Below are 261,997 nucleotides of genomic sequence, written 5' to 3' on the forward strand. Positions count from 1 at the left end.
TTAGTTGCTTCTTCCCACTGGCTGCCTGAAGACTCTGAGCAGAGACCCAAGCAGTTGTCAAGCCACACCAGCGTAGCCAGACCTCCATGCTGGCAAGCTTTGGACAGAATTATCAGGAATAGTTTCAGCAACAGTGCAGTCAGATGGACCAGGGCAGTGATTGTCCCCCTGTACTGGGCACTGGTGATGCCACAGCTCAGGTGCTGTGTCCAGTTCTGGGCTCCTCTGAGACACTGAGGTGCTGGATTGTGTCCAGAGGAAAGGGTCTGGAGCACAAGTCCTGTAAGAAGCAGCTGAGAGCTGGGGGTGTTCAGCCTGGGAAAAAGGAGCCTCAGGGGAGACCTCATCATCTCTACACCTGCCTGAAAGGAGGGTGTAGCCAGGTGGGGGTTGGCCTCTTCTCCCAGCTAACAAGTGACATGGATGAGACGAAAGGGCCTCAAGTTGTGTCAAGGGAGGTTTAGATTGGATATCAGGCAAATGTTAGGCTGTGGAAATATCCCATAAAAGCTCAGATGCAACTTTAATTCCTTGAATTACATTTCATCAGTAGGGCACTGTAAAGCAGTCATGGAAACTGAAGGGAAAGCAAGGGCAGAAGGCAGCCTACAGACAGTGCATGCACTGAAGCACCAGACCTTCACCAAAGGGACATGTAATGCCAAGCTAACAGAAGAGATCTAACCACAGGCACAAATAAAATCCAGAATTCTTCAGACTGAAGAGAGATAAGGGCAGACAGATCCTCTGCCATTTTCCTAACAGTTAATAGAGGGGAGGGGATGCCTCCCCATAGCCTCAGAGATCCCTCATAGGTGACTGACAGTGTGAAGTCAGACACTTGCCAATGGGTACAGCACAAACCTGTTTCCAGGTGACAGCTCATGTTCTTATACCCCCTTCCCCTTCAGTTCCTCCCCTTTTCCTTCAGACCTGTCACTGTCCATTTGGTAAAAATGATCTGTGCTGCTTCTGTTTAAGGAGACACTTGGATCCCATAATGTGGTTTAAGGGCTTTCAGACAGACTTAGTGCTGGGGCTGCCATAGAGGTTCAGCCACCATCTGCAGTCACTGTAAGAGGGCTGACGTCCAAAGCCCTTGTATTGAGCATATCTAGCAATCCAAGATCTCTCCTCACATGGATCCTGGATCCATTGGCTACAGGTGATTGCAGAATGCCAGATCAGACTGCATCCACTGAAATAAGTGCCTATTTCTTCAAAGGAACGTGAAACCCTCAGGTGTGCCTGTGCAGGCACGTGCTGTGCACTAAGAGATAATGAACAGCCCCTGGAGCTGCTGGTGCTACCAGCCCACCATGCAGCAGGATTAACCTCTGCTTACAATGGGGTTATAAGGCTCATTACCCTGCAGCTGAAGGGAGGCTCACCCTGACACAGTGGTATTGCCTTCAGCTCTTGCCTGACCTGGGATTTCACCACACACCCCCAGGGGAAAAAAAAAACAAGAGCAGGGGCTGCCCTGACACAGCATTAGCAGACAGCAATGCTATTAGCACTCCAACTCCCCGTCTGCCTTCTGCCTTTTCCTCCCCAGCCAGAGCCTCATCCTCTTAGGGTTTTGCATTTGGTACTCTGTTTTGGTGTCATACCACACCTTCCCCTTACAGCCCAGAGCAGCTCAAAGTCCATCCTGCTGAGCACAGCAAGTGTTTCTCTACCTGGCCTGTGCTGGGAACAGCTCCTCTGCTTACTTCATCAGATTAACACAAAACATGCTATCAGCACATTGGCAGGCTCTTAATATCTTTGCTGGCAGGCTTTAATGGCCTCAGGTCTTCTAAGGCATTTCATTCATCTGGTGACTGTCAGGCTGCAAGAGCACCAGGGTGCTCTCCCCCCACATCCCCCTCCTCAAAGCAGAGATAAGAGCGCAGCTATTTTAAAAGCAGGAGGGGAGATGAAAGCACTCACTTTAGTTAGGATGCTGCTGCCATTCCATAATTAACTTCACCTAAATTTTCAAAGGAAGAAAAAAAAAAAAAAGCCATCCAAAAATCATTTGGAATCACTCTCTCGCCCACGTTAGCCATCTCGTTCTTGATACCAATATCAAGAAAAGAAAGTGGGGACTTCTTTTATTTTTTAAATAATATTACCCTTCAAAGCACTATCTTGAGCTAATTTTTCAAATGCCAGCATGAAAGGCAGCTAGTTCACACTCTTCCCTCTGTAGTTCCTCATATCTCTTTGGGCTACCTATAAACTCAGGGTCAAAATGACATTTCTCCCTCCCACTCCTTTCCCCAGTTCCATAAAGCAGAAAATGTTGGTGCCAGCCATCTGACAAAGTGTTCCTTCAGGGCCTCTAGTACCCGTGGCCCTCCTCTCCACACACTATAATTCCAGTGTGCATCTTTAAACCATCATTATTTACAGCAACCCATTTCCAGTACACTCCCCCAGCTCCCTTCTGGAGTCCCCATATTCCTTAAGCTACAGCCTCCCTTTGTGGAAACCTACAGAAATACCTACTCTAGGTAAAGACCCAGCCTGGAATCTTATTCTAGAGCAAATCCTCCTCCATGTGAAGAGCTATACAGAGTTAACTGTTTCAGTGAGTCTACAGAAATAACAAGGCTAACAAATACCTAGAAGATAGAAATAAATAAGGAATTCAAACATTTGTTCATGTTTTTTTGATCACTACAAGAATTTTTCATAGAAAGAACTTAAAACAGTTACCTGCATGTCTAGACTTACCTCCTTTTTTTCCCCCTCCTTAAATCTGCAAAAAATCTTCTGTTAAATGGATTGGATTTAAAAGATTTCAAATACATGGATAAGACAACACTATACAGTGGTCAGGAAGCTGGATCTTGGAAGACGCAGGTTCTGTTATTCCTGAAACTCATTTTGATGTCTCTCCCTGTATCAGGTGGCCCTACTTAAAAACAGTGCAGATCTTCCTCCCATCCCTGCAATGGATAAAAAAGGAGAGAGTATGGTTAGTTGCTTGAGAAACACGACGTAAACAAAGCAGCTGAACTATTTCCATGTAGCTTCCTGAAGGAAGCTGACAATTGGTCTAGAATGATTTCCCCATATTTCAGGTATCAGATACTAGACAGAATAACTCATGCTACCAAACCTGAAAGAACCACACTTGCAGCTCCACTCAGGGTCACAGTGCAGGAATTTCTAACCCTGACCTGAAGCCAGCTCCTAGACTGGCCTTGCTGATGAAGATCTGCTGCATCTCTCACATTCACAGGTTTGCTGCTTTTTTCCCCCCTGTAGAAGCCCAGGTACAATTTTACTTTATGTAATTCATGTCTTAACCAGCATATCTAACATGACACCTTGCAAGTAGATATGTAAGCCAGCTCCTTTATTTCTGAAGCAAAGCACTCTTCAAATCCACTTTGGGTAATTCATTGGTTCTGCTAACTCCTCTGCTCTGCACAGATTGCCAAGGGAGAACAATAAATACAGGAACAGATGCATGGAGAATTTTTGCTCTTGACTATGCATCATATTTGAGTAAACAGAAATTAGCAAAAAGGTAGCCAAGTATCAACCATACTTCCTTAGTCTGCAAATTCACTTATTGTGCAGCACATAAATATTTCTTATTCAGATATAAGAACTGGAACACATAACCAAAGCAGTTATAAGTATACATTAAACCTTACTGTCCTCACCTTACCCCACAGCTCTGTGAGATAGTGCTATTTTGGATGCAGCATTGGGTGAGGTGCACTTGGAGCATTTTCTGAAATAACTCTGTCACAAACAAATGAGAAGAAAAATCTACTCTGTCAAACACAACATCGTACTTCTTCATCACTGTGCCACAACAGGACTTGCACTTGCCAAGGAAATAGCAGCTGTTCCAAATAAATGTAAGTCTCAGATTAATTCAGTCAAACTGATGCTGCCAGGGCGCTCCTGGAGAAGCGAGAGGTTTGGGTGAAGCTGAGCTGTTACTCCCATTGTTCCTACACAGGTGAAGGTTATTGTACTTTTGTGCTTAAAAATGACAGTGGTTTAACATTGAATGAGTTACAGGCTGTGGTATCAAATAATGACAGATAAAAGATTTTACCTCACGGTAACTGATAGGAATTAACCTTAGGTAAGAAGAAACGAGGAAAAAATAGAAAAGTCACCTGTATAGTGGTCATTGAGAAGTGATGGTCCCAAATCAATTCTCAGTGAATGGGGGTCTTCTGCACGGTAACCAGCATCAAAGCAACTCCACCTACTGAAACACTTTGATCCCATTCCCACAGAAATGCTAAGGGTTGGATCAGCCCCATAACTGCTCTACCTCCTCTTCTCCAATGGTCCCCACAACCAGGCTGTAAGGAATACTATTAGGATTTTAGGGAGCAGAGAATCATGTTTTAATTTATCTGTTCACAGTATGCTTGACAGATAAACAGAAAAGTTAATTCCCTAGAGAGATCTATCCAGTACTTTTTTTTTCCAAAGTGTTTTATGCAATATGCATACCCTCAACTTTGCTTTGAAAAGCAAAGAGCTGTGAATTTCCTCATGAAGATGTCTTTGCTTCAATTAATAACAGCACATCATTTTGGACTACAGCTCCCCAAACAGTGAAAAGCTGCTTAGTTCTCTCTCCAACAGATAACTGAGGCTGACTGATTAACAAACTGCTTGCAAACCAGCAAGAAAAGATGTTGCACTCAGAAATCACTGCTGCCTATTTAATTTTTAAGGTGTAAAAATTAGGATCTTTAAACAAATCAAAGCAGAGAGAATAAAAAGATTAATTAGGAAGCTTAGCTGGAGAGTATGGTATTTATTATCAACATTTCTCAAGCACAGCTCTTGCTGGGATGTGGCTGAATGAGCCAGCCCTTAGACCCCAGTATTCCCTCCCCTGCAGAGAGCCCATTATGGCAGCCTCAAGAGCTCCATCTCCCTTGTGCCGCTGATGTGAATTCTGGATCCACAGCTACGTTGGGGCAATTTGCCAGCACCAAAGATTTCCATCTGAGAATCTGAGTCAGGGCGTGCAATTTAATTAATGAGGATAACAATAAAAGTAGCATGCCTTTGTGAAGGTAGCAAGTGGAGAAGAATCATGGAAGTGGAATGTGTCAACTTCTGTATACTTACACAGATCCAGCTACTTAGACATAACATTTGAATGAGCTCTCCTTAGTTTGGGGAAATAACTTTATAACATCGGGGTTTTTCTTACAGTAATCCTTTGAGTGACAGGACTTTGATAAGAACTTTGTGGGGCTGGATGGTTCCCCTGACAGTGGTGGTGCCTGCACGAGGCATCTGTCAGGGGCAGAGTCCTGACTCAGGAGCACAGCCAGACACGCTGCCCCTATGGACCATCTGCACTTGAATCTGGCTCACAAATCCAACATGTGGATCACAGACCTGGAGATAAACAGGGACACTGTGCTGGGAACATGAGTGTTGGGGAAGTGGCAGGCAGAAAGGGGGAGGTAGAGGCCAATGCTGACAGACCCTGAGCTCTGTTGGTAAATCCTTACACAGCAGCCAGCACAGAGCACCAACCTCTGCTGTGCCTCTAGAGTTTGCAACAAAGCAGACAAGAAAACTGGTTAAGACACCTCATCTTTGATAGTACAAGCAGGACAGAAAAATGAGAAATTATGATATTAAGTGATTTTCATTTGTATAAATATGGAGACATATGGATCAGTAGATTTTTACACACACAGGTATACGATATCCAATATCCAATATCACTTTGTTTAAAAAATACATTTAAAACCTGCAAAGAGGTAACAAAACTTGACATGGAATGCAAAGAGTTGTAAGACACCTCATGTAAGAGGCTATAAAACTAGAGACAAGGCACATGCTCACTTGTGAACAGTATTAAAACACCAATTTTATTCAGGAATACAGAATACATTTTTGAAGATTTCCAGTTTACAAAAGTTTAAGACAAGATTGGCTTTCAACGTACAATCTCTGTTAAAGCATTTAAATAACTTCTCCATTTCAAGTTGACAAAACCCCTCAAATCAGGAAAAGAAAAAAAAAAACATAAATGAAGGCCACAGTCCTGTACTGGGATACATTCAGGCAGAATCCAGCACAGTATTGAAATTGTTCCTGCAGTCCATATTTTAGTCCATGGGTGTAATATAACCTTGTATTAATAAAAAAATATTGGAGATCTAGTAAGAACTGCAAGAAAAGCCCTTGTCTTACCATTTTAGTTCCAGGCATTATATGCAAAGTACCTTCCAATAAGCAACAGTTAAAAACAGTACTCGTAATTTGATCACCACATTAAAAATACAGCATTAATTTTTTTTCTTCATTTATGCAATTTAAAATATTCATTAAAAACCACAATCAGTGTCCTTCCATCCTTTTCATCGTTAATAGTTTTCCTTATCTACTAAAACCATTTGTCTTTGCTAAGATGTCTAAAAGTAAAGAGCACAAGATTAACAAGCTGTAGCATTAATTAAAGTGAGAGTCATCTCTTTCCTCCACTCAGTTTTTAAATCTATTACAAGGGCCCTATTAGCTGTATCAAAGTGAAGTGGTGTAAATAAAACTGATCTGTCTTAAAAGTAGGAAGAAGGAATGCAGAATTATTTAAAAATTGCAATGCAGTCAGTTTTTTTGCATATGTCACTGCAGAGAAGAGCCAAGAAAATTACTCACAGGTTCTCTTTTAAAAGCATTAGTGCCAGTTTTCCATTTCCAGTACCAGAGAGGTAAATGGTAATTTGCCTTACAAGGAACTTCAGATTACTATCAAGCAGAATCACTAATGGCATCATTTTAAATACACAGTACTCTGATTTCAGCCGAGGTTAGACACTTGAAGCTCTGAATTTTATTTATTTGTTTAATTTTAAATTACCTTCTTTCCAACATGCCTTCATTTACTTTGAGTTCTTCAAAATCTTTTGTTCAAATATATTAATAGTTGCACTGAGAACTACTCAATACAGTGGTCACCATTCTGTACAGATGTGGAAACAGAATTTGGCTCTTGAAGAGAACTTTAATTGATTTTACTTTTGTAAGAATTAATCTTTGAAATAACATCCATTTGTTTAAATACTAAGTAGAAAGGAAAGCCCCTGGATGACTAACATCAAACTAAAAGGTTAAGAACAATTGCATACAATAGGATGATCAATTCCAATTCTACCTGTAACTGAAAAGAAACCCTACCCGTCTTATTAGATGAACATTTAACTTCAGCTTTTCAAGCTGCAGGATTTTCAGTGAAATATTTAATTTCATCAGCATGTTTCCCAAACATTCCACTGAATAATGCAGTGCAATGCTATATTAACACACTAGAAGTGACACATCATAAACAATTTCTGTGTGATACTACAGCAATTTCCAAAGAAACCAGCCTGGCAAACTTGTTCTACAAGCCAGAAAACTGGAGTAAGACAAGCCACCCCAAGTTTTAGCATGCCTTTTGGGAACAAGATACTGAACTGCTGTAGTCCTTAAAGTTCAGTGGTCCCCATAAGTAAGAATGAAAAGGAAGACAAGACTTGTTGCTCTTTTTGGATCTCTAGACAATGATACGTAACAACACCCAGAAATGCAGGTAACAACTTTTCCAATCAACATTCAAACAGAAAGGCACAATCTCCTTTTAAGTTGTGTTCTCAAAAACTAGATTCCTATACAAAGATAAATACACCCTTAGCTGGAAGGGAAAACATAACACCATTAAGAATGTTTTTTCCTTTTTTTTTTGGTAAAGTCCAGATGGATTATCTTAATGCAAAAGTTACACGAATATATACATCCTCAAAGAGTAAGTTTTTAAAATATATATATATGTACATATATGACAGTGACTGACACAGAAGACACTCTTTTCCTACTTCTTAGCAATGCAAGACAACATTTTTCAGATGGCATCGGCACAGTATTTGGGCTGCACACCCTATGGTGTCTTAGAACACACATGGTGAAATGCAATCCCCTGTGGAAGGCTTGAGGGATACTGGACACAAACATTTAGTTTTACTTATATAGCTTCAGGCAACTTTAAAATTAAAAAGATACCCAATTACAATGAAACTACTACAAGTTCTTCATTGGTATGTTTTCAAGGCCAATATAAAGTTTCTAAAACTGCAACGGAAAATCATTAAGGTTGATTTTGATACAGCATAACATAGCTCTCTGTAAGAGGCCAAGCAGAACCTTAATGAAAGGCAAGAGGGACAGCAGGGTCTAGTGATCACAGAAGTCCCTGCCTCCACCTGTACTATTAACTCATTCACGTACCTGAGTCTGCTCTACCTGTGAAATAAAGAATAGCTGTCTGCTCTGTGCAATGACAACACTCTGCCAATGACCTTGGCCAGTCAGTAATAAAGCTAAATCCTGCTTTGTGCAGGACAGCATAATTACATTGCTTGAGTTCTCAGCAAGGATGAAATCTGACCCACTCTTGTACATTACTTTGCAAGGACCTAGGAGCATCTTCACCAATGCACTTCACCACAGGCTGCCTATGCCTGTAATGAAAGCTGCCCTTAATCTGCTTCCAAAGACAGCCCAGCCCATCAGCATTAGATTTCACCAGGACCCCCCATCATGTCCCTCAGTCCTGGAATGACCTGTGCTTGTAAATCTATCTGCAAGAGGTCCCTGCATCTTGCATATTGTGACAACAGACTTCAGAGCTGGAAATGAAAAAACAAACAAACAACCAACCCCTAAAAACCAACACCCTAACCCCCTCCCTAAATATTCAGCTGTATTTATGAGAACTGAGACTGAACTAGAGTAGGTCCCTTACATACACTCCAAATTCTTGGGTTCTGAGCATGTAACCTTTGGGCAAAAGAATCTATCTTACAAAGATGGGGAGGAAGAAAGCAGAAGGTGTGGGCAGTCAGTTTCATTCACTTCCTTTAAACAGCAAGGTCTGTTTAATGACACGGTTCTTTTACACAAAAAGAGTGGGAAATGTGCGACAGACAAATACAAATAATTTTTTAAGGCAAATTTTCCCCCAGACAAGAGGAAGACACTACACTGTTTACTGTATACTGAGTACAAATATGGCACTGCAGTGGCATTTAAATTCACAAAATACCTTTACCTCAGAGGTGCTTTCACAGGATGATTCAACAAGGTGCATTGAAACACAATTGGACCATTACAAGACTTAAGACAGAACAGAACATAAATGATTCTGGTTTTCTGCAGAAGTTAGAATTTCAACCAAATGAATGTGAATAATGCAAACTCTGTTAAAACCAATGAGTTTATCAAAACCAAAACTTTGACGGTTTAGAGTTCTTGCGGCGTAGCAGAACTAAACCCAGGTGATAAACTCTGTACATACCTACAAACAGTATTACACATGTGTATCCATGCATGTACACAGACATGCTGTAGATGGGAAGCCAAGCCCAACACCTTTCACTGCATGACCTCCTTTCAGGTATTTTACAAATATAACAAACTACTCACTGACATTAAAGCTTTCTGCTCTGGGTGTTTGCCTCACACCAGCTTTGGTGTTGAAGATTTTGCTGGAACAATTTGTTTTGTTGTTTAGTTGTGGGTTTTTTTTTAAGAGAGAACACATGGAATAATGTTATGCCTCACAGGAAAAGAAGTCTTGCTCTTGTTTTGAGACTCTTCAGTGCCTCTGTACTCAGCCCTGACATTTGACAGATAAGCCAACCTTTGTGGTGCTGCTTAGACAACCCATGCAAATTTGCCCTAGATACTGGCATCTGGGAAAAAAACCCTTGCTTAGCTAGAGTTGTTGCATCATCACAAGTTTAAACCTCCTTCACAGGCCACGCAGAGATGGGTCAAGTAGGAGATTTTCTGCCACTTGGGCACTGCCAGGTGGTTGGCATTGGGCACCAGACCTCCAAGCAGACGACTGTTTCTCATATGCTTCAGTGACCACCAGTTGGCACCAGACAGCAAGAAAAAAAGAAGAAACAGCTCCCACGTCGGCAGGATGGAAGGCAGTCTGAAAACCAAGGGTCCTCCTTGCAGAGTTCTCATGTGCAACTTCTGTAAATATTATATACACACATATATACATTCATATACAGTAAGCAGTCCAATAAATACATCACATCAGTTCTTTTGACAAAGCACTGATGTTTTTCTTGCTTGTCTGAACCAGAACTTGCTCACAGAAATACTGTGGAGAGCTGATGTGACTCTAGGTTTAGCTCTCCTTGCTCTGCTTTTGTTGAGCCCAAAATGCTGAACTGAAATATTTACTCAGCGTGAACTCAAAGCAAGTCACCATTCAGGCACATGTCTCCCTGAAACCTACCAGCCACAGCAGCTTAACCCACACAGACACAGGAAATGCCTTGGCCATCCCAACTACTAGAGCAGTTAGACCTCTCTTTCAGCAGTGTGGCTGATCAGAGGATCACTCTGATCCACTGTCCTCTCCAGAAGAGTTCTGTGCCCATCCATGCTGCCATGGACGCCTCTCGTCCAGCTGTCGGATGTGCCCACAGGACTTTCTGCCATGGGGGTGTCTGTGCTGGCCAAGCTTCCCGACCGAGAGCGGTAAGGAGGAAGGTCTGGCTGGTTAGGGGACTCAGATTCAGAACAATAAGGTGGTGGAGGAAGGTCAAACCAAGGTGGTCTGCTGTAAGACACACAAGAGAGTAAGAAGTTACTGAAAACAGTGGGACAGAAGATAATACATAGCATTCCAATGACAAAAAAAAAACACAAACAGTATTTCTCAGCTTTTCAATTATGACACATATCAAGAGATCTCAGACTTGCTCATATTATTCAGGTGATTTCAAAATATCCACACCACAATTGGGAAGCAAGGTTTCTGGCCAAGGTGCAACACAGTAATTACAACCTGTTTAACAATCCACATGATGAGTTAGATGCCTATAGACTTCCAACAAAGCTGGCTCAAAGACAGCTGTGCAAGAGGTAAAAAACTTTTCTGTTTAACATTTACACCAGAGAAAACGCTAAAAGAAGTAAAATTAAATGGCGAATTTACACCTATAGATGATGATGTGAACAGAAAAAAGTTCCAAGGAAACCTCCACTAAGTGACAGAGATTAATGGCTTACAGTCTACAAGTAAATAACAAACTGAATTCTCCACACTGACAAATCACTTTGGCTGTCATGACATCACATGCAGAGCAACTGTTAAGTAGGCACAGGCAAGATGAGAACTGCATTCTGGAAAACTGGTCTGTGGTTCTGATAGCAAGCAAGTAAAGGGACTGAAGTGTTGAGCACAATGATAACAGGCCCTGGGAGCAATTAGCTCTGAAACTGCTGATGGTTTTATCAGCTCAGGTGAGAAGTGATTACAATCTGGACACCTGCTCATTTACTTGTCCTTAATAATGAAAATATATCATTATTATGAAAGTCAACATTAAGACAAGGGACCTTCAGCCAAAAGCAGTAGAGGATAGAAGTTTACTATTATTCTTATGTCCCATAGTTCATACTAAAAATACCAAAGAGTGATAGTGAACAATCTGAATTGTTAAAGTTTGTACTATATCCTTTTTATGTAGTGAGGATGTCTGCTTACAAGTTTTGTTTGGAAAGACTCTACAGAGTTTTAAATGAAGGTTAATTATCTACAAATAAATCCAGTGTCATAACTACATTACTACAAAGGCATTGTAAACAAGCCACACCCACACCAAACTTCAAAGTACTTTCAGCTATTTAAATTAAGAAGAGTTCTGTTCTTCTCTTGGTAAAAGGTAAAGCAGTGCAGAGCAGAAGAATGATACAATTTCTTCATACAAGAACTGAAGAACTCTCTCAGCTTTCTATACGTCTCATAAATGAACAGAGCTGTATTTTTTCAGTGTTATGACCTACAACTTAGCTGGGCTTTTTTGGTAAAACTCCAAATTCAGTCAGTCTTCACATTTTGATTCCAGACTGGCACATGCTACCACTACTAGACAAGTGATACATTCTCGTGCCATTCTCCAAAGCTTACCACCAACATATGCTAGGAGAATATGACTTGAGTTTCCCTCAAATCCCTTCTAATGCCAGTAACAGTGAATGGACCTGAAGACCATGAACATTTCATATACAGAAGTAGCTCAGATTTACTGAAATTTGACCCTGTGCAGGTGACAGAAGCACAGCACTGGACTTGTGTCAAAAGCAGCAAGAAGTGGGGAGCAGCAGCACAGATAAGCAGCACTGCAACCAGCAGAGGGACACTTTGTGAGCCCAGAAGGGGCTCCTGTACATACCTTTGGTCGAGCACAGCCTCTGAATAGGATGGAGGGGAGTCCAGGTCCACTGGCCTGTGGTAGGGTTGGCTGGCCATGTACTGGATGCCGTTGTTGACGTTGTAGGTGACGCTGCAGTGGTGCGGGTGGTCGAGGACCACGAGGCGGGACAGCAGCACGGGGTGCTGCAGGCGATGCACCGGCAGCGTCATCAGGTTGTTGCGCTTGCGCTGGTGGTGCAGCACCAAGGCAAGGAAGGCCACCACGAGGACGAAAATGACAGAGCTGCCAATGATGGCGTAGGTGATGCTTGGGTAGTAAAGCAGTTGATTTTCAGAGGTCACGTAATCTTGGCCGCTCCCTGCCTCTGCAAGACAGAAGGAAAAGGAAGCCTGAGATTGGTTTCAATATAAAACTGCTTTTGGGTTACGCTGTGTTTTCTGCTAATATGCTGTGTGACAAAACAAAGTTTTCCTTTTTCCTCCAGATTCTGAAAAATTAGCTTATTAAAAGCACATGCATGCAAATTGGAGATTGGCAGAGCATCCCTCAGTCTCTCCTCACCACAGCAGTGCCAGCACACAAACTACTAGGGATAGACAAATTGAGAAAGAGAAAAATACACACGGTAGTAGGAAGCATGAGCATTATTATGGGAGTAGCTCCCCCACTCCTATTTAACAGTCATAGCTTTTGTTTGCAGAGGTGAGACACCCAGTCCCAAGCCACAACCACAGTACCTCAGCTGCACTTGGAAAAGCTCACTAGAATCAGAGCTGTGGAAGGTGCAACACTTACTTTTTTTTTAACTTTACGTTCCCCAACACCATTTAAGCCCCATGTTCACACGGTCATGCAGCCATTGAACAATAGATTTTTGGGCAGGAATTTATCTTTCTGTGTAGCCTGTAATTCCTTATAGCCTCAAACAAGCTATTCTGACATTCATCTACCTCAAGAAAATATGAGGTTGAGTAAAAACCAAACCAAACAAACAGAACCCCAAATCCACACAATTACAAGAGCACGATCCGTCCAAATTCTTAATTTCCTACTGCAGAAGGCTGACACAGTAAGCCTTGGCATATGATTTTCCTTTCTTTTCCTTATCAAGCAAAACTGTTTTTCAGTTATTCAGAATTGCAACAGAACCACTAACATAATTCTCTAACAACAGAGAATGAAATATACACTGATTGTGCCCAACATAATGGAAGACCTTTACTCAAGCACCCATTGTTTTCATCAAGATGCTTTAGGTATCTCTCTCAAGTTTTCTTCCATGGTTAAACACCAAACCAAAATTTCCAGCATCACTAAAAATCGCTTCTGCATTTGTCAGTAAGATAATACGACATAAAATGGCTAATCCTTTAAACATCTCCATTTTAAAGCATAGATGCTTTCATAAGAAACGAGCTGGGAGAAAAAAAGACCGTATCAAAACAAAGAAAACATTTTTCTTTTCTATAAGAGTAGTGAGGCACTGGAAGAGGTTGCTCAGAGAGGTTGCGAATGCCCCATCCCTGGAAGTGTTCAAGGCCAGGCTGGATGAGGCTTTGAGCAACCTGGTCTAGTGGGAAGTATCCCTGCTCACAGCAGGGGGTTGGGAACAATATTGTCTTTATGGTTCATTCCAATCAAAATTATTCTGTGATTACTGGCCCCATTACCAACTATGAAAACTACCACCCAGATAGAACTGTTCCACTGATGATGCCACTACAACCACAGACCAGAGATTTGCAAGCCAGCTGCAAGCCAGACTTTTCCTGATACTTAACGTAACACCTCAGGGAGGATCTTTGCTAACTTTATTTCCCTGTGTAACTGTGCTAGAGAAAGTAGAATTCACTGTTTCCAGACAACATTTGGTCTCTAGCTCACACAGCAAAGTGAACCAAGTCTGCATGAGGAATGTAAATGAAAGTAGAAGGAAGTAAAGGAATTGACATGCATTAGTAATTTTAATTACAGCTGATCACATATTACTCTGGCTCTTTCAATACACTCCCTAAATTCAACAGCTGAGAAATTAATTCATGTCATGTATCACAGACAAGGGCCAGCACAGGGAATATAATGACAAGCAGATCATTTTTATGCAAACATGAAGAAGTTTATTTGCAAAGACTGACCCATGGATGAATACTACTACCTGCAGCAAGAGCAAGGAAAGTAAATCTATTGTGACATCCCAGTAAAATACCACAAGACTCTCAATCAACTTGGCTCACTGGTTACAGTGCATTGGCATAAGGCTGAAAACAGGATGTCTTTGCAGATCTTTACCACGGGGTCATTCTGCAACAGCACAGTCTCTTCACTGTAAAATCTCCATCTTACTAAAAGGGAAGAAAAATGAGAAGTGAATTATCAATCTTTTTTTTCTTTTTCTTTTTTCCCCAAACTTTTCAAGTTATCCACCTGTTTAGGACAGCACCTTCTAGGTCCTATAAGAACCAGTTCTAGAAATCCAAACAAGCTAACTAGACTGCTGAAGAAAAATTGCTTTGTCAAAAGTCAGATGGGATCTGATGACCAGTTTTAGAACAGTGTGAAACAAAACATCTCTTATCTGGTTCTACAATTTTTTTTTTCATACAACTACAGACATATTTTATAAAGATTTGGCGTAACTTTGCAGTTAACATGCTGTTCTGGAGATCTGGGATTACTGTGGCTAATGAAGCAGTTTTGCATGCAGGAGATTTTTACATTAAGTTTTTGCACTTTGTCTTCCTATATACCTGATCATATTGAAATAAATAACTTTTTAGAACTCCTTGATAACATTCTGGGCTTTATTTTGTAGACCCTGATGAATATTCAGAGGTTTGGAAGGGAATGAGGGGTACTGAGTTGAGACTGCCTGATGAAGCTCTATCCATTTTGCACTCATGTAAAAGGGAAAAGGTGAAATATAGAGAACACCTGAAAATTCTCAGCTGGACATGCATGACTAAAAGAAACAAAATCCATGACTCTTTAGCTCTGCTCTAATAACTTTCAGCAAATGTTTACACATCACAAAAGTCACTGAACTGAATTTCTTGGTAATTCAGTTATCCTCTCCCAGGAGAAGCAGACATTATCCAGGAGAGTTTAAAAAGTTCTGCCTGACCTACTGCTAAGTGCAAATTTATGAAAAAGAGTGAGTGGGCAAGCAAATTTAATTTAAATTCGTGGAGTATTTATTATTTTATCCTTTTTTTACCCTTAAGAAGATCTGTTTTCTATCATGCCACATATAAACAGTTTATCAATGCCACTTATGCCAAGTAAACCCTAGTATCTGGGAAATGCTGAATTCACAGATTAGAGATTTTTGGAGTGTAAAAAGCCTTGTGAATAATTTAGGAAAATACTGATAAAGGAAACACAGCAGGTTGTGCTCAGAGGTCTATTTTATTGACTGTGAACAAATTTGCTGTCTAAAAGTTTAAAAAAAGAACTGAGAGTAACTGCATTAAGTCTGCCAGACATAGGGATGAGAGGCTATTATTTTATCTTTCACAATCCTCTGCTCAAGCCTGGCTTTTCACAGTTCATTGGAGAAAAAGCTTTTGAAATACATAATCTGAGCAGACATCTGTAGCCTTAATGAGCACGAGTCACGGTCCATCTCCAACAAAGATGCTACTGTAACAACACATTTAAATTCCAACTGGTTAAAGTGCAAAGCTGCAGCTTGGAAGGTTAAAGAAAACAAAAATCAAATGCAGACAGAGCCTCTGCACATTATTTACTTTCTGTGTTTGGGGTTCTTAGGGCACCCAGCTAAGTCTCCAAAACTCTTATAAAATTTTTCATCCTTGATGATTTTATGTGCCACTAAAACAAGTCTCACATATATTTTGTGCACTGAAGTCTCAGAATATTCTTTATTCTCGTGATGTTTTTCTAACTGAGTTATCTTTTTTTCCCTATTGCCCTTCTCAGTGTTACAAACAAGACCTCTCTCAGACAACACAGCACCTTGACCTCATGAAGTCTCATGCTAGGTTACCATTGTTCCCTCCTGAACAGCTTCACAGTTCCCATAGACACCAGAGACAAGGATTTGTTTTCAACTGCATTCAAAGCGTGTTTTTGCCCTGCTATGGCTTTCTCTGTTTCAGGCTCAGCAGAGAGATTCACTAATGGAGGTGTTACACATACTAAACAGACCTTATCTATGGGAATTAGAGGAATACAATATGACTGCACCTTTGCTTAACAGGTACTTGGTAAATGGATAAGATTTCTGGGAAGGCACAAGGATGAAGTTCCTTCCAGGTATATCTGTAACAGTGATGGCTTCACAGACAAAGACAGACAATAGGTATCTGCACAGACATCCTGGCTTCAAACGGCACCAAGGTTATCCTGTGTTTAACTCTCTGCTAATCACAAGTGTCCCTAATACACACAGACCAGAACCACAGCAAACAGATCTGAGAAACTGGAGGAAAGGGTGGATCTATTCCCAGCTCTTGAAGTTGCTCATCAGGTGATTTTCTCCACCTCTGCCTGGCTCTTTGCCTGGCTATCCCCACCTGAAAACTAGATAGTGATGTTCTCACATTCTCAGAACATTCTCCAAAGCTCTATCATAGTGACAAGAACTACATTTTCCTGAGAAGTTTAAGTGTTTCAAATACCAACCAGAAGTCTTAAATACCACTGGATGCTCTGTTTTTACCTATTCTTTCAGATGACTGGAAAGACAGTAATGACCTTGCCTGCATAAACACAGTAGGACCTCTTGATATGAAGAATTTGTTAGCTGTACATAGATACATATTTATTTTTTTCCCATCACTATTGGTATTAGTGTAACAACTTGAGCTCTGAGCAATGAAACAGAATTTCTATGTATAATGCACTTCAGAGGCTCTGAGCAAAACAATAGTTATTGTTCCCATATGGTTATTGTTTAAGAATGTAAAGCTAAGCACAAGACTTGGAACTATATATAGTTATATAAGTAGCCAGCAAGACACAGATAAACCTAAGGACAGTAGCAGTCAGCAGAATTAGCAGCAGTGCCAGCATGTCTCATTCAGTGCACCAGAATCAGTGCATAACCAGTGCCTTCCTCCCCAGACTTAAATCCTCATCCTGACCACGCGCTACAAGAGCTGTGCTTTCAAGTCTTTGCAGCTGCTCTAAAAGAGCAGCTGAGTCAGCCTGAAGATCAAGAGCCTCACCTCTCACATGCCATCCTTTTTTATCTTCTGCAGGCTAGGATAATTACTCCATGCACTTCACACACACAAAGAAAAGAAAAGCAGCAAACTGAGCAAATAAGTAGAGAACTAAGAAATACTTAGCAGTAGTCATGGCAACTAAAATTCTAAAATTAACTTGGCAGCAATGTAAGAACCTGCAAAGCCAAAACCTGCCATAAAGCACAGAAACAAAAGGTCCAGACTTGGCAGCTGGATGTAGCCCAAGGAGGAAATTAAAGTGTTACTCAAATGCAATTCAGGATTACTCCAGCACTGATCTATGCAGCAGTTCCTGGACACGTGATAGGACAGCTGAATACTTTGATTAAATCATAGCTAGCACAAAAACCAAAAGCGTGGGTAGAACATAAAAAGGAAGAACCTTGTCCCGTTAGTCTCCTCTTTCTCCTTCCTAAACGGATGGTCACCATCAAGGAGGTAACCACAAACTCAGTTACTACAGAGTTACTCTATAGAGTAACATTTTATGACAGAAGATGTCACTCAGTGAGAGTCTGGGCACTGAAATCTTTAGGGGTTTGGGCTACTATTGACCCCTCCCAAGCATTAAATTAAATCTGCTCTGCAGAAGGAAAAATCTCTGACTGCACCTGCCAGAAAGCTCTTTGGTGGACCAAGCTCATAAAATAAAACAAGAATCTGCTTCAAAGAAAGAAAAACAGTATTATCTTCATGGCATAAACAGGCTCTGCTGCTCTTGCCAAGACACATAACAACTACACGCCTCCCAGGCTCTAGTTCAAACAATGTGCCTAAGAGATAATAGCCACTGATCCTAAAGCACAGCCTGCTCTTTCGTCCAATCTCCCAAGAGACAGTCCAGTCTCACCTTGTTCCAGTCACAAACAGCATTCCCCAACTGCATAAAAAGTCCAGGTTTGGACTTTTTGTCTAGATCTTGCTTGCTGTGTAATCTCTTGCGTACCATTAATGAGTAGTATAGGACAGTCTTGAAAGTTAAAACAATATAATGTGTTAATGGAGAAGTTAACAGAACTGAAATTCAATAGCAAGATCCAAGTGTACTCAGTCACCAGTATTTCAGGAGTAATGGACATCCATTAAAACACAAGAAGTTCCACCTCATCAGGAGAAAGAATTTCTTTTTGAGGGTGGCAGAGCACTGGAACAGGCTGTCCAAGGAAATCACAACACCACCCTCTCTGGAGACATTCAAGAGGTCCCTTCCAGCTCTAGTGATTCTTTGATTCTGCTTCATCTTCAGCTATCAGCTTCATCTTCACTTCTTTAACTAAAGCACATTATTTTCTACCAAATAACCTTGGCAACACAGGAAAATTTATGCACAAGTGCACTGTCCTGTCTTCTGCAAAGGTTAATTGGTGCTCTGAGCCAGGTAAGAGCCTGGACATTGTATCAGCTCCCAGCCAGTGCAAAGGCATGCCCTACCTTGATTAATTTTGAAAGGTCTTCAGTACAGTTCCGAGTCAAAAGTATGAAAGGAAGCATGTCTGGCAAAGGCATAGGTGGCTTTGCCTTTCCAATTCCCTAAGTGTTTAGAATACAAGTTTCCACGACATACTCCACTAACATTCCTTGGAATCATGTGACTATCTAGGAGGCAGAAAGACCCAACAAATAAAACCAAAAAGTAAAGTAATTAAAATGAAAATTTGTGGATGAAATGCTTTTATCATCTATCAATTCTGAAACCAGATTATATCCATTGCAAAACTGTTACCAATTCATTTATCTTGAGTGATCTACATGCCTGAAAAAAATGCATGTTACTTCAACAGAATGTCTGAAAAAGCTAACGTGGGATGCTATGCAGGACAGCTAAATTGCATTTTTATAGTGTTTATTCTGGCAAGAAGAGACACAGGGCTCAGCTAGAATGTGCACATTAACTTTTTCCTGGGTGCTGATTAGTGCTATGAACAGCTGGAGCATAAGAAGGATAATAAGGTTTGAAGAAATGTGGCGCAGGATTTATGGAGCCTGCAGTAAGGTATACATGGCAAGAAATACTGCTTAAATATGATTTAAATCTATTGTAGAGTAAGTTTATAATCAGTTTATAAATTTACTCTAATCGTTCAAGAACTGTATTTTAATGGCTGATTTTTGAAACAGTACTAGTACAATGTCCATGTCCTGTTTTACATATAAATATTGTCAATCCTATTTTATTTCTAGCATTGTAAATAAGAGATGTTCCCAGATACACAGTACACATACTGTTCAAGACACTAACAATCTAGAAACCATAAGCAGGTGATCCTGATTAAAAGAAGAACCAAATCCGCAGAGACAGACAGTACCTTCCCGGTCACCTAAATCCCTTTCCTAGGTCACCTTTTGCATCACCCATTCATTCACACCTACTCAATCCCCCTTCAATGAATGCCTCCAGGATGCCACAGAAGAAACCAGCAGCAAATCCACTCCAGCAAGTGCCTGCAGGCTACTCTCTGGCTCTAGGAATCCAAAGGAGGCTGAAGAGGAAAGACTGCAACAACTGAGTGATGTGGGTAGACACTCAGTCCAAACCAAGATGAAGCTCAATGCTTGTTTCCAAGAGACAACACACCTCTGTGAAGTTACATTAGGAGATGCTTTGCCTCTTAAAGTTATCCTGACTTTGCATTACAATTGTTTGACATATGAACTGATGTTTCCTTTCAGCCACAAACTCAAGAAACTCTTGCCAAACAGTGGCCTCAGTAGCTTCACTGTGTTCAGACTCCACCTTCAGGAAAGTCTTAAACATTGTGTACATGGCTGCAAATCCAATTCTAAGTATTTCCTTAAATATTATATGTACATACATACAACAGGAAAAAAACCAGATCAAAATACAACAGCAAGGACGACAGCAATTGGCTGTGAAAGTAGCTACTGCATAGCCCTTTCTGGCCTTCCTGATCACAAGACCCAGCCTGTCAAATGCCAGAGAGAGAAAGAGGAAGAAAAAACAGAAAAGCAAATGAGGCAAAGAGAAGAAAAAGAAAAAAGATGCACTTGAAAGCTAGTGTACACAAATGGGACACTAACAAGCATCTGGAAGGCATTAACACCAGGGAGAAGATAAACATGTGCTTTTCATCCTCTGATAAAAATCTCACTTGATCAGAAAAGATGACACTGAAAATAGGGAGCGAGAGGGAAACATCCAAAGGTTGTGGATGCCAGTGGCTCACTAGAAAATTGAAAGCTTCTCAGGAGGGTCCAAAAGGCTCTTCTCTGCAACTATTCAGTAATTATCTGAATGGCAGAGAATTCTTATTCAGCTTGCTGTTAGGCAACATCAACCCTGCTAGATGAGATCAAAATTTAAAATTATTTTAAAATAGCAGAAATGGTCAGGATCACATGTAGCCAGATGTCCGCAGGGAACAGCATGTTCACTGGCAGAGAAAAATACAACCCCAACAGAAACCAGCTCTAGCAAGGTGTGTGCTCGAGTATATATCCAGCTCAGGACATCACACTTTAAAAAAAAGGCAAAGGTGAATCAGAGCTTGATGGAGAACAACATTAATTATCAGATGCCCACACTGACATTAACTAGCAAGAAGGAAGGCTGTTTAGGCTGAAGAAAACATTGCAGGGAAACTTTTAATATTTTTAAATAGAGAAGTTTGAAATTAATGAGAATCAAAACCGAAATCAAAGCCTGCTCAAACAATATAAGTGCAGGTCTTTCAAACACTGCAGGCAAGTGTCCCAAATGACTAAGGTGAGAAATCACAGCTTTATTTCGTACATCTAATAGATTAGAGCTGTCACCTCTGTCAGTGAATAAACACCAGCAGCACCACCATACCTCTGTGCCTTTAGATTTCCAGTTACACTGACCACTCTGATGGTGTTATCATAGGGGCTATCACTCCTGTATGTCCTCGGGAGAGTTTCTCAAAGTTTTTCTGAAGAATTTAAAAAATCCTATAAATTTTAAGCACCTACGATCCAGGTTGAATTTGAAGCACTTACCACCAAAGGAAAAGCACCACAATAACTTACTACCTACATTGTAGTTCTGGTGTGAGGTTCAACTTGCAAAGTGGCAAGGAGAACACAGCATTGGAACAGATCCCCTTGAGCTAACAATGTTCTGTCTAGGTGTGCTTTGGAAATACCCTGACCTCAGAGTCCTGAATGTATACATTGGCCTGTAGTCAGAAATAACACTTTCACCCTGCCCCAATCAAATAACCCAAAACACTCCATAAAACCTAAATTTGGGTTATTTCTCCTGGTGAGCTGACAAACCTGTGTTTGTTTCACCAAACCTGTCTTCAGATAAACAGAAAAAAGATAAGAAATGCCTTCTAACAATGAAAATGGAGGTTCTTATGTAAAGAATTTAATATCATTTGTTACATGATCCCATTCTTCTCCCAAGTTCAGCAGGAGTTCATACTTCACTGAAAAATCGATAAATTCTATAAGCCTTAGAAGCTAAGCATGCACTCAGAAAGGAAGGAGGAGCTCATCTCCTCGTTTAGAGTGCAGGGGACACTTGGATACCTTTTCCCTGTGGATGGACTCAGTGTAACATTTCAGACAGTAAATCAAGGTATTATAGTACCTAGGAATTTCTCCAGAACCTTTTTTTTAAAAATATGCATTATAAAAATTTTGGTCTCATTTCAGCAAGTTTTCATATAAATAAATTAAGCAAAAAATATCTTTAATTACAGAACGAAGAAAATTGCTGCACTTGATGAAAGGTTGTTTGTTCAGCACTGACAAATGCAGCCTAATGAACGTGAGAGTGCCAGATTTTATTCTTGCCGAAGATGTAGTCTTGTTTCTTGTTTCCAGAGAGATCGTGGAAACATTTATTTTCCCTTTGACCCTGGCTGACTGAATAAACTAGTCATACTGAATTGTGTAATTCTTGACATGAAAAGCATGTGCACAATGCAAGAAAGAAATATGTACTTTAAAATTTGTATTAAGAGGCAAGAATCATAATTATTAATCACTATGTCAAGATAATTACTGTATGCAAGGTTAAATGAAGAGATTCTTGGTGGCATACTTATAGTTCTCATTCTGTGTGAAAAGACTGGAGGCAAATAATAATGATTAGTACAGCTTAGCATAGTTTAAAAGGCACTGAATTAGCTAATGTGTCACATGAGAACGAACCTTTATTGACAAAAACTTTGGCTAATGCATAGCAGTGGTAAAGAAGGTTAATAGAAAACTGGCTTATCACAAGGAAAGGATATTAACTGTATTATGGCATGATTCTGCAAAACCCCAATGAAACCATGTTTGAACACTGGCAGTCTATTTTGGCCAGCTTACTTGAAGACAGAATTAGGTTGATGGAAAGTACAGCACGAGAAACAAAGATGATGAATGGGGGAAACAGGGCTTAAATATCAAGAGAGAAAAAAACATACTTTATTTAGTGTTGAGAAAATATTATTAAGAGGAGCTATGACTGAAGTATTTATAATAGCCACGGGTTATAAAAAATAAGCTCAGTGACTAATTGTTAGGTTATTGGGCAGATCAGAACTAAAGGCAAACAAGGGTAAGAGGGAAAAGATGCAAGACGAATTTAATGAAACACTCCTCAGGAAGAAGAGAAAATAGGTAAAATGATGCTTCATGACTAAATTTAAACAAAAGCTGGAGGACTGTGTGGGCTGGATAAAAGCTTCCAGGGAGCATATCCATTTACATACACACACGCGAGCATCTGCTGCAATTTTAAAAATCATTCTTAAGAAAGGTTAAGAGTTTATCCAATTTGAAAGAGGAAGAAACAAAACCATTTACTACTACTCCTTTATAGTACAGATTCAAATGGCCAACTATAGTATTTTTATAGTACTATTCCTTTAAGTATTTAAAGACAAATCACATAAATGTTACAGTAATTCAACAAGATAGGTAAACCTACTCCTTGCCTAAAAAGCAAGACTCAAATTAATAAAACAATTCAGTTCAGGTTGCAGAGCTAACCATTGTTAACCAGGATCAGAAATTGGGAATTCTCAGCTTCCATCAGCCATATCCTGTTCTCAACACACACAGAGACTTTAATGAATTATTTACTTTTTCTTTACCATCAAAGAGGAGGCAGCTTTATTGCTTTACTCTTAAGGTGCACTTAATTATCCTTGAGCAACCCAGTCCTGTCCTCCCAAGCACTCTGTGGTATTTTAACAAGCTGTCTACAAACAGTGTTCACACGTTAAAGATGGAGGCTGATTTAATATGCTTATGTCTCGGCTTAAAAACTTGTCTAAACACAAATTAGGAAAGAAAATTAAAAGGAAAAGAAAGGACCAAATTACACTGGATTCTAGTCAATGTGGAACTTACCAAGTATCTAAAAAATACTGACTAAAAATGCAAAACAAACCACAGATGGACAGATGCATCAGTCCTTGCTTCCTTTACAAATAGCTTTAATTTTTCAGCTGATTTTGTTCCTGTAGATAAGGACCCCATAAACAAAGACCTCTGGATGCTAGAGGCTGACTGATCCTATCATCACTGTTTAGCAGCCACTCTTGCCTTGTGCTTGATGGCTTCTCTGCATCATGCTCACCTGTGCAACTCTACATCCTCCTCTTTGAACATTTTAAATACACAAACAACAAATGGTGCAATTTGCTTTCATTGGGCTTTTCACAAAAGTTTCAAGAGCTGTAAAATTGGAACATAATGGTTACCTGTGATTCATAAAGTGACAGATGACCTGGGAGACTTCTACCTAGGAAAAGTAAATCCTAAAATACAATGTTCACACTCTGGGGTGTAACTACCATGCCTTGGGAGTGTCACTTCAGTTTTGAAGGGATTAAAACAAAGAGCAGTCTCCATAACTAAGCCAGCTAAAAGTTTAATTAAATACAATTGCTTGCTGTGCTTCCCTTCCCCAAACAGCCTCATACATATTTATCACTGTAATTACAGCAGTAAAACCCTCCACAACTAATTATGCCATGCTTCTCATCTTCTATATGCCTGGAATTTTTTACATAATTACTACTGAAATTAATTGCAAGTTAGTTAATTTTGCACTTTGTCCTTTCAAGCTTAATTGAAAATTAAAATTTTTCAAACCAGTCATTCTTGAAAGCATGGTGCTTTTTACCTCAGATGGTGCCATAACCAAAATGTTATTTTAATGGTTTGTAGTAATATAGCATAGAGGAGTAGTGTAAATTTTATAATTTAAAATAAGAGAGTGTTACTTTAATACATATGTACCATACGCTTGCTAGTGCTACACTTTCCATAGATTATTCAGCCTGCCCAGTGCCACTTGGCCTCTCATGCAGTGCATTAGCATGCCATCCCTTGAGACAGGGACTACTATCAGCCACAGTTAGCTCAGATCAAGATCAAACCTGGAATTTTATTTGACTATGATTTAAGCATTGTGCTTAGTATTTCAAGGGTGACTAATGATTTTGGATGTCCAGTTCTACAATCGATTTTGAAAAAGTAACAAACATTTCCTCCCTTAAGAGGTAGGGAAAGAGGGGAAGAGACAAAATTTGACTTGGTCTAGAAAAATAATTGCCTGAAAATTTTTGACATCCCAGGAAGCACACAGTGTCCTCATTTTCTAGGGCAGTCTCTGTAATCAATTGTGATTTATTGATTTGAGAGTGCCTTTAATGAAGGACACTGAACAATGCAAAAACTTTCTATCAACTAAAGAAGTGTCTAAATTCCATGTGGTGAAAACAGACAGAAATACAGAACCCCTGGATGGGGATCCCAGCAATTTCCAATACACAACTGGTTCTCAAAAAGGATCAGTGACACATCTCAGCAAACCAGAAGACATTTCAGGAGCACACATCACACAGCACCATGTAACTCAACCCACTATTTTTATTATTTCACAATTATTTGCATTTAAACCTAATCCTAAAATCCTAAGATCCTTAGGATCTTATAACAGTAGCAATATTAGGGAGTTTTGCTCACTGCAATAATTCTTTATTGTTTTAAACAAAACAAAGTCTCTGTTTCAAACACCTTTTCAGTCTTAATTCAAAGCTTCAATCTTGTGCTTATTGTTTTCCATTTGTCATGAAATCTTGCAAATTTCTAATCAGATAGAAAACTTTCAAAAACAAAGAGAACTTTGCTAGGACACAGTCTCTATAAGCCAATGACTCAATGGGTAATTTTTCTTTACAATCTTTTGTTTTCCATTTCTGTAGAATCTTTCAATTCTGTAGAAATATTTTAATTTCTGTAGATTAGTTCAATATCTTGTTGCAACAAAAATCAGGGCAGTTGGGGAGTAATTAAAAAGGCAATTAATAAGAAAAAGCATTAAAAGTCAAGAGCCCAAGAACACCAAGACAGCTCTTCCAGTAAGTGTTGTAAGGACCTATGACAAGTGGTCCCTCACCAGTAAAGCAAATGAATACAGTGTTTGCTCTGTCTCAGTAGACTAAGAGCTGCGTGTGAGTAGCTGTGAACCTGTGAGCCACATGTGTATTATTAGCTGGGAGGTTTTAAACACACTGGACTGGTACAGTGTCAGAAAGCAATGGTTTCTGTTTTACAGATGATTTGCAATTCAATGAGGAAAAATCCCTACTTGTTTACTATGTCCAGTTTCAAAGTGAAGCAAAACAAATTCACTTGTGCATTTTCATAGACTGATCATAGTTAAGTACTTCTACCCACATAAAATTGCAAAGCCCTTTGTAAACCAGTCTCAAATTTTCTTAACCAAAGAAACTTCATTCTGCTAATGGCTAGCAAGCGTTACACAGATGTATACACAAAAATAAAATGAATTATTTGGTGTGAAATTTCTTATTTTTTTGTACTCTGCACCTTTCTCTGATGGAAGTCTTCTATACTCTTATTCAAACTCCAAAAAACATGCTAGTTCAGATGTTCTAAGGATTTCTCAGTGCATACTTACATACTATACTAAGAAGCATTTTTGACTCCTAAAAAGAACAAGAAAAAAGAAAAGAAAAATCTGATTCTGTCAGCCTTAGAAATGTTGACAGTCATTTATTTCAACTACCCCACCACAATACTTCTGCTTTAATTAAACATTAAATCAGTCAAGTAGGCATGCAGATTTAATTACTACTGTGGTTTAAAATGAGCTTATTTTCCCTTGAAGCCAGTGAAGGTTAGCAGGACGACCTCAGTATAATGGAAAATCCTCACTCTGGCAGGATGCTGGACACGAATTTGTCCCTTATGGCACAGTTTAAATATAATTCTCAGTAATACAATGCTCACAAAGAAGTACTGCTTTAACAAGTTTAATCCAAACATAGCAGAGGTCTATGGCAACTGACTATTTGATGGAAATAAATCAACCTGTTTGAAGGAAACAGCCTGCTCAGCATTAACTTTGTCAGCTCAGTAGGAGTGGACCTGATGCACAAGTCCCCAAACATCTACATGTTTGATTGATACTTTTCTCCACTGACCCATTGTTGGGACCATTTCAGTCAGCCACCTCTGTACAGAGTCAGGGTCAGGTCACTCCAAGTGAACTGGTCAGAGCTCTCATAGGTGACAATGGGTGGTACAGGAAAGGGGACAGAGCGGAGGAGACTTTCGGTCCCCATGGCATCAGTTCAAAGCATTTCCCATCAGACAAGGGAGTGAGGACTGTCACCTTGACCACTGGAGTCTCTCCCTGTTCACACCAGGGGTTTGGAAGAGACCAAGAACACACCCACCACAATGATGGTAAGAAGTTCCCTCCTGAGTTATGTCCTACAGGGACTTCTGGGATAGCTGTCAGCAATTTGAAACCCACCCACTGATTTCCAGACCTCTGTGAAGGAAAACCTGTGTATGTCTTCATCCTTTTTCTGCACTAAGACTTCTGACCAAGAATCTCAAAGGCTGTATATGATGCAGACAGTGATTCTGGTCTGGGCAAAACCCAAGCAATGAAAGCAATCACTTGCTTAGTGATAGATCTGAGTAGTTGAAAACAGGGCAAAGCTGTTTAGTAGGAAGCAACTACAGACACTTGTATTTATTAAAAAAACATAACTATGCAGTGAAAAGCAACTGGCAGCTGAGAAGGTACTTAGTAATAGAGTCCTCTTGCATTTAAAAATTGCAGATGTTCCTGAGTATCTTTGCAACCCTACTCTAATACTCTGTCTAGACAAAAACACCATAGAATGTATAACATATGACACTTTCTACATCCTCTGTGGGGATTAAGCAATAAATCAGATTTTCAGACTCAGAAAAATTGCATTTTCCTGAAAGTGACTTGCCAAATTTCAGAAAAGGAAAGGTTTTCTGCCCTTGGGAATAAACCCATGATGCTTTAAGGATGAGAGCCAAGAGATCATATCCAGGAAAATAATTGAACCAGTTTTGAAGTAATAGGATCTGTAGAGATCAAGGAGAAAACAATGACATATTCAATGCCACACACCCTCTTTTTAATGATACATCTTACACAAACACTCCAAACTTGACACTCATTGTACAGAACAAATATGCACGTTCTTCATTGCATGCTAATTCTGTAACAGAACCACAGCATTATGACATTTAATACAAAATCAGTATTCTTCTATTCTCCTTCTTCACTAGCATCTGATAAGGCAATTGGAGCTGTGTGATTCTTTCATCTCCTCCAAGTTACTGAACCTACCTAACCTTTAGGTTGTGGCCTAATAATTACAGAGTTCACCCAGGAAACAGGAGACACCAAGTCTCATCTCTTCTGCAAGGACTGCTTATGCTTTTCTATATAATGCAACATATAAATACATGAACCCTACTTATAGAGAAAGGAATACAGAGCTGCCTCCTCCCATGCCTCTTTTGCATCATCCTTCCTCTTTCTCTCCCTGCCCCAAAGACTCTCCAGTTCTCTCCTACAAAGCAATAAAATGTAATAAAAATAGTGTTTCCACCCATATACCCTGAAGCTGTAGCGTTCAAGGTTCTTTCTTAAGGTGTTTTGCTCATAATCATTTTAGGATGAGGGCAGTAAGGTGTTCCATTCTCCAACCAAGATTTAACTAACCATGATAGAGGATGAAAGGGAAAAATCAGCTTATCCTGGGTCTTTCTGAGGTAAGTGAATGCAAATGTTACATTTCTGGTGGAAATTAATCCTGTTTGTGCATGTGAGCCCTCCACCTTGGGAGTCTTTTGTAAATGAACTCCAGCTGAGAGCATCTCAGTCAGATACATGGGTGAAACCAAAGCCAAACTGCTCTGCTCCACCCAAATGGAAGCAGATACAGAACATTTCTAATACAGGTCCCTTTTTGGACTGTTTGCTATACAATGGCACAGATCTTTCAAAACCACGTCCTTCTCATTCTGCTGTCTCCACCATTACCATCAGCATATGGGGGATAGATTAGCAAAAAACTATCTTCAGCATAGTTTCTTTATTGAAACTCTAAATGTAATTACTCATTGCTTGCTAGTTGCTTGCTGTTTCACTGCTAACAGGATACAGAGCATTTCACTTAATGAACTGTACATCCTTATTTAAAAATCCTTTACACTGCACTCTTTTAAATAAGGGACTGAGTGAAAAAATCTACAGCATTACATCATACAAGGCAAACACTTTCTTAAATAAGGAAAATTTCCTTTCATCTGAAGCCTACAGACCAACTTCATCGGTTCTATTTACTTACACTTGGTGAATGCATGTCACAAAGCATAAGCATTTGCATGGCAATACATGATATGTCATAAACATCTTAAATATTTTAGGCAAAATTCTTCTTTTCCAGCACAGGAAAGATCCTATCATCCTATACCGTGAATTTTTAACACTTCAAGGCCATGACTTAAATAAATCCAAACTCACACTGAATTGTATGGAAATAGCCCAAGGTTCTGACTTTCTCCTGTAACTAATGAACACCCTTATAAAACACATAGTATGTGCTTTCTACTGTTTTTCTTGATACCTCATAGTAAATCAAGTGTCCTGGAATTTTCTTTTTCACCCCTTTACCCTGACAAACTCCTGATCATTAAAATACCATAAAAAGATGCAAGCAAGTGCTTTCATCTGTCTAGAAGAATATTCTGAACTAGACTGAAAAGCAAGAAACAGAAGATACAGACGTCCACTGTTCAAGCCACAATGCATCCATGGATGAAGTCTGCTGTTCGTTACCGAAAGCTTTTTGGCAGGAAGAAAACATGCCAGGAACCGGTTCTCCAGTAATATATGTACATGTGTATGAAGAAAGAACATCTGTTAAGACTGCATTAATGTTCACTTTTGATTGCTCTGGACAAACAGTTAACAATTAACCTGCACTGTTGACTAAAAAAAAATTATCTTTCTACCCGTTCTAGTTAATACAGATGCTTTTTCCTCAGGAAGAAAATCACATTTTTCTGTAAGTACCCAGAGTTGTGAGTGCAGGTTTGCTGTTCTGCCTCGTGGCTATACTGTGCATTTAAATCATACACCATTTAAGATAAAATAATATAAAGTTTATGATCCTGTCAGTTTTTAAAAGCTAATGATATGTGCTACTTAAAGCAAACTGCAAGCCCAGTGGGAGGCATTATAATTAATACAGTTTGTTCAAAGAAAAACAAATGCAATTCCCCCTCATCTGTCAGCCAGCTGCACTGCAACCTGAATGCAAGGAACAAGGAACAATAAAGCAAGCGTGTGAGAAAATCAGACAGAATTGGGGCTCAACAAAGAACAGTATAAACCAATTGCATCCAGGAAGATTTGAGTTTGTAACATCTACTTAATAAATATAAATTTTTCTCCATCTGTTCTGGTTTCAGGTTTGTATTTCCTAGCAGCGATTACAAGGCAATTTTAAAATCCTCTCTCCTAAGGAGAGCTCTTCAATTGTACTTATGGATTATGAGAGTTTGCAAACAAGCATAGAGAAAAAGCATAGTAGAAAATAGAGGAAAGAAGAAAGTTTGCACATCTGAATAGGCGATGGGAGTTTCTCCCCAGTCCCTGGAATCACACCCATACCAATCAGTGGTGTCCCATTAGCCACTAATCTGATATTGATTTTAATCTCATTTACACCAGATTAATTACTACAATACCAGATGACTTACTACTAATTTAAAATAGAGTATGTTATACTCAGATCAGGTCCTTAACATTTTGACATTTTTAATATTGATTCCCCCACAGCATCTAGTCTTGCAGAATTCCTCTCAGTAACATCTACAAAGCCTTTCTTTTAAATTTGTTTTTTTAAAACAACACCATAAACAAAATTTCAAGACTGGTTGTCAAGCACTCAGAACAAATTTGATCAGTACTTGGTGACAGTTTCATGCTCCAGTATTAGTCTGGTACTTCCAAGCACTTGCTGAGGCTTGAAACAGAGACATTTCATTTTTCGCAGTGACGCAAATGCAAATTTTTTAACGTGCTGTGTTGCTGAAGTAAGACAGCCTTCATCTGAGTGACAAATCAGTCTTATGGACTACAGGTTAGCCAACAGCTTCCAGGCAGGACATGTGGATGAGAACAGGGATCCTTGGTAGAAATGTACCTAGACAATGGCAGGGACACAGCCTCCTCCCCGCTCCTGCTAAGCCCAAGTGATCCAAAAGCTGACAGCTGAATATTTGAGGTGTACATAAATGTATGGCTGAGTTAAAATTACCATGTCAGTAGCAACATATTGTTGGGCATGTCTTCATACACATAAACCTGCACAGTTTCATTTTCCTTTATCACTGGAGCTCATTTATGGCCAACAGCAGTTTCTATCTAAGTGATTAATACCTCATATTGAAAGACAAGGAAAATAGCCAACCAGGTAGTCTCTACACTGTTTATAAAATTCACCTGGCCCATGAGAGGAGAGACTGCAAGAGGGTAATACCAAGAACCTTCCTCTTAGCACATTTCCCCTGAAAGCACAGGGTATGCATTTCTTTCAACTGTGTTACAACGAAATGGATGGGTAATGACATGTACTGCAGATCTACTTAGAAAGAAAATTACCCAAAATTTGGCATTCATGAAGTTTTAAATAATTTTTTGTCTTGAACCATTTTTTCTCCTTCCCTTCCCTGACACTTCTACAGATGTGAAAAAAAATCTAATTTATACAAGTCCCAATATTTATCTTGGTACAAAACTTGCAGTAATATACTCTGTTTCAAGCAAAAGGGCAATTCTGAGACCACACAACCCAGAGGAACTCAGGATGGCATCCCTCAGCATCCAACTAGGTAAGTGAAAAACCACTGTCATCACCAGCATCAGATTTTTTCCTCAGAGTTGATTATTGCATGACTCTAATTTTTGCTGAGCTCAGTATTACAGAGCTGTGCATATGATATATACATCATACTGGTTCAGAAGTGTGACCACCATGAAGAAATGCAATAATAGATAACTGTTTTATTGCTCATTGACTATTACAAATAATAACTGTTGCAGCCTCTGTTCTCACTGCTTTCATACTCTTTAAGGGAACAATGGTTTTGCCTCACACAACATACTGACCCCATTTGCTGGATTTTCAGCTTGACTGGCCTTTTCTTTGAACTGATCATTTAAAGTGGTAGACACTGTATTTCTACCACATTTATTTGTGAATGAATTAATGATATATTTTAAATTTGGTAACCTGAGGACTGTTTCACTTAACTATGCACAAAAATTGAACAGAAGCAGCCGAATGAGCAGCATTGAACACAGAATTCACATCAATGAACTGCATAACCCACATAATATTTTATGTGATGTGGGGTTTATATTAATTCTTTTCAGTATGTAGAGAATCATATAAAATTCAGAATTGTCATCAGAATGATAAATGGGTTTAAGTTTTAATGACTTAGAAGTAGCCTCTCAGACTCAGCTTTTGAAGATGCCAAAACACAACAGTGTCTTCTCACATATCATTTTAAGCAATTAACAAACAAGAGCTGTTCTTTGCCAAGTTGAGGGGGCACAGGAGTGTGCCAGCTTTGGATTGTCAATAAATCAAGAAGTCATGCTAGCACCTCCACAGCACTTTTGTTATCCCCCAAACTCCACAGGGCTGGGATGCTGTAACTTCAGAGGAACAGAGGCCACCATACACACAGACTATGTGAACATATCATTATGAAGATGCCAACAAAGAAATTACTTTCCAAGTAAAAAGTCTCAGTAGAACACCAGATGCTTCTTCCTGCGATTAGTTAGTAAAAACTAACTAACAGTAAAAATTCGCCCCCACCTGTGTAATAGAACAAAAGCCATTTTACCAAACGAGCCTCAGTGCCTTCTCTGTTCATGTTTACTTCATGTTTTGGGTTTCATAACTGATTTGCAAAAAAAATTCCTCTTTATTTCCAAGAGGAGCAGATCTGAATGAGCATGAATTTATCTTTTGAGGAAGCACACTCTGAAAACACTTTTAATTGCACTGTTACAGCGATAAGGTATTCATCTCTTCCTGATAATTAGTGGATTTAATTAATAAGGACAGTCTTTCAAAGAACTAAAATCTGACTTTCTAATGCACATCAAGCTTAATGAAAAAAAAAAATCTACATAAAATCAGAAGTAGAGATAACATACCTAGATTCATTAAAATTATATGCCAAGACTACAAAAAGGCTATCCAAGCCCTTTATCTTCTCAAGAGACAAAAATTACCTGTGTAAGCAAAAAATACCCAACAAAAAAACCAAAACAAAACAGAGAATAAGAGGCAAATTATAGACTTCGGTTCATCATTATTTATTTGCAAAGACAAAGCAGAAGAGTGTCTTAATCATATTCTGATACTTCTATTTAATTACTAGACTAATTTCAAATGAAAATGTAAAAATATGAAGAGGGATAAAAACATTTGATAGTGAGATTTAGAGGCCAGAGTAAGTATTTTGAGATCATAATGTAAATGCTTATTTTGTGAATATCCAGTTGGCACCACACCATTTTTTAATACAACTCTAAAGTGTTATCTTACAGGAATTCCTTGGTGAAATGGGTCTCCAGGATTAAACTCTTCTTGCTGCTCAAGAGGATTAACAAGGCATAAAAGAGTCACATTAAAGAACAAAGACTAATGTCTACAATCAGACTGTATTGATCAGAAGGAGAACTACATTTTTTCTGTTGCACTTGAAATTGCTGATTGATACAAGCATTTTCCACAAACTGAAAAATGCCAATTTCACCCATGCAGAGGTCACACAGCAGTTCTGCTGGCAGCCAGCATAGCAAAGTATAAAAAGCTTTTTTGGGAAACTCCACATTTCTAGAAGTGAAATAATCTACTAGGAGAACATGATTTGAATTGAACTGCAAACATACAGCAGGATCCAATCAAGATCATCCTATTCCAAAACACCTTGTAGGTGACCTGGGGAACTGCATGAATTAACCCCTAACCTTTCCAAGGGCATGTCCAAAGGAGAAATGGATTCCCAACTTCTTCCTGAACTGTTTTCAAGCGAACTTGTGACAGTATGTTTCTGTCTCGCTGGATATAAAAGACAAGACACTAATGGTTAGTGTCTTTTTAATGTCTTTTGACAAGGACAGGACAAAGGAGGTAACTCTAAACTGAGAGCAGATTCAGATTAGGTATTAGGAAGAAATTCTTTAGAGTGAGGGAGGTGAGGCACTAGAAGAGGTTGTCCAGACAAGTCATGGATGCCCCATCATGTCCAAGGCCAGGTTGGATGAGGTTCTAAGCAAACTGATCTAGTGGAAAGCATCCCTGCCCCTGGCAGAAAGCTTGAAACTAGACGGTCTTTAAAGTCCCAACCCAAACTGGTGTAGGATTCTATTGTTAAGTAAGAAATCAACAAATAGTTTATACAAATCTCTAACTACACCCTTTGAAGATAAAGGAAGTGCTACTGCTATCTTAAAAATTTGGGGAAAAAATTATTCCGACAAACTTGCTGTAAGTGACGTAGTAGGATCCCAGATGATCAAGGAACTAAAATCAATCTCTCAATTCTTTGATTAGATGGCCCAAGTGTCAAGGATGCCTTGTTTCATTTTTAATATCTCTGGTGATGATTACAGTGTGTCAGGAAGCCTTTAGACAGATCATGTCTATATTTCCCTCTAGCTAAAAGCAGAGTAGAAACAGAAGGAAAGTATTTTCAAAAATAAAAACTGTATTTTCCTTGATTTGCACAACCAGTTGCCAACAATGCAGATCTCGGTAACACTGAGAAGGATCAAGAGCAAGGAAAACCTTAATATATATGGCAAGTATGCATTCTGAATTGCACTGTCAAATGTGTGACTAAATGCCAGATTCCTTCCAGCAGCTCTCTTCCTTCTCTGGAGGATGCATTCAGAAAAGTTCCACAAATACACCTAGAAAAGCCTTCTTCCCTAGGAACATGCTCTGTTATAGAGGGATCGTTAGAATCAGTACAATATCAATAAAACAGCAGATTAAGATCACAAGATATATCAGCAATATCCTGCTCCTGAGTCTGTCAATGCAGCCATGGTTATGCCAGCGCAAGCAGTTGGGATGTTCTGATTTACAGTAATTTCACGATTACAAGCCGCACCATTTTGACCAAAGTTTTGGTGGAAACCCGGAAGTGCGGCTAGTAATCTGGGGCGGCTAATATATTAACAAAAATGTGATATCTGCCCTTACCTGGTACCATGTTGGTCCTGTCCCAAGCCAAAATGGTTTGAAATCCATGGTTTCCCGTTGTTCCGGCAATGAACCAATCACAGAACAGCTTATTGCCTGCCTGTGGATGATGGCGTTACTGAGGGGCAGGGGGTGTTATTGGGGTGAGTTACCTTGGCAGTTTGATAAAAGTGTGTGATATTTCGCTGTACTTTAAGTGTTTTCAGTCTTGTGCGGCTATGGGGCTGGCCGTGCTCATGCGGATCAGGGGAGGGGCCAGGCCTGTGTGGCTGAGCGGTTGTTTAAAGGCAACGCGGATCCACTGGGAATGCTCGCAAAATGACCACACCATTGTTCGTGTCTTTTTCGGCTTGTAAATAAAACTTGCAGGGAACGCTGCCGCAGCTATGGTCTGTGTCTTTTTTCACTTGGAAATAATGTTTCCAAGGTCGGCAGTAAGCCAGTAAGCTCTGGCGATCCCGGAATTCTGTTACTAAATGACGACTTTGTGAAAGTTCGCCGCGAACGAAAGTGCGGCTAATAATCGGGTGCGGTTTGTTTATTGACAAAGACATCAACGTTGCCGACACCCTGGAAATGCGGCTTATACTCCATGCGGCTTGTAACCGTGAAATTACTGTACTCTGCAATTGGTCTGGAGTACAAACAAAAATAAATTATGAAGCCATAATGGACTAGAAGATTCAGGATAAAGAAATGACATTAAAATATCCTTCTTTACTTCTCTGAGGATTAAGACAGCTCCTGCTTTTAGTGAAGTATGTTCAGGACAGGATGGCAGTAAATAAGGCATGCAGTATCTGCTCACAGATGGGGCTCCAATACCTTTCTTAGATTAGTGACATTCTGCTGAGCCACTGCATCCCCAGCACAAGTCTGCAGCCTGAAATGAAAAATACCTAGGCCATAATGCAAAGTGCTACTTTGGGTTAAGAAATGTCTTAAAAACAAGTGCCTATGTCTGAAAACATTGTGCTGGATAGGCAGCATCATCAGTCTTTCTTCAGCTGACCTAAACTCAATGTTGGGTTAACAACAGAAATACTGGTCAAATCTGTACCTCTGAGTGACAAAACAGCACCTATTCCCAGGATTAACAATTGTGGAATCATGGTCTCGTACCGATCCTATCCTCTGGTACACGGCAGTTTGAAGGAAGACAGTATTGATCATCAATGCCTTATCCATGGGCACACATTTTAATTCTTCAGGGTTGAAAACTGGTGTTTGTTTCTGTGAGTGTTTTAGGTTTGTTCATTTTTACAGTTACTGGCTACTTTTAGAAATTCTACCATAGTTCAAGGGCAATATTATTCCCATGGATCAGGGAACAAAAGAAATAGAGGGCAGAGAAACAAAGTCACATGGTTTGCATAGACAGTTATAACAAAGAAGGCAAAGAATTTATAGTACAAAAGGATGCAAACACCAAAAAGCTTAATGTTAACCTGATGTGATGCCAATGAAATAAAATAGACCGAAAAGAAAATATTTGACAGTACATTCTCTGGATCATTAACAATGTCTAAATATCCTTGGTCAGCAGCTTTCCTTGACACAAGCAATCTGTTCAAAAGGCAAGTCAGACTCCCACTAAATCCTGATCAATAAAAACATCCACAGGATAGAATAGCATCTTCTCTTGGCAAGTTAAATAAGCAGTTCTTTGAACATCTGACTAAGCATGGTAGTGAGGGAACTAACAATTAAAGTAGCAGAAAGCTGTGGAGTTAAATGAGGGAGAAATGCAGAGGACAGAAGTTGGAAATACCAGTGTTCAAGCTGCACATCAAAATGCCACTCGTAAGCACTTGATTTACATAGCTGATCTGAAAACCCATGTAAATAAATATTTCCTTTGGAAAAAATATCTACTTGGCATACAAGAATCAATCACATGATTACATGTTAATAGACAGAAACAGAATGCTCTGAATGCATTTAATTATAGTAATGGGAACCAGAAGGGAAAACATTACCCACTGGAGTGACAGAGGCTATGGCAAGTTATTCTGATAGAAAATCAAACATGTTATTCCAGAGTTTTCTATGTGTAGGCTGGAGAAAAATGATGTTCCTTTTGCTCTAAAAATTTTAGACACAAAAATTCAGCACTTACATAATACCATAATACCATTAATAGCAAAACAGAAACTATACTATAACTAGCATAACCCTGGCATGGCACAATTATATTAAAGGTTGAGTGACTCTAACACACCAGAAAAGCTCAGCCACAACACAACCTAGAGCTGACTTCTTCATTTGTGCCATAGAAGCACAGGATCTCTTGAAACAGGCACAAACTTACTTAGCAACAGCACAAGACATTTCACTCATCCATGACAGAGGCCACGTAGTTGTCAACACAGGAAATTATACACAACTCTGACATTCAAGTGTGAAGTTTCTAATTTTAAAGGTTCATCTTGAGAAAGGTCTAGCTCAAATTTACACAGGAAAGTGTCTGAAGTGGCCTATTTTCAAGTCATAGAAGTGTGATGAAACAGGAATATCCACAGCAAAATATCTGGGGCAAAGTATGGGAAGAACTCCAACATTATTTCAGCTTTCAAATCAATCTCTGTATTGGACAAGGAGCAAAGCAAAAGCTTTGACTGTTAAAGCCCACAGTGAGTTGAATATGCATGAACCAGATTATGGAAAATGAGCCCACCAGTAGCAGGGATGCTCTGGATCTGCTGCTCTCTGGAAGCCAAGACCATGCTCATTGCAGAAGGTGGCAGGTTTTACCACTGAACACTCACACTGCAGCTCACAAGTCTCCCCTGAAAGCGAGACAGCACTTGGGGTGTGACAAACTTGTGATGGTTCACTGCTTCAGGATGAAGTCTTACCTTCATCCCTATCTGGCCACAGATGGCAGGACAACAGAAAAAACGCAACTGATTAACCTTGCTGGTGTGAGGATGAAGAGCAGTGTTCACACCAGACTTTGCTGTAAAGACATAGCAGAGGTTACATTGAGTAATTATAAGCTTTTCACTCTAAGCTTAACACCACATGGAAGTGATCAGATTTCATATTTTAAAAAACTGACCCTCACCTCTAGCTACATATATAATTTATTAAATACTGTGCAACAATCAAACTACAAGTCTAGTAGCGGTAAGAAGCTGCATTCGCTATGTTCTCAGCATCACACAGACCCATGGAGGAAAGTTCTTTGCCAAATATATAACTCTATTTAACAGCTAGAATTCACTTTCATCCTGAACAGTAATCTCAACTTCATCCATTGCAAGTTTCAAAATCAGAATTCATGGACTCACAACCTTTCAAGGTTAAAGACATATTAACTTATGTGTGTTAAAGTATGATCTTGAGCCGTTTGCCGATTGAATCCCCAGTCCCATTGTGAAAAGCTAGAAGGAATTTGTTTTCACAGAAGGATAGGACAATTTGTGAATGCTATTTCCAACAGCATTTGACAGCACTCACAAAAAGTAATTTTGGCACCATGTACTACACATTGTAGCTTCACAGAACACTACTCTCCCAGTGTAAATAAATCCTCCCATGCACATCACCAGCCCCTACCAGCTCCTGCCTGTACATGACTACCGCCCACAACTAGACTCTAATGAGCCTCCTAACTCCACTTTTTTGGTAGGTGAACTACCTGACGTGGGAACTCCCAGAGCTGCCCTCCAGCCAGGAAAGCTCCAAGCAGCAGGATGTTTCATGGGATATTCTTATTCCCTTCATGTTGGATCAGACATACAATCAAGAACAAATACATCAGGCCTTCAGATGTGACAGGAATAAGGCTTTGTCAAACATCACTCCTCCAACAAACACTTCCGTATTGTACTAGAAAAAAAATTAAGGACCCAACAGTATTTTTTTTTAACCAAACATCCAGAAAGTTTTGTTCTATGTGTTTTCACACAGCCTCACAACACACCCCTTTTCTTAGAGAAAGCCAGCAATTATGCAGCAGTAACCCCCCAAGCCTTAGAGGGATGCACAGAATTCCACTGTCTCGTTTGGCAAACACTGCCATCACACTGTTAATTTTGTTTGGTTTATATTGTCAGGATACTTTAAACTTTTAAAGATTAGTTCTAAATCAGAGTAACATGACACTTTTTCAACAGATAGTCCTACCTAGCTTTTGCAGATGCATCTCATGCCAGTCTATAGACAGACACTAATTCTCCTGGCAACTGCACAAGTTAACAAAACCACATTTACATAATAAGATTGTGAAATAAACTCCTGGAAACCAAGAATCTCAAAGTTAACAGTCAGCTCTTTGTCAATGTTAATGATGTGCATACTTGTGTGCATGTGAGTGGGCAACAATCATCTGCAAAATGAAAAAATTGCATTAGCATAAAATTTTGAATTTTCTGTGTCTTGCTTGGATTGCAGATTTAATCACTTTTTAATACAGGCTTCTTGTCCATTTTCTGAAAAAAGGAAATAAGTAGAGGGCTGTAAAAAATGAAATGCATCCACAGAATGTTACTGCTTTAGCCAAGTGATTATTTTAAACTGTTTTAATGTTTTGAAAGCTTTGTCTCAAGTAATCAAACACCACTTTAAGGAGGCTTTTCATGATATTTATGAATGCAATTGCTACAGCAATTTATTCTCAAGCTATTAGCTCATTGGGTCTCATGAGTCAAACACAGGATTAGGGTAAATGAGTTTCCTGAGATGCCTGTGACAGTGCAAGACAGAAGAAAGGGAATCAAAAAGCTACTGCCAACAGTAGAAATAGGAATTCAGCAAGTTAAATCCTCACTTTTATCAGGAACACTACCACACCACCATGCTAAAATATTCACAATATTCCTGGCTTTGTCTCAGATGAAAGCACAAGATCCTCACTGAAATATAGTCCTTTATTTAAAGTGTCAATACCTGATGTGCAGTTTATTGGCATTTTCCACAGGACAGAGACTACAACTTCCCTTATTCTGTGCCACATCACCCTCAATGCACTTCCTCTGGAAAGGAAAAAAAACCCCAAAAACCCAGAACTACTACTACCACAGCATAAAGCATTCACAGAGAGCAAAGCAGTTCTTCTGTGCGAGCTCTCAGGACTTCCATTTCTGGACTTCTCTGAACATGCATCTTTGAGCAAGCTCTTGTAATTAATTTAGTTACTGGCAGTTTGCAAGAAAAAAACTGACAGTAGGATGTACCTAACAGAAGACAGACTGAAAATCCTGATTTTTGGAAGCCCATTTGGAAGCATTTTAAGGATGCAGTGGTAAGTTGTAAGAAATGATGGTGAGTCTGTACAGTGGGAAATTCCCTCTCTCCTGTAGGAATGAGAACTACACCAACACTAAGGACTCCTGCTGCAGTTGCAGCTGTACCTCGATGAACCGTTTAAAGCCCACTTGGGCTGAACATCATAATTCATAATAGCAAATGCTTTTAAATTACAACAGACAGGAGTTTTGTCCTTGCAAGGAATGAACCATCACAACCTTGGTTAAGCAAGTGAAACTAGAGAAATCAGCAGCTTTCTCCAGGGCTGACAGAACATATGGTTAAGGTGCAGCATGAAATAAGAGGGAAAAGACAGGTTGATAATCTCTTCTGAAAATGCTCCCACTCACATTTTACTGCCAGAGAACAGACCTCTCCCTCTTCTTTCTTAGACTGCGCAGTGGTAAAGGACCTTGTCTCCCATTTACATCTACTTTTGCACCCTTCCCACTACCACTTCTCCACCAACAGAACAAAAACCACATCAGCCAAAGAGCAGCCATATCGCACACCATTTACCACCAGAAGTGGAAAACTGTCCAGGAGTGACACCAAACTGCCAAGCCCACAAGGCCCGGCAGAAAAACCTAGAGCTTCTCATGTCACTGTGAGACACTATGCAACAGTCAGCATCCCTTTCAGATGCACAAAAAAAATGCCAAATAAGCTGGTGTAGGGAACACCACAGAATTTTCCCCAGTTAGGGTGAGACTAGAGTGCCCATTGAATAACCATCACAAGAAATAACCATTCCTTTTTGTGTTTTGCACTGGGTAACATATTCCCTCATTTCAGCAGAGCACCCCTGTCTCAGCAAATGAAGGCCACTGAACATCTACCTACCCTTCCAGACACTGTCTCAAGGGCAAAGGAAACGATTTTCACCAGCAGTGGCGAGACAGGGGCTGGTACAGCACTGCCAGTGAATCAATGTGAGATGGAGCAAGGAATGATAGAAGGAAAACACCTTTTAACAAGCAGCAACAACAACTGGAAGTTTTAAGAGAGACTGGTGGGGCAGAAGAAAGGAAAAGTAGGACTCATAGGCTTCACTGTTATGGCCAAAGAGATCTCCCTTTCTACCTCACTGCATTTCCTCTGACAGTTTCTATTATTTTCTTCCTCTTCTTCTACTCTGCCAATGGAAGGTCTCCTAACCAGATCTGTTTTCTGGATGTTCATGCAATACTTGGCTAGTACAAATGCTTTTCTGCTGCCTGGAATCATTTCCATGCAGTTTTAAAGTGCCTAAGAAAACAGATGCTGTTGAGCATTTGCTGAGGGCTACCTTTACCCACAGCAGCTGGACACCAGGCAGAGCTCCCTCCCTCCTGCAATGAGCCCTGGCCGTTTCCTGGGCCAGGCAAGGGACAAGGGTTGGAACTGGATCTAGCCTAAGGAACAAGTTAAATAGGGAGGAGGAAACACCCAAGCATTTACCCCCCAGGTTCACAAGATACACTTTCAGTCTGGAACACTAAATGTAGATTATGTAGGGCAAAAGTAATGTTTAGAAATTGAGATCCATCAAAAACATAAACAGGTAATGAATTCAGCTGGACTGAGGATGGATTCATGTGATTTACCAGTCACTGACTCTGAAAATCAACCTTCGTCACTTCTATCCACGGAGAGAGAAACTAGTGCCAAGAAAAATGAAAGAGAATCCTTGTTTGATCATTGTTTTGAGTTCCAGAGATCAAAAAAGTCCAAACAGTATAATAAATAATAAAAAATGAAGTCATAACATCTGTATTCCTCTTGTACTCCTCTGAAATGAAGCACCTATGCAAACACATGAGACTTGCAAGAAAAAAAAACCTTGTAATAGATAGAATGCAGAGGACAAAATGAGATCAGGCCAGGTTGAACCACACACAAAACATCAACAGAAAGGTCAATGTTTGAAGATGAAGCCACAGAGCAGCAATTTAATAACTTCCTAATGACAAAATGGGCCTAAATGCAGCTGATCTAACCACTGGAAAAGTAACAAGCTAAAAGACCAGCTCAGCACTACATGATCCTATCTCTGGCTAATGGGAATCTTCCTTCAAGAGTTATTTAGCAAGACTCAGCAAGAACTGGTCCACGAGACCTTAATAAAAAAATGTGTTCATTAATTCAGGAAGGACATTTAATGTACAGTTCACAGAAAGAGCAGAAGTAGCCCAATGTAGGGCAAACCTCACTTATCTCAGCATCGGTTTTTACCCAAAACAACTGAGATAAATTTGCTATTCCATTCAGGAAATTAAAACATCTAGAGAGTTTGTTCTGGAGGCAAAAGACAAGGGAAAGGTAAAAGTTAAGAGTCATTCTGCACAACAGGCTTGTAGAGGCCCTGAAACCACATAGGCTATGTAACACTTGAGTTTTCCTTGGCTTTAGCGCAGAGGTGAAGTTAAAACAGGAAAAACTGAGAGCTGCAGTTACAATAATCCCCCAGAAAGAGTAATTAAATCCTCACAGCTTGAGGTCTTGAAATTCAGACTGAACAAAGCATAGCAGAGTGGTACAGTACAGGGCAAACTGAATTGACAAGATATGGTGATCTTTTCTAAAGCATCTAACAAGGAAATAAGTGGAAATAAGGACTCCGTGGTATCTGCTCCAGTCCGCACTTTTTCAAGCATGGAGAAGCCTTGCTTGTATTAAGTGATCTTTGATGCTTCATTATCTACATACTTTAAAGAAAACCACATAGATGTCATATAAAACAGTGATCTTTTCAAATTTGCCTAAGAGTACAGAACCTACTAGAAGTTGACCTTAGTTGTGCATCTAAACATATGTTTTGGAATAAAATCCACTTCATAATTTTTGGCTTTCTTGTTGGGACAGAGCCATAGCACACATAAAAGAGACACATTCCTTTCTCAATGTGAAAAGGGCAGAGGTGCACAGCACCCTCTTCACTTCCTTGGCTTTCTCACTGCATAGTTAAAGTAGAAGGGAAAAGGGGATGGAAAAGAAACGAAAAAGGAAAAAGCTAAAGAAGCCTGTCTTAACTATCAGGAGAAGAGACAGAATATTATGTGATTGCAATTCCAGACACAACTGCCATGAGAGTAAACTAATGGTTTTGGAGAGGCAGTCCTCCAGCCCCTGGAAGGGAACAAATTGAAGAAGTTTGATCAGTTTTTTTCACTCCTCCATCTCCCACAACTGAAAAACTTGGGGAAGAGCACAGCAGAGAACTCCACCCTGTTACACATCACAAAGACTTGTGGCTGAAAAAAGCCAGGGGAGATTTTTCTCTGAAGCATTGCTCACAGAACTCACAGCAGTGAGGAATGCCTCTAGACAACTGCTGGCAGTGGCCTGCACTCAACCCAGCTGCAGAGGCTTCCTCCCCCTCCTCCCTTTTAATGTATGAGCAGGCAACAGCTCCTGCTCTGCACCCCAACCTCTGCAAAGCCACATTTGTTGCTGTGTGCTGCACATGGCTAGGGCTGGCCAAAGGCCTGACCCCAGCTTGCACTCCAGAAGTGGACTATTAACCCAGTTCTTATGGAAACTTCCTCCTCTAGCAGATGTTTAATGCAGTAATTTCTTTTGATACACTCCCCTCACCACCTTCTTCCACTGCAAGGGCTTGGTTTTGGCGTCCAATGGGAAGGTACTGCAGCCAACAAACACACCTCATGTCAAAAGCATCAGGACACTGCCCCCACCTAGCAAACCACAGGCAGGGAACTGCTAGCAGCATCAGAGAAACTTGTGACATATGCTATAAATCATGGCCATAAAATACAAGCAGTACAAATAATATGGTAAAAAAGGCAGAAAGGAAATTCCTGCTCCAACAGCTATAGCACAACCAGAGCAGAAACTGACTCCTCACTTATATTAAATCTCTGCTGAAAGAAACACATGACTGCTAGGAATACTGCCATCTGGCAATGTTCTTGTAGAGGGCCACTGTCTGGCAGTCACATTGGAGAAAAGAGATGTGGTCCAGAGATGGAACAGAAAGGAACATATACCCAGTCTGTCCATGGAAATGTGTGATTTCTCCTGCCTGTGGGTTTTGAGGGTTTTCTTATATTTATGTTTTAAGCCTAGATGATCTCCTACCCCTCCAAGGTGACACTTCAATAGGAGAATAATGATTGTGTAGGAGAGATTTACCTGAATAGGGCAACAAAACTTTGATGTTTTAACTAGAGGTAACAGAAAAAAGTCTGGATATGACTTAGTGCAGAGTTCCCCTCGTCTGATATGTCCAGAAAAGCCAAAAACAAACACAACAAAAGAGCAAGATGCAAAATCTGAAGATAAAAAAAGCCCCAAAGCAAACAACTAGAAACACATGAGGAAAAGCCCCTGATGTCTTGCAGGAAAAAAGGCAATTAAGAAAAGAGGGAAGCAGCACAAATTTTACTTAATTTCTTTACCTGAACAGTTTTTCCAACAAAAGAAAGTAGAGAATATGGTGAGGGAGAAATGATGAATGAAGGAGCACACAAACAGGTTCAGTATGTTTCCTCTACTCTGCTTTCACACCAGGCTTTCTGGAAAGATTGACCATATTGCTGATGTACAGGTAAGAAAGACACAAATCAAAAGCATTCCGGTACCTTCCTGGGAAATTCATTACTCAAAGGTTAACTCATTGCACAGTGTTTTTCTATGTGCTTAGATTCCACCTCAGACAGGTCATATAGCTGCAGAGTCATCTGCTAGGATCTGTCTCCAGAATGTGGGCTCACAGCACTACATCTGCACGTTTCCTCAGGCACTTCCAGCCAGCGCTCCTTCACATGCAGAGTCTTGAATTACTGCCACCTTGGCCAGGAAGGCACTCTCTGAATATTTTCTTGCAATTATCAGTCATGGCTAGAACCTGATCTCATGTGGCTGCCAACTAACCATCAACTGGGATTTACATATCAAGAGGTGCAAAAGGTAGTCTGGAAAAAAAGGGAGAGTTCAGCAAGTGGCTCCTACACTCAGTGATTCAATGACATTTGTGCTATAAACACAAGGAAAAAAAGTAGGAATTTGGGCTCAGGATTGTAAACCTTGGCAGCTAATTCATCCCAAAACTGATCATATGTGCACATGAACAGCAAGTTACTACCACCTCAATCTTAATTATATGAGCTGCCTCCCACACAATAGCAATTGTCAAGATCACGGTCAACTGCCCCTTTCATAAAATGCAATTAAAAAAAAACAAAACGTAGGACCATGGCTTAAGCCTCTACCTGTGATGTGCAGCCTTTATTTGCACAGTAAGCTCTGCTCACTGCCACCAGGTCTCATCTTCTCATGTTTCATCACAACAGCTGCTTCCATCCTCTCATTCCTGCTGTAGCCACCCTGCTGCCTGAGCCCATCTCTGAAGAACCTCTCCTTCGAGCCTATCCCCAACACACCTGATCCAATCTGGTCAGACAAATTTGGCTTTAGTAGCAAGTAAAAACAACAAAGAAAATCAACCTGGAATTTGTTCTGTATTGAATGGAACATATGGCCTTCTCACTCCCCTTTTTGTGGTTGATCACAGTTGACCAGTTTCTAAGCAAGGGCACAGCTTCCCTCACAGCACTGTATTCCTGAAGTCACATACTTATTGTTTTCTAATGCTAGAGTATGAAAAAGGAAAATTAAATGTGATGGTCACTTACTGTAAGGACCCCTAAAATATTCCTATACAGTATTACCACAACTATGGTTTCTTACAAGTGTCAGCACAAGATACCTTGTAGAGCTTCCATTTTAATTGCACATAATGTTCCCTTTCCCTCAAACTAACTCCAAACCACATCCTCACAAACCAGGCAGCCAGTCTCCAGCCACCATGGAGTTCAAAGTTGACTGACAGAACAGTTCAAGTTTTAGTTCAGAAAACCCCTGAGGTCTAGAACTTGTGCTGCAGCACAGTCCTTCATCTTCTATAGAGAATCATAAACACAATTTGCCATGAAAAAACCACCTCAAAAAGTCTAGAAGTGTTTTCCTGACAGCCATCACTAAATCAGGGTTAGTGTTTGCTCGCTATTCAGCATGAAGGAGGCAGAGGAAAATGAGAATCTACAAAGAAATACGTGAACAAATGGAACAAGTTAGTTTTTAATTCCCACAGGTTTTAGTGCAGTGTAACACATTTCCTAACCTCTTAAAAAAACCACCAGATCCTCAAAATTATTTCCACTTAAGAACTCGGTAATCCTTGCATTTACTGTAGTGCACAGTGCATGCTGTTAGAATAAATGAAGTTTGGAAAGCTTCTGCTTTGAAGCCTCAGAGGATGTACTTCAGCCCCAATGACCAAACCCCACAGTGACTGAGTGGTGCACTGCAGGTGACTGACAATATTCAGAAACGATTAATCATATTCATTTTCTTCAAATGACTTAATCTTTTACACACCTTTCAAAAGTTACAGGTTTGGTATTTTTCGCATGCAAAATGAGGCACACAACCCACACTGCCCAAGGTTATTTACCACACCACTAGCAGTGAGCATCAAGCGGCTCCAGCTGCTGCCACCTCTGTGCCAGGACATGTGAACAGGCACTCCCAAGTGTCCCTGCCTTCAGCCATGTTAATGGAAACACTATTTAATCACAGGGCATACATATCAACAGGAGCTCTGAATCCGGTGCTTCCCTCACCAGGTTGTGACCTCCCGTAATAGCCCGTACCTGTTTTGACATCTGAACTAAACTTGAACAGAGATGCTAAAAGCACTTTATGGCACCATACCTTTCACACTCCTCCCCCTGCTCACTCTCCAGGTTTTTCTGTTTGCATAGACTCTATATTACAAATAAACAGAAAATTAATTATTCAGCTTCTAATTTGCATTGCATGTTGATGTTTATGTAATTGAAAACCATATAATTACTTTATGTTTTAACATCCCTCATAAATATGGATTTTTAACACAATGCTTTACAGCAAATTAGCACCAAAATCTGGTAATGTGAGATTGGAGCACGAGTTACTCTGGCAAGCTCAGGGAACAGCACGAAGACTAAATACTGGTGTGATGTCTCTCATCACTTCACAATTTTCAGCAGGCAGAAGAAAATCCGCTGCAGTTTCCAGCTTTGCAAGGAAGTCTGATCAGACTCTGGGACACAAGTTGTAATGCAAGAGCAGCAAAGAAGGAAAATCTAGAATTCAACAGCCTCATCCTTCACACATTTACAGGTACTGAAATGGTTGGCTGAAGATGAACCTCAGCTTAATCTAAAGCCTGGCAAGAAACTTCCTTTTTCATGATAATCCACTTACTTACCAAGTTTCATTTGCTAGTTTTAGATCAGGCAGTATGAAACACCTTTCTCTGGAACCCTGGCTGGCAACTTGCTTGGGCTTTAAAGTCACCCTCAAGCAATTTGTGCTCCACAGTGAATACAGCACACTGGCATAGCAACTTAAGCGTGAGCTAAAATAAAGAAACAAATACCTTTAGCTTCAGCTGCAGAAAGTTAATGCTTCCATTGACCTGCTGGGACCAGCATTTGGAAGGAGCGGGCACAAAGATCAGTCTGGTAGATACACCTTGATATTAATACCACCTCAGTGATTTAGTATCCCCCCCCATTCAGTTTTCCATACCTTTATTAGTCCTATAGGGTGGTACAAAATCGTATTTTCTGTAAGGCAGAATAAAACTGCAGCTATGCTAGCACAGTGAAGTGAAGTGAAACCACTTAGAGAAAAACAAGAGCTACCCTAATCAAGGATTTCTCAAAGTAATAGACACAAACTGCCAAGGCCTGCTGAGGTCCTGCACTCATGGGATCACCTACATTTCCAGAGACAATTCTGCATTTCTACCTGCTCTCCTATCTACGAACCAAGTGCATTGCAGCAGCACAGATTCTAGCTAAAGGGACATCTGGCTGACCTGGAGTCACCGCACTTATTCTTGTTGAGCAAATGTCAGTAAAACTTCTCAGCAGAGCCTGGTGACCCTGCTCTAGGGCACTGTCTACACTGAAAACATACTGCTTAGGTCAATCACATAACTGGCTATGCTCTAAACTGCTACAGCATCTGAATGGAGACCATTTTATACCTGGCCATGTTGGCTTTGTGTAAGAACACACATACAAGCTTTGACAGAGCTCACATGCCACAAATTATTCCCAGCTATAACTGAAGTAGTGAAAAGATACAGATTTTAACCACAAGCAAAACTACGGTAATTTCACTACTATAAGGCGCACCCTTTTGACTAAAATTTTCCCCTAAACCTGGAAGTGCGCCTTATAGTCCGGTGCGCCTTATGGTCGTGAAATTACTGTAGTTACAACTGGGGACAGTCACAGCCTGACATTTTAGGAGCCTCATCTTTCAACTTTACTGTTGGCAGCTGCAGGCAGAAAAAAACCAAACCAAAATAAAAAACCTACCCCAAAGTCTGACACTCAAGTAGCTGAGATCTGTTTTTTCCCCACACACAGGTATACACAACAAAACTGGTCTTCTTGACAATTCTACTGCTGCACAAAAAACCAGTCCAACTCCTAAAAAGAAAGAAAGGGACAGTGGTGTTCTCTGCCCAAGTCCCAGTGCAAACTGCTGAATGTGGCCACCTTCCTTAACAGCTCATCTTGGGAGATCATTTTTAACGAGTGGTTACAGCCATGACAATGCTAGACCAAGATTAACAAAGGCACTGAAGCATAAATTAACCTCACACTTTTTGCTGACCTGGTTAATGCAGACAGGTCTCAAAGCTAGATTTAGGCTAAAGCATTATTACTTACCTGACATTAATGTCAATAATCAGGCTAAACAGCAAGGTTTAACTAAAAGTGCAGGGTTGATGAGACCAGACCTGGTGGGAGAGCCATACAGACCCAGCTGGGCTTGAAAGCAGAATTGCAGGTTGGGGCAGGCCAATCTGATGAATGAGGGTTAGAGTGTGTAACAGAAGACAGAAACAGTTAGCCAAGGTAACTCCCAGTCTGCTAGGGAGAGTGTCTCTTCAGTACTTAACCCAGGAAACCTTTGTTGAGGCTCTTCCATGACACATGTTTGCTATGACAACTCCAATTCTCCAACAAAAACCAGGTTGTCCCCCTACTGAAACTGCACTAACAGAAGTCTTCATTTCAAACAGAAATGCTATAATCATTTTCTACAGTAACTGTAGAAAATACACTTGGTCACCTTACCTGGAACTGATTTTGTTTCACAGTAAGTCAAAGATTAACATCTGGGCCTTCTATTTGGATTCTCCCCAGCGATAGCAAAATGACTTGGGTCTGGCACCTACAGTCCAGCAACAGGAGCCTTTTGCACAATTAAATTACATGACACAAATCAAAAGTTAATGCAATTCAGCAGCCAGGGCATGGCATCAGATGCCAATATATACAGTGTATTTCAAACACCAACATCATGTTATAAACTTGTGGAAAATGTATTTCACAGGAGTTTATTTATTTTTGCTAATGCGAGCTCAAGCGATAATTTAATGAGCCTCAAGATCAATGGGGGAAAAGAATGTCCTTTATTTCACACTTGTCTTCCTCAAGTGTAGCATTTTATAACCTGCTTTTGAAGTTTTGAAACACAGGCAATGAAACTGGATATCCATGTCATCACCTCTTTCTGGAACTTTTAACTAGACATAAATGCCACAAAGTGAAGGTAAGAATATCTGGACACAAGCGTTCAGAGCTCACATTTCATCTCTGCACAAGTGAGAAGACCCCATGCCTTTTCAGGCTCAGTTCCCAGCTCTTCTCATTAGCCTTTAGATGAAAGAAAAGTATGCCTGCACCTCCTGTTTTTGTAAGGAGCCTGAGAACTGCAATTTCAGTTCCAGCAGGAAAAACAAACGAACAAAAAAAAACCAACCAGCCAAACAAAATTAAAAATCATGGTATTACAGTAAAAGTCCAATGAGGCACTCCAGTGAGACCAGAACTTCCATGATGGGAATAAGCTGTGCCTTGAGGGAAGGCATTCTGAAGTACATCTGTCTACAGAACATACTTAACACAAGCTGGAGGCACAGTGGTAGTTATCATCCTTACTATCTTCAAGGAATTGCTTTCAGGTCAAGATAATTTTTGTCCAATACTATTTTTCTTCCCTATTATCGCTGATAAAGTTGTTGGTAAACATGGTGACTCCAAGCGACACAACACCCCATCCAAAATTTGACCTAGATCATAAAACTGATTTTTACAGCAGTCAAGTCATCATCTGCTGGTAGCTTTGAGCTTGAAGTCATCAGAGGTGAGCTGAGCAGGAGATCAGGTGAAGAGTTTGGATACCCCCCAGATGTAGAAACACCTTTTAAAGTAAATTTGTTATCCATTTGAAGACTTGAAGTCATTGCACGTCTATTGCCACATTACAGTTGCTCTTAATAGAACATCTGCTCTCCAAACAGAGGTAGCAAAACATTTTGGCAGCATGTCTTATTTTTCTGCCAAAGCAACAGGCCTGCAGAAGCAACATTCTGGTCTACAAGGAGACTATTCCTCAGCTACATTTGCCTGTTCTGCAACAAAACCTTGTCATACTCACAAGCTCAGGGAGCTGAGAGACATAGCAACTCAAATCCACTTTTACCAGCTGTCTGGACCTCTCCTTGAGATCCCCACATCTATTTTAAACTGCTTTAATTCCAAAGCCTCCATGCACAGTGAAGTAAGAGCTGCTCTCTCAATCCCACTCAGAAGATACCATGTGTCTGAATGAGTCTGGACCCATCTACAGTAATGCCAGGGTTATTATCAGCTGTTCTTATCAAGTGATCAACAGTCCATTTCATAAATGATGGCCTACCCTGGGAAGCAGCACAGACCAGAGTCCACACGCTGTCTAAATTAACACAGAGTTGAACTCACCAGTCACCTGAAAGGTCAGTACCAACTATGAACAGCTGCCTTCTGTAACTCACCTTACGTGTTAGTCCCCATGCAGATGATTCCATTTTTTTCTTGACAAGAACCCTCTCAAATAAATAATCTTTTGAGGAGGGAAAAAAAAAGGGAAAGAAGAGGAAGTGTAGATTCAAGGAATGGGGGAACAGGAAAGAAAAAACTCACATCTAACAAAATCATTTCCATCTAGCAAGTATTACAAAAGAAGGATATTAGAGAGCTAAATATGGTCAGGCAAAGCCTTCATTAAATAAAACATTCAGTGACATTTTATTTGTATCCTTCCTTATGTTTCTGCTTCTATTCAGTCTGCCTCTGAGTATTAAATTCTGCTGCAGGCTGAATCCGGGCTAAGATTATGCACAATAATTGCAAGTTGAGCTTCAGTTTACAGACTGAAACAATAATGAGTCAGAGAGACTCAATAAAATCCTGTATACAGACAGGATCAGACTACAAAGCCTTGGGATGTCTAAGTGATACCACAGCATTTGGGAATTTCAGAATTTCAATTTACCATGTGCAAAGGGCTGGTTACAAGCTCCATATGGAGTGGGATGTTCTGGGAGCTATTTGTTTTTCATAAATTAGGTTTTATGGTATTTCATTGAAATTTAGAGTACGTCTGTTCCACTAAGCTGTCAGTTCTGAAACCCACTTTGCATTGCAACTCAATCATGCAAACATTAGCAATGGCCTTGGTGCTTACCCCTACAGCCAGCTGACTTCCACCTTTGCCTATAACTTAATCCACAGCAATTATCATTACAGAATTCATACTGTCATACTATCATGGATCATTTTAGGAAGTCAACATTTGAATTATTGTCTTCTTATTCAACACATTTTTATTTTTTACTATGCTGACAAGTTTTATATAAGCAATTTATAAACACCCAAGAGAAAAGAACAGAGACTTCTAAAACTGTGTGTGCTTCCAAATTTGTTTTAGAATACTGGAGCATATAAAAATCCTAATGCAAATTCAATGAAAAGATACACAAAAAACAAGAGGAGGAGTTATCCACACAGACAGCAGTGGATGCTACCAAATACACAGGACAGGAGTTAACTTCTGAACACTCACAAAACATTTGGTTTGTAACTTGACCACAATGGTACTGTTTACAAACAACTGCAGAGCTAGAATTTCAGGAATATTACTGAAGTCAAGAGCCTCTCTTTACAGCATCAGACAGAGCGAACACAGACAAGCAGCAATAAAACTCCCTTTGCTAGGAAACAGGGTTAAAGTTAGTAAAGGTATTTAGCAACTTCAATGGAAAGGAAAGAAGGGCCATGAAAGAAAAACAGGTTTGAATTAAATTACCCAGTATGTTTTTGTTAGTGTTGAAGTCTTCTAAACTAAAAGTACAAAATGGAGGAAAAGAAGCACTGTGAGGACACATTTAGGTTTAAAAAAACCCAAACCAATTAATAGAATAAATTAAACACAGTCCTAGAGCTGAACAAATTTACACAGTTGTTGGAAGATACTGAGAAGGAATAATTCCTTTCCAATTGAGTGGATGCCTGTCACAGAACAGGAAATCCCTCAGCAACAAACAGGCCTGAGGAGTATACACCAAACTAATGATATGAATGATTAACACTGTCAGCTAAATAGAGGCATAGGAGAAAAGTGTGTGGGGGAGAGAAACTTTCCTATGAATTGAGATCAATTAAACACAAAACAGGAGCAGAAATTTCTAATTGCTGCTAGTGTTGTTAAACCTGGAGTAATGCCCTACAAAGAACAATTCTTAAGTAATTAACATATTTGACTGCTGTGGATAATCCAAGCAATTATATCCTTCATCCAGTCCCAAGACTCAAGCACATACTTTGATGAATACATCACATTCCAGATTAAGGGAAATATTTTGCCGTGCTAATTTACTGCTGGAAAACTGAGATGACCAAAGTATAGCTGGGGTGGGACTAAAAGAATTGCTCTGAAGTTTATCATGGCAGTGACAAGACATAGATAACTTCTGTGAGGAATTAGAGAAGAATTCTTTGACTTGCTGCTAAATTGGCACTTTTTGATCTGACACTTTCCCCATGACATGCAAACCTTTGTAAAGTACACAGCACTCAGTTAACAAGTGGTAGGGAGAAAGGAGGGCAGGAACAGCCTCCAAAATTTGATCTTCCTCTCATTTTCACAACTAAATCACGGAGCCCTCCCTCCTTTTACATGAATCTTCTCTTATTTGTGACTAAAATTTATCTTATAAATGCGCATCTTCAGGTACATCTCAATTTGTAGCATGCTAGCAAAGCTGCTATTCATCGAGGATGGCACATTTTGAAGTGTTCCATGTCAAAGCTGGGTCAATATGTTTTTCAGTAGGAGGCCACATTCCTGTTTTCCTAGTCTGCAGAGCGACCCTTCTTTGCTGAAAGGATCCTTATGCACGGAGGAGTATCTGACACAAACCAAGCTGATGTGCTACTGGAGCTTTGCAGTAATGACAGCAGGATAAAGGAGCCCTTTGAAGTTCATGGAAGAGCAGGAAGAGGTGATAATTTAAAAAGCTTGTCAGTATACCCAAGAGCAGAAGGAGAGCAAAGTATCAATTAATAATTCACACTTCTATTTCCCATGTTATAATAGTATCTCAAAACAGTTTGCAAACATTGATTAAGTCTAATGACATGCCCCTGAAACAGACAAGCACGGCTGAAGCGCTACTCCTACCAGCCAGGATGGCACCCTGCGAGCATTTCCTTTAGCTGATCTATGCCCTCTCCTTCCCATCTGTTAAATGGTGATAACAACACTATCATGCAGTGGTTCAGAAGCTTAGTGACTTCTAAATCAACACATTTACAGATAGAAAAACAGCACACAAGGACAATCTCATATGTCAGATTACACTCAATTACAATGAACTAAAGATACCACATTTAACATAACATAGCCTAGTGGGAAGAAACCCCTCTATCTTCATTTTATAACACCACACAGATCTGCCTTGCTCTATCCCTAAGTACCCAGAGCACTTGAGTTCTAGTTAATGACCAGGATTCTTGGGTACTGTGCTAACAGGAACACATTGTAATTACAGTAATTAGATCTGCTGTAGAAAGAATTGTGAGAAATTAAACACTGTCCACAGTAGTGTCCAACTCCCAATTAAAACAAAGCAGTTGGTGTGTTTGCAAACCAGGACAGACATACCTACAACTGCAAACCCCAGAGGGAAATGTCATTTATATTCAGATGGGAAGTTGAACACATCACACTGTTTTAATCCCAGTTTTGAAAAGCAGGTACCCATGCATCATCCATTTACAGATAGTGAAATGGTAGTTCAGGGAGACTCTGAGCTGCCAAAGGGAAAAGCCAATTACAACCAGCATTTCACTTTGGGAGCTCCTCATTCCCAACCCCATACTTGGACCATTTTTTTTTTTCTGGAGAAAGTTCCTTCTTCCTTGTTTTAGCCTCTTTCACACATATAATCAGAAAGAATTACTTTGCTTACTCTCTTACTAATCTAACATTTCCAGAAGGACCAAATATGAAGACAAAAGTAACAGCTTCATGAAATACAGCTCTTTTCTTCTCTTGAGCCTGACAGTCAGTTCCAAAAGCAGATTGTCATGACAACAAACAACCTGGAGGCAATCCAGCCAATTAATCTGCAGAGGAAGCAGTCATCCCAAGCTAGAAGAACAGCACTGCCGCTTTAAGCTTCAGAAGCAAAAAAGAGAAAGCAAAATAAACCTTACCACCCACATGAATCTGATTAGGCTGCCTTAGAGCTGTAGGGAAGCATAGTCCAGCCCTGGGCACGTGCTAGGCCTCGGCAGTCCTTTCGTCCTGCTCCCGACAGAGAGCAGGGGCCGGCCGGACCCTCTCCAAGGCTCTGATCCCAGCACAACTACGTTTCCCAGGCTGTGATGTAGCTCAGCATGCAGAAGAGGTACCAAGATGACCCCTCTAACCTTTACATGTGGAGCCAAGGAAAGAGCTCATAGGTTAGGCAGAGATATGACACAGAAGAGACTGTCACACACCACTGCTATAAACCCTGTTTTGCTGGCATTGCTGTTGCGTGTTTTTCCTCTTCCTCTGTGAGTTGTCAACAATATTTATCAGCATCTTAAACTCAGGATTATTTTATTTTCCACAAAAGATTAATTAATCAGTGCAGGTAGATAGTAAAGTAATTCTCCTTCAATTTCACTAATTACATCTTCCTTCATATGCTGCTTTATCTCTCTTCATCTGTCCTGCTTTCTATAGGCTGAAGCACACCAAATCTCCCCTGAAAATATCCACTGTCTCCTATATATTTTCTACTCTGGTTTCTCACTAGTAACTCAGACATTAAATTGTTTAGCAGCAGATGCCCGATACATACTGTTTGTTAACCTCAAGTCATTCATATATACTTATTTTATAAAATACTGTGGCATTAAGTTACAGAAAGCAAAACTGAGAAGCACTACATGTAGACTTAAATGATAGGTTAAAAAGAATAAAAATGTCACTGTGTTTTGAGATTCTCCCAAGACTTAATACACAACAATTTTCAAATAAAAATCTTCTTCCTTGTCTTCAGGAGAAGGGTAGGAATAGACCTGTAAACTTGTCCTGCAGTTAAACATGTCTTTCAGAAGATAACTGAGCAATGAAGATCTAAAGCTTTAAGCATATACAAGATTCACTCATCTGGTAAACAGACAGATTCACTTCCAACTCAGGTTTTACTATCAATCCCCCCAGGTCCCATTCATCTCACAGAAGTACTAAATGGACTCCCAGCAACTTCAGTGAGCACTGGATTACAGATTACAAACACTTCCTGCAAAAGTGTGTTTTTACTATCCTGAAAAAGACACCACTCTTCTGAGCACTGAGAATGCAATGTATGCATGTGCACACTCTTCACTCTCACTATCTGCAGTGCTAGCCAACACAGAGCAAACCAATAGAACCATATTTTCTGCTGAGCCTGTTCTGTGTTAATTTGGGTTGGTATAATATTGCAGAAGAGAATAAAACCCCTGTGCCTACCTTGAGGACTTTCACAGCTTTCTTCATCGCTGTTGTCTTGGCAGTTATTTTGACTGTCGCACACAAAGCTTTTGTCAATGCAAAGACCATTTCTACAGTGGAATCGGGCAGTCGAGCAAAGCAAGGGATTTGCTGCTGTTAAAGAGAGAAAGCGAGACCTTTCGTTAGGAATTCTCTTGCTCAGGCAGTTAAATAGCTGATAAGCATCAACCACAGGTCACAACTCTACAGCTGGTCAATTCCCTGGGTGTGTGGGAGTAACTTGGCAATCAAACCACCCCTGGCTCGCTAACCAGGGAGAGCTGAAACTTCTAATTTATGCAAGATTCATTACAATTAGCAGAGATTTAGCCCACCCACAGTTGTGATAAGCCTTCTGTTCATTTTCCTAAGAGCCCAATCATGATCACTGTTCCACACATTTGCTCACGCTGAAGACATATGGAGGGTAGAACTGCCTACCATAAACACTGCCTGTTGATTCCCATTACAGAAGACTCAGTTTAGCTGAAGTTTCATATTATAAGACAACAATTCTGACTGAGAACTGCCAGGCAGTGGTTTATTTACCTCTGATTCTCTTCCCCATTCTCCTCACTGTTTTGAATTGATACAATGGCAGTGTTGAAATCTCTCAGCCTCTCACTGTTTGAATTTCAACTCCTTTTTAAGGAACAATGTTTGCACCCTTCATATACATCATATATAACATCCTTCAACACAGTCACCTCTCAGCTGAGATATGCATAATTTAGCTGGTTTTAATATCTACTCATAAATCCATCTCTGTCCTTTAATACTTTTTGGCACTTTTCTCTGAACTCCAAGCAACAAATGGGGTGACTGAAATGGAATGCAACTTTCCAACTGAAAATCTTAAATGGCTGCTTAGGTGCCTAGCCTGCCACAATAACAAAGGGTATTACAGTTTCCAAATACTAACTGGCTTCCATTTTTTATTCTTTAAAGTAAGAGCTACATTTAATGAGTTTTTAACAAATAAATAATTAAATAAATAAAACTTTAAAGTCTGCCCTGCACATAACCTGCAGGACAAATAACAAACACTCCCAATTTCTCCAGCTCTCCAAGACCTTGTTTAGCACAAACATGCTGAAACTCCTTTGGTTTGAAACTGCTGCACACTTGCGTACCACATTGATTTTTGAGGTCATCTTTGAACCTACATGGCTGTTCCTCTTCATAAGCATAACTAGAAATTTAGGCATCCTAAAAACCACCAAGTGCCTCAATGGCCTAGAGATCAGTAGCTGTAGGGTCCCATTGGAGCTACACACTACAAGCTCATGGGAAATTGTGTCATTCCTAATGAACTCAATAAGCTGATGCACTTTCAATTGAGACCTGCTACTTGTCAGTCCACCACCTTAAGGATATTCAAAGCACTTCTGACAAAACTTATTTTTAGTCCACTTGTTCAAGTGTAACCCCAAGTAATTTCCTTAGCCTTCAATGCTTCTCTGGCTTCCCTTTCCCCACAGAAGTGCTGACTCCCTGCCAGAGTCACACAGTCCTCACCAAACCAACCTCTCCAGGACAACAACTGATGCCACCTTAAGAGAGGTTCATGCTGTGGGGGAAAGCACACAACCACTAACAAGAAAGGTAAGTCCTCCATGAAGCAGACAGTGATAAATCACTCTAAAGATTGCCCCTTTTGTTATCTTTGAAAGCTGCTGTCTGTTGTCCTCCTCCTGACCTTTAAAAGTCATTGAAAACAAAACCTCAGCATGCCCCTGACAGGAGAATGCACAAGTATTTTGCTGCAAGTTTTCACCTAGAAACCCATGCTTTTACCAGCTCTCAATAGTAACAACAGAGGTGCTGGATTCAACACAACTTTTCCCTACTGCTATGATATATCCCTGCTAGACTTAGAGATACAAATGGATCCGTGCAGCCATACACAGAGGGTTTAGCCCAAAACAAGCAGTACTTCAGATCATCTCATCATCTCTCTGCTACAACTTCCCTGCTGCTGTGCATTGGCAGGCATGTCTGGCTTCAAGAATCTGCCTCTCCTTCCAAAAACCTGTTTCACTAAATATGCCATTATTTGCTTTTTTGTTGTTTAAGAACATGTATAAACAGAGAAACCCAGATGTGCTGATGACCAAATACATCATATTCTTCAGTGACAAGAAACAGGCAAATAAAAATGGAACAACTCAAATTATTTGTCCAATTTGAGTTACATTTCAATAGAGAACAAGCAGCTTAAAACTCATTTCAGGGGCTTGAAGTATCATACGGGCATTACATACAAAGCAAGAATGAGAAGGACCTTAAAAAAAAAAAAAAGGCGGACTCATTTTCATGAAGTGAAAAGCCAAGGATCATCTGGGTTGTAAATGACAGGGAGACTATTTGACTCAGAAACTGAAGGCTGCTGAATGTTTCCTCTCTAAGTAGCATCAATTAGCTGAAATATGCAGCAGTGCCCTCACTTGCAAGCAGGCTCCCACTTACTGCAGTTCTCCTCATCGCTGCCGTCGGGACAGTCCTCGAAGCCGTTGCAGCGGAAGCGGCCAATGATGCAGTGGATCCCACTGGCACAGGGGAAGAACGTGGCACCACATTTGGATTTGGCTTTTGCTGTGAGAAGAGACAGAAGAAGGCAGAGGTGAGGGAAACAATTTACAATTGTTAGAAGTCCTGTTGTAGCAGTACACTTAAGGGTGCTTCATGCAGTGCTGTTTGCATTGACACTTGGTGCCTTCCAAGCAAACCAGTGTCTTTGTGAGACTAAAAAACACAAGAGACCCTCATAAAAATATTTTTCAGGCTGCAAACTCAAATAACAGTGCCTTTATTTAACATGATTTATATAAAATTGGGTGCAAAAGGACCACTGCATCTCCTGCTGCACAGCACAACCCTTCATAAAACATTAAATACTAACAATAGCATCAAAGTGTGTTTAACACATCATTAGAGAACCTCATTATGATCTCAAGTACTACACAATTTTTACTTTACTGCACAGCAAGTCTTCTCAGCAAGAGAACACTGCCCTTAGCCATAGTAATGCAGATGGTCCCACCATGATACTCAAGGCAAGCACCAGTTAAATCTTATGCTATCACCAGCCTAGAACAAAACAACCCCCAACAATAAAAAGCAATTTTACAAGACAAAAGATTACATTTTTGCTTTTCCAAATTATCTTATGACTCGACTGACCACACCACAAGACACTGAAGTCTTCAAACAGTCCACTCTAAAGCAAAGACAGTCTCTGCAGGAGGAATATGCTGGTAACTGCAGGAAGGCATGTATGGTGCAATGTGGTAATGCCACTGACGGGAAAACAGTAGGAAAGAAACCAGATCCAGAGCTTGCTGGCCTTTAAAGCGAATATTTCCTACTCCTACATCAAATCTATCAAATCTAAGATGTGCTTACAACTCACAGGTTTTGAAATATGACAGACTAGTATCACAGCAAGAGGTAAGTTTAACATGGCCCTACGGCACATCGATACGCCAACCTGCACAGTTTTACAAGGCCAGGACAAGTGTATCAGTGTACAAACAAAAAAAAAGAAAAAAGAAAAAAGAAAAAAGCATATATAATGGGATAAACAGCATTAATTTGGAATCCTCTCTTCCAGGATTAACTACTAAGTACAGCTGTAGCAAATCCTTCTTCCATTGCTCAATGGAGTGCATATAAATTGCTTGAAACCACAACTACAGTAACTCTCACTTACTTTAGCATCCTCCAAAAATCAAATTCCTACGGTTCCTCTCTTACATGTTTTTCTTCATTCTATTAGTAGTTTTCAATTAGAATTATGAAGTATAAAGTAAGATATATCACTAAATTTCATATATTCAACTGCCATTTTTTCTGAAGAGTATCCAAGGTCCACTTGAAGAAAAGAAAGTGAGCCATTACTTTGCAGAAAAACATGATAAATTACCCTGAAGTAGCCACTGTGCTTCTCACCTCTGACAGTAGAAAACCATCAGCAGAGACATTTGAGCCCCTGCAATTCTTCACACAACTTCAAAGAGCAGCTTCTGTGTTAGAGTTCTGAGACAGACTGATCTCAGCTAAATAATTCAATAACCACAAGGTGTGAGGCACCATCATACTCCCAGTCTTTAAACAAAGGTAGCAAAACAACCTCAGCAACAGATTCAGTGTCATCAAAGCAAGCAGTCTGTATTAATGCACTAAAACAAGCCAGCCAAGATGCTGCTGGAAGAAAGTGATAATAGCACACGTACATGAAGAGGTGCCCAATGTTTCATATGTTGTGCTTTTGTTGTTTTCCTTTCTATAAAAGCTAACATCTTTCTGAAACCATACAGTGAACGTTCCCCAAGTGCTTCCAGACAACTTATTTGAGAGATGTATTTTGAGCCAGAAGAGTTCCAGAGAGGACAAAAGAAAGAAGTTCCAAGAGTTTCAAAAAGGAAAAGAAATAAGAAAAGTGGGAAACAACTGTGCTTTTGCATCTGTTAACATTTACTCGATCCCATTTCTCAAAGCAGGTTTGCTTTAGTTACTTGGGGTCTGAATTCAGAGGCTATCAACTTTCTGGCAAATCATACTCAGTGATGCTCTTTGTTCTCTCTGAAAATCTTGACAAATAAAGGCTTCAAAATTATTTGCTTCTAACATTTCTAGTATGGACCATTCTCTTACTCTGGTAGCCTATTCTTCCTGACAGATTTCAGGCTGTGAGTTGTCAAAACCAGTGCCTCTGGCCCTCTGAAGAGGAGAGGTCATGTGGCTGCACATTCACAAGCAGACTGAACAGCCAGAAGTAGCAGTGAGCACTGCAAGAGCCCCATTTCAGGTATGATAGGCACAGGTCACAACATCCTCAGCTGCTCTGGCCCCCAAAGGGTACAAAGCACATCTGGGACATTCCCTTGAGCTACCACAGTAAAGCCATAAGTAATATTTAATGTTTGGCCACACCTGGAAGAAAACCATGCTGGAATGACCAAGAACAAAGTCACATTTCTGGAAGATGAACTCTTTCTTCTGTATAAAGCATACAGATACACCACCAAAAAAGGAGAAACCATTCAGGACAATTAGATTGTTATATAATGTTTAATTAAAAGTTTTATCCCCAGACATTTTTCTATCTTCTCCTCCTCCTTCTTCAGGGACAGCAGCCAGAGAACAAGAAAATTCTGTTTCAGAATAACTATTCATAAAAACCCACATACTAGTAACCACAGACCAAAAACAAACAAGGAACTAAACACCTTCAAATTATCTCTAATTTTCCCTTTTCTGTAGTCCACTGACTTTATGTTTTAATTGGAGGGAAGAAAAACATAACAAACGAAACCCAAAAGCAATTCTCTGTATTTGCAACAGACATGATATATAAACCAATCCCAATTCAAACTCATACCCACACAGAGACCTTAGGAATATAAAAGAGCATGTCAGCCACCAAGGTGATTCACTAGTCACTCAGCTGCTTACTAGACACAAGTCTTGCTCCCAAATAGAACGTAGTTTTCCAAGTTTCAACTCCAGACACAAAATGCATTTTTCATATGGTGTACACAAATGCAGGAAAAATGAGAAACCAGTAAAGGCTTAGTCCAAGTCACATCCCCTGACTCTGGAGAACTCCACTGAGGAATTTCAGCTTTATTTTTAATTTGACATCCTTCTTGTCCCTTGTCATAGTTTTCCCAAGTTTTTCCAAGTTTCCCAAGTTTTTTGGTCACTGCTCATAAAGTTCCTATGGAAGAGACAATCACTTCTTACAGAGCAGAATTCTACCTTCCCATTTCTGCAGGATCTCTGGAAATACCCTAAACATGAAGAGCTATCATTTTCTTCAGTTCTTTGGCACCCTAACTAGTAGATACATATACCAGGATCATCACAGCCTATAGCACATTCAAGTCATGTGCTGCACTATCCCAGCATTCCTCTGCAATTCCAAGTTTCATTACATTACTGTTACAAAAAGAGTTTTCTTCTCCTTTGCTCATCATTGTGTCTTCTACGGCACAGGTTTCAAGTTTTCAGGCAGATCTGTATGTGAGAAGCTTTATGTTTATCTAACAGCAGCTATCTATTTGACTATTTCAATGATTTCAGCCTCAATTATTAGCTTTCAAGGACAGTGTTGTGTTTGCACTCTATATTCTTCTCTGCTACGCTTGGTTGAAACAGGCTCAGGATAATCAAGAATTACAGGGATATCAGGAAATGACAGAAGAGAAAAAGGACACAGGCACATGGGGATTGTTTGACCTTATTTAGCCAAGGTATTACAACCAGCTAAAGGAAAGGGAAGGGAGGAAGTTGGTTTTTTTTTAAAGGAACAGGCAAGTCCCCTGAACCCATGTCTCCAGAAGGGAAGGAAACGGAGAGACGACACACTGGATAGGAAGGGATGAAATACAGCAAGAAACCACAGAGCAGCTTGCAAAACTGTGGCTAAAGAAAGGCTACTCAAATACAGATCCTGTCTGGATTCAATACAGCAAGTACAAAAAATACCCCAAAAAACTGCCATTCAACCAATTTGTGAGCCTATGGCAAAAAGGATCAATTCACTCCAGTTCCACCCTTCGTTTGCTACCTACTCATGGAAGAAGTGACCCAGGACTGGAAGATTAATGTGAATCTGTATTTACATTACACAAAAGGGAATTGCCATGGTACTTAAAAAGAGGTGTCAGTGAATTACCATGAACTTGAGGAGCCTCCTGTGACTCCATTACCCATGGGAAGAAAATGCTCTTGACTATTAAAATAGTCTTTTCATTTCTAAGTTCAAACAAGAAGCAAATGCTGAAGATGGTGGCAGAGAGCTGCTGGCCACAGTACAAGTTCGCCAAATGTTCCCTCCAGGTTGCTTTGCCTAAGTTCAAAAAAACTATTTTGGCAGCTGTACGTGTGAGTGCGTGAAGTCACTCCTTATGCTACACAGAACCCAATCCTCCCACCCTCTTCTTTCAAAGCTCTTAAAAAAATACTAGCTTCCCATCAGGACCAGTAGCACACTCCACTGAGGATGTGACAGTTTGCAGGCACAGCTCTACAGCAGTAACAGAAAAACATTTTGCTATCTTTAGGATCCAAGTGTGAAAGTGTACTATTTTTAAAAGAGTGTAATCCGTTTTATTATTTCTCAGCAGAGATGCACAATAGCAGAGGAAAAGAAATCAGATTTGGCATATGCTGTGTAAAGCCTTATGCTGTATATAGATAACGCTCTTGAATAAAAGCAATTTTGATACTCTTGGCTACAATGACTTGGAACCTGCTTAGAAGTGATCTGCAATGGGCAACTGATTTTTCTTTTCATAGATGGAGCAGCAAAGACATCAAATGCATTTTATAATTAACAGTATTAACTGTAAGTTTAACAAGACCAAGTGCAAGGTGCTGCACCTGGGTTGAGGAAAACCCTGGTGTAAAGATAGGCTGGAGGGTAAATGGAGTGAGAGTAGCTCTGCCAAGAAGGACTTGGGGATTCTGCTGGATGAGACTGGACACGACCCAGTAATGTGCACCTGCGGCCCAGAAAGTCAGATGCATCCTAGGCTGCATCCAAAGCATTGTGGCCAGTAGGGCCAGGGAGGGAATTCTGCCTCTTTACTCTGTCCTTGTGAGACCCCTGGAATGCTGCATCCAGATCCGGGGTTCTCAGCACAGGAGGGACATTGACCTGTTAGAGGGGTCCAGAGAATGCATGACAGGGCTGGAGCACCTCTCCTATGAGACCAGGCTGAGTCAAGGCTGTTCAGCCTGATGAAGAGAAGGCTCTGGCATGACCATACTGTGACCCTTCTGTAGCTGAAGGGGATCTATAAGAAAGATGGAGAGGGACTATTTGGAAGGGCATGTGGTGATAGGACTTAAGATGAAAGGGAGCAGTAGATTTAGATTGGATACAAGGAATAAATTCTTCACTGTGAGGGAGGTGAGGCACTGGAACAGGCTGCTCAGAGAAGTTGCAGATGCCTTATCCCTGGAAGTGTTCAAAGGTCATTTTGGATGGGGGTCTGAGCAGTCTGGTCTACTGAAAGGTATCTCTCCAGATGGTTGGAGGACTGGAACTAGATGATCTTTAAGATCCTTTCCAACCCAAACCATTCTATGTGATTCTATGACTGTACTGTTGAGTCAGCTTATCTACACCTCACTAATTACTGTATGCAACATGCAAAAAGAGCATACAGCAGACACTCCACACGATGTGGACAGCAGACAAGCTTATTTCCTTCTTTTAACTTTACAAACATATCTGTTTTAAAATGTTTCTCAATTATTTTCTACTCTTAAGTGAGGAAACAGGATGCAGCAGATACAAGAGTTGACATTTTGTGACAACGTACAGAAGTGAACTGCACAGAACTTGTGCATCTTTAAACTAAATCGTTGCCTCAGTACCTCTCCAAGCAGCAATCAAGCAACTTGATGCTGCTTTACAGCCACACATCTCAACTCAACAACAGATAATGATTTATTCAGCTAATCAAAACTTGATTACTTGTATGTGACAAGAGCAGCTCTCCAGACAGAAACCACTGAATGCATGCGCTGCATTATTGCAAAGCCATCAGTATTCTCTTCACTTTGATAATGAACCACCTTAAACTCTTCTGCTCCTGGTAATTTAGGTAAGGGAGGCCACAGCCACATCAGACAGCACTCCAAAACCAGATTCTTTTGATGAATGTGTGGCAAGATGCAGCATTTCAGTAATGGCTTTAAGTGAAGGAGATAAAAGTTTTAACTTTAATTAACAAAAAAGGATTGATTTAACAACACTATGTAACACAAGTTCACCCTGAAAACTAATATAAACCCTAACTCTGTTAACACTTACAGTTATTTTCCGTTAGTTAATTGCTGTTTGGACCCTGCACTATTTTCAGTTCTATTCCCAATGGAAAAGCCACTGCTACCTGCAGTCACTCAGCTACCTCAGCACTGAAGGCAAATGCATCATTTGTTGGTTCACACAGCTCTGGAATAAGGCTGTCTTGCAGAACAACACAGAGAAGTTTCACTTCCTCTGCTAGCTTTTTTCCTCTTTTTTATCCTGCCTTTTTATCCAGAAAAAAGCTAGCATTGAGTAATATTGCCAGTATAAAATGCACCCAAAAGTCCACTATGCCAGAACTTCTCCAATTCAAAACAAAACAACTATTTAATTTACTGAGATAGGATATAAAACACAGCCAATGCAGAGCATTCACTGCACCTATAAAAAGCCCTTGGGTCACTCTTGCTTTTGCTCCCTGTTTAATAAGCCAGGTGAAAAATTTGCTATTCTTAAACTGGTAATGCTAACACAGAGAAAAAGAACCTAAAATGTGCTTTATTTTAAAGGAAGCAATATTATGTTTTTTTAAGTAGTAAAATTAGCCCAGTAGGAAGCATCAGAGGTTGCCTCCAATACAGCAAACTATCAAACACTTACATGAGTAATATTTATACTATAGTTAGAAGTAAGAGAGAAAGGACAATGCTAAAGCAAAAAAAAAAAACAAAAAAAAAAAAACCCAACAAGGGAGTCTGCTGCCATGAAGAGTAAATGGCTTCCTTCTAAAAGGAGGGGGGAAAAAGCACTTCAGAGCTCAATTACTATGAGTCAGTGGCCTTTAATTCTTGCCAGACAGTAAGGCCCTAAAGTAAAATTTCATGGTCTAGGAGTCTATGTTTGAGTCCTTCAAAATCATCACAAAGCAGAGATGTTAGAGGAAAGCACAGACAAAAACCTTGGTTCTCAGACATTCAGTAAAGTAGTTTCTCACCAAGAGAAGTAGTTTAGAAGTTACTACCCACTAAACAACCCGAACAAAACATCATGGTAGAGGACAAAGTAAGCACAATTTCAGAGTTGTTACTCAGGATGCAAATAGGCAGGACAGAACACCACCCTTAAGACACTTCAGTAGCAGTGCTTCTCAGGAACATCTGTGTGTCTGAGGGGCTACAACCTCCACTCCATTCTGTGATACTGCCTACCTGTTCTTTTTCTTTCAGTTGTGCCTCTACCCAACTGTTAAACCTGTCCAATTCCAAGCTCTCCAGCAGGGCTATTTACTGACTCCCATCAGGAGGATTAAATAATTAGCACCACAAACCCTCTTGATCTTCCTGCATAAAAAGCTACCAAACATAAATAGCTATTGCACTTAGCCTTACTCATGTGTAATTGAGCTTCAAATGAAACATTCACCATGGTCACTTAATCACAAATCTTATTATAACTACTAAGTACTTGGTTGCTTAATCATGAGTAAAAGCAAGAGCTAATTCTGGTTTGATATTCCAAGTTTGAGAGTAAGTGGCAAAAAGATCAGCAGCTGCCTTACAGCGTCTTCCAATTAATACAGATGCTCATTTCATGCATTGCTTAATATTCAGCTTTGCTTAAGAATTCTGATGTTTTCACCTACCATCAGTAAATAATTTCTGGTCAACCAGGAGATAACAGGAAGCAGCATGAAACAGGAGACTTAAAAGCATTGACTGATTTTGAAATGTGTCTAGAGCTAGTACTGCCTAGAGACTCCTCATCTGGATATATTAAAAAGCTACCTGAACATGATCCTGTGCAACTGGGTCCAGGTGGACCTGCTTTAGCAGGTTGTTTGACTTGGACCTTCAGAAACCCCTTCCAATTCCAATCATTTTGTGATACTGAGATTCTGTGACTCCTCTTGTTTTCTCTCTAAGCATTTAAAATGCACTAGATGGAGATGTAGTGTAAAGCAGGGCACCACAAAGGTAGACTGTTAGTCCTGTTTACAAAGAAAGTCAAACTCCCAGATTACACTCAAAAAATGCCACAAGCCACACACTCCCACCTTTCACACAGATGTCAGCACTACTCAGAGCTATGGAGTGTCCAATCTGCTGTAATTATACTAGTTATTTTAACATACTGCATTTATATTAATGTATTTATTATTTAGCGTTTTTGCGGTGCCTGTATCACCCTTGTTCCTGCTCACAGGGGATCACAGAGCACTTCAAATCTATCAGTATTTGACAGCTAGCTCCACTGTTCCTATCGACCATTCGTCTGTCTGTCTTGGGACATATCCATTTGCAGCAGAGGCTTGTCATCACCTCCACAACTAAACACAGACAATGACCTGGTAAGTACTTTGAACCTTATCACAGCCACTCTACACTTCCCAAAGTAGCAGACAGATTTGATGAAATAAAGAATACAAGTTCAGCTCTAATACTTTTGAACTGTGTTACAATCATAAGGTTGTAACAAAATCCTCAGATGTGAAAAACTAATTTCAATGCCGGAGCTACCATTTTCGGATTTTCTGTTTGTTTGGGGTTTTTTTTTTTTTTTAAGTACCAGATCACTAAATCATTTGCTTGCAAATAAGCAACTAATGAATACTTGTCTTCTCCAAAATGTAGTGAGCTTTGATACAAGACCACTTCACAGGTATTTAGCTCACACTATGTATAAGCTGTTCACTAGCAAGACAGAATACAACTTATCGGCAATGGTAACTTCTCAAAGTTAAAAAACGCACCTGGCTAGCAGCTACAGACTGCAGAAGATGAGATGCCTTCACCTTTATCCATTATGGGGCAGTCGAAAAACTTGTTGCAGGTATGCAACGCTGGATCTTAATCCCAGGAATCTGAAAGCATCTCCGAAACATCACCCTGCCCCTCATCTTCTGTAGAGCTACTCTTAGTCTACACTTGGCTTTAACTGATACTTTAAGAATAATTTTCTGGGGCTACTGAATATTAATCCAAAGTCAGTAATCTTTACTGATAGGTAGGATTAGTCCTGCCCAAGTCCTGCCCACTGATGTATTTCTAGATCCCAACTGGTTCAGACAATCCCTTCTGAATGGGGCAGACATGTCTTTTTAACAAAACTCCACATCTCATTCTTCAGTGCACTGAGCTCTGCTAGTTGAACTGAAAGCCTGATATTTAAAAGGATAGGAGCCAGAGTCACTTTGTGCCCTTTGTTCCTGTACATGAAAGCCATTCATTAAACTGACCATGCTGAGTGGTTAAATCCAAGCAAAATGTCTTCAGCTGTAATAACTGTACTATCATAATAAGCACTTATTAAATACCTTACAAAGATTGCAGAATTCATTGTCTCTACAAGACTTTTTTTCCTCTGTCTTTTAAAGTGGCTACTAAAGCTGATTCCTTATTCTTAGCAGTGTGGAAGCCATGATTTTGACTGCTCTCACAGCAAACCTTAACACAAGGTGAGGACACGCATCTAAATTCAGACTGTCACCAGAATGATTTGAGCTGTTAGCAATGACCGCTTAGTACTCAATTTGGCCTTTGCCTCTATTATAATTTTGGGACTTATAAAGGGAAAAGCATGCACACATCATATGCCTTAGTATATGAACTTGCAAGCTCCCTGTAGAGCAGACTCAAAGTGTGCTCTTGACTGAGGGCAAACTCCATGATTTACCTTTTTTGAAAAGCAGCGAACAGCAACAAATCTAGAGGCTGCCTCCTGAAATATACCCTACATCAAAGAGGGCAGGACAAGGCAGTCTGACAGTCCTCATTTGAGGCTTCCAAGTGTATGACATGGCTTTGAAGCTGCTTCAGTCCTCATTCAATCCACCTCCTTCCTACTGCAGCCTGTGCCAGCAAGTGTAGGAGTTTTTGCACTCAAGAGCTTCTCCAATGACAGACCAACTTCCTCAGACACGACTTTGGTTTCAGCGGGATTTTTTCTTTTTAAAATACTTTCCAGCCCTCAAATGTAGTTGTTAAAAAAATCCTACCTCTTTTGTAGAAACTGAATGCAATTAAGTCAGTCAAAATTCACCTGAAGAGAACCTAGCTAATCTGCCTTTGTTCTCCAAGAGTTTCAGTTTCCCAAATGAAAGGGTTTAGAGCACAGGGAAATATTCTTCGCATGATCTAGGAAACCCGGGCTACTAATTGCAGAGCGTGGGTTTCATTTGGCATTCCTGTGAAAAGACTCCTTCTCTCTCCTCCATGCTGTATGTAACTGATCATTACAAACCACGCTACTCCTCAGCGCAGGGAGCTCCAACACCTGTTGCAAGTGAACACCAGAGGGAGCAGTAAACACTTGTCTTGCAAGAAAGCTTCATATTGGAAATGGAAAAAATAAGGAAAATAAGGTACAGCAGACCTCGGGGAAACTCAAAAATGGTTACTGTGGGCTGCATTTTCAAACTACAATTTACTGCTAATCCAGTTTAAGTCTCCACGAGTGCAGAGACAAGGAAGATTTAGAGCAGGCACGCAGATACAAACACTCTGAATGATGCAGGTTAGTTGTGCCACATCTCCCACCTTAGCACTCCACCCCAGCACACCCCGACGACACCAGATCTATACAATCCTGTGGGATTATAAAGCGTTTACTCAAAACCCTGCGCACATTTAGATAGATTAAATGGAAATGCAAACACACTCCACATAGAAAAGATAGATACAGAATGGAATGTGACAAAATAGGTCATGTTTATTATCCGTAAAAACACACAGTTCCAACTCTACAGGGTAAAAGCAAGAATATAGTTAAGAGACACACAAGAGAAGATGAAATCAAAGGTTAATATGCCAACATATCAGCAATGAACAAGTAATTACAGGATTATCTCAAATGTTATTCTACTTACCTGACAAAGACAGTTTAAAATGCTTGCAAAACCAGCCACAGAAGCATGGTCACAACTGTAACCAGGACACATTCCCACCTCACACCTTCATCCTTGCACTGTGGCATGCAGCCTACCAGGTGTAGGAGCTCCTGCAGTGTTTGTCACCAGGACTTTGGCTTCAGCAGAGGTGCCAAGGGCTTCAACTCCCTGACACAGAAACAAATGTTCTTACCAGATCTACTGGACTCTTGGATTAAACTGATTTCTCAGATTGTCCAAATGCAAGTCATAGTATTCAGGACCATGAGAGTTAGCCTGCTGTGAAACTCCAGCAAAGCTTGGCTCACCACACCACGCTAAGTGCAAACCAGGACTGCAGGTATTACAAAACCTTCAGTTCTGATTGCACTGGGTTCCCTGCAAGCACACGTGTCTCAGGCAAAGAGACAAAACTGACCTTTAGTGGAAGCCTGCTTGGCAGGTGGCTTCAATACCTGTCTGGGGAATCCTAATTATAATGGACTATTTTCATGCAGCACTACATTTAATAAAGACATTCTCCCCCATGGAGGACACTTGCTGTGTCTGAAGGACGATCAGAGCAAGGTTTGATGACGATGGATTGCTGGTGATGAAATGAGCTTTTTATTACCACAGTTCCGGATGTTCCTACAGACCAGCTCTTGCTAGCCAGCCCAGGAGTGTGCTGGCAGCACATCCTTAAAGCATGGATGATGCCTCATTGTTCAGACATCTACACAACCCAGTCACAGCTTTTAGCATTGACTCAGAAACCTGCTTTACCTTTATGTTTGTGTGAATGAGCAACAGTGCCAGCCGGAAACAGAAACAAGTGAGAACACACTGCCCCAAGGCTATCCTTGCATGCAGGATATTTTTCTAGCCTACAGCTTACACTCTTTAGCCCTTGGATTAACACAGATAGTCACTGATTCACTCTGTTGCCACTATGTGCTCATAGCTGAACATACAAATTTGGCATCTCTCAGAAGAGCGACAAACGAAAATCTAGACTCCTGGGTATTTGGTATGTCTCTAATTCTGGCTGCTGTCATGCCAGGCACTTAGCGTGGATGATGTGCCATGCTCTGAATCCCCACCATCTGCTGCTCGTTAGCTGACAAAGGCAGCACATGCCATCTCCCCACTAGCTGCTGCTCATTAGTGACAAAAGCCATTCTGTGTTCGCAATGTTCTCTCTGTAATAATCTAATGCAAAGATGTACAAAGAGCAAAGGAAAGACGAAACAGAGATGACAGAGTAAATTATGAACTTAACTAAGAATATTAGTGCAATCTTAAATCTCAAGATGAGAATCCTTCCAAGAGTGAGACACAGGTCTTGGCTCCAAAGGAACAGGACAACAGGTAGATATAAAAGTCAGCACTAGAGATAATCCATTTACCTCAAAATGTTTGGAAACATGCAAGCACACATTTCTAGGCTGTTACCGTTCAGGCTGTCTATTTTGGAAAATTTTGTATCTTCCATATCTCATAACAGAAAGAACTGAGTGCTGACAGCATGCAGCTCCCAATCTGACCAGGGCATGCATTAACCCCAGGTATCTATAATGCCTGGTATGCAACTAGAGGAGGATTATGGATCTATGCAAGCTCCAAGCTTCACAGGAAAATCCTGTTGGTAAAGATTTTGCATTTGTTAAGAAGAGCCTCAGCTTCCTTTATAAATTATCTACACAGGTGAAAAGCAGTAGTAATAGCAACACTTCAAAGAAATGTGAATGACAGATATTGGACTACATAGGCTGAGGAGCAATCCAACTGACGAGAACCAGAAGACAGGGAGATGAACTACAAAACAGTTCTCCACTGGGAGATACACTGATGATAGCAGTTTACTCAAACTACAGAGAACTGGAAGTACTCACAAAATGTTCACATTGATATGGTAAATTAATCTTTTTCAAGCTCAATTAGTTGCTTGGAGGAAAGAACAAAGCGAGGTTGTTCTTCAAGAAGCAGTTCTTAAGTACAACAATGAGAAGTTACTGTTTCAGCTTATTCCCTTGCTTCCATGCCTTTCCTCAACCCTCCTCCCCAGATAAAAACAGTCAACATTTTTCATTCATCACATCACCATTAGAGAAGGCAAGAGTATGAGAAATGTTCTGTGCACTAACAGCACAAAGACAGCTGGCATGGGACATGTTAAAGAGACAGATAAGGGCACAGAGGAACCATGGAAGATTACAGATGGTATGTGGGTTCTGGCAAGTGTGGAAGGATGAAGGAAAACCCATAAGCAAAGTGACGTGGTTAACAGAGACAGTCCTGGAGAGTAGACAGAAAAGGGACAAAAGGAAGACAGGGAAGAGATAAGACATGAATGGACAATGTAATTCTACTTTGCATCTTATTTCCTCCTCACACCCAGATCATCACTCTTCCACTGGCTTGCCACAAAATATGAGAACCAGACCTGGAGTTCAAAGTTTTTCTGTTTAAAGAGGGACAGACAGGATGAGATGCTACAGCAACAGAATTGATAAATTATTGCTGGACATCCACATTCAGACAAATCAGAAGAGAAAGACTTTCCAGATAACCACACACGTGTGCATGACTACTTCCTCATGGTCATGCCACAACACAGCATACTCATCTTCACAACCAATGAACCCTGTAACCAAGCTCCTATTCACACACAGACATTTTAATGTCAAATAGTTACTTGTTGAGGAATCACAGACAAAGCAGCTTGAAGTACAGCTGTGAGTAGTAACACACTGGGAACTCAGCCATCGCATGCTGCTAATGCAACTCCTATGGCTTTGTGTTCACCATCAACAGTTCAGCTACTGCAAAGCAAAATCACAGTAGAAAACAAAGAACTCTAATTTTGCTGCAAACTAAGTTTTAGGAAGTAGAGCCTTGTTCCAATGGAAGGAAAGTAACAAAGCTTAGACTAAAATTATTTTAAAAATTAGAATTTATACCTACAAGGCTGTTTTCAATGCCTTATCTGTGAGCTAGGAACAAATCTAACACCAGATTTGGTCTCTATAAGTCCATCCAACTTCTGATTACTTTATAATGCAAAAGACTGGTTGGAAACACTACAAATGTAGAGGTCCAAATGAGCTCTATCTCTATTCTGTTTTGGCTTATCTGACCTGTTAACAGCAGGCCAGCACAGGATTCACATCGATTGCTCTCCCTGCAAGTCTCTTTTGTATGCTAATTTTACATTTGTGAGGGTGATCCAATAGCAGATAGATGTATGGCAAGAGGAAAGAACAGTCTAATTATCTCCATCAATTTGTACAGGATCAAAAGGATGCTCATCCAGGAAACTGTCAGCCAATCAAGCTGGATAAAAGTATTTGAAAAAAACTCAGGAAAAACAGTTCTGCAGCAACTTAAAATTCATAGTTGCAGCATAGCCTACATCACTGAGGTTTATTTGAGTCTGTGGTGACAAGAACAGCTTTTATGAACTGCCATTTTACAGCTATTTATATTTTATTGTCAGTTTACTACTGTCTGTAATTCATCAGACACAACTGATTTTGGTAAGGAAATTTTTGGACAGTCACAAAGCATATTTTCTTTTTACTGATTCCTGACTAAATACCCAGTCCAGCCTTCCCTTCATTAACAAAATATTCATGAACATCATCTAATTATAACAAATGAAACAGAATTTATGCAAGGCAGACAACGAAAATAGTCTTAAAGACACAGAAACTCCTGGTGTGCATCCTACAAATGCAAGGAAGTACTGTCATTCAGCATGTTTTAAAAAGAAGCAGCAGCACACTGAATGTCATGCCAGCAGTCTATTCAGGAGCCAAGTAATGAGGAACCTGAGCCACGCAGCTGCTGTCACCAGGAACACCTCACTGAAAGGTACAGGTTGAACTTTAGCTATTCTTATTCTTGCCAAAGCTCCCACTGATATCATTTCTACTAGGGTTTAAACAGATATGCATGACACTGATCAATCCTTGTAACAGTCGTCTATCCTTTAATGTTAACATTTAAGTGTGGGAAAAAATTAAATAACCTGCCTTCAATGTTGCAACACAAGCCTGATGCCTTATAAAGACTGGAAAGCATTAGTTGTTTCATAGAGGCAGTTTTAATTCTTTAGAAAGCAAGCAAAGCTCACTGGCTTAAAGTGAAACTATATATGGAGATTTACACAGCACAGTTATTAAAGCCCCATTATTTAAAAGGGATGGATTAGTGGGGTTAAAGACGAGGAATCAAGTTTAAAAAAGCAAGAACATTAAACAACACATGTATTTCTAGTCAGGTAATTTGAAAGAAGCTATTCTCTTTTCCTTCTGCTCAATCAACAAAGCTAATGCTGTCTTGGAAATGTCCTGGGAAAGGTAAACTTCTTATAAATTCAGTTTAAGTGTAATGAAAACTGCTGTGAAGTACATGCATAGGGAAATCACATTTGCTACATGAAAACCAGTAACATCTCAAATTTCTCAGTGGCTCTAGAATCATATGAAATTTGATTTTTTCACTCTCAATTGGATTTTCAAATCACAGCATTATACTATAGTATAATTCTGCTGTCTGGTTAACACATGTAGGCTAGAAAGTTTCATGTTATGGCTGAGTAACATTAACTAAATCTTACTTAATGCTAAGGAAAAGATGAAATCACAGACGAGAACAGATCAGACTTTTTAGCTCTCTAGAACTAGAAGTTCTTCAGGAAATATTAAAACTTAAAAACACCAATTAGCAAATTAATTTAGCCTATTTTTTAGAAAGTTAGCATTAAAATTCATAGAGTTAAGAATTGCCTTTTGATTGGAGAGCACAAAAATCACAGGATACAGTTAACAATTTTGAAGTGGAAGGAACTAGGTTTGATGGTAGTGAAGGTCAACTTCGAGCAGTACACCAGTGTGCTGAAGCAGTACATGCAGGATCCCTAAAAACCACAGAGCATCATGGAAGACAAGTCCATCTCAATTTATCCATCTGTTCAGGTACCTCCCCAAGTGCTGTATTAAAACTGGACATTGAAGAACATTAAAGACCTGAAACAATAAAGCCTAAGTGTTTTTTCCAACAAGATCTAAATGAGGAAAGTGGCAGCAGCTTTGTTCTTTCCCCAGCACAGAACACAGCAGTAACACTAGTTAGCCAAGCCCTGTGATAAAAAGCACGATAAGGTCACAGCAGTGGTCACTTACGGCATTCCTTCTCATCACTGTTATCAAAGCAATCTGACAGCCCATCACAATGCCAGGACCCTGGGATACAGCGTCCATTACTGCACATGAAGTTTCCAGGAATGTTGCATTCATTCGTGAAGTTATTCCCAGGCAACAGTTGGCTGTCTGCAGCAAATGAAAGAGAGGTAAGTTCATTGAGTATTAACAAAGGCAGCAAAAGCTTTCACTGAGCAAGCTGTTTATTAGTGGTTGAATGAAGATGAAACAAATGGACCCTGACCCTGGTTATTTTGTCATTATCCTATCAGTATCCCGAGCATGGTACTTGGTAGCACCTTCTTTTTCTTAAATTCGCATTGTATCTGTTCTCCATTGTCACACACTATTTTGCAGATTTCATCTTGCTATTTTCTTTCTAGAACACACATGCAGCCTCAATGTTTGTTTTAAGAAACACCTCACTTCTTCACAGGGTCAGTCTGTACAGAAGCAAAATGGATGAGGCTACATGAATTCAGCTTCATCCTCCCATGCTTTTGTCAGATTAATACTTAGGCTGCAGAATACTTTGTTGTTAGCTGAGGGCTATGCACAAGGTAACACACTAATTCATACTAGCTTTTCAATTAAGTTTTAAACATAGTGCTGCTGATCAAAGTTAGAATTGAGTTTCTTGGTGTCAATACAGTCCCCTAGCACACATCTATCCACAGTCTAGTAAGGCAGCTGGCACAGAGTCTGCCAGGTGGAGGGGGCACAGTAGCAGGATACTGGAAATCAAGAGAACAGTGAGAAAGAAACCCAGAGTTTTGCCTTCAAGGTTAGAACAGTGCTAGTCAAACATTTTAATTTACCATTTTTCTCACTTTGTACATTGTCTTTTGGAATGCAGATATCACAGAAACACAGACTTTGGTGAAGGAAGGATAATGACACTCAATGGCTTTAATAAGCATCAAAATAGCATGACCTGTAACAGAGCTGGGGGGAAGCTGCAAGACAAAGGCAGATAGCAAGAAAAATAATATTCTTCCCCTTGTCTTCCACTAGTCCCAGGCAACATGCACTTGAGTAGGCAAAAAAGCCCCAGAAATACAAACCTTCCCAGGTAAGGATGGAGGAGTCACAAGAACATGTCCCCCCTGCTGACCTGCATACCTTCATGGTTCAGAACCAGGAAGAACAAACTAAGCTGACACAAAGCTAAACCTTTATAATTTCTCTGTTCCGAGGATAAGTAATTTCATGATTATAAGCCACACTGAGTATAAGCCGCACTCCCGGGTGTCAGCAACTTTTCATTCTTTGTCCATACATAAGCCGCACCTGATTATAAACCACACGTTACAATACAGAGTGTGATAAAAGGTATCTGTTCTATCACCATCTGTTGAGGGTGGGGGCAGTGATCCTTATCGCAACGGCAGATATTCTGCTAATGGGCCATCCATTGAAACCAGACTGGGCATTGTTCTTTATCTTTTCACAACCCATCCTTCCTCCAGGGAGTCATTTTCTGCTAATGGCCCATTGAGTCCCACTGTGTGACTGATAAAATTACTGCATCCCATTGGAAGTTGCTCCAGCCAGGGGGAAGAGCCCAACATTTCTTACCAAGATAAAAACAGAGGTTTTGGGACACTAAGGTAGCCCCTTTCTCCACTGGACTCCAGAGGAAAACCGGATTTCTCCACATCACCACTGGAGCTCTGGAGGGAAACTGCACCTTCTACAGGACCACTGCTTCAACTGAACCACATCTGTCACTGCAGGAGGATGCAGCCACCATTTAATGGGACTGCTACCAACACCCTGCCTGACAGGGTGTCAGGTTGGACTCTGACTTTGTCAGGGTTTGGAGTTTGTTTCTTTGTAGTACTGTATTTCTATTTTAATTTCCCTAGAAAAGAACTGTTATTCCTAATTCCCATGTTTTTGCCTGAAAGCCCCTTGATTTCAAAATTATAATAATTTGGAGGGAGGGGGTTTACATTCTCCATTTCAAAGAGCAGCTCCTGCCTTTCTCAGCAGACACCTGTCCTCCAAACTAAAACAGCAACTTTCCGTTCTTTGTCCATATATAAGCCGCACCTGATTATAAGCCGCACTTCAGGTTCGGACCAAAATTTTAGTCAAAATGGTGCGGCTTATAATCATGAAATCACTGCACATTATTTTTGGAACTCTGCGGGAATGGCAGAGCTGTAGTTGGCTCCCTCCACTGCCCATCCCTATGCCATCTTGCTTCCTTTTGCTCTTGGAGTCCAACTCCATCCTTTCCCAGGAAGGCCTGAATACCAAGGGTGAGAAAAACTATTATGAACACAACACGGCAAGTGCCCCATTCTTCAGTGCTGCAGAGGGCACAGAGCAGATCACAACTGCCAGCATTAGAAGTTTCAGGTAAAACCTTTTTCCTAGCTCATTCCTGAAGTCCCAGGAAGGAATCTGCTTTGTATAGACATCTTTAGAGAACACATCTACCAAAATAATAAGTTTTATAGCATGATTAGCGCACGAGGCTTTTCAGAAACTTCTGAATCAGCCAAATGTAGATTGTTCCCTTCCCCCCCCACAAGGTGTAAAAATGCTCCATCCATGACACAGGCAAAACTGCTAAGTTTCACATCACTATTTCAAAAGACAGGAGAGGAATGCCTCAGGGAGGTACTCTCTTTAAGCCTTTGTCTCTCTCAAACAATGTATTTCCTTTCAAATGTTATTTCTTGCAAATGGCTGACTTTCCTGGGGATGTTTCAAGAATCTGCCAGCATAGAGCAGATGCTTTAATAGAAATTTGCCCTGAGCTGGTAAAAGACAATGTAGTTCAGGAAAAAAAGGTGGAAATAAGGCCTCCAGAGACACCTGTAATGCTCCTGCTGTATGTAGGACCTTAAAGAAAGAGAGTGACAGCCACCAAAAAGCATGCCCAGGCACACAGCTGGTAATTAGTCATCCTTTAGCAGTGTCATTCAAACCTCAGCTTCATGCCCTGGATCACTGTTCTTCCCACGGAGAAACAGCAGGTTTGCTCTCTACACTGCTACAGCCTACAGCACACTGGGACAGCTCAGCTCCAGCTCAGGCAGGCAGGGTCCTCACTGTCCCAGCAGTTCCTAGGGAAACACTACACCCAACTTTGCTTCATGCCTGAGTCCCCGACTTTAAATCAGCAATGGCAACAGTTTGTCCTTGGCTACTCCTGCCAGAAACACTGAACAGATACTGTGCTGCCAGTCAGCATCCCATGGCTAGTGCAGCATCACTGTTAACTGAGTTCTGCACTTCTGTGTTCAACCATTCAGGGCCTTGTTGTTTATGGCGTTTTTCCCCCCTTGCAACAGTAACTACATTCAACTCAGTCTTTTTATCACTGACATGTACCTACCTGTTAAGTAATGACCAAATGAAAATCACCACACTCAAATAGCTGAAGGGTGAAGCTCCCAGCATTTACACAACCTTTTATTAGGAAACCCCCCCAATGCATGAACACCACCTCTGCCTGCAACTGGAGAAAATCTACTACAGTAAAACAAAATTAGAGGATGCCATTATCAGATAAAGATAGGAAAGATACCTCGGTACTCTTGGCAATGTAGAAGTTCAGTCAATGTACTCAAGCTAGTTATAAGGCATGTAATAGCTTTAACAGTAGAATCTAACTCTTCTCCACAGTCCCCCAAAAGCAGTTTCAGGTCAGTATGGTACTACTGGGAGACCTTCCTGATAATTTTCTTAACTTTCCTCAGAATTTACAAGTTCTCAGATATAATAAAACTGAAATGTCCTGGCTAAGAATAAATCTCTGATATAAAACAGAGCTTATTCAAGCTTGACAAGAGAACTAGAAGTTACCAAGGCTTTTGCTTTCTCAGAACTTAAGCAACTAAGTACATTAAGGCAGCAACATCAAAAAGGTGCCAATCTCATGGCATCTCTCTCCATTGCTCTTCACCACCTTCTTATCTAACCTCGTATATCTCTGATCCAATCTGCTCCCTTTCCACATGGAAGCAGCACCTATGTAAAATGCAAAGTCTTTCTGTGAATATTTAAGTGAGACTTCTTCTTGACTTGGGCAAGCTGTTAGCTAAGAACCAACAGCAGGTCTCACAGACACCTGCCCCAGTACATAACTGCCTCTGCCCAATGAAGCATCCTGAGAAAAAACATAACTGGGTGCATCTCAAGCACTGTAACACCTCCTCTGCAGAGTAATCAAAGGTCAGCTCCTGTCAGATCTACTGCTGTTATCTTGCTGAAAAGTTTCAGCCATGATCTTGACACTCCTTTAATGAAAGGATTTTAGATAAATTTTAGAAATTTTTAGAGTTTCAAAAAGCAAAAACCATGAACAAAAAATAACTTCCCTAAAAAGTATTATCAAGTGCCTGTTCCTTTTAACAACTCCTTTAAATAAATGCCATACTTCTGCTCCATCAGACTGAAGCAACATTCCAGGAGCAGGTATCAAATTTTGTTACCCAGTAAGTTGCTTACAGGATTTCCTATATCATATAATAACCTTATATCCTCAATATCCTTTTAAAGTAAGGATGTATTACTAACCCTTTCACCAAACAAACAAAAGGTAGTGGCAGATCAAGATACTTGCAGACAGCCCTACCCAAGCTTTGCTGTGGAATGGGAACATGGAAACTCTGACTCAGACCCGTTTCAAAGCAACTAATACTTCTCTTAAAACACGACCTTCATCAGCTCCTAGGAGAGTTGCATGTTACAGAGAGCAATTTGAGAGTAACAGCCAATGCATCTAGAAACTCATTTTGTGCATTACTCCATGCCCAAAAAATGCATTGGTGGATAAAAAACTGTCAAAACAATGGCACATGTGGAACTGTTTTAAATGGTATAACGCCTTCTGCTTCTGTCACACTTTGCAAGTCTCTCCTAATGGATTAAAAAAAAAAGTCCTGAAAGAAATCCTCAGTGTGGTCCTCAGCTCCCAGCCCTCAGGAATGCGATGTTCCTGCCCACTCAGCGCGCAGCCCAGTGCGGGACTGCGCAGGCACAAGGAGGAGCAGTGTAACAGACATGGAAAGGACCAAACCACATCATCGTGTCCATTTTTCTAACAAGGTCCATAAAGATGTCAGGTTTTGTGTAGCCAACTTGCTGCATTGTGTGCTGGCAGGGGCAGGAACTCCTTCAATCTGGCAGAGCTGGCACTCCTATAGTTGATATATTTACCCTGCAGCCTCTTTGATTAATTTTGAATTCAACCCAAATAGGAGCTACATGGATGTGCTCAGTTAAGTAAAGGAGGAAGGAAAGAAGGGGAAAAGCAGTCCATTTTCACTGTAACACATTGCTCACTTTAAGCAGCATACCATCTGGGCTGAATATAAAAAAACGGACTCATGTTTCACTCTGAAGGGGACTGAGTAAGGAAAATCAATCTGTTTTAGCAGCCACTTCCAAAAATGTTGGTATCTAAATATTTAATATTCCCCAAAAAAGAATCAGGGAAAAATAAATGAAAGGACAAGACATACTGAGCAAGCACTTCACACTGTATTAAGAAAGCAAGTCAAGGATATCCTTCACAAAACCACCTTTACCTGAAAGCACTCCAGAGAATTGTGCACACTACAGAACAGATCATTACTGATCACACAGCTCTGTATCAGGAAGTATAATCAGTAAGAGCAGGCAATCAGCCTGGCCAAGGAGAATTTGAGGAAGAAATACAGGACACTTATGTGTTCATTGCCCTCATGAACAATGCCAGTAACATCAGCCTCATGGCAAAAAAGATCTATCACCAAAGAAGAAGCATGAACTCTTCACTGCCAAACCTTGGGCATGTCTTTGTGGGAATCATGGGATCTTCACAGGATTTTCAATGGATTGCTGCTTAAAGTTTTTCATATGCGAAGAGAATTATTTTGATCAGGCTGCTATGTAGCTGTGAGGCTGAAGGGTTACTGATGATACTTTCCTGTCACACCATGCACACATTATACTTCATATTAATTTTTAATTTCTGCTTAAACCCTTGCCAGGTGTAAATCCACACCAGGTTTGATATAAGCACATCAGGAATCTGTTTTAACTCTACTTAAATCTGCAACATGTTATGAAAACAAATGGAGAGAGACTACAGCAGATCAGTAACTGGAATTTGCAGCAAGATGGCATCCAAAAGACACACCTTCAATACCTGCCAATATTTGATCACCAGCAAGACACATCACAACTGAAGAAAAGCCAGCAATATCAGCAGACTTGAACAAACATGTTTTCATCTTCTTCTGTTATTTTAAAAGACTGCAAATAAGCACTGTCAAGTGACTGGTAGGCTATTACAAGATTTGACTCCTTAGAGAACACAAAACTACTTCCAAACACTTACATTCAGGTTCAGTTGCTTCTGTGAATTTAGCCCCTCAGGACAGATGTTTCTTTTCATACTTCTTTACGTTGACATGAAGCATGTGACTCACTCCACGCCTATTTTACAGAGGACTACTAATGCAGGTGATGCACTCAGAGGAGGAATCCAAAAGCTGAGCACGAAGGAAATGCTTTGCTTATAAACTTCAGTTTAACATGTGCATGCACAAACTTCACTGGCAATAAAAGTGTGTTGTCAGCAAGATAACACCAGTGGCATTTAGGCAGACTTGGATTAAGCTCACTGCACTGAAACAGAAGGCAGAGAAAACTTCTGCTTATGGGAGCAAGTCAGGACTCATGCAGCTGCCCAGAGACTGTGGGACAAACTTGCTGAACCTCTTTATTACATTTCACCCCTTGCTGAAATGAAAACAAGGCACTAGTTTTGAAGAGGAAGGTGCCAATGCTGAATTCGAGCACATAGGGTATAAAAAGATTGCACTTTAACAGTACCAAAAAGGTAAGGAAAATACATCAATGAGGGTGATGCTTACTTTCCATCTCTCAAATAAACACCTTTGGTATTACCCCAAAAATTGTTTGCAGCTCAACATTCATAAGCATATCATAAAAATCAGCAAAAATGCCAGTCTTCAGTTTGATCTGCTTTCCTATGCAGCACTGCAAAGGTCCTTGCCAGAACAGAAGCATGCCAGCACACATTCAGGCTGGCTTTGGGAAGCAAGGAATAAGACAGGCCCACTCTTGCTCTAGAGTGAAACCTCTGACAACACTTAAGCCATCTGCCACAAGTAAAGGACACCTGCCATTAATTATCTAACAACTTAAACCCCTTGAACAGCTTTAATCCCTATCCTCCCCTATCCTCATTTAAACTACCTGATGATTACAGTGCTTATGCTATATTAGAAGTTATGAGAGTTATTTGTTAAGGCAGATTGACAGTCCCACTGCAATACAAGTGCTCAAAAATGTTTCTTTACTGAAGCAGCAGGTAATTAGTGATTAGTCAAGGAACTGCTCATTGATCAGGTTCGACTTCCTCTCCTTCAGTTTTCCAACCATCATCCATGAGATGCGCTATATTTGGTATCTGGCATTTTCAAGATTTAAAATGGATCAGTCCTAGCCAAAAGATCAGAAACTCCTATGGTAACTTCAAATTAAACACTAAGTATTACTGAGGCAAGTCAAAGAGAATGAGAAAACCAACCCTCTCAGAGCACTAAAATTGATAGCTTCTTTTAATTTAGACAGGAAAACTACTGCAGTGAGGAACACTGACTACTATCCAATGCCCATCAGTCACCCATTAATTCCTCACTGCAAAACCTGCCTTTGTTGAACTGGAGATCAATTAATCCATCACAGTCCCCACCATAAATAACACAATATGCATAGAACAGAGTATCTTCTAAATACTTTACAACATTAGTTGAAGCAACTAGCACATTCGCTGTAGTAGGTGGCTGCATTTCAGCACTTAGTCATGCAAGCACCTTAATGAAATATAATCTTCTAAACTATTCCCTAACAAACAACCATTTCCTTTTTTTCCTTGCAACAACATGTGCAGGAAGTGAGCCAAAGTGAACAGGCTTACTTTAATCCTGCACCATTCATGGCTGGATTCTATATTTGGGGGACTGGGCATTTCACTAAAGCTTCCACGTTTGCTTGTCTCCGCAGCAGTGCAGCTGTTTGAGTACACACCAAAAATACATCCCCCAGGTCTGCGGGCACTTGGCACACTTAGTGAGGTGGAAGGGACAGAGGCTGTGGGCCATTAACAGTGCAGAGTGAACACAGCTCCAGACTAGCACAGGTTTAAACAGAAAAAGGAAGCAGGACGGAACAGTTGAGATTACAGAACTGGGTGCACCTCAAAAGACAAGCATTCCCCAGCAAGGTCAAATGGAGATTTTATGCTGCTCTTATCCAAGCTAGAGCTACTCACACTGCTTCCTTAAAGAAGCAGCAAAGATAAAAACATTTTATTTTTAGTACCTTTGAAGGACACCAACTATGTGTAGTCCAACAGGAGCAAGTGCCAGATTCTGCACCTGGGACAGGGCAACCCTGGTTGTGTGGATTGATTAGGAAATGAGAGGCTGGAGAGCAGTGCTGTGGAAAGGGCCCTGGGGATCCTGGTCTATAGGAAGTTGGATCTGAGTCATTGTGCCCTGGCAGCCAGGAGGGTCAACCCTGTCCTGGGGGGCTGCAGGCACAGCATGGCCAGCCAGGCAAAGGAGGGACTGTCCTGCTGTGCTCTGCACTGGGGCAGCCTCACCTCCAGTGCTGGGGGCAGTTCTGGGTGCCACAGTGTAAAAGTGACATAAAGCTGTTAGAGAGTGTCCAAAGGAGGGCCATGAGGATGGTGAAGGGCCTTGAGGGGAAGCTGTATAAAGAGCAGCTGAGGGCACTCATACTGTCTGTAGAAGAGGAAACTGAGGGGAGACCTCACTGCAGTTTGCAATTTTCTCCTGAAGGGAAGAGGAGAGGCAGATACAGAGCTCTTCTCTCTGGTGACCAGGACCCAAGGGAATGGCCTGAAGTTGTATTTAGAGAAGGTTTAGGTTGGGTATTAGAAGTTTTTTCACCCAGAGGTGGCTGGGCACTGGAACAGGCTCCCTAGGGAAGTACCAAACCTGACAGAGCTCAAGAAGATTTTGACAATGCTCTCAGGCACAGGGTGGGGCATCTTATGCAGGGCCAGGAGTTGAACTTGATGATCCTGATGGGTCCCTTCCAACTCAGCATCTTCTATGATTCTATGGCATGTTGCTATAACACCACTCAAAGGAAAACATTATTTTTGTCTTCACAAAAACAAGAGACTAAAGGATTTATGCACAATAATGCAGAAAACCTGCAACAGATCTTAGGACAGAATTTAGATTTTATTATTCCCGTCTTTCATTTAACAATGCACTTGTAATTACTTGGCATCAGTTTGTGTATCAAACAGATGTACCTACCAGAAATTAAATGGGGAGTAGGGGTAAACAAGGAGATAATAAGCTCATGTGATCCATCACACTACTCCAATTTCCCTAAACACAGGCCGAGCTGACATTCTGCCCAGAAAATACTGAGATCATGCCTGAAATGTGACAGCAGCAAGACTGAGTTTGATTCATTCAGCATCAAATTTAAAGGAGTAACAGAAGTGATGAAAAAAACCCTTCCATTTAAACAAGAAGTACTATGTTTATTTTATTGTTTTTCTAACAGTTGGGAGGGGCTAGGTTTAAGTTTCTTCACATGATATTCTATGCTAATAAAAAATCTACCTACCTACCTACCATAATTAAGTTTAAGTTTCCCAATCAGAATCAGAATATTCACTTTCAAAGATCAAAAGCTTTTAATTGCCCTTTGAGACTTGTTTCTGCAAGGACTTTTTTTTGTGGCGTGCAGATGCAAGAGATCACAAAAGGCTGCTGTTAACCACATTTTCTTGCTTAAAAACATGCATTGAATTACCTGCATTTCAGGGCCTTCAGAGAAGATGGTTAGCTGTGCAAATTCTGGGATGTTCAGCCTTACTAGGTGGGCAAATTTATCTAGGTCTTACACATGACGCAAGAAAAATCCCACGATTGTTCTGTCTGGAGAAAACAACTGAATTCACTATGAGGTTATTTCCCCAGAGGCAAGTGGTACTTCAAGCTGTTCTGTTGTGTCACATGACAATCACTTAAAGCGCTGTTCCAATGAGAAGCAATCACAAGGACTGGCAGAATTTAACTGTGAGGCTGTAAAAGTGTTAATTCTCTGAAAAAAATAACTCCATAATGTCAGTTGCTCTAGGAGCATTTCACTATGGCAGTGGTTAAAGCATGCTCTAACTTACAGGCAGAAAAACCACTGAAGTCCTTTGGAGTTGGTAGCTGATACTGGACACACTCCCTCCTCTTTTACATCCCAGCATACAAAAACAACAATGCCCAAATCTGCAGCAGTACAAAACACAGAAGGGAAGAAAGAATGTTTCAGCAGGATGCTAACAAAGTATTATCTTGCTGCCTCTTCAGTGAGTAGTCACTCAGCACTTTTAACAATATTTAATATTTAATATTTCTGTAGTCTTATGTCTCACCACACAGATCAGACATAGAATCAACCTTCGTAACTAAATGCAGCTTGAGCAAGAGTTACATGTTACAGGAAAAACAAACGTACAAACAATAAACAGATACTGTTAACTGGTAGGCAAAAGAATGTTTCAGCCAGGAAAAAAAACCCCAACCACACAAAATTACAATCTCTGCACCTACACAGACCATAGAATCCAAGTCCATGCAATGATGACAGTATGGAATGGCATAGCAGGCCAGGGGCAGAAACACCATGTCAAACTATTCTATGCTGCTTTCTGTACATAGCTGTGAGAAGCTAAAGGTGCATATCCTCAACAGTTCAAGTTGATTTAAATCAGAGCAAATAGCCCCATCTTTCTATAACCCAGGCCATAAATTCCTGTCTTTCTCTTACTATCCAGTTGCATAAACTCCACCACAGGTGAGCAGCAAGGTTTAAAAAAAAAGTTAGCCTAGAGTCTGTAGTTCTCAGTGCTGTCTGAATCAACCCACCACAAAGTTTCAAGAGCTTATGCCATTACAGAAGAGAAAGGAACATGCATACTCCCTCCAGATCAAGAACACAACAAGGACTGTAGCTTTTTCTCAGGCTAAGTCAGGTAACCCAAAGCAAATGCTTCTGCCATTTACAACTGCAACAGGCACCACTTAGTCCCACAAAGTTGCTTGTCTTGAACAACTATGCCACAATTACCTCTTCTGAGCAACAAAGTTTTCAAGAGCACTAATTTCTTCTTGGTAGCTGTGCATCAGTCTTCTCCAGTGAGGAAAGCTGCCTGTCAGAACCAAACATGCCACTCTGTGTCCCAGCAAACACATAAATGGCAAAGGCTGATTTCCCACACTGACATCTTACTGGTGTCACAGGAACTTTCCTGCCCTCTGGCAGTCACACTCCTACTACCAGACACTTCCACTGCTGGGACTGAAACCCCTACACAGTGGATGGCTCCAGTGACTCAATGGGTGCACTTGACTCTCTGCACAGCCCACATTCACACTGTCAGAAAAGGTTTCCTTACTGCATTAACCCTGGTTTCCCATAGTAAAGTCCCAAATCTCTAGTTCCTTTAAGTAATTTAATCGTGGTGATAACACAAAACCAGCTTGAGCTGGTGCCTCTAGAGAGGGAGCCTGAACAAAGGAATCCCTGTGCCTTTATACCCTCAGTCTGTGCTGCCAATAGTCTGGGGTCTTTCTGCTGAGCCCTTGGCTCCTGCTGTGTCCCAGTGTCCGGTCACCTGGCCAGTGCCACAGGTCCCTGTGCCCTTTGCTGTGCAGGTCACAGCCCCTTACCTGGGGCTCCCACCCAGGCACAACCTGCTGCTCTCACTGCAGCTGCACACCCAGTACCTGCTCTAAGTGTATTCCTCAGCACTGGTCGCTGACAATTTCAAAGGTGTGCTAAAGACAAAAAGCACAGGGTTCTGAAAGCAACTCACTGTGTAATAATGGCAAAGAAAGCAAACCAAGATGAAGTTGGGGTAATGATCATCTTCCTGATGACAGAGATGGCAGAGGGACCTTCCCATCAGGAGTTTGCACTTAGGATGTGACAGCACATCAGGAGGGAAAGATAAGCTGTGGTGCTGGTAATGAGGGGAGAACTTGGGCTCTGACACTACATGAAACAGTCACACATCAAAAAAAGCTTGGAAGAGACAGATGTGTGAGAGGCTCCGCAGAGGAACCAAGCCCAAGGAAGGCCAGGATGTAGGACAGAGCAACAAAACAAAACATCAACACTGTCCTTAACAACAAAGAAAAAACTCCTAACCCTTTACTCAACAACACTGAGTTAATTTCCAAGTGTGAGGAGATTGATGACAGATAACTATGATTTTCATCTAGGCAAGAGACAGATCTTCAGACTTCCCTACCCTAGGAAGGCAACTCAGCTCCTGCTTTGAAGTCTTGCCCTAAGAAAAGAAAACAAGGAAACCAGAAACCTCTCTCCTGAGGCTCCCAAAAAAAATCTGGAAGAGGTACAAGAATATTTTTTTAAATACATTGAATCAACAGTTAAAATTAGGAGAATTACCAGAATACAATCAGAGTAAAGGAAAGGCAATAGTTACTAGGTGGTAGTGACAGCACACTGACAGTGAAGATGGAGTAGTATTCCTAAACAGAAGCATCACCTGGAAATAGATGATAACCTATTCAAATACATGCAAATCCAACAAAGAGGTAAGAGTGAGACTGAAAAGAGGGCATACATGAAGACCATGTGTACTGGGTGACAAAACTTGATGTAAAGTGAACTTAGAACAGCCCTGAAACCTTTAAGGAGAAAGGCAACTCATTGCTCACCAGCTGCAGAATGCAGAACTGCATCCTGTTAGAAAAAACAGTTTAAACAAAACAACTCAAAACAGAGCCTTGATTTCAGAGCATCACCAGGCTGGGTTATAATCAGCCAATTTTTATCTACCCTATATACATGAAACCATGATAAGCCATGGGGCAGCCACAGCAACCAGACTGTCCAGGAGCTCTCACAGTATTTTGGAGACCCCTGCTAACATACTGGTCAAATTTAACCACAGGACACAAACCTCTTCAAATGTCACGTCCCAGGTCTACTTGAAGAGATTTTGCCATTACTTTAGAGTTGAGAGGTTTTTTTTATAGAAGACTATGTATTTGCCCTTTTCCTGTGCCTCTGGTCACATGTCCTTCAGTAGGTAACCCTCAAAGAGAGTTAAGTGGGGGCAGAAGATGGTCAGTAATGGTAGAAGATACAAGTAATGGTCATTTATTTGAAGTTGGAAATTTCCCATCATCACCACCAGAGACCTAGAAAATAATAATTTCAAGTGAAAAAATAACTGCTTTTATAACCACTTACTTAAAGTATTATTTTCTCCCATTCAAACTGAGCTCTTTGATGTGCTTTATACAGCAATAATAAAAAATTATCCAGAAGATAAAGTTACTCAGTGTTTGCTGCATGGATTAGACTACTGCTGCTTTCTGTAAGCAAATCAAAATCAGAAAAATAAATGTCATTTGCATTTTGTCAATAGGAAACATGCTGTTAGGCAGATCTATGGCAGGGATTATATTGAAATGAGGGTCTCACTCTTTTCACTGGAGTTTAGTTTCACCTTATATCTTTCACTTATTGTACCAGAAGCCATAGCCAAGAGCAATGATGCTTCCCTGCCGAAGAATGTATAGAGTGCCTCCACACAACAGGACATGAACATGGGGAGCACAGTGGGGCTTTGCAATCTTCCTGCAAGGCAATGGTGACCGATTCTTTCCAGCAAATACTGCCACAGCGAGATGCCATTCCACACACCATGTACCCCAAACTGCTTCTGAGCTAGCAGTAAAATCAGGGGGTTGACTGCAACAGAGATAATCTTGGAGTTTGGCTTTTTTAACATTTGCTGTATTTAACAGCACAGCAAAGAGTGAAGAATACCGGAATGAAGGTAGACAGAGGAAGATTTAACAAAAAACAGAAAAGCTTTTCATGAGAGCATGAGAAAAATGAACTTTCCCTGGGAGCAGGGGATGCAGCTGTAGACAAGTGACTCCAGATAGGGTCACAAAACAAAAAGACCAAGATTCAGTCTGTGTGGTATACTAACTTTCTTCCTTTTCCCACTTTTTGCTTCCTGAAAGTTCTGTTTCCTTTATTTCCTAAAATCCTGTGAAAAGTTTCTCAAAAAAAAAAAGTGAAAAAGTGGCACCTGCTTTTTAGATACCTATCTTGGTCTCAAAAGAAATAAAATATCCTACCCACCCTACACAAAGTGCTCGTGAGACAAAAAGTCTCAGAAAAAAGCTCCCCAGCATGGTCTAATTAAGAAAGATTACACACTTCAGCCCCTAATCCAAATATTTTGGGTGTCTCACTTGAGCCCTCTTGCAGCTTCCAAACCTGAATGTGTTTCATTCAGAGGAGTCAATCCTGGGGACAAACTCAGCTAACAAAAATGAATACATTTCCGGTTAACTACAAGACCATTCTTACCTTTTAAGGCTTCATTCAACATTTTTTGCATCAGGTATTCTCTGCTGAGCCAAATCAAAACTCAGGAGATCGCTAAAGCCCCATGCTACAACCTCACATATCATTTTCCTGGCTGAATAAACTGAAAGGTCCACATTCCTTCTGGCACCCATCATATTTAGGTATGCTATAAAGTGTACATTCTGTAGAAGCTGGAGCAAAGACATGTCCAGACACAGCGCGCCAAACTGGAAAACGCTGTGAGAGCTGTGGAGCAAACCCATGAACTGGGGAATCACCTACAGAACTGTACAGACTGGGATCGGAAGAAATACACAAGATCTCGGGAACCTCATGAAAATTGTCAACAAAACAAAACCTTCATATCTCAGTAAGCCAGAGAACTCAAAATGCATAGACAAAAGACACACATTCTACGTACTCAGTTATAAATTTTTTGATTCTCAAAGTGCATACTACCGGCAGGATACATTTGTTTTCACACAAAATCCAAACTGGAACTTAGAGTGCACAAAGTTCATAAATTTGCCAATCTTTTCTTCAAGCTCCTTGGAAAGTAAGCATTATCACTGCAGTGGCACCTGAGGTTGGCCAGAACAGAGGTTCTTCAGCACCTTGCTCAACACAGAAATGAACAGTTTCAGCATGCTGCCATTAAGGGTTAATTTTAATTTTGACTCTTGTTGGCCTGGTTGGCTATTCCCATAAATACCAACCCAGCAGATATAATTGCAAAGCAAGTATATTTGGTTCCAGTCACTCTGCCAATTTAGTGGCAACTAATGTTTGAAAATTGCAGGGTGTAAATTTAGCATAGTGGGTCTCACATCATGTTTGTACTGCTGGAGACTGTATTTGATTAATGAGAATTAAAAGAAAGATACCACACTTTATGAAAGCTTTTCTGTTTTTTCCCCAAATCTCTTGAAAGAAAGAAGTAAGAAAAATCAAACTGTATTGACTTGACAATGATGAAAACAGTGCAGCTCAAAACTGTGCATTTCTGAGTTTCAGCAGTCATTTTTTTCAAGATGATGAGCAGAAATTGCTAGTGCCAAGCAATGCCAAGACTTCTGCCAAGCAGTTATCAAATCTCGGTAAGACAAAACAAGCAGCAGGAGATGTCTTTGGAACACAAGGACAACCTGAACATATTTTCTCTGTAACAACAATGTTCAATTTTTTTTCACAGCCCCGAGAAATCAGCAATTGGCTAGCTCTAATTGTGGCTCTCCCACTACTACTCACATACACATTTTCACCTTCCTGTGTTTCTCACACACTGCAAGTTCAAAAGACAATGAAAACTGTACATAATAGGTATTTTCAAGGACACTTTAAGTATTACACAGTGCCAGACTGACAGGCACAGCCATCAAAAGAGACCACCAGTGTAATGCATGCAGACACCAGCCAAGGTTTCTCCTACTTAAAAGAAGTGTGCAACAGAAGCAACAAAAGCAAAGCAGCCTCCAGCCTTTGCATTTCCATAAGTCAGCGTGGCAGTGCATCACTGCTGTTATGACAACTTTGATTCTTCCTTGGCAGAACAATGTCTCAACCCACTCACAGTCCTTACTCACTTCTGCTCATTTAGGGTTGAATTTTCTTAACAAAATACCTAAGCAAACTTACTCCAGACCTACTGACATTTTCAGTCTTTCACCACCAGAGCCTCTGTCACACATATCCTCTCTTTAAAAACACAAGCCCGTTTTTAAAACAACAGAAATCTTGCCAAACATTCAGAACCCACTTTTCTCCTGGGGAAACCTGAATTGAAGACATTTGGGAGCAATTAAGTTCTTAAAAAGGCACTTGAGATTCTTCACAGGCTCATTTCTCTAATTTTGATTCCCAGTTACTTCAGTAATTTTCTTAAAAGTCAAGGTGACACATTCTGCTCAGATCTTCTGTCAAAGAGTTGCAGTCAGAGCTCTCACCTTCACTGCTGGAAAGCCCAGTGAACTCCAACCATCCATACACTGAGGCTTTGCTATTCTCTGAAGCCACCCCATTGGAATCAGAAAAACCAGCCTCACAGGTGAGGTACAAAGCTCTGAGGTAACAGACCCTGCTATAACTTTGGAAAATTAGTTAAACACTTCAGAAAGGTTTCACATACTTTGCATCAGATAAGATGTAAAGCAAATGAAAAAAAAAAAGATAGAGAGTGAAGACTTTCCTCCTACAAGACAAGTAGGAGGGGGCTTTCACTTAACGCAATTATCTTCCCTAAATTTTCCCTTCAGTTTTATTTCCCAATACTGACAAATTACTGAAGTATGTGGAGATCAGTCACTCTCACAAAAGCAAAAAGCATTTGGCCAAGAAGACAAATCCTGTGCTTCTATCATAAAGACCATGAACCTGGGACCACTTTTAATATTCATTTTATTACACAAAAATAGTCACTATCCTTCAAGATGCTTCCAAAAAAAGGATGCTTTCATTGTTATTATCACTAATGCTCAATTTAACAGGACAGCTGTGCCATCCTGTTAGCAGGAGACATTACACAACACAAAAAGACAATAAGCCATACTGTCTAGGACACAGGATAAGCAACTTGATGAGAATGGTGATGTCACTGGCTAACCTGTGACCCCATGTATTATACAAGACATCAGGCTGTTCTGTTTTCAGAGACCCCCAAGCAAGTGCCTTGCAGCCCAAATCATTCCAGACACGCCTTTGTTCATCAGTATGTACAAGGATGCACATCATTCATTTAACAGAATGTGAACTCCTTGCATTCAAGTCCTAGAAGAACTGAGTTTTGTGAATGACACCAACAACTCAGTCGCATTCTCTTCAAGTCTGGAAGAAAGCCTGTCTGCTGCTCATACTGCTTCATGTGGAATGAAACTCCTGTGACCCTGGTGACCAGCCCAAAACAAAAGAGGATAGCTGAGAGTCAGAAGAGGCTTTCTTCAGAATACCTCATTCATAATTTAACTGTTAACAGCCATGTAACTGGAGTGGCTGCAAGAAAAATTAACTGTATACATGTCTGTTATACTGAAAGCTCTTCAGTTGTGTTTGCTTTCTACTTAAGCAACAGGACTTCTCTTTATTTCAAGAGTTAGTCCCTTTGAAAAAAAAAAAGGGGTGAAACTCAACTAATAAACAAAATTAATTTAACTTCATTTTTAATCACTCAAGAAAGGACGAACGTGATTACCATAGTCTTTCCAATTTTTCTCATCTCCTATGCAATTAATTTTCACATATTCAATCACAATATAGTCTATAACATAGAAAGGAAATATTTATGCACTTGTTGCTTCACTACAAGTTTTGTGTATGGATATTTCTGATTCAGTGGGTTAACACAAAAATAGCATTACTTTTGACCATATACACTGACCCATATTCTTTGAACAATCTCAAAGTATAAAGGGAAAACTAACATGGAATATATAATGGAGTGCTAAAATTCACCCAGGCCAAGAAACTTTGTTCAAGCTGTAAGAGTCCTAGACCATATTGTTGTGTTTCATACACAAAGCAGATGATATGGCTCAACCTGAAGAACTTAATATTTTCTATTAGCTCTTTGACCTATAGCTGTGTTTTCTCCAGATTTTCCACAAAACATATTTAAAAGTAATCCACTAAGTATTGACTTCATTACAGCCGATGACTGCACAAACTAACTGAAGTGTTACCTCCACCAAACAGCATCTGTTCATTCCATGTCTGACCTCAAAAGAAGATCATGTGAAAATGTCTATGATATAACACCCCAAACATAGACATCCTGAAGCTGAGGATAAAGGTTCTTGCTTCCTTTCACCTTATCTAATCACCAAGTTCATGTGATCAGAAATGGTACAGAGTATCCTTCAGCAGTCTGGAAGCTTCATCTGAAATGCAGGAAGATGTTCCTACAGACTGCTACCACAAGGTAATTCTGCATCTTCATCACTGTCTTCATCTGAGTGGCCTTTATGAATTTTTCAGTGTATTGCAGATAACCTTGAACCTGGCTGACATTCTTCACCGCACTCAGACACAACAGACTGTCAATCAAAGCGACTTCCAGAAGGGTGGTGACACAGCTTTTCCAGTATGTCCACATACTTCCTGTGTTTCAGAAGCATCTTGGCAACAAGAAGCACACACTGACAGGTGCTTTGTGATCAAACACTTACTTAGCACTGAAAAAAATTAGTATGGCAAGATCAAAACCACTGAAACTTTAAATGTAAGACAGAAAGTTTCCTTCCCCCATGTATTCCCAAACCAAAAGCACAAAATTCATTGTGCCTCTGGAAACTGGAAATTAATTACCCCTTCCCCAAGTCTTAATTCTTCTTTCTGCTGCACCTTTATATCAGAGTTGCTTCACTGAAGCAGTTAAAATCTCACTTGAGAAAAGCACAGATTCAAGGACTACTTTTGTTTGTGGAAAGTAAAGTTTTAAGCCATTGTACTCACACTTGAAAAATACTCTTTTCCTTTTCTCAATTTGCTGCCTAGAAAGGTTGACAATAAATATTCCTTTTAATACATGGAATAATAGATTTAGAAACATAAGGCAGATACATTGCTGTGCAAAATGCAGGTACATTGCTGTGCAAAACATCCTAGCTGCAACACACTCAAGTTTTCAGTTCTCAAAATTCTCAGTTTGACAACTCCTCCATGGAAAACTATTTACTCAAAGTAGCAGCATCTTTTGTGTCCTCCCTTTACCCTGAGGAGAGGCAAGAGTGACTACAGACAGAACAAAGTGCAGCAGGCTCAAAAGATGAACTTTTTAATTTTAATGAAATGTCATCATTTGAAGTTTCATTTTGAAATCAACACTTTTTAAAGGAAGCTTGGTAAATGGAAACTGAAGCAAGAATGCAGTAGGTCTTTAAGGAATCCCACAAAGCAGCTGATTGACACTGATATTCTTTCCAGCCCAGTTCCTTTAATGAAGTTTAAAGACATCAGAACACTTAAAACCAACAAAGGGTGTTTGGGCACTGGAACTGGCTCCCCAGGGAAGTGGTCATAGTCCCAAGCCTGACAGAGTTCAAGAAGCATTTGGACAACACTCTTGGGCATGAAGTGTGATTCTTAGGGGCGTCCTGTGCAGGGCCAAGATTTGGATGATCCTCGTGGGTTCCTTCCAAATCAGAATATTCTGTGATCTCTGAGAACTGAATTGTCAATTCATTTTTATACCCACAGCAGCTGAAGGCAAAAAGTTACTGCACTGAAACAAACCCATGTAAGTTCTTTCAAAGAATCGTGATGCAAATTCCCAAGAACGTACAAAAATAGTAACAAAATCATTCTTGATGTGTTTAAGACAGAACTGAATCAATTTGGAAGCTATGTATGTTTATATATAAAAAAAAAAACAAAAACCCACCCCAAAAAAATCCCCTATTTATTTCCCTTTAATGCCTCCTTGGCAAACCAGACTCAGAAAGACATGCTCCAACAGACTGTGCACTGTCTTTTAGGATGTAGCACAGTGTTGGAAAACATTTGGCATTGCCAAACCCTGTACAAATGGCTACCAGTTCAGATTCTGCAAGGTAAAGCAACGTCCCAAGTTTTAAGAAAGTAGTCAGAAAACCTATGAATAAAATCCAGTTGTAGCTATTTATTTTTGGACCTTCATCCAGGAAATGATGAAAGATGCTTGCAGTGTCCTAGAGGATAAGCTATACAGATAAATGAATACACCTTCCTCATCTCTCATTTCTACATATGAGAGAGTGTGATACTGCCCTGCTTCCTCATTTGTATTTTAGCTCATATCTTACACAGACCAGAGATTACCCTAAGCTAATAAAAACAAGCGCCACATATTTTCCAGGACATCTATTTTAAAGTTCCTCTCTCTAGCATCCAGAAAATAAATCTGCCATTACTCCACCCTAGGAGACTGGTGGCACTAACTATCAGGAAACACAAGAAGAACCTACACAGTTCCAAATTCTCACCTATGACTCCTCACATAAAGAAGCAAAACATACACAACTGTTATCCATTCCCAACCTACATATTCCCACTATAATGAAAAATGATCAGAAATAACTCAATGTGATTCAAAGTAGGGATATAAAATGGACAACTGAAACAGCCTTCTCACACAAGCTTAGAGACAACAGCACTAGACAAAAGCAGCAGACCTGTAAGCACTTTGAGCACCAGCAAGAGGAAAAGACAGCAGTCCAGGAGTAGCCTACTGAACAAAGAAAAGAAACATTAAGTGACAAACAGCGACAGTGTGTAACACATGCAGTGCATGTAACATATGCAGCGCTGAGTCTTCCAAGTTCAGTCTGAGTTTCAGCCCTTCCTGGACTTGCTGCTTTGCTGATGCAAAAAGAAATCCACCGCCTCATCTGATGCTGTTTGCCCCATTCTTTTCGTAAGCTACTCCAATTTTATTGTGGCTCGAGGGCAAAGCATTTACGGAGAAGGGAAAAGGCATGTGCACAACAACCTCATAAAACATTGGCAAAAGCAGAGAAGCGAAACCGACAGTGGCAACTACCAAACTACCACTTCCTAGCATCTTACTTAGCAAATCAATCGGAAATCAGCTCCAGCAATTAAGTGATGATGAATTATTGATGACACTCACTTTGGGGAACTGAGCACTTACCAGCATTTATGAAAGGAAAGAAACTGAGGTGGGTAAGTGCTATGCCCATTTTGCAGACGGCACAAAGCCAGGCAGACAGCAAACAATTCCACAACATTATGCCTTTTTGAGGATCACTTATCTCTAGCATGTTATCTCAGTTCTATTTGTACATGGTCATACATCACCTTGACTTGTAACATATTCCTGCTTCAGAGAGGCACAGTGAACACTTCAGAAACAGAATTCAATAATTTCAGTAAGCACATCCTACTACCTTTTCAGAGGTGGGGACAAAAGTTCTGCTCAAAGTAAATGGCAGCAATATTGGAGCCACAGAAAAAAACACTTTAAAATGTGATCTACAACATATGTTCAGTGGCAGAATTTGCCCTTGAGAAAGCAAAGAAGGTATTCAAGTCCTACTATTTCAAGATACTTTAAGTCTGTGCTTGACATGTCTTTAAGTCAGCCAACTTTTTTTGCCAATGCAAATATATTCAACTAGAAACTCAGAAGAAAGCCAAGAATTTAGTCTTGGATTTAAAACACTCTTGCCAGCCACTCAAGGCTGTCAGTAATGCCACACAGGAATATTCCCTATCACTAACACATAAAACTGTTCTAGGAAAGAGAACTCACTCTACTCCTACCATACCTCACACCCGACCTTTCCAACTGATGCTATTATCTATTTATACCATTAAAAACCAAACACACAAAGGAGGATGTGAGCATTCACTGCACATTAATATCTATCCCGCCCCTTCACAATTTTTCATCAGACTTAGCAAGCAGACAGGCTACTGTCTACATGCACTTAAAGGTAAGTCTCTCACACTTCTACAGCTTTCACCCTCAACAGCAGCTGACAGAGCTGAGGCAGACACAGATGCAGCTTTACAAATTAGCAGCCATACGTCATCCACCTGGTGTGAAACACCACGATGCCCCTTCAAACACCACAATGGTTACATGCTTTCGAGTGTGCTGACTAGTAGGCAGCTGCCAGGAATGCCAGTGACATAAGCTTCAGGAGGGGGAAGATGAATGTCAGTACCTGCAACACAGTCCAGCCTTGCAGACAGGATGCCTTTCAGGGAAGGGCAGCTTTCTATGTGGAACTTGAGAAGACTGGAAGATAGGGTTCAGCCCTGCCACAGATGTCTTACATGATCATATTATTCTGCTTCCTGTGGCTTCAGTTTTCCTTATCTGTTAATGACTACTAATGCTCTCCTATCCCATGGGAATACTGCCAGCATCCATAATTTATGTTTCCACCTTGCTTGGATGCTGAGAAGATGGGTACTGAAGATATATACTGATCAGTTGTTTGCCAAATATATAAACTGGTTTTAAGAAATATCATAAAAAATGCAAACTATTAATATTAAAGCCCATCTGCATCATATAATCATTAAGGAGGGAAAAAGCCTCAATGGTCACTGAGTCCAAACATTAACCCAGCACTGACAAGTTCACTACTACACCATAACTCTAAGGACCACATCTACGTGTTTTTTGAACACTTCCAGGGATTGTGATTTCACCACTTTGCTGGGCAATCTGTTCCAATGCTTGATCACCCTTTCAGTGTGTTCGCAATATAAACTTGCCCTGGCACAACTTCAGGCTGTTTCCTCTTGTCCTATTGCTTGTTACCCCATCTACCTCACCTCACTACAATGTTCTTTCAGGGTGTTGTGGAAAGCAGTAAGATTCCCCCATGAGCCCTCTTTTCTACAGGTTAAACAACCCCAGCTCCTTCAGCTGCTCCTCACAAGACTTGTGCTCCAGACCCTTCACCAGCTCTACTGCCTTACTCTGGACTCATTCCACTACCTCAATGTCTTTCTTGCAGTGAGGGGCCCAAAACTGAGCACAGGATTCGAGGTGTGACCTCACCTATGCAGAGTACAGGGGACAATCATCGCTCTGGTCCTGCTGGCCACACTGTTGCTGATCCAGGCCAGGATGCCATTGGCTTTCTTGGCCATTTGGCCACACTGCTGGCTCATGTTCAGCTGCTGTCAATCAGCAACCCCAGGTCCTTTTCCACAGGGCATCTTTCCAGCCACTTTCCCCTAAGCCTACAGCATTGCCTAGGGCTGCTGTGACTCAAGGGCCTCAGGACCCAGCACCTCGCCTTGTTGAACTTCACACAGCTGGCTTTGTCCCATCGATCCAGCCTGTCCAGATCCCTCTGCAGAGCCCTCCTACCCTCCAGCAGATCACTCTCTCCCAGCCTGGTGCTGTCTGCAAACTCCATTCATTCCTCAACAGTAAACAGCCATTTTTATAACCAAAAATCTTTGAGGTACGCAGGTATGCAGCTAATACCCAGTTTCAGAATTCTGATTAAAATAAGTAGGACCACCTTGTAACAGATAAGCAGGAAGGAGTTTGGGAAATTACAGCTTTAACTACCAACTAGATTGTTCACATAGTAACTCTCAAGAGATAAGTGATCCCCTAGAACTAAGAAACTCAAATCATTTTAGATACAGAAATTAACTGCCCTCTTATTTACACTTACAGGTCCAACAAGAACGGTTCAAGTATGGTTCATTTCTGTTTTCCTTTTGCACCTACCTGTTACTTCGTTTAATGCTGGGTGTGTGATTAGTGGGAAAAGGGAACAACTTGGGAAGCTTGTTTGAAAACAGATTATGAATCTGTATGTTTCAAAGTATCCAAAATCACTCTGCTCTGGAAACGGGCAATGACTAGCTCTTGGTAAAGTTGTTTATACCTAGGGTTTAATTTTGACAGCTGAGCTCACTCAAACTGCTCTCTAACCAAAACATTTACTACAGCATTTCAGTAACACATTTTTTCCAACACAACAGGCCAACACAGTCCTTCTAAACCAAAGCCTACAATACTGGAACAGTAACTCAATCTGTGCCAAGGTAGTTTTCTTACAGGAATGTGCAAAGTAGCTTGGAAGGCTTGTGTTTGCAAACACCCAACTTATTCCATCTCCAAGGGCCAGACTGGCAAAGGTGCAAAGACCACTCTATTTCCTCAATGTCACTGCTCCTTTGAGACATCTCCTATCAGACATGCTTCCTTTCCAAAATGCAGATAACCACCTGATATTTTAGAAGTATAAATCATGCACTCTTTACTGGGTTAAAAACCAGCTGGATAGCCCTAAGTCCCTAAGTTGGGCAGGAGTGTTGCTCTGCTGGACAGGCTGGATCAATGTGCCAAAGCCAGATGTGTGAGGCTCAACAAGGTGAAGTGATGGGTCCTGAGGAAGTTGGTGTTGTTTAGCCTGGAGAAAAGGAAGCTCAGGGGGACCTTATCATTTTCTACAAATTCCTGAAAGGAGATTGTAGCCAGGTGGGACTTGGCTGCTTTTCCCAGGCAACCAGTGACAGGACAAGAGGACACAGCCTCAAGCTGCATCAGGGGAGGTTCAGGTTGGATATTAGGAAGAATTTTTACACTGAAAGGGTGAGCACTGGATTGGGATGCCCATAGAGATGGTGGAGTCAACACCTCTGGAAGTATTCAAGAAGCGACTGGACATGACATTTAGTGCTAGTTTAGTTAACATGGTGGAGATTGGTCAAAGGTTGGACTCGATCTGGAAAGGCTTTCCCAACGTTGATGAGTATTTGATTGTATGTGGGCTTAATTTTAACAGGATCTAACAGACCTTACAGAGGTCTCTTCCATACAGGCCCAAAGGAAGTTACATTGATTGTTTCTTCAACTGGAAAGTTTGCTCACAGTAGAGACCTGCCTAATTTTGCAACTACTGATGAGAAAATAAATAAAGCACCAACACTACAGGGAAAAATTAGCTAACCATGCTTTACAGGCTGAACAGTTTCCCCATGAGACTACTCACAAGGAGCAGTGGCAGTCAGCAGGTCAGCAACTCTGGATTCAACCTCAGTTAGGACATGAATATCCTGCCAATGATCAGCACTGTTTCTTGTGTTTCCAGATTTTATTCGACTCAGCTAATTGGCCATTAAGCTCCAATGGGGTGGACATTTATCTACAGATAACACAAGGAAATTGGAAAGTAAGCAGCCTGAGGCTACCCTGAAGACTGTTAACCAAATAGCAAGGCAGAGCTCAATTAAAACAATTAATCAGAAAACCTATATAGTCCATTGGCAGATTTTCAAGGATCCCATTAGAAATTTTAAGGATATTCAATCTGATTAGACACTGAAATCTATCTCATGTAGAAGTCATTAATAAGTAAAGAGCCTTTAGCTTTGAAAGCCTGAACATTTTCAAAGCCGCAGCAGGAAGAGACACTGGGCCTTTCCTCTGTAACATGCAGAGTTTTGCATAAAAATGGCAAACCCTTTCTATACTATATTGAAAAACATGAGACTGATGAAAAGGTACAGTTGTGCAAACCAATGTCATTGAGTACCCACCACTTTTGGATGGACTCTGCTGATGTATCTAAGAGACACATACTCTTACATGCTACCTCAAAAGAGCTTACAAACTGGACCTCTGAATCAGGAGTATTGCATGAAATGTCTAATACCTCAGTTGTTGAAAAGGGCAGGCATTTCAATCACTTGAAATTGCAGTGCAAATAGGAAATTACACTGCAAAACATTTCATCTCTCATTTTATGAAAACTTGAAAATGAAAAATGGCTATTGTGCTCTTAACATTAATGGACATATAATTCAAGTATGCAATAAAGTCACTGAAACTATTCCGGACTCTTTTTTGAAAAGTTGCAACGAAAAACGTTTCAAAATATGACGCTGTCAGTAATCCCTATAGGGAAAAAAATCTGACAACACTTGACTTCAAACTCGCTTCCAATGTAGAAGCTCACATTCCTCATGTAAGATTTCCAGGGTACACCTGCTACTGCCAACTTCCATTGTTTATAAATACTCTTAGGAACTCTACTATCAACATCTGTTTATCTTCTAGGTACTCTGTTAATGTCCTAGACAGACCACTTTGATCTCTGGACAGAAGTACATTCCTCGTTTGTATACTGCACATAGTAGCTCCATTTTTAGAGGAGTTAAAAAGAACAGGTTCCTGAAATTTAAATACTGCTTGCAGATAACAGAGGGAAGTCCTCCATCTGATTGCAAAAGGACAAATGCTTGCGATTTGATTAAGAACACGTAAGCTGAAATATCACAGGGATTCACTTTTCTTACCTTCACATTTGCTGATAATCAAATCCAGTATATTCACAAGACTGAAAATGCCTAAAAAGAGTAGGTAGATCTCATTTTTTAAAAAAGGGTTACCAAACAATTTTAGAAAATGTAAATCAGAATTCCAACAGGACTTGATTCAATATAGGGCAAGTTTAACATCTAGAACCCTGGTTACATAGTAAAATGAATGATCTGTTCATTTAAAAGTTCACAATGTTTTGGGTTGTGTTTTTTTCACAATTCTACCATGTAACTCCATTCATGCTTTCATTTCTCTCACAAACAGGTTCTGAAATTCAGCCATACAGATTGTTTTCTTCCCTCTCCACCTTCTTTTTACCTTTCAAAAGCTTGCTGAAAGTGAAAAGAAGCCTTTTTTGAGTTTGAAAGACAGCAATCACCACAAACACTGTTGTTCTTCCTTAGCCAATTCTGAATTATACCTACTTAGTTTAACGACTTGGTCTTTTAAAAGTGATTGAGCAGTAAGTTGTTCCAGACTCCAGGATTTCACAAGTGCAGTCTCCTTTCTGCCAGACTGAGCAGATCTTGATCTCAGCATCTGTACTGTGCCTTTCTAATTACCCAAACAAGCAAAGATGCTCAGATTTTACATGATGCCAAGACTTACTGTTGATCAGATCATGGAAGATTTAGTTTGATATCTTCAACATCATCCATCCAAGGTCAGCATCAGAGCCCCAAACTCTTCTGATGGACAGCCATTCTCCTCAAGACAAAATCCATGCACTACAGGTTCCAGATAACCATATATTCAGTTTAGGAGAGTGCAGTTCCACCCAGCTTTTAAGACTTCACAGTTTTGGGCCAGGCTACAAGAGCAACGTGTGCCATTGGCAGAAGGTTGGCTAGCAAGTGAGGAATGATTTGGCCCTTGAAACTCATTGATTGTAGTGTATTTCCTCTGAAGGTCACAGATGCTGACTTCACCAATGTATGTGTTTATGAAGAACTGATGTGCTTTGGCAGGTGAAGCAACTCTACATATGTAACTCTCTAACAAGTCTATTACTGCACATATTTAACAATGTATTCAGTAACAATTCAGCCATTTATAAACCACACCTTGCATTGTGTCAAGTAAATATTGCCTGTCCTTTGTAAATGATCCCTGAGAAACAGCTCATTTGCTTAAGATGCACAATTCACTTATAAATTGTACCAGAAACTTAATAAGACCCGAGTAGTCTGCTCTTACTAAATTCCACCTTCCAAACTCAGCAGCAGTGAAGTCCCACATAGCCTAAAGCTGAGCCTTAGCACACAGCATAGCTAAGCAATGGATAGGGCAGGGAGAAGAAAAGCAAGCACAGCACCAGTAGCAGAGTGAAGTGGATCACTTGCAATAGGAAGAGGCAAGGAAAAAATGACAATCCCTAACTGCAGGTTAGGCATAGATATAATAAGTATACATAACAGTATCTTTCTTTTTCAGTACAGAGGTATGATGAGGAAATCCATGGCAAGCTCTATGCATCAATGGGTACAATTTGGTGAGGTCATGAGGTACAAAGGAAGAAAAAAGAAAAGGATACTGAAAGAAGGAAGGAAGGGACAAATCATCTATGAAAAGAAGCATGTAAAGACTAAGTCATCAGCACACAGCTTCACAACAAGAAAATGAGAATGCAGGCAGAGAAGGAAAAAGACAGGAGTTTGGCAAGAAAGAGATTCACAATCTGAGAAATAATGGCTATCTTTAGCTGCAGAATTTTAGCTAAGCTTATACAAAGAGCAGCAGAAACATTTAATAGCCCTTAACGTAACTTGTGAAGAAGAAATCAGGAGACAGTAGCAGAATACCAGCCCTGAGACTGAATCAGTAACCTCGAATCTCCAAAGTGCAAGCTCAAGTGTTACCTTCTGTAGCCATGTGCGAGCAATGACCCCATTCCGTGTCAAGCAGCCACTATTTAACAGGTTCAACACAGTCCTGAACCATGGGTTACCTGAGCAGAGCACCCCAGACAAGCAACAACCCTTCAAGCTGCCAGTCCTAGCCCTGCCTTACAAAAGGGAGAGAAAGTGCAACTTGACAAATGCATGGATTTGCACAAGTATCTCAATTTGTGTGTCTCAATCATGCTTCACATCTTTGTACACCTAACACTACAGTATTTGAGGAATCATAATGCCTTTATGCTAATAACAACAAAAAGAAAGAAAAGAAACAGGAATACTTGACTAAAAAATATCTTATCACGAAAAATCTACTTACCACACACCAAATCCATACCAGGCAAGGCAGAACATCTCTTAAAGGCAAAAAATCACTATTTTTAACTGTAAAAACATATGCCTGATATTTGTGGCATATAGCTCTTGACTAAAACTAGGGTAGCACTAGAGAAAACATTAGAGAAAGATGGGAAGAAAACTGGTGTCCAAAAAAAAAATGTTTGAACAGGTAAAAGGGGAGGGAGTACAGGGAGGAAAGAATTATACCTTGCCCAAAGTCATACTGCTGATCAGTAACACACCCTGGAGTAGATCCTGCAGCACTAAGACCCTGAACAGCTTTGCCCAGAAGAATACAAGTCTTCAGTTGACACAGTCACATATGGCTGGCAATGGTGTTCTGTCTGGAGCTATAAGCATCATCTGACTCATTAACAATTGAAGTGATAAATTCATCCAAAATACATAAAGCAAGAGAAATTACTCCAAGCAACTAAGGAATCTGAGCACAAAGTGATACTTAGTAGCCAGAATTCACATCTTAATTTTTAATGGAACCACAACCTACTTGCTGCAGTAACAGTATTACATTTTATCAAAACAGAGATAAATCCTCACAGGAAAATGTTACCTAAAATCCAACTTTTCATCCAACAAACCCAACAGTTTCAAAATAGATCAACATAGGCTACCTCATGTGATATAACTGGTTTCCATCTAAAATTTTCAATAAGAGACCCCTGAACCAGGAAATCTCCCCCATCACATTCCCTAGGAGCCATCTGGAATCTGTCCAAGCAGATGAAAGATAATAACACCAGAGGCCCAAAGCAAGGTGTGGCACTTAGGGATTTCTCTTTTAATTTAAAAGGAAAAAACTAATCAGAATTCCTACTAAAGAACAAAAATAGCACTAAAACCTGAAAAATTGTATTTTTGCCTGTATTGAAACAACCTATTTTGTAACACAACAGCATACTTCAACCATATTCAACTTATACACTTCCCAATCTTTAATAAATTAAGTCCCACAGGCTCCTTGAGACACCAAAGCCATTCTAAAATGGAAATCTTTTGGCTAAGAGGACATAGTATCAGGATCTCAGATTTCATTAGCTCCCAATCCTAAATGATCCCAGATTTTAACAGAGTTTCACAGCCACATCACCTTCCATTCATTATCTCAGCTCCCAGTTCACTCTGACATGTGACACAGCAACTTACTCAACCATTTACACATTGACAAAGAGCAGCTTTGCTTGGTATGTTTTAATTGTGACAAGTTCACAGCTGTCCAGCCCATGGCTGGAAGAAGGCTTAAGGAACACAGAGGAAAAAGTTATCAGCAGCCACCCCACTCCCCCAAATTGCTTCCATTTTGATTTTGTTCATCTATCTGGGACCTTTTGCTCATCTGGGCCCTTTTGATTATCCACCCACGATTCTCCAATCCTTCAACACATTTCTCACGCTAACAGGAGGTACCTGTTATTTCTCTCCAGCTTCCAAAGAATACACATTTCTATAAGTTGTAACTAAAATAACTATGTGATTCCTTAAGTTCATTTGCGACCAAGAAGTGGGTAAGTGGAGATCTGCATAAGCAGCCGAGAACAAGAATAAGGAGAGACCTATGGCTCCATTCCAATCTCACTGCCTCTGCATTTCTCATGTGCAAATTAAAACACACACACACACCCAGCCACCTACTATGATACCATTTTCTCCCCTAAAAGGATTTTTGTGTCCTGATAGCACTGCGTGCAAGGTGAGGTTGGCCTAAAATGCCTTTTAGTCTGACAGTTTCACTAGCACAAGAGGCTGCATGAAAGAAACTAAACATCTGATCAAGTTACTGCAGCTTACATGATTCTACATGTCAGATAATCAAGTATCTGGACACACACACAGTCCATGCAAATGCAAAACCCCATTGATCTTATAAATCAAAAGTTTCACTATCAGAGATAACTAATTTAGACAAATGCTTTCTGCCATGGTGTTTTGTTTGCTTGTTTTTCTTAAGCTATTTGTTTAATTTCCATTCTTTGTTGCTAGGTTTTTTTTGTTGTTTCTTAATATATATGAGCTCCTCTTCAAAAATTCTATAGCAGTCAGTAAATGTATGATAAACTGATTATCCTAATGGTTGACTATACAATTACCTCCAGCCATGATCTATTTACATTTCAAGCGAAGGGCAATCTGTCGTTCTATATTTCACTTGAGAGCAACCTTAAAATACATCATTAAAACTGTTTTCACTTGAAATATTCCATTCTGCATCTTAGACACAGCCCATTATGAGGTCCTGCCAGAGCAGAAGAATTGTTTTAACACTTGAAAAGACAAAAATGCCAAAACCCTACTACTGAGACCCAAGATATTTATCCTTCCTCTCCTTCAAAACCTGCCAGCTGATAGTGAAGCTGTTTTCAAATCCAGACCTTGAAAATGCCAGTTGAAATAGTGATCACAGAGCGCCATGTACCAAAAGTAGAATATCCACAGCTCCAGTCTACAGCAGGCAGGACAACTGAACAGCCTACAAGGCTTTCTAGCAATTCATAAAACTCATCAACCTCCACACCAGAAAAGACACTGAAATGGAGCGCACTGCTACCATCAGAGCGGACCTCACACTACAGATTCTTCAGGCTGCTACATTATTGCATTTCTGCTCACATGGACAGAGAGTAACCATAGAACAGGATATATGACAGACTGTACTCTGGTAAAATGTACCAGCTTGGAAAAATAAATTAAAATTTAAAAAACATAAATAACACAAACAAAAACCAAAACAAATTCTTTCTCCAGGTGACAAATCAATTTTTAATTAGGCCTTCCCACACTGCCCTGAAACACTGAAATGCTTGAATCTCAGCTCAATTCATCACTGCTACCTAACAAATCAACATATCCCTGTTACAGTCTACCAGATTTACAGCAAAGGGAGCCATTTTACTCCTCACCCAGTAGATAATCAGTGTACAAACGAAAGCAGGATGCAGGTTCCTGTTGTCACAATAAAAATATTATAGTATCACCAGGAAACTTTTTCCTCTAAAGAAGCACAGAGCTTGCTGGTCTGTGTATTAGGCACTACAGACTGACTGCATGCTTGTAACAATTTATTTCACATTTGTGCGAAAGGTGCATTTTTACTACCTGTTTTCTTTATAACAATCTCCACTTCCTATTACAACATGTGACTGCAACATTGCAGTCATGCTTCCATCCTCTCAACCTGGCAACTGCAGACTCTTTGCAGCAATTATCCCAAACGAGATGGGATGCCCGAAAGCTCCTGCGCCCCGCAGCTCCCCATATTCAGTGAGTAGGAAAAATCGGTTTAAATCTAGCCAAGGACACACCACCACCACATCATCCTCTGCTTATTTTAGTCCCTGCACAAAAAATTTACTTGCAAGAGTAAAGTCTGACAACAGCCTCAAACATCAAATGTCCAATAAGCACAAACTGGTTCGAGATAACTTGTGCGTGGGCACAGGCTCCTGTGAGAAATCCCACCTCCTCCTCAGCACGGCTGTGGAGCTTTGCATTAAAGTGAGAACTCCTGGCTGCTCTCATTCTGACCACTGGCAGACTCACATCTTCAGGAAATACCCAGTGTTTGTTATTTATTACTGTCCCAAGTGGGAAGTTTCTTGACTTGCCAACTATAGGAATCCTTCTCCATCTCTCCCACGCTGATTTGCTATCCATGCCCACAGCTGGCTTATGTACAAAGAAAGACAAACACTGGTTATGAAGCACTAGACTCAGTTTAAGAGCTTTTAAGAAGACTGCCTGAAAAATACAGAACAGACCTACTGAATACACAATACAGACACAAGTCTTCAAGTAGAGAGTGGTTTTCTTCCCTCCCTGCTTATCCAACAGTAGAGACCACTATTCAGCAGTGCTAATTACTCCTGCCATGTAGTACATAAGGTTTTCAGCAAAGGAATTTTACTATTAACAATACCCCTGAATGTCAGCACAAATGAAGACGCATGTAAGGAAATAACGGCTATTTCCATAACACCATGTGGAAGTTTTAAGTTAGCAGATATTACACAATGAAGACTAATGTGGTAAAATGACTCTTCAAATAGCTCCTACCCCTGCTTGATTTTAGGGATGTTCTGGCTTTTTGCAAGCTTTTGAGGTGAAGTTGCAAAAAGTAATGAAAGCACATGTGTGGCGCTTCATGTTTATGCTGTCTGTGAAATGGGTCTTGATTCTAACAGTGTTAGACCAAAAGACTGGACGGAACAAGACACTGAAGCCTCCCCTTAATACAGAGTAAGCTGAGTATATCTTAAGAGGCATAATATCTACACTATATATTTGACTTATGCATCAGAACCTTATACTGAACTGTGACACCTGGGGATGATACTTAGAAATTCCAGCTGTGCATTGCATTTTAATTCTCCACTCAGTTTAAGACTAACGTTTTAAAACCTTCTTCAGTTAAAACAGAAAGGTCTGTAATTGTCAGAAAAAATAATGTCCCTTTTCTGCTCACTTTGTAATCATACTTTTAAAAGCAGTTAATTTACCTGAGTGCTTGTGACTCCCGCCATCATTTCTCTCCTTAATGAATGATACACAGGTTGAAGAAAAAAAATACATCAATCTGTGTTCAAAACATATTCAGGAGATTTAGTTTTCTTTGAATAAAAAAATTGTCTTGAATACACAGTACAGTGGCAGTCAGGATTACAGAACTCATTTTTTCAGTTAGGGACTGTTTACATTTTATTGGTTTTTCAGCTATAGTGTACTTGCAATTCTCTGAAACAATCCTTTCCAAAACTCACTGTAACTGTGTGTAGATCAGCTTGCATTACTTCATACAAGCAGTAGAAGAAGATAAACATAGATGTCTGTTTGCTAACTAACAGACCTTCTTCTATATTAACTTAACCCGATAATGTTGTTACAGTCTGAGCTGAAAACAAGAATCCTTGCAGGACCTAACCTACATCCAGGAACTCCTCAGCTGACACTGAGCCAAAGTAAAGTGCTGGAAACTGGGTCACACTATGACATGTACAGGGCAGCAGGAGGGGGATCAGAGCTGAGCCTGACCTGCTTATACTGGCAAGAGCACGAGAGATGAAGGAAACTGGGTGTGCATGGTGTGTGAGCTGCCCAAGAGCTTGATGAGACTTGAAATGAGGTGGGGACTAGAAAAGGAAAGCAAGGTAATCAGGAAGCTCCTGTGCTGGGAACAGACGCTGAAACTTCAGATCGGTGGTCTCTTTCTGATCAACTACCAGTCAGTTACCAGCTGAAATCAACCAGCCTGGTGTAAGCTCAAACCCGAGTATCATGACAAAGTACAACCTTTCCCATGCAGATGGACACTTTCAGGATGAAAAGCACTATTTGATACAACTACAATATGATGAATAAAGACCAAAATAAAAGATCAACTTTGCCTTGTAAATACTCACTGCCAATGCAAGTCAACAGTTACTTCTGCACGCTAGCAGAACAACTGTTTAGACAGGGACACTATACACTGTTTATCTTCTGTCAACTGAAATTAATCCCTAGGGTTTCAAGGTTTCCCATCTGTAACCAAAAGATTCAATAAGAAAAGAAGTATTTATATTTTATATCAGGAGTTACCAGAAGTAAAATTCAAAACAGAGTGAAGGCCAGGCAGAGACAAACTTATGCTCCCTGTGGGAAGCTTGCAGGGGTGCCAAAACATACAGAGAAAGCAACATCTGAAAAACAAATCCCTGAAGACCCTCTACTTTATTTTTCAAAAGAAAAACAGAACACATGAAAAAAAGAGTTTCAGAAATTTCTTTGAATCTGCCCCAAAGTAAGCCAGAGCCTCTGGTTAAGTAACTGCAAGAATGTTGCACAAGAATGGCAGTCAGCAGTCAAAAAGCTGAAGTACCAACTTCCACACAAGAAACAGGTCTTGGTCACTGCCCCCAGGCCAAGGTGGAGCAGGAACACGGGGTGTGGGTGGCTGGGAAACCTTCAAATGTAAAGATCAGTATCTTGAAGATGGGAACCCTCCTTGCTAATCTAAAGGTGGTAATATTAGCAAATATATTCAACACATGGAAACGTATAACTTGCTGTGAATAATTAGAAGAACTTTTGGCAGTAGTAAAATGGAAATTAATAAGGAAGAAGGCAGCACAATCCAGATAAACAAACCTGAGCTTCGTCTGAAGCCTCCCAAACATGGAACGGTGGAAATAGTTCTGCAAAGACACCTAAACCTCCAAAGACTCATGAATGTCACAGTCAAAGTTTGCAGTTGTGTAATTTCAAAACTGCAAGTCCTGTAACTCTTCTCCTCCTTCCTATCCGTCTACAACAAACATTTACCATGGAAGCCGCGAAACTTACGAGTTCTTCATGACAACAAATACTCTTGAAAGAGAAGAAAAGAAAATAATTTGAGCTTGATAATCTGAGTTTTACACACTGTGTGTCATCACTTCATCGCAAAGGCGTGATTCGGAAACAGACACAGCAGCATGCAGCCAGGCTACTTACACTGTCTGGAAAAGCGCCCGCTAAGATCATGTTGCAGAAATAATTCACACCTGCAGCAAAGCTGCACAAAACATCATCAACTTGCCAATTTTGACAGGCACATGCCGACCGTGGCAGGGGGAAAGTGTTTCTATACAGACGAATACAAACAAGAGGTACTAAATCCCCTTTCCGCACCCCAAGCGAAGCCAGGCAGGAGCCGAGCGCTTCACTTGGCCGTGTCCCGCCGCGGGCCCACCGGCGGAGCGTGGCCCGCACCCGCCACGGCCTCCCTGGCCCCGAGGCGGCCGCGCAGAGGAGAACGGGGCCCGCCCGGGATGCACCAGCGGACCGCGGCCCCTTCGGCCCGGCGGCGACTTCGAAGCCCGGTTCGACCCCAGCGCCGGCCCGGCCGCGCTGCCCGCTCCATGCGCCTCGCCCCACGCCGGCCCCGCTCAGCCCCGCTGGGGCCGGGACCACCCCGAGCACGCCCCGAGGGGCGGAGGGGCCGAAACGCGCACGCCGCGCCCCCGCCGCGGGCATCCCGGCCCGGCCCGCCCGGGGAGGGCAGAGCGGCGGGAGCGGCCGGGGAGGGGCGGCCGGCGGCGCCCCCGGCCCGCCGCGAGCCGCCCGGGGAGGCGGGGGCGGCGGAGAGGCCCCGGCGCCCTCCCCCGCCGAGCGGAGCCGCCCCCTCGCTCCCGGGCAGCGCCCCGGGGCACCGCCCCCGCCCGCACTCACCCGCCGAGCCCAGCAGCAGCCACAGCAGCCACATGGCCCCGCGCCGGCCGCCCCGCAAACTTCGGGGCTGCTCCGGCAGTCCGGCCCGACGGAGCCTGCGGCGGGGAGCGGCGGCGGGGGCCGGCCCGGGGGTGGGCCCGGAGGTGGTGCCGCCGCCCCGCCCCGCCCCGCTGGGCGGTCGTGCCCACCCGCGGCTGCCGCCGCCCCGGCCCGCGCGGCTGAGGGGCCGCCTCGTGTTCCTCGCCTCTGCTGCCCAGCACACACCTCCAGACAGCTCTGACGGCCGGGTTGCGGTGCCGTCAGCGTGCCTTACAACAAGGTCTCCCCTTGCCGTGCAGCGGCGGGCAGGAACCCTTTAGGAGCACCTGGAAGAGTTTGGGTCAGAGCTGCACCCCTGCGGACGCGCAGGGGCATGAAAGCTCCCTCAGCACGTTGTGCAATGACAAAGGGGTGTACTGCTTTCAAAAAGCTCCCATTACATCTTCTGATGCATGCTCCTCTAAACTTCATTCCCTAACTAGAGGACGAGGTATTTCCATAGCCAGTCAGTCAGAATCGCATTGGAAAATCTGAGATCATCAAGTCCAACTTACAACCGAACACTACCTTGTCAACTAGACCTTGGCACTGATTGCCACGTTCAGCCTTTTCTTAAACACTTCCAGGGACAGTGACTCCACCACCTCCCTGGGCAGTCCATTCCAGCATCTAATCACCCTTTCTGTGAAGAAATTCCTCCTAATACCCAACCTAAACCTCCCCTGGCTCAGTTTAAGACTGTGTCCTCTCATCTGGTTACTGGTTAGCTGGGAGAAGAGGCCAACACCCAGCTGGCAACTTTCAGGCAGTTGTAGAGAGTGATAAATTCTCCCTCCTTTTCTCCAGGCTGAACACCCCCAGCTCTGTCAGCCACTCCTCACAGCACTTGTGCTCCAGACCCTGCCCTTCCCTGGACACACTCCAGAACCTCAATGTCCTTCCTGAATTGAGAGGCCCAGAACTGGACACAGTACTCAAAGTTTGGCCTTACCAGTGCCCAGTGCAGGGGGAAGTACGAACTACAAGGGGAAATCAGAGCCAGCCTATGGGGTTTACTATCCTAGTAAAGCTCTGAAACACAGCATTTGGGAAATTTATATGGCATTTTCAATCCTCACCCTACTTGGCTTCAGTGGGAGCAGGAGTGGGCCTTGTTTTAAGGAACAACATTTTTCAATATATGATGACCAGGAAGAAACCTGCATTGCCGTGTGCCATTCTGCTTTCATGCAAAAAACATGGGCAGTTCATTAAGTAGTACCTTTTGGTTGTAAAGTATTCCCCTGTGTGTGTGTCAAGTACATAAGTAGATCTGCATGTGTATAGAATAAAGTTTAACTCTCTAAAAAGCTTGCAGCATGTATTTAAGAGCTGAAGAGGAAGGCTTAGTGCAGAAGATATTTTAGCTAAGAATTAAAGACAGTTTATAGCAGTAAAAAGCTGGCAAATTATGTCAAAAACTGTGCTCAGCTAATCTGCACAATAATAATGTTTCAAGCAGAATTCTTACAATTCATTTTAACATACTCAGAGGAGATTTACTGATAAGGATTTCACAGCATTTGGAAAGATGAATTTAATTTTTTATTTAAAATAAGGCTTTTACTTGAATACTTAGATGTAATTCTGTTAGTTTCTCAGTGGTATTTTAACCACCGATTGCTAATTCCCATATAGAAGTCAGCTTGGAAACTAGTTTCCAGAAGGGGGTCTGAGAAGGAGGAGTGATTTCTGACTCCTTAGGGATGTGGCTGTGGGAGTTTCCTCTGCCTGCCAGGACACCAATCTCTGGCTGCTGCCCTTCCTTCCTGAGGTCCCAGTGTGACACCCCAGTGTGATCATCTCACCACCTGGTGGGCTCCAGCCAACTCACCCTGTCTGCATGCAGCAACTGGGGTGCAGAGGCAAAGCAAGGTGGATGGGAGTCTCCTTAGCAGCTCCCAAAAAGCAAGATCTAGTTTGCTGAGAGATTAAGTGAGAGGCTCTTTGTCTGCAAAAGCATTTTGTACACCTCAGTTTCTTAGCCAGCACAGAATAAAAGGTCTGGTGTGATTCCTCATTACCTTTTGGATGTTGGGCTACATGATTAAAAGTGTAATCCCTGTTAACACAAAGATGCAGGGAGAACAAAGACAGGCAGAGAAACCTCAGTAACTTCATCAGGGAAAATGGACTGCACAACACTGGCTGCTCCCAAGCACGTCAGAGAAAACTGATTAAACCTTGCTAGCTGATGTGAAGTCTGCCAAGAAACTGTCTCCCAGATGCCTTGCAAACTAAAGGTGATTATTGTCTATGGTATAGGACACATGAAGGGATGCAATGGGAACAGCATTTTGGGAACCTGCAAGACTTACCATGCAATATTTAGGGCAAAGAACACAGGAAGGGAGAAGGAAATCTAAGAGGTGGATTGAGGAGGAAGAAATGTGTGAAAATAAAGGAAAAAGGGGATGAAAGGGGCTGGCCAAATCTAGCTGAGCCCTGTGTTTGATCACCACAACCCATCCTATATTCTAATTAAATCCTGTTTCTAGCTACCTTACATGTAGGTGCTCTATCGCTTCTGAGATGACATGTGTGAACACCAAGCGCAAAACAGATCAGCCAACAAATAAATAGTCTGATTATGTGTAAGTGAATAGGACCACAGGCCTTAGGTCAACAATACACACTCTGATTATCCTTACATGAACTGCCTTTTCCCCTCTCACCAGGGGAGATTTCTGGGTTTGTCCCTCAAAACAAGATGTGATCCCAGCCCTGCTGCAGACTTTGCCTGGCCTCAAGCAAGTCACTCTTGTCAACCCATGCTTTGACTTTCGATGAAACTACACCACAAAGATAAAGGATAAATAAATAATTTCAGGTTGCTCAGAATGTGGCTAGATTCTGAATTGCTACCAGTAATGCAGGGTACCAGCCTATAATCAGGACAAACAAGGAATATACTCTGAAAAGGGGATTAGCTTCATGGTAAATTACACTGAGGTAATGACAAGTTGTCATAGGATCCATTACAAGAAAGCCACATTTTTTAGCTTTGTTCACTGTGGTTAAAGGCTAGAAAGGGAAATTTTCTTCACACAAGCTTATCACAAAAGACTCATTGGTGTTCCTTCAAAATCACAGAATTACAGGATCACAACATGGGTGCGGTTCGAAAGGACCACTGGTGGGACCATACAGTCCAAATTCTCTGCTCAAGTAGGATTTCCCTAGAGCACATCTCTTGGGGTTGTGTCCAGACAGCTTTTGAATCTTGGCCATGAGAGAGACTCTAGAACTTCTTTGGGAAATCTGTTCCAGTACTCAGACACCCACAAAGTAAAATTCTTCCATATACCCAGGTGGAACTTGCAGTGCATCAGATTCTGCCTGTTGCCTCCCATCCAGCAAGGAGAGCCTGGCTCCATTCTCTTGGCAACCCCCTTCACATACATAAGTACAGATACATTGATGAAAAACCCTCTCAGCCTTCTCCAGGCTTAACAGGCCCAGTTTCCTTCTCCAACCCTTTTAAGAGAGATGCTCCAGTCCCCAGATGATCCTTTGTAGTCCTCCACTGGACCTGCTCAAGAAGTTCCACAGCCCTCTTGTACTGTGGAGCCCAGACAGGACCCCGCACTCCAGATGTGGCAGCAGCGAGCCTTAGTATAAAATTGTTATTTTTTAGGTTTTGCAAGCCATGGAGCATCTCCAATTCACATTGGCAAACCTGCCAGCTCTTACCAAGGGGGACAAATGATTATTTTTAAGTACATTGCAGAGAATCTGCATCCTCAAGAGAACCTGACCTCTCTAGGAAGTACCAATGCTCAGCATGTTGTAAGCTGAAGCTCAAATTTTCGTTTATAATTTCTAATCAGCTTAGTATACAATCCATATTTAATTTCACAATCATTCTTATAAGGTAGAAGTTTATTTTTAGGGAGTTGATGTTGGTTTGAGGCAAAAGAGCAAAATGCAGTAATGTCTCTAGGTGCAATCTAAATTTGCTGACTTCAACCTGTAAATAGGACTCTGAACAAAATTAATACTAGTAATTTATATGTGTCATGCCCAGTGACAGGATTGATAATGATGAAAAGTCAGGACTGTTGTAATTAAGGATAAAAATTTGTAATAATATATTGCAATATTTTGTATATGACAGAACTGCCACTTAGCAAGTCTGGGAGTTTGGAGCTGTGGTTAGCAACAGCTTTTTGAAGGATTCAATATAATGCTAATGAAGTTTTTAACACACTGCAGCAGAATAATAAATGTAGATCCAAATATATTTATGAACCTGTCATCAGCATTAACACCTATCAGGTTAAACAGGTATATTAGCATATCAGCCTATATCCATCTATCCATTAGAATTCATCTTCATTAGGGCTTTGTAATGTCATGATCTCTAGTTCTCCTGGCAGTTGAAGCAATATTCTCTCTGCAAAACAGAGTTGGAGATCAGTTTTTAAAGGAGGAGTCATACCAGATATTTGGATTCCCCAAAATTACTCATTTGCTTCTCTCATCTTGACATGTGAAGGGCTATTAACTGTGTGCATGGATGTGGTCTTCATCACTATGCCAGTTTAAAACATAAGGATCAAATCAAAAGCAAGGGACAGTTCTCAGACTTGTGCAGTTACAATGGCAGCCTTCTCAAAGAAAGCAAATTGAACTAGGATGGAGCTCAAAGAGTGAGTGAGAGAAGCCTCTCCTGCCCCCTGCGTATCATAGATTCCAGAGCCTGCAAAGACAGGAGCACCTGGGTACACTCATGCATCTTCCCTTGAGCTCCAGCAGTGCCAGCCTTGGATTCAGGAATCCACCCAACCTCCTTGGCCTGCCTCTGTGCTCCCAGGAGCACACTCCTCACAGCTTCCTCAGACACACAAATGGTTAATTCTAGGACTGGTGTCTAGAGCTGCGAGCTACTCCATATTTGTGTGCACAAAAGGGGTTAATGAGCCTCCAGAAGGAATATGTTATGACGGACCAAATCTGGGATGTTCTGCTGGTATGAATGAGGTTATCTTAAGTGCGGAACCCTCTCCCTTCTCTCCTGCCAGGCTCTGAGCTCAGCGAGTTAAAGACTTGTAACTCTCAGTAGCCACTGGCTTTTCTGCTCTAGTGCTATGAAACTGGGAGATCTGAAGCTTTGATCCATTAATTTTCATTTCTTTCTTTGCCCAGTCTGCAAAGGGCCCTCTGCTGCACAGCTCCCGTTTGGCCTGAGCTGCAGCTCTAACAACACTCCCTGTTTGGGACTCAGAAACCAGAGATGAAAAGGCTTGTGAGGTCAATTTGTCCATAACCTGGGCAATGTAGGACTGATAGTGCAATGCTTTTGGTCTTGAGCTGTCCCACACTGCCAAAGCCATGGTAGGAGATGGAATGCCTTACCAGCAGCAGCATTTCCTGACAGCAGGGCAAGGGGCTTAGCTCACGACTCTGCCTACTGTGATGGCAACTTGGGAGTATTACTGGGTGATGTCTATGTGTTTCCTGATATCACAAAAGGTGCAGGATCTCACCGCTAATTTTTGTCACTTGGGTGGCACACAGCTGTTTTTCCCCATCCTTATTTTACTCTGAGCTATGTTAAATTTCAGCTGGGTCATTTTCAGAGCAGCTTTTCCTGTTCCGGCCATCCACACACATACACCTCCCATACTTGCCAGCACCAGTCTGTCTGTACTATTCCACATCACTTGCTCAAGCCAAGTAAATTCCCAGTTCCAACTACTCTGATACAAAGGACAGCGCTCAAAATCAGAAATGCGGGTGGAAAGTTCTGATACCCATTTAATCTTTTAATCCTATTCTGTGGGGTGACAGGGGGCTACACTAGCAGAATCAATTGCAAAATAAAAACACTTCCCAAAATATTGCATCCTTTCTATTTTACCTGTGGTGCTGGTTTTGGATAAGGTGGGGGTGATTTTCTTCACAGTGCTAGCATGGGTCTATGCCTTGGATTTGTGCTGTAAACATTGATAATAGAGAGGTTATTGCTGAGAAGTGCTTGCACAGTGTCGAGGTCTTTTCTGCCAATTGCATCACCCCACCAGCAAGTAGGCTGGAACAGCTGACCCCAGCTGACACAGGGTAGCCCAGACCATATGACATCATGCTGAGCATAGAAAGCTGGATGGGAGGGGGACATTCAGAGTGATGGCATTTGTCTTCTCAAGTCACCATTACATGCGAGGGGGCCCTGCTCTCCTGGGGGTGGTTGAACTCCTGCCTGCTCTTGGGAAGTGATGAATAAAATCCTTGTTTGGCCTTGCTTGTGTGCATGGCTTTTGCTATCCCTATTGAACTGTCTTTGTCTCAATCCATAAGTTTTCCCACTTTTACTCTTCTGATTCTTTCCCCCATCCCACTGGAAGGAAGGGAGTAAGTGGCTGTGTGGGGCTTGGCTGCTACCTGTGGTCAAACCAAGACACCTATTTATAAATGTGGAGATCAATTAGGAAGTTCTATAGTTACAGTTCTCTAGCTACAAAATCAGACAGAGTTCTTGTTTGCAGGCTCCTCACCCCCCACCTCTCACCCACTCAGGTCACAGTTGTATTATACTTGATCTTCTCAGTATTTGTGTTTTCTGGAGGGACTCATTAAAAATCCATTGCATTTGAGGGGGAAATGGGTGGGTTTAATTCAAAATGTGAGTTTTATTCTTTACCTAAAATGTCAATATTTTTAGCCAACGATTTTGAAAGAAGTAATCATAGACAGCATGTAGAACAGCAAGATGATTATGCTGTTACCAAGTTTTCCAATCACCTCTTGGACAATAAGCATATCAATACTTTCCACTGAGGTAATGGGCAGCGTGTGAAATTTCCAGGCTGCTTCCAGGATCTAAACTAGATGAAGACAAGTAAACAGGAGGGATTATTTGGCAGTAAAATAGCTAATCAATAAGTGAATGCCTGGATCAATACATATCCCCTAGCAGTTTAGCTCCAGCTGTCCCTTAAAGAGAATCTAACATATTAATAATAAAAGTCAAATTGATTTGTCTAGATAATGAAAATTTGCTGTAATTTGCAGCAAAATGACCTAAAACTACATTACGCATGTAAATCCCCTGCTAATGTGAAATGCTACACCTCCCATGGTGTCTATGTCACCTGAAGGTCTGAAAGTTTAATTCCTGCCTCTGGTTTAATGCCTATTTTAGAAGAAGAGTGCCTATCTTTTGCTACATGTCAAAAAAAATCATATCATGAAAGCTGCCTTTTAAGTGCATATGTGGGAATCTTTTTCTAAATATTTTTACAAAATATTTGGTGCTATCTCGCACTGATGCCTTTGTATACAGGGTAAAGGAAATGTAACCAGAAGCAGGCAAGTAATTAAAAACACAAGGTGGGAGGCAATGGAGTAGCCAGGATCCTGAAAACTTCATAGGAAAATAAGCCCTAAGCTAAAACTGAATTTTCTGAGTGCCAGATCTTAAATTAATTCTTTTGGAATTAAACCCTGAGGTTCTAAATCAGACTCCTTTAAAATGGTCTTGACCACAAAATTACTTTGTGATTAGGTAAGAGGTGAAGGAAGGAATGCATCTTATCACTTCGAAGCTCTCCTGAAATACAAGGCAACAAGATGTCAGAAGAAGATAACCTACATGGTATTTGCAGTTCCCAACTGGGAACCTGGCTGGTATTTGAAACCTGTGAATTAAATAATTTTTTTTTGCTAACAAGGGTAAATTTAATGTCTTTTCTTTTCTTTTCTGAGAATGGCTAAATCCTATGTAGTATATAATATCACAGCACAAACTTGTGTGACCCAAGGTCTGATGCAGGGGCCAGAAATACTGCATCTCTATTTCCTAGAGAGGAACCTTTAGAGGAAGAGGAGCAACAACTGAATGACTGTGCCCCACCAGCTCAGTCATCTCATCTCGACTGCACACAGTATAGACACAGGTATGGTATGGATTTAGGCATGTGTTGTGGTGTAACCTCAGCCAGCAAGTCAGCCCCACACAGCCATTCACTCACTCTCCCTTGGTGGGATGGGAGAGAGAGTCAGAAGGGCAAAAGCGAGAAAATTTGTGTGTTGAGATAAAGTTCTATATGTAAAGCAAAAGCCATGCACACAAGCAAAGCAAAGCAAGGAATTAATTCACCACTTTCCACGGGCAGGTGTTCAGCTATCCCCAGGAAAGTGGGGCTCTGTCATGCATGACAGGGACTTGGGAAGACAAACACCATCACTCTGACTTTACCCCTTTCCTTCTACTTCCCCAGCTTTATGTGCTGAGCGTGAGGTGCTGTGGTCTGGAACATCCCTGTGGTCAGCTGTGGTCAGCTGTTCCGGATGTGTCCCCTCAAGGCTTCTTGTGCCCTCCCAGACTCCTCACTGGTGGGGTGCATGAGGAGCAGAAAAGGGCTCCCTGTAAACACTGCTCATCCGCAAGGAAAACATCCCTGTGTTGTCAACACTGTTTCCACCACAAATCCAAACACAGCCCCATGCCAGCTACTCTGAAGAAAATTATCCCGGCCAAACCCAGGACAATAAGGGGTATGATTCTGTGATATTTTTATTACTGACTGTTTGTTTGCAACCAGTGCAGGGTGTTGGATGAGAATAAGACCCCAAGTTGTAATGGGGAGTTGCTCTTATTTTACACAAGAGAGCAATGGCATATTGAAACACTCACTTTGATGGTTTCCCTTGTCTGCAGGGAGTGCTCAGTAAAAGCTTTCTGCTATGTCTGGATCGACATAACTGGGATTGTTGGTCCCACATGAATTGAGCCAGGAAGTACTCAGTACAGAGATGGTCCAGATAGGAAAACAAATGTCAGTGACAGACAAGATCTAATTTCAGCATTAGGCTAACAATGTGACTGATGCTGAGCCAGTAGGAAATTATTATGGCCTAGATTAGATTATGCATGCAATGTCAGAAGGGCCTTTCTCTACCCTCTCTACCCCTGCATGCATCCCTGCCCTTCTCCACAACTCTACAGACAGAAGCCAGCCCCTTACCTCTCTTTCATCACACTCTTGTTAATACAGGTAGATTGGAAAGCTGTATAAGCAATTACAAAATCCATCATAATGTTCTATCACCCACCTTCCCTCACTCTCTCCTGAAATCTCATTAAAGAAAGAGAAAAAAACAGCAACAAAAAACTTGTCTGTATGGAAATCCAAAGTGACCTCTCTTATGCATCTATTGATATTTGTTTCACCTGCCAGAAGCATAAAATACTTTTCAGATTCAGAAGCTGCTTGCAACGTCAGCAGGGCTAAGAACAAAATGAATTACTTTGTCACAAACCAGAATGGGAATTTGAGCCCTAGCAAACTCCAGTCTCACCTGAAACTGTCCAGCCAGCAGATCCCACTGGCACATCATTGGCCAACAGGACTTCCCCAACAAAAAAACCTCTCCTCTCTTTCTCTGCCCAACAAAAATAACAGGTTTGAGTTACACTAAAGGATAGTTATGTGTATGAAATGCTCTTTCCAGACTCACTGATGAGAAGCCATCTTTTCTCATACTCTGACCAGAATTACCAGGGCATTGTGCAAAGCCACACATCCACACATGGTAACATGAACCTCACGTTACAAAGGGGGATGGCAAGATGTGCAGTAAAAGACTATCCAGACTTCAAGAGATAATGAACAGACTTCATGGAAATAGGAAAACACCACAGAATCACTATTAGGGAAGCTGTTTCTATCATGTAGACCTGCCATCAAACCTCAGCACAAAAGGCTGGAAGAAACATACCAGTCTAACAGGAGGTGTAGGAGAGGATGCAGCAGAATACAGGAGTGATCCCTGTTTCTCCACATGTGGCTGCATAACAGCAGGGATTGTGCAGAAAGGAAGGAAACTGTAGCGGGGAAGGTTTGGGTTTCCCCACTCAGCAGCACCTACTCAGATATCAGAGAATCTCCTTCCTTGGACCCAGGTGAATCTGAATCAGCTTTGCTGACCCAATTGTCTCATGGGTGTGCATCAGACTGAAAACTGAAAACAAAATAAAGTTTTAACTGGCTTGAAATTTCATATTTCAATATGATATTGCACATATCCAGTGCAAATCTGGATCTGAAAACAAAATGACCCAAAGTCAAAGTGGTTCTTTTTTAGAAGCTGGTGCTAATGTCCATGAAATAGCTTCCTTACTCTGTGTTACACTTCCAGTTTTGCATGAGATATTGCACAAATCCTTAGCATGGGCTTGTCCTGCACTTACATGGCTAGAGGAGTGATTGATTTATTTGGCAGCAGCTGAGTGTTTATTCAGTGTATTATTAGAAGCCCTTCAAGACTGATTAGAACACTGTATAGGCATTCCTTTGGGTTAACTTGTAAAAATTAAGTGATATACACAGGGAGTGCTTCCGTGAGCTTGCAGACATTAGCAGAAGTCAGACCTGAGCAGAACTGTTTGAAATGCTGGTGTCTGAACTAGCTGGGATGGCATGAAAATGGGATTTATCTTTATTAACCCTCTTTTCAAAACTTTAGTTTTGAGTCAATCAGTTACTTCCAAGTTTGACCTTTTTAATGGCTAAAATGTGACTCACACTGATTTAGCAAGTCAGATTAGCTGACCTGAAACAAGCTGAGAGGTATCATTTAAAAGATAGCTGTCCATACTCTAATTTCTGCATGGAGAAAAAAAATTAAGAAAGCTCCAGCTTGGAAACACATTCAAGTTTTTGTTCCATACAGTACGTGAAGATTGTAAAGCAGAGAAAATGGATAAGCAAAGAAAAATTAATCAGGAGAATCCTATGGCAAGCAGAATTGCAGACTCTAAAAGAGGAGCACAAGTTGTATAAGTAATTCTTCAAGACTGAGACAGATCACAGCAATAGCATGAGCCTCTCATAGCAAATTTCCTGTCTTTATCACTAAGGCAGGAGACACAATTTTTTTATGTTCTGTGCAGAGGAAGAAGGAGTTAATGAATTGATACCACATCAGGTCTGTTAAGATAGTTGAAAGCAAACGGTAAGTAAACAGGAAGCCAGGCAACAGCGATGCTAAGAAACAACTATTAACATGAGGCAATCCAACATCTCCAGGTCAAGACAACTTCTGTCTAGCATATTATTACAGATCTGGCATCAATCCTGTACCAAATAGAAGATAAATAGTTAAACCAATGTTTAGAATCTGCCCTATTGTTCTGAAGCAGGAGATAGAATTCCCAGATTATCCATGTCAGAGATGTATGGCCTAAATGAAATGCAAAGACTTACCAAAGGCACTTAAGAGCTTGCAAGAAATCCTCTCAGGAAAGAGATACTCTCAAAAGATTGCAAAATGACATTTAAAATATTCTTTCTTGCAGCAGGTAGGATTGGAACAAACTTCTTGCCCTTAACTCTTACCTCCACCAGCTCCCTTTGGGCAGTGATATTGGGGAATTCTTTATGGCATCTGTGATTCCTATTTAACAGTGTGTCTTCATGAGTGTCATTACAGGGTATCACTGAGGACTATCCCTATTGGAAAAATCAGAGAAATGCAAGAGCAGACACCTGGGGGAAAAAAAGAAAAAAAGAGGAAAAAAAAAAAAGAGGGGATATTAAAAATAGGCAGTAAATCTTTGAATTTAATCTGCATTCAGAAGAGAGAATGGGGACTTACACCAGGATTGGGAAAATAATTTCACACTGTAAAACTAGCCCAGAAAATATTTTCCTTGGCAGAGTACTGGTGTGCTGGTATCCATTTCCAGTGTGAGTTGTTTGAGCTGATCAAGAAGATATCCTATTCCATCCATGTTCCCTTTTGGGATCCAACAGCATTCCATTGCAGTTGTTTCCCCACTACTCTTTACCTGTTTGGATGAGTTTCCCAGGGTGCTGCCCCTGTGCTCAGCCCAAGGAAGACACCACCCATGACTGTGACTCTGTACAAGGTTCCTCTAACAATGTTCTTTCCAGTATGGTGCAGCACCTGGCTACTTGCCTTAGGTGATGAGACAACCTCCCTGTTTTTAGGGAGGCAGGCAGCTGCTGCACTCCACTCAGGCAGTGTTCAGCATGGCAAAATTTTGGCCCTCAGGTGGCCAAAGCCTGCTAGCATGGCAGAAACCAGTCCTTCCCTAGGGAAGGAAAGGGACCATGGGGCAGAGGCTCTGGGAAGCCCCCAGGCTCTAGGTTTGCCAGCCTGGGTGAAATACCTGTCAGGGCTTCTTCCCCTACAGCATTTCCAGAAGAGGAGCTTAGAGTGGTGCCTGGTGTTAGCTTGCCAGGGCTTCATGCCCCACCAGGAGACCATCAGATTGGACTGATTTCACAGATTAGAGGCTCCATCCCAGTCTCCCCAGCCATCCCATCCATGCTGTGGTTGACAGTGCATAGCAGCCTGGCACACATCAGCTGGATTCCATACTGTGCAGCACGCCATAATGTGGGATGGCTGCTGCCAAGCCAAACAACCTCGTGGCCCGCTGCCTGCTGCCTGCACTACCACAGCCCACTAATAACGTGTCATGGGAGCAATGAAGTGCCCCTGTCCATGCCTGGGCCATCTGAGGCTTTATCTTCTGAGGCAGCATTCGCTGGGAGAGGGGAAGGGTGCAAGGAGGGGAAGCAGGGGCTGGGGTGGCCCCCCTAAGTCCTGCTGCGTCCTGTGGCAATGTCACTGTGGGCAGTGAGCAGGGAGGAGAAGCTGGCAGCAGGCATCAGACCTGCCTGCACTTTGTCTCAGAGGACTTAATGCCCTTAGTCTCCTTCCCCACCTGATATGTCTACATACAAAGCGCTGCCAGTCCTCCTCTAACAGGCATTATATTATTACAGGCATTTATCTAAGGCACCTGGGACCTAGACACTGTAATTAGAGAGCAGTTAAGGTCAGACAAGTGATAAGCTAACAGTAGCCTCTGACTCAGCTTATATGCCTTGCTCATCTTAACTCAAAACCATTCAGTTTGCTGACAGTCATATTTTCTGCTAGGTAATCCTGAACATGTGAGAGTGTGGCCCTGAAATCTTTCACAAAATTACCAGAGTTGAAGAGTGAATTACTGTCTTCCCAGAGAGCATTTCCTCTGGCCTGCCAGCATGGAGCTCTCCCATGTGTGTCCCATGATATCCTGTGCCTGCATGCACATGGGTTAGTGAAAATAAATAGCCATGGCAGAGAGGAAAATACTTTCCTTTATTTCATATCTCATCCATGGTAATTATTTCCTTTTCAACTTAATGCTGCTCTTTGTATGTCCTTCCTTTTTCCCTATCAGCCTTTTCCAGTAAACAAGAGAGCTTGCAAGGTTAGCTGAGATTTTTATTCTTTTACTATGTGAAGGGCACATCAGCATATCAACTTACTGGACATGTAGCATCTGTAGCTGCTCAGAACATTTCATCAACAGCACCAGCAGCAGGCAACCCAGTGTGCTCTTCAGCAAAAGCACTGTTCTCCAGTGCCCATGGGAGACAGTCCAAAACATTATGCAAAGGATCAGAACCACTGTAAAAGTTGTTTTGCCCTTAAAACATGCAAGGCTTCAAATAAATGAAACAATCATTTTGGAGCAGAAAGCCTAGCCCCTAAATGCAGCTCAAGCTATTAGAAAAAAACCTAATACAGAGTACTTGGATTATTACATGACTAATATTTTCAGTTTTAAACTATCTGGCAAAAACTACCCCAAAACATGTTAAAATATAATTTGAATAACAAATATATTCCTAGAGCTGTGTTTGCTTTTTGTTTCTCTCCCATTACACTGTCCCACTTTTCTCTCATCTAAGTTTATCATCTGCTTGTTGCATCAGGTATGTACCAAACCCACCTCTGCTCTGCAGACGTGCTTCTGGGACATGAGCTGGGCCCTGCCAAGATCTACAGGGAACCACCATGGAAAAGTGGCTGTGTCCTCACTGAACTACATGTGTTTGGAGAGGACAGCCATCCCTCCAGCCAGAGGAGAGCAATCACAACAGCTAAATCACGGGACTTCAAAGCTTGCAGTGCTTTGTAAATCCTCAGCGCAGCAGCTGCCGGGTATTGTCATGGTGAGCAAAACTGATCAGTCTCATTTAATCATGTCACACTTCATTTGTGCCACAAGTGTCAGGAAGCTGGTCAAAACAAGGTTAACGGGCTACAGTGCGTCACAGGCCAGTAATCAGATTAAGCGGGCAGTTGCCCAGTTACTGGCCATTATTATATTCACCCCATGATACTGCTTTTAACTATTTGTGACTGGGTTGCCAATCTGGTGTTACAGGCAGGAAGGACAAGGCTAAGAACCGAGGGGAAATTAGTTATTGCTAGAGATTAAATGAAGCTTCCATAAGGTACAAAATAAAAACTGACAAGAAAGGTATAGAAGTATTTGCATTTTCATACATAATCTATTGCTCCCTTTTTTTTTATATTGGGAGAAACCATTTGTATGGACACAATAACTTTTAAACTATCATTATAGACACATGTATTTATCTCAGCACAACCCATTAAGCAATCTATTAAAAACTGAGAAAAATGCATGGGGCCTTTTCCTACTATTTTATAGGTCATAATAAAACAGAACCTTTCCTTTGACACCTCCTTGATTATTCAATTTGGGATGCATTTTTCTTAGCTGTCAGATTTCATTGCTACATCATCAGCTCAATGAGGACAGAGCATAAACTGTATGCTGTCAGTGCAGCTCTGGGTCATGTTACAGATCTGCAGGGTCCTGCAGACTAAGTATGCAAAGAGAGTGATGTAATTTGAAAGGAGACACAGGTCAGTCATGCTAATGTCCCTGGCTGCTTGGCATCAGCCGAAATGCTGGGCCTTGATGTAGAGTTGCTGTGGTAATAACAACGTAATAAATTCAAAGATTTAAAAAATACTCTGCTCTAAAACCAGTGTGATAAATAAAGATACAAAGTCTCCTCCTTTCTCTTCCTTCAGTTTTCAGAGGATAAGTCAGAGGATTTTGCTGAAGAGGGCAAGTGTGGGCAGGAGGGTGCTGGAATGGTGGTGCCTCCTGATGGCAGTCGGAACAGCTGCTGTGCTCTTCCCTTGCTCTTTCTTAGGCAGATGAAACAGACAGGCACCGAATCAAAGCTGGCCACCCACCTTACACCATGAAGTTCTTTCCCTTTGCCAAGATGTTAATTTAAGGCAGAGTAAAACTGTTCCCAAGTTTGCACAGAAATACATAATTAATGAAAAGGTAATTAAATTGGTTTATTATTTTGGGAGCCTGACCTTTTCTACACTGAGATTCATGTTCTCTGCCTTGGCATGTGTTCCTGTGAAAAGTTAGACATCTGTTTCTCTTCTGTGACTCTGGTTTTGCTGTCTGTGTAGCGTATTTGATCCTATTATGATATGAAGCCTTACTATGCAATCAAAGCAACTCAAAGATTCACAAACAAAGCCCTGATTTTCCTTCAAGTACAGCTTTGCCAACAGGTAGAGCTCCTCCTATTTAGGGTGTCTGCCTCAAGAAGTTAAAGTACTTAACATAAACAGGAAGGAGTACTCCTCTATGTGCTTCCCTCAGCCAGTGGAACACAAAACCAGAACAAAGAACAAAGCCAAGATAAGAACGATGCTGAAATGCTCGGAGATAACAGCACCATGGGCTTGGCATCCTGGCCAGGAAGAGGCAGGTTTGCACCCAGCCTTGCCTTAAGTGGGGGCTATTTAACCAGTGAGGCAAAAAGCACTGCTAGAAATCGTCTTAACAGCAGAAGAATCGAGGAACCTCCTGAACCCAGGCTTATCTGAAACAGCCACAGATGCTGGAGCATACGCTCCTGGGTGAAGTCAGGCCATAGGCACTTTACATTTTGAGGCTGTCAGCACATCCTTCCCTGTCACATCCCCTCAGCTCTCCATCTGGCATACACCTGTGTCTTGCTCCTGGCTCTTGGTAGTACAGATACAGGAGAAGCATTTCCTTTAGCTGGTTCAGAGAGAGTGAGAAGCTGATTTCTGCCCTGACTTCCCAGTCAGAGCACTCCTTAGTGCATTTCAGGCAAAATGACCTGGATTAATTAAAAAAATGTAAGAGGTTGCTGTGATGTATTCTAGTTGGTTTGGCCTGGAACAGGACCAGGAGTGCTCACACAAACCAGTTTGCCAGGTGAGCTGATGAACAGTGGTGGCTATAGCCAGAGGAGGAGGTACCACCTCTGAGTGGCACAGCTGGATTGACAATAGGACTTGTGGCCTTAGCCTTCCACCTGGCAGGAGAGAACTTGTTCCTTTCCCCTTTCTAATTCAGGACATAGGTTTTATCCTTGACAGGGTGTGGAAGAGGTCCAGTAAGTCTGTACAGTGAAGGAGAGTTTCAGTGCAATGGTTTGCTTAATGAGGAGTTGGAGCAAAAGGGAATACAGCTGAATGAGAGATACTCCCCAAAATTCGGTGTTGTCCAGGGAGGGTGGTATAGGCCTGTGGGGACTGTCTGGGGAGAAAGCTGATAATGGGAAAGCTTGCAAAATCCAAACTTAATCTCTTGCACTGTAGAGAACTAATCCTCATGCTTGACATTAATCTTTTCAATGGAGATATAACACCCTTATCTTCCGTGTTGCTGACTGAGCCAGAAAGTAGGGCCTATGGTCTTTATAGGTTGGATATAAAACTGCAGAAATAAAACTGACATTGTCTTTCTGCTGGGTCTTTTTAAGATTTCAGTATGGACTGGACTCCCTTTGATGGCAGCCTGCCTTTGTCCTTTTTAAAGAAACATTCCAATGTGTAGTCCTGATACAGCCCCATCTCTTGACATAAAAATAGATCTCTTGACCCAGCAAGGAAGAGGCCATTGGCAAGTAGGATTGTAACAGCCTGAAAGTCACGGCATCCCACTGGATGATCTCCAGAGCTAGAGTTGGCTGGCAGTGGGTATAGTTCTGGTTTCTTCCACAGTCTTCCATTTGGCATCACCTGAAGGGTCCTTATAGTTTGGGTTTGCTGCCACAAAATCAGTACTTTTGTTGCAAATGAGGGCAGCCAAATTAGCCTTGAGCAAATCACTGGAGCAGAGGCCAAACAGTTTGCCCTACATATAGCACTTGAGCCAAAATCCACTGAGTTTTCTGCTCTTCTGGACTACTTCTATAGGTTCATTCTCCTCTACCTCTTTGTGACCCACCACCCTTCTGGAGATTTTTTAAATTTCTCTTTTATATCCCTGATTCTTTGTTTTTGCTGTTCTTTGTTTTGTTTCTTTAAAGAGAGGCTCTAAGTGAATACAACAGGTTGCACAAATCCATGTGCTAATCAGGGCCTTGAGGGAGGGATATTTAGATGCTCACCAGAATCTCTATAAGCTGCAAGAAAACATATAGATTTCTATGGAATCAGGAAATATTGAACTTCATGGTATGAGATAAAACTCAAAGGATATAATCCTTCATATACCATCAGACATGTTGTGGCAGAGCAGCACAGCCTTTCCGGCACTTAAAAGCAAAACGGTGAAACAAATCTGAAGGTATGAGTCTTAATATGCATTAATTACAACTAAAATCAGACTCCACTGGACTGCCAAAATTATAGACACAATCAAAATTTTCAGGGTTTCCAGATAACTCTAGGATTTGTGAATAACAGAGAAACAGGCAGTAGCAAGGGACATAATCGAAGTTCCTATAAATCATATTGATTAAAACACGAGGACTGCCCTTCAAGGAGGAACTTTGCATCAGGAGGGAGATATATTGGCTGCTCTGCTAAGCTGCTTCTGGCTCTGCCAGCGGCAATTCAGGACATATGACTACATTGTCATAGATAAAAACAAATCTGTGTTTTCAGTCTCTCTACAGTAAAAATACAGCCCAGGAAGGGTACATGTCCTAATTAACCCCTTGGGAAAAGAAGACAAAAGCAAATAGACAGAATACTGCACACATGGAAAGCATTTTGACAGTGAATCCATTGAAGTTAGGTGATTTTTTTTTTGTTTGTTTTCATACAAAAGAAAAATTCACCTCTGTCTGGCAACCTAGCAAAAGGTCACAGAACACCGGAATCCTGTTAAAAGTCCAAGCTCAAAGACCCGAATGAGGCACTGTATGGATTTCACCTACCTGCTGTTGCTCTTTTGTTGGCAAGGATTCCAGCTGTGCGTGGGTTGCTGCTTCGCTACACAGGATGCAGGAGCAGGAGTGAATTATGACAAGCTGACACCACTATTTCCTTTGAGAAACAGATGCCCACATTTGACATCCCTCGAATCTCTTGCTTAAACAATGAGAGCAAATGGGTCTATTTGAAGTTTGTACAAGCCGGTGCATGCTGCCCTTAGGCTATACACAAACACTCAAAAAGCACAATTAAAGCAAGAAGAAAACAAAACTAGTTTTTCCTTTGCAGCTCAAGAACAGGACACCTGTGCAGAAGGGAAAGAGCAGAGGCGGAGAAGCAAAGAACAGTTTGTGCTGGGCTGACAGAGAAGAGAGATATTCTGCTTTTTCCTGAGCTACTTTTTATCAGTGTAAGAACTCAGACCCTGACCAGATCCTAGCAGACTCCAAAATGGCAATAGTTTGTCCCAAGTGTTTAATGGAAACTGATTTTTCTTCTATCTTCTAGTTGATTTTCTGCAGAGCTGAAGGAAAGCCCTCTTTTTGGTGAAAGAATTCCTTGGCCTTGTGGGCATTCATCTGGTGGCAGTGCTGCTCACATCACATCAGGACCTTACCTGTTGGTACCCAGGTAGCACTCAGGGGCCGAGCAAGCTGCCAGGGTCACACAGGAAGGCTACAGGAAAATCAGAAAGATGATTTTGCTCAAGTAAAACACTGGCAGGCTGATGCTTCAGCTCTTTTCTTCCCCTGCCACAGGAACAGCAGCAGCACCTGCACAGGGAAGACACCACAGTGGGTCTTCCTCATAGTCAGACTTGAGTCCTACAGTGACTCTTTGCCATAAGAGCAATTGTTTCCCAAGTGAGGTATAAAACAGGAAAATTTTCTCCACTATATGGCTGCTGCAGACTTTCTCAGGAAGATGCTTCGCTTTCTACCCCGAAGCTCCACCTCCCTACTATACCAAATAACTGCCAATATACATGTTGAGGAACCTTGTATATGTTGGAAAGAAATCAAGCCTTTGAATCATGCAACAGAAAAAAGGTAAATTTTTCTTGAAAGGAAAATTCCAATTTGTGCAACTAGGAAGCAAACTGCAGCTCTGTGTTAGTTATCTTGAACTGCTTGGACAGTGGAGAGAGAACTGCCAGGGTCACTTCAGTAACCTGAAGTAGGTGGCAATTGCCTTGGGATGTGCCAACAGGCTGAAGACTCTGGTGCCACTTAGTCCTGGCTTCTCTGCATCACTGAAGCACCACTACAGCTAATTATCAGCAAACACAGCAGTGAAATGCTCTCTGCCTATTAACATATGGTCACCACAAGCAACGCAGAGCCCTGAGCTCACTGACAGCGTTATGAAGTAACAGCAAGAGCCAGAATTTACGCCAATCCTGGTCTAACTCAATGTAACAATGCTACTTTCCCACGAAGTTTCCAGGAGTTGTCTTCTCTGAAATTCATTCCTTTATCCTGCTACTGAATGAAGCACTTGCAGCCAACGAAGTCTCAGAATCTGAGTAATCCTCTCCTAGTGTAAATAATAGCAGTGTCTTTTGGTAAAGTGCTGTCAGCCCATTTCTTCAGCAAGCAATACTGACAGGTGGGGTCCTAGCCTATCTGCACAGGAAACAAAATTGCACTCAATGTCTCTCCCTCAGCCCAGAAAAAGCCTGGAGAAATATCTTGTGCCATCTGACTCGCCTTCATTAAGTTTTCTCTCCTGCTTTGCTCTGCACAGTCTGTAAGGTAGGTCGACCATGCAAGACTGAAGCGAGTAATAAATACGTCACGTTGAGCAAATAGGACATGCAAATTGGAAGTAGTAAGAAACCTCTGTGGCACGAGGACTGCTGAGGGACCTCTGCAAGACTGTTCTTCATTGTGACAGCAAGAGCCTACAAACTACACAAGCAGCACAACAGTGGATATACAGCATCTAAAATGCCGTGTTTCTGAATTTCCTGAGAAATCGTAAATCCTTGAGCTCTCTCACACACAGAGGGCAGTTCTGATCATCTGAATGAGAAAATATACATTATATATAGACCTAATATCATTTTCAGTGGGGAGGTAGGTATTATCATAGCGAGCTGCTGTTAGGCCAATAAGAATTTAACTGAGGGTGTACTGTATGAATGTTTATTCACACAGCTCATCTCTGCTTTTAGAAACGTATCTCCTTTCTTTAGCTTAATAACTTTGTCTCATTATATCCCCACACCAAACACCTCAAGTCAAACTGCAGCATGTATGCCAATTATGTGTTTTCAGGGCTTCAGCCCTCTTTTCCTGCCTTTTTTCTGGGTATCAGCTTGGCTTGTGCTGTCTCTCCATCACCTAGGACAGCCCCCACAGCCGTGGGTGTGCCAGAGGAGTTCAGGGGCTGCAGCTAGGCCAAGGCAGAAGTTGTGTCAGCCAGGTGTGGTCAGGAGCTTCTCTAAGCTCCCAAGAAGAGGAGACAGAGGTTCCCTTGGTTTCTTCCTCTGCTTCTCAAAACAATTCTGATCCTCCGTCTTGTGAAATAGGCTTATCTAATAAAACTATTATATTACATATAATAACAAGAAGCAACTCCAACCACTCCTAGTTTTCAAACTCTTAGTATTTCCTCAGCTGGTTTTACTCCAAATATATTCACCATCAACAGGTGATGCCTGCTGAGTTAAAAAAAAAACAGAGTTACCTTCTTCAGCTACTTCCAAGGGGAAAACCCCAAAGATTTTGAGGAAGGCAAAGAGAAATAATGTGTGGGCAAGTGACAAGTGTAACTGAAGTAAGGAGGAGCAGTGCTTATTCTTTCATAAAATTCACCATATGTTGTGTAGCTTCATTACTCAAATCTTGTATGTGCTTATTTGATTATTTGATCAGCTGTTGACTTCATTTCATATGCTGCCAATTCACAACTTGGTTGATTTGATTTGAGCTGAGCTGTATCCCTAACCAAGGATTGTGTTTTACTCATTTTCAATCAGTTTAGTTATGGAGAAGAACAAAAGTAGTTTGGTTTAGGAGCATTTTTTATGATTTGTGTGTGTATGGTTATTTGATTTGCAGTAAAGACTAACAAGAAAACACAACCCAGAGCTTTACAGCCAAGGTCCTGGAAGAGCCACCCACCCAGTGGTTACAGAGATGGGCAAATATAATGTTCTGCTTCATCATTCACAAGCTGCCGGGACATTCACTGCCTACAGGGTAAGTTTCTTGGAAATTACAGGAGTATAAGTAAGGGACTTGATGGACCACCAAGGCCAGTCTCCTGCAACTATAGATAAACATATTTTGTAATCCTCCTCATACACTTCCCATGTAAACTTACTAATGTGTAGCTTTCAAAATTGACAGAATTCTCTCTTGAGAATTATGTACTGTTACCTATAAACCATGAGTAAGATAATTGCTTTCCTGTAAGTGTTTTAGAAAATTTACATGAATAGGTGACACCTCAAGCTGTTACTCAAATCTAGGCATTTTTCTTCAACAGCTTTGATGTCAGGCAAAAACTTAACATAGCTGTGTAGCATCAGTACCACTTTTTCCCCAGCTCCCCATTACAGTCAGTGCCTGGTGGACAGAGATGTCCACGGTCTGAGCAATGCTCACCATGTGAGCACAGGTAGGGCTGCACTTCAGCAGAGGGAGTAGAAGAAGTGTGTGATTGTGCATATCTGATTGCTACACGAGTCCATGTGTTTTAGTGTGATATGTGGACATGACCCTGTGCAAGGTGCTGAAAATGATAACGTATCCTCTGTTAATCTGGGCCATTCAACGTTCATGCGTTAACCTTGACTATGAAGAAGAAACCTTGACAGTTTTTTTTTCTATTTCCCAGAGAGGGAAGCAGGCTACAAAGGTTATGGGGAAATTCTCCTTTTTCTTCTCCATACCAAAGTCATCTGGCTTGCTGCAGATGTTACCAATGTAAAGAAATATTAGTCACTAGTGAATAATAGCTTCATCCTTAATGGGGTGCCCTTTTGCAAGGGCACAGAGCAGTGTAGTAGTGATAAAAGATGGCAGAACAAAGTGACAGGGAAAAGCTGGTGAAGAAAAGCTGTATCTGGACAAGTTGCAATATACACCAAGGGAGCATTTACTCTTGAGATCTTTGGTTTTCTGAATTTCAGATCAAGATGCAGAAAAGGCATTAAACACGACTGTCTTTCATTTGAGTGTGTGTCTGTGCACACGTGGCACGCCTGGAAATAGAGAACATACAAATAAGAAATCCTCCCATGATGCACAGAAGAGCAGGCAAGAAACAGAGGCACAGCCCTGGCGGCCCAGTGTGCACTGCTGTGCTCTTTGCTCACCAGCTGCTTTTGAGCAAATGCAGGAGGCTGCAAGGGCTACATACCAAAGAGACCACACACGGCTCAGGGAACAGTGCAGGAGGCCCAGCCATGGTTACTCATGGTTACTTAGCTGTGGGGAGAAAGAAGTCAGGGGAAAGTCCTCTGTCTGGGAGGTGTTGACAGGCAAAGATGAAGGGGCAAAGCAATGCAGGAAGTGCTGCAGATTACACACACACATACAGGGAAAGAAAAAGAGGAAAAAGAGAGGAAAAGAAAGATATGACTATGGATGTGACATGTTGGGAAAATTTTCATCCAGGTTCACAAAGTGAAAATATTTCTCATTTCACTTGCCCAGTCCCCTCTGCACATTTATTCTCAGGACCAGTTTCAGCAGCAGTAGTGATGTGGATCTGATACGGTCACACAGCCAGCTGACCTGCAGTACCGCTCGCCACCAAAGGGGAGCTGCAGCAGCGCAGAGCTCGACGAGCCTCGCGACTCTTGCAAAATGAATTTCACAAACAGATTAATTTCCCTTAAGGCAGCGGGGATACAGTCTGTTCCAGATTTCTGATCGTACCACTCACCTGAAGGACAAAAGGATCTGAGAAACAGAACCTTAAACTATTAAACTGTATTAATGACAATTAATTTCCAGATCCCAGAAACAGTAGAAGGCAGAGTTTTTTAATTTAAAAGTTTGAGGATGACACTGGTAGAGGCAGGGAGATTGATGACCTGGTTTCTGTCTTTCAGAGGAACCAAGCATCTGCACCACCTGCTAAAGCTAGTGGGATTCATGGGTGCCCAGCACCTGTGAAAACTAGGTCATATTTGTCTTGTCTGCTCTGCAAATGGGGAAGAAGCCACAGAAATACACTTTTTACTGGAATATCTATTTTTTTTTTTCTGTAGGAACTGTCAATCAATTGATGTATTATTTCTCCCTCTGCTGATCTTCCCACAAGATCCAGAACAGAGAAGCATGGGAAGGGTATACTTTGTGTTCTTTAGGGTTGCCAATGACCTCGCCTGCCCTCTTGAAAGCTAACAGCTGTCCATGTGACAGGATGTACCACACAGCTCTTGGGCCTCCAGGAAGCAGGGTTTATCTTGGCAGGACCTCCTTTCACCGCTGCTTCACTCCCACACAGCAGAGACGTGCGTTTTGCCTTAGGGGTCCTCATAATTCTCTCATAATTGCTCACCCTGGTCTTTCAGAGTGACATAATCTCTGTAAGCTGTGAGCAGCACCATGGCTCTCCCACCCCAGGGGGGCAGAAGTCCACAGGCTGAACCCCATATCCCAGAAAGGCTCTGAAAGACTTTGGAGCAGTACAAAGGCTGGGTAGGAGGTGGGAGCAGGGAGGTACCTCAGTGGATGAAACCTTGGGGTGTGCACTTGAAATCCCATCAGGGACACTGCCCTACTCCAACTCTGAGTAGAGCCGCTGCATTAGCAAATCTTGTTACCAGCTGAGGAACGTTGGTTGTTATGGGTCAGAGCTTGACAGAACAGAGCTTCCAAGAGTGCCAGATACACCCTGCTCCCTAGACCCTGCCCTCCCCAAGGCTATTCCTTCTGACACTTGTGGTGGTGGTTGAGAGGGTTTCACATTAAAAACCCCAGGATGTGTCTTTACACTGAAGGAGTGAGAAGGTTTCCACGTTGGCCCCAGGGTGTCCTGGCCTGGACAGGAGCTCAGAGTAGGGAGTCCCAGGTTGAACGTGGTGCTCTGGGATCCTGCTGCTGCTCCAGCAATGCCCCAGGTTCAACACCCAGAGTCTTCCACATTTCAAGAAGGATGCCAAGTTCATCCTGCCTGTCTGAAAATGCTGTTTATATGAAAAAAGATTTTCCATGGAGCTCAAGTGATTTGCCAATGGTCATGATCTTTCTCTATGCCTACAAAGAGCCAGCCAGCAATAGAGACACGCTGAAAACCTGTTGGCATGGTGTCTCCCTAAATGAATATATTTTCTCAGGTAGCATGAAGGCTTTTGCTTACAATGTATTTAATATACTTTACGACCGACAAGGGTCTCGAAAAAAAAGGAGAGGAAATTCATCTCATGATTTACTTTATCTCCAAAAAGACTAAGAGAGCAGTTACCGCAGTTAGGAGTAGGGGCACAATATTTGTATGCATATGTATTGTGCTTATGTACAATGTGTGAGAGCAGTGCTGGATCAAGAGGCTACTCCTGACCATAAAACGAGTGGCACATTTCTCTTTTTGGCCCTGGCATATGATGAGTGTGGTTGTCAGACCCCTGATAGAACAGCCACAAAAGAGACCCTGAACCCAACAGGCACTGGGCAGGAGTTGGTTGCCAGCTTACCTCTTCCCACACACTCAGCTGCCTGCTAGTGGAATCTGTGGCTTTGGAATTTCATCCCCCAGCTCAGCAAAGCTACCTACAACTTACTACAGTGACATTACCATGCCCACCTGAGAAAAATCTCTATGACATCTTTTCTCCTACCTCACCTCTTCTTAAAGTGGAAAAGAAATTAACAGGAGCACAGGAACACAAGAAATGGGCAGATATGGGACCCTCATGCCTCTGACGATCTCACTGCACCAGGCTTGTCCCTTTGCCCCACACTGTGGCTCCTGACCAGGATGGCTATGGCCCTCACTGTTTCAGAGTACACAGAGGCTTAATGAATATAGTGGCTTGCTACTCTTCATCCCTTCCCTGCTATTTGGGTTTACACTTCATTAACTGAAAAATGCTTTTCCTTGGGGGATCATACTTCTTCCTCATTTCACCTCAGCTCTCAACTCATTTCCAGTCTACTTCTTGCCTGGCCCTGGGAAAAAACAAAGTGATTATAGCCTGGATCAGCAGCCAGGGCAGGAAATTGGTATAAGAGATGAGATGCCATCAAGATTAGTGACTAATGACTGCAACTTCAGAAGTGGAACAAGTCCCACTGTAGCAGAGGAAGCTGGTGTCCATCAGAGCAGCATCCTGAAAGTGTCAGTACAGCCACCCTGTCCTGACCCTGCCACTTTCACCTCCCTGCTCTCCCAGCGCTTTTAGCACCTCTTCTTGGCTGTACCTCCCTCAGGAGCAGCAGCAGCATTCATCACTTCATTTCCTTGCTTTCAGTCAAGCAGGCAGCTGATTCTTCTTTCTGAGAGGGCTTTGCTACTTTTCCTGCCCCCAGTAAAGATCCATCAGGGTGCATCAGCAGACCTCATTTGCCAGTTGTTTCTTCAGCCCTAGGGCATCCATAGGACTGTGGGGTTTTTATTGCAGACAGTAAGTCCTCAGCTACACTTTCTATCTTGCCCCTTTCTCAGGGTCTTTTCAGCAAAACTTACGAGGAAGCAACAATGTGATGGCGGGGAGCAACGTGGGTAACATGCCCCCTATGGCTTACACAGGGGAGGCTCTCAAAGGTCCAGCATCAGGTATCCCTCGTCCCCGTCACCACCTGTGTGCATGCAGTGGGGACCCAGCATCTCCAGCATCTCCAGCAAAGAGTGGGCTCAGGGAAATCACCGAGGCCGTGTCTAGGATTGAGGTGTGAGGATTAAACGCTAAAACTTCCCAGATGCTGCATGCCCAGGCTGATGCAGCTAAGCTGGCCAGACCCAGCAGTGAGCATCAAGAAGGTCCCCAGCCACCCACACGGGGCTTGGAACCCTGGAGTACCCATCCCCCAAGCTGGAAAACCGAAATGGGGAGTAGAATAAAGCCCCTGTGTCATGGTTTAGGAATGGTGCACTCTATTTAGAGCTCCCATTAAAAAGAAAACCATGAGTTGTTCCTCCCTACTTCCCTCTGGTGGGTTACACCAGGCAGAGATCACAGGCTGAGATAACAATTTACTGGAAAGAACAATGAGATTTAAAAAACCAAACAGTAACAGCAGTGATTATCCCCCTGCACTTCCCACTGATGAGGACACACCTCAGGTCTTGTGTCCAGTTCTGGGCCCCTCACTACAGGAAAGACATTGAGGTGCTGGAGCATGTCCTGGTGAAGGGTCTGGAGCACAAGTTTTGTGAGGAGCAGCTGAGGGAGCTGGGGGTGTTTAGCCTGGAGAAAAGGAGGTTCAGGGGAGACCTTATAACTCTCTACAACTGCCTGAAAGGAGGGTGTACTCAGGCAGGGGCTGGCCTCTTCTCCCCCTTAACAAGAGACAGCACAAGAGCAAGTGGCCTCAAATTGTACCAGGGGAGGTTTAGATTTGACATTAGGAAAAGTAAGGGTGTAAGGCATCACTGTAAGTGTGATCAGGCATTGAAACAGGCTGTCCAGGGAAGTGGTTGACTCACCATATCCAGAAATATTTAAAAAAATATGTGGATATGGCACCTGGGGACATGGTTTACTGGTGAACATGGCAGTGCTGGGTTAACAGTTGGACCAGAGATCTTCCCCAACCTCAACTATTCTATGAGTCTAAGATCCAGACACAGGGTAATTCTGCTGCTTCCCCACAGCCTGCCTCTGCATATGGCTGCATTCCCCATCACCTTGCCAGTGGAGGCAGAGGATTTATTTATCACATTTTTGCAGTTGTTGCTTCATGCCTCAGTTTCCCCACTTAGAAATACAAAGGATTAGAGGCACATAGGATTTTTGTGCCTCCTCTAGGATGTTTTGCCTCTTTGCTGCATGGCTCTCAGGGATAGGAACCATCTGCTGGCATGTCTCTCCAGGGCCACACACAGTGGTGCCCCACAGGACCTGGCTGCTAATATTAAACAAGGTTTTGGAGCCAGTTCAGACTATAAATTCACATTAACACCAGGACAAGACTGCACACAGCAGACAAAGCTGTGGCAGCCGTGGGTGTTCACCCTTGCCCTCCTGGCCATGGCACTCCCTGGGTGTGTGAGCAGGCGGCTCTGGCAGCTCCTCAGCCCTGCCTGAACCACATCAGCATCCCCTGCCTCACCCTCTGCCACAGAGGAGCATGGGCTGCTCCTCCCTAACCCCCAACTAGGCTGCTCTGATTTTACCCCCTTGTTCTTTGCTGAAACCCCTCTGGCACAAGGAAGGGGTCTTGCTCTAAAGACACTGCCTTTTCTAAAGCTGGGACACAAAGCCCTTATTAGCAACACACCTCAACAGGCAGGAATCAATCATTTTCAGTTTCTTTGCATTTGCACATCAGGGGGCTTGTTTCTTTTATTTCCCCTCAAACACATCGTGGGTGGTTTCCCTGCAGCAAGCTGGGGAAGGGAGGAAGGCCCTTATTTATTTACTTCCCTATGGAAACATCTCAGCTGGTATTAGTTAACAGTGCAATTTTATGGCAGGAGGTAATATTCTGAGGGGAGGCTCTCTCTCAATGGCCTGAGTTGGGGCATCTGCACACTGAGGGTATTTACCCTCCCCAGTGCTGCTGAACAGAGAGAGCAGCAAGGAGATGCCCTGACTCCTCAGGGTGTCTTCATGTATGGTACAGAGATAAATATTTTTACCTGCAGTTGTGACATTTGGCTGTACAGAAAAGACAAAGCCACCCACTGCACACAAAGTCTGCTCAGTGCTGCTGCTTTTTTAAAGCTGAGTTGGTTTTTTGGTTTGTTTGTTTAACCTCACTCAGACCACTTCAGCACCATAAGAGGCTTGAAGCTCTATCCAAATGCAGACTTGCCCAAAATACAAGGGAATTTGAAGTTTTAAAACAACAATATTTGCATTTAAACACTGATGGATGCAGGCTGAAAAGTCTGAGATCTGTTTTCCTATATACTGTAATGCTTCCCAACACACTGCTGGGAGGTGCCCCAGTGCTGCAAAAGGAAAAGGTGACCACAGCCAGGTGTTTTTCACCACACATTGCAACATGGTAATGATCAAATAGCAGGGTGCAATACATCCTTATAAATCCACAGAGTCTAATCCCAGCTATAGCAAGCCACATTCCTATCTTTCTTTGAACTTGATTTTGTTTCCGTTGTACCCTGTCAGGAGCATTTCCCATTCAGAGGAGGTCAAATACAACCTTTTCAAGTCCCAGCCCACAGAGGATTAAATACTTGGCAACTCTGTGAACAGCAGGAGATGGGCATACATGTGTTCCCAATCCTGTTCCCTCGTGCTTCAGTGGGTGTTTCAGCCTGGTTTAGGCACTCAACCAGCTGCTAAGACCCTGAATTTCTGTCTTGGAGCCAAAACACATCACCTCATCTACCTGGACTCCCTCCCTGAAACCAAGTCTCTTTCTCAGTAGGAGAACTATTCATAGGTAGGCAGTTTCTTAAGGAGAAAACAGAGAAAGAAAAGCAGCCCTCAAAACAGTTTTTGGACTGCAAACACAAAGAATATGGGTAGGTAGCAGTTCTGAACATAACATCTTGATACCTTCAGAAATGCATGGCCAGATCCAAAGGAGAGGACAAAGTCTCAGCAACTGCACTGAAATGGCCCCCACTTTGCTGCTTGCAGCATTTGTCTTACAGGTGAGCAGGTCAGCTCCTCTGAAGCAGCAGAGGAAGTTCATTGCTCTAGGAAAGAGACTAACACACTAAATAGAAGCATTAGATAGAAAAGGGAAGTGGCAGCACCTGCACATGCTGCTGTGTTTTGCAGTCAGCCCCATGTGCACAACTGCACCCCAGCTGCTGCAGACCTATCCACGCACCACAGGGCTCACACGAGAGCTTAGTTCATGGCAGCTCAGGGCTTCACTGCTTTGGGTATATCCATCTGCAAATACTCTGCTGCTTAAAAAGCCTCCCAGCTGAAATGTAAAGCCTGTGTTAGGCAGCCCAGGAGCATGGCAGGCACTGAGCACTGATGTTAAAGACCAAAGGTTTTCCTTCAGACACTTGGCATCGCCATGCCTCTTTGTTTTCCTGTCCAAACCCCATTTCAACTTTCCAAGAGTAACTATTTAATATTGCCTCAATCCACCCCCCCTCTCAGGCCCACCTCTTTCTTAGCTTTGGAGAAGCAATTATTAAACTTTTGTCTAGTCTTGGGAAAAACTGAAACAGTGTGAATATATTCACCAAGGAGACATGCATGCTGTGTACCCTGGCTTTTGTTGAATTGCACTTTTGACACAGACTCCCTTTGGAGAACTTCCAGAGGTGCCTGGCATTGTTTGGGCACAGTGTGAATGTGCTGTGGAGAGCAGATCCCAAATGAAAGCAGGAGCCCAGCCAGGCTCCCCTTCTGCTCTCCACCATTGATCCTACTAAGGCATATTACAATTTAACCCCTCTAGCAGCAGGTGAAGTTACATTTAATAAAAAATTTGAGAGCTGCACTCATTTAACTGCAACAAGAAGCTGCTCTAACACAGGCACAATGCTACAGGTAAAAATAAACACCTGTAGGACAGAAGTGCTTATGTATCAGGTGACTGGACATTGAAAAGACAGGTGAAGAGCTGAATCCCCATCCCTTGGCTCTAGATTCAGGCCGAAGAGCACAAGCACTCCTGTGGTTTGAGCACTATTTAAGGTACTTGTGAACCAGCAATTAAAGGAGGTGGGAGCTGTGTGAGAAGAGACAAATCTATGAGATGTTCTGTTTCTGTGTGGGGTTTTTTTCTACCTTCGAAAACATAACTTTGTTGGCTGTAAACTTGTGTCAGCTTGCATTTAATTCCTCTCATGTGAAAGCAAACCACAGAACAACTGATGCAAAGTTGCCTCACAGGGCTGTTCTTCATGTGCTTGTGTGCCGGCCCACTAGAGGCAGTGCACAGTATTCACAGATGTTGTACTGGGACTGTTCTCGGCTCCTCTGTGGTTTCTTTTTTCTCCGGCTGCCCGAGGGGAAGAAGCATGTTTCTCATCCGTCTTGGCTGTAACAGAAGTGGAGGCAAGCGTGACTCCTCTGCCTGGCATTGCTCTCCCTCTGTGATCAGCTCTCTGCCTGCCTTGCGAACAGCAGATGTGAGTGAGATGAGCCACTGCCAGGCTGCACGAGATGCACTGGAGGCACTAGAGACACAAACTGGGTATCGACTGCTGTAGCAGATGATTTCTGTGACCTGTGAGAGCCATCAGCCATTAGGGAGGTAAAGCATGCAGGCAAGTTTTAAACAACGATCTGGCTTTGAGTGATACAGAACAGTATCTGCAGCTCTGCCGCGTTAAAATGAAAAGGTTCATCAGCTCTCAGGCTTCAGGGCTTCCAAGTCATCCACAGGCTGGAGGTAGAAAAAATGTTCCTTTAAGGAAGCTGCACCTTCCTTCAAAGCAGCTGGAGCTGCAGGTCCTGCTGGCAGGATGGTGCCCCGCTGACCCATTGGTATGCTCGGGACAGAAGCTGGGCTTTGATGAACAGTGAAGCAAAACCATCCCTGTCTCCTGCTATACAGTAGGGCTGGTGTCAGAGGAAGTGAAGTTCCTCACAAGTCTGTGATCTCCCAGTACAGCTCTTTGTGGCAGGCTGATCATTGTGCCTGAGCCTCATCTCCTCTCTCCCTCTCCCCCTCTGGCACACCAAGCACAAACAGGGCTCAGACATGATGCTGCTTTTGGGTTAAGAGTTGTCTTGTTCATTTTTGGCATCTTTTCACACCACTAGATTTCTTTGTCAGCCCATGTTCACGTCTCTCATTGCTAAACATTTCACAGCTTCAGAAACCCAACCATCTTGCTGCTCACTGCACACACGCAGAAGTCACCAGAAATTGCAACCATATAGATGCCACAAAATAGCGTTTATCTGTGCCCCCTCCTGCCAGTTAGATTTACAGGAGCTGGTGTGTGAAGCATCACCATCCAGCAGTGCTTGATGACCAGCACTGACAAGTGGGACACTGCATGTACACGCATCTGCTCAAATTGCTTCCCTCCTTTGGGTCTCCTTTATGTATAAAGCCTATAAAGTTATCATATGATAACTAGAACCTTACATTTGTATCATTAAATCAATTTCAACCAAATGCTTTCTAAGGAAGGAGGAAATAGGGAATGCTTTATATCCTTAAACCTCTTTGTTTTGCCAGAAGATTTCATTATTTAGGCTTAGTGAAAGAAGGGGGTGAAGGCTGCCAGCCAGGGGTGCCCTCTTGGCTAACATTCAGCTTCCAGTGCTTAAAGAGGTTTGATGTGGCCATCGGGAGAGTGTCACTTCCTATTGTGGTCACAGCCAAGGTCTGGCGAGAAGGGAGGGAGAAGAGGGTTGGTAGACAGTGCCTGGGAGCTGGAGGAGTGCACACAGGCTCGAGTGAGTGATGCAGCAATACAAATTCAGGATCCAGAGCCTTACCCAAGGGCACTGAGCTCGTGGTGCGCTTCTCACACGCCATCAGCACCCGTGGGGATGCTTCAGCTTCACTGGGGAGCAAGTGAGAACCCCTCTTCCATTGCTATAGAAACTACAGTATGATGTAAATCCAACATGCTCTTTTTTTTTCTTGCATTCCAATAAATTAGATGATTAAGAAGCACAAGGTTGGGACAAATGTCTTGTTCAGGCACACTCAGACTGTAAGAACAAAAGCCGAGTTAGATTGACTATGATGGGGTTAGCAATGTTTAAGCCACATTGAAGGCTAATTGCTGGCTCCATTCAGGAAGTATTTCTCTCTGTTTCTACCTCTGTCATCAAGACTGTCTGCTGCAATACTTCATTTGTTGCCTCTCTGAACAGAAACATCTTCAATTTTGCACCAGTGTCAAAGCATCCGGTGAGTTCAGAGCGAAGTAAGCTGTAAGCTGACACCTCTGGACAACCAGCCTGCGGCCAATAGCATCACACTGCTTCTCAATGCAGAGCCAGAAAACACACACACACACACAAAGCCTCAGGATTTGCAAGTTTTGGAAATAATTTCTAAAATAATTCTGATGTTGCTAATGCTTCAGTCCAATGGGCTGAATCATCTGAAATCAGTCCGCCTGATTCGTCCATTCATTATCTGGGACTTGCAAACAAACCATCCTATGCTTGGTGAAATCTATGTTATGAAGTAAAAGCTCAGTGCAAACTAAGCCAAAATGGTAGCTATGAGTCTATCAGTGGGGTTGAGTTGGTGGTGGTAATGATGTTTATTTCCTTTTAAAGAAAAACAAGATTATTTTTACTTCCCAAGCCAGAGGAATGGTAAGTGTTAAAAATGCATAGTTCTTGAGGATGCTGAGAGCACCTACATGCACGCACAGGAGTACCCGTGCAGTCAGGCAGAATTACCTAACTGATACTGGTAGCTAGTAAGTCAGATACAGATTAAAAAAAAAATAAAATTACAGCCCTCTCAGAAAAGAAGAAAAGAAATTAAATATCCAGGTCTCCATCTGCTCAAGAATTCTGGGAATTTTCTAGACTTTCCTTAGGAAATGCAACACAATAACTTTATCTGAGAAAGAACTGAATAAAATGAGGTAGAACATCAGAATCTGCCCTTTCATCCTGCAATTGGATCTACTGCCTTTTGTCCTGTGTGTAACACTCTTGGCACCAAAAGAGGTCTCTTTAAGGGCAGCCGTCTGTCTGCTCCAGCTAACTATAGCACAGGAACTGCAATTATCAACCTTTCCATTCCCCAAATTCCTCTGCTGATCTCCCCTGGGATAGTATAAAAGCTATTCTTTGTTTGCAAATATACATACTTTACCAGACTAATTAGCTGGGAACTACATTTAAACTGAAACCACATGACAAAATCTTGAGGTTTTTTTAACACTTATGTTATGAAAAAGTGACCTTCTCTCTGTAAGCCTTGGCCACAAATGATTTGTGTTCAACAGATGGATTGAGGGATAAAGGCTAAATGCAAAATCAACTAAAAACTTACAGAGGGCAACGTGGCTTACTGTGAAACCGCTTTCCTGAAAAGCCCCTTATGTTCTTGGTTTCATTGTTCCACTGATAGAGCCACAGAGATTGGTGCTGGCATTAACTCCAGTTAGCTGGAATGACCTTCATGGTTACTAAGGCCAGCCCTCATTCTAAGAAGTGTCAAAAATATTTTAAAACCTTCTACAAATAATATACTATGTTCTTCATGAGTTAATTTTTTAGCAGCCCAGATGCTGCTTGGGTGAGATTTCCATACAACTTGTATGATTAAGAACTAAGCAAGGATGAATTTTATTTGGGTAATTTTTGAATTAAGCCTTTAAGTATCTGATTAATTTTGAATTCAGTGTGACTTAATCTCATGCTTTACTCTAAGTACCTGCTTAAGCATATGGCTGAAGCAGGGCTTAGCCATGATTGGTTGATCCTTGCCATACACAGAAAGGTACAGACTGCACAGGGCATCTCCATCTGGTGATGGTGAAGTTCAAAATGTGCAGCAGAGCAGTGAAAGAAGAGCCTACTGCTAATAACGGAAACAATAAAATTAAACATTTGCTCAAAAGGGTGTTTTCATCCCACATGAAGTCTGCCACATTACATTGCTGTTCCTGAGACGGTTGCTATTTCTGAATCTGACAGGCTGCCAGTTGAAGAGGCTGTCCTCAGTCACTCAGGAACAATTAATTGGTGACACTGTCAATTATGTCTGTATTGATCACCCTGCTTTTCAGGTTCATTCAGAGGTAAGCAATAATGATAACACACCATGCTCTCTAGTTATGCCAGCACTTGATTTGTGGTCTTTACAGAAATAAATTTGAGTTCAAATCAACAGTCTGAGAAACCAAATGAGAAAAGAGGCTCAAAGGATGTGCAGAGAGGTGATGAAAATCTCCACTGAGTTGCCATTAATGTGTTGTGGTTTAATCCCAAATGACAATTCAGCCCCACACAGCTGCTCACTCACTCCCCTGGTGGGATGGGGCAGAGAATCAGAAGGGTAAAAGTCAGAAAATTTTGGGTTGAGATAAAGACAGTTCAAAAGGCAAAGCAAAAGCCAAGCTGACAAGCAAAGCAAAACTAGGAATTGCTTTACTCCTTCCCATGGGCAAATGTTCAGCCACCTCCAGGAAAGCAGAGTTCTGTCATGTGTAATGGTTACTTGGGAAGACAAACACTGTCACTCTAATTATCTTCCTTCTTCCCACAGCTTTATATATTGAGCATGGTCTTCTGTGGTATGGAATGTCCTATGGATATCCACTGTCCTTGCTATGCTCCCTTGCACTTCTTGTGCATCTACTCACTGCCAGAGCGTGGGAAACTGAAAAGGCCTTGGCCCTGTGTAAGCAGCGCTCAGCAATAAAGAAAATATCCCTGTGTTATCAACAGTGTTTGCAGCACAAATCCAAACATAGCCCCATGCCAGCTACTATGAAGAAAATTAACTCTATCCCAACCAAACCCAGCACAGCATGTTTGCAAGTTTAAGGTGGCTTTTTTTAGTGGCAATATTTAGAATAAATGCTCTTTTTGGCAGAGAAACAAAATTTTATGTACCTACATGAAAGACTGCAGTGGTACAATGGAATGGCTAAGATCTGTATGCCTAAACAAAGTGTATGGTACCATCTGTGGGCCAGAAGCACTGCACACAAACAGTGGTTGAGTCACTATTTGCCAAGTACAACAGGGTATAAATAGTTTCATTTCAAAAGTGGCATCACTGTTTTTCTTTCACATTCTCCTCCTTGGTATTGTCTATACTGTGAGCCTAACAGAGAAGCAAAGAAACCTGGAGAGGAGCTCAGTGGCTGTTCTGCTGAGAGCATTGTTGCGCAGATCTCAGGCTGGGGACTCCTGGGGGCAGCAGCCAGCTCTGTCCCGTGCTTGCACAGCTCCAGCACACTGCAGCTGGGGTTAATGAGCCTATGATAACAGCAATAACCTGAGCAATAAAAGCTGATCATTGATCCTGAGATCAGGAGAGCAGGCCACTTGAGGCTGTTACCTGCCTCCTTGGCTTACTCAGTGTTTTGGCAAGAAGTGCAATGTAGGCCAGGTCAAATCAGATTGTAATTCAGTCCAAATCTGAATAATGCACCAGCAGCACAGTCTAGGGACAAAATGGAACAGTGTGATTTTCATGCTCAAGACAGCACTGTGTATGGGCACCTGCTCTGGCAATCAGGGGAACTATCAAGGGACTTAAACCAATAAAATGAGTAAACCAGAAACGCTGGCCTTGGTCTGTATAAGTCATTGCACTGTATTTAATGTACTTGCTGCTTTCAGTTTATCAGGTGACCCAGACAGTATTAAACTGAAAAAAATATTAGAAACTCTCTTTAAGAATACTTCCATGCCTCTTAACTGATAACTGAATTTTACAGAGTTTTCAGTTCATAGCTTCTAAATTTTGATTTAGAGGAAGCTGAAATGTTTGAACCTAGATGGAAAAATCTTATTTGCTTCAAAATTCATAGTGATATCAGAAAGCTAAGACTAATGAGGAAAAAAAAATCACATTCCAGCAGATGACAAAAAAAACCCAACCAAATCCACTAAATCCAGCAGCCTGTGATGCAAACTGGCATTTCAAGGAGAGAGGGGTACATTCTCCCTGAAAAGATTCCGATATAATTTCAGGTTATCCTAGAAACTGAAATGAGAAACAGAAGTATAGAAAGTTGTGAAACTCTCCATTATGTGCAAACCAATTGACCATTCATGTGGGATCACTCCCTGACTTCAGAAGGTAGACAGAGGGTTTGGCTTTGCCCATTCATTGCTGTAAACAGTAAGTTAGGGGTATACACAAGGTATACTAAATATACCTTACAAAACAAATAGGAGGAAGACTAAATAATTTCCATATGTGTAATCATCACTGCAAAGTCAGGGCAGAATGCAGCATATGCATCCCAGCTGTAGCATACATCTGCAATGCAACTCACCCACCTAACATACAGACAGGAAATAAGGTTTTTCCAGTGTCTGAGTGTAACAAGATAAAGCTGTCGAGTTTAACCCTATCAACATCAGAGCAAAAATAACCCAGACAACTGCTCACATGCTTAAGGCATCTTGCTCCATCAGGATCTAAACTGGATTTATCTAGTGAAGGTTTCTACCTTTTGGCAGGTCTAGGAGCAGCTTCTGATCGTGAGATAGTCTGTAATCAAACAGAAGACTACAAGCCTTGCCTACCAGCCACAGCTCAGCACTGCTTGGCCTCACACCTGAAGCAGAGAGTATGATCATTTATTTGGCTTAGTCTTTTCATAAACTAGAGCAAAATTCTCATCAAACACAGCCATGCTGCTTAAAGGATCCTTAAAGGAGCCAAAGCCCAACAAATTATCCTGATAAGTGGTTCTGCTGGCTATACAGAGCTAATCCTTTCAATAGGTTTGTTGAGCCAAGGAACATAAGCAGATGAAGCTCACAGCTTCTACACTGGCAGACTTCCTGTGTGAGTGGGACATGGTTAGAACTAAGGGGTCCAACTGGAAAATGCTCTCTGGCATGGCATTTGAAAATACAAGAAGATAATGAACCCTGTGAGACCACAAGAAGAAAGAGATTTTACAGTGTTTGAGAGTAAGATTTGCATGGCTGGATTCTTGGTCATACAAGCACCTCTTCTAAAGTGAATCTGATACCCTAAAATCTATTCAGTAAGGGGGGAAACCATCCTGGAACCTCGTGGGATTCCTGGGAAATGGAGCGAGGAGGATAAAAGTGCTCATGACCACTGCGCCCACCAGAACTTTGCACATGTAGAGTGCTTCCTCCAGCAGCTCCTGCTGGAGGAGATAGTAGGTGGGACTTTTCCCCTGGCCAGTCACATTTCACCTATACATTGATGATTTCCTCCTCCACTCTCTGCACTAGCCTACCCCTGCTAAAGAAGGAGAGGATTTCATGCTGGCCTACGCTGTGGAGGGCTTATGTCATTAACAGGCACATCATCACCGGTGTGGCTGAGCAGGTATTTGGTCCTCCCCACAGCCCCCTGTGCAGTGTGACCCACTGCAGGTATGGCTGGGGACTGGGCCTTTTTGGCTTCTTTTCAGTTTGAATAATCTTCACTCAGTAAATGTGTTCCTCCTTCTACAAAACTAATTTGGAAATTGTAGGACTATGCTGAGTTATTATACACTAATTCCAGCAGCATCTTTCAGGATATAGTAAAATAAATTGTTAACTATACCCTGGTCTTCAAAGACCAGTTTTACCTCATACCATTTATTAATCTCAGCTACAATGAATTATTAAAATGAAACTCTCAATTACTCCCATCACTAGAAGTACCAGTGTGGCTTTTAGATCCATATTTCTACCCTTTACTGTAATGCATTCTTCATTTTAATTACTGGCACCATATTTTCAAAGGCCAGTGCCTTATCTTTGCAGGGTATTTATCAACCTAAAAAATAGTTTGACAAGTGCATAAATCATTAGGGATGACAAGCAATGAATTTTTGAAGGAGAAATATGTGGAAAAAAGATCATGTTATCGAGGTGAACCAAAGACATGTCAAAGTGAAGCAATAGGAGAAAGTATAATCTAATTCTCCTGCCAGCATGTGCATTGTGCAAGACATTATTCTGGTGTTCATTACCAGAAGGAGACTGAGTAGTTTTTTTTTTCTGTGAAGGGAAAAAAGATCTTCTGCAACAAAGGATTTATGGACTTAAAGGATAACAAGAATTCCTAGCTAAAATTCCTAAATTAAGAAATCAAGATCACATCTAATCAAAGCTAAAGAACACACTCAAGTAATAATCCCAGCCCAAAATAATGCTTATCTGTCCAATGGCTCCTAACCATGAAGTACTGCAGTCCTCCTAATGCCATTACATTTTCTGATTCAAAGAACAGGCATTTTGTCATGAAAATCCCATTTTCCAGGTCTGTCACTGGTCTAGATGGTGGACATCCACCATAAAAACTCCTCTGCACCAGTATACAAGAACAACAACTAAGTTCAGGAATGTTAAAAGAGTCAAAAATATTAAAAAATATCATCTTTGTGGCCCAATCCACTTCAGAGCCCCCTATTGACCTGTTAGGTTTAGGGTTCAGAAAACCACAAAGCCCAGAGCTCCAGGGGCACTGCAGCTGCAAAAGGCCTGCCATGGCCAGCACAGCACTGCCCCAACATTGCTCCTTCCACACTTTCCTCCTTGACACCAGCCTCCCATCACCTCATTTCACCAGCACTCAGCTGGTTAGGGCAGCTAGAAAGATTGTCTTGGGAATGGAAAGCGTTTGTTGTGACAAGCAGCAAGCAGCAAGCTCTGGTTGCTTTTCCCAAACGGGAAGACAATTAAAAAAAGGACAGCACACACTGTCCAGTGAAATATTGATGTGTAGAAGACAATTTCCTTACCTTGGTTGTTAGCCTTTGCTGAAGCTTCTCATGCTACATTTTCATTTTTGCTTTCCATATCAGCTGCCTGTGCTAAAGTCATTCCTCAGCCATGATGTGTGGACACACCTGCACACCAGCCATGACACCTCACAGATTTATGGTATGGGCCCTGCCTTGCAGGAAAACTGATCTCAGGTTCTCTAATGTAATTTCTGATAGCTGATGATTAAGAATAATTATCCCCAGCATTCAGGTTGGAGCACATGTGAGGAGACAGTAAAATGCCCAGCACTACATCCTCGGTATCCTAAAGCCAAACACAGTAATGGGCTTTCTTTCTCAGGGAACAGCAATGCATCCAGTCACCATCTTTTTAAATTCACCTCCACCTTGTAAAACAAAAGTAATTCTTTTTCTGTCTACTTTCTTTCTTACATGTGGACTTCCAATTTCATTACTTGTAAAAATCCCGAGACCAACAATAACTTCAGAAAATAAAGTAGAAAATGCAGGGAAATCTTTGGAGATCGTGCTGGATTTTTTTTCTTTACAAGACAAATAATGTATTACATGATGTCTCTCATTCCTTTTTTAACCTTTTTAATAAGAAAAGACAAACACAAGCCCAGTTGAACACAGCCAACATCTGATTGGGTCAAAAACTTTTAACCCACAGCATTTGTGGTTGTACTAAAGGTGCAATGGAAAGTAGTTTTCTGTGACCTCTACCACCAGAAGGATACTCTGGAGGTGATTTATATAAAGGTTCTGCTAATTTTCCAAACTAATCTAGTGCCATCTAGAAATGTAGGAGTAATCACCCCTGAGGCTTAACCACTATTTCAATGTGTGGAGCAAGAGAAGTCGAGGATGAGAACAACTTCCTCTTTTTCCACTCCCAACAGCTTGAGTTTTGTTCTAGCAGCTACATCCTGCAGGTATGAAAGGGAATCTTAATCTTTTGCCTCTCTGGAGTTACTGGATTTCCTCCATCATCTATGCCCTTCAAGGGTATGGCTGAAAGATTCAGTAATTCACCTTACCTGTTGCCTTTTTCATTTGGAAGGAGGCAGAGAGACTGAATTTTGATAAACAGACACAAACATGTTTGCTTGAATTCTTGTATTGCAGCTCTGTCTCTTCTAGCAGAAAAAACAAAGAGAAAAGAAATAAACCTTGTCCCACATACAGTTCTCTCAACCCACCATTACAAAGGGCACCACATGGAAAGAGAGTCCTCCAGAAAACTGCTTTCCATTTACTGCATCAGGATCAGCGTCAGGGTCACACTGAGGAGCCAGCTACCAGAGCTGCTCTGAACACTTCCAGAAACCCCTGCTTTTGCTGGGTAAATGTACTTCTTACATGCCTAGTACCCTTGGTGTGCTCACAAAACCCTTGTGTTTTTGTACACTCTGTCCAGTCACTGCATTTCTACATGCTTCTGATGAAAGCTCCAGTTTGTTTCTCATAGTAAAAGAGAACAAGGAAAATCAAAACACAGCATGCATATGAACAAGAAAAATATCCGCAGATGCAAAGCAGGGGTAAATTTTCAAGGACAATCAGTTGATGATTCAATACAGAAAGGTCCCTCTTTGCAATTCATAATGCTATGGAAGAGGTGAATTTCATTTTTGTTAGTGAATGTGGCTCAATGTTTATATGTGCATTAACTACCTCACCCATTTTCAAGTCACCATAGGAGCAGGTGTTCCACAAGTTGCTTCCAGGACTACAAAACCAGGGACCTTAATATAATGTGGTTGGTCAATCCTTTTCTCTTTTCAATTTATATCCCATCATCTCCTAAAGCCCTGTCTCTCATCCTGTGTTGCTGGTGTTAGAGCCCCACTGCAGTTCTCAGAAGTGGTCCTCTGCTATTCATTGCAGTTGGCTTTTGAATGAAACATGAGGTTTTTTAGCACCTCAGGAGGCTGAGCATGATTTAGCAGCCCAGCCCCAGCCTCACACACAAGGACTGCCCTTTAATTCCACTTAAATAAATTCAGTGCTGTTGGTTTTGCCTCTGCTCAAAAGGAGCTTAGTGGGAAAGTCAAAACAGATCTCAGCCAAAGGGAAAAAATAATAAAGCAAGCCCATAAATTAAGTCAAGCTAGTGTATCCTAGGAACAAGAAAGAGCTCATGCAGATGAGGTAAACCATGCCATGCATAGAAAGCAAATCCCCACTCCTGGTCCTCCCTCATGCCATTCCAAAGAAGCAAATCTCTATGCAAAGTGTTTGAGCATGCTGGAAATAGAGGGGCCCTGAAAAAATAGTTAAGAAATAAATTCCACTATTTGGTGGCATTTGTTCCAAAGGAGACAAAGTGTCTTTTGTGAAACATTCCCACCAGAAGCCTTGCAGAGTTTGAACTGCATCCACAGCCTACACTATTAGACATTAAGTGAGATCTTATTGTTTGTCTTTCTTTTTACTATTGAAAATCCAATCAGATTTTAAAAGGTCTGACTAATTAACTGGGAGTGAACTGCATTTTTCCCAGGATATGAATCAACATAATTATAATTTAAGAAGATCTATTACCATTATTATGCCAAAAAGATTATGACAGCAAGTAAGCGAGGGTAAGGTGGTTAAACACAGTGAGATTATCCCTAGACTCTAACAATGAGCCCCTGCTCATTCATTGTATGAAGTTATATCAAGTTTGTAGCATTGTCAGCTAACTAGAATTTATTAGGTAAGGATGAGATTTTAAGGAGGAAGTAAGTGCCTTCCAAAAATCCCTTTCAGCTCTGAATGGTTTAGAAACCTAGCTAATGTAATATCTTTCATATCTCTCAGCTAATAACCTTCATGTTTATTTTCTTTGTTCTGAAACTCTGAGAAATCAATAAAGACTGATCATGCTGCCTTATGACTTGTGGGAGATGCTGTGGAATTGGAGTGCAAAAGCCAAGTCCAGGCTGATTTGCAGGTATTGCAGTGTGGGAAGAGTTTCAGCAATGGTTCCTGGAAAAAATGCAGATCAGTGGGAGTGTGTGATCCTTTTCCTTTTTTCTCTCAGGAAGGTTGGTATGTGAAGTGCAAGATGCCCATGAAGTCTCCCTTGCAGCCAAAATCACTGTCTCAGCAGGGTCCATTAGTGGAGGATGCATCATCATCATTGTCTTGCCTTCCTCCTGGGAAAGAGGAATGGAAGGGAAAGGATGAGCTCTGTAAGCAAAACAAAGTAGAGAATGGGAAAGAGCTGAGAGACCAATTAAGCCCTGCACACATATAGGCTCCCTGCATGGCAGCTGACCTACAAAGGATATTCAGTCGACAAAGGGCTGCACATTGAACTGATAGAGTAAGCGGATGCAAAAGCAATGCAGCATCAAGCCACGTTGAGGGAGGTAGATGACCCTCACATTAACTCTCTTATGAAGAGGTGATCAATGCCACATAAATCAAAGCAGGTATATGGGCATAAACACCCAGATTCAGCTCCATTGTCTTGTGTGTGTTTGGTAATAGTTCGCAACAGTTTAAATGCAAAATGAGAAGGCAGTTTCCAGAAAATTTCTTTCATTGTATTTGTAATTATGCAGGTGGGTGAAGCTGGAAGAAAGCTTCCCCTGAAAAATCCAGTTCATCCACCACCTCATGGGAGGCAGAGTTTTTGTAGGCCTTTGCCACCTTCCAAGTACTGGAGAATGAGTCTGTTTTGTTCCTTCTCCTCCCACAAACATTCCTGGCTTTTCCTGCTGGGAAGAAGGTAGTGAGTGACAGCTAGGAGGGGGTAAAAGAGGCACATGCAGGCTTGAAAACTCACAATTCTATGTTTGGCTTGTTTGCAAGTGAGCATCGAAGCGTGTCCCCAGACAGACACATCATGGTGAGTGAAAGGAGCTCTTTTAAGCATAATAATCTTTTATAGTCTATCATTTGTGATGTAGTCTGAGTTCACATGAATGATTTTTCAGCCTATTACACTGTCAATAGCATACTTTCCAATCTTCCCCTTATTAAGAAACACTTCCACTCCTGCTTCCTCCTCTCAAGCCAGGGATATTAGAAGGATGCACCCTCTGAGACTGTTTACTTCCATGGAGATCTTTAATAAAAATGCAGTGACTGGAAACTGTGAAGATAGAGCAGTCTGAGGAACAGGAAATTTAAAGAGACAAATATGCAGAAGTCCTCAAAATGCTGCCAAGGCAACAATTTCAGGAGGAAAACAATGCTGAATAACATAATTTCCCCTAGTAGCTGCAAGTCATTCAGCAACCTTGAATTAAGCTCACACCTCTGCTGTCTCTGCGCAGTTTCATGGGAGAGGAATGAAATCCTTTATCAGCAGGACCAAAAAAAACCTCCAAAGAGGGTAAATATTAGAAAGCCACAATTAAAGTCAGGGAGCTGGCAGCTGCCCTGGAATGATTAATGGGCTCACACATCTCCTTATGCCCTGGCTCAGCCATGCTGAGCAAATGTTCGAGAATTTCATAATCTCAGCAGCCCCTTTGCTTTCAAAGACATAGCCTGGCTGTGCAGTGATTTCTCCAAGAGACAGTTAAAATGAGTTTGGTTTCCACTTTCACTCCCCTCTTTCTTGAAAACATCCGTAAAGCTGGGGCAAGGACTACTGAATCGCTGCATCCATATTGTACACTGAAATAAAGAACAACTGGACCTTCACACTAAGGAGCAGATAAGACAGAGAAATCTGTTACCATAAACAAGCAGGACCAGCAACACAGGTGGGTGATGGGCTGGTAATGAAGAATACTCATTACTGTTAGGAAAAAATCAGCAGCAAAAATATAATAGGAGAAAAGTAGGCACACACAGACACTGTGCATCCACAGGAATCACCCAGAGTGCACATCCTGGCTTCAGCAGGTTGTGCAAACCCATGGACCAACCTGGCTCCTGTTTGGCTGCAAACACACATGCACAGCTACATCCATCTAATGCCTAAATAAGGCATTCAAGGGAAAGAAAATGAAAACTAACAGAAGTAAGAAAGCTGCCTGTATGGACAGTCTCCATGAGCAACTGAGGAGTGGGCTGTAGCATCTTTTGTGCTACAAGTCTAGTTGCAATTTGTACCCTTGAAATCAATTTCTAATATGTAATGACAAATTAATTTGCTTCTTTAGATGCCTGACTTTAGAGTCATTGCAATATGCTGCTGTCGCAGCTCTGGAAAGGGATGCCTCATTAAGGCTGAAAACAGGCACTGCAAGAAAGTCCTGCTGGTGAGAGCTGGGTCAGATGTCCAAGACCTTTCAGATCCTAGTCTTTCCTGAGCAGCTACCAAGAGCTGGTGAACATCACCCGTAGTGTTGGTATGATGGCTACGTGCCTAATAATCCACCAGGGACTTTGATGGCAAAAATCAAAAATTGTCCATCTTTTAGCCCCTTCCAGTCATGCAAGCTGTGGGTGAAACAAGCCTGATCTCTGTGTGATGATGAAATCCTTCAAAGCAGTTTCCCATAGCACACTGGTCTTCTCAAGAAAGTATTTTCAAACCTGTACCTAAAAAACATAAGGTGAGATGCTGAGGTATCCAGCTATCCTGCTCCTCAAGTTTCCATAACCTGTCCTATCCACTCTGTCTTCAAGGTGTCTGGGGACACAAGGCATGGCAGACGGACAGCTCTGTCTTTACAGCCTAGCTGGGCTTTTCAGCAGATTCAGAAGCATATAAGCAAAGTCCCACCACAGCACTAGAGAGAGGGCAGGCACCCTCATTCCCACTTTGCAGCAAAAGGGACCAATGTGTCAGGAAATCATTTGACCTCCGAAGGTCAAGAACCATATCAGGACACTATTCCAGCAAGCAGTTCACTCCTTTTCAGCAAGCTTCAGAGCTCAGGAAACATCAAGACCCCAGAGCTGTCTTAATCCACTGTGGGTGATCATGAGGGGCTGCACCACACCATATTCTCTGTAAGCGACAGTCACATAGTGCACAGAAAACACTGATTGCACATCTGTGTGAACATTCTTCCCACTCTATTCAAAACCAGTCATATCTATTAACTCTGTGCACAGAAATGTTTTTACTGCTTTTCCACTCATGTTATTGTCACTACTGTTGAAGAAAGTAGATTCAACATGAAGCAAATTCATGTTTAGAACACAGAGTTTCTTCCAGAAACTCCCTGCATTTTATTTACTATCAGGATATATGTTTTATAGCAGTGCTACTGTTTCAGTTGCCTTTCCCTCTCCTTTAATATGGTGATTTTTATTGCCTCCATATCTTTTAGAAGTGGCAGCAGGGCTGCCCAGGGGCTTTGGACATACAATCGCTGCTGGCATGACTGCAGCAATAACAAGTGCTGAGGCAGCACGTGAGTCTAAAGGCAGGTTAAGGGCAGTCATTAGGGAAAACTTCAGGCCTGTTGTGAGCAGTTGTGGTAAATGGCAACAGAGCAACTCATTGCTCCACCAGGGAATCTCAGTAAATCTTCTCCACTTTCCAGCACATGACAAAATTTCCCTGGCAAATTTATTTTCCTCAGTGTCTGTTTTGCAGCCTACTCATCATCTGAGAGGTGAGGGGAAGTGGGGAGCAGGAAAACAAACACAAACACTCAACCCACCTTGTATAAGTTGTACTGGGGGTATCGGCAGAGGGTGCTGTGACAGTGTTGTGGGCAGCTTTCTCAGTGGAGAGGGGTGGAAAGGAAAGGGAGAAAGGGAATAGGGCAGTGCTGAGGGAGGGAATGCAACTGGGGAGTCAGAAGGTCATTTGTGAATGAAGCCTTTGTCTTAGGGGCTTGGGAAGAGCATCTCAGGCTGTCACCTCCAAGGCAGCTGGAGTGAAAATCCCCCATTTATTTAGTGGCAGGCCTTATTTTCATCAGCTTGTGTGCAGTCTCAGTTGGTGGGCAACCCCAAAACAGAACCAAAATCTCCCATGCCAGCCATACACTTCCAAAGCTCATATGACAGTTTCACATTGGAGACTATGCCTAATAAATCTGCCCAACTGCTTTGTGCTAAATCTCATCCAGGACTAATCACTTCTGTCAGACAAGCTGACTTTTCTCACTGGTTCAGTTATATGCCTATGTAACAGCACTGAACACACTTGATTTCTGAGCTTTGGCTTTGTTCAAAAACCATGATTTTTGGTACAGCATGACTACAGACAAAAAACCCCATCAAACCAAACCAAAAACCAGCAAAAAGAAGAGGTGAAATATTCAAAGAAGAGAATATATTATAGTGTTTATCTTTCAGAGAAACAAAGCAGTACCAATAACCCTGCAGGAAAGAGAAATCCAAGATTTGGTAATATCCTGTTTCTACTAAATAATCTGACATTTTCAGTGACCCTGTTGGAGGCAGCAAAAACAGAGATATCTGCAAGCAGATGAGAAGTGGTTCAAGTTGTTTTAGCATTCACACTTCAAGGAGCTCTCAAAGCTGCTCTACACTTTGCACACAAATGGGAAAATGGCTGGAGTAATAACAGCACATGTGCTACTTGGTAGTTGGGAGAGGTGTCTTCAAGGAAAAGCCAGTAATGAAATCACCCTCTTAATGCACCCTGAATCATTACTATTATCTGCTTTCTCATTCAGACCCCTTCTCTCAGGGTCTTCACACCTGCTTGGCAAAATTCAGATTCTGTCATCTTTCCTGATCAGTGTCAGCCATGATTTACCAAGGAAGCCAGCTCGATTTCCTCTGAATTCCTCCTTATTTTAGTGTCCAGTCAGTTTCAGAGAAAAAAACCAAACCAAACCAAAACCCACAAAGAGCTACATTTCTTCCCATTCTGTAGATAAAATACAATCTTAGTTTAATGCATCACTCACACACCTTTGTGTAAATACATATAATGCACACATGAGCATGCTCCCTGGAAACAAATGATCCCTTTACATAAAAGTACAGAGATGCTATTTTTTCACCCAGTAGCCGGCTGCAAGTCTTTTAAAATAGGATAACTTGTTCAATAGTTGAGCTGAAGGACCCTTATGGATCCAGATCAGGACCCTGCTATATTAAAGCCTCATACACACCAGTCCCTCAGACACCTGACTCATAGCAAGCAGCCCAGAGAAGAAGCCTGAAAGGGCAATAGACAAAAGGGATGTTTCCATTTCACAGCATTTGTAGACAAAGGCAGAGTTGCCTTGGATAAAATTTCTAATTTCAGCTGTCTGTATCTCACTCTAATGCCAGTGGAGCAGGGATGGCTAAGAGGGATATATGCTCCTTGGCTATGGCAGCTTATTTTTGGTTTGTGCAGTTTCCTTTCTATCTGTGCTGAAACAATGGGCTGTGGACTAGAAAAGTACTCCATTTAGCAGTTGTTTCAGCATGAAGTTTTGGCAGGACAAGTGCTAAGGCAGAAGCATTTCAGTCTCCACAGCTGAAATAGACTGCAATTGTTAACTGGGATCTGGAGATGGGACTCTGCGTTCAAAGCCCCAGTCCTGAACATCTGTCCTTGGCTTTTTCTGTTGTTTTTGGCTATTCAGCAATGTGAATGATCCTAGGCAACCTGACTTCCAGAGCCGCTTTTCATTTAGAGTGAAAACCTCGAACCACATTAGTGGTGATCTGCCCTAAATCAGGTTTTATTAACATCCACTCGCCTTCAAGAGGTAAGGGCCTGTGCAGCAAAAGCAGCAGAGATGGTGAGTGCCTACCAAACACACCTGCCATAGCCTAAACTAGCAACTTATTTAATTGCATTTTCCCTATTTTAATTCAGAAAGAAACTACAAAACTATTTGCTTTTACAAAAACACAACTTCATACCAAACACTGCCACAAAGGAATAAGACAAAATAGGAAAAACATATTAAAGTCACTTGAAGTAGCAGTTACAGCATGGTAGCCTCTTAGTAAGGAAAGAAGAATAAGTGAAACGCTGCATACATACCTATTCTTTACATCAGTATGTGTGCTCATGTAAGACCTTGAATTGTCGCATGAATGTCTTTGGTTTATAAACGTATCTCATTTCTTTTCTTCCCTGCTCTTCCACTCCAGGCCTCTAAAAACTGTAGGACCAAAAGACAATTGCCTCTCATGGCTTTATTTAATTTTTGAGAATATAGATTAGAAGCAGGAAGCCAAGGAGACCTTGGGATGATTTTAATTGCCTGCAGTTCCTTTTGGAAAAGAGGAAAATAGATATGCAAGGTCCTTGATGAAAGACAGATGGATGACAAAAGTCAACCTCATTGTAAGCTGCCGCAGCAGAAACAGGCATGTGGCAGCACTTATCTGAGCACACACACAGTTCTACCATCTCCTCACATAAGGACAGACAATCTTAGAGGCTCCCCACAGTGGACAGTAAGTTTTTGGGATGAGACTATGATGTGCATGCAGATATCACAAATTGAATTAAAACTGGACAATGAGAAAAGAGAGGAGGAAAAAAGTTAAAGTCCCCAAATGATTCATTTCACTGGTTCAGCAGCCATGCTTGCACTCCTGCAATAATGCACCTCCACCTTGGCCTGGAGGAATTTTTCCTGTGTCACAAGGCATCTATACTTTGCCTTGTTCTGTCTCTTCTAGAACAGGTTTCTCGTTGTTATCTAGATTTGCACCTCACTGAAGAACCAGAAGGATGTCACAGACTCATTTCATACAAATCACAGGAAGAAATCAGAGCTAACAGGCTGTCTTCCAGAGGGAACCACGGTCTCTCCTTATAATCTGACATAATCTTATGCAACCAACCTTGTGCTAAAGTTTATAAAGATCTGTAAAGCCTCATTCCCCTGGGATCTGGTTAATCCCTTACATTGTTTGCATCAGATTAGTTGCTTATTTGTATCTGTCTTTGTGGGTCTGTTCCACCTTTAGGGTGCTGCTGAGGAAGAGGAGCAGCCCACTGAAGGAGAACAAAGATGAAGCCAAAGTTGTTGAAACCTCAGTTTGACAGATTTGCAGACATACCATTAAAGAGCTGTAACTATTCTCTACCAAATTGTCACTACTGCTAATACACAAAACATTTCCTTTGAGGGAAGTTTTAGGTAAAAAAGAGAAGTATAGAGATCAATATCTTTGTGACACCATGACTTCTGAAATTTAGTTACACCCTTGACTGAAGGGCTGGTGGTTCAGTAGGTACTTGCTCAGTGGGGCTTGTCTAAGCAAAGGGTACTGCTTTTCCTTTGGATGCTGCTTCACCAAGCACATGAGGTAAATTGACTGACTCTTCTTTTGGATTGCCAAGGAAAAGAAATTACTCATTGTTTGATTTATAATTAAAAACATTTTATAAATTCATGAAAGAGCAAACGGTTTCATTGTTCTAAGAATAAATAGTTATATAGTGTCATGTTTAAGTTTTTAAAGAAAGGAGGACACCAACAAAGATATTTGACAGCTCCAAAAAATGAACAGGGAAAGTACATTATATAGGAACACTAATGATTTTACAGGAGACATTTCAGTCCCAAAAAGTCTTTGCAATTCTCTAATGAGATTTCTGTACTGCTCCTGGTGGATCAGCATTGAGAACACACCCAAGTGCTGCTTCAAGACAGTAAGCAGCTGAAATAGGAGGCACACGACAATAGACTGAGAGGCAATAAAATTTTGCTCAGAAAAAGGACAAAAATTCTACTAAGAAATTGTATTCAAACTACTTACAGGAAAAAAGAAACAAAACATAGATATCCACAGGAAGTAATCTGTATCCTATTTGGCTGCTTTTGAGGCAACTTGGACATGACAGCCAGTGTACTGAATTTACACTTTCCAAAACAGGACTAGGGCAGGGATGCTGTGCCCTATAATTTGATTAATACACAGCCAGAAAGCAGCAAGCTGGATGTTTATTTTTATTAACCCCTTAGTCAGCTCAAACTTCTGTAGTTTCAGTATACTCCTAGAACTGCTGGACCACTCTGAGACATGGAGAGCAATTTTTATGATTCAGGATTTAAGAATCCAGACTCTGGTCCACAGCAAAAGCCCATGAATGTGTCACTGCCTAAGAGCTGCCAACAGGAACACTGAAAGAATTGGATCCTACCCCAGCATATGAAGAGGCCAGCAGAGCTTTGCCTTCTCCTGTGCACTGTAATCCAGCTCCAACCTCACTGGACAATGGATCATTAATAACAATTCATAATATGAAGAAGAAAGTGTCTCCTAAGCATTACAAACCACTAAACTGAGGGTGGACCAGGAGAAATTGAGAGAAGTGATTCATTTTCCTAGGGAACACAGGCTTATGAAAAACCTCTAGACATCACAGGACTGGGAATGTTGACTTCCCAACAGTGCTACAGTGCATCACTATAAGATGAAGTGTCCAAATAATGACAGTAGGGATAAAATGTCAACTGTATGATGCTCTGTACACAGAAAAAAAAAGCCTAGATGGGCATGCTAAGGAGCTGTTAAAAGTTTTTGGAAGTTGTGTTACAGGGAAATACAAAAGCAGGGTGGAACTGCTGGTGTTCACTGTTCAAGGGGACCAGAGGGGACCAAAGTAACCAGGAGCCCACATTTCTGTTTCTAATACTGATATTTTTTCATTATTTTTTATTGTTTCTGTAAATTGAATAGATGTTCCAGGTAAAGCTGGAATATGGCTCACAGCACTATGGAGCATTTCACCAGGCTGTCCATGTCGGGCTCGCTCCGATTCATTCTCGCTGCACAGACATGACCTGCGAGCAGCAGCTGACAAGCAGTCAGTTCATTGCCTCATGAAAGACGGACACATTCACTGCCATTCAAGCTCGGTTTTTCATAAGAACAAGAATGTTCTGTTCTAAATGATGCACTCAGCATCTTGGAATGATGCCTTTGACCAGGGGCACTGGGGCCAGCAGAAAATTGAATTATTACACAAGACATTGTCCATTTCTACAGTTTAAGGGAAAGATGCAGACACTCAGCCCTCTGGCTGCTCCATACTGTTATTTCTGTAATATCCAGGACTCTGCTAGATTTCTAGAACAGAGAAACCAAACTGTTCTTCTGAAACAAATATCAGACTTCTTGATTCACCAAAATGGTGTAAGTGACAGTGCATGAGATGATGCTGCACCTGCAGTAGATGAGAAGTCTTGGCTTATGGTAAATAAAGACACATTAAAGCAGGCTGTACTTAAAAATGGCAAGAGAAGCATTACTAGAGAACATTACGTCTTTGAGTTGTTGATTTTTGTCTCAAAATTGTTTTTATTTGACAGTCCTTTGTCTAGAAATGTGATTGTTTTCCAAATCATAAATATTTGGGTTTCTTCCTAAGAATAATCCTCTCACTTCCTCAGATCAGAAAATTATTTAGGCTGCACTTGGCTCATGGGCAGGTGCCTCTTTTTATAAAACTGAACACCTACAAATTATAATATAGCAATTATAAATACATTTCTTAACAAATGAGGAGCTGAGGAATTTAATGATGCAGTCTGATAACTAGACAGATGGGAAACTACAGAAAGAGGGAAAAGAAAGATTAAAAAAACCACACATAATTAAGACAGTGAGATGGACTCCTAGAGCACACCTAGCATTTGCCAAAACCACATCATGCACTCTGATTCACTGGTTCATCACGTGTCCATTCCCTAGAGAGAACTGAGTAGTGATTGATCATGTATTCATGTGCCTTTACAAGGTTTCAAATGATGGTCTCAGTAGAAAGACTGCTGTAAATCTGTTGCTTAATTGCCACCAGGTAGATTCCTACCTGCTGGCCCACTCCCCTCATCTGCTTCACCAAATATCTCCTCAGCCAAACCTCTTCCTCTCCCCTCAAGCTCTCAAAGTGCCACACCAAGTGTGATCAAACCATACTCTTCAGGTCGAGTGTGCAGTATTTCCTACTCTATATGTGTAAAACTGAGATCTACAGGGGCACAGGGTAACTCCATTCACTCTTCACCAGGATAAAATGAAGAACCCAGGATGCAAGGACTCCCTCTGAACCATCTAAACCCTGTTTTTCCATCCATAACAGGTAAATACATTCTGTCCTGAGCAGGCTCCATCTTAAAATAATCATATTTTCACCTTTATTTTTTGTCAGGAACAAAAATTGTGCTGTTCCAAATTCACTAAGTGTAAGTCTACTTCAGAGCCTCACTTTCCTATAGTTAAAACTTTCTTCTAATTGCTTGCTTGAATGTATTCCTCAATAATCTATGCCCTGCTGTTCTTGTGCCAAGACTATCTGTTAGCTTAAATTATTCTTTCCAACACACAGGGCAAACCCCTGTTGCCTCTTTGCCATCATTTTACTGTGTGACACAAATCTTCTTCTCCCTTTGTATTACCTTTTCTTTAAAGCAAACCATCAGTGAACACATCCAGGTTCATCCTTCTTGAATATGAATGACCAGAACTGCATTCTTGATTGTAAATACACAAAGCTGTAAAGCCCCTGTCTATCAACTGTACAGGGAGGATTGCATTTGCCCTTTCCCCAGCTGCATCACATTGGCATCTTTTGCTGCAAAATATGGTACAGGTTTTCAAAAAAACATATTGCACAAATTAACTCAATCCTTTTCTGCAATAAAATAATTGAATTTCTACACAAAACAAATGCTGCTAGTCTTATCTGGACCAAGCCACAAGCACTAGTGCCTCACTCCTCTCTAAGTTATGAGCCCATTTTCCCAGAAAAGTGGATTATGTTTAATCCTTAGGTGAATGACTTTGTACTTGGTACCATGCCATTTTACAACATTTCTACTGCATAATCTTCAAGGTCGTCCAATTCTTCCTGCGCAGTATCTTGATCTTCCTTTTATTGATGTGTCTCACAACTTCGTGTCAGTAACAGAAAGCTATTTCATTAACTCTCTCTACTTTCTGAGCCAAAGTCACTAATAAAAATATTAAGCAAGATTGGTCCCCAAACCATTCTCTGATAAAGTCTCAATAACCTCCTCCAACCTTCCTATCACTTCCTGGCATCTCCTTGTTACCCCTGTGCTTCTGCTACTTTCTAATCCCCATCTTTTCCAGTTTATCCAACTCCCTGTGAATTGTGGCAATAATTTCTGTTTATTGCATTTCTTTGCCAAGATGATCAGTTATTTCATTACTTAAAGGTATCATATAAATTTGGCACAATCTCTGAAAACCTGATGTTTTATTTATTTATTTGGTCACTTTCCGAGGACAGCAACTCTGGCATAGCACATCCTGCAGTGGAGCAGGGAAATGCAGCAATCTAGGCAAGTTTCTAGAGCCAGAGGAGCTACCGAGAGCACCAACACCAGCTGGGAGCCAGCAGCTCCCCAGAGAGTGACTGCAGAGGTGTAGGTGGGATTGGGAGGGACAGTGCTTGTCTCTGCTGCCACATTAAGTAATCCTGGTACTGCTGGTGAACGGAGCAGGCAAATAGGGCATGGCACGGCACTTCACAGGATGGGTGCCTCTCCACAGAAGGCCATTCCACTGGTCCAATGGGAGAATCAAGGTGCACGCTATTCAGCAACTGGTCGGTCCTTATGGGTCCCTTCCAAATCCAGATAATCCTTGGGTTATTTCCTACTTTGCATTCATTCTCTGCTTCCCAAATTGATCTACAGTCGTGAATATGAACTGAGGTTAGATTAGCATGTCTTCCTATCCCTGAGATTTCCTGTTGTTTAGTCAAATGGTGTAAATTCAGATTTCACATGTTTTATTTTAAAAACCCATACAATTCTTACTTGGACACCAGGACATCATGTATAAATTGTAGCAGAATTCTGGGAAAGATATAATCAACCCCTCAGGCATGTCCAGTGAAGTCTCATAGCTCTGCACCACCTAGAATAAGGTAGCTGCCTCTCCTTCATACCTCACAGCTCCTGTCACCTACCTTTTGTTCACCCCTGATATTGAACAAAGGTGGAAAAGTATTGGCTTGATCAGGTCTAACAAAATCGTCTTTCCTGAACAGAAAGGCAAAGCAGTTTCTTAGTTTTGGAGCTCTACTGATGTTACATTTAATTGTAACTCACCCTTATTGTACAGTACATCTTCTCCCATCCCCCCCACTCTTTCCTCACTTTGTAATTATTTGATTGCACAATCTTTTTTCTATTTGCTGTATTTGCTTTTGCTTTGCATTCAGCTCAAGCTTGTTTTTGACAGTTCTTTCTCTCTAGGGAGACATGTGAAATTTTGCTCCTAGTTTTAAACTTTTTTGCTTATTTAAGCTACATCATTAATTTAGACCTAGGGCCTAAAAATTCAATTTCTGTGTTTTAGAACTTTTTAATGTCAAAAGTGGGAATCACCCTTGGGATAAGAGTAATGTTGAGGCTGAGACTGTCCAACAATCATGTTCACTTCAGTTAAAACATCCATCCTGAATAAGATTTTCCTAACTTAAATGACCTGAAGACTGAGAGGAACAGGTGAAAATTGCAGAACAAATCTCATTCATTGCTTCATTCCTCATTAGATACCACATTTGGATATTGTTTCAGTCTTTAAGGTTGAGCAGTTGATTGTCTCCATAATTAATTCTTACACTTTCTCTCAGTGATGAAAGGGGAGCTCCATGAATATCTGATAAGTAAGTTGTGTGTTAGCTCACATTAAAAATGGGAATGTCTCCCAGGGATCCCACACAATGAACAACAATAATAAAAGATGACAGGGACCAGGAACACTTCTTTCTACTAAATACGCATTGGAAGAGATAGGAAGACTAGAAGACAAAAGGTTACAGTTATTTCTTGCTCACTAGCTCTGCTTAAATGTTTGGGAGCTCACACTCATTACCATGACTCACTAGCAATTTCCCTTCCAGAAGCACTGGACAAAATGGACAAAGAGGTATTTATGTCAAAGTGAAATCTTGTCCTCAGAGGGCTTCTGACACCACATTGCACTGGAGGCAAGAGGGTCTCACTTAGTCAGGGAGCCTGGGACAGTCCCTATGACTGCTATGAGGGGCTCCCATGCAAACCTGAGCTCTCCATCACTTCCAGTGGGCAACAGCTCCAAGGGCAGAGTTCACCTGTCTTGCACCTTATAGTGTCCCAGGCTCCTGCAGAGAAGTGAATTTAGTGGAGATTATTTAGTAATCGCAACTGTCTCTTCCAACAACTCACTTTATAGAGTAAGAAGGGCAGAAAAACTGAGCAGTATTTTTTTCCATTATTAACTATCCAGGAAGTGTATTTAAGAAATGAAGAAAGTGGAGAGCATTTATATCTAAATGAAGGCTAGAATTCCCCCTCTCATACACCCTCAGAAGAGCAGAGGAAATGTGCCACAGAGACATCTGGATGTTTTTCAGGACTTGAGTGCTTTGCGTCTGGGACCATAAATAAAAAAGTACCACTGCAGAAATTTTCCATTTCTAGACCAGACAAGTAAATTACCTACCCCCAGTACAATTAGATGCCAGAAAAGAAAAAGGTACTGTTTCACTTTTAAGAATTATTGATCAAAACTGAGCTGCATTTAGATGTGACAGTAGCTAGGATAGAATGGGTAGCATACCTGCAGATCAAATAGAGCAACACAAATGGTACATCCAACAGGAATACTGACATGTGTGCAGGCACAAAGCTGAGATGCAGCAAGTTGACTTAGGCCTCATTCTGCTGCCCATGTGTCCCCCAGAGCCCTGCCCAAGTGTCCCAGGAGACAGTTGGTCAGCATGCCTGCTTGCAGGAGCCAGCTCTGCTTCTCAGAGGATACATGCACTCCAACACAGCTGGAAAAAGCAGCTGACCGCAAAACTCTGGCAAGAGTCTACTGTTATACTGGCCAAAGCCAAATATTTATCCAAAAACCCAAACAAAGCAAACCAAAATTCCCACTGCAGTCTAATAGACACTTGTATAAACATGGCTAACCAAGGTCTTTGAAACAGCGACTCTTCTCCTCTCAGACCTCCGACTAATTTCTGGAAGCACTTCTATAATTAATACTAATGAACTGCAATTAATACAACTAGTAAGACTGATGTTTCAGAAGCTGCCTGGGCAATATAGATAATTTGGATGCCCATATTCTTCTATTTTTAATGGGAACTCAGCATTCAGATGTCTTAAAACACTTCTCACACAGTACATAAACCCCCTTCTTTGATAATACGCCATTACTCAGTGGCACAATCCTGGCATGGGGATCCAGGGTGATCTCCCTCTGAAGCAAAAAGGTTTCTCCAGGCCTTTCTCCTTCTCTACTCCTAGAGAAGTAGAGGCAGAGAGGACTGGAGCGGGAACTACCATTCCCAAGAAGCCAGAGCAGAACAGTGCCCTTACCTCCCCAACACGCATACTGAAGCTGGAGAATGTTTAATGAACCATTCTGCCAGCTAATGCAAAGGTTTTATACCAGATAAAACCAGGGGTAATTGCAGCTTTTAAAATGGAAAATGATGTCTCATACAAAAATGCATCACTAAAGAGGGTAATTTACATTTATTGTTTGAAGAGTCAGTATTATATATTCCTTGCAAAATATGCATTTCTTAAAATCTGAGAATAATTTAGAAATTGTTTAGAACAAAAACCTCCCTTGAAAGTATGTAGGCTATTTCATGTGAATCTCATGTTCATCATTTGTTCTTCATCTTCAGGGTAGGCAGGCCAGCTCAGGATTCCCACACTCCATCCTCAAACTCTCCCCAGTTCCAGTGGTGAAATGTCAAGTTTCCAGGGCTCTTGTAGTGCAGTTTCCTTACTTTGGCTGGGTTCATCTGAGCACAGCCAAAGCAGGAATTAAAACTAAACCCTGCAAAGTAACTAGAGCAAGTCTATGATCCAATATAAGATTTCAGCTTTTGTTTTCATTTCCCATACAATCCACTTCTGATTAACACGGGACAAAAAATATATTTCAGCCCACCACCAGTGGCTTAGAGACAGAATGGATTACCATAAATATTCTTCTACAAGGATTTCACAGTCTGGTACCATCAGGTCACTAAGGTAGTTTGCAAGATTAGAGCACCTTGAAGTTTTGTCTCTAGGAGGCTCCTGTCAGAAGCAACCCTGATGCTTACACTGCTGTCACAGTACTTAGGAAATTGTCCTTCACCCATGTAGCACTGCCCTTGTCTTGACAGTAATTTCACGATTTTAAGCCGCACTGAGTATAAGCCGCACTTCTGGGTGCCAGCAACTTTTCATTCTTTGTCCATATATAAGCCGCACCTGATTATAAGCCGCACATTACAATACAGAGTGTGATAAAAGGTATCTGTTCTATCACCATCTGTTGAGGGTGGGGGCAGTGATCCTTATCTCAACGGCAGATATTCTGCTAATGGGCCATCCATTGAAACCAGGCAGGGCATTGTTCTTTATCTTTTCACAACCCATCCTTCCTCCAGCCAGTCATTTTCTGCTAATGGCCCATTGAGTCCCACTGTGTGACTGATAAAATTACTGCATCCCATTGGAAGTTGCTCCAGCCAGGGGGAAGAGCCCAACATTTCTTACCAAGATAAAAACAGAGATTTTGGGACACTAAGGGAGCCCCTTTCTCCACTGGACTCCAGAGGAAAACCGGATTTCTCCACAACACCACTGGAGCTTCGGAGGGAAACTGCACCTTCTGCAGGAGCACTGCTCCAACTGAGCCACATCTGTCACTGCAGGAGGATGCAGCCACCATTTAATGGGTAGGCTGGGCCGCAATGCATTATGGGTAGGGGGGGGGCCACCGCAATGCATTATGGGTAGGCGGGGCCACAATGCATTATGGATAGGGGGCCGCCGCAATGCATTATGGGTAGGGGGCTGCCGCAATGCATTATGGATTGGGACCGTGGTTTTCTGGGAGGGTGAATTTTTGGGGGGCTATAGGGGTGTCCCCAACCAATTTTTGTGCAGTTTTGTGCACGGGGGACGTTTCGAAGGGTCACCCGACGCCAGTAATTATAGCTAATGAGCCCACGTTAATCAGCTCCGGGGCGTCTCTGTGGAGCCAGAGAGGGCTCTGTGGGTTTGGTGGGGCTGTAACACGGTGTCCTCCCTCCGTGACCTCCCCATTTCCCCCCAGCTCGGGTGGCTCTGGAGGATCTCTGTGTGTTCAGGAGTCTCTGTGGGTTCTGGGGGGTCGTGCCCACTGTCCCCCCCCGTGACCCCTCCCCATGTCCCCCCTCCATGTCCCTCCCCGACCCCCCCATCACTCCCTGCCACCCCTGAGTTGGGGGGGGGCTCCGGGAGGTGCTGGAGCAGCTCCAGCTCCGGGCGCTGTCAGTGACGGACGAGGGGGTGGCGCTGGACCAGCGCTGCACCGGGGGACGTTCTGTTCACTGGTGAAGTCTGGGACCCCCGGGAACACCCGCTGACCCTCCAGGGGGTCCCAACCGCCCCCTGCCCTCCCCAGGCCAGGAATTTTTTGTGGGAATCTCGCCCTGGACCAACCTGCAAGGGGCTGAGGCCGTGGCTGACGCCTTCAGGTTGAGACCCCCGGGGGGGTTTGGGGGGGCTCAGATCCCCTGGGGGGGTTGGGGGGACTCTGGGTGGGGTTTGGAGGGCATTTCGGATGGAATTTGGGGATTTGGACCTGCAGAGCATTTGGGGGGATCTTGGGGGAAATTCAGGGGGCTTTGGAGCATTTTGGGGGCAATTTGGGGGGCTTTGGGGGTGGTTTGGGGGGGCTCTGGGTGGTTCAGACCCCCAAGAAATTTTGGGGTTCAAAGCTCTGGGGGGTTCTGGGGAGATTTGGGGGGATCTTGGGGGAATCTGGGGGGCTTTGTGGGGAAATCTTGGGGAATTTGGAGGGTTTTAGGGGGCTTTGAGGGAGCTCTGGGTGGTTCAGACCCCCAAGAAATTTTGGGGTTCAGAGCCCTGGGGGGTTTGGGGGAATTTGGGGGGGCTTTGGGGAAAAATTTAGGGCACTTAGGGAGGAATTTGGGGGCACTTTGGGAGGGCTTTGGGGGAAAAATTTGGGACACTTTGTGGGGAAATTTGGGAGGGCTTTGGGGGAAAAATTTGGGACACTTTGTGGGGAAATTTGGGGAAGAATTTTGAGGAGGCTTTGTAAGGGAGTCTTTTTGGGTTTTCTGGGGTTTTTTTTGGGGGAGGGGGGTTTCCTCAGTGTCTGCAGCAGTTCCAAGGGGGTTTCTGGGGGTCCTGACCCCCCCACGCACATCCTCCCCAGGACTTCACAGTGTCCACAGTGCCCGTGGGGGGCCGGGGGCACCTCAAGGGCTTCCTGAGCATGGCTGACCCCCAGACCATCACCCACGGCTGCAGGCACAGCGCCCAGCGGGCCCTCAGGGTGGGGAGGGGCTTCGGGGGGGGGGGGGGAAATCCCAATCTGGGGAGGGGGCTCCCGGAATTTGGGGAGGGGTCAGCCGGGAGCTGCACGTAGTGAACCACGGAGCTGCAGATGAAGCGGTTCTTGACCAACAGCTGGGCAGGGGGAGACCCCTCCCACGGGGGCCCCAAAAAACCCAGTGAGACCCCTAAAAAACCAGGTGGGACCCCCAAAAACACACTGAGACCCCCGATTTCCCCCCAAAATCCCACTGAGACCCCCCCAACGGGCCCCCAAAATTCAGTGAGGCCCTCCAAAATCCCCCCTGAGACCCCCAAAATCCCACTGAGACCGCCAAAGGGCCCCCAAAAACTCAATGAGACCCCCGAACAAGCCCCGAAATTTGGTGAGAGCCCAAAAACCTCTGAGACCCCAGAAAGGCCGCAAAAACTCACTGAGACCCCAAGCAGCCCCCAAAAAACCTGGTGAGACCCCAAAAATCCAGGTAAGACCCCCCCAAAAATCTGCTGAGACCCCTAAATCTCTGCTGGGATACCCAAAAACACACTGAGACCCTAGGGCAGCCCCCAAAAACTCAATGAGACCCACAAAACCCGCTCGGATCCCCAAAATCCCAGTGGGACCCCTGAACGGCCCCCAAAAAACCCAGTGAGACCCCTAAAAAACCAGGTGGGACCTCCAAAAATACACTGAGACCCCCGAATTCCCCCCAAAATCCCAATGAGACCCCCCAAAAACCCCTGAGACCCCCGAACGGCCCCCCAAAATCTAACTGAAACCCTCTGAGAACCTCCAAAACTCCCCTGAGCCCCCCACCCCATGCCCGTCCTTCCAGCCCAGGTGAAAACAGGAAGGAAAACTACAGGAAAAGCAGAGTAGTCCCTTTTTTGGATGTATTTCCTAAATGCTCTGTACTGTACCCTGCCCAGCTCAGGAGCTGGAACTGCTCTCGCAGGACACAGCGTCCAAAGGAACGCTGCAGCTGTGACAATAAAGCCACCAAAGCCAATGACTAAATAGAAACAGATCCTTACCTGGTTCGATGTCCCAATCTCTGGCTCGTGCTCACGGGGGTTCCCTGCTCCCGCACACAGCCCCCGAGACCTGGGCTAAGGCGTTGCCCTACCAAGCAGAAGACAAGGGGTTAACAAAGCTTTGGACACATTCCGTCCTTAGAGTAGTTAGACAAAACATCCATCAATTGTGGATCTTCAATAAGGACAGCTTGTACCTAGGCTTGCAATGGACTTTTGTATGTTATTACTGCAAAGTCTGTTTGAACTTATTTTGATATTAAAAGTGTTTTAAACAAGCCTTACCGTGAGCTCTGCACCTGCCCAGCTCGAAGCCCTAAGGAACAGCTGGATATCCTCACACCCAGCTGAGGCAGCTCTCACATAGGCAGAGTAGTTATAAAAGCATCCCCAGATTCATCAACTGAAAATCAGATTTTCTGACAATTAAAATCAGCTTTAAGCAAAAGAATTGAGTTATATCCATAACTATAAATGAGCAAAGATGCAACGTCTTTTATCCTACAGGCACTTTACAGCTGAGAGTTTCTAACACAGAATGACAAATACCTTGTAGATTCAAGAGAACTGAAACAAGCCTTTAGCAGCAGTGTAGTACAGCTTCTTAAAGCAGCCTGTAGAACATTAAAATATGGCCGTGGCAGTTATTGCTTTTTGCAGCCTTTTTAAAGGACTGAAAGTTTTCAGATTCAGTAAGGCTAATCAGCAGTTGCAGAAATAAGTCTGTGGAATATGAGCAGGAGCTTCTGTTCAAGGTTTGTTATAAAATCAATTATTCAGGTAACATAGGAACCTCTTCACAGCCCAGACACAAACGTGTATTTCCCATTATGGTAAAAATCAGTGTACTATGCTGGCAGTGCTGTGTTCTGCAGCTGTGTTCTCACACACACTCGGAAACACCTCGACACACACAGACACAGCCGGACGCGTGCACACTCAGAAACGCTCAGACACACTCATGCACACTCGGACACTCAGAAACAGTGGACAGAATAAATATAAAAAGTGATATACGGCTCACCCTATATATAATAGGTGATATAAAACATGCCCCCTTATGTAATAAGTGAAATATCACATGTCCCCCATGGAAAAAGTCATAAATCACATGCCCCTCATTTAATAAATGAAATAATTAACATCATTAAAAGAATCTAAAGTACTAGAAAATAAAAAAACACTACCACGGAAAAAAAAACAAGACCAAAAAACAAACCAAAACCCTACTTTAAAAATCCACCCTATAAGTATCCATGTTCCCTAAAATAAAACTAATAAAAGACACCAAAACAGCCAATCAACCAATCAAACTACAAAAATAAAAATAGCACAAATAAACCTAACTTAACAACACAAAACTAAAATTACTCCTAACTCAATGAACTCGTTATGTCTCAAACCATCAAAACAAAAATACCACTGATAAATAAACACAAAATCAAAAGATTAATTTAACCATAAAGAGTATCTCTCAAATTATCCATAACTATAAAACATGTATTACAATCAAACAAACCAAATAAATAAAATCCCTATGATATAATAATAAACCAACATATACAATAACACCCCATATATAATGTTCCAATTATATTATTTTATAAAGCCTAATAAATTAGCTATGACATGACCTCAAACCCCCCAAAACAACCGCTACATACTCACAATAATAAAAGCTGTCACAAAATAATTAAAAACTCATCCTCCGCCTTATGCTACAGCCCATAACACCATCGTAAACCTTATAAACATATCCTTTAAAAACAACACCCCACCAAAAAAAACCCAACAGTAAAACACAATTCAAAGAAAACCTTATCAAATACCAAAACTAAGACCTTATCTTACACCATGTATAAACAAAACAAACACATCATATTATGGACAACCATCTTAAAAGCACTACATAAAAAAAACTTTCAAATATTAAACACTGCATCTAACAAAAGCCGTCTAATAAATTCACAGCCAAAACTCCACCAGCAGAGCCAGTCCTACCCAAAATCCTCATCATACATATCAAAAGTCTATTTTAAAAACCTACTTCAATTCATCCTACCTCAAATACAAAGCCATCCGTAAAGTGACCTTCATTCAAACCCAAAATTGCACATAGTCAATAACACCAAAAAATAAAACAACACACTATATACCACCAAAAAATAAAATACTGAATTAAAACCAAATATAAATACCACTATTTATTGAAGAGCGCAGTCACCATCTATACTTTACTGGAACTAAAACTAAATGTTTATGTACAATTAAAATGCATTACTTTCGTCATATACCTGATTATATAAAATAAGAAAGTGTACTAGAAGGATATTATAATATAATATCCTCTATCATCCTCCAATAAACTCTCTCTCAACTATATAGGCTAACACACACACATAAAAAAAACCTAAAAAAAAAAAAATCTAGTTTTTACTTCTCATTCATTAGCTGTTATAGATAATAACCAAATCAAGCCGAATTAAATAAATTGCCTTTACTGCCCACCCCCTCCGCTCTGGAAGTGGAGGAAACAGGGAACCTGCAGCTGTCCCCACCTCTTCTCTAAATCTCTATGCAATAATGGATTAATTTTTCTTTAGACTTATTTCTCTTATCGGGTCTCCCCTCCCCGTGTTCTATCATTTAACCCAGAGGGCTGTCCCTTGTTATTTCGGGCAACTTACCTTTTTTAAAAATCTTTTTCAGTTTCTCCGGGATTTTCCTAGGGTTTGTTCTTTTTCTGTCTTATTTCTTAAAAAAAAAATAATCCCAAGCTACTGTTATAGATAATAACCAAATGAAGCCGAATTAAATAGTAAAACAGCAACCAAAAATACGGTCTTGGGAAGCCACAAACAGGACAGCACCGAGGCCGGGAATCGGTGCCGGCACGCTGTGTTCACACTGCCATCCCGGGGAGCCCAGTTTTTATACAGATTTTTCTGGCCTGAGATGCCATGCCTGTAAATACTGATGCCAAAGAACAACTTAAATTAAGACATAGTTGGGCAAACATTGGCCTATATATTGAATTCCTTTTTTTTTTTTTTTTATCTTGCAGAGTAGCACAGTACACAAAAAGAGTTCTCTATCTCAAGTAAATGATCAGCAAAGAGCACCACAGTCACACTCTTACTCACAGTAATCTCTTGAGGTTCAGTGTGCTGCTGCTACTACACAACTGGAAGATGAAAAATTTTAGTCTACTTTCAGAAAAAACTGTTTTCCTCTCTAACTTCACATATGTTTGCACAGCCTGCCACTGCTCCTAAATTGAATTTGGAGTTGATTCTTGGATGTTTCAAAAAAAAATCCCATAAAAACTATTCAAGAAAAAAAATCACCAAGGTTTCTACAATCTCCATCCGAAGGTGCAATTCACCCGAACTTCAACTGAAGTAATTACTGGAACATGAGATAGGGAGGATGCTAAACCTTCAGTGCTGGAAATACTTGGCATTTTTTGTGAATGGCTAAAAACCAGCTAGGAGCAAAAGCTATAGCAGCTTGTGTGATCAATCTCCACAGCTCTGACCCATTACACAACAGGAGGGGCATGACCAAACTAAATCTACTCCCTTGAGTCCTACTAAACCAGAGAGAAAAATGTCCCAAAATTATAAACCCTTGATTCAGGTATGAAATAAGGTATATGGAAGTTTTGGCACCAGTAATTGATTTGACTTAATATGCTAAGACTACATGAAGAAGTGACCACAGGATCCAGGCAGGTTTATTGCCCCTCTCCCAGTCTCTTCTAGCATAGACCAAAAGCAGGAGATATTAACCATTATAAATTTCCACCTAATAAAAACCATAAAGGGTAGCAGTACATGTAACAACGTATCCATAAAGGAATATTTCCAAATGAACTAAGAATCAATTTCTGAAGCACAACAGCTATTTTGCTTTCGCTCCCCATCTGCACACTCCACTTTCACATTAAGAATTCCTCCTTGCAGTTCAGTGTCTGAAGTGATTATGCCTAAACCACATGACAGCCTTCTTGGTGTGGAAAAAGAGTGTTGATCTCAGCAGGGGCAGACTGGTGGTTTCAAGCCCACGACTCCCAGCTAGCTGTCTGAACCAATAAAGCTGAGAAGAAGCCTTTCTCCTGCATCAAAAAGGTAAGTAGCAGTGGACCTACTGGGTGCCCCTAGAAACAGCTATCATGTACATGCATATAAACACAAAGGTCGAATTATCTCTTTCAAGGTGATGCAGAGATTTCATTACTTTGAAAATGATAGAATCCGGTGGAGGTGAATCCTTATTAGATGGAGTGGTCAAGTGAAACACATTGTTTTATTCATGATGAGATCGTGACTGTATTATCAAAAATGTCTATGGGTTTCCACTCAGCATTTTCCCTATCTGTGCTGCTTTGGTTTAACTGTGTTTCCCAACCTTTCCCTCTTTCAGCTCTGAAAATGAAGCCAGCCAGTTGCATACCTGAATGCTTGATTTGATGACTCAGTGCTCAGGACACAGACCTGAACCATGCAGTCCTGGTGTGAAGTCTCAGATATTGTGGGGCCAGCTGGACCTGATGTAGCAAAATGGCACCAGACTTACTCACCAAGACATGGGAAAAGAATAGAGGAGACTGGAAATCCAGGACAGAAATCTGGGTATTGGAACTCTGACATTTCAATCTTTCCTGCCACTTACCTGATCAATGACCCTCAGCTGTTCTTCAATGCCACTGTTTTCTCAGCTGACTCACAAGAATGTTGGGAAACTTGGGTAACTTATGTGCTCACTGATACACAAAATAGCTTTGGTGGGTCTCCAGAGACACCTGAAGTGCCTTCAAAAACCTTAGAGAGCATTGGAAAATGATGTGAGTGTATGCTATTTAAAAACTTGCATGTTTTTTTTTGCAGTGAGATGACCCAGTAGAAATAGGTAGGAAAACCCTGGAGTAATTTAAACGCCTTGGCCAGATTCCTTTGGCCCTCTTCACTCTGCACAAACCCTCGGTCCCATAGGTGCTTCTCCCCTCCTGTATCCTTCCCGAACACTCTGCAATTCACGTTAGCACTTGGAAGTTCAGTGCTGTTTGAACTCCAAACATCTGCCACCAAATTATTTCTCTCTCCCAGTTCACTGAGCAGACATTCTGCATCACTGATCTACAGAGCTTATCCACTGACAACAGGCTAATCACGGCAGCGCCAACCTCTCGCAGATAAAGTGCACCTATGTGAGGGAAAGCACCCAGAGCACTCTGCAAAAAGAGGAAGAGGATGGTTCTTCTGATAAATACAGGGAGTTCCTTCCCTTCCCCAGCTCCAAAAGATCCTCAAAGCAGGTATCTGATACAGTAAGTGGTCCATTAAATTGAGCCAGCCTCTAAATGACAGTGAAATGCCTTCGGCAGGCACAGATGTGCCCGTTGTGCATGCAACAAATTGATTAAGGTCCATGCTGTCACAAGGAAGAGTCAATCAATCCAGAAGGGCTGGTTGCTAATTTCTAGCCAGGAGGAAGCTTTCCTGCTGTGCAGGGAATTATGCAAGCCTGAATCCACAGGCATGCTTTTCCTTTGTTCATTGGCAGAGCAATGGGTGTACGGGTACTGCTTTTAAGAGTCCTTTTACTGATTTAAATTAGGGGAGAAAATAACCTGAAGTGCTCATGACATCTACATGAATGCAAAATGAATTCATCATGATTGGCATTATTACAATGAACAGCAAATCCCTTCATAATGGCAGGACATTTAAGAAGTAATGTGCTACTGGATCCCTTGTCTATAAAAGTGATAATAAGGAAATGGCTGTGTCACATATACTTAAGAGGAATTCAGCTACTGGCAAGCTGCTGCTTCAAAGACTCAAAAGAGAAATGCAAATGCTTGTGTTTTTTAGCACCTCAGCTGCACAATTATTGTTGCTCTGTACTTAATGGATCTTTTTCTGTCTCTGAATCTGAGCTGTGTAGACCACTTTACAGTGCTGAAATGTTCCCTATAGGATGCCTGCTGCTGCCTTATCCAACCTAATTTTCAGACATCTGAAAAGAGAAGCTTTCAACCATTCCCTTGGAAAATTTTATGCAGTCTCAGAAAGGTTAAGGGTTGGAACAGGCACCTGTAACTCAACCCAAATCTAATTTCTCTGTTCCTCTACAATCAGGATTAGAAGACACCTAAGGCACGCAAGTTTTATTTCTACTGTTGCATCAAACCATCCGGCAAAGGCCACATTCGCCTCACTGAAAGCAAAGCATTGGTTACTATGAAGCACACCTAAACGCAAAAAAATGTGAAGAGAGTGTGTGCAAGTGTGCATGTGCAGAGTAGTAAGGCAAAAAATATTTCCTAGGACAGATATTCAGACTTCCCATGTAAATGCCATATCTACGACAGTCAGCAATGGCTGTAACCAAATCACATCACCAGCAGAAGTTGCATCAGCATTTGGCAATTCCTTTTTTCCATACCCCTGTGACAGAAGATTGAAAGTATCTCAGGTAGCTAGTATTCATCCCAACAACTACCTAACAGAAAGCAGAGCACCTGGGAACTGTTGGAGTAAATGAGTGCAGCACTACTGAAAAATAAGTGTTTTATTGGTCAGTGCCAGCAGTGCTAATTTTGGCTCGGTGCCTTCAGCACTTTATTAAATACCCATGATCCACAGTAAAACATCTCTTTTTCCTACTCCTCTTATGTTGTCCCTTACCTTCTCCCCGTGATACAAAACTCCTTTTTTAACACAGACAGGCCACAGCAGGGTGGTGGAGTTACATTGTAAGCTTGCCCTATAAACTGAAAAAGATCTAGAGACTCTACTTTCTGTGCTTGAAATGAGAAAAAACTACTGGCTGGTGCTGTCTTAAGATGCTGCTCATGAGAATGCTTTGACAACAAAAACATTTACAACCTCAGCAATTTTATTTAAAAAATTAACAGCTCAGATGCTAGGAACAAATAGATTTGTGCTCTCGTACACAAAAGCAGTCTTTGTAATCAAGTGACATTAAGTTTCTACGAAAGCTAGTGGTGTTTGTGTTTTAAGCTGCTTTTGGAAATAGATGACAAGGAAGAAGTTGTTCCAAGGTGCTTTTAAAATGTGGCTCCTTTTGCAATCAATTTCACAAGAACTTTGTAAGCTATCTTGAAAAGAGCTCACATTTGTTAGAGGATGCTAATACAAAAAATGTTCTCATTCAGCACCTCTGCTTTTGTGCTTTCATTTTGCTTCTACATAAATGTTTTTGTTGAAAATTGTCTCATTCCACCCAAACTGTATATCAGGCCCAAAAAGACATAATTGTATTTTCTAAAAAGGAAACTAGAAGGCAACCAAGAAATTCATTTGCGGGCTGTGGACTGGCTGCTATTGTTCAATAATATTACTGCAAAATTACTGCAACAGTGAGTTTGTGAAAAGGGTATCCAGCTTCACATTTTTCCTGCTGGCTTCCAAACCCAGCATAAAAGAAAATAACAAGTCACACAGTTCTCTCGCCATGTTCTGAAACAAAGCCATGAAGCTGCCCTGTTCCATTTCTGAAGACCCAAGTCAATGGGAAGAACCTGACCTTGACTTTCCACTCCACCTTGGCAGAGGCTAACAGGGACCTTTTCAGAAATGGCCCCAGTGCCCAGCCAAGCCTGAAGCGTGGGGCTTTCACAATGAGATATATTTCTCCTGTTGTCTGTGCCCAGCTTTTGGATGCAAAGGGAGAATCATAAAACTCTTGGGTTTTGGTCAGAGTCTTTGCAAAACACATTTTTCCCTCTCTCAGAGACTAGCTCCACTACTGAGGCAAATGAAGTGTGGGCAAGAGAGGCTTCTTCCTAAGTGCAACCAAAAAAAATGCACAGTGCCAGACTTCCCCACAGAGAGGCACCAAGAGTAGTGTATCACACTAAAATTGCAAATGTTGCAGAGTCAAACTACTAAAAAGGAAGCTATTAGAAACTTTTAAAAAGAAAAAAAAAGTCAACTTGGAAATCCTGCCTTATATTTAGGTTGGATGTCAAATTACAATACTCTGAAAGGTTCTGTTTTTCAAACACAAGAATATTTTACAATCTTACAACCCAACTACAACAGTAGCTGAGTACACATTTTTCACATTTCCCCCCATATCTCTCACTGTGACAGTAAAACAAACCAGTGGGAAAAACATCTAAACACTAAACATGTATCCTTCTAGTAACAGCCTTCCCTCTGCTTTGTTGCATACAAGCAGACAGGAGAACACTGACAGGAGAACATCCAACGATATGCGAGACATAAAAGTAGTGTGTCTGAAGAGCTTGACAGGCAAAAAAGTGACACTGTGAAAGCCACAGAAAGGGTTGAACCCAAAGGAGACCAAGGTGATGTGGCTACAAGTGCAACTCACAGAGGACCCTGAGAGCAGAAGGCAGGCAGGCAGGTTGGGTGCATCACTTGTCTTACGAGAAAGTTCAGCTCCTTCCATCCTGCATTACCAATCATTCACTCTTCTGGTTCTGAGCAGGCTAGAATGCATTTGAACAGGTATCTCAAAACCTGTGTTCCATGCAGAGATCTTGCTGGATAGGTATGCTTTGGCTGAACTAAGATCCAGTGCAGCAACACCAGATAAAATTCTCAGCCTTGACTTCTGAGAACACCAGGAGGGATGATATGACCACCACTTCTAACATCAACATGTGGTAACTCACTGAAATTATGCTATTTACCTTTACTATTATTACGACTGGAATCCAGTGGAGCCTTTACACTCCCTTTATTCTAAAGAAGCATTGCCTAACAAACAGCAGTGGAATTATATTGCCTTAGAATTGAAATCATAAGTTAAGCCATAAATAACGCTCCAGTATTCAAGCAGATGATGAAGCAATGTATACAGCTTTCAGAGGAAAGAAACCTGCTCAGTGTTTTTGTTTACTTACTGAAAGGGAGTGTTATCTGTGCTAATACTGACTCTGACCTGGTTTGCATACACTGAAATTGCAATAGCATTTGGCAAGTGAGACTTTGGTAAAAACAGATATAACAGCAGTATTTTAGGAGGAAGAAAGTGAGACCCTCCAAAATCTGTAACTGAGGTTTAGGAGTAGTGAGAAGTTGTACTGGCTATCAATTCCTTCCACTATCACCAATGAACCCCGTGATCATTAATCTTTTATATTGAGTCTGTTTTAAAAAGGAGGCGATGAGCACATACGGCAGCATAATTAAGATTGTGTTATGTCTGCAACTGGTTAAAAGAAAGTAAACACAGCTATGTGGCCAGAAGAGCTCTTCCCATGATTTGCCTGCTCAGAAATACAAAAATCCTATTTGCAACTCCACTGAGACACAGCAGTTTATTAAAAAACTTTTAAAAGACTTGATGTTTTTCAGCTATACAATTGCTTCTCTTAACTGATAACTCATTGTGGCCTTTAAGAAAGGTGTTTTGGGGAAAAAGAGAAACTATTACTCTCCCTTGCCCAAGAAATGTTACTGCAAACCCTCCTCTGCTCACTAAGGGCTCTTCTGTCTTATCACTAACATGCTTATCTGTTTAGACTGTAAGATATTTAAGTTAAATAAGATACCTTTCAAAAAGCATTTCTTTGGCATAGGGACAACCTTGTGTTCTGAATTTTCACTGAGCCTGGCAAAGCAATGTTCTCAGACATGCCACCCTTCTCCTGGCTCAAACCATAAATTAATAACATTTAACATGTAATACCTCATACAAATACCTTTAGACATGACCAGTGTATGCCCCAGAATTGAAAGCTTTACAACTCTGCAATTTATTGCACCACTTCTACCTATGTTTGTATAAGAATAATAAACATAATGTTACAAATTGGTGATATCTAGCTCATAAGCAAACTGAAACTGCATCAAAATGTATTTCCTAACTGCAGCTCACTATACTGCACTGAGCAAACTTTCAACCCACATGAATTCCCCTGCCCCTGTTTCTGCATATTGTCTGAAAGGTAAATGAGATATCAAGAACCAAGAGGATAAGCAATGCTTCATTTATTTATTTTAATGCTAAAGGAGTTAAGCACACAACTTGTATGCAAGAGATGTCCTGGGTTCCCCTGGTAAACTATCAAGGGGTTTAACACCAATGCACTCTATTACAATACATCAGTGCCTTTCTGGTAAAAATCAATAGTGACATTGAAGACTCTACTATGTGACATATCTCCCTTTCTGAAGCAGAGTTAACTTGTGGTTTTTACTTTAAAAATATTTGTAAATGGTGGTAGAGCTTGCTGTGGAAAGGTTAGCACAGACCAGTACAAACTGGACTCAGTTGCTCTTTGCACATTTAGCCTGACCACAGAGGTCCCTGACCCATAACTGAGATTCCCACAGACAGCAGCGTTGATAATAAATGCTAGCTGCTTTTCCTCTATGGCACTGGGAAGCAGCTCCCATGTTTAATGCAGCAACAGAAGGCTGCACCTCACACCTCATGCTGGAAGGGAGGATGTCCTAAACATTCTGTGCCCTGAACATTTCAAGAGGATGTTTACATGTAGCACAACAGAGGCAAAATCAAAACAGATGGTGGACAGATGTGAACAGAGTCAGGAAGGGGAAAGCTGCCCTGGAAATGTTTTTAGCAGTGTCACTCTCTGGCTTACCCAAGGACACCCCACAGCTGTCAGCAGGGAGTGGAAGAAGTCTTGTGTAACCAGAAAAAGCATCTACATCACCTACATGGTGTCCCAGAAAAGCCATGTTGATCAAACTACAACCAAGCCAACAGCACTCCGTTACATCCCGTATTCCCATTTTCTGCCCACTTCAGAACACAACAGGTCAGATATGATGGCAGTAGCTGTGGTCCATGATGAAGGGTGGCAGACCTTGCTCTGTGGGAGCTGGAGCACTGCACAAACAGCCATTAATCTTAAATGACTTGTGGACAATTATTATCCACATGTTATAGACAGAGAGAAGCAGATGGTAGAGGGTCATGCTTGCAGTTATAGGAGGAAGTCACTGATCTAAGGAGGGCTGCCAGAGGAGCTACCTGCCTGCTCATCCTCAGCTCCTCTGACCTCTGCTCCAGGCTCCCTCCTGAACCCTGGGATTTCACTGCTGATGTACAGCATCTGGACAAAGAAGTTTGGGCATAGGTTATCCACTAGCTCTTAAAAAATGAGGATATGTCTTTTAAATGAAATCAACTCCTGTATGCCCTCACCAGACAGGAGAAGATTATTTATTTCTTTAGGACAAAACCTTGAATATATCACCCTAGCAGCCTTCTGCATCATGACCCCCATGCTAATCTTATTAAGACAGAGGTTACTGGGCTCTTTGTTGGTGAACAGCACATTAATAAGATCTCCTTGAAATAATCCCATCTCTAATATGCAGGGAAAATTACATTTTCCAGCGTAATTACTATGTCAGTCAAAAATCCCAACTCCTTCATTAATTGCTTTTCTCCAAATTCTAACAGCTTCTTCTCAAGCAGTAAAAGTTCAGGAAGAGGAGGGGGCAAGAAATCTAAGCAGTTCCTCTTATTAAGTAAAACCAACAGCAGCTTGGATGGAGTCTATTGTTTTAACAGTGGGAGCTGCAGACATCCTGGCAGGTTGGTCAGAAGTAAGTCACTTTGTTAGGACACATCTGCTTTCCACATCCCTCCCCATAACCTCTCCTGCCCAAACCATCTGGGAGGCAGTCCTTGGGGCACCACAGAGGCAGCAGAGCTCAGCCCCAGCAGTGGTCCATGAAGCCAAACCACACTCCTTGTGAGCCATCAAGTCTCACAGACGTGAAAGGGTCCAGCTCAGTTGCACCTTGAGAGGGCTGGGTGCGGAGAAACCAGAGCAGCGAAGGAAGCACAGTAGGTGACACCCGTGTCCTTCCACTTAGCTCTGAACCAAGGAGCACGGCAATAACAGGGAGGCAGTAACAAGATAAGACACACAGACCTGACCAAGAAAAGCTGTTTTCTAGAGGTGTCTAATACCCACTCAGGCCAGGAGAGCAGGGAAGACACAGGGAGAGTGAAGAGGGGTGCTGCTGGGCAGAGGTGGGAGGTGAGATGCCACAGTGAGATGACCTGGCACCTGCAGTCCTGCCACCAATTTACATTCAGAAAGGGCATTCAGCTCCCTTCTTAAATCTGAGGCATTTCTGTTTGGTCTTAAAGAATTTCAAATATTCCTACCTTTCCATCTGGTAACAAAATGGAGCTGACAATCTCTTTCAGAAACTAAACACAGGCAAGTGTGAACAAGAAACCTAAACCTGGCACCTTGTTAGTGTAAAATACAGCCATAACTTCTACTTTTCACTGCAAGAAAAGCATAATGCTTTTTCCAAGAATTGTAAGACAGTAAAATATTGGTCTTCCAGAGCCTCGATCAGAAAATGGGACTTACAATAAAAGGTTTGATGCAAATGCACGTCATAATTTGGACCTCAGTAAAATATTGACAGTTTTGGGTCAGTATCATTGGGCAGGTGTATTGTGCATGAAACCAGGTGTTGATCACTGTAGATCACTGCCAGACCAGAAGGTTTTCCCTTTCCTCCTGTCCCAAAGGGAATTTAAGGATAACCAACAGACCTTTGCTCTTAGTTCAGAAGTGTTAGTCAGCTGATACATACCAACTCCTAAGAATGGGTATATGAAGAATAGTTCTGACACTACATATTCCAATAAGTCTGGGAAACAGTACACAAGAAGGAACACATTTCTAAAAAGCACCTACTTGCTAACGGACAAGCAAAAGTGGGAGCTTGAGAAAAGAAAAAATTAGAAAGCAGGTATTTGAAGAAAGATAATAAGAAACCAAATTTTGCATTTTATGAATGGATTTATAAGAGGGTAAAACCAGGAAACAGTCACAAGATGTTGTGTTAACAACAGAAAACTTACCTAGAAACAAAAAGTTTGCCTGCAGTGAAGTCTGTGGAATAAGGGCCCTGAGCCATCTGCCTGAGAGGAAAGGAATAAAGGGATCTCCAACCACTGAGATCCTGGGAATAGGGAGAGTGAAAGTGGGTGGAGAGAAAGGAGAAGGGACAGAAGGAAAGGAGTGTTCCAGTGTGGCTTTAAAGACACTGCACAGAAGAGCGATGTACCCAGATGTCCTCTGTCTGTGTTCCACGGTCTCTGTTAACAGCCTCCAGTGAGTTTGCCATGTAAGAGCAACAACTGAAAAAGGAAAAGCACCAAAGTCTTGGCCCCATTGGAAGCCCTGTGTGAGCTCCTCATGACAGACTGACTTGATCATAGTGCTAACTATAGTCACCACGGTGCTTACAGCTGAGCAGCTGGCAGCCCTCTGTACATCTCTGCCTTGTTACCACACAAGATCTTTCTGCATCATGTATGCAACTACTTACTTCAAATCCTACATAAAACCACATCAACTGCCAGACACTAAATAGCTCTAGGTCAGCCATTCTTAGGAAAAAATTGCAGACAGAAGACACACAGGTCCCTTCTGGCAGACACATAGCACCAAACCTATTTTCTTCCATGTCTCTCATTTTTAAGTGCCTTTTCTCAGGTGCTGATTGTTGTGTTAGTGAGGGCACATGAGGCTAAGGGTCCAGAGGTTTCTCAGCAGCAGCCTTTAATCAAAAAAAGGCTTCACACTGAGAGGGCCTGACCCACCCATTAACTTCTCCCACAATATCCTGTTTTATTACACTACATGGGAAACACAACCCCTGGGGAGGGAAGAGCAGAAAACCCTGCATCAACAGGGTAACTAATGAAACATTCCTCTTCCTCTAGCTGCTCAACCTCTGGGAGGCAGCTGAAAAGAGAAACTCAGCTAGGAAGACAGGAATATATCCTCTGTTTGTTTAGTGAGTATGGAAGCAGGTGGCCTCCTGCAGGCACAGGAAACTGCTCATGATCCAGTGAGACAGGTTACAGCCGAGGGACCAGGAAAGCTTTCAGCAGCAATGTTACACCACCTCCTACCCAGATGCTGCACACACTTGGCTCTTCCTGCCCTGCTGATGGGTCAGTCCCTGCAGCTTTGGGAGAGAACAAAGTTCCTTCCTTCTGCTGTTTGATATCTTGCTGTCAGCCACATCTTTGAGAGTCATCCTGAGGAGCTGTCTATGTACTCCAAGGAGTGCTGCACAATTATGACTGGGATTTAGAAGATACTTTCCCTAAACCTGATACACACAATAGCACAAAAAAGATCACCCAGGTAATCAAAAAAAAAAAAAACCAAAACAAAAACAAACAAACAAACAAAAAAAAAAAACCAAAAAAAACCCAAAAAAAGGGTCAGCAATGTTAACTGCTGTTTGCCATGAATATATTATTTTTTTTTTACATTGATGATATTTTCTTTTAAAAGACACTGAAGAGGTATTTTGATCATGGCCATATTCAGCCAATGCAAGGTCTGAAGCAGGATTTGAATACAGGAGGAAAGCTGGATGCAGGCCCTTATTTTAATTTCCATTTGCAGCAGCATATGGATTAGATAAGAGGAATAACAGCCTTCAGTTCTATGCACACCTGAGTACAGACCCTTTGCTTGGGGAATCAATTTCCTCCAGTTCAGGGGAAATTCTCAGTGCAGAACAGGAGGCATTTACAGCTTTGTATTGCTACAACTGCACAAAAGTATTTTGAATATGTCTTGTTTTCTGTGCATCTGATTTGTTAACTGCTTACTTAGAGATAAATCTGTGAGTTTTGGGTTTTTCTCAGATGGGAAAATTAGGCATTTCAGAATGATCAGATTAAATTAGTGAGAAAAAAATTAACTCACTGAAGACCTCCCTCTGGTCTGTACCTACTGCAGCACAAAATGACATGACTTTGACAAAGATGCCACAATGTAAGTTCCCTGATAGACTTAAGTGAACACAAAACAAATACAATCTTATTATGAACCATGTGAAAACAGCAAGAGCAGAGAAAGTTGAAAGCTACAAGAATGTTTAATATTGAGCACAAAAGAAAACCATTTCCCCAACCTTGTCTTTTATTTATTTCCTTGGCCTTTTCTGAAGCAGAGATCTCCCTCCGCCTGTCCACCCTGATAACTCCTTCAATGATGCACAATTAACAGGAACAGCCTCCCAACCAAATCCCTGCAAACCAAGAGAGTTCACTGTTGTAACCCAATACCCTACTGCTTTAAGAATGGTACATCCCTTTAACCCTGTAACCCCCGCAAGACCAATGGACTGACCCCTGCGATGGGATTGGCCAGAGGCCAAGGCTGACTCCTCCCCTTTCCTGACCCAGAGAAAAACCCTGAGCCCACGTGTGGACTCGCTCTCTTTATCCCCATCTCTTGCTCTGGCCACATGGAAGCCTAAGAATAAAGCAGAATACCAACCCTGGGAGATAGAACCTCTAATATCTTTCTGTTTTACATGAAACAGCATCCCAGGCCAGCTCTGCAAGGTAATTGGGGAGCAGGGCCAGGCCCTAGGGTGCTGTTTCAGTTCACCGGCCAACAATTAAAACAAGTCAGACCATCATTACAGATTTCTGCCACATCTATATGGACAGGTCATCCTCTGAAAAAGCTCTTGTAAGATGCTCTGTGTTAACTATGTGCAAAGTGGGTTGAGCAACATCTTAAACCTGAAAACAAATATACTCATTAAAAAATTGCCTCAGCATTTGAAGAGACAATCACAATGTGTAGAGCAAGTTTAGATACCATGCCTGTTCTTGACAAGGGGTCATCCAGACCATGCCAGAGGATGCTACATTGGGATGGATGGAATGCTTCTGAAGTCTGCTCAGGATTTACTAACTGGAGTGCTCTCAGGACGTAGAAGTTGCTTCAAAGATGATGTAGGCATGGCCTGATCACAGCAGACTACAAGTTGCTATTGGTTTCCTGACATCTGAGCTGCTTTTGATAAACAATTAACATCAAACAGGAAGATAGCCTACACATTCCAGAGGGACATGCATTGAGGCATTTATTGAAACCCTTTGACAAGGCTGCACATCCTGTGTGTTCTGCTGTTCCTCAAAAAAGCAGTGTAATGCACTGCCTGGCTGCCTGTGGCTCTGAAACATCGTCCAGCTCTTCACCTCCAGAACACCAACACAAACAGAGTTCTTCACTGTGAAGACAGCTGACCAGCTGTGGCATCTGTAAACACCCTTCAATTATCTTTTGTCCTTAGTGGACCAAAGTCTGAACAGGAGCTACTGTAAAATCTCTCCTCCTCAAAGTCAGTACTGACCAACATAACCAAGAACATGCAGCCATAAGAAAAGTGCTATTTTCCTGAGACCGTGACCAAGAAACTCTCGAATCTTTGGCTTCTGCCACAGTTACCTGTAGAAGTTTAACAAAACTTCCCAGTCTCTGTATGTCAAATGGATGAGATATGTCTTCTGAACAGTGCCTTGAGTTGTGCACATGACATAGAACAAAGTATTGTTATTTTGGTATTTTTGCCACCTGTTGTGAATGCTGATATTACTTGTTTAATTAACATGCAAAAGGTATGCATAAGAAGCTTGTAGCATGGAGACAAGTCCACTGAGCATGCTAGTAGAAAATACAACCATGAAGATTTCTGTTAAATCAAAACTATCTTAAAGAAAAATGGCCTCATTAAATCAATACAATAAGCAATTAACAGTCCACTTCACATGTACTGCTTTGGAGAAAAGTCTGTCAGAATCATGTTGAAGCTTCCAGTGAGAGCTGTGATTACTGAGCTTTTTATTCTGAAAATGAATTACTACTTTGCTTTACTAGAAATCAAATCAAAAGAAAAATTGCCTAAATTGATACAAAATGCTTTTCTCTTAAACGAGAGAAGAGGAAAAAGACTCAGCTTATCTGCCCTGTGAGAGGCCCCCACATGCCAGTCCAGCAGGAATGCCTCAATATCTCTTTGAATGATAAATGACTATGTTCCCATATTCCATGCTTCCCTAGCCTCATGCCACATGCCTGTTTTTCTTCACAAGTGCACTGAAATTAAGATAATGCAACAAAGGAGCAATGGACCAGTATCTGTAAAATGGAAAGAAATGGCTGAGGAAACACTTTTGATCTTTGGGCCACCAAGTGGCTGGAGATGCTTTTTGTGTGTCTAATGCCCAGCAGCAGGTAAAGGATTAATGAAATATGATGCTTCAAATCCAAATATGTTGCTTATCTTAATTAGTTGTTGCTAATGTTAAAGTGAAAACAGAAGCCTGAATCTCCTGTTATATATTCCTATGGCAGCTGGAAACTCTTTTAATTAGTTTTTGAATGACACTGTTTTTACCTCAGCATGAAGGGAAGCACATCTGTGTTCTAAGTACGGGAAAGTCGAGCAGCTCTTCATGAGCAGAGTGGTGTTTCTAAAGCTAGGCTATCCTTCCATGAGGACTCCTGGCATAGGAAACACTGTAGGTCTATATTCTTGCACCTGCAAACTGCAAAGATGTTATTGCTCAAGTTTCCAATTATTTAGTGCCTTTTTTTGTATTCCACTTATTACTAAAGCAACGTGTGGTTTTTATAGGAAAAGTGACAAGGGCATTATATGGAGCCTGGGATTTGCAATATTGCTTTTTGAGAAGTAAAACATAGGGTAAGTACTTGCCTGTCAAATCAAGAAACTGCTTATCTTTTCATGATCCCAGAAAGCTTTTGGGCTGGTAGACTTTCCCACAACATTTGCCATAAATTACCATTTTCCTTTCAGATTAAGGAAAGCCAAGATGAACAAAAACTTGAGCAGAAATAGAAAAATGTTTCTTCAAAACAGGAAGCTTCCTACTTAAACAGTCACTCTTCAAAGGTATTCTTCGCAAAAACCATTTTAAATTGACTAAAATTAGTTAAATCTCCATTTCTACCCACATCTGAAACCCTTTCTAATTAAGCTGAGACAGGAGATGGGCAGATGGGAAGTCAATGGTTAACCACTCCCCAGTGGCAAAGCTAAGCTATTAACTCAGTATAGGTCTGTGTAAGGTGAGCAGATTGTTCTGGTTCATGATTTATTCTTCTGCTGGGATCCTGCTAAAATTTCATTATTTTGAGGAAGACAGCTTTAGGTGTCTGGACTTGGCTTGGGCTCTCCAAGCCTAGGTTTGAATGGGTGTCCAAAGACACTTTCAGAAGTTATTTTAATGACAGAAATCATCTTTGATACACAAAATTGAAATCTTTCTAAGTGGGGCTGCAAAAGCAACCCATGGCCATAAAAAACATACAGTAATTTCACGATTATAAGCCGCACCATTTTGACTAAAATTCTGGTCCAAACCCAAAGTGGGGCTTATAATCCGGTGCGGCTTATATATGGACAAAGAACGCAAAGTTGCTGTTTTAGTTTGGAGGACAGGTGTCTGCTGAGAAAGGCAGGAGCTTCTCTCTGAAATGGAGAATGTAAACCCCCTCTCTCCAAATTATTATAATTTGGAAATCAAGGGGCTTTCAGGCAAAAATATGGAAATTAGGAATAACAGTTCTTTTCTAGGGAAATCAAAATAGAAATACAGTACTACAAAGAAACAAACTCCAAACCCTGACAAAGTCAGAGTACAACCTGACACCCTGTCAGGCAGGATATTGGTAGCTGTCCCATTAAATGGTGGCTGTAGTCCTCTTGCAGTGACAGATGTGATTCAGTTGGAGCAGTGCTCCTGTAGAAGGTGCAGTTTCCCTCCGGAGATCCAGTGGTGATGTGCAGAAATCTGGTTTTCCTCTGGAGTCCAGTGGAGAAAGGGCTCCCTTAGTATCCCAAAACCTCTGTTTTTATCTTGGTAAGAAATGTTGGGCTCTTCCCCCTGGCTGGAGCAACTCCCAATGGGATGCAGTAATTTTATCAGTCCCACAGTGGGACTCAATGGGCCATTAGCAGACAATGACTCGCTGGAAGAAGGATGGGTTGTGAAAAGATAAAGAACAATGCCCCGCCTGGTTTCAATGGATGGCCCATTAGCAGATTATCTGCCATTGAGATAAGGATCACTGTCCCCACCCTCAACAGATGGTGATAGAACAGATATCTTTTATCACACTCTGTATTGTAACGTGCGGCTTATAATCAGGTGCGGCTTATGTATGGACAAAAAACCAAAAAGTTGCTGAAACCCAGAAGTGCGGCTTATACTCAGTGTGGCTTATAATCGTGAAATTACTGTAATTAGAGATCAATATCAGAAAAATTCAGAGAACTCCATGCAAGTTTTCTATATGTATTTCACCAGGTTGTTCAAGGCTCATTATGTCCTTGTCAGTTTTACCCTGGTCTCTTCAGCTTTTTCAGGGATATATGTGATGTTACAATAATTACTAACTAGACCCAGGAAAATGAAAATGTGGTAAGAAAGTACAGTTTCTGGCATACCACAGTACAGGATATTGCCAACACCAAAATGCCTACAGGAAACCACACTATGAGATTTTTGTTATGCTGCAGAGAGGATTGAAAAGAAATTGCAAAAGTCAACTCATTCCGAGTTAGCCATTAAGGCAGAAAAATTGCCTTTTGCATTTCCAGAGGAGCTTTTGTTATGCTACAGAACAGCAGTAAAACATAAAGCCACTCAGAAGGGAGAAATATAGGTTGCAGAAAAGACCACGACCATCAAGGAAAAGCCGATCTCAGGAAGGACTCATGCTAACAGCCATACAGCTCCTGACTTCAGTGGTTGTACCTATAAAATGCGGACTTTCATGTAGAACAGATCATGTAAACTAGAAAGGTGGTGCCTCCTAGTTGGTGCCCCCTCCTAGGAGAAAGAATCAAATGCCCCAACCCCTGGCCAGCATTTCCCACTTTGAGATAGGCTTCAGCCTGCATAGGCTGTGGTTATGCTGTGAGTGCAGGAGGAGTTATGAAGGCAGGGGAAAGCTTTCCAGAATTTCCAAAGTTTTCTGCTGCATTGGAAATAGCACAGGTCTCCATGTCCAATTCTGTTTCCTTGTACATATGGAGTCAGACAGCTTTTTGCAATTACTCCTTTCTCTGCAGCAACCAGCCTCACTGACAGGTGCCACAGCCCAAGTAAAAAGGTTCTCATATATTTAGTTGCAAATTATTTCTAAAATCTGTTGCAAGGTCCCTAGGTGCTGATGCCTCTAATCTAAATTTTGCAGTAGTTTCAGCTATACTCTATTTGCAAGACCTATATTTAACTTACAGAGTAGCTCCTGATTTTTTTATTAATTAAAGCAAACAATATATAGAGACTATAGAGAGAGACAGAGATTTGTGTACAGTATGCTACAAATATATCCATAGTATATGTATATAAGATTTAATGAGCATCTCATTCTAGTAATTGTATCTATTCTATCTTTCAATGTTACTACGTAGGATAAAGAGGTAGAGATAGAAGGAACAAACACTGACCATAACTGCCTGTAGTCAATGAAGCATTACATGGTCTGAGGCTCAAACAATTCAACCTGGTAAACAAATTACAGCTGCAATTCTGAGTGTTATTTTTAACTCATTCTCCCACTCAGGCTGTCTTGTCACCTCTCTCCATCTCTGAGACACACATTAAACTGCAGTCTGATAGTGTTATCAGCACCTTTGCCAACAAAATAAATTTGTCTCCTTGGGATGGTGAAATGTGTGTCACAATAGAATGAGATTTCTGGAGTTCAGCAGCAATCTACAGGGAAGTGTTAATTAGAACAGACTGTGTCATAAGGAAGCTCAACAGACACAAACTAATTAGCACCAACAAGTGTAGCAGGGCTGCTCTGCGGAGGCAGCACTCCATCACTGCCTTCTGAGAAGTTAGCACTCCTTCCTATTCCCTGCCTCTAGTCTCAAAATGGCATTAAAACATATGGTACTGGAGCAAGAGTCCCCCAAGGATATAGTGGGAAGATCTGCTTTTGCTTCATCCCACGGTTCCCTTCATGAGCTCATTCTCACCACAGCATTCAAATCAGTCTATCCACAAGTCAGAGATATCCAAGATTTCATCCAGGTAAAGGGAGTGGGTCCTCAGAAAGGTATGCATCCCTCCTGAGTCTCAGCTGGACTGACGGTCTATAAATGTTACCAGTTTCCTTGGGGAAGCCAAGAACATTGAGTGTCCATGCAGATTTAAACTGGGTTGTTCAGTGCAGAACAGCAAGGCATTCCAAAAGTCCAGCAGGAATCTGTGAAAAAAAGAGCTACAAAGAGCCCTTCAGCAGGTCAGTTTACAAGATTGCAGTTTAAATACTGCTGATGAGCTGACATCAGTCATGAAAAAAAAAGATTCCTAAATGACACAACAGATGTTCTTCAGATGAGTTCCCATTTTTTCTCAGATGCAACCTTACCAGATGGACTTGAGCAAATATATTCTGTAAGCAGATAAGTGGATGGAGATGCTAAAAAAAAACCTGATAAAAAATAGAAAGTAGTAGAAAGCATCATATACAATGCTTTTTTCACATATTCTGGGCTTGTTAATTTCCTCATTTTTAAGGGAAAATATTTCAGTCTGAATACAGGTGATACATAATACTAGTAACCAATGGGTCATCATCTAGTTGGGTTTCCTTAGGTTTATAGCTATAAAATTGGAAGTAGTACTGCAAGAAAAAGAACCCATACCCACAAACACCCAAGACTTCAAGACCGTTATTTGCTAAATTTTTCTTTATAACACAGCCATTTGAAACACTTTGTGTCCACCGGTTCATATTTCTCCCTGCCAGCCTCTTGATTCAAGCACACAACTCCTTTTAATAAACACAACAATGCTGGAACTCTTTGGGATCTTGTTCTCTCACCTCTTTTGGTCAAGAACTATTCTCTTCTGAAGATGAGAAGCTTTCTTTCCCACTCTAGTCTAAATGTGCTTGACAGGCATAAAAGAATGTAGTGTAGAAACTGGTTCCCAAATAATCAAAAGTACAGGGCCAGACAAAGCTAATGGGACCTGTGGATGCATAACACATGCTAAGAACAAACCATTTCAGCCTGCTTTTAAATGTGCACGGGCATTTTAACAACAAGCACCTTTTGGCACAAATTGGATTAGGTTTTACAACATTAATGCTGTGACCAGTCCCTACTGGCTCATACAAGTTTCTAAGAGCTGCTTCTCTCAAAACTGAATTTCAGATATCAAAGAAAGCTGGAATAGAACAGCAGGGGAAAAAAGTATTCTTGCTCACATTCCACATTTTGGCTCTCCAGGCAGAAAAAAAAAAAAAAAAAGAAGAGAGAGAGAGAAAGTCAAGGGTGTTAGATTCAGCACTTTAGAGAACTATTCTTTGTGAACCAAACACTTAGCAACAGGATAGTCTTTATCCTGCTGTCATTAGCAGAGACCAGATCTTACAGTCTGATGGCTGAGGGCACCATCCTTACTGATGACTGGGTCATGAAGGAGCTAACAGGCCAAATGCTTTTATTACTGCTTTTATGTTGCACAACAATATATGATCACAGCAATTTAGGAAGAATGAATGTACATATACACCTACTCTAAGACCTGTTTTCTTTCCTCTTACACTAGTAGAGAACTGGGACCAATATTATCCATTCACAGCTACACCAAGTTACCTGCTGCTGCAGAAAAGAGCTGATCAGCTATCCATTGTATATTGAAGCAAATGGTGTGTACATACCAGAAGCCTTATGATACCAAGCTTTTCAGAGATCCCATTTCTTTTTCATAGCAGGGTTTAAATTAAACTACAAATGCTGCAAAACACATAGGGACAGATTCTTTCTTCTCACAATCCATTGCAATAAGAACAAACTCCAGTCAACTCAACAAAACCAGAGGTCTAAAGCAAGTATCACAAGAGAATCAGTGTTCTCCAAAGGCATCTGTGTAACAGAAGGAATTAAGATTACCTCTTTCAGGTGATGGTAACTGCATCAATCACACAAGATTTGTGCAGACTGGAGTTCTTGCTGTGGGCACACATGAAAAACACCTTTTTCCCTGCTCTCCACTGTTTTCACCCAGAAAACAGAGCGACACAACTGCACTAAACAGGCATTGATTGCTAAGTACTTGGACAATCTGGAAAGCAATTATGGCATGTAAACCAAAGCAGGCATGCAATTTAGCATGCTTTGCATAAGTAAGAAACTAAACATGTACGGCATAGCTCAGCACAGCTCAGACCACTTCAAGCTCAGACCACCTTTTAGGCCAGCCAAAGCCTTGTGGACAGCAGTGTGAAAGACATTACATTAAGATGTCTCTGCTTATAGATAATTTTATTATTATTATTTAGGCATTTACATGAGCTATGCTCCTACTGCTAATTCCTCACCCTCCGTCAGGGCAAGGACAGAATCCTGGCTGTGTATATTCACTCACCCTGCTGTTTTTCACCCTTGTAGGAGGGAAAGGCTTGCAAAAGACCTGAGATACCGAGTAAAACACAAAGCTTTGTGGACAAGCATAGAACCAGTTAGGTTCTTAGAAATCAAGCTCCTTCTGTGAGACTATTCACCAGACTGCTGGCTGTGAGAGACAGAATTCTAAAAACATGGTTTTCATTCCATTATTATGCTGTGTGTCTTTCTTATTTCACTTTCTTTCAGGAGAAATGGATAAGGGAAACACTGTTACATTTGTTTGTAGTCAATTTTAATTCTGAACTCAGAGGAGAGCACAAGTGAGATCCATCCTCAGAGCACAAGTGCAATCCATTTCATTGCTTTGACTTTGCTCTGTAAAGTCTTTTTACAGAGACACTCGAGCTTCATTTGCAAGCATCATTGCAAGAATCACATTGATGGACTTATTTGAATGGAGAGGAAAATATACAAAATATTTGTTGCTTCTGCCTCTCATCCAAACACACAGACCATTCTAAAAATAATTTCCCTTTCCTTTTGAGCAATAAAAAGAGAAAGCCTGTGCATCATCAATTGCTTTTAGGCACCAGGTGCAAATTTGCTTAATACCTGATGAAATGCTTTGTGTAGCATAAGGGAAGCCAAATTCCTAACATGTCGGGGCCCAGTTTGTGGGACACTGGTAGAACTACTCTGGAGTCTCTAGGTTTTGGAGTCTTTGGTTTTGAAAAGAGCAGGCCAGCTCCTGTATAAGCTACTGACTGCTTTGTTAGAAAGCAGGTCGTAGAAGGCCTGTCTGACTTGACACAACATGCTTTGAGTTCTCACAGTTCCACAAATTGATTATGAAATTATATGTGATGGTGAAATACACTAATTATCAAACTCCTAGATCAGAGTGGTGTGTTTTACTCATCTGAACAGGAAAAAACGGCTTCAAGTGTCTTTTGAACTTACCGTGTAACACTGCTGCTTTGGCTCCCCGCAGCCATATGGATAATTGGGAGACCTGGTGTAGCACACAGCTGCTCTGGTTTGCTCCTCTCTTCATACACACTGGGAAGAAGAACAGAATAAAGGATCAAGTTTCCTCAGTATTTCAGTCAGACTGGGAAAGTCGCCTCAGACTATTTTATTTTACTAAATTTTTTTTATGGTGTGGCAGTTTGTAGGGACCTTGGTGCACCTTATGTGATTATAGAGGAAGAGCTGAGCCCATGCTTCTTTACTGGAAACTGGGTGCCCTACATGGCAAAACCATTAATGACCCAAAACCATGTGGTTTCTACTCAGATGTAGCATGGTAAGTGTAACAAACACCTATTCTGGCTTTCCTTAACACTCCAGGCTGTGTACCATTTCAAAGTGCAGAAGATACTTCAGGATCCATGAAGTACTTGCCTTTCTCATATATTTTCCACAAAATACCATACCATACCATACCATACCATACCATACCATACCATACCATACCATACCATACCATACCATACCATACCATACCATACCATACCATACCATACCATATATTAGATTGATATATATAGTATGTATTTTTCCATCCTCTGAGTGATGAGCAGGACAGTGCAACTTGATCTGGTACTACTCACAGCTTGCACATAAGAGGAAATCCAGTTCAGCTCATACAGCAGAAATGTAAAGCTATGACAAAATACTTACCAAGTTATTAATGACTTATAATATGGTAGTAGGCAAGGGGTCCAGTCCCAGACTAGGCGTATTTCATGCAAGTCCTATAATGTCTAACTCAAAATTGTAGAGACCTTCACACACACAACCCAGTATATGCTTCCAAACGCCTGGAGACAGTCACTTGCTGCTACAAATTCTACTGTACAACCTGCACTTTAAATGCAAAGCCCCCTGGTGCTAGCAGTAATGATTTGGATTAGCACTTTATTTCCCACTGCTAGGGAAATAAAAATCTCTTCGTACCACTATCAGGGATTTCTGTGGCAACTTAGTGAATAATGGTAAAAGCAGCTGCAAAATAGCAAGCGAACAAAGACTACAGAGATACAATGGTGACTCAACAACCTTTCAATTCAGATATTAAAGTGTCTGCAGTTCTTTTTATGCTGCAGGTGAATAAAAGGTGATTGAGCAGAATTAACCTCTCCCTAGAGCATTAAGAAAAGTTAAAGTTCCAGTGCAGACTTGCTGGGCTCTTTCAGATTTGAGTTTCTTACAACTTTTACTGCTTTAACACCAGTGAACTGAATGTCCAATGAGCTGATTTTCGTCAGAGCTAAGTTTTGGAGGACTGAGTTAAAAGAATTATGTGAATTAAAAGTGCTTTTATTGAGATGATAAATTTCCAGTTGAAATATATAAATCTTCAGGAAATATTGATACTGAACTGCAACCTCTCTTGGTCTCTTCCCAAGAACCTATAAAATTCCCAAGAGTTACTCACCCTGCCTATAGAACTTTGATTGACTGCATGAAAATTTGTTTAAATTCCACACTAAGACAACAGATATTCAAGTATGTGCACAGCCATTTTATGAGTTTAGCACTAATTCAAACACCAATTAGGAGCCCCATGTGAAGAACAGGCTCCACAGCTCTGGCTTGGAAACCTGAAGCCCTGAGTGATACACGTGTATCCAGTGCTAGGGTTGCCTTCTGATCTGAACAGGGCAATTTTCCTCACCTTGCAACAAATACTGAAACTATAAACAGTGAGGGTTTCATAAAGCTTTAGCTGAGGGGAAGACAAAGGAAAACAGAAAAATGATTAATGTGGAAAAGTCAAGGCTCTACGAAAAAAACACAGAAACCACATTGCAGATTTTTAAAGTTTTGAAGGAAAATACAAACTGTACATTTCCAAAATGTTTGGATAGACTTTGCCTCTCCTTCCCACAACCACAGTTTCTCCTAAACACCTTTGTGGTTTTGGTTCAGACCAAAATTATAGAACCAGAGGTGTCACAGGAGACTTATTTCAGGTGAATGAGCTATGAAATTCAGCTGTAAGTGAATGGTAGTTTATCTAACTCAAATATTACCCACCCAATACTTAGCACCAAAGTGAGCAGGTAATAAAAAAGTATGAAGGCATAACATTTCCCCTTCAGGAAACAGAAAGAAAAACACATTCAAGGACAGATGCAGAAACCTTAACATAACTGAGGACAGCACTGGCATGGGGAGTTTTTGTTTGTATATAGTGCTAGCTCTAAGAGCAAGTTTGTTAATGGAAGGTGATCAGCAGACATGTCTATTTCTGAGGAATAAGAAGAAAACCAGTTAGTTGGAGCTGCTAGTCTCGCTGTCGTCTGCAAAATTCTTTCACTCTGGGCAACCATCAACCGAATGAAGTTTAACAAAGGCAAGTGTTGAATTCTGCACCTGGGATGGGGCAAACCTGGATGTATGGAGAGACTGGGGAACAAGACATTGAAGAGCAGCAGTACTTAAAGGGACCTGGTGGTCCTGGCTGATGGCAGTGGAATATGAATCCACAGTGTCCAGGCAGCCAGGAGTGCCATAAATATTTACTGGCCTATAAGCATTGAATAGCTGGGTAGCTCTATTTGTCATCTGAATTATAAAGATGATAAAGCACTCCTTCATAGCAGCACACAAGAATTTTATGTACAATACACCAGAAATCATATATTAAGTGGCTGAAGACATTTGGCTTTTTGCCCTTCACAACCATTGACAATATGTGGGCATCTAAGTTTGTGATTGGACAACTTCCTCCATTAGTACTTATGTCATGGCTTATCAACCAGGACACTTAGTGGCATTTATGAACATATTAAATACTGATACAAGCAGAAGAAGAATAAGCCATATGTTCTTTTACTTCAGGTTTGAGCAAGGTTGGCTCATTGAAGGCAGGTGTTGGGTTGTCTTTAGGTTTCTGCTGATCAGATTTTCACAGGGACACAGAGCCCAGTCTGCAGTACAGTTGGAGAAGCAGGAGCCGCTGCTCCCTGCAGGTTCTTGAGGTGGAGAGCACTCTGGTCCTCCTACTGAACAGTTTATCAATACTGCTGCTGCTGCTGAATACACAGGTTTGCCTCTCCAGGTTACCTGCAGATTTTAGGAAGAAAAATCTCTTTTCATAAAGCCTACACTGTTTGTCCTCAAAGGACTGCCTGGCTGCAGATAAAGTGTAGCTGAAATGTGTAAGTGGACTTCGGCTGTACTTTCAGCCATGTCCTCCCAACTGAGACCACACTGGATTGTCCACACTGGATTGAGCCTTCAAGGGGAGAGTTTCACGCTGAAACTCCTTCTTCCCTTCCTTGACTTTCCAGAGTCATCCTTGCAGAATATGCAAGACTATAAGCATATTTTAAATTTACTGCTTTTATCTCTAAATGAAGGACTTTGAGGAATATGTCTCTGTCCTGATATTTGTGGAAATGAAAGCACGGGGTCAATGCCAAACTAAAACTCTTTTTCACTAGATTGACAGAGGGGAATTTACCCTGCCAGAGGCAAATTAGAAGTCATTCTACTTACAGGATCAAACCATTCCTGAATATAGTGAGGTGACTGGCCATCTTTTTCTCTCTAGCCTGCACCTATAGACCTCAGCAGATAATTGGCATCACATAAATAAATAGGATGTTTTTAAAAAGGTGTGTTGAGTTGACAGAATGAGTCTTAAACCAGAAAACAAAAGGAATGCATTCATTATGCTGGCAGCCTAGCTTGATACCTCTCATGCAGAAGATGCTGCTAATCCTGATGAATATTCATTCTGAACAGGAGCGTGAAACAAAATGCATAAATTCACACCTCTCAAATAGGACATCTTTTGAAAACCATCAATATACAATATTCTCCACACATTTTTCCACTTTGGTTTGTCCCTTGTATTTCAATTAATTAGACATTACCTGCACATGCCTATATGTACATAGCAAAGAAAATTCCTGTGTTCTCACAGTTCAGACCTTGATACTAAGACCACACACATACTACTGGCACATGAACAAGAACTATTTTTCTCCCCTTAACACACACTGTTCATACAGTAAAACACTTTCATTTGATGGCAACACAAACATCCTAGGGAAATACAACCACATATTTAGCATTTTATAATGAGTAGCCAGGACTAGCCCCAAAGGTTTAGGGGAAATGCAGGCTCCACAAACAGGCCCAGAAACAAAGCAAAAATCCCACAGGTCTTCATTGTTACCTAGGAAGCCTGAAGACACAGTCAGTCTCATGATCCATAAGATCCTGGGAATAAACTACAAAATATTCTTCTCTGTGGAAAGGAGGATCTCCTAGAGAACGAAGCTCACCAACACTCGTTTTACAACTAGGTTCCTTCGTTGACTCCAATATTCCCAAATTGCTCAGCACAAAACATGACGAGCACTCTGAAATCTTTTTCCTTTTTTTCTGTAAAGGGGAGTTTCCACCCAGTGCCTGTACACTGTGTTCACCTGTGTTCACCTGTGTTCACTGTGTTCATACAGGCATTTCAACATGTCCTATAAATGCACAGTCTCAGATCCTCCTCTAGGAGAAGAGCAAGAGCTTGCAGAGATAACAGCACGTCTTCTGGATCCTGTGGTCTCAGACTTCTCTGTCAAAAAATGCTCATATAAAATGTGAGGTGAGATGTGACAAGGAACTGAAACTTGGAGAGGCTGCTGTCCACATTATCCACAGGTAAGTGGTGGGACCTGCTTTGTGCGAGTTGCTCTATTTCACTCCAAACTGGGCAACTTTCAGGAAAAAGTAGCATGATTACAGCAATTCCAGTACAGCAGTGTCCTCCTACTCCGCGTGTCCTCCTACTTGCCGAAGGACAAAAGCAGGACTCCACCTTTCCCTATCGGGCTGGTTCAGCCATTCCTTTGTCTTCAGCTCTTAACGGCTAATAGGGGAGCCATCCCGGCTAGCTTAACATAATATTGGGAAAAATTTCTAAACCTCGCCAGCCCACAACAAGCAGTGCTAAAATGGACATCTTACTTCCCTCATTATCAAAAGAAAAGTCATCTTAGAACCCAGGAATTCAGGTCAGAAGGCTTTTTCTGTCAACTCTTTTTAACACAATCCTCTTGTCAAAAACCTACTCTAAACTCGACTCAAAACTAGTGTTTCCAAGTCCTGGTACAATACATTCCATGTGGATTCCTAGGGAAGCATGCACCACCATTTTTGCTCAATGCAGTTGGAGTTACTTTCCTGGGTCACCCCACAAAGAGCATAGTGCAGTATCCTTACAGTTTTGTAGATTTTGCAAAGATACTTGAACTCAGGGAAAAATTCCCAGACAAAAGAAGTGCGACCTTTCTTCAGAGTGGCTTCCAGTGCTCTTCAGGGCAGAGACCATCTTTGTGCCTTGTACAGAGAACATAGACTTAGCAAAATAGAAACTTTCATCTAATTTCCTCCTTCACCTACACACACTTGAGCTATGCAGAGTACGTGAGGTAAAATCTCATCTGTTCAGGGTCTATTCAGAAGGACAAAGGAGTAATAACATTGGGACTCCGTGTTCGGGACAAAAGGACATAACCTCCCAACAGGGTCCCCTTCTCACTTTAAGAACTGAGTCACAAATGAAAGGAGTTTCTTTGTGTGAGTTTCTAAGAAGCTGCTGAGAGGGCTGAGCATTTTGGAAACATAAAAAGAGGATTACGATGTTTAAATACTAGAATTGCTTCAATTAAGATAATCAGAAGATATTTTTCAAGCATCCATTGGGATTTTTGGAAGGGGGAGGAGAAAAAAAAATCCCTACACCAACTTGTGCAATTGCCTTAATTGTGTCATTAGATTTTTTTTTTGCTTCATCTTTCCAGCCACTCCACAGAGTATGGCCTTTATGACAAACATGAAGGGATTCAGTAACTTTCATTCCTCTCTAACCTCAATGTCAGAGTAGGTATATTATGGTCAAAATTACCTGAAGTCTCAATCACGTGGTTTCTACAATTTGTTTCATATGTATGTCAAAATTAAAATTTATTGCAAGAAGAAATTATGAAAAAAAACCACAGAAGAAGAGTACTCTAAAATGATCTCACGTTGTCACCCCTGGAGATCAACGGCAATGCACTGCCTACCAACCAGTTTCACAGATGGCCTTTACTTGGGCAAACATATTGTCTTGCAGGAGTAACAGTAGTTGACCTTTGTATTGATGAGCTGGAGAAGGAATAAAGCAAGCTGCCAGTGGAGTTCAAATGCACTAGCTGCCAGGACATGTGTCTGCAGGGAAGTGCAGCCTCCTCAACCCGTACTCCTGCTTCCTTTGAAATGCCATGTCCTATCATGGGAAGTTGGGTCAGGCAGCTAACGCAGGGGAAAACTTGGTTAATTTTAGCTGGATTGCCCAGTAGGAAAGAGAGAGGGAGAGTTGGGTTACCAGCTCTGGCAGCAGAGCAGGCTGAGATCCTGGCTGACAGTAACCATGGGTTCCTCTCCAGAGGATGTAGGACATGGCACACTTTCTCGGACACAGGATATCTTGCCTTTCCTTCTACTTGCTTGATTGCTTCTGAGCTGCCTGTTCTCCTGTCTCCAACTAATGCACAGCATGTCCATCTTGCTCTGCTCCTCAGCAGCTTGATCAGCTGTAACAGACAGGACAAGTTTAGCTTTTCAGTGAACAGAAAACCTTAATGTTCAGCAAGAAAACTTGGAAATCAGTGCTGCATGCACACAGAATGGGTTAAAACTGGGCAATTTCTCACACAAGGGGAAAATGTCACTCATGATCCCAAAGGCCACCCTGTGCCAAATCCCTAAACTGGCTAACAAGCTTTTGGGATACTCTAGCTCCTAAGAAGGCAATTGCCAAGATGCGTTTACCCATTTGTCTTAATGCGAAGCAATGCTCTCCTTCTAGTCCTGTTGCTGGAAAAGTCTGGACATTTATTTTTGGATGACAAAAATAATAACACGGTGAGATAGCTCAGACAAAAAAATTCAGCCAAAGTGCTTGTTATTTGGTGATAATATAATCCATTCAGAACTGCTTACGATAGAGTGTTGATGTGACCTTGCTAGATGCATTACTAAAATTTCTCACTGCAGTTGCAACAGAGACAGAAAAATAACACCCTTTATAGGTCATGCTAGATGGTGTCCACAGGCAGCATCTTTGAACTGGCACAGGTTAACCCTGACTGATGGGCAAGGCTGGTACCAGCACCTAACTTTCATCGCTACAAGTTTGCTTCTAATCAATGCAGTTGTATACTGGTGGAAGCTTGTGTGGAAAGTTCTCTTCACAACGGCTCACAAGGCATCTTCCAGCAAAACTTACCAGGGAAGTGGGATTGAAAGTGGAGATCTAATAATAAAAATTAAGACAGGAACACCACTTCAGACACTTATCTGAATGGCTACTATTTTGAAAAGGAGAAAGATAAACAAAGAGCAAGGTGACATTCTCTTCCTGCCAGGAAGAGAAATCGCTGGAGACCTACCCCATCCAGGTTTTAAAATTTATAAACTTGGAATGGGAAATTCTCTATTTGTTCCCCTTCAATTTATCTGGCAGCTTTCCAAAGCTCTGGTCTGCACCAGAGGTGATGCATTTTGTTGTTTTCTTGAGAAGTTTAATTAGGCAACTGGAACCAAGTGCCAAAAATACCCTCTGCACAGAGCTCTTCCAAAATAAAACCTGATTAAGTAAGGGCCATGCCTTGAGAGAATTTGCAATCCTCATGCTATTTTCTGTCCAGCTTTTCGCTTGGGAGAATGAAAAAATAAGAAGTAGATAGAGTCAGATGGAGGTATTTTTCAGTGGCACTCACTGGGTATCTGCTTGTCAGCTAATTGTTTTTGGAGCTGCAGATGCTCGCATAGCACATACCTCCAAATTTTTTCTGCACACAGGGATAGCTGAATAACCACGCGTTTCCAATCTGAATTTAAATTTAATGTCTCTCTTGCAGGAGGCACTGTATGGAGCTTCCTGAGAAATCAGGGACTTGGCAGCAATGTGACAGCAGCATGTCTTACACTTTAGAGCTACCTACTTCCAACAGTAATGCAAAACTATTGTAACTTTCAACAACTTTTGACTGCCACATTACTCACCAACTGTTTAATGGATAAATTCAGCACTACCTTGGAAAATAAGAAAGTACTCACACCTACAACAAAATGTACAGAAAGAAGGCAGAATGGTACTGCCTAAATGGGACTTTCCAGAATGAGAGAGAAACCAAATCTTTGCTAGGAAAAGTCTGGCACTGATACCTTCCTGGAAAGGATCCATCTTTTTCATGTCATGGAGGAAAGCCCTCCAGCTAGTGAAGTGCCTTTTTTCTATCTACTTGAAGTACCTTCCAAGTTTTATTGCTTTACTAACAGGAAAAAAAAAAGGCAACTTGCTTTCTCTTGTTTATGTTCCTCAGAAAACAACAGCAGCTTGTCAAGTAAAAACTGAATGTAAAAGTAAAATAAAATAAAATATTTGAAAGAGCTGGGTCTGTCCTGTTGAAGCAGTTCTGTGTCCCACCACTGGAGCAGATGACAGCAGCAGGTGAGGAGATTCCCCTTCTTCACCAGATCCATACCTGGCTTTGTTCATCATCCACGCTGCAAATCCCCCACTGGGCAAAGCTGCTGGCTGTGAAGGAGCACTCCCCCTCACAGGAATGGGTCCTCTTCCTGCTCTCTGGAAAACAGCACTCACTGGTGGCAAGGAGATATTTTAACCCACAAGTAATACTAAAGGCCACCTCCACCCTGGTCTACAGTCTCCATGTGTATCAAATAAAACTGTCAAAGGGGTGTTCCCTCAGTGGACAAGCGAATTAATGAAGGGAGAAAGACCTCAGCCTTTGTCCAAAAGCCCTGAGAACACATTAAAGCCTTTATGAAAACATACCAGCACCAGCAAGCGATAATTCTCCTATTCTACTAATTCTACTTTGCTCTCAAACCACCTCTGCAGTACAATTGCTGGGTGCTCAAAGAGGAAAATGCAGATGGACAGCTGACTTACCTTGGTTTAGTGGTTTATTTGGGTTTTTTTAAAACATAGTTGTAACAGTTCTACTTGGTTTTTTAAAAAATCTGTCTGTTCAAAGGGAGGCTTGTATTCAATTTCATGGATCTCTGAGATGCAACCCTGTAAGACTTCAACCACTGTACTTTACAAAAGGAAATCTTTCACTTGAGAACAACAGGTCACACAATACAAGGAGTGAGACACATAGCAGCTGCACTAAGCAATTGCAGAGGACTCATCCACAGCCTCTCCCCACAGCAGCAGTGCTGTGATGCAACCAGCACCGAGTGGCTAAGCAGGACCCAGCACCTGGTATGAGTGATTTGTCTGGGGTCAGAGCAGTTTACAGCTGACAAGACATTGAGCTCATGTCTCCTGGCTCTCACACCTCTGTTGCTTTGCACCTCGTGGAGTCTTTTGAGAGAAGGCAGAGGCAGCCTGCCTGCTTTTTCAGGCTGCTGACAGGACAGGACAAACACACTTCTCTGTTCCTGGTCCAGACACTCAAGAGTGTAAAAAGCAGGTAATTAAAATCACATTTCACCCTCTCAGCAATTTCATGAACTTGCATATACCCAAGTTCATCTGTCTAACACACAGTTTAGTTCCCCCAGAAACATGTCTCTAGCAATAGCTTAGCATCTCCTTAGCACAATATGCACTTTACCTTTTGATGACTGTTTGCTTGGAGTGGCCAGGTAGACTGGCCAGTAAAAAGCAGGGATAATGAACAGCAGCCCTTTTTAAACACAGCTGAAGAGTTCTTAATTTTCTACATATTCAGCTGACATTTTTGTGCTTGCTAGAGCATGTCTATTTATTTAATATCCCAAACCAGGTACTAATTTCTCTGCTGCGAAATAATAAACCTCAGTAAGGAAATGATAAAGAAACACATGGTCTAAAAGCAAGTCTGCCCAGCATGCCTGCAGTTTGAGGCTGCCCAGTCATAATTAACACTCAAAACATTGACATGCACATGCCAAACTCATGCAGTGTGGGATTAGCTGCACCTAATCCCTGCTGCTCCCTGCTCTGCTCTACAGCAGCTGCAACAAAAGCATGGGCTCCTGGTCTGGTAGTGAGAAACTCTCCAATATCTTTCCCACAGTCCCTATTGTTCTGTGCCCTTGGCATCTCCTCACAACTATTTTCATATCTGATGCTTCTTTGGACCTGCTTTCAGTGTATTTAGTCTTCTATAGCACTTAACCTTTGTTCCCCATGTTCCAGTCTATTTTCCTGTAACTTTTACCCTTAGGTTCACTAAAAAGTGTGATGCTTTCCCCACTCAAGCTTCTCAAATGGCTAGAATTCTGATGACTTCTCTTACCATTGATGGTTGAACTAAGATCCATTTATCTTCCAGAGGTAAGGTAACCCTCCCAGTGCTTCCTCTTCCTGCAACTCATCAGCCCCTTCACCTCCTTTTTGCCTTTCCCACTCAGGCAAGGAAAATCTTACAGCCATCTGCACAATTCCACCAAAACCTGGCAAATATCTTTTTCTAGTTTGTGATTTCATAAATGCACCATCATATAGCGCTTCTGTGTGCCTGACATATTAATAGCACAGTTAATTATTCTAGATCACTTCAGCCAGATCCTGCTAACCCTCCCCCCACTTTACTTAATGAAGTAATCTGAAATTCATGGTAGAGCTTCTGGTATGAAGCACTTTTGCAAGTGGGAACACTGAACAAGCCACTTATTAATAAGGAATAAGTACTTGCAATAGTTATTCTTAATGAAAAATGGAAGGTGGTTGTGGTAGGAATACTCAAGAACTAATAATAGCGCGTTTAAACTACAGCAAGGAATATTTTAAAAAATATATTACAAAAGGCTTTCTAATGGTCAAGGTAGTAACAGACTTGGACTAACCTCCCAAAGAGGCTGTGGAGTTTGAAGGTTTGCATTACAATGTTAGACAAATTCTATTTCACAAATGATCCTGCCCTGAGGGAAGGGCAGACTTTGATGCTTCCTGGAATATCCTTCCATTGGATTTTTTGGGGTTTCTGTGTTCTGCTCTGGCAGCACCAATTGATGGCTGTGGCAGTGGCTACAGCCTGCTGCAGACTGCCCCTGAGAGCCCCACAGCCTCAGCTCCTGTTCTCACCAGAGCCTCTCCTGCTACCACTGAGGTGTGTGTATCTCCTGTAAAAGCTGAGCCATGCTCCAGAGCTATTCTGCCATAGCACTACAAAGTATGCAACAAAACAACTTCAGCATAAAGGTGGTGGCTTAAAACCAACTCCTCGGCCAGGTTGAGCAACGCAAGGCAAGACCTGCCAGCCATTCGTCAGACAAGTCTACCTGCTGAGATATTAAAAGCCCTGGAATGCAGGCTAAGCAACCTTGACACAAAAAATATGCATAAAAGGAGCATGTTTGCAGACTGTTCATAAAATGGACTGGCAGTGGGGATCCTGGCTAATCTCCACTGGCTTTTCTCAATCCCAAGAATACAGATATGCACTGGAGCTAAGTTTCAACAGCAAACTTTCAGCCCCTCTGTGTGAGCTCTCTCTTCACTATGCTTTAACCACATCTTAAACAACTACACACCTTTTCCATCACACATATCCTAAAGTAGCCACAGGATTCTCCATGAATAGCAGGACCATTTTAGTGGGTTTTTTTGTTTTTTTGTTTTTTTGTTTGTTTGTTTGTTTGTTTTGAGTTTTGGGTGTTTGGTTTTTTTAAAATAGCAATCTTATTAACTGCTAAGAGCTGGAGAGAAACAAGTGCACTCCACACAATTACAGAGGAAGTGGGTGGTTGGAAGTGACACAAGGAACTGGGGGCCTTCATGCAGGCAGGCACTATCTTGAAAGCCTGATGTAGAATATTTGTTCTGCTCAGAGAAAATCCATTCCCCAATACTGTGCCATGCACCCTCACTTTAAATTAAAAGACTTCCAACACTATCCATCTACTCTTTCTAGTCCTGTAGGACTGGGTACGTAACTTCTTCATGGGAAACACATTAGATTCCAGACATTCTGTAAAACTATTTTTATCTTTACGTAAGAATTTACCTCCCAGTTGCTTTCTACCAGGACTGCCTCCAACACACTAATGAATAATATTGTAATCTGCACATTGAAATCATGATTCACCACAACTTTTTCCCACCACACAACTAACACAAGTGACAGAGTACTGGTGTTGAACTCAGTAACAGAGCATTTTTAAATGGAAGGCAAAAGGAAGAAAAAAAGTAGCTCATTTTCCACTGTGTTCCTGTATCTCCCGAGACAAAGATTGTTTCTGTGCCACTTTTTGTACATTTGAAGGACCACTGAGTAAATCAGCCTTCTGCAGTCAGAGGGCAGGACAACTACCACGTGTATGTTACACATAAAAATAACGTGTTCAAGATCCTGAGGCAGTGCAATCTTCAAATCCTGCTGCAGAGAGCCTCTGGAAGTGCACCAGGGAGAGGAGCTGCAAGGACAATGCACCACTGACTTGACACAGTCTGGGCCACAACATTGCCACCTCAGTTCTTTCCAAGTTTGTCTGCTTATGAAAGACAGACATATTGTCTGTGTCATTTGCTCCTCTGTCGTGCCCTCCAGAGCAGTGCAGCCCCTGCTCCCCAAAGGGGACAAGCTGCCATGACATCACTGACCTCTGCTTCTGAGAGCTACTGACCTGACCTACTTTCCCCTGCAGGATAGACTGAAGCACCCTCAATGCAGATGCATCTAAATATGATTTCAGAAAAAAATCCAGCTGTCTTCTCCTCAGTACAAACACAGTCTTGTGGATACTATTAGCATTGTTTTTTTTTCTGTGGGAAATTCTCTACTGATCAATACAGTATGTGCTATTTTGTAAGAAAATGAATAATTGGATGAATTATATACAGAAGGTCCTTCTGCTGACCCTATTCCTCACTCAGTCTTTCTCCTCTGAATAAATTCTGCCTGCCAACTTAGGAGTGAGCCAGTGCAAGATCTCATAGACAGGATAAGATTCATATTCAGATATTTATCTTCAAGTAAGGCCTTCTCAATTAATTAAAAAAAATATCAGGGTTAAGTCTCCTCCTCTTCTCAATTCATCAGCCCAAACTGGGCATGGGGTTGTACCAGGAGAGAGAAAGAAAAGACTGTCAAATCCAACACTCGGACACTTTATCATTATTATCATAGTAAAGCTTTACATGCAGGCACTGAGGGTCCTAAATTAAATGTCAAATACTATCTGGCACCAGGAATATGAAGTATAGTCACCTACAGGGAAAAGGAGTCTGACAGCTTTGGTCTGTGAGCCAAAACAATAGTCATCTCATTCAGCTCTTCAGGCAAAAGAACCACCATTTGGAATACCAGAAGTTACCAGAATGAACTCACTGGTTCCTACCTGAAAGAGGTGTTAGAGATGGTAGAGAGTAAGGACAAATTTTTAATCATACTCAGATGATGAAAAGATTAATTTCTTCACTGATAACACTGAAGATATAGAGATATTTTTCAATGTAAAAAAAAAAAAGTAAATTAAAGTTGAGGCTGAAAGAAAGTAATTAAATCTTCTTCTCTTTCAGCTTGCCTGCGTCCTCCTCAGCAGTTAAACAAAAGAAATGCCCCAAGCTCACTTCCCTCTCAGCCAAAGCAGCTGCCTTTTTGAACAGACTCCAGAAAGCTTGCCAGCTGAAGTTTATGAAGTCTAGTTAATTGCTTCAGCATATTGATTTCATGTTTGTATGCGGAAATGTATAATTGGAGACACCCCTAGCTGGTTAGTCCTACAATGGCTGGCACCACAGCACAGCCACGTTGCAAACCTTGCTCAGTGGAGGAAGAAGTGGGGTCCTCTAAAACAGCAACTCCTCCTGTGTCCAGAGCCACAAAATCCCCCAAACATCCCAAAGCCTACAGCATTGCTGCAAAGGTACATTACCAGGCAGTGCTGATAATCATTGAGGTTTTAGAGACTGTTGCACCAAAAAGAAATTTTGCTTTCAGAAGAGCAGAATAATTTAGATACAAACTTTTCCTGATCCTTTATCAAGGAACATTTTATGCCCCTAAAATCGAGGAATGTAGCTCTCCTTGTGTATGGGAAGGAGGAAGGCTGCAAGCCAGAGGAGGCATTGGAGAAAACAGCAGCTCCCAGCTGGCACAAGTGGGCACACCTGCATGGCTAAACACATGCTGGAAAAGATATGGGAATTACATCTGTCTCCCTGATGCATCAAATTCATTTTAAGTAGGGTGTAAACTTTGTTTTTGGATGAATTAGGCATATCAGGAAATAGCTATGGTGCATGGCATGCCTGACTTGGGGAAAAGAATCCATAGAGAGATCAATATGCTGGTTGTACTGAAACACCATGGCCGTGCTAGAATGTGCAGAGCCCAGGAAGGAGAGCAACATTCAAGGCACAAGCAGAGAGAGACACAAATACATTCTTGACATTTCTCAACCAAAAAAAAATGTTTCCCAACTCTTCCACAAGCGCAAACTCAGAATCTGTTGAAGTCAAACACTGAGTTGCCAGCTACAGGAGGAAATTGAAGAGTGGATGAACACATTAAAATAGAAAATAAGTCAAGTATCTACTATGAAAGTTATGTTTAGGTGCTCAGATGCTTAAGCAACCTTTCTTCTCCCAGCTCACCACAGAAAGTGCTAAAAAGGCTCTTTCCAGAATGAAGATTTGCAATGTCTGCAGACAAGAGCTTAACACGCTGAACTTCAGAAGGGATGAGGGACCCACTCTGCCCCACAGTCATGAGGCAAAACTGCTGGCTCTCACAACTCTTTAATTAAAGAAATAAAAGGCAATTTGGAGTATTTGGGGGGATGTTGGAATCCATCCAAGTTGTAGAAGAGATAGGAAAAGCCACGAGATTTGTAGGAGACAAAATCATAAATCTTCCTCTACCCTTTGCAGAGCTTTAACATTAATGCTAAAAATAACTACAGCACCTGCAGGATCTCAGCATTTGACTTAATCAAGTCTTACCGAGTTGTGGGGGGGGAAGTGGCAGAGAAACAAAGGGCAGGAGGATTTCAGGACCTGAGAGTATCAACAAGGACACAAGGACGAGGCGTCCAGAGAACAAGTGTCCATTTGTTTCTGGTTGGGGCAGATGTTCCATAAGGGTTACAGCAGGGAAAGGAAGGGGGAGAAAATCAAGGGGGAAAAAAATCAATCAGGCACAGAAGCACATTGAGAAGTGGGTCAGGCTAGAGCAGAGCTGCCAGCCTTCCCCAACCATAGCATGAAAGTTTAATTAGTCTGAGATCTCTTATTAAGGTCCATGAGCCAGGATAACCAATCTAGGAGCAGCGTGTCCTCAGACACAACCTTCCTCCATATGGGGCCTTTCAGATACCTCACTTTGGCTTGCAGATGCTGTACCACTTCCACACTTGATGCAAACTTCACAAGCACCGAAGTATGAGAGTCAGCAGCTCCAAACAGCAGAAATCACCATTGTGCTCCACAGGAAAATAGATGTTGAGTGCTAGAGATGGGAAAGACCTATTATGGTAACTTGGCTAGTCTCACTCTAGTCTCTGGTTTATGCTATTATTTTATTGTGTTCAATTTATATCAAAATAAAGCAGATAAGCTTCTGGCATCTTTCTGAAAAGAAATTACTGACTGAGGTTTGGGACTTTTTTGTAATGTGCAAACAAAAAAAATTGTTTCTCCTTACAGTCATGAAAATCCTATACCAAATACTGTTATCTCAAGCCTACCAATATGTTTTATTTGACAAATATGTTGGGGGACTAAGAACCACCTCTCTTCTTTTAGGGTTGTTTATGAAATGGTACTACTACATGGTGGCTTTGACCTCCAGCTTGCCTCAGTGGAAGGTACAAAACCATATAATTTGAAAATTCCATTTTCAAATTTTGGTTAGCAAATTAGGATTTACACTAGCTGTAACTATTGGTGGCTCTTGCTCCAATGTCAGATAGATAACCCAGTACTCCAATACCCTCCTATTTACAAAAAGACCTCACTGGATGATTTGTCATATTTGCCCATCCCAAGCATGTTAGCACTGGCATATTTTCTGACATTGCATGAGGAGCTAAGAGCAGCTTTGACTTCTCTGTGATGCTCCAGTGTGACCTTAGCTACAGCCTGGTAAGATCTGGACCTCTCATGTGATGCTTATTCAAAGCTATTTTATCATGAAATTTAGCCATTAAAGGCAAGCATTGGGGTGTAAGTTCAGTAACTATTTGTCTGAAGTTCAGAGAAAGCTGAACAAACAAAACACAAAACAACAACTACAAACCTTCACAAACCCATTACATGTTCACAGTCAGAAAATTGAGGGTGAAAATACAACTTACTACTAGGCACACTAGAAGGCTGCTTTCTGAGGTTTTTTTGATTGGCAGGCTTAATTAGAGTTTAATGAAATGTTCAGATAGGCATTAACAATACACTGTGCTTAGATCAAGGAGAATGAAAAGCAGCAGCAAGCAAGCGAACGCTCAAACAAGCAATCATTTCTGTAACTTACTTTTGGGTCTGTGAACTTGAACTTTAGCCTTCCCACCATCTCCAGCCTGAACAGGTTCCACACAACAGGCTCTGTTCTGGCAGGATGGGGAGCAGAGGGCACGAGACAGCCCTCATTTCAACTCTACAAAGCACAACAAAGATTCTTAGCAAACAATAGGAGGCAACATTTTTTTCAGCTTATTTTATCAGCCAAGTCGCAGCAAAACTATGAATACATTAGCCTGCCCTTGTGGGACTGCTTTTGTTGAGTCAAAAGGACCAAGAAAGAATGGGAAAAAAATGAAAGAAAGCATGAATTGGCAAAAGAAAAAAAAAAGAAAAGGAGGAAGAAAGAATAGCTGCCAAGTGAACTGGGAAACCTTCTAGAAGGAAAATTAAATGTAATTGCATAGGCAAATCATTTTTCTCATGACTTTTTTGCATCCCTGTTAATGAAGCTGGGCTGAAGCTGGGCTACAAGAGATGTTCCTGGATGTTCCACTGCCACCAACATAGCCAGTGGCTCAGGAGTTTGTGGGGGGCACTCATTCCTTGCATGCACAGGTGTTAAATTTGCTTTTCTAGGGTGAACATTGAGTGTCTGATAAATTAATACTCTGAATATCTATTTTGATTTATTTATAAATGGGAATGTAGAGAGATTTTAAAAGCACTAATTAGGGAAGCAATCAAGGATTCATGTTTCAGGAGAGAAAATGTGAAGTGTGAGACACTTTAGGAATACCTGAAATATTTGTTTAATTTACTTCAACAACTCCCTGCAAAAAAATTGTTGCTCTTATTTGAGAGGCAGCAGCTTGCTGGCAAATTAAAGAGTTGAGGCAAAGTCTAATAGAGCTGTTTTCCAGGAGCATTTTCTGATTTCATCTACAGCGTTTAATAGAACAGAATCCAAAAAATGTCCTGACACCTTGCTAGAGGGAGGCTTAGATAACTAAACCTTGATTCAAATTCTGGCTTTCAAAATATCAATCCTCAATTCCCATCTAATCCTAAAGACATTTTAGTGTCTACCAACAAAATACTCTAGATATACTTTTTCTCTCCTCTAGCAAGGAGACTGCCTAAGTCTCAGAGACCAAACAGCCTGGCAGCAGCCTTGCACATTGTTTCCCATCTAACTCATCCACTGAACCATTCTTTTGCCTTTGCCACAGGCAGGCCACATATAAAACAAATTTAAACAATGCTTTCACTATGGCCTTTTTTGCATAGCCAACACCATTCTAGCAAGGATCAGGCTCAGTGATGCTGTCTGACAGATCTGAATCCAGGTCCTCTCAAGAGAAGTGATCCAGCGCTTGGTTTGCTGGCCCTTCTGAGGCAGTACTCAGTATCTCAATGTCTCCTCCTCTCTGCATAAATAACTGGCTGGAATACAAAAAAGGGAGAAGATTCATTGCTGTATTTCCCAAGATGAAACAGGTGTTCTCCTTGGCATGGAAGACAAAGGATAAAGCTTAAACTATATATTTCTCCTAAGCATCTGTCGACCTCATGGATCCACATTCTGGGTTTCCTAAATCATCCTCTCAGGCAGTAACTGTGCTCACACATAACAGGGGAAGCTTAGGCCCTAAATCAGACGAGCATTTGGTATTACAGTAGCTGCCTAATGACTCCAAAGCTGGGAGATGTGACACTTGAGCTAAGGCTCCTTGCCAAATCTAGCCCCTCGCAGATATCACTCTTGACAAACTCCCTCTTGTTCACATACTGAAGAGCAGGAAGAGTACTGGGAGTCCTCTTTGTGTTGCTGCCCAGTAACCCAGACCACATACTAACAAGACTACTGGATTTTTACATCAAGCAATTGCTTTATCCTTCCACCATGGGTCACCATGAACAAGGTGTTGCTACACCCAACAGGCATCATCTGCTATCAGGCACTTGGGTTCTTATCTCCACTCCCAATGGAAACAAAGGAGTGGCCTTGATGCCATAGGTCACAGCACAGTTGAGGGTAATCAGTGCTGTACAGAAGCTTTCCAAAGTGAGTGTGCGGCAAAGATCAGACTAAACTAACTGTATCACAGGAGACAATGAGAAGAGAGAAAGGAGATCATCCCCCAAGATGATCCAACAACAGAACCGACAATTTGGGGCTTTTTGGATGCACCTTGTTTGACACTAACAGAATTCTTTCTGATGCAGGTGAATGCCCCATGGCCACACCACCAATTATCATTATCTCATTATCTCGAGACCTTTTGTCTTCATGGTCTGCATGTGAAGAGCCCTTCTAAACTTCATTTACCAGACAGTCACAGAACACAATAAAATCCCAATACAGGGTGGGCCTGTATTTGGGGTTTGGTGCATGGAAATGAATGAACTTCCCCTGATCTTCACCTGCCTTTCTCACTCTAAATGTCAGGATGCTTCTGGAGTGCAATAGCTACACTTGCTAGGATGTAAGTGTATCCTCCACTTTAGACAGCACAATTATCTCTTGACCAATCAGCTTGTGACATAACAAGCATAAATAGCAGCAAGAGATAAAAATCAAAAGCCACAATGTTTTCACACAGGTGCCCCAAGTTGCCAAGCAAAGGAAACCATAAACTTCTAACAGATGCTATGCTGGTACAATTGCTTCCAAAGAGATACTCTTTTTTCCAAACAGCATTGCTGTCAGGTATCCTAAGGGACTGGCAATACTCAAGATAGAAGGCAGATTAATTAAATGAGCCAAGGAGAATCCCAATAGTCCGCTAACATCCCCATGAAGTGACTGATAGAGGGAAAAAAATGAACACTTTTTACTTTTTCAAGAGACACTGCAGACACTGAACATGAAATCAGGGAGAGACTTATGTACAAGTTGTACTTTATGTACAAGTTCCACCTGACTCCAGTTTTAGCTGTGACCTGGCTCCTCTTGGCAGTTCCACATCTCTGACTACTGATCAGTGTAAGGTACCCTCTGCACACTTGTTTTCCTTGTTATGATGAGATGCTGTCCCAACTGCTTTGCCTTACTGTTCTCCTTAAAGAAAGCATTCATAAACTAAAAAGTGGGCACAATGACAACATGCAGGTGCACTTGTTTGCTAGGACAGGAGGCGAGTCCTTTAGGTTTACACACACACATTACAGACACTGTGATCTATCCCAGTGATAAAAAGTATTAGCCATTACAGCCTTTCCTGAACACACAAATCCACCCTCACTTCACTCAGCAGGAAGCCTACCAATACATAGATGTGGATGCTGTCCTGCAGAGTGCTTCTAACACATAACAGTTTTACCTGAGTGGACGTCCTCAGCCATAGCCCATCTCACACAGGTGGAGCAGCCAGGCACCAGCTGCCTGGGAAGGTGTCAGAGGACACACAATGAACACCAGCCTGCAAACTCATTTCAAGAAAAATGGTACTCTAAGGAAATTAAAGCTTTAGCTAGCGACTATTTATCTTGTCAGTAATGGAGATGGGTGGATAATGATTAAATTTGGGTAAATATAAATCAGTAACACTCAATTAATTTAACCTGTGTACATTGTAAGTAAGAGTCAGCATAGATCAAAGGCAGATTATAAACAACTTCCAGGGGGCATGCAGTGACAGAAAGGACTGTCAGTAATCTTACTGCAACACCAAGACAGCCAGAGGTCACTTTGTTCCAAACCAGACTCCAGAAAAGTCTTTAAGAAGGTGAGGCTGTCTCAAAGGCTCTAGCATTCTTCTAGTATGAACCAAAGCACAAAATATAACAAGGGTTCCTTGCCTTCCAAAAAAAAACCCAACTCAGCTAGCCAGGTTTCTCCCTGATTTTCTGGATTTCTTGGTTTGCTTAATGTCTAAATGTCGACATGGACAAACAAGAATACCCACAGCTATATAGAAATCTTGCTTGAATGAACAGGTCTGTAATGTGACACCACCCTTAGAAATAAAGAAAAGCTGTGATCATCAGGATTAACCTGAAGCACTAAAGAAAGACCACAGCCTACTTCCTAGATGAAGACTTCATGTTACATTTCTTCAATTCCCCTAGATAACAGCCCTTATCTCTCAGAAAAAGTTTAATATGCCTAATTCCCACTAGAGTCACAATGGAGACTGGGCACAAAACAGGAGCTGTTCTTATAAATCTTGAAGACTGAAATCCCAGTTTTACATACAAAATATGTTAAGTAATAACAGCACGTTTTTCACACCATATTTTAATCTAACAGTTGGAAAAAAACCCCTCACCATTAGCGTTTTTGATAACCCTGCCAGCTGAGGCAACACGGTGTATGCAATACCCATAGTAATCATCACATGGCAGCAGCCACCTGTTACGGTTGGAAGCAACTTGAAGGCTTGAGGATTGATATTTTGCTAACAGACCACCCTGAAGCACTCCATTCCCCTTCCTCACCAGCACTGGATTGAGGAGGATCTTCCCACAGCGTCCAGCAGTGAAGGAACATGGTACAACACAGGGAGTGCTAGCTTCTTCCACTGGCTGTTCTCTCTGTTAATGAACACGACTGAGTAATGAACTTCCAATCCCTGGAGCTTCATCCAAATAGCCCCCCTGTCCATGTCTAGTCTAAAAGCCTGCCACTGCTTTGCCCTTTTATTTGACTTCCAGGAAAGTTACTTCTTGGGAGACATTAAAAAGAGACCTACTGTGTTTATGAGGGCACCCTGTGTCAGAGTTCCTGGTGCCGCCTGGCCGGGCAGGCCTGAAGGCTCAGCCACTCCTGGAGTGACACGGTGGTGCTCTGGCAGTGCTCAGGAGAGGCTGGCTGGATGGCAGAGACATCCAGGAAATCACTTTGATGGTCATCAAGAGTGCACAGACGTGTTAGGAGCTCCCAGCTGCTCCCCTCACGGAAAGCACCCGTTGCCGTCAGTGGCGACATCTTCCCTCCCTCACAGGCCGAAGCTCTGCCTCAGACCCCTCGCCCGCCTGGCGCTCCCGCTGTGGCACAGGGCCAGGCTGGGCCTCCAGGCCTTACACTGGGAATGGCGCCTGAAGGATTGGTGGCCAGAATTTGTGGCAAGTCCATGACCTGGCAGAGCCTGACGCCCCCAAAAACTGCACCCCAAACATGCAATGCACGCACCGACATGCAATCACACAGAGACTCCTCAGGAACAGCAAACCCACTAGGCATCACCAGGGACTTGCTATGGCTTCAGAACAAGCAATTATCATTAATCTTGTTGTTAATTATCACTGCAATCGGCATGGCTTTTCTTAGTGATGTCTTGACTGTTAAGTCCCTTATTATTTTTTTAGGGTAAGTAGGGTAGCACTGCTACCCGATTTGCTTCAGTTTGCTTCTTGCTGCTGATTGTTGTGTCCTCTAATTTTGTTCCTGCACACCAGGGAATGAGGATGGTGCATTCTCCGATGGCAAAATCCATCAAGGAAAACTCTAGGGGAAAACCAGCCTTTAGCGGTGCCCTTTTTCATTGCACTAAATGAAGGCTACACTGATGCTATTAGCTGTGCCACTGCATTTCCGTGGAGTTGCTTGTTTCATGACAGCTGAGCTCAGGCATTTTATTCAGCGAGCTCCTTGGGCAGAGCTGGAACAGCAGTGTCTGCTATGTGTTTCAGCTCCTTGTCTTACACAGATGTGGCCAGAGCTCGCTCCCACACTGGCCACAGCAGCCAGAGCCAACCTTGCAGCCAACAATTCTGACAGAGGAGATGCAGAGGCACCTTCCTGCCCGTGTGAGGGGAGAGCTCAGGACAGGAACTGTGCTATGCCTCCAGAAGGGGACATAGTGAAGGTGGTTGCAAATGACAATGCTAAAGTGTTTGAAGTGATTTGTAGAGATGGAGGCAGCCCTGAGCTGTCTCCAGTGCAAAGAACTATAGCTGTGCTTTCCTGGGAGCGGGCCTTGGATTTGAATCCAGAGCTGCAGTGGTGCAAGCCTTATGCTTGTAAGCTGTAATCAGCTTGGTTACATACAAAATTACATTTCCAATCAAAATGTCAGCCAGACCCCAATTTTAGCAGTATCCCTGGACAGAGGTGTCCCATGGAGAGATGGCTGGAGGATATTTGGAGACATGAGTGCTGTCCTCTGATCCTCTCAATTTTGCAATGTAATGGACTATTGCATCTCCTTGGCATGGTCCTTCGGGGCTTTAGAAATTAGGCTTGTCAAGAAAGAAGTCGAAGGCCCTAGAGAGCTGTCTGATGAAGAACAAGTGAGTTTTTATATGCTCTAAACCCTCCCACCCAATTTCTCTGCTGCTGCCAAGCAGTCCATCCCTTTCAGCACACATTAGCAAACATCACAAGCCTATTGGAAAAAGTGCTGGAAATGAAAAATGAAATGTACTCTATTTAGTCTTCAATTAAGGAAGAAGAGTTTACTCCATCTCTCTAGGGCAACAAAAAACTGGAGCAGAGTGTTAGGTTCATTGAACATTAATGATCTTTTTCTATTATGCTAAATTATTGTTTCCTTAGCCAGTGATCAAATACAATAGCTTTATTAAAGCCCTTTTCTGTTAGAAAAAAGAAAGCGCCTTTCTGCAGCAGTGGCTCTTATGAATGACAAAGGAGTAAGGGCCCTACAACGGGGTGATTGTTGGAAACAAGGGAAACCGTGGTCCCTGCTGCTCCTGCAGATGCCCTCACCTTCCTCTGCCCCAGTAAGAGAGACATTGAGCTGCCTGAATGAGAAGCTAATTTCAGCTGGGTGCTCACCTCTGGCCTCCTCTGCTGTGAACCAGGCATTGTTGAGCAGGGCTCTGGTAAGTACTCTGCCCACGAGTACTCAGAGCTTGTCCAGCAATAAAAAATACAAACCCTCCTGAAAAGGCATTTAACACATGACCCAGGCTGGATGAAAGCGTGCGCTTACGGCAAAGAAGAACAAGAGCAGGCTGTAATAATGCAATCTTGTGGGGAAAAAAATTAATCTGAAGCAAAATGAGTCAATTTTGGTCCAAGTCTGTGGGGGCAATGCTACACTCTTTAGATAAAATTAAATAAAACATTTTAGCAGAGTTCTGTGGAGGCCATGGTGCAACGTAATTACAATGGAAAATTGATGTTCTGCTAAGTATGCTGTTCCTGAAAGGAAAGGGTATGAAGCTATGGCAAAAACAATAGGTCTGAAAAAATAAGGTTGAAATTAAGTTAGGGAAACATTGTAAACCACTTTCAAAGTGTATTTATTTATACCACTGCGTCCCTCTCTGGCATGATAACACTCTTGTGAGATAATTGCCTCTCACAGAGACTGAACATTACCCATGTACTGTGCATAAAATCCAGATGCTTGCTCTCATCTGCTGCAAGAGAAAAACACAGCAGCAGAGGTGTTGTCTCCTGAAGTCCCTGAGCCATGAGTGGCAGTGTGTTCCTGCTTGCCCTAGCTGGATGGTAGCTTGACCCTTATGGGTTATTCAGTAGGGGGGGATCCTCAGGCAGCACTTGCAGACATTCACCTTCACAGTGATCTCCCTCGGCATTCAAACTCCATTGCTACACTATCTGTGGCATACACAACAAATTTCTTATCTGGGACATAGCTCAGATCTGAGTGGGTTTGGGGGGAAAATGGGAATGAACCATGTCTCTGGCATGGTGGGAACGCGTGGAGGAGGGGAGAGAGTGTGGCCAGAGGAATGCTGCCGAGCACGTGGGGAACAAGTCCAGCAACTTCCCCAGGGGGCATAAGAGTTGCTTTATTTCACCAGGATACTTTTGAGCTATGGGAACTTTAATTATAAAGTAGTTTCTTCCTGCCTCAATCTGTCTCTGTCTGGGAATCCATGCCATAGTGCCCTCTGATGTTAAATATTCTGCTTGAAATCTACCTGGTAAAGGGGAGGATCAATAGGCTCTCAGTTTTGCATCCATGGCAACACATACTTTACATATCATTTTATCCTGAACAAAGGAAAATTAAAGACTTGGGGTTTTAGGGAAGGAGGGGAGGGAAGGGAACAGGCTTTGCCTCCAGGTGCAAACCTGTCATTGAATCCTTAATGCAGTGAACTTAAGAAAAGTGTTGATAGAGCAAAACTTGAGACTCTGTGAGGAGAATACGAATGCCAGATTTATTTCAGCAGACAGTACTCACAGTCTAATGCAAACTAACAGTCATCAGCAGCTCTCAACAGACAAACATTCAAACAAGTTAGTCTCGAAAAGCAATTATAGGAAAAAGCCCCCAATACCTCATTAAAAAAAAAAAAAAGCCAAAAAACTCCTAAAACCCAAAAAAATCCCAACTCCATAAATAAAAAAACCAAAAATCAAAACAAAACAACAGCAACAACATAAAAACCAACCAAGCATTATCAAATATTTATATTTTGGACTAATAATATTCTAAACATGATTCTGATCTGACTTCTACTGGTAGAAAGCTAGAAAATCAGTTTTCAAGCTGCAGTGGTTTAAAACAAAAGAAGGTCCTTCCTGTGTTCCCGAACCCTGGAAATTTTTGCTAATACTAGTTAATATTTGTGATAAAATTGTATTTGATATCTGATGATCTACAGAAGCCTCATCTACATTTAGTGATTAAAATTCTTTCCTTTGTCTTAATATAGCTTTTGTTTGTTTTTTTTTTCCAAACCCAGTTATTCTGAAGTTGGGAACAGTGATTAAGTTAGGTACTGAACAACATAAAATGGCCTGATTTTCTTCTGTTTTCTCCCTAGGGTTTTATTTACACAAATAGAGCATGAGTGAAATGCATAAAACTATACATTTCCTGTAAGGTTTAATTTTGCAGTCATTATGATCCACACAAAGTGCAAATTCCTACACCAACAGCAGTGGAAAAACCATTTCCTCGTTGAATGTCTATCCACATCCACATGAAAAAAGGGCACTGAAATACCAAATCTGTTCAAGTCATTACCATGCCCCTTGTAAGTGAATGTGCCTGTGCAAATATATAGCATTGCACTGACTCCTCCAATCACAAATTTTCAAATTTCAGCTTTAAAGCTCTGCTCTTCCAGGAACAACTTGAAATCAGGTGTGCTGTGGGGCTGCATGTGCCCCTGCTGAGGCAAAGGAAACCCATTTCATGGCCAGGCCAGTGGCAGGCAGGAGTGGACACAACCTGCTACAAGAAGCCCAGAGACAACCCCAGAGGGATGAGAGCATCACACTGGACTAATCACTGTGCAAGCTCCCACCTTTGTAAGCCTGGCATTCCTGGTTCAACATTACATACAGAGGAATAGCTTGACCTGAACAGCTTCACCAGCACAGAGATTTTTCCTGGTCTCCTGTAAATACTGTACCTAAAGATGCTCTATCTGATTGCTAACAAAGGCAGGCACAAAGAGCACAGTCTTTGCAGAAAATGCACGCAGTTAATCCAGCACTGCTGGGTAAAAACTCACAGATTTTACAGCATATCTTAAGGCTGTGTATTAAGCCATTTTTCTGGGGTCAGGATCACAGAAGACAACAGATGTAGGTATGTGAGACATTGATGCCACATTTGTGCTCGTTAAGAACAGAAAGATCTGGTCTAAATATGGGAGAAAGAAAATAATTCATTCAGATATTGAGGAGTACAGTAATTTCACTATTATAAGCAGCACCATTTTGACTAAAATTTTGGTCCGAACCCGGAAGTGCGGCTTATAATCAGGTGCGGCTTATATACGGACAAAGAACGAAAAGTTGCTGTTTTAGTTTGGAGGACAGGTGTCTGCTGAGAAAGGCAGGAGCTTCTCTTTGAAATGGAGAATGTAAACTCTCTCCCTCCAAATTATTATAATTGTGAAATCAAGGGGCTTTCAGGCAAAGATATGGGAATTAGGAATAACAGTTCTTTTCTATGGAAATTAAAATAGAAATACAGTACTACAAAGAAACAAACTCCAAACCCTGACAAAGTCAGAGTACAACCTGACACCCTGTCAGGCAGGGTGTTGGTAGCAGTCCCATTAAATGGTGACTGCATCCTCCTGCAGTGACAGATGTGATTCAGTTGAAGCAGTGCTCCTGCAGAAGGTGCAGTTTCCCTCTGGAAGTCCAGTGGTGATGTGGAGAAATCCGGTTTTCCTCTGGAGTCCAGTGGAGAAAGGGGTTACCTTAGCATCCTAAAACCTCTGTTTTGTCTTGGTGAGAAATGTTGGGCTCTTCTCCCTGGCTGGAGCAACTTCCAATGGGATGAAGTAATTTTATCAGTCACACAGTGGGACTCAATGGGCCATTAGTAGAAAATGACTCGCTGGAGGAAGGTTGGGTTGTGAAAAGATAAAGAACAATGCCCCACCTGGTTTCAATGGATGTCCCATTAGCAGAATATCTGCCGCTGAGATAAGGATCACTGCCCCCACCCTCAACAGATGGTGATAGAATAGATACCTTTTATCACACTCTGTACTGTTACCCAAGATAGTTGCCAATGCCCGGACGTGCGGCTTATAATCAGGTGAAGCTTATATAGGGACAAAGAACGAGAAGTTGCCGACACCCAGAAGTGCGGCTTATAATAATGAAATTACTGTACTTGAAGTTGGGTTATTCCATCGAATTCACATGACTGCCCTTCAAGGTATGTGTAACACAACAGCTCTGGAAGAAATATGAGACAAAGAAGTCACAGTTTTCTTTTACTTGCAATTATTCAAGGATGAATCTTGTATCTATAATCCCTCTTCTTTACCCTGAAGCCTGTCTGGCATTCTTGGGAAACAAGGGGATCTCTGCAATGTGGCTGTGCTGCTTCATCAAGGGCAGAGGTGTGGGGGAAGCCAAGCAGCAGAAGTGAGCTTTCTGCTGGCTCCTGGCAGCAGTGCAGGCAGCCTGAGCTGCCAGCTGCCAGCTCTGGGGAAGTGGGTCCCTGGAGGGACCATAGACAGGGACCCCTCCTGCCCGTGGCAGATGGTGAAGGCTCCTGCCAGCCAGCAGCATTGAGAGCACCACTGAAGTGAGAGAGTGCTGCTGCCTGCACAGCATGGCTGGGAGAAAAAAACCCAGTTTTGGCCACATGGGTGCAAGGTTAGCCTTTGATCACTTCTCCTTTCAGTGCTGGAGCTCACCCATCACTGGCCTTGTTTTCCTGCTAAGTTGGGTGCTCTGGTTCTGCCAGTGCCATGCAACATCCTCTTATGGGTCCTTCAAACCTGTTTCTCTCTCTGTAACGAGAGCAGCAAGACACATGCTACGAGATAACTGTGATGCCTAACTCATCTTCATAAAATGCTTTGAATCCATCATTAAATGCTCTGCAAAAGTTCAAAGCACATCATCAGTATTATCACCGAATTTATTGTCTCTGAATGGTCCGTGTCATTATCATTAAGCATGAATATTATTCTTTATTATGCATCCATGCTGTATCTTAGATTCTTGGCAGTTGTTCAGAGATGTTGAAAATGCTTTTCTTGTATATGCCCTTTCCCGACAATTTCAGGAAGATGTATGCACATCTGAAATGTTAGAAGTCAAAATTCTGTAATTTCTAATGCACAAAAGACTCCATCTGGTACACCTATATTTTTCAGCGATTTTGCGAACTGAGAACTGAAATATTAACAAGCTTTGTGAGTAATTCATATCAGACAGGATAATTTTTAAAGTTTTTCAGTGAGTATACTTTTCTTTCTGAGAAATAGTTCTCTTGATGACTCTGAACATACTGATAGTTTCTGGAATTGAAAGAAATGGATGGGTATCATTAAAATGACAGCAGATTGAAAAATTACAATGAGGAAAACACTTATTTGCATTTCAACATAAAAGAGCATGTCATGTGTTTCTTACCGCCCTAGCTGGTGTTTCTGGGGCACCATGTGTGTGGGTAGGTCCTCCTAATGCAGAGTGGCAGAGAGGAGGGAGCATGACCCTGGGGCAGGCAGACTTGCATAACATGTACCAGCATGTGTGAACATCAGAGACATCTGAGAACTCAAAGCAAAGTGTGGACAGCAGCAAAAATTACCTGGATGGTAATGAAAACGAGTTGAGCACTTTGAACAAAGTGATGAGTAAATATACTCCAGTTCCCTTTCCAGATAATATGGATTTAAGCATTTTCAATGCCATCAGAACAGATGAGTTCACTGAAGCCTGTTCTTTACTGCTGGTTGGACTCTGCTGAGGCTCTTGCAGAAGCAGCCATCCCACCTCTATGTTTTGGCAGTGCCCCTATTCCAGCCTTTCCACTGGCAAGGACCACAAACTTCAGCTGAGCTGCTCACAGCTGCAGCCTTGACTTGCAGGATATCTCCCTTCTTCCTGATGGATCCTTTTACTTTTACTTCCCACCTCTGAAGTCAAACTATGTCTTAAGAGCAGCCTTAGCTGCTGAAGTGCTGAAAATTAACCTGGCAGGGAAAAGCACCAAGTCTGGAGCAAGAAGGTATCTTTAGTAAATTAAAAGACTAGCAAATTTATAGAAACAATTTTTTTGCCACTTGGTACCTGCTAGAGACCTTGTGTCAAGTTTCTCTCTTGTGTAAGAAGAGAGCTGTGCCTGTCCCAGTTCCTGGCTCTCAGCACAGCTGGTGAAATGGCAAGCCAGAGCACAGAGCCATGACATGGTGCTGTGGCAGACAGGGTGACTGCTCCTGGAGGAGCCCAGCTCCAGCCTCTGAGCCAGCTGCCACTCTGCAGACACAGGATTACACTGGGGTTAGCACAGACCTCGCAGCTTCATGGGCCACCTGTTTTCATCCTGCCTGAATTTGCTTTGGCTTGCTCTGTGACTCAGTCATCTATTTTCAACTGAAGAGGGGGGAGGTGAAGGAGGAGGAAGGGAGATGGTTGTTTGGGGCTGATCCTAAAGGTTTTCTTCTCGCAGTGCAACACAGAGTCTCTCTAACACCTGAATTCACTAGAGTCACAATTCACACCTATTTCTGACACTAACCCAAACTGTCCATATACTCACAAAGTATCGGTACATCATCCATGAAGCAACCAAGCCTTAGATCCATACTTCAGTAAGTAGCTTACCTGTACTATGCCTCTTTCTTTGATCAGAGACAACCTTCCTGATGGCACCAAAAGCACTGCTAAGACAGACGGGATTGCTGTGCTGTTTAATCGGAAATAGATGTTGCCACATGAAGCAGTTGTCTCCTCTGCCTTCAGCATAAAGGAGCTAAACCTGACAGTCTGAAAGAGGAAAATATTGTAGCCTGTTTGTTAAGTTTCACAAAAAGCAAAAAAAATTCCAAATATTCTCTTTTATAAAATACATGATTATTTTAATTGTTTGTATGGGTATAGCTTCATTTCAAGGAATACTGATTGCGGTTTCTGCACTGCCCTGATTGTGTAGGAGAGGTTTAGGAAATTAAACTGCCTGGAGACTCATTATTGACAAAAACTGCCTCGTTTATTTGCTTTGACTGGGAGAAGCAACATACAAGTAAAACAACTATCTGTACTATTCCCTGATAAGTGAATTACATTTTTAATTTAGTTTTAATCACCTGAACACTAATGGAAACCTAAGGAGGGGTACTTTTTTTTTTAATTAAAGAAGAATGTCTGCTTCCCTGGAGATATTCAAAAGCTGTCTGGACACAAACCTGAGTAACATGCTAGGGGACCCTGCTTGAGCAGATAGGTTGGACTAGATGACTTCCAGTGGTCCCTTCCTACCTTATCCATTCTGTGATTCTGTGATTAAAGAAATCAGAAGGCAACCCAGGAGCATCCATTTAACTGCATCGCTCCAACCACTCATTTTCATTGTTTTCATGAGCAAGAAGATGATGGCACAAACTGAAACATTCCTTGCTAGAGGAGATATCAAAATCTCCTGCCATCCTGACTCTCAGAGTTGGCTCTGGTTAGCTGAGATCCCAGCAGTCTGCTGGGTTAGTCACCAAAGAAAGGAGCAAGAGGCTCCACTGTCAGTTCCCCTTGTTGTTTCTAAAAGCATATCTTAAATAACACTCACTGTGGATATACTCATTACCAGTTTTTGCATCCAAACTGCAGGGAAATTCATGTTGTTACGCCTGCAGGGCCGTAAATCAGAAAATACTTTAGTGTGTTACTTGCATTTAACAAAACACAAGCAGAGGGTTTAATTTTGATCTCTGGTGGCTATCAAACCAGGAATAACTCCATTGGGTAGTTGCCTAGAGGGGTACCTGGTGTGAAAGGAAATAATACCATTAATATCCTTCAGATCCTTGCATCCAGGTTCATCCATAATCTGTGCCACCTTACTTTGAACTGCACTGTTAAAAAAGAGAAAGTAATTCTTTGTCTGATGAGCAAGTCCTATATATTAACAAAAAAAAAAAAAAAAAAAAAAAAAAAAGGAAGCAATTACCTCCCCTTAGCTTGAATACAGTAAAGGACATTGAAAACTTTAGGGGTGATAAAGGTGACCCAGCTAAACTAAAGCAAATTAACCAACTGCAGTCACTTAAACAAATACGTTCTGGGAGCAGACTTCTAGTTTGCCTACAAGAAATCATGTATGGCTAAAAAATATTCATGACAGCAGCTAGAAACCATTGTTTATTAATGCCCTTTACCCCCCAGAAGGACACAAAAAGGAAACTAGCAAAACAGGGACATTAAAAAATTATGACTTTTCTGACTGAAACATACATTATGCAGAAATACACCTCCCTTCTTTTGTGCTGGGGTTGGAGATACTGATAAAAAATGTGTTTCTTCCTTATCTCATTACTGGGGGCCACTACTGCATTGCTATCACTTGAGGTAAATGCCTTTCTGGCTTCACTGTAATGCACTTTTAAAGATCCCACCATCAGGAGAGAAGGCTTTTGGCAGAAGGGGAAGTTTTTTAGGGAGGGGTAGGTGGTGGAAGGCAGGACATCATGGACATCAACACTTAAAACAATTCCCTTTTGCTTTCTGGGAGATACTATTGGAAACAAAGCCCCTAATCTACATTTCAGTCAAAACAGGAAAATCAACTCAGACCATACAGACCAATAGTAATTCTAACTCCTGCACGTACTTTTGGGGAACACAATGAGCAGCCAGTGGCAACAGCAAAGAAACCATCCCAGCCTCACTCCTGACACAAAACCACACTGATCCCAAACCTCTTAATCCATCCCACAGCTGCAGGTGTAAGATCTGAGGATGCCTCAAGGTTGACACCATCCTCTAGTTCAAATAGTCCGGGAAAACCTTAACTGTTACATACTTGGATATTAAGTTATATAATGGATTCCATGGCAGCCAAAGAGAGTTTTTAGTGAACTGCTCAAAACTCAGAATGGGGAAAGTACTTCATGAATTTTGGCAAATAATATTGAATTGGTTAAATAAAATGCTGAAGGCAATAAAAATCATTGTGGATACATAATGTTACACAGGCTGAAATCCACCAGCTAACAAAAACATTTAATGAGAGATTTTGAAAATGAGCCTATGCTTTCAAGATCACTAGCTGCCAATGGTTTACACAGGCAAAAAGCAGGTCCTCTGTACCAGGAGTGCTAAAAATCTCATGCTATGTGTTTTTCTCCTTGTTCTGTGACAGACTGCCTCAAAAAGGTCCATTTCAAAGGCTGTTGAAAGAAACCTGTCACAGAAGGTAGAGAAAAAGACTGTGAGGGGGACACTGTCTCTGCAGCCATCCAATTTCATCAAAGGATGTTTGCTGCTTGGTCCCATCATCTGGATGGAATTTGCCTGCTTTAAGGTGCCTCAATATCTTTTTTTTTCTTATTTTAATTTTTGCACCTTTGACTGCTTCTTATAAAACACATTCTGCGGGATTGACACCAAAGACTGGCTTGACAGTGTCTCATTTCAAAAAGGCCATGTGACAGAGGCTGGACAAGCATGGAGACACCCTGGCAGTGCAATTAAATCTCCCTGACTTAATTGTCCCTGTAACCAGCTTGCATACTGCTTGTATTCCACCTGAAACCTCCTTACCTGTGTATCCCTCCTTGAGATAGGAACTGGAAGGGTCTGGGACTTCAGAACGTCTGCTCAATTTCCCTGCATCAGTAATCACTGCATTTTGCAGTCAGTCTTCCCTTGTGTTTGTTTTCTCGCAGAAATGGAGCAAGTCCCACACACCCAAACCCCTCAACACAAACCCCACAGAAGCAGCTGGATAGCAGAATCACACAAAAAGACAATCCATTTGCAACAGACCCTCTTTGTTGTCCTATTATTGTTGTTCATCCTCCCATAATCCAGCCAGAGCTCTTTTCCTTGAGTACAGCACTGGTTTGCTTTCAGATGGGATCAGTCTCCTTCATCTGCACAGCTCCTTTCACACCTGCACACAGCAGCCCCTGTTCATGCAGGCTTGGGTGTGTCCTTCTTTCCCATAAACTTGTTCAGCACTGGAGCACACGAGGGTGTTAAGACATCACAGGTATAATAGCTTGTTCCTGCCCCATACCCAAAGCACACTCAGATTAAACAGTCCCTGAGTGTGGGACTGATAATATTTGTTAAAACACCAGTTGATTCACAATAAAATACATGAGTCACCCCATTGGGAAGTAACTGCTGCTCAGATGAGCATGCATTGCTTCAGAAGGGAGCACCCAAGCAAGGTAAAAGGTTTTCTAGGTCACTGAGAGTAGCAGGAGCTCTGTGGGTGCCCGGCAGGCACTGCTTACTGTGCAGCCCACCCCTTCTCCTGGGAGCTTTGCCACATTTAACCCAGGGAGCACAGCTCAGGAGGAGTGATTAAATTTCATGCTGTAGTTGCAAAGTAGGAATAACATGGAAAATGGGATTAAGTTTTATAATCTCATATCTCACAGTCCTGGACCACCTAGTAATGTCAGTGAGATAATTCTAAGTTTATTAACATTAAAAAAGGCATCAAACTTCAAAGGAAAAGCAAAAAAATACACTAGTGATGTCAAGAGCACACTGTATGACCAGTGAGCCAGAGTGTTACTAACTATATTTTCACTACCTTCCACTGGCCCTGAGCTATTTCACCAGTCTTTGAATGGGCTGACACAGCCTCAGCAGGGCAGCGAAGCGTGGCACCAGAGGTCAACACAGCTCCATCCCCAGGGCAGCTGCTTTATGTGAGAGGCAAAGGAACTTGGCACCTGGGAAGAGCTTCCCAAGCTGTGAAGGAAATTCTCAAAGGGAAATCCACACTGAAAATAAATCCATAATGGAAATTACTTCAGATGCAAACAAACAGAAGCAAAGGAGATTTGTGATGCAAACAACATTCTTGCTTTTTTGCCCAAGTGGGAACCCCATTGAATTCACAGGTTTTGTTGTTTGGTGCAGCCTGAGGGTGCAGTAGCCACTGCAAGCACAATTTTGATATCCAAGTTCTCAGAAACTGTGAACTTGGTCCTCCCTTCACTGTGCTAGAGTTTGGAGATACTGTCCCAGCGACTCCAAATTCAAGCTGGGAGTAGCAGCAACCACTTAAACCTACAAGCCTCCTCAGATTTCAATGCAAGAAAAAATCAGGAGAGTCATTCTGAATTTTACTAGGGAAACATACAGAAATACAGAACTGAATGCGGTCCATTTAAATACATTCTCTCTAGATCTTTTTTCCTGGTTTGTTTCGGGTTTTTTTTTCTGTCGGTTTTTGTTGTTTTGTTTTGGGGGGGGCGGTTTTGGGCTTTTGGTTTTTTTTTCCCCAGAAGCTTATGCTATCAGTTAAGCACCTAGGTCTCCGACCTACTTTACTTAGTTAAGCCCTCCTGTCTCACATTTGGGACAGACCCAGAGCACATCTGGGCTATGACTCCCACCCAGCCTCTTCAGATGAGTGCAAGAGGCCACATTTGACCAAGGCACCAGTGCAGCCCACCTTGTCAACACATACTTTATGGAAAGCCTGTAGAAAGCAGTGGGAAGTACATCCTTAATTGTTCTGCTGAGTGAGGTCTAAAGCCCTCCAGCCCCATTCTGATACAGGTTGTGCAGACAGCTCCTTGAGCCTCAGCTGAAGTGCTGCTGAGCTGCTGGCAACGCACAGCCAGAATCTGCTGATCCTGCCATTGACAACCTTCTACTCACAACTTTCAGGTCATGAAGTCTTCCAGCTCTCAATGGCCTTCCTTGCCTGATTACTCTGACTCAAAGGAAACTCTACTGGAAGTAAGCAGTTAGGTGAGTGCTACTGAAATTACACCACATCAAGTTTTACAGAGTTTCATCCCTTGGTTCTGCAGGAGCATAGTCAAATATAAGACAGTATATACAGCTAAAATACCATGCAAAATGTCCATGAGACCACTAATTTACAAAACACTGTTTGCCTTAAAGAAATCACACAGAAAAGAGCAAATTTGCCTTAATATAATGGTAATTCAAAGCTTTTACAGATGATCTGCACCAGAAGAATAAAATAGAGTAACATCATCCATCTGTGCCAGTTTTGTCCATTCTTTTTGAATAAACACATTACCCAGGGCACTGCTTCCCTAGCACAGCATCTCTAGTTTCACATCAACCTACAACTGCACCATTTCTGAACATGTAACTTATATATAACTTGAGGTAGTTACCAATAACCAAATAGGAAATCATGCTTCTTCCTGAAAGAGGTAATTATCTAGGCTCTGCTCTAAAGACACTGAAAATGAGATTTACTTCCCATTAGCCATCAAAGCCACAGTTGTGCCATAATTATAGAAGTACTTAAACAGAAATAAAACCTTAGATGCTTGTGGCACAGCAGTTTGCTCTTCATAGTGGTTTAAAATGTATGCAAGCAGTTTATTATTTTAATATGTTTTCATGAGGTGAATGCGACAGAAACTGCTGCATTCGAGTGACAAAGCAATGCTAAGGAAGAATTAAGAATTACAGTTAAGTTGTGTATTATCATGTAAATGACAAGGGAATGTCACATGGGATTCTGTGCATTGTTCGTAGAGATAAATGCAGTGAACTATAAATACGAGTTCAATAGAGAGCCTTGACAGTTCAGCAGCTGAATGAAAGCTAGTCTTGCAGGCTGCCAAGACATTTTGAAATAAATACTCATACACAAAGATGCAATATCTAACATACCTAATTAATCAACCATTAAATTTTTTGTGAAACTGTTGTCTTATTTTAAAAACTAACCCCCCAAAACCCCCTACAACACTGAAATGGCCAACAAAAATTGTCTTTATGTGAAGTTTAATGTAAATAATGAGTATTAATAGACCAAAGACCTCCTGCAGGTAGGTCCATGAACTCCCTGAGTTCAAGGGAGGGTTAGAGCTTGACACTGAAAACAGCACCTACGTGCACAGCAGCCACAGGGGCATGCTGCTGCCTCCATCAAGAGCAGCCTGTCCAGATGTAGAAGAGATTATGCTGCTGTTTGATATATACTGGTATTTGGGATCTAAAAAGGATTAGTTTATCCTTTGTCCTTATTCTGGTTGTTATTCTGAGCCATACAATGGCCTCTTCTGTGAATGCTGGTACATTTAAAAAAGCAAGCAAGAGATACTAATATTTTATTTTGCACGTCCACTGCTAGTACTTTGCCCTAGAACAGAACTTCTGTAGGGGGAAAAAAAACCCCACCAACTATTTCAGCTTGATTAAAAAGCTTTCCTCTTCTTCAGTTCTGCCTCAATCTCCTCATTGCAAAGATAACCAAAATGGGAAGAGAAGGCAGTATGAACATCACTGAAAGCTGCCATCCCTGGACAAACCTCTGGAGCAGGGACAGCTGACGTGACCTGTACCAGGTTGGTATCCAGTCCCAGCATCCAAAAAGGCTGACAGCAGCTAGCTCACACCAGCTCTATCGGTTTGCTGAAACTAACTGCTTCACTTATCCCGGGGTTAGCCAGGGCAGTCCCTTTCAGCCTTTGAAAACCAGATAATATCCATTCAGCCGAAGTACTCACACTACTCCAAGAGCTCTTCCCCTTACAGGGACACCTAGGAATGAGAGTAGTGTTTGAAAGCCTAACTCTACTCTTCCTTGCCTCAGAGGGAATGAGTAAAATTTCATTCTGTTCAGTGGAGTGACAAGCTGTGAAGTGGTGGCCTCCATCGCCCATCAGGAAAGACTGAGGAGATGCACATTTCCCTGTCAAAGCTCAGGAAAACATCCAGGCCACAGAAGGCAAAACATGAACACACTTTACTGAAATAACAGTTTCTTTAGTATGTTACAGAAAAGTTTATGAACATATATAATGTACATAAAAGGCAGACTTCGTAAAATAAAAAGGTCTTCTATAAAAAAAAATATTAAAAAGTCAAAGTAAAGTGCATGAAACAGTTTTTCCTCCACTTTAACTATTGTGTCAAAGTCTTAGCACATAGTAGTGTTTTTTTAAAATGGGAGATCTTCTTGTGCCACCCATTAGTCAGTTACTTTACTGGTGAGATGAAATTATGATTGTGATGATTACAAACAAACCCTTAAGAATCAGAACAGTTTAACTCAATGAATCCACAAAAAACCCCCCTAAGAACAAAGGTAATATGGGCTTCCTATACACTTCTCATCAACAAGATTTAACAATCAGTGGAAAGGCTCACTTTCGTTAAAGAAAATTGGTAGGAAACAAGTTTCATAAATAGGGCAGTTTTGATAGTTAGGGGCTCCCCTATTGTGCAATCAGTTCTTGGTCTATGAACATCAACATTCATACTTAAATATGCCATTGCAAAAGAAATAACGTATAAAAAAATTTTCTGCCTGCCTTCGTTGGAAGGAAAAAAAGTTACTCGACCCCAATCCAGACAAAAGACGACTGCTTTCCTATGGGGTCTCTTATGAGGGCGAGTGCACGAAGAGAGTTAAGGAAAGCACCGAGGATGTTGAACCCTCTCATTTTTCCAACTCTGGGGGCAGAGTCCTGGAGTGGAACTGGGCCGTAATTATATCGATTGCGCTCTGCATCTTCAGAGATGTTGACAAAGCGAATTAATCGCTCCTCTCGACACCCCCGCAGGCTGTTTATCTCCCCCGTCCCCGGCAGTGGCAGCGACACGGGGCACGGAGGCGGCAGGCGGGGGCAGCTGCCGGGAGCGGGGCAGCGCCGAGCGCTGCGGCCGCGGGGCGCTCAGAGCACGGCGGCCTGGGCGCGGCAGTGCGCGATGTGGCGGTGCACGAAGTCCACGCGGGCCTGCAGGAGCTCGGCCTGGCGCTCGGAGAGGAAGCCCAGGCGCGCCCAGAGCGGCTCCCGGGCCCGGTAGCGGCGGCGCAGCTCGGCGGCAGCGCTGCGGCGGCGGTGCAGCTCGGCCACCCGGCGGGCCGTGCCCTCGCGGAACACGCACACGGAGCGCAGCAGCGGCTCGTTGTACGGGTCCCACATGGCGAGGAGGCGGTAGCCGTGCACCAGCCCCGCCTCGTTGTCCATGAAGACGAGCCCGCCGTCGGGGCCGCGGAGCAGGTTGCTGGTGGCGCGGCGCATCACCCGCGGGTCCCACTGCAGGCTGAAGAGGTTGCTGACCAGGCGGTCGAAGTTGGCCGTCAGGTAGTCGAAGAGGATCAGATCGCTCCACTGCACCAGCTCCACCAGCTGCGACGGCGGCAGCCCGACCAGCTCCCCCGCCGACAGCGGCTGCAGCCGCCGGCCCGCGCCCGGCTCGGCGCCCCAGGGCTCGGGAGCCACCACGGCGGTGAGATTGTCCACCCAGCGCGTCAGGCTGACCACGGCGCCCTCGGCCCAGTGCGAGCCGCGCAGCTCCTCGCGCACCGGCTCCCACTGCCGCCCGCGGGCTTCCACCAGGGCGAGGGCCATGGGCGGCAGCCGCTCCTGCATGCCCAGCACCCCGGCCAGGTGATACGAGAGCGCCTCGCCCTGGATCTGCTCCGGGTTGATGCCGTAGCGGACGCAGGCGCGGCTCCCGTCCGACAGCCGCGCCAGCCGGTTGGAGCTGCGCCCGCAGCCGCCCCGCTCCAGCGAGGCCACGCGGGCTGCGCGGGCGGCCGACAGCCACGCCGCCGCCTCCTCCGCCGCGAAGCCCGGCGGCACCTGCTCCTCCAGCTCACGGCTCCAGAAGATGCCCCGCTCTACCGGAGAGGCGGTGTCGGCCGGCGGCGGCGAGTCGGTCACAGCGAGCCGCTCCTCGCCGTCCCGCTCCTCCCGGCCCGTCGCCGCCGCCGGCACCGCCAGCAGCGTCCGAAAAGTTTTCTGCCCGCCGCCGCCGCCGGACTCGCCCCGCGCTGCCGGGGAGCGCCCCCAGCCCCATCGCCCCGGGGGCTGCCCCGCGGGCGGGCGCGGCTCCGGCAGCGCCGCCGCCTCCCGCCTCAGCAGCACCGTCCAGAGCCCGGGCAGGGCGCCCAGCAGCAGCAGCCCCAGCACGGGCAGGGGGCCCGGCGCGGCCCGCCTCGCCCGCTTCATCCTCACGCCGCTTCACGCCGCTACCGCGGGACGCGGCGGCGGTGCAGCCCCGCCGCTCGGCCGCTCAGCGCGGCGCTGGCGCATGGCCGCGGGCCGGATCTGCCGCTCGGAGAGCGGCGGCGGGAGCAGGCGAGCCCCAGCAGCTGCCCCACGCCGTGTGCGCCCAGCTCTGCCGGCGGCCGGGAGACACGGGCACCGCACCACGTGGGGGAGCCGGGGGGGCGCGCCCGGCCCGCCCCGTCCCCGGCGTGGCTCTCCGCTTAAAACGGCGATGGCCCGCGCGGCGGGGGTGGCGGTCCCGCACCCGGCGGGGAGCCCCGTCGAGGAGGCGGAAAGGTCGCGGATGGCGTGGGAGCCGGCCGGTCGCCCGCCCGCTGGAAGGGAGAGCGCTGCGGCGCGGGCGCTTGGGCCGCCGGTTCCTCCTCGCCGCTGCAGGCAGCACAAAGGAGCCTGCACACCGAGGGAGGGAAGCGGGGAGGGGGAAGGGGAAGAGGAAGGCGGTGCGCACGCCAGCGGGGCCGCCCCCCGCGCCGGTGCACGGGCGGCCGCGGAGCCCCGGGCGCGGCCGCACCGCCCCCCGCCCACGGGCGCACGGCGGGGTCGCGCCGCGGTCAGCGGCAGAGCGGCACCGCTCCGCTCCAGCCGCCCTCAGCCCAGCCCGGTGCCAGGGGCCGCGCGGGGCCGGGAGCCCGCAGGTGGTTGCACAAAGGGATCGCTGCAAGCACGAGCACCGTGCGGTGCACACGCGGACATACACCCGGACAGACACCTGTCCGCCCGGCAGCGGAACCGGACCCACCCGGACACCGCCGCGCGATGCCGGGGCTCCCTGCCGGGCATCACGCCAGTGACCGGGCGCGGTAGTGCGACCCCTCGGAGCATGACCTGTTCTTTCCTCATCGGTGGGGCCGCCGGCACGGAGGGCAGCGCCCTTCCCGTCCTTACACACCGGGATGTGCGCGGTGCTCAAGCACCGGCGTGTCACGGAGTGTGTGGAACAGCTTTTTCTGGTATTTTAACCCTCTCGAGAATATCCTGCCCGAGGGAGCAACAGCCAGCCTTTCTTTCCAAGTTGTGTCCCTGTGAGGTGTTTAGAAGAGTAGCTATTTTTCTATGCCCTATTTCAATTTTTCTGCCCTCCCAAGGTAAAGACGCTTAGCTCTGCTCTTTCTGTATTTTACTGGGGATCTCTCTTGGGAAGAACACGTTTGTGAGCCGAGCGAGATTAAACACCTCTCCCTTCTGCTATCATTGCCGTGGCTATCCTCCAAAGTAGTTATTGGAGTTGGATCAGCCCAGCGAAACCACCGCACGCAGAATCTTAAATAGTGCAAAAGAAAAAAATTTCCTTTCTTGTCTCTTGAACTCTTTCTGCTCTCTTCAGGTATCACAACTCCGTTTTTCAGCCACACTCGAGTCTTCCAGGTTGGATGGAATACAGTTTATTATCTTTTAATATAAGGATTAGGGAATTCCTTCTTTTTCAGAATTTTGTTAAAAACATTCAAACTCTTCTAATACACCTCAGCAACTCACAGTTAGACACACGCATACAGCTCTCCCACCACATTAAAAAAAAAAAAAAAAGGCAAAACACCACAAACAAACAACGCAAAGAAAAGGGAAAAAACCCCAGAAGTTGAATTCGCTGTCTTTTCTCCCTGTCTTCTGCCTCGAATTCCCGGGCAGAGCGCTCCGTGCGGTCGCTGCCGTGTCGCACCAGCACCTCCTGCCGCTCCCGGCTCCGCGCTGCAGCCCGGCACGGACTGATGCTAGTGAGAGATACTCACCGGCCTGGCTCCCCTCAAAGGCAATACAAGCTGTCAGACATTCCTCTCTCTGCCTAAGAATTCGGGTCTCGTGCTGTTCCGACCCTGAAGCCTTGTTGCCAGATGATGCTTTACATTTTACCCTTTGAAGCCACATGAGCTGCGCAGTGAACACTAGGTACGCGATTTGGAGCTGGTGATTGCTGCACTTCACAGTGGTCGGTGAGAACAGTACCATTACTCTGAGCAGGAGGCTTTTATCCAGCAGTATTTTTACCAAAGAAATGACACAGAATTGCCTCTGTTCTCTGCCTCTTTCGGGCCTGAAATAGGTTTAAGAAAACTCCTGGCTTGCTGGAGAATTGTTGAAAGCAAAAAACTAATTATATTCCATACAATAGTTGGACGTGTATTTGGCTTTATATGATTTTGTGTTTCTTTCAGGTGATTTATGCTTCTAGTGAGCATCAGACTACCAGTGTCTGTACTGGGAATTCCATGTTCTTATCCATTGCCATGGATAAGGACACTAGATTTCCTGTTATTAAGGGGGACATAACCTCCAAGTTATGCATGACATTAATTTCAATTACAGCTTACCTCTTGTAGGCTAGGCAGTTAATCAACAGGCTATACTGTGACTACACCCTTAAATCAATAGCTGGGAAAACATCACTTCCCCCAAACACTCTGCCTCCTAACTGCACTCTGAAAGGAGTACAAGCCAAAGTTTAGCTGAGGCAGCCCCCTGGCTAATAATCCTGCTTACAAGCTGCAACATTTTTAAAACCAGACAATTGGTAGAGGGTTAAACATCAGCCAAGCTGTTCAATTTACAGCATGTTAAGCATTCCTGAAACTGTGATCACTGATATATTTGGGTCAATCAGATGTCTTGTTAGTGCTTTGCAGACATTGCAATGAGCAGCTCAGAGATAAAGGAGAAAGTCTCCAGGCTTCACAGCCCTGTACTGGGGAAGGGAGTGCTGGCCACTGTCCAGGCCCAGAATTCTAGCAAGAAGATAACAAAATAATTTCTGGCTTCCCCATGTTGTTTCTTACATTAACTTGATTTTAGCTGCCTGGCTAAACTAGGCTCACAGAATACCTGATTACTGGTGTTGCACACTGTTTTCAGTCTAGTGATGGTTTTATTCCCCTAATTCCCCTCTTGGCAGCCCAGTACTCAGCTTCTAAGTGATGAGGGGTTGCTGTTAATGCAGATAGCAATTCTTCCCAATAAAGGCAGAAGAAACAGGAACTGAACGGAGACTTGATGATGTCTCCCCTGCAGTGAAAGTTATTTTGCGTTCAAAACAAATGCCAAAGTCTAATGGGCTTTGATAGGATTGGGATCGTGGGGGAGCAGACAGGGACTTTTCTGGACACTGTATCTGTGCTGGAGTTGAGTGGCCCGGCTGGGCAAGGAAGGCTGGCAAACTGGGCAGAGAGCGAGTCTCCATTGTGCCAGAGCCCAAAACTATCAGCACTTCCAAAGCACCCAGAGGTGTACCAGTGCTCCCCAGGACAGCCTCCTCCATGGCTGGAGATGCAGCTGACAGAGGGGATGCCTCTGTAGCCTGCTGCAGGGAGGATTGTTCCAGCCATGAGTAGGCACCCTCTGGCTCAGGCAAGTTCTGGCGTGTGCTAACATTGCATATCTTTGTGTGATACTCTCCCACAGCTCAAGGCTTCAGTACAACGCCTCCACCCCCACATTTCAGAGGTAATGCATGGAAGTTATTTCCCAGCACAGACCTTTTTGGACTACCACAATTAGTCAGTCCCCTCCAGTAATTCCCAGGCTCATGAAATTTTCTCTGCCTTCACTGAGTACTGACAGATGCTTTCCATTCAACATTGGTTTTGGTGCATACCCAAAGGCACACCTAACACACCTCAATGCCAGGTTACTGAGTCTGGTGAGTGCCACATCAGCTGCAGCAGGGCTGTGAGCTCCTTTCCTGGACACTGCAGGGGTGAGCCTGAGCTATTGCTTCATGGTGATCGCTCTCATTAGCACAACACATGAAGCCCTTCACTTACTCTGAACTGGAGTTCAGGATCCCAGGGTGGGAGGGGAATAGAGTCCTTTTATTCTGTTCCAGCATATTTTTTCTACATTTCACCTTCCTAAGACTTTTTATGTAGCTTGTTCCCACCATTAGTACTTCAACTCTATCTGCACTCTTTCTTCTTTATCAGTCAGGTTATCAAACACCTCTATTTCTACCCAACATTTCCTCAACTGTCCCTGAATAGCTTGTTCCCACCCCCGTTTATCACCTTTAGTTCTTGGCAGTGAGTGGTGCCAGTGAACTCCCAAACTAGCGACAGCCATTTTTAAAGGGACCACTTGAGATTGTTCTCAGGAGAGGGTCACTGAGTACATGGTACAATGTGCCTCCACCTGTGGGACTTGGGTCTACTGTGAAAGCTACTTCAGACAGGCTGGAGCAAAATGATGCCACTGCTTCGTCAGTGCTGCACTTTCCTGTCCCTCCACATTTCCTCTCTTTGTGTTTTGAGTCTCTGGGTTAGGGTAAATGTTGGGTATCAGGAGTTTCCATCAGAGCAGTATCAGTCCTCCTCACCCCAGTAACCTACACTGGCTGATTTGTAGGGCTCCTTTTCTGCTGCTGATGTGCTCCTCCCCATGCAGCCTCCCTGGTGCCTGCTGACTTGGTGGTGAGAGCACCTTGTGCTGCCCTTCCGTACTGTCTGAACCCACGGCATCCTGGAGGAAAGGCAGCTCAGGCTCAGATCCTCTTGCCAGTGCAGCCTGTGTGTTTCAATTCTTCCTGATGCAAGGAAAGTACTTAGATTAACTGGCTAGGGGCAAAAAGTTGTGCCTGCAAAGCTACCTGACTACAGGTGCAGGGTTACCTTCTAAACACTGCTACTGCCAATACAGCTTGTTTCTCCTGGGGAAAGGTGGGGAATTTGGAATAAATTATACAGGCAAGAAGCTAGTGTGCAAAAATGTTACCTGCTTAGTGTCACTGTAGGTTATTCTCCCACTAGGAATGCTTGGTACAAACCCATCAGGAGCATAGCCTGTGTATATGCCTGACTGGCTCTGTCAAGGTGGATTTGTATTTCTCAGCCTAAAAATGCATCCCTCATGATGAGATATTCTGACAACTGAAGGGCAGGATTTGTAGCTGGTTGTGACTGGGGGAGGGCTGAAGAAGTTAAGGTGTTCTGCATTTCATTTCAGGGAGGTGTACATTAGAGATGTTAACCCTGCAGGCAGGTTGGCAATTTCTGTAAGTATTTATGAACTTGTCTCAGCCTGGAATAGAGAAATCTGGAAGCTTTGACTCTGTAGTTGAAAAGCTCTCAGACATATGGGACTATATAAGGATTTTTTGTTTTGTTTTGCTTTGTTTTATTTCGTTGCATTTGTTTGGGGGCTTTTTTTTTCAATCTGATGTACCATGCAGAATATGAAGCTTGGCAATTTCTGTACATGGAATGGAACCTATTTCTTCTGTGCTCTGGGACTCTCTGTTTTTAATATCAAAGCAATAAATAACTAAATGCTTGAGCTCTTGTGCCTGGCTCTTGAAAGTGTTCATAAGACATATCAGGTGCCTGATGATGCAAAGTCTTTTAGGTGATTTGTTCTCATCCCCATTAAAAGTGAGCAGAAAAGATGGAAAGACATTTGTGCTATGCTCAGACTGACATTCTCAGGGTCTCTGACAAGCAGACTCTGCAGAACTGTCATGAAAGAAATATATTGAAATGATAGGTCAGCAGCATCTATTATACAAATACAACCCAGCCTCCAGACAGCTGATGATTAAGCTGGGAGGATTTTTCATATGAGCAGCATCAGGCATGATGGCCTTCCTTTTCATGGCTTGGGGGGAAATCCTTGGCTGATCTGAACTGGCAAAGCTGCACAGTGATGAGCTGCTCACTGAAACTTGCATCATGCACATTAAAACAGTTCTGGGAGGTCACCACTCACCCTCAAATACAGTCAGTTCTGGAGGGAAGCAGGAGCCATTTGTGTCTGTTAAAAATATACTTTTTTTTTTTTGAGGTCAGGAGGTAAAGAGATTCAAGACCTCTTGAAGTGAAACTGCTGAGGTGATTTAGGGAAAGAAAAGGTAATTACCCCATGAGAGGATAAATAACACATTAGGCATTAACCTCTGCTTTCAAGTAGGGGGTCCTGAAAGCTAAGACCCCATGGTCTAGACTGTTCATGTCAGTTATATGAACAACTTTTCTTCTCTCCTTCTTCTGGCTGCCAAAACATGTGAGTGAAGAATATTGTTCAATACAGCCCTATTATTCAATACACTATTTCTAGGAACCTGCCCTGGTGTAGTAGAACAGAACAGAGAGGAGAACTCCAAATTTGGTGTCTTCCCATAAAATTTAAAACCACCTTGATAATAGCCCATAGACCTTCTTTCCTCCTGACCCCTCCTGCAAAGCCATGGGATTTTCTGTGGAAAAGTATACATGGTTTGGAAATATACTGTCTTTAGATAGAGAGTCTCCATTGCCTTCTGGTAAGCTGTGCCAGGGGTTAAACACAATATCATCACTTTAATGTGATGATAAAATATCACTTTATCATCACTTTAATGTGTTCTCCAGGCACTTAGCCCTGTGATGGGCCCAGTTAAAAACTGAGGTGGACCAGACTTGACTAGAAAAATAAGGCCAGGCTAAAGGTAAAGTTACTGTCACAGAAAGGAAGAAAAAATGGTCATAACATTCAGTTTCTACTGCAAAAATACACCCAGGACACTTGTTAAAATTTTCATCAAGTCCTAAAAAACTGCAGCTTTTCCACTGCCAGTGAAACGGTTCTAACTAATCTTTAGGTAAAACCCCCAGCTGTGCCAGTGGAAAACCAGCTGTTCAGTTGTCTCTAAGTGAAGCAGAGAAAAAGACCAGCTTAAATAGCAAACCAAGTTTCCAGACCCCTAATACCTTCTCTCCAATGTCTTGCCTGGAGAGGCAGCTGAGTTCTTTCCAATGCTAGAGGACCCTCTTTGGCTGCCAAGAGTGCTGAAGGGGGAAGACTCACAAGGAAGAAATGTATGAATTCCCTGGACATTTGCTTTTCTTCCCCCAACCTCTCCCCTCCTCGAAGGTGTCCTCTGCCCCTACATGCAGCTGTCAGGTGAGGCAGTAAGAAATGTGGAGCAGTGTCCCAGTCCCTCTCCTTTGGCTCACAGGTCCTGCCAGAGGAAATCTTCTTACTGCACTTGCATGGTGCAGGGTTTCTCAGCTCTGTCTGCCTCTTACCCACACCAGGCATCCAAGGGAGCCCAGAGCTTGTCTGTAGGGGTGTCCCTGGCCTGACACTCAGGCAGGGTACACATCAACATGTACAGCATCCTCAGGGTTACAGGATATAACCTCCAGGCACATATGGGGAGCAACTCTACCTCTGGAGACAGGTACAATTCCATCTCAGGTGACAGTACAGTCTTTTGCATCAGGCCACACTGAGGCTCCCTCTTCTCTCTTCCTTTTCTGCATTTTCTAGGGTTTTGTTTTACCCAATTTTAAGTGACTCAGATGATGAGATTTCCACTCCTCCTCACTCTATCCAGCAGATGTCTCTGCTGGAAGCACTGACTGTGTCTGCTGTACCTGTTGTAGTAGTTGTTCTACACATTCCTGCTGTTGGGATCGAGTTATTGACTGACACTCTCAGATTTCAAACAAAAATAAGGTCTGCCTCTTACTGCTCTTCCATGTGGCAGGTTGATGAAGTCACAACACAGTTCAGTGGGGATAAAAAGAGACTTCAGAGCCTTGGGACTGATAAGGGAATATGAAACAGAGGTTATCTTCTCACCTATGTTTCCAGTTGCAGGCAGTGACTTTGGAAGAAACAGATGGTCCCAGTTTATGAAATACGTGGCTCTGGGGGTGGTGTCACCACCAAAATGTTGGAGTTCTTGACAGGGGATAGCCTACATAGCACCAGGCTTGCTGGCATCAGATGGGATTCATTGTTCCCAAAGCAGGAGGAATGTCTTCACTCAGGAGCTAGTGGGGCTCATTGGCAGAACTTTGAACTAGACTTGAAGAGGGAGAGGAATAATGCCAGGCTTGGCCTGGACAAGCTGTGGGATGAAACACCAAGGATAGAGAGATGGGGATCTGGTGAGGGCCCTCAGCTGGTAACTCTGAGACATCTTGGAGACACATGAAATCTGAGCAGTAAAGTTGACATGCCTGAGGGATGGAATGTATCCAGAGGGACCTGGCCAAGCTCAAGAATTGGGCCAATGGGAACCTCAAGAGGCTCAACAAAGCCAAGTACAAGGTGCAACAGCTGGATCAGGGCAACTTCCAACACCAACACACACTGGCAGATGAACAGATTGAGAGTAGCCCTGCCAAGAAGGACTTGGATGTCCTGATGGATGAGACCCTGGATGTAAGAAGGCATTTTCAGCTTAGAAAGCCAATCATGTCCTGGGCTGCATCAAAAGCAGTATGGGCAGAAGGTCAAGGGAGGTGATGCTGCCTCTCTACTCTTATGAGACCCCACCTGGAGTGCCATGTCCAGCTCTGGGGTCTTCGTCACAGGAAAGACATGGACCTTGTTGGAGAGAGTCCTGAGGAGAGACATAAAGATTATTAGATTTCCTCCTATGAAGATGGGCTGAGACAACTGGGGATTGTTCAACCTGGAGAAGACAAGGTTCTGGAGTGACCTTGTTGTGGCCCTTCAGTAGCTGAAGGAGACCGACGAGGAAGCTGGAGAGGGACTTTTTACAAGGGTGTGTAGTGTTATGACAAGGGAAAATGGCTTTAAACTGAAAGCAGTAGGTTTAGATCGGAAAAAAAGAAATAAATACTTTACTGTAAGGGCAGAGAGGCACAGGAAGAGGTCACCCAAAGAAGCTGTGGCTGGCCCATTCCTGGAATTGGTCAAGGATAGGTTGGATGTGGTCTAGCTGCATTAACAATGTTCCCTGTCTGAGCTCAGGAGCCCAGGTTCAGTTATCAACACACTTTCATTATTAACCAAAATTAAGGCTCAAGTGGACCTTAAGGGTTTGTATCTCTGCAGCTTCAGTGATGCATGCACCACTGCTCATTGTGCAGTGGAGATGTTCCTCGTGAGGAGTTTTACATCTGACAGGAGTAAAAGGTTGTAAAAGATCGAGTGTGAAGTAGAAATTGGAACACACACACATACACACATCTGAGTCATGAAGGTGACCCAGTTTTGAAGGTCCAAGCTCATGATTTTTCTGTGATGAGGATTGGTGACATTGAGAATTTTTCCCATTATATCCTCTACATCTTAGTGCGACCCATTTAAAATTCTAAGCCTAATTAACATTCAATAAATGTCCTGTTGATTACATATTTACTTATCTGGTATTTATGTAGCATTCTCTCAGGGAATAAACAGAAAGTCAGAAGCAAGCAATATTTATTGTATGTGATTTAAAAGGAACTCTGGAAGGACCCTTCTAATTTTAAGGACTACACTCAGGAACTGAATCTGCCCTATATCTAAGTGCCATGGACATTTTTATATTCAGTGAACTTTATTAAAAATACCATGGTGCTTTTTTTTTGAAAATCAAAATGTGTTTTAACTAAATGAAATCCAGTTTACCTACAGACAGGGAAGCCTCCCAGTTACTGCATAGCTTAACTGGCCCAAAGCAATACTCAGTTCCTCAGGCTGCAAAGTCTGTGGCAGCCACTAAAGAGCACAGCAGGAAGAGTAATGCTGCTGAATGGCTGGAGCTTTGGGCTGTAAAACAGCAAGATAAGGATGATTTAGAGTTCTGCTGTATGTCTTCCATGTGCTCTGGTAGGATAAGCCTCCTCCACCTTGCTAGGGAAAGAGGAGCTGCTCATCCTGCTCCAGAACCCTGGGGCAGGTTCAGGAGTCCTGGCAGCCAATTTATGGGCAGTGTGAGGATCTCCGTGTTGTGCATACCACGTGCTGCACAGAGTGTGTCTTTCATCAGGAACAATGAAATGCAAAAGCAGCAGTCTCTCCCTTAAACTTTCTTGCACCCAATAGTTTGGCAAGACAGTGAATGTAGGAGTTTGTTTCTACAGCTGGCCCCGTCCATTTCCCCTCTGCAACAGTGGGTGAGACATTTAGCCATTCATTGGTCTCTCCCTTTGCAGAATGGGAGAGTGTGAAGATAAGTTACTTGATAATATCCAAAGAGGTCTTTGAGTTCTCTTTGAGTGCTAGCAATTGCTGGTGGACACTCAAGAAAGTCAATGCAATAGAATTTTTTTTGTTGTTGCTATACACTGTCATTTCACATAACTTCTGGTTTATCTAAGTCTGTGTTCTTCTCACTGATTTCAAACTAAAGATTGGAAAAAACAGAAGTTTTGAGGGATAAATGAATTTCACTCTCTTCCAGGCCAGCTACAGTTCTTTCAGTTTTCATCCATACCCAGTTCCCCATCTGATCCCATTTGAAATTCTCCAGTATGTGGGTGGAGAGGAAGACCAGAACAGACATAACAGAGAAAATTTTTTTTCCTCTGGGAAGCTGACCAACATTTTTGTTTTAATTTAACCCAGTTTCCTTGCAAATGACTTTCTGCCTAGTTGTTGAACTTTCTGTAAACAGTTTAGTGAGAGTCATAAAACAAATCCCTCAAAGAAGAGAAAAATAAACATAGTCATGAGTTACTGAAGTGAACTCTCTTCTCTTCCTCCTGCTCTTTGTTAGGCATTAGAGAGCTGTTTTTCGACTTAGTCACAAGAAAACATACCAGGGAGATAAGAGAACACAGCACAAGCAATCAAATGCATAATACAGAAAGTATATATTAATATATTTTATATTTTTAAGCTTTGAGATAGATTTGAATAGACAGCTGAACTTCCTCAGATATGGAGTGGCAGCAGAGATGTGGCTTAATGTAATGTGCCCCACAAGCAGTGGCAAGTTGGTGGTAGGGACGAGCTGAGCTGGTACTGGGTGTTTCTGGGCTGGACAAGCACACCAGGACACACCTGTGCCCCACCCTGCCTTCCAGTCCTTACTCTAAAATTGTCCTTAAGTTTGGCATTGGGATTTTGAAACCACTGAGGCAGATACAGGCATTACAGGTCCCTTCACAAACCTTATACCAGATGGTCTATTATTCTGGAACAGAGCTAATGCAAAGAAATACATTGCATTTCTCTAATTGCCTTTTTACATGGTTTCTCAAATTAGCACCAACAAGGGGCAATTTGGCTTTGTAGGGGTTGCATCACCATGAACCTCCTCCACACTGTGCTGCTGTGTTATGCCAGTGTAGGGACAGGCAACCTGAAGCAATTACCTCAAATTACTTTTGGTGCTCTCTCTCTGCCCGCTAGAACAAAAGACAAGGACAAAGCCTGTGTAAAGACCTTGGACCTTCCTTCTGTATATCCTCTCATCAGGAGCTGCAGCACTCAGGAGCCCACACAAGGACTTTGAGAACTTCCTGCCTCCTGCTGCCAAAACCAAAGAAAGCACAATATTTACTAGGTTAAATATGCAATGTGAGGATGATGCTCAGACTCTGATTTAGACTACAGCTGTAACATGCTCAGATGAGCTCATGTTATGAATTCTGTTTGGGAAACAAAATAATATTTAATGTGCAACATCCATCTTACTTGCTTTATTATCTTCAAACATCAAGGTTAAATCTGCTCATGGTCAAATGCTCTGAAATGTCAAAAGTAGTTTAGATTCTGGCAGTGTATCACTGAGAAACTCTACTTAAATGCAAGTTATTCCATGATTTGTTGTTTTTAGTAGGGTCTGGTGGTCTGAATACCAACACAGCAGTAAGCAGCTCTGCTCTCTCAGAACTTGTCTCCACGAGACTTTTTCCCCATGTTGGATGGGGAAGTCCTGTGTCCAAGTAATTTTTGAAGATGTTGAAGAGCACAGGGCTGAGGATGGAGCCCTGTGGGACCCCACTGGTGACAGGTCACCATCTGATGTCACCCCATTCACTGTAACCCTTTGTGCCCATCCTGTGAGCCAGCTGCTCACCCATCACAACTGTGTGCTGGACATTTGTGTTTGTGTCTATCACTGTGAGTGGGGAAGTCAAAACCACACGGTCAAAATCTGTCCTCGTGATGAAAGTTCTACAAATTGGGATGTCAGATTTGAGATGAAATAGCAAAAGCCTTCTGTGCACATGTGCACAGTGTCCAGAAGCCAAGGGGAGTCAAGTGCCAGCTGAGACATTTCTTGGAGCTCAGAGCCTTTGACATTCTGTGTTCTTGGATGCAGCTGACTGGATGCAGCTGACACAGGAGTGTAATTGGCAGAAAGATGACATCATCTGGATCTGGATCTTTGAAATAAAACAGCAGAGGACGAAATCAGTCTTTGCTCCAGAAAAGTTGGTACGAGTTCCCTTCAGGCAGCCTTAGTAGAACAGTTGTGCTATTAAATTTCAAAAATATTTCTGTTGGTGGAAATTCAAACATTGAATTTAGCTTGTGTATTAACTTGGCTGGTGAAGGGGCAATTAGCTGGGCAATTAGGCTGGCTGGCAAGGTGATAGGAACAAAAAAATAATTTTTAGCCTGTCATGTACAGAAGGGAGCTCAGAGAAGAGAAGATGAATCTACAGCTGTCCCTGCCCCTACCAGGGGTAAGTCAGTAGCCCTGTGCTAATAAGAAGCTTGAGCTGAGGATTTCCAATGTGCCGTTTCCTTATGTGGTTGTATGTCTGTAATCTTTGTGAGAAACTGCCTGTATGGATCTTTATTTAGGATCCTCTTTAGGATCTTTTCAAATCCTCTTTAGGATTTTAGATGCAACTTGAGCTTTTCCCCTCTCAAGCCATGGTTTGATTTTCACAATCGCAGTTGTGCTGTGCAGCATCAGACAATTTTGCTTGAATGTACATCATGATTTTGCAAATATTTTTAAACCCTCCTTTTTTTTTCTTTTTAAATTTGACTTTAATTTGACTTGCCTGGAAATGTGCACATCCTCTGACAGCCAGGGAACCTGGAAAAGGAGAAGATCCAGATCACCTTATCTGTCAGTCCTTACTAGCTACTTGTGCTTCTGGTTGGTAGCTTAATGGGCTTCACTGTGGATCCTAGCAAAGCTAGAGAGACACAGTGATGGGAAATGTTCAGATAACAGAAATGCCAGCTACAGACCCTTGGTACAGGTCAGGTATTGTCCACCACTCATTTGTCTGGGCTGCCTAACAAATGCACCTGCAATTCCTGTCTGCTGCAGACCTGCCTTGTTCTGTGCCAAAGCCTTGTCAGCCTCTCTGAAGAGTCTCCAGAGGGAAACCGGAACATTTGCCTGTGCTTTTCCAGAGCAGTGGCTCTTCGCTGCTGCTGCAACAAGTTCCTGTGTTGTTGCACAGTGCTCTGGTAGAGAGGATTGGGGATTCCCACAGCTGATCAACATTTTTTGCTTCCCTAACCATGACTTACCCAACTTCTCAGCCTTGCTTCAATAGTTAGCACTCTTTTCTTTTGGACTCTCAAGACAGTCCAAGTGAGAAACTTTCACCCTGAGGATTTTACTAGTTTCCCCTTTGCCAGAAACGTTCTTTCATGTGTGAAGTTAAAAAAACAAAGAAAGGGAAAAGACAAAAAGAAACTGATTCAAGAAGTGGTAATAAAAATAAATCACCATAGTATCGCCAACAAGCTCTTTATTGAAATTTTTTTCTCTCAGGGGTTTCCCTAAGAAACATAACCCATGAGTATTCAGGAAATATTCATCTAAAACCACAAAAAACCACAAGGGGGTAGAAACCAGGAAAATTGTTTGCATTTGGCACCACACTTCTTATTTTAATCTCATGAAAAGTCCCAGGACTGATCTTAGATTATCTTTTCCTTGAAATTCATGAGGGTCAAGGATAGAATTTGAATTTTAAAAGTGTTGAAATTATAAAAGCACTGTATAAAATGTTCTGTTTGCAAAAAAATTTGCTTCCAATTTAATTTAGTTTTCCCCATTTCTAAAATTATCTGCATTTTAAATGTAATTTCTCAATACGTGGCTAGCATGTACTGCTGCTTCTGACATATTACAATATAGCATAATACAGTAGCTAATTAAGCTACTTAAGTAACAAGAATGTTTTCTTATTTTAATGCATTTTTGTGAAATGTATAATGTTAATAATTAGCAGTAGTGGTTATTTAGAGCTAGTTAAAACTTAATGCTATATTCCCCAGACTACTTTATCTTATTCTTTCAATCTGTGGTGTGCTGTAACAGATTTACACATTGTACAGCCTAAATAATTTGAGTGCCAGGGTGAGTCAACTGCAATGTTTTGCAGAAAGCAGTGCTAATAATAAGAAATATCGTATTATTACTGGTACTTTGTGCTTAGCTCATATATTCCATCCTTCCATCATATCTGTACCAGCAGACACTTTACTAAGGCAATTAAATATCCATTCACTACTTCTCTTTTCCAGATAGACAACCAGAGGCTCAGACCTGAGATAAGCACCTTCCACCCCAAAAATCACCCTGACAAAAGTATAAGGATTGCTGCTGTGCCAGAGGATGGCAAAGGTCTCTTCCTCTCCTTGTTCTTGAATGGCCAGGTAGACCTAGAGAAACGAGATGCCCAGAAATCTGTTTGCTTCTTCCTCACTTCTCTTATTCACCCTCAGCTGTGCTGCTATTCCTAGACACAGCACCTAAATCTGAGCCACAGGCATTTACATGGCTTGATATTTTTATAGCAACAAAAATGAGTTTCCCTTTAGCCAAAAGTGGCTGGAATCCCAGGTCTGGAATTGTGCTGATGGGGTAATGTCTGGAAGGAAAAAAAAAAAAGGAAATCTCAAACATGGAAACATTAAATGCCATGGCAACAAGAGAAGCAACAAATGGGACTTAAAGACACAGGCTCAGCATTAATTTAAGCAGTGAGAATTAGAGAGAGGGAAATAGCAGCATTTTATAATGCTGTGTTTTATCTCGAGTGAGAAGGTAGGATCCTATGCCCAACAGAAAGGTGTATCTGCTAGAGGGAGACAGGCAGCATCCTGCTGCAGGCTGCTGGCTTTCATGACAATCCCTTCTGGCCACTCAGCTGACGTTACATGTGAGTTCTTCTCACATTATCCTTTTTTCCTGAACCCTCTTTCCAGTCATGTGCTGTAAATACAAAGGAGGGAGCAGATCTCTGTAATTTGTTAATCCAGTGATAGGAATTGCTGTGCTGCTGCTGCCAAACCATCTGCTCTTGAGTCACGGAGAAATTCCTCCCTTCCCTGAAGAGCAGAGATTTTTCTCCAGTGACATCTGACTTGCTCTGTGCTAATTGACAACTCTGTTGAAAATGATGTATCTGTTCAGGATGTTCTGGGGTTTGTTCCAGTTTATCCTGGCCCTAGTGACGACACTTCACAGGTCTCCCTTCAACCCTATAATCCCTGGCAAACAGCTATTTTCCATACATAAACCTCCTGAGTTCTATCCAGAGTAGCCCAAAGGAGGTTTCTCCTGTTGCTTTTATTTCCTTTGTGGATCTGAATCTCTAACCACCATGCCACAGTAGTTTCCAATAAACATCTGGAGAGGAGAATCAAGAAAAAAGTAGTCTGAAATTGCTGAGTGAAAGGCAGGGGCTTTTGAAGTCGGGACACAGGCTTTAGCTCAGCAGATCTGAATTTATTGTGTTTGCACTTCTGCCACGAAACTCCCTTGAGATCCTTGACAAGACATCCCCTTTCATTATGCCTTCAAGCTCTGAAGTGTGTATGTTAGAGAGACCATAACCCATCTGGGTGAGGATTCTCTCCCTGTGCATGCACAGCATCTGCCATAGTGAGGCTTCGTCTGGGGAAGCTACATCCACATAATCACCGGGTGAACTTGTGTAAAGTTTTGCCCCGCTGTTCCCTTTGCACTGCATTTGCAATTCAAAGCTCAGCACCCGGATTTCCAGGCTCCTGTAACTGCTATCTCCTCATGTATGTACAATAAGTTGGAAATCATCTTTGTGAAAAAGACAAATTTCCTTATAAAAAATGGATCAGGTTTAACTGGTTTTTAATTTTAAAAAAATGACATCACAAGACTGCTTCTCAGCACTCAATGGCAATAACACCTGAATTTCAGGCACAGTGACTACATATCTGTTTCTTATTCAGCTGCTCTCAACATCTCTTTCCCAGACTGGAATTTTCTCCTCCTGTAAGGTGATACTGCATTTCCCCACTGCCCTTGCCCTTACCACAGACCCTTGTCCCAGGCTGTGAGGATTCTTAAGGAGGAGACATATGGCCTGGACATCTGCTGCTCTGAGGACAGGACAGGCACTCCCACACAGCAAGGCTGCTGTGAGCTGCAGTGTGTGAGATGTGAGCTGTGCCTGTGTGTGTGTGCAGGAGGTTTGTGTAGCTCTAGAGCACTGACTGCACTGCAGCAAAGCGACGGCAGTCACAGCAAACCTGCCCTCTTCAGTGATGCTGTTTCTGTGTCCAGGCTGCTCAGGGTTTGGAGAAAACATGCCAGGCTGGCAAGAGGGGATGAAGAGTAGCAGCAGCAGCAGCAGAAGGAGAAGGTGAAATTTCATGAGTGTGAATTCCTCCCTCAGAAGATCAGACTGAGGAAGCAACTCCTACCCTCAGCATGTTTTCCAGGGCAGGCTAAACATGTGGGACAGGAAGAGGACAGTGGTTATTTCTCTCCCACGATCTACCATTTGGTCTTAGCCTAGTTCCTTCACTACTTGTTGTAAAAGCTCTCTTCTGCTATAATGACAGGAAAAGAATGCCCTCCTTTGTGAGGTGTTTGAGAGGAAAAACATCATATCAAACTTACAAATTATTAGTTTTATCACAGCTATCTTCCTCTTGAATAAAGCCTCTCATTTGTACAAAATACATCATTGTTGAGCACCTCTCCCTGGTGTCACACTGAAATATACCTGCTTTCATTGTACAGAAAGAAAGAGAGTTGTGTTCCTTCAATCAAGGACCCAGTAAACTTCTCAATGTGTGTCCTGGCAAGGCATCATGAAGAGAGGGTAAAAGAGTAAATGAGAATAATGACAACCTTTTTCTTTGGCTTCAGTCTCAGTGGATTTCTTTTCCCTCAGCTTCAGCAATTTCCAAGTTTCAAAAAAAAAAAAGGAAAAAAAATCAGTTTATGTTTTTCATGATTACATCCAAATTTCCTCAGAACTGGGGCCAGGTACCTTCCAAACAAAGGGATCCTTTCTGTCCAAAGTTCTCAAGTGTGCAACACTCATTCTATGCAATGTTGTCTTTCAGCTGAGCACATTTCACACAGCTTTGTTCAGGACTGTGCTCTGGTGTTACAGCAGCTTTCAGAGGACAGCACAGTGCAGTGTTTTCACCCTCACCCTGTTTTGTGCACATGTGAACAGCCTCCATCTGTGATAAACTGGTTCAGTGCTGCTCAAGGAGCACTGGGGATCCCTGTGGCACCGTGTCCTGAGGCAGCCCTGGTACATTTTGCGTGGAGGAAGAACCCAAGATTCTTGAAATAACACTGGGATCAGAGGTATTATTGTTCAGATGAACACCTTTTGAAGGCTGAAAGATTTTTGGTTTTTACCAAATCACCTGTGTGCCTCTTGCATATGGAAAGCAGCCTACTAACCCAGAGCAGGAGAAGTACTAAAACTCAGAATTATAGGATTATTTGGGTTGTAAAAGATTGAGTCCAACATAAACCTACCACTGACAGCTCCAGCAATAAGCCATGTCCCTAAGCACCTTGTCTACACACCTTTTAAATACCTCCATGATGACTTAACCACAGCTTTTCCCAGCCTTTGGAGGTGATACCAAGGGAGGAACACATAAGTCCATGTCTTTACTTTGCAATCTTCTATCTATAAAGAAAGCCTGAAAGTGTTTGCATTTTAAAGATTTTTTCAGAGAACTTTTCAGCAGATACCTTGCACATGAAAAATTCAGATTTTGTCTCTACTCTTTTTCCTGATAAACCCTCTGAACAACTTAAGAACTAATAGGATTATCATATCTATGAAAAAGGTATGGCACAAATAACTTAGAGAAAAAGTAAATTATATCTTGACTGTTTAAGATTCTGGCTTTTGTTAGTACATGTTTAATGCAACACTGCTATAGACAGCTGGAGGAAAAAAATATCAATTTATTGAAGACTCATCTCAGTCTGCTCCATACAGCCAGTAACACAGATATCCACAAGGAAAAGCAATTCTGATAAGTCTTGATCTTTCTGATCCTTGAAAGGTTAAAAACAAGAAGAGAATGGAGGTTTTTCAGGAGGGAGAAAATGTCCCACTTTTCAAGCCTTTTCTTATTTTTCTCTGATAGGAACAAGGACAGCACAGACTCACCCTGCACTTCCTTTTGCCATTTCTCCTTTCTGCCTCTCCTTGTGTCTCAGCAAATGTCAGGAAGGAGCCTTGGTCAAGGCAGGAGTTTCTGGCTGGAGAGTCACCAAGCCACAGGCAGCCCAGCTGTGCGTCTCACCCTCAGCCTTGAGAAGCCGACCTTGCAGCTCATTCTGGGCTTGAAATGTCTCAGAATGTTTAAAATAATGGAATAAAAACAAAACAGCAATTGCTCAGACAGCAGGGTTTCCTGGGAGCACTGAAAGTCCTGAATAAAGGCGCATCATCCAAACAAGAATTTCTACCAACTGCTCTGCTTATCTTGTACAAAATGACACAAAGGGAGACAGCTTTGTGAAATGGTGCCTTATGGTGTTTAACCAAGGGTAGGAAGTGGTCAGACATCTGCCTTACAGCCTGCAAAAATTGGCAGTATTGTGGAGAATTAAATCAGGGAATACAAGAGAGGATGCCTTCTGCTCTAACAGGCAAAATCCAGCAGATTTTATCCACAGTTCTGTTAAAGAGTGGCACAGAAAACCCAAACACTTCATCTGGGTTTCTTAAGCCAAGCTTTTCACCTGTTTGAATTTGTTTTTTCCAGATTCCTCGCCTGGCATCCACAGATTTGACCACCAGAAGGATGGTCACTGACAGCAGGAATGGAAGCCAATGGAAGTCTGCTCTGGTACTCCTAGAAGAACCAACAGAATTTAAAAACAAACAAAAGGAGAAACAAAAAAAATTGTCTAAGCATCTAATTTTGGACCATGTAGACAAATACACTTGTGAACTTAATCTGTCAGCCCATCTGTCTCAGCCCCTGAAGTGAAAAATGAGATACAGTCATCATCTCCCTGCTCAGAGCTGTGAGAATCCATTCATTATTGCCATGAGCGTGAGAGTAGGATACTTACTTGAGTGTGTTAAGAAGAAATATATTCATAGTCAACAATGCCAAATCTTCAATTGCCATAAAGTGTTTCATTCCTTTTGTGTTTTCTTTCAGTCAAAATCCAGTCAGGAGATGTCTGGGGTTATCTCACAGAGATGCTAGTATCAAGCACACTTGTTAAGGTACAAATTACTGTGATGTGTGGGGTTTAGTGTAAGGTCACAAATGCAAAGTTATACACATTCATGGCTGTGAGAGGATGGGGAAGGAAGCACACTTGCATGGGCAAGTGGTCAGAGAAGAATAGGAAATAACACCTGGTACACTGCAGGGAAAGTCAAACAACTCATATTTTAATGAAGAATAATCAGGAATTTGCCTGGATAGAAAAGAAATGAATGGATTCAGGGAGAGGGATCAGATGCATTCTCTGGAAGGTTTCAAGGGGAAGCCAAGCTTGAGGCCTGTGGGAATCTGCCTGTCTGAACCCTCCTGTGGGTTAAATCTGAGGGGAAAGGCAAATGGCAGCACTACCCCTGCCAGGTGGGCATGGGGAAAGGCTGAAATGAGCTGCTGTGGGACAGAAATATCTGTAGGAGGGAATCTTTCCCGAATAACTCTCAAATTAGCTTTTCTTCCTTAACTTCAGCTTTGACTTTCATAAATTTTGAGACAGTATTATCTATTTTGGGTCTCATGAAAAAATGCTTTTATTTGTAACTGATTTTATTGTGGATTGAATTAAGAGCAATTTCAGGGCAGCAAGGCACTTTTCACCCAAGGCTGTGCCAGTTCATAAAGTGGGATGCTAGGACACTTCACTGAGCTCCCTTGCTCCCAGCACATTCTCCATACTGTGCCCCCAGAGAATCCATACAAACCAGGTCATAGAGAGAGGAAATAGCTCTTGTAATAACAAGTTACACAGCTGGGAAAAACTGACAAACTTCTGGGCTCATTTATGCTTGTGTGCTTGAAAGCTTGCCTGTTTTTTCCAGCTATATCACTTGGCCTGATCAATAACTTTCCTCCACCTGTGAACTGTGCTGTATCATTAGCCATGACATTTTGATCATGTCTTTTCCTTCTATTAAACAGGGACAAGAGGATGAGTTAGGAAAGAAAAAGCAAAGGATAAGGAAAAAGCCAACAGCTAATCCCTTATGCGAGAAATAACCACACTTCTGGAGACATCTGAAAACTTTTAAACCTCACATTTGATAAGCCAATTTAAACCAGATTGTGATATTGATAATGGTATTCCAGTCCATCTCCATTCAAGAAAGCATTTTGGGAGCCAGTCAATGGTAAACATTATCTTTATGAAGATGAGCATCTTTCTGAGAGGTTTCTTGACTGCATGCTCCAACACAGGGTGGGTTTGCCTGGTTTTGGTGCAGCCAAACCAGCCAGCCCCCAGATCCTGACTGGGCCTCCCCATGAGGTGCCCTCCCTTCCTGGCTGTATGTGGGCACTGTGTGCAGAGCTGCTATGTTACCCTCTTAGACCTGTTGTGCCCAAAGTGCCCCTCTGGAAGTGTTGCTCTGGCATCTTGGCTGCTGCCATCTCTTCCTGGCATTTCCACCTGGAGGGAGTTCTGCTGGAGATAATGTTGTAACTCCTGTGACAGTGAAAGTAAACCCTTTGGATGTAAAACCTTGCAAAATACAATTATTTACTTTAATAAATACAAACATAAAAAAAAGAAAAAGTAGTGAACAAAGTAAGAAAAAAAAGTATCTTAGTTTTCTTTGACAGATGTTTGAATTAAACAATAAATAAAATTTACTTTGTCCTTCAGTCATGGTGTTTTTCTCTCTCTCTTTTTTTTCCTTGTTGAAGAACAGCTTGCTTTGACTACCTATTGCCACACATTTGCAGAAGACCTTCTGCTGCGAAAACATTTCTTTGATCCTGTCACCTGCTAAGATTTCCTGTCCTTTGTGAATTCCTCAGTTTTATACAGCCCACCACCAACATCTGGTCCTCTTGTTTTGATGTTAAGCATGTTTCACTTCTCTCTTGCAAAAAGTTGGAGAAGCTCATGAACACCTGTTAGCCAGTCCTTCTTCCCAAAGTGTTTTTCTTAGGCAGGCTGTCAGTAAGTCTGAATGAGTGGCACCTCTTTTTGTTTGGCAGGCACTTGTTGAGATGCTCACAGCCCCACCTTCCATGGCAGAGCAGTTCTGGACATCAGGGCTCATGCTTGGGACTGAAGCACCTGCCCCAAAGCAGGGTTTCTGCTTCCAGTAAAAGTAGACTTTAAGTGCGGTTCTGTGCCTCATAAATTAAAAGTTATTTTACACAACAGATAAATGGGTAAATTAAAGGCAAATTTGCAATGCTAAAGAATATCACCAATAGTGAGAATCTTCTTTTTAGTGACCAGTGACAAAACTTGAGGGAATGACATAAAGCTATATCATGAGAGGTTTAAGTTGGATATTAGGAAAAGGTTTTTCACCCAGAAGGTGTTTGGGCACTGGGAGAAGTTCCCCAGGGAAGTGGTCATGGCACCAAGCCTGGCAGAATTCAAGAAGCTTTGGGACAAAACTTTTGGGCTTATAGTGTCGTTTTCTGGTCTAGGGCCAGGAGTTGGACTTCGGTGATCCTTGTGGATCCCTTCCAACTCAGGGTATTCCATGGTTCTATGATTCTATGATTGTATGATCCTATGATCCTATGATTCCATGATTCTATGGTTCTATGATTCTGTGATCCCATGATTCTATTATTCTATGACTCTATGGTCAATGATTCTGATTCTATGATCCTAGGATTCTATTATTCTATGGTTCTGTGATTCTATGATTCTATGGTTCTATGATTCTGTGATTCTATTATTCTATGATTCTATCATTCTATGATTCTATCATTCTATCATTCTATGACTGTATGGTTTTATGATTCTATGACTCCATAATTCTATGATTCTATGACTCTATGATTCTATGATTCTATGACTCTATGATTCTATGATTCTATGATTCTATGGTTCTATGATTCTATGGTTCTATGATTCTATGATTCTATGATTCTATGATTCCATGAATAGTGTGTGCCCAAGGCTGCACCAAATAACTGTTTGGCAGTTAATACTGAGAAACCCATGTGTAAATTTATGAAGAGTCAAAAGAGGGTGTAGCAATGGTAAATATCTTTCTGGGAAACCCACTATCTAGATGATAGTCTTCTATAAATACATCCCTTATTCTGTGGATTTACAAAGAATAAAAGAAACAGTGACACTTTGCTGTAAAGGCTGAAATTAGATGTGCATTGCGTGTGATCTCTAGGGAGATCATATTTATTTTATTGAACATTTTACCAACACTGGGAAAACTCTCTTTTTCTGAATATTTTCCCTTTGTCACATTGCCAAAGCCTTACAAAATGATGAATCATTCTTTACTGACAGTAGAGCTTTTATTTCTCATTTGTAACATAAGCAATATTTTTGGTACAAGAATTTCAGATACTTGATACTGATGTTGCATTTGGACCAAGTCCCTGCGTATTTCAGCCTATGGGAGAGAAGGACATGAAGACATACTAAAAAAATATATATTTGTGTGGTAAAAGTAGGTGATGTTCACAATGATTGCTCATACCAATAGGGCTGCATGGGAGATCCACATGATAAATAATGGAACTGCATGGGTGAAAACAGAAATTCAGCAGGAGCCACCTGAGGCTGCAGCAGATGAGGACAGTGGCAGCTGTGCTGGTGCTGGGAGGGTCTCTGGGCCCAGAATAGTAAGGGCCATTGCAAGACAAAAAACACAGTGAATTTTCAGGAGAGTAAAGCTGCAGGTAGAGGGTGAGTGATTGTCATACCTCAGACTTCCCTGCAGCCTCTTCTGAGGTGCCTTATAGAAGGATAGAAATACATTTAAACAACATGGCTCAGAAACAAAGTTTATGGGTCAAAACTGTCTGAGAGATAGGAAGAAAGAACAGGCAAATGAGCTGGATCCTGCTCTGGGCAGGCCAAAGGTGGCTGCAGTGGCAGCTGCATTCCAGCACACCAGTATGGACACAGGAGAGCATGATCAAGAGTGATGCAATGCTTTGATCTAATCAGTGGAATGATCCTTGTGGATACTACCTCATCCCAATCACTGCATTTCAAATGGATACTGTGGAACTAAAGGATGGAGAGGATGGAGGGGCAGGGTAAAGAATACTAAGCTTGTCTATTGGTGGCAATAAAAAAGCCGCTGAGCATTGTCTTAACAAAAAAATAGCAACCTGGTGAGTCAAGAAAACGTTAGAGAGGTATGGTTTAATTGATTGTCTTGGTTTTTAGGGGCAATTTAATGAAAGAGAATGTAGGAAGTTCAAACCTGACTTGATAAATTTTTCTTGTTGCAAAGTAGAGTTAGGTAATTGATCAATTTGAACACACAGTTCTGGGAGCAAAAGCTTAACACCTTTAAAAGAGGAATTAAACATATAGAGAGAGAGCAAGAGGTGAGAAGTATAATTACTAAACCAAAAAAACTTCAGGAGCTGACTTGGCCTTTATTAGTAGAGGACAAGATAGAACTGTGAGCTAGAAAGGTTATCCCAATGAGTTTACTGGTTTTATCTGTTGAAGTAATAAGGAATTATCTGGTCGTTTCTGGAGGCAGAATGCTATACAAAGAGCATACTTAATCTTGTCTGGCCTGGCTGCATTTATGTGACAATATTCCAGCAGATCTATGAGCCCTAGGCCTGAAAAAAAGGGAAGGATTGAGGAGTGAGGCTTTTTTGGCAAAGCAGTTTGTGGTCCAATAATGAAATAGTAGGGGATACTTCAGGTTAGTCCTGAAAGTGCACTGCAGGAGCCATCCAGTAATAGAAGTCATCCATTATCTCTCAGGCACAAATATTTTGAAAGGAAAATTTCTGCACAAGCTTGGAAAAGATGGCTGGCTCATCATTCTGATGAGATTTCCATAGAGAAGTTACAGTTGCCAACTTTTAAGCAATCTTCTCTCAGCCAATTTCTTTCTTTCTTTCCCTCCCCTCACTACCAAACATGATTAGATCATATTATGAATGTATTGCCTGCCAAATTTCATATCTAGTTAATCACACTGAGTACTGTGACCTTATAAAAGAATCTTAAACTGATTAAAATCTTTACTCTGTGCCTACACACAGGGAAAAAAAAAAGTCTCACCAACTTATTTTTAAGTACTGTTTATTAAGACATTTTGATTTATGTTTTCTTCTTCTTTTTGCAGTTATACTTCAAAGAGAAAGGCTGTAAAAGAAGTGGGTTCACCTTAGTTATTATCACAGGGAGGAAGAGGATAATATCAAATATATTCCAGATAACTGGGAATATGAAGATTTCTCTCATATGCATGTTATTGTTCCATTTATTTGTGTACAGCGAGATCAACGTGGCTTATTTTGCTTGGTAAAATGATAAAACACTTAAAGCAGTTTTACTCTGCTAGAACAGCAGAGCAGGGCTGACACCAAGGCCAGATCCTGCCACCCTTCTGGCACAAACACTTTGCAGAAGCAGACAATATTGTGCTTCATGATGAGTGGCAACCCAAACCAGCACTACCTGCCTGCCTTTGGATCAATTTTTCCTTTGATTAAAAATACATGAAAAGAAATCTAAACCAAATGTCAATGGCCAAGACATTCTTCACACAGAAAACAGTGATTGAATATAAACAATGGTATTATGGACAGAACCAAATATATAGGAATAATCCCCCCACAACAGTCAATAATCTTGCAGCACAAACTAAAAATTCTCTACTGGATCCATGGCCCTTCTAAAGTCTCTCCTGAAGCAGTTTAAACTACTTGAAGCAGATTTTCTGTGTAGACTTTTTTTTTTTTGATATTCTTTTGTGTTATAGTGGGATAGGAGTTCAAGGTGTCATACAGGAAGTTTAAACCTGTGCTGCCATGAGGCACGTGCTCTCATTGTGGCTTCAAGATAGAGAAATAATAAAGATGGAGAAAGGTGGATTTTCGAGCAGGACAGAGTGCAATGGAATAGACTATTCTTTTATTTTACTGCTTGAACTTGTAAGATCAAAGCCCTGCTGGAGAAAACAAGAATCGCTATTATTTCTTTTCTACTCCTTTTTATTGCTCCTTTTCTAGGAAGAAATGTTCAGAGTAGTAAAAATCAATACCCTCTCTGTCAACTTGCATGCCACTGAATGCTAAAAGCCAAAGGGAGCAACAATGGTGTGGAAAAATCTTTGACTTTTGTTTCAACTGAGTTTTTCAATCTTTAAAGCGGACCAGGGGTGTTGATTTCTAATCCTGGAGGCTTCTACACAAATACTTACTAAAAACTCTGATACACTTATTAACAGTGTATGATGAAGGATTTAGAAATTAGAAATTCCTGACACTCTTCCAGTGTCTCTGAAGCAGCGTGCTGGTGCTAGTCTGGTGGTAATCCTAGCTCTGATGGAATCTATTTCTTTTTATTTCTTGTTCAAAGCAGGCAGCACACTGCAAAATGAAGGCAGCAACGGCAGTTCTGATAGTGCTGCTTCACACCTCTGCAGGGGAGGGAAGCCCAGCCACACCAGGACTCGAGCAAAAAACTTTCCAGGTCACCCTTGGCATTGTCACTTCTCCCAGTTTCAGTTATGGCCATCCACTGGTATTTTCAGCCTTCAAAAACTTAAAAGAGTCATTAGACCCACAGAATTCAATGAGCCCACTGATGTAACCAAAGTTAGGCACATGCTGAAGTCTTTACTAGTTCAGACCTTAAAATACCATTGTGATCAGCACTGTGTAGTATCTTCATGGATATTTTAAACAGACATCTTCTGAGCTACACAAGATCTTCTATTAACTTGAATAAATGTTATAGTTCACACTTTTTATTTACAGAGTATTTTTCTTGAGTAACAACTTATAAGTCTTCGAAACCTCCCCAGTTTATATAGCTATGTAAGCAGCAGAATTATGTCAAGATGCATTTTTCTGTGGTACTCAGTACACAGAGGGGGATTTCCTGATACAAACATATCCTAGACTTGCTGAAGATGCATTCCTAAAAAGTGCCACAGTTGGTGATTTCACAGATGCAAATCAAATTTTCCCCTAAGAATTATTCAAGGGCAGTGGGTGGGATTTGTGCTTCAGAATTATGCACAGGTTAAATACTGAGGGACAGTATTTAACAACGTATGACCCAATTCATATCCCAATATCCCTGCCTAAAAAATAACAAAAGAAAAACTTCTAGGAAAATTTCTCTAAGATTTTAAGTGAAACAGCAATTGTGATCGGGCACACCAGCATTCAAAGATGACAAGGATGATGTGAAGGATAACTATGTCAGGACAGTCCACTTGGCACTTCAGTGCTTGGTAGGGACAGGAAAAGTGGATAAAACGATATTTTTCAACAACTTGCTTCTCAGTACTTGGTTTTGCAGTAGCTGAAGATGGTGATAGCATTTTTTTTTAAATAAAAATTGATGACATGACTGCACATTGGTCTGGGATTTTGAGCAGTATATATTTTTATAATATGAGATCAAGTTTTGCAATCCCCTGGTGACCTTGTCCAACTGTTCTCAGAACAGACTACTGGTCTGAAAGATCTCAGCCACTTCATCTATTAGTTGGAGTAATCTTGTTCTTTCTTTCTGAATCATTACATATATTGCTTTTTATCGTCTTTGTCATCTTGTTTCAGTCTCTCCCTTTCTGTCAAGGTCAGTCGAGTCAACCAAGGGAGAAGTACAAAAAGCCTGAGAACTGATTAGTGTAAGATGGTGTTAGATGATGAATGGCAGAACTCCCAAAAGTTGCATCAGGAAAATAAATGGTGTGTTACTGTACATTTCCTGGTTATTTACTTGTATGGCATGTAAAACAACTGCATAAAAGGTGAATGGTTTTGTTACTCCTTGTTATTAAATTTCACTGTTGCTCCCAGATAGATGTTTTCACAGAATCTTCCTAAGGACATTTTGGCAAATTTGACCTACAGGGACAGAGAAAGTGAGCCTTAATTTCAGTTTTTATGAGGATCAATGAAAGGAGAAAAGAAGATGACAAAAAAGCAGTACTTCAGACTAAGCTCTTAATTTGTTAGACAGCACTGCTCAAGTCCTACATCACTCCATTATCTCCATTACTTAGCTGCAATACAGTTACAGCTTGTGTGAATATTTCCAGAACTGCTATACTTTTACATTTACAGTTTGAAGATATTGAGCAGCTCTGAAAAAACCGACCTTCTGCCAATTATTTCCCACATACATTTTTCTGACCTTTGTTTCATGCATACATTCATCTGACTGGACTTCATGCTGCAGTTGGCCTTCTTGGTGGGATATGATTAGATTTCTGTCCCAAAACCTTACTCTTTGCTTGGCTTCCATCCTGATTCACATGTACCCAAGACCATAAAACTTATATAAAATCAAAACAATTCCTAATCTTCTCAGTCTCTGATGTTTTGGTGATCAGTTTGAATTTGCTATACAGACTAGAAGTTTTATTCATTAACCTAGAAAGCCTTATTTGTTAACCTTCAAACCAAAAATATGTATCACAAGAATGACTTAATCTAGCTGTTAATTATCACATAAGGGAATAAGTAATTGCAGCCCTTTTTTATTATCCCCTTAGACAGTAATATCAATGTCTGACTGATTGTTAAGCAGAATTGACTACTGGCTAGTTTTAATTTTGAGCCAAATCTTCCACCTGTTTCTTTTCTTACACGTTGCTATGGTGAAGATTATCATAGACTGCATACAAAAGTGAAACACGGAAGGATCACTGAAAAAACCATCCAGACAAAGACACGTAATAATAACTGGAAAAAAGCATATTGCTTGGTAGGTGCCATTAAGCAGTCACACTTTTCTGGCCATATTTTGATGCTGACCTGTCTAGAAATATATTTGGAATTGTAAACTTTAAACTTTTTCAGTTTTCCTGACAAAATCTTTCTAACAAATCCATTACCAAATACAAATGCTTTCTAACAAAGCATTATCATTGTCTTTACATGTCCCATCAGGTCAAGGGCTGTATTGTGTCCCGGCACTGCAGCTCCTATCTGTTTTGGCCACTTTTATTCACACCCAGTTAGCTCTCCTGGACTGTAATGCTTCAGTCACAGGATTAACACCCCACAGAGAGATGGGACTATTTTGCAGAGCTCAGGCCAGAAAAAGCCAAACAAAGGGCCCTTATCTGTAGGTGCCTGTGTGGATAGGCTGCCACAATTTCAGTTTAATTCATGAATGCTGGATATTTGTATTGCACATGTTCAGCAGAACTTGAAACCCAAAGGGCAAAGTATACTCTTGATAATCCTAGGAACTTATAAAATGTTCCTCAGATATACCAGTAAGGTCTGGAATTTTGTTTAAAAGCTTTATTTTAAAGACAAACACTTTACAATCTCTCTTCTAAAAGGACCCTCCCTATTGGACAACAATGCTTTGAAGGGAAAAGCAAAATACTAGTGGTTAATCTTTCCTTAACCTCTCTTGCTGTTTGTCCTAAAGTGCCAGATCTGAGTTTTATCTGAACTTAATTTCCCCCTGAGATCTAAATCCTTTCCACCCTCTAAATGGGTCCATTTTACTTTTTATGATGTCTTTCCAGTGGTTTCTTCATATATTGTTTGAGTG

The 261,997-nt window shown here is 42.1% G+C and overlaps 2 protein-coding genes across 5 annotated transcripts; both read right to left on the minus strand.

Moving 5' to 3' along the window:
• Nucleotides 1-5,848: 5,848 nt before the first annotated feature.
• LDLRAD3 (low density lipoprotein receptor class A domain containing 3) lies at nucleotides 5,849-170,459 on the minus strand. Of its 4 annotated transcripts, none has more exons than XM_033063766.1 (6): nucleotides 170,425-170,459; nucleotides 75,020-75,166; nucleotides 58,669-58,794; nucleotides 56,179-56,313; nucleotides 12,237-12,582; nucleotides 5,849-10,618 (listed from the first exon to the last, which is right to left on the minus strand). In XM_033063766.1, the coding sequence occupies exons 2-6, from the start codon at nucleotides 75,105-75,107 to the stop codon at nucleotides 10,357-10,359; spliced, it is 957 nt and encodes a 318-aa protein (XP_032919657.1). In that variant the 5' UTR covers nucleotides 75,108-75,166; nucleotides 170,425-170,459; the 3' UTR covers nucleotides 5,849-10,356. The 4 variants fall into 4 exon arrangements, with proteins under 4 accessions (XP_032919657.1, XP_032919654.1, XP_032919653.1 ...); XM_033063763.1 differs by lacking the exon at nucleotides 170,425-170,459 and adding an exon at nucleotides 110,708-110,809 and having other exon boundaries at nucleotides 5,849-10,615; XM_033063762.1 differs by lacking the exon at nucleotides 170,425-170,459 and adding an exon at nucleotides 110,708-110,809.
• Nucleotides 170,460-229,740: 59,281 nt separating this feature from the next.
• Nucleotides 229,741-233,355, minus strand: FJX1 (four-jointed box kinase 1). Its single transcript, XM_033063901.1, has one exon. The coding sequence runs from the start codon at nucleotides 233,353-233,355 to the stop codon at nucleotides 232,072-232,074; it is 1,284 nt and encodes a 427-aa protein (XP_032919792.1). The 3' UTR covers nucleotides 229,741-232,071.
• Nucleotides 233,356-261,997: the final 28,642 nt, after the last annotated feature.

Source organism: Catharus ustulatus, chromosome 6, assembly GCF_009819885.2.
Source record: "Catharus ustulatus isolate bCatUst1 chromosome 6, bCatUst1.pri.v2, whole genome shotgun sequence".
Taxonomy (NCBI): domain Eukaryota; kingdom Metazoa; phylum Chordata; class Aves; order Passeriformes; family Turdidae; genus Catharus; species Catharus ustulatus.

What these genes read in the sequence shown, in the direction of transcription:
- LDLRAD3 (XM_033063762.1), bottom strand. Translation starts at nt 110,741, where the DNA reads ATGTGGCTGCTGTGGCTGCTGCTGGGCTCGGCGG. An exon ending in GCTGCTGCTGGGCTCGGCGG is followed by an intron (nt 75,167 to 110,707) that starts GTGAGTGCGGGC and finishes CATTTGCTGCAG; the next exon opens with ACAGCCAACTGTTGCCTGGG. An exon ending in GAGGCTGTGCTCGACCAAAG is followed by an intron (nt 10,619 to 12,236) that starts GTATGTACAGGA and finishes TGTGTCTTACAG; the next exon opens with CAGACCACCTTGGTTTGACC.
- FJX1 (XM_033063901.1), bottom strand. Translation starts at nt 233,355, where the DNA reads ATGAAGCGGGCGAGGCGGGCCGCGCCGGGCCCCCTGCCCGTGCTGGGG.